Raw genomic sequence first — 288,358 nt, 5'->3', positions numbered from 1 at the left:
GCTGTGGCTTGGGCCAGCCGCTACAGCTCCGATTCAACCCCTAGCCTGGGAACCTCCATATGCCATGGGTGCAGACTTAAAAAGGAAAAAAAAAAATGTTAAACATTCATCCATCCTGAGATCCAATTCCATTCCTGGGATATCCTCAAGTGAAATTTAAGCTCTCACCAGGCGTCCTCGTGTGAGTGACATCATCTTTAAACCCTGCGTGGCAATTCCGGACGCACTGCCGTGATGCCCAGGGAAGACGGGGCAACCCGGAAGTCCAACTGCTTCCTTAAGATAATCCAACTTCTGGATGATTATCTGAAATGCTTCATTGTGGGAGCAGACAATGTGGGCTCCAATCAGATGCAGCAGATCCACATGTCCCTCCGCGGGAAGGCCGTGGTGCTGACGGGCAAGAACACCATGATGCACATGCAAGGCCATCCGAAAACCACCCAGTCCTGGAGAAACGGTTGCCTCACATCCGGGGGAACGTGGGCTTTGTATTCACCAAGGAGGACCTCACTGAGTTCAGGACATGCTTCTGGCCAGTAAGGTGCCAGCTGCTGCCCATGCTGCTGCCATAGCCCTGTGTGAAGTCACTGTGCTTGCCCAGAACACTGGTCTGGGGCCCAAGAAGACCTCCTTTTTCCAGGCTTTAGGCATCACCACTAAAATTTCCAGGGGCGGGGAGTTCCCGTTGTGGCTCAGTGGTTAATGAATCCTAGTAGGAACCATGAGGTCACAGGTTCAATCCCTGACCTTGCTCAGTGGGTTAAAGCTGTGGTGTAGGTCACAGACGTGGTTCGGATCCCACGTTGCTGTGGCTGTGGCATAGGCTGGAGGCTACAGCTCCGATCCGACCCCTAGCCCGGGAACCTCCATATGCCGTGGGAGCGGCCCTGGAAAAGGCAAAAAGACAAAATAAAATAAAATAAAATAAAATCTCCAGGGGCACAATTGAAATCCTGAGTGATGTGCAGCTCATTAAGACTGGAGACAAATGGAGTTCCCGTCGTGGCGCAGTGGTTAACGAATCCGACTAGGAACCATGAGGTTGCGGGTTCAGTCCCTGGCCTTGCTCAGTGGGTTAATGATCCGGCGTTGCCGTGAGCTGTGGTGTAGGTTGCAGATGCGGCTCAGATCCCGCGTTGCTGTGGCTCTGGCGTAGGCCGGTGGCTACAGCTCCGATTCAACCCCTGGCCTGGGAACCTCCATATGCCGCGGGAGCGGCCCAAGAAATAGCAACAACAACAACAGCAAAAGACAAAAAGACAAAAAAACAAAAATAATAAAATTCTTCTACTTCTAAAAAAAAAAAAAAAAAAAGACTGGAGACAAAGTGGGAGCCAGTGAAGCCACGTTGCTGAACACCTCCCCCTTCTCCTCTGGGCTGATCATCAGCGGGTGTTTGATGGCAGCATCTACAACCCTGAAGTGCTTGACATCACCAAGGAAACTCTGCATTCTCGCTTCCTGAACAGTGTCCGCAATGTTGCCCGTGTATGCCTGCACACTAGTTACCCAACTGTTGCATCTGCACTCCATTCTATCATCAAGGATACAAGTGGGTCCTGGCTTTGTCTGTGGAGACTGATTACACCTTCCCACTTGCTGAAAAAGTCAAGGCCTTCTTGGCTGATCCATCTGCATTTGTGGCTGCTGCCCCTGTGGCCGCCACCACCACTGCTGCTTCTGCTGCTGCTGCAGCAGCCCCAGCCAAGGTTGGAGCAAAGGAGGAGTCAGAGGAGTCGGGCGAGGATATGGGATTTGGTCTCTGATTAATTACCAAAAAGCAACCAAGTCAGCCAGCTTTATTGTGAAACAAAGAAATAAAGGCTTACTTCCCCTTAAAAAAAAAAGAAAGAAAGAAAAGAAAAGAAATTTATTTATTTATTTTTGTCTTTTTGCTATTTCTTGGGCCGCTCCCACGGCATATGGAGGTTCCCAGGCTAGGGGTCTAATCAGAGCTGTAGCCGCCAGCCTATGCCAGAGCCACAGCAACGCGGGATCCGAGCCGCGTCTGCAACCTACACCACAGCTCACAGCAACGCCGGATCATTAACCCACTGAGCAAGGCCAGGGACTGAACCCGCAACCTCATGGTTCCTAGTCGGATTCGTTAACCACTGCGCCACGACGGGAACTCCAAGAAAAGAAATTTAAAACCTATGTCCATAAAAAGATTTGTACAAGAAAAATATTCATTATAACTTCATTCGTTATACCCTCAAATGGGAAATATCTCCAAAGTTCACCAAGAGGAGAATGGATAAGCATTCATGGAAAGAAGGAACTACAGACGCATGCAACAACATGAATGATTCTAGAAACATGCTCGCCAAAAGCTAGACACCAAAAAGTACATACTAATTTTACCTAAATGCACAGGAAAAATTGATATTTAGTGTGAGAAGTTAGAGTGTGGTTGCCCAGGATGGGGGATTTGACTTGGAAAGAGGCCCAAGGGGAGAGTCTGGTGGTTGAAATATTTTCTATCTTGTTTGGGGTGCTGGTTACCTGAGTATATACATCAAGATTCATCAAACAGAACACTTAGGATCTACTTGTTTTCTTGTATGGCAGTTTTATCTCAACTGAACTACACGGGCTGGGAACCGGAAGAGAGCTGAGGAAAAGGAGTCCTGAAATTTGCATTATTCATTTTTTTGATTCATTCATTTAAACTGCAGTAAATATTCTTGGAGCCCCTGCTCTAGAGCGGGCACTGTTCTGGGAGCTGGGGACATTGGTGAAAAAACTCCAACTACATATATATATATATATATATATATATATAAAATGTCAAGGGCAGGAAAAAAGAGAATTTAGAACAAATTGTTCTATGAAATGCAGGAACTTTGGAGATTCTGGGCATGTTCTGGATTCAAGAGGAACCCAAAGCTCACGTCTTTCTTTTCTTTCTGTTTTGAATGGCTGTCCACTGGCCCTACTAGTTGCCTGCTTCAGTGTTTGCATCTATTACTGAGCCACCTTCCCAATGAGCTGTGACTTTTCTGGCTTCTCTTTGGGACACAGATCTTGAACTCTGGATGTTTCTGGGCCAGACCCAGAGTCTGCAGAATCTCCACCGGATGAGGCTGAGGTTCACCTGGTACAGGTGGATGCAGGGGACAGCCTGGGGGCAGAGCTCACCAGAGGGGCTGGCCTCTTCTTCTTCACCTGGCCTCTCCGCACTTCCTGACCTCCACCAGGGGTTGAGGATGTTGTGTCTTGGCTCTTATTTCATTTTGCTTCCCATCAGAGTCTGACAGCTGCGCTGTCTCTCCCTAGTACTTGTGCTGTTGCATGGACCTGGCCTCTGCCTCCCGGGGCCACATGAGGAAAGGGAGAGCAGTTCAGGGGATTTCTCTACCTCTTCCCACTGCTGGGAGGGCAAAAATGTTGACTCTCCTGTCAAAATTTCATTCCACCCATAAAGAAAGGACACGACCCCAAGCAGGCAAGCAGGTCACTGTCAAGAGAGAGAAGAAAGAGTGAGAGAGAGAGAGATGCCTCTAGGATTTAAAGGCCCTTCTCAGTGTGGCCTCAGCCCCTCTCCTCTTGCAGAAGCCTCTCTTTAATGACCTCCCTGCTCCAAGCCTGGCTTTCGGTGTCCTGCTCTAAGCAGCGCAGAGAGACTACGAGACTACTGTAGACTTCCCTGGGAAGCCGTGGCCTCCCGGGGCGGGGGGCGGTGGGGGGGGTCCTCCAGAGGTGGGCCTGGGGAGAGTGGCCCACTCCCAGAACTTTCTTTCCTGGGCTTTCAGGAAGAAGCAGACTTGTGAGGCAAGGTTGCTTCCTCCTTTTTCACCTCCCGTGGTTGTGAGTCACTCTTGGCTGCAGAATCAGTTGCCACTTGTCTGTTAGGGCAGTCCTTCAGTTGACTCTGACATGGCCTGGTCAAGGGTTGTGAAATGTGGGGGCACCCTCCACGGGCTGGATCTTAGGACAGTGTATTATTAGTGTCTTTCTGCTTCCTGGATTCAGGTTGAAGCCTTCAGAGTCACCATGAAGACCCTGGAGTCCTGGGTGTTAAGACACTGGCTCCTGGAGTTCCAGTTGTGACTTAGTGGTGACAAACCTGATTAGTATCCATGAGGACTCTGGTTTGATCCCTGGCCTCAATCAGTGGGTTACAGTTCCAGCATTGCTGTGAGCTGTGGTGTAGGTCGCAGACGCGCTCGGATCTGGTGTTGTTGTGGCTGTGGTGTAGGCCGGTGGCTACATCTCCGATTAGACCCGTAGCCTGGGAACCTCCATTTAGGCCACAAATGTGGCCCTAAAAAGCAAAAAAAAAAAAAAAAAAAAAAAAAAAGAACAAGAAAGCCGCAAGGAATGGGGACCCCACACTTCCTTAGGTATACTGGTTCCCCATTCACATTCAGTGAATGCTCGTGCAAGGCCAGTGGTCCCAGGCACAGTGGTAAGTGCTGAGGGCATAAAGAGGTCCTGATCTTGAGCAGGTCACCATAGTGGAGGAGATCCATGTAATTCTGGATGGCAGAGCTTAGCACAGGGTGCTGTGGACTCTAGAGGAGAGGCACACACCAGCCCAGCTTGGGAGAATCAGGGAAGACTTCCTGGAGGAGATGGCAGTGCTAAATCCCAAGGGGCCACTGGGATAGCTATGGAGAAGGGCAGTTGACAAGCTTAGAGGCCCAGAAGAGGGAGAGATGCTCAAAAGGGACACTCCACGGACGAAGACCTGGAACATGCTCCTCTGGGGCCCCGGGCATGAGGTCTTGTGCTGTGTGACCCTGGTTGAGAAGAGGCCAGTGCACTTGTCCCGCCAGCTCCCTTTGTTACCAGATGTCTACCTATCGCCACCAGGCCTAGAGCCACGACCTACCTCTCTGTAGCCCTTCTCCCCCAGATTCTCCCCGTCAGGCGCAGAACAACAGTGTGTGTGTGCCCGTGCCTGTGTGCACATACTTGCCAGGGCAACTGTGTGTGCCAGGGGAGGGGCCTTTTCTAGGTAATTACTACCCATCTCTGGGAACTGGGGATATGTCTGCAGATCAGAGTGAGTACTACTGGGAATAGTAATGCCTCTGGGCAGAATGTGTGACCCAGGGACTGACAATATGGGCAGGTAAGACCTGGGGACAAAGGTCTGATGATCAGAGCCAGAGATGTCACTGATACCCCGGGTAGGTAGGGCCTGGGCACTGAGACCACTGGACCTGGGCCAGGCCTGGAGATTTATGTGGTGGCCTGACCGCCCGCAGGGAGCCTTCTTCCGGCCTGGAAAGGCATCCCACGCCTGGGCTTTTCATCTGTGGTGGACACAGAGAGGAGAGGCATGCAGAGGCCTAGGGCCTCCAGTAACAGATACACGAGTGGAAAGGAAAGTCTTTCTTGTCTTGACTCTGTTTGAGCTGAATCAAGAGGCGAGGGCTTGTGCCAGCCTTGCTTTTGTGGTCAGAGAGAGCTATACCCCCATTTGCTTCCTGTAGTGCTAAGAGTGCCCCGAGGGGCTCACACGATCTTCTAGAATTCCAAACCACTGCCCCCTCTCTCCTCCAGGTGGAAGGTATGGGACCTTAGCCATTCCTTGCCCTTCACCCGCTTAGTCTGGCTTCTCTTCTTTTCCCTCCCTTCCTGCTGCTCCCTGCGGGCCTCTGTCCTTACTCAACCCCATAAGGCACCCTCTCCCCAGCTGATCCAGCCTCTAGCCTCGTGCTCCGGGGAAGCACCGCCAGCCAGCCTGCTCTCCCCTGCTCTTCCCTTTGCCTGACAGTAACCTCTTCCACAGCTGATGTCACCCTGCTTTGCACTGACACAGCAGCTGAGCCAGGCACAGCAGGGCTGCAAGGTCCAGAGGGCAACTGGCTGTGTCCGGAGCCAAGCTTCCCTCTGTGGCCCCTCCAGCCTTTCCCATCCAAGAGTCGGCTGCTCTCCCTCTGAGTCAATTCCATCTCCGAGCCAATGTGTCCACCTGGGGATTGAGTGTTGACGGAGGCTTTCCAGTGCCCACTGGAACGTCAGTTGTCTGTTCTGAAGAATGGAGTGAGTTCTGGTCCCGCCTCTGGGGAGCTCGCGGATTTCGAAGAGAAACAGGACAAAGCACAATAGCCAAGTGGGCAGGATAGTATCTGATGACGGCACAGTGTAAACACACCATAAGTGGGGCATAGGTTCAGGAAAGGGAGAGGGCCCTTCCTAACAGAAGTGCCCCTAGAGCTGGTTCGAAAAAGAGGATGGGCTTGAAACAAATGCATTTAGCATTTTTCTAAGTGTCCCCTCCTGTGCACTTGGCTGGGTTCTTTGACTAACTACCAATATTTATTCACATGTGTAACCTTTTTTACAAGCTCAGAAAAGTTGTATGAGAGTTCCTGTTGTGGCTCAGTGGGTTAAGAACCCAGTATAGTGTCCATGAGGATGTGGGTTTGATCCCTGGCCTTGCTCAGTGGGTTAAGGATCTGGCATGGCTGTGAACTGTGGTGTAGGTCGCAGACATGGCTTGGATCCCGAGTTGCTGTGGCTCTGGCGTAGGCCGGCAGCTGCAGCTCCGATTAGACCCCTCACCTGGGAACCTCCATATGCCGCGGTGCAGCTCTGAAAGAAAAAAAAAAACAAATAGAAAAAACGGTTGTGCCAATTGAAGTTGGGGGGGAGCTGCTATGGTGGAGATGACATGGTGGGAATATGTCAGGTCCTTCTGTTAGGTGTGTGGTAGGTTGTCAGATTTTCTCTAGTAAGTGGTCGGTTCTTTCTTTCTTTCTTCCTTCCTTCCTTCCTTCCTTCCTTCCTTCCTTCCTTCCTTCCTTCCTTTCTTTCTTTCTTTCTTTCTTTCTTTCTTTCTTTCTTTCTTTCTTTCTTTCTTTCTTTCTTCCTTTCTTCCTTTCTTTCTTCCTTTCTTTCTTCCTTTCTTTCTTTCCTTCTTTTTCTTTCTCTCTTTCTTTCCTTTTTTGTCTTTTTAGGGCCGCACCTGTGCCATTATGGAAGTTCCCAGGCTAGGGGTCAAATCAGAGCTGCAGCTGCCAGCCTACACCACAGCCACAGCAACACAGGATCCCATCCACGTCTGCGACCTATACCACAGCTCATGGCAATGCTCCCCCACTGAGTGAGGCCAGGGATGGAACCCGAGTCCTCGTGGATGCCAGTCGGGTTTGCTAACTGCTGAGCCATGAAGGGAACTCCAGAAAATGGTTCTTTCTAAACACAGAACAAATGCGCTAAGTGGAGAGTAGGAAGGGGTCTTGCTGGTCCTGCTTCTCCCACTACCCACCACGGTCCCCATCCCAGTTCCATAAACCCAGGTACCAGGGTCTGGGCCCCTGGGCAAGTTACAGTCTGGAAGGGCCCCGGGGCCATCTGGGGTCATCTTCTTTCTACTCCTCTCCCCAACTCCACCTTTCTTCTCCATCTCTCTCCACTCAAGAGGGAAAAGGGTAAATCCCACGCCCACCCTCAGCTTCGCCTTTGACATCTCATGTATAAATCATGTAAGGGTGGTTTCCAGGTCATCTCTCTGCTGCTCCCACACCAGGGACTGGCTGGATTCCCTTTGAAAACCCAGAATTATTTCCTTCAGTTTTCCTAGGGGACTCTGTATTTGCGATGTCATCTGGCCCAGACATGCTCTTGCAGAAAGATTGCTTGGTTTCTTCATGTGCTCCTTTCAAGCAGCAGCCCAGAGAGCCAACCATATACATGCCATCCCTCCCAAGCCTGTCTTTCAGCTGAGGACCAGCTGCGGGGAGAGAGGCATCAAATTCAGAGATCTGTGCACCGCAGGCCCCTCAGAGGCTACTGACTCGGTCAGTCCCTTCACGCTGGGCGCCCAGCAGTCTGCTTCCTTAACACCACTTCTTACCAAACCTCAGCTTCCTGCAGCCAAATGCCAGCTTCTTCTTCCTGGCCCTCTGAACTACCTGGTAGAACTATGGCTGCCCTGTTATGTACTTGGCCTTAGGTGAGGGAGGCCAGAACCATGCTGCCAACTCTGTTGCCAGGGGAGGGCCACCTGAGAGAGTGGGACCTCAGGGAAAGCATGGGGCCTGGTGCTGGCCAACAACTCCTGCCAGGACAGACTGGTGCCTGGGCCTGAGGGTCAAGGCTGAAGCCAACACCCAGCTAATCCTATTACCTCCTTCACTTTTCCAGGGCTTACCAGCCAGAAGATGTCAAAGGCAGAGGCCTGGAAAAGATAGGGCTTTTTTGGGAGGGTGCTATATACCCTGATTCATCTGGGAGATCCCCTCAGGGGGGGGAACACAGACGGCATTTGGTGGAGGCTCCTGAGGGCTGAGGCTATTCCTTTTCATGGAGGCCATGAGAATGGGCTTTCTGGACCTCCAACTACTCACAGACCAAAAGCCTTCACCTGGGCGACTTCTAGGTGGCAGCCTAGCCAATAACAAAGCTTAGCAGGGACACTAAAGCACGCCCCCTCCTGGGAGACACAGAACTCCCCTGGAGGTTTATGTTGGCTCCCAGAAGGCAAGGCTTTGGCACACCTTTCTTAGATGACTATACTGCACAAATCCACCAACTTTCCTACTCTTTCCCCTTCATTCAGGGTTAGACTTACACGATGGCCTCAGCCTTCCTAGGCTCCCTCCCTATTTTCCCTTATAAGTGTTTCCCCCATTAAAACTCTTGCACCTTTATCCAGCCTTGGCTTCTGCTTCTCTAAAGACCAAATTAACACAGCAGGTGCTGTGTCTCCTGAATGATACATCCCCATGGGTTAGGACCTGTTACCAGGGCCAGATATGAACCTTTAGAGTTACCCGGAAGAAAAGAATAAGTAATAGGAAGGATCTGGGGAAAGAAATAGTCTCTCTCAGTGCCTTAGCCTTCCAAACTGGTTTGGTCTGCTCCTTTACTAAGAGACAGTGCAGGGTCCTGCTGCCACCTGGTGGACACTTTAGGCCAAGCAGCTTTCCACTCTTCTGTGATTCTGCTTAAGAAGGTGGGGATGGAATTTTTTTTTTTCCTTTTTTTTTTTTTTCTTGCTTTTTAGGGCCGCACCCTCAGCATATGGAAGTTCCCAGGCTAGGGGTCAAATTGGAGCTGCAGCTGCTAGCCTACGCCACAGTCAAAGCAGCGCAAGATCCGAGATGCATCTGTGACCTTCACCACAGATCATGGCAACACCACCCGATCCTTAACCCACTGAGCGAGGCCAGGGATCAAACCCAAAACCTCAGCGATCCTAGTCAGGTTCGTTAACGCTGAGCCATGAAGGGAACTCCCAGGGGGTAAAAAATTTATTCTGGGTTTCATTTACAGCATAAATTACAGGGATTGAATTCCAAACTTTGCATTCAAACATTCACCTTTTAAGATCAGTCCCATAGTTGTACATGTCTGAATTTAATAAAAATCATTGGGGAGTTCCTGTCGTGGCTCAGTGGTTAACGAATCCAACTAGGAGCCATGAGGTTGCGGGTTCGATCCCCGGCCTCACTCAGTGGGTTAAGGATCCGGCATTGCTGTGAGCTGTGGTGTAGTTCACAGATGCCATTCGGCTCTCGCGATGCTGTGGCTGTGATGTAGGCCGGTGGCTATGCTCCGATTAGACCCCTAGCCTGGGAACCTCCATATGCTGAGGGTGTGGCCTAGAAAAGACCAAAAAAAAAAAAAAAATCATTGGATTGTACACTTTAAATGGGTGAACTCAAAGGTATGTGGATTATATCTGGTTTTAAAATTCAGAACCACAAGAGGAGTTAGAATGAACTGAAGCTTTTAGACCATGAAGATGAGGATGACTGGTTTTGTTTTCCTGGGACATCTCCAAACAGACACACAGGAAGGTCACACAGCACGTCCTCAATAAAGACTTAATAACTTTCATGTGCAGTTAAATGGAGGCATTTCTTTCATGGCTTTTACCACCCACTCTTTAACCTCTACACTCCCATTCTTGCAAATGCAGCATCTCTAGCCTTCTCACTTTCCAAGGTCTTCTGGGAGATTTTAGTCTAAACTTCCGAAGACTTTTTACCAGAATCCTTGACCCTTTAGCAGCATTTGATACCGTGCAGCAGCATCCCCTTCTTAAAACACTCTTATTTTTGTGTCTTGAAAATCCTTGGTTCTCCTTCTATCTGTAATGACTCTGCCTTTCTGGCTTCTCTTCCTTCCTCCCACTCCTACGCCCTTTTCTCTCTTTATTCGATCCAGTCCTTTGGCAATCTTGACTGTTCCTGTGGCTCCAATAAAAACTTCTAGCCACATGATCCTCCCATTGCTCTCCTCAGTCTTTATTACTTTCTCAAACTCTAACCCAAATTGTTCAGCAGCCTCTTAGATTTCATCATCTGAGTGTCCCATTAACACTGTAGACCGGAATATACCTAAAGCTGAATTCATCACCTTCCTACTGAAACCTGCTCCTTTTGCCTCTATTCCCCACTCCCTTTTATTTTTTTATTTTATTTGTTGTCTTTTTGCCTTTTCTAGGGCCGCTCCTGCGGCATATGGAGGTTCCCAGGCTAAGGGGAAATTGGAGCTGTTGCTGCCGGCCTACACCACAGCCACAGCAACGCCAGATACAAACCATGTCTGCGACCTACACCACAGCTCACGGCAACACCAGATCCTTAACCCACTGAGCAAGGCCAGGGATTGAACCCGAAACCTCATGGTTCTTAGTCAGATTCGTTAACCACTGAGCCAGGACAGGAACTCTCCCACTCCCTTTTAATAGCGCCACCATTCTTCTAGTTGTCCAGGTTTTTTGGGGGGCAGGGGGGAGGCGTTTTTAGGTCCACACCTGTGGCATATGGAAGTTCCCAGGGTAGAGGTCAAATCAGCGCAGCAGCTGCCGGCCTACGCCACAGTCACAGCAAAGTGGGATCCAAGCCATGACTGCAACCTACCCCACAGCTCACAGCAACGCTGGATTTTTAACCCACTGAATGAGGCCAGGGATCAAACCCACATCTTCATGGATACTAGTCAGGTTTGTAACCTGCTGAGCCACAGTGGGAACTCCCTAGTGGTCCAGGTTCGAGACCTTAGACCTCCCTTTGATTTCTCTCCCTTGCATCCCCATCCAGTCAGGCGCATTATAATCCCCACAGGTCCTGCCTCTCAGACTTTGCATAATCTTTCCATTCCTTTCTAATCTTATTTCACCACCACAATTCAGGCTTTTATTATCTGTTCCTAAACTAAGATAGCAACCTTTCAACTGATTTTCTTACTTCCATTTTCTCCCCAAACCAGCCCATCCTATTGTCAGACTCTTTTTCATAAAATATACCTTGGATTTCATTACTCTGTTCAAATCCTTTCTTTTTCTGTTGCCTAATGAATGAAAAGTCTGGCATTTGAGGCTTTCCATATTTGCTCCCAACCCTCCTTCCAGACTTACTTCCTATTTATTCTCCAGCCAAAGTGGGATTGTTCTTCCAAAAGAGCACCCCAAGTTCCCACCTGTTTGCCTTTGTACAGGCTGCTGTCCCTGCATGAATGTCACATAGGAAGTCATTACCACTGTAGTCAGAACTGATTCAGAAGCCTGATGCCACTAAAAGTTCTTGCTCTGAGCCTCAATTTCTTCCGCCTGCAAGATGCAGATAATGGCAAGTTGCTCCATAGGACTGTGTGACAATTAACTGAGATGATACGCAATAAAGTGTCTGGCATGTGAGTGTTTAAATATGGTAACTATACTCTATGACCGTCTCTTAAAATATTGTCCATCCTTTGAAATCCATCTCAATACCATTCCATTCAAAATTCCTTTCTTGACCTTCCCACTTCCAAACCGTCACCTTCCTTCCTGTTAGAGACTGTACTTCTCATTACATGGCTTCTCATTACTTTTCATACCTGTCACACATGTCACTCATTCTTCCTAACTGTAATCTCCAAGGAAGCAGCAATTAGGCTTAGAGCAAGCAGTGATAAGCAAATCTATTGCATGATGACTCCCATGTTAAGAAACGAACTACACAGACTTTCTTTTCTTTTTTCGGTCTTTTTTTTTTTTTTTTTTTGTCTTTTGGTCTGTTGTTGTTGTTGTTGTTGTTGTTGCTATTTCTTGGGCTGCTCCCGCGGCATATGGAGGTTCCCAGGCTAGGGGTTGAATCGGAGCTGTAGCCACCGGCCTACGCCAGAGCCACAGCATCTTTTTTCTTTTTTTGCTTTTTGGGGCCACACCCACGGCTTATGGAGGTTCCCAGGCTAGGGGTCTAATCAGAGCCACAGCCGCCGGCCTACACCACAGCCACTGCAACGTAGGATCCCAGCCATGTCTGTGACCCACATCACAGCTCACGGCAATGCCAGCTCCTTAACCCACTCAGTGAGGTCAGGGATCGAACCCGCAACCTCATGGTTCCTAGTCGGATTTGTTTCTGCTGCACCACAACAGGAACTCCATATGATGACTATTTTTTTTTTTTTGTCTTTTCTAGGGCTGCGCCCATTGCATATGGAGATTCCCAGGCTAGGGGTCCAATTGGAGCTGTAGCTTCTGGCCTATGCCACAGCCACAGCAATTCGGGATCCGAGCTGCAACCTACACCACAGCTCACAGCAATGCCAGATCCTTAACCCACTGAGCCAGGCCAGAGATCGAAGCCAGAACCTAGTCGGATTCATTAACCACTGAGCCACAATGGGAACTCCATGACTTTTTAAAAATAATTATTCTTTTTCCAAATGTGAAAGTACCACCAATCATTGTAGAAAAAATGATCGGAATAAAAAGCATCTATAATCACACCCAGGTCTACCACCGCTAAATCTTTATTCTCAAAATTAGTCCTTTTTGGAGTTCCCATGTGGTCAGTGGGTTAAGAAATCGACTAGGGTCCATGAAGATGCAGGTTCAATCCCTGGCCTTACTCAATGGGTTAAGCAGCCAACATTGTTATGAGCTGTGGTATGGGTCACACACAACTCAAATGTGGCATTGTTGTGGCTGTGACATAGGCTGATAGCTGCAGCTTTGATTCAACCCCTAGCCTGGGAACTTCCATATGACACAGGTGTGGCCCTAAAAAGAAAACAAAAACAAAAACAAGCAAAAAAATTCGTCCTTTTTGGAGTTCCCTTGTAGTGCAGCAGGTTAGGGATCCAGTGTTGTCACTGCAGTGACTCAGGTCACTGCTGTGGCATGGGTTTAGTCCCTTGCCCGGAAACTTCCATGCTGGAGTCCAGCTCCAGCGGCTAGGGATGCACACCCTGTCGGGGATGGATGGTGTCGGCGAAGGCACACGGAGACAGCCTCTGTGTCTCTTTTTCAGAGCGCTGGACTGCTCAAATTTTACTGGCATAGGTGATTGTTTATATAGACAGTTTTCAATTACACCACAATGTTAAAAGTACACCCGAAGGCCAAGTTCTAAAAGTTAACTCCCAGACTATGCTTCCTAAAAGGCTACAGACATGAGGATGTGGCATTCACAAGTCTTGTTTTTAGATTAGTGCTTATCTTCAAAGCGTCATGGCAGGAGGACAGTATGAGAAAATCAACTTCAGTTAGCTATCACTTAAAAGTTTCTAAAACCAAGGACGACTCTCATAGCTAGGTTTCTTTGACCATGAATAATGTATGTCTAACTTTATCTGAGTCTGTAGTACATTCCAACTTCTAAAGTGTACAGTATAACCAGTTAGTAAATAAACACTATTTTTTTTTTTTTTTTTTTTTGTCTTTTGTCTTTTGTCTTTTGTTGTTGTTGTTGTTGCTATTTCTTGGGCCACTCCCTCGGCATATGGAGGTTCCCAGGCTAGGGGTTGAATCGGAGCTGTAGCCACCGGCCTACGCCAGAGCCACAGCAACGCGGGATCCGAGCCGCGTCTGCAACCTACACCACAGCTCACGGCAACGCCGGATCGTTAACCCACTGAGCAAGGGCAGGGACCGAACCCGCAACCTCATGGTTCCTAGTCGGATTCGTTAACCACTGCGCCACGACGGGAACTCCAACACTATGTTTTTAATTAAATTGGATTTGAATAGGGGAAAGTCCATCAGGATGAAATTCTTATATTATTGTTGTAATTTTGTTAAATCACAAATCACCACAGGAAAATAAGAATAATAAGCAAATAACAGGAAAGACTGAGGAAAAACTGAATAAAGTAAAGCAGGAAAGACTAGGCCACCTGGGAAACAATCCATGTTCTCTGGTGCAAACACTGAAATTGTTTTCCCAGGAAAGCCCCAGTTCTTCCCCATCAGCATCATCAAGAGAGCCGTGTAATCTGAGGCCTGCCCTCGGATTGCACCACACAGGCAGGCCTCAGCCTGCCCTCAGTTTTGCACCGTATGGGCAGGCTTTTATCCTGACCAGAAGCCCACCTTTGGCATGCAACGTTCGGGTGAGCTCCCTTCCTTGGTTAGGAACCTGCCTTTGGGTTTTTTTTTTTTTTTGCTGTCAGGCAAGGAAGGTCCCTTCCTCAAGTCCCTGAATCACCTTGGCTCCCCGCACTTCCACATGCCGCAGGCGCAGCCAACAAAAAAGAAAAAAAATTACACATACACATATATATGCACAGAAAACTTGGATTCTATAAATGTATATGCCAGAATTTTTCATATACTTTCTTATGACATTAAGTAACGTTAAAAAATGTTAATTTTGGCAGAGTACTCCATTATGTGAATGTGACAATTTGTTTAACCTTTTGTCTGTTGTTAGATATTTGGGCTTCCTTTTTTTTTTTTTTTCCTTCTTTTTTTTGGCCAAGCCCATAGAATACATGCAAAAGCTCTTGGGTCAGGGATTAAATCTACACCACAGCAGTGACCCAAGCCACAGCACTGAAATTGCTGGATCCTTAACCTGCTGAGCCACCAGGGAACTCTTTGGGCTTCCTCTTTTTTTCAGTTTTTTTTTTTAATTGTTATCAATCATGCTGATAAAAGTCTCAGGATAGAGTTCTAGATTTGAGATTACACAGCCAATGGAACAAAAGAAAATAAAGATCTTGGGAGTTCCTGTCATGGCTCAGTGGTTAACGAATCCAACTAGGAACCATGAGGTTGCAGGTTCGATCCCTGGCATTGCTCAGTGGGTTAAGGATCCGGCGTTGCCGTGAGCTGTGGTGTAGGTTGCAGACGCGGCTCAGATCCCACGTTGCTGTGGCTCTGGCATCGACTGGTGGCTATAGCTCTGATTCAACCCCTAGCCTGGAACCCTCCATATGCCGGGGGAGTGGCCCGAGAAATGGCAAAAAGACGAAAAAAGAAAAAAAGAAAATAAAGATCTTGGTTCTGAATTACTGTTCAGGAAACTAAAAAAAAAAAAATGTTAAGTATGATTGACTTTTATTGAGGTATGAATGATATACAAAAAGCTGTACAGGAATTCCTGCTGTGACCCAGTGTGTTAAGGATCTGACGACAGTGGCTCTGATTGCTGCAGAGGTGATGGGTTTGATCCCCAGACCAGCACAGTGGGTTAAGGATCCAGCGTGGCTGCAGCTGTGGCGTAGGTCACAGTGGCGGCTCAGATTTGATCCCTGGCCTGGGAATTTCCATATGTGGGTGCAGCAGAAAAAGAAAAAAAGGAAGGAAAAAAAAAAAGCTGTACGTATCTAAAGTACACAACATGGTGTGTTTAGGGCTAAGTATGCACCAATAAAACCATCACCTCAGGGAGTTCCCATGGTGGCTCAGAGGAAACAAACATGACTAGATTTCGCTCAGTAGGTTAAGGATCCAGCGTTGCCCTGAGCTGTGGCAGCATTGCTGCAACTGCTGTTCTGATTTGACCCCTAGCCTGGGAATTTCCCTAGGCCATGAATGCAGCCCTAAAGACAGACAAACAAACAGACAATCCCATCACCTCAGGAAAATTTTAATCCACTGGTAATTTCATCAGCTACTCTAGTTTTTTATCCACTTGCCTCTTTTTCAGGTTTTGAAGAGAGAACCAATTTCAGGAGAGAAAAAGTAGTTGGATTCTGTGTCTTTGGAAAGAAGACAACACAAGAGTAATTCAAGCTTAGCTCAGCTCACATTCCAGTGACCATGAGGGATAAAGATCACTCTAAGTCCTGACATTTCTTTTTTTTTGTTTTTGTTTTTTAGGGCCATACCCACTGCATATGGAGTTTCCCAGGCTAGGGGTCTAATCAGAGCTACAGCCGCCGGCCTGTGCCAGAGCCATAGCAATGCCAGCTCTGAGCCACGTCTCATCTACACCACAGTTCATGGCATCGCCAGATCCTTAACCCACAACCTCATAGTTCCCCAGTTAGTTTTGTTTCCGCTGCGCCACGACGGGAACTCCAGTTCTAATATTTCTTGCGGGTGTTGAAACTTTCTCCTTGTTTGGTTTTTAACTCAGTCTGGTTCCTTGTGCATACTTGCAGTAAAACATTTTTTGTATCTCAAGGACAAGAAAGGGGAAGAGAGAGAGAAATCATTCCATTCCTCGTTAGCCTCAGAAAGTTGAGTCTTCTGCGGTGCGTTCTCCTGACACCTTGTGCTTTTCCCTGGCAGCACTTTTTGTGATTATAAATCATCAGTTTTGGGGTATTTTTTTAATGTTTATCTTCTTCATCAGAATGTAAATTTCAGAGTTCCCGTCGTGGTGCAGTGGAAACGAATCCGACTAGGAAACCTGAGGTTGCGGGTTGGATCCCTGGCCTCGCTCCTTGGGTTAAGGGATCCTGCGTTGCCGTGAGCTGTGGTTGCAGACGCAGCTCGGGTCCTGCATTGCTGTGGCTGTGGCATAGGCTTAGCTCCGATTGGACCCCTAGCCTGGGAACCTCCATGTGCCCTGAGTGCGGCCCTAAAAAGCAAAAAAATAAAAAAATTAAAAATTAAATTAAAAAAAATTTTTTAAAAAGAATGTACGTTTCATGAGGCAGGGGCTCTGATGGTCTCATTCATTGCTTCATCGCTAGAGTGGAGCATAGTCCCCGCTGAATGGTCAGCACTCAGTAGACCGCTCTAGGATGAACTGCAACTGGAACGAGGACTCAGAATGGAAAAATATGTGTCCTCTGTATTGAGACTCTCAGAGGTGGGGACAAAGAGGTGTCTTGGGTGCCTGAGATGATGCTGGGAGAGTGAGCCCAGAAGGATCTGCCCTGGTGCTCCAATCTCCCCTCCTCATAGGCTCGGGACATTCAGTCAACCGTGCCTTATGTGAAATGTGGTGAGTGGCTCTGAGGGGAAGAATTGCATCTCTTGCATCCTCTTCCCTGAGGCTCTCTGTCCTCCATCCCTTTCCTCTCTCATGCCTTTCTTGATCCTCCCCTCCCCTTTCTAGCTTGAGGACTCAAACTCACCTGGAGCTCTTTCCTTCCCTGCTCCGCCCCCACAAGCAGGTGGCCTGATCTATGCACAGAGCCCTGCCTACCCCAGCAGGAGCTCTGCCTACGAGGGATAATACTGATGGGTTACTTCGGGACACCTGAGCTCTATATGTCAGGCCCTCACCCAGCAAGAGAACACAGTCGTGGCCTCAGACCCATGTTCCCAGGGGCTTAGTCAACGGACAACGAATTTCCTTATTTGTGTTGATGATATCATCTGTCTCCTATCATCTAGGTTTGACTGCTTCCTTCCAAGTGTCTGGTTTTCTGTAGAAGGTATGGGCCGATGGACATAGATGTCCAGGAGGGTCTTCTAGAAATGGGAGGAAAGCGGAGGGTCTCATTCAAAAGGGCTCTCTTTGGAGCGATGGAAGAGGCAGAAAGTGTTCCAGTAGGACTTTGAAATCAGGGAGGTGAAAGGAAGGGAGAAAAAAGCTAAAGTGGGTTCTTTTGATGAGGAGGTAGGTCACCACCAGCCTCTCTGTGAGGTCCTGGTGAAAGAACAGAAGCCATTTCTTTGCCTTCCTGGGCTGGGACAGCTGCAACAAGATTTCACACACCCGAAGCTTCCAACAGATCTGGCTCATTCGTTCTGAGGTGTGGAGCAGCTGGGGCTTGTGGAGGCCCCCAGTGCAGTGCTGTGGTGTTTGTTACAGCAAAACAGGTAGGGTAGGACTTCCTTCAGCCTCGCCTGCTCAGGTCAGTTTGCTTGGTCCTCCGCGTTTGTTCTTGAAAACTTGAGCTACCCAAATTTCAGTATTTTGTACATCGGTAACGATTAAACCCTTACACTCAGGTTTCTCTCTTATGGATAAGTGATTTCCAGTGTCTTCCACTGAGAATCATCGCCAGGAGTTCCCGTCATGGCACAGCGGAAACGAATTCTACTAGGAACCATGAGGTTGTGGATTTAATCCCTGGCCTCGCTCAGTGGGTTAAGGATCTGGTGTTGCCATGAGCTGAGGTATAGGTCACAGATGCAGCTCAGATCTGGTGTTGCTGTGGCTATGGTGCAGGCCAGCAGCTGTAGCTCCCATTCGACCCCTAGCCTGGGAACCTCCATATGCTGTGGGTGCGACCCTAAAAAGCAAAAAAAAAAAAAAAAAAAAAGAGAGAGAGAGAGAGACAATCAGTGCCACAATGAGCCGGTGTTACTTCTGAACTGTGTTTCCTACTGTTTATGTCTGTCATGGTGAAAAAGTTTGAGTCACTATGTAGCAGACAGGAGGTGGTTTGCAGCTTGCTTCTCCCTGTAGAACCTGGACTATGAATCACCCCAGGTTCTTTTCTCTAGAATATGCAGAGAAGCTTATCCCAGGGGATCTTCTATAGAGAACGTACAAAAGGGTAGGCCACAGGTTTCCATCCTGTAGACATTGATGTCTCTGGACTCTTTGCAAGGCGTAGTAGATCTGGGTAGCACGGAAGCAACTGGCTGGGATGGGGTGTTTCGAAAAGGGAGTGCGCTGGTGGCAGGACCAGGGTAATCCTCTTCCTGGTGGCTGCATGAGGAGAGCACGTGACCAAACACTGTATCCCCAGTGAAGCAATGGGAGCAATTCACCAGGTGGCTGAGAGGTATCACGATGACAAGGTATTTTGTTTTTGATGAGCCACAAGACTTGCCCTGTGGTTATAAAACTCTTCTAAGAGGTGATTTCATTCAAAGCTTATGTGTACAATACCTCCAGCCGAAATGCTGCCATTCCATTCTGTTGGTGTCAGCTGAAATGGAATGGGCATGGGCATAGGGAATTCTGGGACTCTTGTCCCTCGGAGGCAAGGACAAGAAAGTCCTAGCCAAAGGCGTCCGCCTTAACCGCAAATTGCTTGTATGAATGGAACACACAAGGAAGGATGCTCTGCTATGTGCATTATTATTAAATTAAATTAATATTAAATTTGTTGTGGGCTTTATAGTGCACAGTTTATAAGGACTTCTATATTCTATTTTACTTCTAAAATAGTCCTTAAGGTCAACAGGGCAGGCCTTACTATCAACACTTTGCAGACAGATAAACCTAGTCTCAGAAGGACCCATCTGATTTGTATACTGTTGAGCCAAGAGTTAAATGCAGGAGTTTTGGGTTTAAGTTCAATCCTCCTAGGTTTTGCTGAACTGTTAAGAGACAGCCTAAGCCACAGGGCTCCCTTGAAATCGGTTGCTCTTTTTTTTTTTTGCCATTTCTTGGGCCACTCCTGCAGCATATGGAGGTGCCCAGGCTAGGGGTCGAATCGGAGCTGCAGCTGCCAGTCTACACCAGAGCCACAGCAACACAGGATCCAAGCTGTGTCTGCAACCTACACCACAGCTCACAGCAACACCCAATCCATAACCCACTGAGTAAGGCCAGGGATAGAACCCGAAACCTCATGGTTCCTAGTTGGATTCGTTAACCACTGAGCCAGGCCAGGAACTCCCTCGGTTGCCCTTTTTAACAGAGCAAAGTCAAATGCCTATAGAGGCTGGAGGGCGTGGAGAACTACTGGCCACTCCATCATCAGGAGATACCACTTGATTACCACATTTGAATACAGAATACCTCTCCAGAACATTTCTCAAACTCTGTTGCACAACATGAGTTCCCCAGAGGCATTATAGGTTGAGCCACATGTGGGGAGTTCTCAAGATCAAGCAGGGAAAAGCAGTGTTGGCTAAGTAGATGGCTGTGGCACCTCCCCCCCCACCCCCGCCTTAAGCTCCCAGGAGTCTGAGAGCTGTCATGTGATGAACCTCCTTGAGTCCATCCAAACCTCTCCTTTATTTTTTTTTAAGCCTCCCTTAGAATACAGAACTACCCCCCCCCGAGTCAGACCCCATCTCCTGTTCCTCTCCCCACTTCTCTGCATCCTACTATTAGCTTCCTATATGTTCCCTCTGTCCCAGAGTTCAGTTTTGCAAGCCAGAGGTCCTTTTGCAACTGTTTGAAAAGCGTGTGGATGACAAGTGGCAACTCCTGTTCTTTCACTCTGAGATGATTGCAGAGAAAACATTCTGTAGGAGTTCCCGTCGTGGTGCAGTGGTTAACAAATCCGACTAGGAACCATGAGGTTGCAGGATCGGTCCCTGAGCTTGCTCAGTGGGTTAACGATCCGGCGTTGCCGTGAGCTGTGGTGTAGGTCGAAGACGCGGCTCGGATCCCGCGTTGCTGTGGCTCTGGCGTAGGCCGGAGACTACAGCTCCGACTGGACCCCTAGCCTGGGAACTTCCATATGCCGCAGGAGTGGCCCAAGAAATAGCAAAAAAAAAAAAAAAAAAAAAAAAAATTCTGTAGAGGCCCAGTTCCTAATCCTTTGTCTTCTCAAAGAAAACAAACACCTTGGAACGGGTCTTCCTAGCCAAAAAAATGCAGAGATGGGAACTCTTCCATGGAGGAATGCTCACAGAGCTGTCCTCCCAAATGGAGAGTTAACTTTAGTCTTTAATGGTTTCTGGGCCTGGGGCAGGAGATCCATGCAGCAGACTCAGGATACGACAGTCAGTGAGCTGTCGAGGTACACTTATTTATCAAGGAGCTGAGCCCAGCCCTGGGTTGTCTGGGGTCAGCACCTCTTTATGGGGACATTTGAGACTGGTGACTTCCACCAGGGTGATGGTCTGTTGCACCTGAAGGTGGCCTCAGGCCAGCGCAGCGAGAGAGTCCAGAGGGGGACCAAGTTGGAGAGAGGGCAACCCCCACTCCAGCCATCAAGGAGGAGGGAACCACCTGCACTTGTGGGGCCAGCCCCACGCTGCGCCACAGCACCTGCCCATAGGCGAGCCAGTGTAGGTGATTGGAGGCCGGAGCTGGCTGGACACAGGCGAGGATGTGCTTGGGGGGTGGGGGTGGGGGAGTCCTTGCTGGGGCTTTTAATTCAGAAACCTGAGGTTGAAAAAAAAAAGCAGACCAGCCCTGATATCTCCCCTGCAAGCATTTTGTGCTCATGCTAACAGTTCTGGGTCGGGTACTGAACAGATCCAAAAGAGAGGGTTGTCAGCTGAGCTAGGTCCATGTATACACTCCCCTTAAGGAGTCTCAAGTCAAACGATCCTGGCCCTTTGCTCTCTAATCCATCTCCCCAGTCAGTGCTTAGCCTCTTCCCTAGCCTGAGCCCCACACCCTTAAGGAAGACCTTTCTATTGGTATCGCTCACCCATAAGCTATAAGAGCCCAGACAAAAAAAAAAAAAAAAAGAAAAAGAAAAAAGGATACAGATGATCTGGAATTCTGTAGGGTTTTCCCCCTCCTCATCTGTGGTCAGAGAGCCTGTCCCTTCAATATCTGAAACAGGGGATACTCCTGCCACCATCCTTTTCCCCTAGCTGTGGGGGTGGAACAAGGGAGGAGAGTCCCTGTTTCTCCCCCCCCCCCCCCCCCCCCGCCTTCTCCACCAGGGGGACAGCTCAAGGTAAGACAGTAAAAGAGCCTTAGACACCACTGGCTGAGCCTGGGAGGGAGGTGGCACTTTTCAGTCTCCCAGGCCTGGCCGTGGTCCCCACCCTAATTCATGTCAGTCCTTTCAGGAGCTTTTAGTGGAAATTAGCTCTGACCTGCCTCCTCTTCTCCCAGCTCCGCCCAGTGCTTTTTCATCACTGTTTCTGTCAGATGCAGGACCATCCCCCAGGCCCCATCTGCAAGCAGCCCTCCTCTCCCCCAGCATTTACCTCTTTCACCCCTCCTTCCTGCCAACCCCAATCTCCATATCCTCTATCCCACCCCCACCCCACCCCCCCCCCCGCCCCCTGCCCTGCACCTATCAGACTGAGAGCCCCTGACGGGATTGATGGCCACCCCCCACCTTCTGCCTCTGCTCCCTCCCCCAAATGGGCACAGATTTCCCCTACAAAAGGCTGGAGGCAGAGGCTGTGGGAGACCAGCTGCCCTCACGCTCCCTTCCTTTGCCCTCTGCTGGCTGGACTGGGCTGTGGCTTTGCTCCCTCTTTCTCCAGGTGAGAGTGGGTACCTGAGGCACCAGGTTCCCCACCTCATTCCCCATGAAGGCTGTGGAAAGTCCCGAGGCGCAGGAGCTACACAAGCTGGGGAATGGAGCCTGGGACAACCCAGCCTACAGTAGTCCCCCTTCCCTGCATGGGACACTGAGGATCTGCACCGTCTCCAGTGTGGTGCCTCCTCAACCCCAATCCAAGCAGCCTGAAGATGGACCCCAGGAGAAGGCACCCAAGACCCTGGTGTCCAGCTGCTGCCTCCAGATCTGTCGCAGCATCAGAGGTACCTGGTTGGGAGGCGGGGTGTTCTCCTGGGAGAGGAGTCAGGAGAGGGGTCACCAGAAGTTTTCAGAAGGGCATACAATCTGGAGTTCCTGTTGTGGCTCAGTGGTTAACGAATCTGACTAGGAACCATGAGGTTGCGGGTTCGATCCCTGGCCTTGCTCAGTGGGTTAAGGATCCGGCGTTGCCGTGAGCTGTGATGTAGGATCCCACGTTGCTGTGGCTGTGGCATAGGCTGGCGGCTGCAGCTCCAATTCAACCCCTAGCCTGGGAACCTCCATATGCCATGGGAATGGCTCTAGAAAAGGCAAAAAAAAAAAAAAAGGGGGGGGATACAATCTGAAGGAGAGGTGGAATCTCAGGATCTCTTTGGGAGTTGTGAATTGTCTGTGTTAGAGCTGAATTCCCCAGAGTACAGAGGCTGGTCTACTGGTCTCCCAGAGGATGAGGCTGGCACAGTCATCTCTTGGGGCCACAGAATGGTATGCAGAGCTAGTTTGAGGGAAGACATGGAACCTTAGACTGCCCCACCTGAGATAAGGTGATGGGGAAAGGGGCTGGGGTGGAAATGAGAATAAAGTGCAGGGATGGATGGGTGGGGTCACTGGAAGGCACCCTTCTGTTGGAGATCCTGGGCATCTTTCCAATGTCCCTTAGGACTCTGGGGAACAAGCTTGACTGAGAATACAGCTGAGAACCGGGAACTTTATGTCAAGACCACCCTTCGGGAGCTTTTGGTGTACATCGTGTTCCTGGTGGATATCTGTCTCTGTGAGTAACATCTGCCTCTATGTACATCAGTCCGTGAGGACATCTATGTGTACAGTATCTGTGTACACACCTCCCTAGGCAATGTCTGTGGGGACAGCCTCCATCCTATGTAAGCAGGCTGTGTCCTGGGATCTGTATATCAATAGTAACCATATATATATATATTTTTTTTTAACCTTTTCAGCCCAAGATATTTTGATTAAAAAGCACTTGTTAACTGAGTTCAGGAGAGAAAGGCATATTGCTGGAAAACGTTTAATGTACGTTTCTTTGTCAAGAGTTACAAGGGAAATCCAGTTTTTAAGTTCAAGTTCCTGGTACCTACTCAGCAGTCACTGCTTTCTATTAGCAGGTGGAAGTTTTGACTCTTCTGTAAAGAGTGGAAGACACTTCTTTCTGTTCAGAAAAAAATAATTTGCTGGGTTACACATAGTTATACGATATCTGATCCATGTTTCTTTAGAGGCAGGAAGAAAAAGATTCAGCACACCTTTGAGCTCAGATCCCTGATAAAAGAAAGGCTTAAAGATGTAAGCAGTGGTCAGTGCAGCTAAGGTTCTCCCATGTGAGGGAGCGCCCTGTCACAGGCATTGAGGGAAACTTAACTGAAGCTCTAGCTCTAGATATACGCTGTGAAGGTTTGGTCTTTTAAGTTGAGAGAAGCAAGTGAAAAGATAGGTTGGTAAACCATGGAAGGATAGAGTCAAAGAACTGTAGATCATAATAAAGATGCACCAAACGGATGCTATAAGGCTGATAGATAAGGGTGTGTTGTACTTAGTTCATTGCTTCTTTAAAATTTGTGCACCAAGAGTTCCCACTGTGGCTCAGTGGGTTAAGAATCCAATGGCAGCATCTTGGGGTGCACAGGAGGCTCAGATTCAATCCCCGGCCCAGCACAGTGGGTTAAAGGATCTGGCAGTGCTGCAGGTGCCGTGGGTCAGATTCAGTCCCTGGCCTGGGAACTTCCACATGCCATAGGTGTGGCCATAAAAGGAAACATTTTTGGCACAAGAGAATTTCGGCTAGTCTCATAGCGTTGTGTGTGTGTATATGTGTGTACTGATTGAATTTGTACCTCGGACCATACAATTAAGGTACTTCCATCACTAGGTGTCTTTATACCCCCACAGAAGGCTCTGTTCTTCTTAGCATGCATGAGTCTCTTGCAAGTAGAATCTGAAGGTCTGATAATATAAGTTTTGGTTAAAAATTTCATCATCTTTGTGAACCATCTACATTTATATGAGCCCTCTAGGAAAGGTGAATATTTGCTTTCAGTTGTACTCTGTTGGGACTCACTCTCTGGGGGTAGAGGGGACAGTTCTGAGTATTGACCACAGGCCATGAGCATGGAATGAATGGAATCAGAGTTTGGGGGGGGAACAACAGTTGGCCCAGTGAACACTTTTGGGACCCATTTGATTCAGCAAATGACTATCAGAAATTCATTTGTTGGAGTTCCTGTCATGGCTCAGTGGTTAACGAATCCGACTAGGAACCATGAGGTTGCGGGTTCGATCCCTGGCCTCACTTAGTGGGTTAAAGAGTTGTGCTGTAGGTCGCAGACACAGCTTGAATCTGGCGTTGCTGTGGCTGTGGCGTAGGCTGGCAGTAACAGCTCCGATTGGACCCCTAGCCTGGGAACCTCCATATGCTGTGGGTGTGGCCCTAGAAAAAGACAAAAAAAAAAAAAAAAAGAAATTCATTAGTTGACATTTTTTTGTTGTTGTTGGTTTTTTGTTTTGTTTTGTTTTGTTTTGTTTTTTGTCTCAACCACCTGCTAGGAGTGAGTGTTCCTCTCCTTTTTCAGCTCCTGTGACAGCAGCTGAAACCTGCAGGAAGATCTTTGCTCTGTAAATGACTTGAATGTCTCTATTTCCAGATTAGCCTTTGGAGCAAGTTTGAGAGTTTTCTCACTCCCCAGATTTAGGGTGAAGCATTTTGCCTTCAAGGTGAAAAGCTTTGGGTCTAGGAGCTCAAAACTTCCAGCCACCTCATATAATTCTGTTGGATTGGGGATGTACAGCCAAGAAAACTGAAACCCAGAGAAGTTAAACAACTTACTCGAGGTCCCTCAACTGGTAAAAGGTAGGGCCTGGTGTTTGAACCCAGGTCTGTGTAAATTCAGAGCCCATGCCTTCAACCTCTGCAGAAGGTTGCTCCACTTTTTGAAATCTCAGTACACTGACTCAGGCTAGATGGTCTGTAATTTGCCCAAGTCTGAGTCATAGATTCAGTCAATAATTACAGAATCCTTGCGTGGCCAGGAGCTCTAGAGGTCATCTAGTTCTCCCTGATCCTGCCTGTGGTGCTCTATTAGGTAATGCTCTATTGAGGGAGCATCCATGGGGGTTTTAGCTCTATTTCCTTCAACCCATGGAGGTCTTCCTTCCGTGCCAGACATCGGACTGAGATGTACAGAGAGAACCGGTTCTTGGGCCTTTCAGGGGCTCATCTTCTCCTTTTGAGAGCTTTCTTCTCTCGAGCCATCTATTTCCCTATTACTCTTCAAAGTGACAACTCCTACCTGTGTAATGAATATGGCTATCATGTTTCTCCTTGGTCATCTGTTCTCAGGATTAAGGACCTTCTAGTTTCTCACTAAATCAGCCTTATAATATCGTTTCCAGAGGTGGTATTCTGCAGAGGTTGAAGGCATGGGCTCTGAATTTACACAGACTTGGGTTCAAACACCAGGCCCTACCTTTTACCAGTTGAGGGACCTCGAGTAAGTTGTTTAACTTCTCTGGGTTTCAGTTTTCTTGGCTGTACCTCCCCAATCCAACAGAATTATATGAGGTTTACATGAGGTAATATCCATTAAGTCATTACCTCAGTACCTGCCATATAACTTAAAATATTCCATAATGCTCACTATCTTGGTTGCCTATCTTCAGGCTTGATCTATATTATGCCCAGTAATAGACAAAATACTCCATGGTCAATCTGACCAGTACAGAGTTCTGTGATGCTATTACTTCATTTATATCCAGATTTGGGGAATAGATGAACACATACAGAAGAATTGGATGTCTAACCTAAAGCCTGAAAGAAGAGGAGAATTTAGCTCCCTGAAAGGGGAGTGAAGATAAAGGAAGTTTCTGGGAAGAGAATAGCATGTGCCAAACCCCAGAAGTGACAGAGGGCATCGTTTTTTTTTGTTTGTTTGTTTTTTCTAGGGATGCTTCCCATGGCATATGGAGGTTTCCGGGCCAGGGATCTAATTGGAGCTGTAGCTGCTGGCCTACGCCAGAGCCACGGCAATGTGGGATCCGAGCCTCATCTGCGACCCACACCACAGCTCATGGCACTGCTGGATCCTTAACCCATTGAGCAAGGCCAGGGATCGAACCTGCAACCTCATGGTTCCTAGTTGGATTCGTTAACCACTGTGCCACGACAGGAACTCCCAGAGAGCATTGTTAATGAGACCACATCTGTGTGGCTTGAGCAGAGAGTTTGAAGAACAAAGTGGCAAAAGATGACAAGGCTGCTAAAAATACAAAAAATAAAAATAAAAAATAAATCTAAAAAGGAGTTCCTGTTGTGGCTCAATGGAAACAAATTTGACTAGTATCCATGAGGACACAGGTTCAATCCCCGGCCTCGCTCAGTGGGTTAAGGATCTGGTGTTGTCATGAGCTGCGGTGTAGGTCAAAGACATGGCTCGGATCTGGCATTGCTGTGGCTGTGGTGTAGGCCAGTAGCTGATTCACCCCCTAGCCTGGGAACCTCCATATGCTGTGGGAGAAGACCTAAAAAGACAAAAAATAAAATATAAAATAAAAGATGACAAGGCTGGCCATTTAAGCAGGGGCAGGTCATGAAGGGCCTTATGAGGCATAATAAAGAGTGGAGATATTATCCTGAGGACCCTGTGGGAAGCCACTGAAACATTATAATCATAAGAGTGACATGATAAATTTCGAGTTTGTCTAATTCTGGGAAGAGGATAAAAGCCTGGATCTTGGGTCAGAGAATATCTCTGATGAAGTTGAGTGAAAAAGATAGTCCTATGCTAAGATTATTAGTGAGATATTTAACCCTCACAACAACCTTATAAGGGCTGCTGAGTCAATGTAGTGGAAGTATAGCATACTGATTAACCACTAGAACGCTGAAGCCCTAGTGGGTTCAAGGCCTGGCACTTCTTTTTCTTCTTTTTTATTATAGTTGATTTTCAATGTTCTGTCAATTTCTGCTGTACAAAAAAGTGACTCAGACACACACACACACACACACACACACATTCCTTTTCTCACATTATCCTCCATCATATTCTATCACAAGTGACTAGATATAGTTCCCTGTGCTATACAGCAGAATCTGGCACTTTTAATTATCAGCTGTGTGATGTGGGACAAGTTTGCTAATCTCTCTTAGTCTTGGATAATGATCATATCTACTTGATAAGATTAGTGTGAAGTTTAAATAAAATGGCCATTTAAGGAGTTCCCTGTTGGCTCAGTGGGTTAAGGATCCCGAGTTGTCACCGCTGTGGCCTAGGTCACTGGTCAATCCTTGGCCCAGGAATGTCTGCATGCCACAGGCCAAAAATAAATAAATAAATACATGGCCTATTAGCATGCTATATATCTATGTTATTATTTTCAATTCACAACGGACACTATAAAACTGTACTGAAGTGTCATGAACTCAACCATTGAGGTTGAGGGAGAATTAACCTGATACCTTTAAACTTTTGAAAAACCTCCAGCTCCTATGGAAATGGGCTCTTAGTAAAGACCTTTGAAATCATTATACTACCTGAAGATATGCCATTAATGGCCTTTGACAGTTGAAGTCCCTGTCCATAAAGTGCCAGCTCCCTCAAGAACTTTCTTATGAAGATCAATTTGGAAGTCTTCATGTTCTGATGGTTCCTACAAAACACAATAAAATAGCACTAATACTGTTTCCTAGGCCCTGTCCCCTGCCAGCCCCTTATTTCCTTCAGGCAAATAAATTCTCTGGCAACCTTGAGTCCTGCGCAGTGTCTCAGTAGGGCATCTTTGGCGCTCTCCAAGGTGCTGACCACACCTTTCTGGTATCACAGCTTCCTGTCAGCCTTCCTGAGTTCTGGCCATCTCTAGCTAGACAGTATATTCTCACTGGGGATGATATAGCTCCCAACGGGATGGAAATAGTTTCTTACAGGGCAAAAAAAAAAAAGCCACTTAGATATTTCAATAACTGTTGGCTCTCCAAAGGGCCATAGTACATAAGTAAATGTAGGGAATATACATGGTATTAAAATTTAATTGGGATAGAGGGTGATTAGGAAGACATATCTCATGAGACTCCTGGGTTAGGGTGCAATACAAAAAATGTTAAGAAATGCTAAACTAGACCCACCTAATTTTTCTAGTTAGTAGACTGACTAAGCTCTCCTGCCTAAGGATGGGGAAGCAAGTCCTGACCCTATATCTGGCATAAAGCAAGGGTGGCTGTTGTATTGTCCTATCAGAAAACTGTCTTCTTTTGTTTTGTATTTGTTTGTTTTTTAAGGCTGCACCCATGGCATATGGAAATTCCCAGGCTATAGGTCAAATCAGAGCTGCAGCTAGTAGCTGTGCAGCCACAGCTCACAGCAACACCAGATCCTTAACCCACTGAGTGAGGCCAGGAATCAAACCCACATCTTCCTGGATAGGAGTTGGGTTCCTAAGCCGCTGAGCCACAATGGGAACTCCAGAATACTGTCTTCTAAGAGCTGCCAAGACATATGGTTGTATAGGCACTATACCAGTTTGCTTTTCTCTGTCAGTTCCTGCCATTGGGTTCAGATGCCTCTGGGTCCATATTTGGTATTAAATAAATACTGTGGCATAATGAAATGATAGGAACTTAGAGTTAGGCAAATTGGATTCACATACCAGCTCTTCCCCTTACTGGTTTTGTGACTTTAGGCACTTCCTTGTTGGTAGAGCAAGAATAATAACAATTATTTTATGGAGATAATGTGTCTCAAGAATCTAACATAATCATTGATAATAATTACTTGTATGTTACCTAGTAGAATTTCATAATGCTTGGTCTTTTAGACTGGTTGTAAAATGTACCTTTTTAGAAAGAAGCAAGCTTGAAAAGTCTACATGCTTTATGAGTCTAACTATATGACATTCTGGAAAAGGCAAAACTATGGAGATAGGAAAGGACCTGTGATTGTCAGGGTCTAGGGGGAAGAAGAAATGAATAGCTAGAGCACAGAGAGTTTTAGGGCAGTAAAACCACCACATATTATACCATTATGGTAGATACACGTCATTTGTCCAAACCCACAGAATGTACAACACCAAGAGTGAGCCCTGATGTAAAGTATGGACTTTGGATGTTAACAAAGTTTCATTAATTGTTATATGTACCACTCTGGCTGTGTGTGTGTAGAGGTGAGGGGTGTGTGGGAAATATCTGTACCTTCCACTCAATTTTGCTTTGAACTTAAAACTGTTCTTGAAGTCTGTTTTAAAAATGCATTTCCATTTTTAAATTTTATTTATTTATTTATTTTTTGGCCATGCCCGTGGCACACAGAAGGGAACAAATCCAAGCCACAGCAGCGACCCAAGCTGCTGCAGTGACAACGTCAGATCTTTAACCTGCTGCACCACATGAGAGCTGTCCCCCACAAAAACCTTTATGTTTTTTTCAGTGGACTTCACATTTATGGACAGTATCATTTGAGCAGTATCCACTTCTGATACTCATCAAGATCCTACCCTACCCTAAAAGTAGCAGATTCTTGCAAGAATTCTACCAGCTGGTTTTTTTGGTCTTTCTTTTTATTGCTCTATTTAAACGGTGATATAAAAACATTAAGGAATACTTTGAAATATAATTAACCACTACAACACCAAAGATATCTTCACATTACCAATCCTTATTCATATATTTACATATTATGCCTAGTTGTATCATCTTGTACAGTTTCACTTAGAGTGACAGCATAGTTCCTCGTGTTTGTAAGCAGGTTTTATATTTTCTTTCCTTTCTTTCTTTCTTTCTTTCTTTCTTTCTTTCTTTCTTTCTTTCTTTCTTTCTTTCTTTCTTTCTTTCTTTCTTCCTTTCTCTCTCTCTCTCTCTTTTGCTTTTTAGGGCCACTCGTGACATATGGAAGTTCCCAGGCTAGAGGCTGAATCTGAGCTGTAGCTGCCAACCTACAGCCATAGCAACGCCAGATCCTTAACCCACTGAGAAAGGCCGGGGATTGAACCCAAGTCCTCATGGATATTAGTTGGGTTCATTACTGCTGAGCCATGACGGGAACTCCTATATTTTCATTTTAACGGCTATCATCATACCACAGTTAACCAAAGCATTTCTCTTGTTGTTTCAATATTTGCCTATAGTAGGTAAACATGTCTAAATTGCTGCTTTTTTTTTTCTTTTTTTTTTATTTTCCCACTCTACATCAAGGGGGTCAGGTTATCCTTACATGTATACATTACAATTACAGTTTTTCCCACCCTTTCTTTTGTTGCAACATGAGTATCTAGACATAGTTCTCAATGCTATTCAGCAGGATCTCCTTGTAAATCTATTCTAAGTTGTGTCTGATAAGCCCAAGCTCCCGATCCCTCCCACTCCCTCCCCTCCCATCAGGCAAAAAAAAAAAAAAAAAAAAGAATGACATAATGCCATTTGCTTTTTTTTTTCAACTTTGTTGAATTATCTTCTTGGACTTTCCAGGGAGAGAGAGTACTATGCCAAAGTCAGGAATATCTTCTCAGTACTTGCTGTGTGTTGTTATTTTGTCTCTGTAAACAATCAATAGGAGTTCCCGTAGTGGCTCAGCAGAATCCGACTTAGGAATCACGAGGTTGCGGTTCCATCCCTGGCCTCAAACAGTGGGTCAAGGATCCAGTGTTGCAGCAAGTTGTGGTGTAGGTTGCAGTCGCAGACACAAACAACTTGGATCTGGCATTGCTGTGGGTGTGGTGTAGGCCAGCAGATGCAGCTCCAATTCAACCCCTAGCCTGGGAATCTCCATATGCTGTGGGTGCGGCCCTAAAAACCAAAAAAAAAAAAAAAAAAAAAAAAGCAATCAACAAATTTATGATATTGCTGCTACTGTTACTGAAACAGCCTCTGTCCACAGATGCTGAATAGAAACACAGAGATTGAGTTTTGGGGGAAGGAGAAAAAAAAATAGCTTTATTGCTTTGCCAAGCAAAGGAGGCCACAGCAGGATAATGCCTTAAAGACTGTGCCCTCCTTTGGGAGAGAATAAGTGGCTTTACAGTTTGGAAGTAGAAAATAGGGCTGCAGATATGGATCAGGGTAGATGCAAGATTTCATTCTTCCCCCGAGTTAGTGTTTAGTGGCCCCAGGACTTGTTCTGGTGGTCCTCCTCTCCTGTTTTCATTTCTTGGGGGTTTCAGTTCTACAGAAGAATTCAAAATATCTGTGTATATTCCTTGAAGAGGAATCTGGACTCTGCCCCAAAGCTGCACTATTTTCTCTGGATTTCGCCTCCCTTATCTCTGCATCCCCTCCCTTCCCTGATTAGCAACTGTTTGAATTTGCCTTTTGGAACTCAGGGAAGGTCATGGAGGCTGAAGCTTATTTTCTAATATCAACGAATGGGGGGACATAGAAAGGCCTGTGGGCCCAGGAGCCCCACAGGGTCCTGCTCTGCTTCTGTACTATAAGATCCCACCAGTTTTTTCACAACTTCATCAACATTGGATAGTATCATTTATAATTTTTATTCTTCTTCCTGGTGCTCTGTTCTAGGAACCGAGTGGGTCTAGATATCAGGACTCTTTGGAGTCTCATCTGACTAAAATGGATCTGTCTTTTTAGCGCAAGCATTGTAGGTGAACCATCAATCTTTTCATAGTAACCATATCAGTTGTGTAAACCTTTAAACCTCACAAAGAGCTTTCACACCTATTATCTCATTTGATCCCAACAGCAATCCTGTAAGGGATAGATATTATTATTTCTGTTCCACAAATTAGGAAGCTGTTATTATTGCCATTATGAATAGTTCAGGAACAATCAGTTATTCAGAAGCGTTCCTGATGGGTGGGGTCAGTCTTATCCCTGGGCAGAGAAAGTGCTGGAGAATGATTTTCCTGCCTCTACCCCTTCCCTCCCACCATCACGATATTTATGAAAGGGCTTCCAGCCTTTTGTTTTCTTGGCAGGATGGCTGTAGCCTTTTGTTGATGGAGGAAACATTAAAGGTCTTTGTGTGGAAACAATGGCTGTTTGTTTTAGGAGACAGTATTGTTATCTCAAAGATGCACCTGGGACTGCCCCCCAGCCCCCATAGGAGCGGCTCTGAGCCAAGGCAAGGCTGGGTCCAGTCACCATGGAGCAGGGGAGGAGGAGGGCAGAGGCCCTTGGCCTTTGATGACTTGTGTCTACACATCAATTAGTGCCAACTGGATGTTCTTTATCCATTACTGGTTGTAAAGAAATGCCTGCCTCTGTTCACTCTGCTTTCTTTTAGGGGATTTGAAGTTCTGTCTGTAGATTGGTAGACTCTCTTGTTGGCTGGAGAGGCTGAAGTAAGCTCAGAGATCAGGAAGAATACATCTCTTTTTCGGGGGGAGGGTCACACCCTTGACATATGGAGGTCCCCAGGCTAGGGGGAGAGGCCTACTCCACAGCCACAGCAATGTCAGATTCAAGCTTTGTCTGTGACCTACACCATAGCTCATGGCAATGCTGGATTCTTAACCCACTGAACAAGGCCAGAGATTGAACCTGTGTCTGCATGGATACTAGCCAGATTCATTTCCGCTGAGCCACGACGGGACCTCCGGGAATACATCTTTTTAAAATTGAGATATAATTGACATATAACATTGTATTAGTTTTAGGTATACAAATGATAATCTGATATATGTATGTATTGTGAAATGATCTCCAAAATAAGCTCAGTCAACATCCATCACCACACAGTTATAATTTTTTCCCTGTAGTGAGAACTTTCAAAAACTACTCTCTTAAAAACTGTCAAATGTGGAACACAATATTATTAACTATAGTTACCATGCTGTGCCTTCCATTCCCAGGACATATTTATCTTATACACGGAAATTTTACCTTTCGACCACCTTCACTAATTTCTCCCACATCTTGCCTCTGCTAACCATCACTTTGTTCTCTGTATCATGAGTTCAGGAATTTTGGGGGGTGTTTGTTTGTTTGTTTGTTTTTTTAAGATTCTACAAATAAGAACATACAGTATTTCTCCCCCTCCTACACACACACATACCACATCACACCGTTTCTTTATCCATTCATTCGTCCATCGGTGGACACTTCGGTTATTTCTATGCCTTGGCTATTGTAAATAATACTGCAATAAACGTTATCTTTTTGAGACAGTGATTTCATTTCCTGAATAAATATCTAGAAGTAGAAATACTGGATCATGAAGTAGTTTTTTTTTTTTTTTTTTTTTTTGTCTTTTTAGGGCCACACCCACGGCCTACACCACAGCCACAGCAACACCGGATCCGAGCCATGTCTGCGACCTACACCTCAGCCCACGGCAACGCCGGATCCTTGACCCGCTGAGTGAGGCCAGGGATTAAACCCGCAACCTCATGGTTCCTAGTCAGATTCATTTCCGCTGCTCCACAATGGGAACTCTGAAGTAGTTCTATTTTTAATTGTTTGAGGAAACTTTCATAGAGGATGTCTTTCTTGACTGAGCACACCCAGAATTAACAAACGAACAGAAAGATATTGGAGGTTCAGGAAATGTGTGTGGGTGCGCCCCATCCCGTATGTGGTTGTAATGATGCCTGAAGATAATTAGTGACGTAGAATCATAACATTAGTGAAGGCACATGATGATGGAGAGAGCAGAGGACCTGGAGAAAGATGACTTGCTTCAAATGATGGTGCAACCAGTTATTAGAAATGTGCCTTTGGGGGCTCCTGCTGTGGTGCAACAGGATCAGCGGTGTCTTGGGAGCACTGGGATACGGGTTTGATCCCCAGCCCAGCACAATGGGTTGGAGATTCTGAATTGCCACAGGTGCAGCTTAGGTCAGGACTATGGCTTGGACCTGATCCCTGGCCTAGGAGCTCCATATGCCATGGGGCAGCCAAAAAATGGGAAAAGCAAGCAAGCAAGCAAGAAAGGAAGGGAGGGAGGAAGGGAGGAAAGGAGGAAAAAAGAAAGAAAGGAAGGAAGAAAAGTGCCTTTGACAACTATAGGCCATGATATGTAAATCTCTGGAGGCCTTGATTTCCCTGTATTTCACATGAGGACAACATCTGCCTTTGTGAGACTGGTGGAAAAAAATAATGTACTTAGTACAGAGTCTATCATATAGTGGGCTTCCAGGAAGTATCAGTTGCCATTCCACATCATTTCCATAAATTAGGAAATATTGAAATGTAAAGTTGAACCCACGGGAAGCCTGAGATCTGTTTGAAATCACCAGGATAATGCTTAGCAAGGATCAGAAAGACTAGCCCTCTAAAAACACTTGCCAGGGCGTAACAATGGCCATGGAATAATGATTTCATGCCTCTTCTAGCACCCTCAGCTCCCAGACACAGGAGCCCATCCAAACACAGAGAATTTCAAAGACTTTCTAGGGTGAGGTGATATGAGCCAGTTCAGCTTAAATAATAGGGGTTTCGGCACCATCAGCAGGCTTCGGCCTGTATTTGCTGTAGCAAAATTCCCCAGTGTCCCAGAATTTCCAGGGCCTGGATCACTTTTACAAGACTCATGGGCCCGGACATTATCCTGTGGTCCAATGCTGACAGCTTGTCATCTAGTTTTCCCCCATGGGGGGCGGCCATTGGTCTCTAGCAATACGGTGGGACATTTAAGTGCTAGATTTTAGGATCAGGGAAAGGAGCAGCTGTGTTTCCATCCAGCACAGAAGTGCAGGCAGTACTAGCTGATAAAATCTGGGGCATCACATATGCGAGTGGCCAGAGAAGGAACACGTAGCTCCCATACCTAAGGCATGGGTCTGGGTGCTGCCTCTGCCTCTCGCCAGCTGAATGACCCTGAGCAAATCACATATACTCTGAACTTCATAGGAAACTGCTCCTGGGTAAGGTGGAATTATCAGATCATGTCTGACAGGCTTGTAGGGAGACATTGCAGGGGAAAAGCTTTTTGAAAGCTATGAAATGTGGTATACAGATAAGAGATACAATGTTTATAAGGATCTCTTTACACCATGGGGTGGTGGCAGCAGGAAGTCCAGGGTTTTAAGTTCAGGCAGATTCTCAGGTCTGCGTGGAGTGCTAGTTACAGAAATAAGGCTTAGGGCAGTGGTTCTCAAAGGTGTGCTCTAAGGACCCCCTGAACATATTCGGAGACCCTTTTAGGGCTTCATGTGGTCCTCCCTTAACCAACTACATGTTCGTGGCAGGTCATATTTTCTTCATATACTTCAAGTAAAACAGTGTATTGCAACAGATTGAATGCTGAAACACATATGAGGATCCACGTCTTCTCTTAAGCCAGACATTAAAGAGATGTGCAAAAATGTAAAACAGTGCCACGTTTCCCACTAAATTGTTTTGCTTTGTTTTAGAAAGCATGAATGTTTTTCATAAAAATATGTTTTATGTTTATATGTATTGAGCTTATCATTGTTTTTCTTTTTTCTTTTTTTGGTTTGGCCATGTCCATGGCATGCGGAAGTTTCCGGGCCAGGGATTGAACCTGTGCCACAGCAGTGACAATGCCAGGTCCTTAACCTACTGAGCCACCAGGGAACTCCCAATCATTGCTTTTATTTTATTTTTTCAATTTATTTTTCTTTTCTTCTAGGGCCACGCCTGCGGCATATGGAAGATCCCAGGCTAGGGGTCGAATCAGAGGTACAGCTGCCAGCCTACACCACAGCCACAGCAACACCAGATCCCAGCTGCATTTGCGACCTACACCACAGCTCACAGCAACACTGGATCCTTAACCCACTGAGCGGGGTCAGGGATTGAACCCACATCCTCATAGATACTGGTCGAGTTTGTTTCCACTAAGCCACGATGGGAACTCCCCAATCATTGCTTTTAAATGAATGAATTGATAAATATTTTAATGTTTCCTCAGTGGTTTTTTATTGTTTTTGTTTTTTGCTTTTTAGGGCTGCACCTGCAGTGTACAGAGTTTCCAGGCTAGGGGTCAAATCAGAGCTACAGCTGCCAGCCAGCCTACCCCACAGCCACAGTAACACCAGATCAAGCCACGTCTGTGGCCTATACCACAGCTCACAGCAATGCTAGATCCTTAACCCACTGAGTGAGGCCAGGGATGGGATTGAAACTTCAACCTCATGGTTCCTAGTCTGAATCGTTTCTGCTGTGCCACGATGGGAACTCCTTTCCTCAGTTTTTTTTTTTTTTTTTTTTTTTTTTTTTGTCTTTTTTTGCCATTTCTTGGGCCGCTCTCATGGCATATGGAGGTTCCCAGGCTAGGGGTCGAATCAGAGCTGTAGCCACTGGCCTACGCCAGAGCCACGGCAACGCGGGATCCGAGCTGCGTCTGCAACCTACACCACAGCTCATGGCAACGCCGGATCCTCAACCCTCTGAGCAAGGGCAGGGATCGAACCTGCAACCTCATGGTTCCTAGTCGGATTCGTTAACCACTGAGCCACGTTGGGAACTCCATCCTTTCCTCAGTTTTAATTTCTATAAGGTAGTGATTGATAGCTATAACCCAAATAAACAAAAATTTTCTGGAGTCCTCAGTAATTTTTAAGAGTTACTGGGGTCCTGAGAACACAATGTTTGAGAACCACTTGCTTCGAGAATGCATCTGAGCTAGTCAAACCAGATTATTTCACAGCATGGAGGAAAAGGACAGATGAGATAAGGAGAGCTTTTTAGTAAAGGGTTCAAACTAAGGACAAGAGCTGGGTATTGACACATTCATTCATTTAAACATTTATGAGGTCCTACTATGTGTCAGGCCATAGTCAAACTATCAAAGGGTTTGAAATACAGAGACTCATCCTCTGCCTGCAAGAAGCAAAGGAGGCAGACATGTAAACCAATAGTGATATATGATGTGATGAATTGGATGGGGAAGGAGTGCTCCTGGGCCCTGGCAAGATATGGGGGGCAAAATGGTCAGAGAGACCTGGGAAACATTCATATCTGAGGAGGCCAAAATCACTGCCAGGGAGGCCTAAAGTCACTGCCATTTGCTTGCTTGTTTGTTTTAACATCATTGGCTGTCAGCCTGGAGGAAGCAGGGGTTGGAGGAAGAAAGAACCAACTAAGGGCTCTGGTTATGGATTTGCAAGAGCTTTCCTGTATTCACAGTCTGGAAGGGTAAATATGAGAGGAAAATGTAAAATAGTATGTCTCTGTTCCTTATCAAAAAATTCCACCCCAACCTCCTCCCTGCCCCCACCCCCAAATCCTGGGTATATCTTTATTGAAATGTTAGCTAATACAATCTTGGTTTTTAAAAAAATCTAATAATTTAGAGAATGTTAAAGGCCACTGTTATTAACCACTGTTAATAGTTTGGTATATATCATGTCAACCGTTTTCTAAGCACATATAAATATACATACATTTTAGATAAGAGGCTTTAGTTGGTTTCCACTAGAAGGCTGTTTGTGAGATGGCATGTCTGCCAAAGGTAATAAGTGTAGGAGACTTTCCTAAGGTGTTGATGGCTGGTGGCAATAAAGCCAGTGTAGGAGGATCTCTTGATGCCCTCTGTAGAAAATAACTCACACTTCAAAATATCTGCCAGCGGTGCCAGCTGGCAGTGAAGGCAGGGAGGGACCAGGAACACTGCTTCTTGCTGGGTACCTCTGTATCCTGAACTTCCTCTCCCAACACCTCTTTTCTTTTCTCTAATCTCTCTCCCCAGGCTCCAGTCGACTTTGCTTTCTTCTCATCCATATCTGTCCACAGTGTTTGACTCTGCTTTCTTTCTATCTTTCTTTCTTTTTTTGTTGTTTCTTTTTTTAGGGCCGCTCCTGCGGCACATGGAGGTTCCCAGGCTAGGGGTCTAATTGGAGCTGTAGCTGCTGGCCTACACCAGAGCCACAGCAACACGGGATCCGAGCCGTATCTGCGACCTACACCACAGCTCATGACAACGCCAGATCCTGAACCCACTGAGCAAGGCCTGGGTTCGGACCCACAACCTCATGGTTCCTAGTCAGATTTGTCTCCACTGTGCCACGACGGAACTCCTGATTCTTCTTTCCCTTTGACTTTCTTCCCTGGTCCATTGGCCATCGCTTTCCCCCATCCTTCCGTCTCTGACACAGCTTCTTGAGATTTCTTTGAAAGCTTCTCTCTGCTAGGAACTCCAGGGAAACGTTTTTCATTTTGGTTCTTGAACCCCAGTGAAAGTTTGATAATGTGTTTCAAGGAGTTCATGGCCTTTGAAGTGATAATGACATGGTCTCTATTTCAATTATTTAAAAATCAATCCCTATATTAATGACTTAAATATGTCTTCCTTCTTATAGAACCATTTGAGGGCCTCCAGTTGTGTATTGAGTGAACATGCCCTATAATAAAGGAGGTGATGCATTTATCTGCAGTGTCTGAAGCTGTCTTCATATATTTTTCCTGGATTGCCTTTATTTTGCAACGTCTCATGAGCCAATCAATGATGAGGCTACCCTTAACAGACCCTGTTACTCCAGAGAGAATCAATTCTTGGCATTGGATGAACATATGATTTGGTCATGGTATTGATTATCATATAATCTTCACGGAATCCTTGATGCATGCAGCTTGGACTGCAAAATTACAGGTGAAGTCCAGGGCTTCTGTGAGTGAAATCCCTTGTTACCGGCTCTACCGCTTTAGTCAACTTTCTCTGATCTTTTGTTAGGACGGTGTATGAAATGGCTAGCTCTAGTCTTGCCTGGTTTCCCAGCTTTCCTGGGTCCACAGTTTCAAGGATTCTAGCCATGGCACCCTTTAACATTAAGCGCTCTTCTCTTAACACGTCCTCGGTTTTAGTATTAAATGTCTCTTCGGTGTAACTAGATATAGGCAACAAACATCTTTAAACCTCAACTCTGTACTATTCTCCATGATGATCAGTCTCTGGGAAATCTCAGGCAAAATCATTCAAGGAAATGGATAAGAGCAAACACGGTCTTCCTTATAACTTTCTAGGTGTAGAACCACTTCTGACTCACTAGCCAGAAAAAAACCCCATCCTAAAGGCAGGTCTCTTATGTTATATCCCAGTTGGCATCTTCTCTTGAAACAGTGTACCCTTCTTTGTAGAGACCAAAGCTGTATATGCCTTATATATCTCTCATGACATTGCTGAAGTTCATTCTATGTCTTGAGGTTTATGGATAACATAAAAACTATGCTATTTGGGGGCAGTATTTTTCTTTCCAGGATGGCTCCGAAGAAGACCATCCATCTTCCTCAGGGCTTTGACCTCCTGGTTTGACTGCTGTCTTAATAAACTAGCCAAACCATTCTGAAACTATGCAATAGTTTATAATGCGTCAGCTTAGGTTGTATTAGATCTATAAGAATCAATTGCTTTTGATCTCCCTTGCATCTGCACTAAGAAACTGAATAGAATAGAGAAGTTCTAGCAGCTGATCACAAGTATATCCTTGTGGCCCGTTCCTTAGTCCCATCTCTAATCATCTAGGTATCTTATTTCAGTATATCATCTCCTGAGATAATGTTACATTGATTCAGCACGGGCAGATATTTATAGGTCTTTCTACCCCTGTCCTAAGGTCTCAGAGCTACCAGAAATTTTAGGGGGATTACTAGTCAGCGCTTGGATTCCTGTTCCACTTCTCCAAATGATCACCTTCAGCCTGATTGAATTCCTTCAAAAGCAACTCATAACGCTTTAGTCCTAAACTGGATTTCCTAAGAAATTGGCCATGTCTAGTCATAGGTTCTCTAGAAATTTAATCTTCTCAACCTAAGCCCTGAAAGGCTTGGCAATGCTCATAGACTTAGTTACCAAGGCAGATATGAGTGATCTCGTTCTCTCTGGTATGTTCTTTTTATGTACACTGATATGAAATCCTCCAGTGAACGCTCTGAGAATTTAACCCTTCCCTCATTTCCAGGTCACAACTTTCTTCTGCCTACTGCCCATCTTAAGAAACATGAGGCATTTGGAATCCAACTTTGGATGAGCCAAGAGTATTAATCAGAATATGCAGGTGGGATAGCAAGCAGAGAGTGGAAGGAGGAATTGCCCAAGAAGAACAGCAATAAAAGAATTTCTCATAGTGGACATCCTATGAAGAAAAGGAAAAGTGAGAGTTCCTGTCATGGTGCAGCAGAAAGGAATCTGACTAGGAAACATGCCATTGCGGGTTCCATCCCTGGCCTTGCTCAGTGGGTTAAGGGTCCAGCATTGCCATGAGCTATGGTGTAGGTTGCAGGCGTGGCTTGGATCTGGCATTGCTGTGGCTGTGGTGTAGGCTAGCAGCTACAGCTTGGATTTGACCCCTAGCCTGGGAACCTCCATATGCTGCGGGAGCGGCCCAAGAAATGGCAAAAAGACAAAAAGACAAAAAAAAAAAAAAAAAGAAAGAAAGAAAGAAAAGGATAGTTATGTGCCATTAGCTAGTAATTAGGGCAGGGAAGGAGCTCGGTAGCATATAATGATGACCTATATGGCAGTCACCTGCGAAAGGGGACTCAGGAAACAACTGCTGGCTTATTATTATTGCTCTGAGCTGGGAAGCTCTTCCAGCAGTTCAAAAAAGAGGACAAGAATACTGTCCCTACTGTAAACACTGGAATGGATGAAATCGAGTTATTATCCAAGCTTACAATGATGATGAGTAATAATAATTATTACAGTCATGCTTCTTTAATAACAATATATTTTTGTCCCACCTATGTCCAAAAGGAATCTGAGCCAGCTTACATTAAAAAGCACAGAAACAATAAAATATAGTCCTTTAGAACTGCAATAAAAAGTCTTACCAAAAGAAGTGAGGAGAGAGAGAGGAGGAAGATAATTTGTACCAGAAAACTTAAGATAAACAAATATACTGCAAAGGAGAACAAAGCTGAAGTTCTTGGCAGCCGAAGCAAAGAGGAAAACACAGATTGTCTAATTCTCGTTGTAAGAAAGGTCTCACCAGTTAATAAGGTCACACCAGCTGCTAACTCTGGGAAGAAGTGGCTTTGTTGGATTTTATGTAAGGGACATGGAATATCATAATGGATAAAAGCGATGTTAAAAATAGGAGCTGCTTTTCTTTTGATTTTTTATACCTACCTCCCTTTAAATCTATATTATATCCTTATTCCATAAGGGCAATTTTTAGGAGTAGGGATAAATATTTACATACACATAGTATATATGTCTCTCTACATATGTGCATATGTGCATGTGTGTGTATATGAATGTTATGATATTTTAGAAACCTGACTTTACCCAGAAATAAAGTTCAGAAAGCTCTGAGAAATTAATTTTAGACATGTTGCTAGAATATCATCATCAGTTGGCTTTGTCAGCAAGTCCCCTTTAATATAGGGTAATAAAATATTTTAAATAATGTAGACTCTGATACAAATATGCTAAAATCATCCACTACCCTCCAGAGATGCTTAGACAGTAGCCAAAGCTTTCATAGCTCCATTTGCCTCATGCGGTCTTTTTAAAAAAAATTTTTTATTACTCAAATGAATTTATCACATCTGTAGTTGTATAATGATCATAACAATTTGATTTCACAGGATTTCCATCCCACAGCCCAAGCACATCCCCCCACCCCCAAACTGTCTCCTCTGGAGACCATAAGTTTTTCAATGTCTGTGAGTCAGCGTCTGTTCTGCAAAGAAGTTCCGTCTGTCCTTTTTTCAGATTCCACATGTCAGTGAAAGCACTGGATGTTGGTGTCTCATTGTATGGCTGACTTCACTTAGCATGATAGTTTCTAGGTCCATCCATGCTGCTAAGAATGCCGGTATTTTGTTCTTTTTAATGCTGAGTAATATTCCATTGTGTATATGTAGCACATCTTCTGGATCCACTCCTCTGTCGATGGACATTTAGGTTGTTCCATGTCTTGGCTATTGTAACTAGTGCTGCAATGAACATTGGAGTACATGTGTCTTTGCGAGCCACGGTTTTCTCTGGGTAGGTGCCCAGGAGTGGGATTGCTGGATCAAATGGTAGTTCTATGTAGTTTTCTGAGGAATCTCCATAGTGCTTTCTACAGTGGTTGCACCAATTGACAATCCCACCAACAGTGTACTAGTGTTCCTTTTTCTCCACACCCTCTCCAGCACTTATTGTTTGTAGATTTTTGGATGATGGCCATTCTGGCTGGTGTAAGGTGGTACCTCAGAGTGGTTTGGATTTGCGTTTCTCTAATAATGAGTGATGTTGAACATCTTTTCATGTGTTTCTCAGCCATCTGTATGTCTTCTTTGCACTCATGCAGTGTTTTTGAAAATGTCAGGTTGAAGTTCCCTCATGGCTCAGCGGGTTAAGGATCTGGCATTGTCACTGCTGCGGTGTCGGTTCAATCCCTGGCCCAGGAACTTCCACATGCTACAGGTGCCGCCAAAATAAAACAGAACAAAACTGTTTTTGTTGTTGTCGTTGTTGCTGTTTTTGTCTTTTTGCCTTTTCTAGGGCCGCTCCTGCGGCATATGGAGATTCCCAGGCTAGGGGTCTAATCGGAGCTGTAGCTGCCAGCCTACACCAGAGCCATACCAACGCGGGATGCGAGCCATGTCTGCGACCTACAACACAGCTCACAGTAATGCTGGATCCTTAACCCACTGAGCAAGGCCAGGGATCGAACCAATGTCCTTATGGATACTAGTCTGGTTCTTAACTGGCTGAGCCAAGATGGGAACTCCAAAACAGGCTTAAACTTGAATGGGAGTTTTTGTCTAGGTAATGAAAGTCCAAAGGAGGGCAGGGTTCAGGGTTGATGAATCCAGTGACTTAATGACATCATCAGAGGCCCTCCTGTTTCTGTTATTCAGTTCTGCCAGCTGCACAATCAATTTCATCCTAAGTCTGGATCATCTGAGGCTTTCTTTCTAATATCTGATAAGAGAGATTAGGTCCCAAAAGATTCCAGAAATCTCTCTTCATGAGTCCTTGGTCTGAAATGGATTATATGTTTATCTCTGAACAGATGATGGTACCAAGGGAGGAGTATTTATGGATTAGTTTAGGCTTGAGCTCCCTGTCCAAATTCATGAGCCAGGGTTAGATTCAGCATCAGCATCTGTGAAATAATTGGGACAGGTGGGATACCCTGAATAAAATCATGGAATGAGCCAAGAGAGGATCTTAGGTTCCAAAGATCTCCCAAAGCCAAGTACAGCACCCAGCACCTGGGAATTTCAACCTGTGACTTGAAAACAAATAGGTAGAATGATTTTTTACTTATTTATTTTTAATTTTTAAAAATATTATTATTATTGTTTTTTTTAGGGCTGCACCCGTGGCATATGGAGGTTCCCAGGCTAGGGGTTGAATCGGAGCTGTAGCCACCAGCCTACGCCAGAGCCACAGCAATGCAGGATCCGAGCCACATCTGCGACCTACACCACAGCTCACGGCAACACTGGATCCTTAACCCACTGAGCAAGGCCAGGGACCGAACCCGCAACCTCGTGGTTCCTAGTCGGATTCGTTAACCACTGCGCCACAATGGGAACTCCAATTCTTGATACAGATGTATATACCTTTATCTGTTTACACCAGAATGAAGAAATTTAAAGCTCTTTGTAAGATGTTGATCTTTTGAGTTTATGAAGTGCTTTCATAGTTTACCTCCTGACTCAGCTATTGAACTCTTCAAATAGTTTTCTTATAACGACACCTTATGAACTTGCACCATCTTAACTGTTTGTTTACTTTTGAAGAGAGTCAGGATCCCTAATCAGAAGGATTTTTTGAGTAGTAGAGTGAGGTAATACTATAATGTAGAACAGTGGCTAAATTCATGCATAAATTCAGTGTATCAGACCTGAGTTTGAAACCAAGTTCTACTTGCTTAGTATCTGATCTTTGGACATATTATTTCATAACATTCTGGATCTCAGTTATCCACATAAAATACAGATAGTTCCTACTTTATGAGGTTTTTTCAGGATTAGGAGAGTCAATGTATGCAAATCCCAGTGACTAATGAGTGCCAGTAATGGTGATTATTGTTATAATTCAACAACTGTGGATTTGATCTGAAGCCAAGGTTAAAAGGCATGATACAGTGTATGGAAGAACTTAGTTTATGTCCAAGAGGTTAAAAAAAAAAAAATCAGATTCTCTCTGTCGGATGGCCACCTGGGCTCTGAATCTTTTTCATAACATTCACATGCAGTCATTCATTGTCCAGGGTCTGAAAATTTCCTGGAATGAGGTCCTCACAATTACAAAACGGTAGTAAAGTACTAACATACTGGGAGTTCCTGTTGTGGCTCCAGGGTAATGAACCCAACTAGTATCTATGAGGACATGAGTTCGATTCCTGGCTTTGCTCAGTGGGTTAAGGATCTGGCATTGCTGTCAGCTGTGGTGTAGTTGCAGATGCGGTTTGGATCTGGTGTTGCTGTGGCTGTGGTATAGGCCAGCAGCTGCAGCTCTGATTTGACCCCTAGCCTGGGAACTTCCATATGCCGCAGGTGCGGCCCTAAAAAATAAAAAAAAGTACTGACATACTGACATTTGTGATATACCTGATGCAAATTCCGACTCCTCCTTGCTCCCTTCCTTTCTTTGGCCTAGTGTCACCTTTTGAAACACATGCAACAATCCCACTCCTTCACTGGATTTAAAGGAAGGAACCAGAAAGGCCAAGCACTGTCCATGGTAGGACCCTCCCCCGACACGTGACCCTCCGCAAGTGGTCCTTTGCAGACATTCTCAGGGGTGAAATGGATGTTTGTGAAGTGGTCCATTCCATAATGCAAAGAAGTTCTGCCTTTTATGGAGCTTAGGTTTTTCCCTCCTATAACTTCTTCCCCTTGGATACATTTCTGCCTTTAAAGCAGAACAGAATTTACTAGGGAGGCAACCAGATTTGCATTGGAACCTGGCTCCATTAGTTGTTTACCTTGGGCAAGTTACTTCAGCCTGGAGACTGGAAATAGGGAAAACAATAGCACCTAATAGGATTATTGTAGGATTTAATGAAATGGGCAAGTTAAACACTTAGCATTGGACATATATAGGTGTTTTGAGTATCGGTAGGCATTTGATGAGGTGAAACTATTTTTCTCAAAGTACGTAGTCTTTACTGTCTTGGATAATAGAGATGTTATGCCTCCATGAAGGGGTGACAACCAGTTCAGAGCAATTCTAATTATGATTGGTAATTCAGAGTTGAGGATTGGAGAGGAGAAAAAGATACAGCCATGAATACCACCCAGTGGCCATCCAGATGGTATTACAACAACTTAATCAGCTCACTGACCATCAGTTTTAACTGTGGTGAGATTTCAGCAGACAGAAGTTTGATTTCCAGCCCATTTCCCAGATGCGGAAGAGTTGAGTCTGAGTGCTCTAGATGCTAAGGATGGGTAGTCACAAATTTGATTTAGAGAGAAGTAAAATCATTTCTTGGAATTTATAGAGTGGAATGGGGAAATGCGGAGTAATAATGCTTTCTTTCTGCTGATTCCCCCTGGAAAAATACCATGTTTCTTGTAGGCCTAATCTAGTTTTTGGTGTGGTGACCTTTTTACAGATTATAGAGTTGTAGCCTCTTTTACTTCTGGTGTCTGCCCCTCTTGTGGCTGAAGTTGGTAGTGGCTTGCCGAAGGCTTCCTGATGGGAGGGACTGATGCCTTCCCACCAGAAGGTGGAGCTTTGTCTCCCGATGGGATTAGAGGCGGCTGTGTACCTGGGGGGTCCTTGGGCAGTCAGTTTACTGATGGGAGGGGCTGTGATCCCACCTGAACTGTTTGCCCTGGGGCTTCTCAGCACTGATGGGTGGAGCCAGATTTTCCCCAAATGGCCACCTCCAGAGGAAGGCACTCTGCTGGATATTCTCGAGAGCTTTGCTTCCAAAGTCCTTCCCCCACAACAAGCCACATTCACCCCTGTTCTCCCAGGAGGTCCTCCAAGAACTGCAGTCAGGTTTGACGCAGATTCCTATGGAGACTTTGCTTTGCCCTGGGACCCAGTACATGTGAAATTCTGTATGCGCCTTTTAAGAATGGGTTCTCCGTTTCCCCCAGTCCCGTGGAGCTCCTGCGCACAAGCCCCACTGGCCTTCAATGCCAGATGCTCTGGGGGCTCTTTCTCCCAATGCCAGATCCCCACATGTGGGAGTTTGATGTGGGGCTCAGAACTCTCCCTCCTGTAGGTGAGTCTCTATGAAACAGTTACTTTCCAGTCTGTGGGGCTTCCCACCCGGGAGGTATGGGGTTGCTTATATCACATAATAGCCCCCTCCTACCTCTTGATATGGCCTCCTCTTTGTCTTCTGGGGTAGGATATCTTTTTGAAAGTTTCCGGTCCATTTGGTTGAAGATTGCTCAGCATTTGGCTGTAAATTTTGTTGTTAGGAGAGAAGTTGAGCTCCAGTCCTTCTGTTCTGCCATCTCAATCCCATCTCTTCTCGTGCCTAATCTGGGACCACTCATTATCCTCTCCCCTAAGGATGGAGATGAAACTTCAGTCTACCACAAGGCATTCCCTTTCCAGACGGAGTGGTGAAAGATTTGGAAATGAAAATTCTTCAAGGGAATTGCACACAAGAGGCTGACAAATCCTACCTTAAATTTTTGTCATAATTACAGATATACAGAAAAGTTACAAAGATAATACAGAGAGTTCTTACATACATTTCAGCCAGATTTCCCAAATATAAGTATTTTACCACATTTACTTTTCCTTTGTCATTCTCTCTGCCTTCCTCTTTCTCTACACATGCACACACAAAAAACTGTTTAAGGAGTTCCCGTCGTGGCGCAGTGGTTAACGAATCCGACTAGGAACCATGAGGTTGCGGGTTTGGTCCCTGCCTTGCTCAGTGGGTTAAGGATCCGGCGTTGCCATGAGCTGTGGTGTAGGTTGCAGACGCGGCTCGGATCCCGAGTTGCTGTAGCTCTGGCGTAGGCCGGTGGCTACAGCTCCGATTCAACCCCTAGCCTGGGAACCTCCATATGCCGCGGGAGCGGCCCAAGAAATAGCAACAACAACAACAACAAAAGACAAAAAGACAAAAAAAAAAAAAGTGTTTAAAAGTAAATTGCAGACAGGAGTTCCCATTGTGGCACAGTGGAAACCATGAGGTTGCAGGTTCAATCCCTGGCCTCACTGAGTGGGTTAAGGATCCAGTGTTGTGTGAGCTGTGGTGTAGGTCGAAGACGCGGCTCAGATCTGGTGTTGCTGTGATTGTGGTGTAGGCAGCAACTGCAGCTCTGATTAGACCCCTAGCCTGGGAACCTCCATATGCCATGGGTGTGGCCCCCCAAAAAGAAAAAACAACAACAACAACAACAAAGAGTAAATTGCAGACATAATGCCCTATTACTCCTAAATACTTTAATGTGTATTTTCTAAAATCAAGGAAATGATCAATGTCAGGAAATCAATGACCCAGTACTATCCTCCAATGAACAGACCTTATTACAGTTTTACTAATTATTCCACTAATAGCCTGTATAGCAAAAGAAAAAAAAATTATGGTGCAGGATAATCTCCTAACTAGATGCACACATTGCATTTAGTTTGCACGTTTCTTTAGTCTCAATCTAGAACAATTTTTTAGTATTTTAGGAGAACTCCTTTTTCTTTCATGACCTGGTTAAAAAATTAAATAACAACTCATAACATGTAGACATTATTAAAAACTTGATAGAATTATAGAGATTTTAAAGAAAAGACAAGGATCCATCCGTTCATATTGATACGCATAAATGAAGAAATGAATGAGGAAGAAGGGAAACTCTTCTTGAAGAGAATGCCAACTAATAAATGCAGAAGGAATGTGGAATGAGAAAAATCACAGCTTGACAACCTAACAGTAATGATCAGGCAAAAGTCATCAGTGGACATTAAAAGTAGTAGATGAAAGACTAATGATTAACAGGGTATCTGCATAGTTTCAAAGTATTTTCTCACAAAAGATGTATTGATTACAAAGAGAAAAAAAATAATTATATATTGAAGAAAGCTGGAAGACACTGCCTTAACGAGATCAAAATTGACATCACCTGGAGTTCCCGTCATGGCGCAGCGGAAACGAATCCAACTAGGAACCATGAGGTTGCAGGTTCGATCCCTGGCCTCACTCAGTGGGTTAAGGATCCGGCGTTGCCATGAGCTGTGGTGTAGGTTGCAGACGCAGCTCTGATCCCTCGTTGCTGTGGCTGTGGCGTTGGCTGGTGGCAACAGCTCCCATTAGACCCCTAGCCTGGGAATCTCCATATGCTAAGGGTATGGCCCCCATTAGACAAAAAAAAAAAAAAAAAAAAAAAAAAATTGACATCACCAGTAATGATACAATGAGACAATTTGTGCCTCCCAATAAGATATACTGAAAAGGACACAATCTTACTTCTTTGGTATTCCTGACCAAAATGCATACCCTGAATTTAAACAGAAGAAAACATCAGACAAATCCAAATTGAGGGGAAATCTATAGAGTTAATGGCTTATACTCTTCAAATTATGCCTTTTAATCAGAAAAACTTAAAGCTTCCCTTGACAGCCCCACTTTAGACTGGATGTGTGTTAGGGTGGTTGGGGGGAGATCTAGTTCTTCAGGACAAAGGCCACCTTATTTTTGATCTGAGGATACTCTGAGTCCCTCTCTCAGGATGCACCAGGGCCAGCATCCTACTTCCATGGTTGCAAGAGGCACTGACTAAGGTACCGGAGACCACATCTCCATTCCAAGGTTTTGGCCAAGGCCCTGGTGTACTCTAGAATTTGGAGGCACTTTCCCAAGGGCATAGATATAGGGCAAATAAAAGGAAGCCCTACCTCATGCAGAAGGTAGAAATTTCTTTGTTCTGGGAAGCAGGAATTAAGCTGGTTCAAAAAGAGAAAAGTGACTATTCAGAATGACAATGCCAAGAGGCAATTACTGAGCGGAGTTCAGTCTTTCTGAGAGGAGTTAGAAGAAGAGGAGGAGCCCCTGTAACCACAACTCTTCACTACTCCATTCCCTGGTTTTCTCAGTGGCACTGTCAGCCTCCTATGCCAACTCTAGGGGATAGGTCCCCACGAGGTAGTATCTCTGGTCCCAGAGCAATGGCTTCCCTGTCTCCTCTGGATAATGGAGACGGGAACAGTATTTGGGACACAGCCTCTTGGGTTGGTTTCTAGTGACCTATGGAATGACAAGCTCCAGTGCCTATTACTACACCAAAGTCATGTCTGAGCTCTTCTTACATACCCCGTCGGACACTGGTGTCTCCTTCCAAACCATCGGCAGCATGGCGGACTTCTGGGATGTGAGTATGAGATCACCCCTACTTCTCCCCTCTACTTCTCGTTGGCCTACAGCCTGAGGCTACAGGCCAGGGTTCCGAAATGGATAAGGCCATATCCAGAGGCCAGGTCCTTCCAGAATTGGGCTGGGTCAAAGGGCCGGGCAAGAATTAATAGGTCACATAGAGTTCAGGTGGTGAGAGGTTAGTGATCAGGATGATAATCAGAGAGATAAGTCAGTAGTTAAACTAATATTGAGTAAGCCAGATCTTCAAAATGTATTTTAAATAAAGAGTAAGGTCTTGGAATTCCCGTCATGGCTCAGTGGTTAATGAATCTGACTAGGAACCATGAGGTGGCGGGTTCCCTCTCTAGCCTCGCTCAGTGGGTTAAGGATCTGGCGTTGCAGTGAGCTGTGGTGTAGGTCGCAGATGCAGCTTGGATCCCGCGTTGCTGTGGCTATGATATAGGCCGGCGGCTACAGCTCCGATTAGACCCCTAGCCTGAGAACCTCCATATGCCGCAGGTGCAGCCATAGAAAAAGACAAACAAACAAACAAAAAACAAAAAAAGGTAAGGCCAGAGTTCTCCTGTGGCACAACAGATTAAGGATCCAGGATTGTCACTGGTGTGGGTTGGGTCACTACTGTGGCATGAGTTTGATCCCTGGCCCAACAACTTCCACAGGACATGGGCGTGACCAAAAAACAAACAAAAAGAGTAAGACCACATCAGGTCAAGATCTGGCCAAGGTTCATGGGTCAGCTGAAGAGTCAACAGAAGCAGACCAGAGTCAGAGAGTGTGGGAAAAGGTCATTCTCAGGCTAGGGGTCAAGATGAGGCTGGGTCAGACCCAACCTAGCTTGTGATCTAGTTTGCCCAGGGCCCACTTCTGGACAGTTTGTATTGGACCAAATGGTACAACAACCAGAGCCTGGGGCATGGCTCCCACTCCTTCATCTACTATGAGAACCTGCTACTGGGAGTTCCAAGGTTGCGTCAGCTGAGGGTCCGCAATGACTCCTGCGTGGTGCATGAGGACTTCCGCGAGGACATTTGAGCTGCTACGATGTCTACTCTCCAGACAAGGAAGAGCAGCTCCCCTTTGGGCTCTTCAATGGCACAGCGTGAGTGAGTCCCCCTACCACCCGTCACAGGGCTTGCCCCTCTGAGCCTGACACCATCCAAAGTTTGGGAACCACTTCCATTGAGCCTAAAGAGTCTTGGGGGCACTCAAGATTATCTCAGACATCTTGGTTTTACTTTTAGTTTCCTTGTCTCTAAAATGTGTATAGGAGTTCCCGTCGTGGCTCGGGGGTTAATGAACCTGAGTAGGAACCATGAGGTTGCGGGTTTGATCCCTGACCTCACTCAGTGAGTTACGGTTCTGGTGTTGCCTTGAGCTGTGGTGTAGGTTGCAGAGGCGGCTCGGATCCCTCGTTGCTGTGGCTCTGGTGTAGGCTGGTGGCTACAGCTCCAATTAGACCCCTAGCCTGGGAAACTCCATATACCACGGGAGCAGCCCAAGAAAAGGCAAAAACACAAAAAATAAAAAAATTAAAAAAAATGTGGATAACATTTTCCCTCCCTTCTTAAAGGTATATTAAACAAGATAATATATGTAAAATAGATATTATATATGATACATACACAGAATATATATGAAACTGTAAAGCCCAGATAATCATAAGCTGCCTTGAGAGACCAGCTTTGGGACCTGGCTCAGACCTCTCTGCTCAGATGGCTTCTTCCATGACAGATGGACATACCACTCGCAGGATGAGTTGGGGGGCTCCTCTCACTGGGGTCGGCTCACAAGCTACAGTGGAGGTGGCTACTACCTGGACTTTCCAGGATCTCGACAGGCCAGTGCAGAGGCACTCCGGGACCTTCAGGAGGGCCTGTGGCTGGACAGGGGCACTCGGGTGGTCTTCGTCGACTTCTCGGTCTACAATGCCAACATCAATCTTTTCTGTGTTCTGAGGTGTGTCCCTTTTCCCTGCCTTCCCTCCATCCGCAGTTCCTTGTTCCCTTCTCCTCTGTTGGAGACCCTTTCCTAAACTTGTACCCTGTGGTAGTGGTAGGCAGGGGTGGGGACGGGAGGAACCATCCCAGTCCAGGCCCCATCAGACCTCTCTCCCTCCTCCCACAGGCTGGTGGTGGAGTTTCCAGCTACAGGAGGTGCCATCCCATCTTGGCAGATTCGCACAGTTAAGCTGATCCGCTATGTCAGCAACTGGGACTTCTTCATCATTGGCTGTGAGATCATCTTCTGCATCTTCATCTTCTACTATGTGGTAGAGGAGATCCTGGAGCTTCACATCCACCGGCTTCATTACCTCTGCAGCATCTGGAACATTCTAGACCTGGTGGTCATCTTGGTGAGGAACAGATACCTTTGACTTGGGACATAATGGGAGGTGGAGGGGGATCCACCCTGATAGGGGCTCAAGTTCTTCCTTTGAAGTCCCAAGTCCTCCTTGCGACTTCTGGTCAAATCACCGTAGCAGCTCCTTAAGCCAAAGGCTGATGTCCCCTTGGCTCAGCCCTGGAAAAATCCTGTCTTCATATTCCCCTCCCTCTGACCTGTGATCCAGGCCCTGCTCTTTTATTTATGTACTTGATATTATGTTCCCCTTCTGTCCCTTGCCTCTATGACCTGTCCCCTTGAAACTCCTACCTTTTCTCTCCTCTTCTGGTAACACTTTCTGCCTCTTTCTTTGTTTCCTTCCTATTAACAGGACACGTTAATTTCTGACAAAGGCTGGGAAGTAGGGGGGAAATAAAATTGTCTGACTCCATCCCCTCCTTTACAACCTACAAATTGACTAATAGCCCCAAAGCTTTCTCTTGGACTTTAAGAGATTCCCCAATCATCCTATCCTGTTCCCTTTGAACCTGAGATAGTCAACAACTCAGTAGGGAAGGATACGATTTTTTTCCCCACCTGTCTTACCCACCCCAGCTCTCCCCTGGGACCCTATTGTTGAACATCCCTTGAGATCCTCTTGACTCTTTGACACCCTGACCCCTGTGATGACAGCTCTCCGTTACGGCTGTGGGCTTCCACATATTCCGAACTCTCGAGGTGAATCGGCTGATAGGGAAGCTCCTACAGCAGCCAAACACATATGCTGACTTCGAGTTCCTTGCCTTCTGGCAGACACAGTACAACAACATGAATGCCGTCAACCTCTTCTTTGCCTGGATCAAGGTACCCTGGGACTCCTCACCCCAGGAATGCCTCAGGGCATCCATTCTCCCTTCCTCAGTACTTGTCTCATTTTCCTTGTCTGGTCTGGCAACTCCTATGGCCTCCGTAGGCTCCTAGACTATTCAAAGCTTTTCTCTTTTCTTCTTTTACCACTTGGTTCAACATGGCCCTTCCAGATATTCAAGTACATCAGCTTCAACAAGACCATGACCCAGCTCTCCTCCACACTGGCCCGCTGTGCCAAGGATATCCTGGGCTTTGCTGTCATGTTCTTCATCGTGTTTTTCGCCTATGCCCAGTTGGGCTACCTGCTTTTCGGGACCCAAGTGGAAAACTTTAGCACTTTCATCAAGTGCATGTGGGTGTTCCGCCCCCTTCACTCCTCCCTGGCCCCTCACCCTCCAGCTTTATGGGTGTATGTATCCTTGAGGCAGTTGGGTATTTGTGTGGGGGTGGTGTCTGTGCTTAAAGCATCAGTGTGAGTCTCCAGAAGCCTTGATGTATATTCTCAGTATTTCTGCACCTCGTTATGTCTCTATCAGATTGGGTTGGAGGTGCGGTGAGGGGTCTGAGTTCACCGAAGAGCAGTAAGGAAGAAAGTGGGATGGGGTCAGGGTTATGGTTGGGCTGTGGGTGAAGCCCAGACCCTGGTCTTTCAGCTTCACTCAGTTCCGGATCATCCTCGGGGACTTTGACTACAATGCTATCGACAATGCCAACCGCATCCTGGGACCTGCCTACTTTGTCACCTACGTCTTCTTCGTCTTCTTTGTGCTCCTGGTGAGGGTGGGGATTGGGGAACCTGAAGGGTAGAGTTGTGGATGGGCTGCAGGGTAGGGTTTTTCCCCCATTCCATGTTCTGCACTCATGGTTATGATGGGTTTCTCAAATCAAGGATGGAGAGGTGGAGAAGGGAAGAGCTTCTGGATCTTCTGAGAGCTGGCTCCTGTGTGGTCAGCACAGTTAGGCAGTTTGCAGAGTATAAGGGAATCTGCAGGCTCCCTCACTAAAATCAAATGCTCATCCTCCAAGGATGGAAAGAGAAGGAAGAGTGCCTCATGAGAAGGGATTGCCCCTGGAAGCTTCTCTGACTATTCTCTAAGACTCCCCTTCCTCTGGGAATCACTGTTTCTCCTACTGCTGCTTTGTGTTGCTCTCTTTCCCTGCCAGCCATGAAAGATACGATTTGTTTTCATTAGAAACTCCAGCAGGTTTCTGTATTTGATCAGTGGATGGGGATACAGAGATGGATTAGAGCTAGATGGTAAAGAGAGCACAATTTTACTTTGACCTTGAAAAGTTTCTGGCTGCAGTGATTGGTGGACCCTTATATGGAGCAGGACTATGGCCTATGTTGGGATTTGTGGTCAGGTTACTGCAGCAATTGAGTGGAGACACCAGGTTGATGAGGGGGCGTGACCCACCCATAATAGAATTGTGCTGAAAGGCTGGCCTCTGGGGTCTCTGAGATGTGGGGATTAGTGGGCTGCAGAGTTGGGTTTGAAAACATTTGCCCTTGTAGAACATGTGTCTGGGACGTTATATGGTGAGTGGGCGCATTGTTGTTAATGGGTCTGGGAGTGAGGACCCAGGTCCCTGTCTTATCCTCTAGAACATGTTCCTGGCCATCATCAATGACACATATTCAGAGGTCAAAGAGGAGTTGGCTGGACAGAAGGATGAGCTACAGCTTTCTGATCTCCTGAAACAGGTGACTATTCAGTCTCTTTGAGTTGCACATCTGCATTGGGGCCCAGGTCCGAGGCTCTGTGTCCTGCTCTGCACCTGACTGGTTAGGGGCCTGTGCCCTTGCATGCCTTTGACTTATCCCTGGGATCCTGTCACCCTGTGGGTGGGGGTGGGGGTGGGGGCAAGAGATGAAGAGACTGTGGGAACTGGTGCCTGTTTCCTTTCCCCCTCCAGGGCTACAACAAGACCCTGCTGAGGCTGCGTCTGAGGAAGGAGCGGGTTTCAGATGTGCAGAAGGTCCTTCAGAGTGGGAAGCAGGAAATCCAGTTTGAGGACTTCACTAATACTTTGAGGGAGTGAGCAACCAGAGAGACAGCCTTCTCTGATATTGGTCTATAGGTCCTTGAACCTCAACCATGCCCCCTTTGCCTATAAACCTCTGATCTTGGACTGTGGACCTTTGAGCTTGGTTTATAGGCTTTTTTCGTTTGTTTGTTTTTTTGCTTTTTAGAGCCTCCCCCATGGCATATGGAAGTTCCCTGGCTAGGTGTTCCCAGGCTACAGCTGCCAGCCTACACCACGGGCATAGAAATGCTGGATTCTTAACCTTCTGAGTGAGGCCAGGGATTGAATCTACATCCTCAAAGATACTAGTTAGGTTCATTACCACTGAGCCACAATGGGAACTCCTCAGGCTATTTCTTGGGGGTGTCAAATTGCTAGACCTTGGAGACCCTGGCTTTCCAATGTGGCCCCCTCCTTCCCTAGAGAGCAAGACTCTTGTTAGAGTGTGGCAAAAAAGAGTGGGGAGATCACAGGATGGCCGGTCAGAATTCATTTCATCACCCTGTTCTCCTCAGGCTGGGACACACAGAGCATGAGATCATGGAGCTCACAGCTGCCTTTACCAGGTTTGACCAAGATGGGAATCGCATTCTAGATGAGAAGGAGCAGGAACAAATGCAACAGGATCTGGAGGAGAAGAGGGTGAGCCCAACTGGCGGGTGGAGAGGCTGTAAGGAAACTGCTCACCCTCCCCTGCCAGCACACCTGGATCACAAACCCAAGCTGAAAATCCTCTGATAAATGGGTGGGAAAGAACTCTCTAGAACAGAGAGTTCTAACTATTGCACCATAGAACAGCCAGGAGGGCTTCTAAAAATCCTCATGTTCAGGACACACTCTAGACCAGAATCTCTGGGGAGTTGGGGCCAAGCCATCAAGTCCTTTTTAAAGCTCCCCAGGTGATGCCGGTGCATGGCCCGGGTTGATCACCATTGCTCTAAAAACCCAGTCTTAGGAAGAAAAGGACCAGTTTCCCAAGAATCCCTGATGATTCCTTCTGAGTACTTGCCTTCTTCTTGGGGTTCTCAAACCCCAGTCCTTAGCTTCCCCTGCTCTATCTGCTCCATCCCTATCCAGGGTAGACCAAAAGTCCAAAGGCAAAAGGAACAGTGCCAGGACTCTGCCCCTCCTCTCTCAAATGGAATTGGCTTCTACTGAGCACCTTATTCATCTGTGCTTCAAGGAGCTTGCGTTTTGTTCCTTGGGGAGGTGATTCTCTCCCAAAGGTTAGGCCAGCTTTGTGTCCAGCACCACCACTCTGATTCAGTTGTCTCCAGAGTTTGAGAGGGAAGGGGAATAGCAAGAACTGGAGCCCAAGACCTTGTCCTGATAGCCCACTAGAACAGGTGATGGAGAAGAGCTGATGGCTTCCTAGATCTTCTGCTCTCTGACCTCTGACTTTCTGAGCAGGTGGCCCTCGACACTGAGATTGAGAACCTGGGCCGGTCCATTGAGAGTAACCCACCAGGCGAGCTGAGTCCAGAGACCGCCAAAGCAGGTGGCTGGATTTCAGGAGAAGAATTCTACATGTACGTGCAGCTCCAGGGCTGACTGTGTTTATGATATCTGACCTTGAGTTTTTTTCCACAACCTTCCAATTCCCTGTCTTATCCCAGGGAAAACCCTGCCCCCCTTTAATTCTCCCTACAAGGCTGGACCTTACCTTCCTTGTTCCCATCCAGAAACACACTGTTCTGTACCCCCTACCCCTGGAAACCTAGCCCTCCAGACACATATTTCTGCCCCCTTGGTCTCTCGCAAATCCTGCACAGGCTCACAAGGAGAGTTTTGCAGCTGGAGACTGTCCTCGAAGGAGTCATGTCCCAGGTTGATGCCGTGGGCTCAAAGCTGAAGATGCTGGAGAGGAGGGGGCAGCTGGCTCCCTCTCCAGGCATGGTGAGTGGTCCTTTATTGGGCTCCTTTTTGGCTCCGCACGGCTGGACTCTACCATCTTTTCCACTCAGTGGGTAGAGGCAAAACATTTTTGAAAGACCAATGTTTTCAGGCTCCCACGTTTGCGCTAGTCACTGTATCAGCCAAGGTGGGAGGTGGGAGGTGGAGGGAAGACCTGAGGTTGGTTGCTCTGGCCTGAGGGCTGCCTTGGTCTCTAGGAGATGGTCTGGGGTTGGAGAAACAGATCCAAGTACAAGGAAAGTGGGACACAAACTCCTCCTTCAAGTGACCTGTCTCTTTTTCTTCTAACAGGGGGAAGAAAGCATTTGGGAGCAGCTGCAGGCAGCCACATCCGTGACTCCAGACCCCTGGGAACTCCAGGGCAGGCAGGAAGGTGGTGGGGGAGGGGTCCTAAAGCATCAGACAGCAGGCTCCTCTCTCACTGCCTCCCCAGAAGCCCCTTGGCACATGCCCTACGCTTCTAGGGCAACAGGTCCCACCACTGCTGCTGCAGAGGCCCACCCTGTGCCTGGCCTTTTGAGCTGTGTTTCTGTGTGTAGCTGTGTAGCTCTTTGAAATAGTTCCCACTGGGCCTCTCACTCCCTGTGCTCTGAGCTCTGTTGTGATGATTAAAAAAAAAGAAGAAGAAGAAGTAAAGAAAGGGAGGGTAATGACTTTTCTAAGATCTGGATAGACATGCTTTGTGAAAAAAATACAGCTAAGAGAATAGCTGTATCTAGATGGCATCCTACTTGCCAATGAGTCTTTTCCTCTGTACATCTGGAGATGGGCTGCTGCACCCTTGAGGTTCGTGTCTTCCTCATAGGGTTTCCCTGTGAAAGAGAAGGGGGAGCCAGAGAGGAGAGGAGACTTTCTCCATGGGAAGACTACAGTGTTGCCGAGGCTCTGGAGCGATAACCTCCCCCAGCCTTCCCCAACAAAGTCCACGAAGGCTCAGTGAAAGAGCCTGCCTCCGTGCATGCTACTGAACACCGAGGGGGCTGTAAACCAGGACAGAGATGGAGCATGAGGAGAATCCAGCAAAGAAATAACCTCAGGATTCTGAGATCTTTGGATGAAATGTGGGGGAGCTGACTCTGTCCTTCCATAGGACAATGTGGGGACACGTCACAAACCTGTTGCTTATCAATAAAAATCCTTAGGAAAACTAAGACTTTGCACTTGTTTCTGGGAATGCAGGGGGAAGAAGAGGGGCTGGAACTGTGAGCCATCCTTGTACTTGGGCTGGAGAAAGCTCATCCCTGCTGGGCGGTGACATCGTGAAGAAGATGGGCTGTCCCAGGGGTCCTGAAATACAAATTTCTGGCTCATAGGAATGGTTTGAAATGGTTGGCACTGTGACTGTATCATTAGAGAGAGTGGAGACAGTGGCCTAAGGAGACCTGGTCCTCAGAGGGAAGAGAGTAAGGGGTATGTGTGTGTGTTTGTGTGCCCGCACATGCTTTAGGGTGTGGGTCGTGGGAGAATGCCGATGGAGGATAACTAGGGATAAGACAAACCCCCCCACACAAAGATTTCAGGGTATAGGGCTGTATCCCAAGAGCTGCTATATATCTCTTCTCTCTTCCCTTGTGACCTCTATCCCTCCCTCATTTTGCACCTTCCATTGCTTCTCAGTCTCTTTTTTTCATCAATTCCTTTCACCTGCTTCTGTCAAATACAGGAGTTCTCCCATCCTATCAAATATACTCTGTACATTCAAGAGTCTTGTCAACAGCTGAATGCAATCAAGATAACCAGAGTATATCCTCAGCCCTAGAAAAGTTATCTCAGCTTTCTTCAAGAAAGGCTGTATCAACTGAAGAGAAGTGGGTGCCAGCCTGCAGTTTGAGAAAAAAAGTCCAACGAGTTGACGTTAATCTGGGACATTGGAAGAGAGAGTATTTCGGCTCAGGGATCATGCCTACAGGTTTCCCTGGATAAGACTATCTTCAGAAGCATGGATTTCCTGAGCAGTCAGTCTTTCAGCCACTAAAACCAGCTGGGTAAGGATTCTCTGCGTAGGGGCTGACTCGTCTCCGTCACTTCAGCCAGCAGGCCACTCTGGGCTCGATCCACCCCATTAGGTCTTGGGTCTTCCTAGACTAGTTAGTGATCCCTCCGCCAGTGGCCACAGGATTGGGCGCATCCTTTGTTTCACACGTCGGGCTCTTGACTACGGATTGACTCACGAAAGCCTTTTTTAGTCTCAATTTCGGCTTAGTGTTTACGCCCTAAGCTTACATTCTCTTACTGCTCATTACCCTTTCACCTGCGGTACAATTTAGCCCAGAGGCTCGGGATCCCAGGGCAACGAACCCAGGGCAGGGAGGGCGGGGCACGCCCGGCACGCATGCGCAGGCACCCGAGAACCGGAAGCAACTCCTGCAGGGCATGGCGGCGGCGGCAGAGGGGGTTCCCGGGCTCACCGAGAGGAGCCCGTTCGAGGTATGTGGAGTGAATGGGGAGGAAGTGTCCTGTGAAAGGGCTGAGGCTCCGGGTACGGACCTGGAATCCCGGAGCTCACCTGACGGGAGCAGGCAGGTCGGAGAGGCGCTTCTGTGTGTGCGTGTGTTTGTTCTGTCAGGGCGAATGAAGCTTCGGCCGCGGGATCGAGTGTGAACTGAGGTCAGTGCAAGGGAGCAGAGTTGGCATGTCAGGTGGGGCAAGGACGAGGCGAGGTACCTGAAATTATGGTACATGGAGAATGGAGCCGCTGTGATGGAAGGACAAGTGGAGGTGTGTGGGGAGAGCCTGCTTCGGCTGGATTAGGACCGGGTGTAGGGCGGGGCCCTTACTCATTCTCCTTTGATCCAGATGATGCCGCGGTGGAGACTGCTGAGGAAGCAAAGGAGCCCGCTGAGGCTGACATCAATGAGCTCTGCCGGGACATGTTCTCTAAAATGGCAACTTACCTGACTGGGGAACTGACGGGTGAGGCGGGAACTGGGTTGATTCGGGTAGTGCCGGGCACCACTTGCTGGAGCTGGGGTTTGGAGCAGGTAGACCTGTGAGGTGCCTTAGCAGCATCAGTCTGTGGCTCCCTCCCTAAACCCACACACCCTGAAACAATCCTGTTGCAAGTTTGGGGAGGTCATGAATGGGTAACAAAGAAGCCCAAGTCTACTGACATCAACTGCCTGTCTTTTTGCCTCACTTCTAGATTTCTCTGTGCCTTAGTGTCTTCTCAAGAGGTAAACGTATTCCTATTCTTGCCAAGACAACTCCTCCTGCTGTGCTCTTGGTCCCAAATCCTTCTACCTCATTAGGGCCTCTCTTCATCATTTCCTTTCCCTTGCTTTTCCACACTCTATCCCGGCACCTTCCTCTCTATCTAGAAACATATTCAGGTTTCCTCCAGCCCCAAAGCACTCTATTTGACACCCCACATCATTTGCTCAGTAAAGCAAAGGAGCGTCACAGCTAACCCTTTCGAAAGAGTAGCCTACATTCACTGCTTCCTCCTTGTCACCATTCACTCATGTAAACCCTTCCGGTCTGGTCTCTGCTCCCACCATTCAGAGAAATTACATGCCCCAAGACCATCATACCCCTTAACTATCAGCTCCTAACCACCAAATCTATGGCTTTTTCTCAGTTACTATCCTCCTGGACCTCCGTAGTATCTGACAGGCAGTTGATGTCAGTAGACTTGGCTTTTGGGAAAGTTGGAGTAGGGGCTATTTGCTTTGTATAGGGATTGGGAAGGGAAATGAGGATGTGAGAAGCAGGCAAATGGTTTGAAAAAGTCAGTGCATAAAATGCAGTGTTGGGAGTTCCTGTTGTGGCTCAGTGATAACGAACCCAACTAGTATCCATGAGGACGAGGGTTTGATCCCTGGCCTCACTCAGTGGATTGGGAATCTGGTGTTGCCATGAGCTGTGGTGTAGGTTGCAGAGAAGGCTCAGATCTCTCATTGCTGTGGCTGTGGCTTAGTCAGGCAGGCTATAGCTCTGATTTGACCCCTAGCCTGAGAACTTCCATGTGCTGCAGGTGCAGCCCTAAAAAGAAAAAAAAAAAAATGCAATGTTGAATCAAGTAATAAATGAGTTACTAAGATGTGTTGAGTTCCTAGTTGATTTTATATATATATTTTGATATATATGTATTTATGCTGCAGTCTGCCAAACTGTATGTTTTCATGTTGTAGAGGTACCAGGACTGTTTCATTTCCTTTTTCTTGGTACTTGAGTTTATCATTTCCCTTTCTAACTAAGATCCTGAACTTCTGGATTTTATTTGGTTTAAGTAGTTTGCTGATTGTTGCCTGAGTTTCTACTTAGATATTCATAGTCCACAGGCTGAGTATAAATGTCATAGATCAAAAGTGGCCTGCTTGGAGTTCCCTGGTAGCCTACTGGTTAAAGGATTGGGTGTTTTTACTGCTGTGGCATCGGTAACTGCCATGGCATGGGTTTGATCCCTGGCCTGGGAATTTTTTTATGCTGAGGGTGTAGCCAAAAAAAAAAAAAAAAAAGAAAAAAAAAGGAGGGAGGGCCCCTTTCTTTGACATTCCCCAGGTCCTGCCTTGAACTACTATTTAGTAGTTAATTCCACATTCCAATGATATAAACACATCTTAAAGGCATCACATCTTCTGTTTGTTTTAAAGCCACCAGTGAAGACTATAAGCTCCTGGAAAATATGAATAAGCTTACCAGTTTGAAGTATCTTGAAATGAAAGATATTGCTATAAACATAAGTAGAAACTTAAAGGACTTAAACCAGAAGTGTAAGTAATAATTTTTACAATTAAATGTATTTGTATTTAATGTTTTTTTGTGCTTAGGGAAGTGGAGAAGGGAAGGGAATATGGCCCCTGTCCCCAGAGAGCTCATTTTCTAAAAGTGAATTACAAAGTTAGGATGAATTTTTTCTGGAGTTCTCGTCATGGCTCAGTGGTTAATGAATCTGACTGGAAACCATGAGGTTGCAGGTTTGATCCCTGCCCTTGCTCAGTGGGTTAAGGATCCGGCATTGCCGTGAGCTGTGGTGTAGGTTGCAGACACAGTTTGGATCCCGCATTGCTGTGGCTCTGGTGTAGGCCGGCGGCTACAGCTCCGAATCGACCCCTGGCCTGGAAACCTCCATATGCTGCGTATGTGGCCCTAGAAAAGGCAAAGAGACAAAAAAAAAAAAAGGATGAATTTTTTTTCATTCTGAGCATTAGTGTGCTTTGCTGGTGTGGCTATTTTTACCTCTTCTTTTTTTTTTGTCTTTTTGCTATTTCTTGGGCTGCTCCCACTGCATATGGAGATTCCCAGGCTAGGGGTCGAATTGGAGCCGTAGCAACCAGCCTACATCAGAGCCACAGCAATGTGGGATCCGAGCCGCGTCTGCAACCTGCACCACAGCTCACGGCAACGCCGGATCGTTAACCCACTGAGCAAGGCCAGGGACCGAACCCGAAACCTCATGGTTCCTAGTCGGATTCGTTAACCACTGCACCATAACGGGAACTCCTATTTTTACTTCTGAATCTTGATTTGATCAGTATATTCCTGGAAAAATGGGGCAAAGGAAAGGTGGCCAGATTCTAGCGAATTAATTTAACAATGAAATCCAGGGGTTCCCCTCGTGGCTCAGTGGTTAATGAACTTGACTAGCATCCATGAGGACGTGGGTTAGATCCCTGGCTTCAATCAGTGGGTTAAGGATCCCGCGTTGCTGTGAGCTGTGGTGTAGGTCACAGACTGAGTTGCTGTGGCTGTGGTGTAGGCTGGCGGCTACAGCTCCAATTCGACCCCTAGTCTGGGAACCTACGTGTGCTGCGGTGCGGCCTTCAAAAGACAAAACGAAAAACAAAACCAATGAAATCCATAAAGGACTACTCGGTAGCAGAAAGCCAGAACATCTATAAATGGCAAAATGCTACTTTAGACTGGTAGAGTATATTTTTACATCGACTTGCATTTCTGTTCCCTATCTTTTGAACTCTCTTTCTTGGTCTGGAAAGATTACTTGAGGAGCAGGAATTTAAAAGAAGAAAACTGGTAGATAAGAGAGATATAACTTTGTCTAGGTCACAGTTGTGCCTGATAAGCTAACTCTACCAGTCTTCTAAGGCATTGCCCTGCTGGTGATCAAAATCATGTCACTCCACCTACTCTGTCTAAGGCAGAGCTGGAGAGACACTAGCGTTCTTACTTTCCACTCTTTTCTGCACTCCTTGTTGATGCCAGATAAACCCGTGGTCTATCTTTGTTTTTAAAGATGCTGGACTGCAGCCTTATCTGGATCAGATCAATGTAATTGAGGAGCAGGTAGCAGCTCTTGAGCAGGCAGCCTACAAGTTGGATGCGTATTCAAAAAAACTGGGTAACCATTTTTACTTCTGTTTTGATTTGATAAAAGTACCCTCCTGCCAATATGACCTTATCTAATATGGTAGGTAACGTTTATGGTGTGCGTACAGTGTCTCTTTTAATCTTCACAAAACCTCTTGAGAGTAACTTTTTATTCGTATTGGTAATAAAATAACGTTTCCTGAGTACTTAGCAATATATCAGGCACCGTTCTTAGTTCTTTGCATCTATTATGTTTTTTTATCGTTTTATCCTTTAATCTGTGAGGTAAGTACATGATTTTTATCCCCATTCTATAGAAGAGGAAACTGGTTGAAGGGGTTATAATTTGCTTAAGGACACAAAGCTAGTATATGGAAGAGCCATATTCCAAACTAGGTCTGATTGACTACAAAGCTCTAGCTCTTAAATGTGGTTCAGCAGGCTAAAAACATCTTTAATAATGCAGATATATGTCTTAAAAAAAACAGAATAGGAGTTCCTTTCATGGCTCATCAGAGATGAATCTGACTAGCATCCATGAGGAAAAAGGTTTGATCCCTGGCCTCGCTCAGTGGGTTGAGGAGCGGGCATTGCTGTGAGTTGTGGTGTAGGTTGCAGATGCGGCTCAGATCTGGCTTTGTGGCTATGGTGTAGGCTGGAAGCCACAGCTCCAATTCGACCCCTAGCCCGGGAACCTTCATGTGCTGCAGGTGCAGCCCTAAAAAGACAAAACAAAAACAAAACAAAACAGAATAGTTGAGAGAGTTCCTTGGCAGCCTATTGGTCAAGGATCCAGCATTGTCACTGCTGTGACTTGGATTGCTGCTGTGGCACAGGTTCAATCCCTGGCCTGGAAACTTACACATACTATAGGTGCAGCCATAAAAAAATAAATAATAATGCAGTTGTTTTTAACCTAGATATATTTTACAGATTATTTTATTTTTACCATTGACAGTTATTGACAATGTACAGTCAAGAGATTGGTTTGTAGCAGACTGAGATTTGACATGGGTGGTAGTTAATAATTTCCTTGTCCACAGTTAAATTCACTGAATGATGACTACAACTAAATTTACTAATGGTGAAGGCATTGTACCAGATGCTTTCAAGTTTTTGAGGAAAAAGGGAATCGATAACATTAAGAGATTTTTTGATAGTATTTTAAATTTCTGTGTCTTTCAGAATTGTTTTTCCTAGAGTGAGGGATATGAATAAGAGGATAAAAGGTGAAACATATACTCTTGAGAGTTCTAGTCTGGCTCCCAGAGGGTACCTGGGATAGAGGCTTGAGAGGCAATTTCCTGTGCTTTGAAAGGCACCTAGTGGTTCAAGTGCCAGTAGACCTGCTTAATCCTGGTGGAGCCTCTGAGCAGGTACTGGTGACAAGGTTAGAACTTAGGGAACTTGTTAACACAAGTTCTCAGTTCTGTGTGTGTATATTTGACTCCTTAAGTTGTGCACACTGATCATAATTGGACAGATACACAAATATCTGTCTTTAGCTACTATGATGGTTAACCTTTGTGGTATGCCTGTAATTTGGATACAATTTGGACAGCTAGGAAGACTGAAATTATTAGATTGTTTAAAAATATCTACATTTTGGAATTTGCCTAGAAATGCTAACTAAAAAGTATCTTTGTAAGAGCCAATTTTAAAAGATATAACTTTCTCTCCCTCTCCCTCCTGCAGAAGCCAAGTATAAGAAGCTGGAGAAGCGATGAAAAACTTACTCCTGAGGGACAGTCTTTTTTAATATGGGAAGAATGTTTTATAAGACCTGAATCCTAAGGCCGATGAATTGTCAGAACTCCTTAAAAGGCAACTGTGTGTTTGTCCTAGAAAACATCACAACATTGGAGTAAACTGGAGAACTGTGGCTGCTCCTGAACTTCTGTTGAGGCAGAATCCCTCAGAATCTCACACTTATAACTCCTTACCTTTTACTTGAATGTCTCATCATCCATTCAGGACAGAGTCAAAGTTTGGGATAAACCTGGCCTTGCCAATAGGATCAAATGAGAGGACCTATTTTCCCTGGTAGTTGTTGTACACTGTATTATTTTCTTAAATGATTGGTTTTGAATTACCTTATAAATGGTTGTTTTTCCCTATTAAGGATGCTAATGTATTGCTAACAAGAGCCTAAATTAAAAAAGGAAAACAAAACAGTCCTTTTTTTTTTTTTTTTGGCCATGCCCTGTGGCATGTGGAAGTTCCCAGGCCAAAGACTGAACCTGTACCACAGCAGCAACCTGAGCCACTGCAGTGACAATGCTGGATCCTTAACCCACTAATCCACAAGGGAATTCCAAAATAGTCTTATTCTTAACAGTTTGTCACCTTGTGAATGTTGGTAATTTTCCATAATGTTGCAAAGAACAGAAAAATCTTAAAACAATTTCAGGCCAAGTCATCTTGACTGAGCAGGGACAGTGAAAGGAGTGTTGTGAGAGCTTGGTATATGCAGTGGGCCCCCCCTGCCTCTTCTCTGCACTTTTGCCTGGGGATGGATGACACCTTTACATGTGCTCCCTTTTGTGTGTATGTGTTAGGTGGGGAGGTAGGGCTGCCAGTTGGGCTGCTGCTCATTAAATAAACGGTTTTATAAAATATCTTCCTGCTTGTGTCTGTAGAATCAGGGGAGCTCCTGTGGACCTGATTGGCTTCGTTTCAGATTAAAGATGTCAGTGGATGGAGGATACCGACTGACCAGTCTAATTTGGAAGATAGGCAACCATATCCAGAGTTGGGTGTTAGCAGTTAGGGAGGTGCCCGAGGTCCCCAATTCCATCTCTGAAAGAGTTCTTAACTTTGTTTCTGTCATTTCCTACCAGTTATGTTCTAGCCCACCATCCTTTATTCTCTGCTTCTCTGCCTGTCGCTATGGTCTTTTCTCATCATAACTATCCTTCCAACCCTCTGTCCACACTGACAGACCTATCTTTCTAAAATGTAAACTGGCCACATTACTCCCACCGCTTAGAATCCTTTCATGATGAATAAATAAATAAGAAAAAAAAGAATCTTTTCATGATTTCTGATGGCCTCTTTGAAAAAGCCAGACTTTTTTAAAACTTAGAAACCATAATTTTAATAAATATTTCATATTGCTTTCTTTTTTCTGAGGATGGACTAGTCTACTGTAATTCCCTTTGTTTCTTTCTTTTTTTATTTGCAGCACCACCTGTGCCATATGGAAGTTCCCAGGCTAGGGGTTGAATCAGAGCTCCAGCTGTGGCCTACGCCATAGCCACAACAATGCAGGAGCTGAGCCACACCTATGACCTACACTGCAGCCTGTGGTAATGCCAGATCCTTAACCCACTGAGGGAGGCTGGGATTGAGTTTACATCCTCATGGATAATAGTTGGGTTCTTAACCTGCTGAGCCACAAAGGGAACTCCCTCTTTCTTTCTTTTTTTTTGTTTTTTCTTTTTAGGGCCGCACCTGTGGCATATGGAAGTTCCCACCAGAGGTCAAATTGGAGTTGCAGCTGCTGGCCTGTGCCACAGCCACAGCAATGCAGGATCCAAGCCGCATCTGTGACCTACACCACAGCTCACAGCAACACTGGATACTTAACCAACCAAGCAAGGCCAGGGATCAAACCTGCATTCTCATGGATACTAGTTGGGTTTGTTACCACTGAGCCACAATGGGAACTCCACCCATTATTGATTTGTTCAGATTTTCCATTTCTTCATGACTCAGGCTTGGTGGGTTATGTGTTTCTAGGAATGTATCCATTTCTTACAGGTTGTCCAGTTTGTTGGCAGATAATTGCTCATATAGTCTCATGATTCTTTGCATTTCTGTGGTCTTCCTTTAATTTATAATTTTATTTGAGTCCTATCTGTGTCTTGGTTAGTTAAACTAAAGCTTTGTCAATTTTATCTTTTCCAAAGCCAATTCTTAGTTTCTGATGAAACTTTTCTATTGTTCTCTATTTCATTTATTTCTGTTCTAATCTTTATTATTTCCTCCCTTCTGCTAGCTTTGGGCTTAGTTTATTCTTTTTCTAGTTTCTTGAGGTATAACGTTAGGTTAGTTTGAGATCTCTTTTTTCTTGATGTAGTCATTTATAGCTATATATTTTCCTTTTACAACTGCTCTTTCTTCATCCATACATTTTGGTTTGTTATGTTTCCATTTTCATTTGTCTCAAGATTTTCTTTTTTGTTTGCCCATTGGTTGTTCAAGAGTGTTATTTAATTTCCACGAGTTTGTGAATTTCCAATTTTCCTCCTATTACCAGAGGCTAGTTTCATGCCATTGTGCTCAGAACAGATACTTGATGTAATTTCTGTCTTCTTGAATTTATTAAGACTTGTAGCCTAACGCATGACGATTGCTTGTTTCATGTGCGCTTGAGAAGAATGTTTCCTAAAGCCAGATTTCTTAGCATGCATGCAATATTATTTCGTATTACTCTGACACTTAATGCTGTATTCAGCCATCTTGAACAAACTTAAATTCTCATGGATGAATTGTTTTTCATAAACTTTCTATTTTATAATAGATTTAGATTTGCTGGAAAATTGTAAAGATAACACAGAATTCCATATATGTTAAAATTTTTGGAATTCCCATCGTGGCTCAGTGGAAACGAATCTGACTAGGAACCATGAGGTTGTGTGTTCGATCCCTGGCCTTGCTCAATGGGTTAAGCTGTGGTGTAGGTCACAGATGCTGTTTAGATCCTGCATTGCTGTGGCTATGGTGTAGGCCAGCAGCTGTAGCTGCGATTTGACCCCCAGCCTGGGAATCTCCATATGCCTCGAGTGCGGCCCTAAATAATAATAACAATAATAATAATAAATATAACAATCCCATGGATGAGTTTTCATATGTTACTGTTATTTTCTCTTCCTGAAATTATTACCTGCCCATGTTTGACAAGCTATTAGTCTTCTTCAGGATTCAGTTTTCATCTCCACTCCTGGGCTGTGCTATATTACCCCCAAAGTAGAAAAAATTACATCTTTAGCATGCCAGCAGTACAGGGGCATCAGAATTTATGGGAGAGTTAACTTGATTTTTCCCAAAAAAGCATAGTAGTAGTTGTGAGGAAAACCAGAAATTTGTTCTCCCTGAACTTATTTTAAATTTTAGTTCATTTTTAATTGCTTGGCTGCCCATGGTGAGTCTTCCATGCCCCTCAATTGTCAGGAACTCTCCTTTGTTTCCATCTCCTTAACTGTTGTCACCTACCAATTGGTCTGAATTCTCAGAAAAAGCCGATGTCATGAAAAACAAACTAAAAAGTTAGAGGCGGAGTGAGGGGGCGGCTACTGTGGATTAAAAGAGACAAGATAGAGTAGAATCCTAGTGAGAAATTTGATTGGATCTTAAAACAAATAAAGGTATAAAATAAATTTGGGGGGAACAAAAGAACTTTTAAATATAAATGTGTGTTAGGTGAATATTATTGAACTAATGCTTATTTTTTTAGGTGTATTAATGGTGTTACCTTTGTGTCAGAGGATGTCCTTATTCTTAGGTAATACATGCTGAGATACTCCTGCTGTTTTCAATTTACTTTCAAGTGACCCTGACAATAAAAGTGCTATGCACTCCAAAGGACAGAACGGGGAGGGAAGAATAAATCTGTCAACTTGTTGACACTTATGAATACAGGCGATGGCCATTATTCTTTTGACATTTTGTTAAGTTTGAAACTTACAAAGATCACGTGTGGAAGAAGTCTGTCTTTCCCACGAGAGTAACATGGTTAGGTTGGGGCCATTGTTGTGCCAGGAGCTTTTTAGCAGCTCAATAATTTCAACTGCCCCAAAATAAGTTACAATCGGAATGCTTTTAGTCAGTCCCTCTTCCTCCTTCACTCTTTTGGTGGATTCCTCCTCGAGGCAAAACGACCTGAGAGAGGCTTCTGTCCCTCTGCGCTCTCCGTAGGTAACTGAGCTTTCATTGGCTGGGCGTGCAGACGGCTTACTGCTGTGTGACTGCATTTCATTTCCCGGAGGAGCGTGCGTTCGCTGAAGCAGGTCGTTGTAACCAGGTTATTAGGGCGAATGGCTCAGAAACCGCTGCGCCTGTGAGTGTCCCTGAGTCTGAAGCGTCTGTGTGCCTGTGTGCGTGTGTGTGTGTGTGTGTGTGTGTGTCTCTACCGATTTTTCTCAGAACGGAAAGGGTGGAGGGAAAGGGGAAGGAGTGGGATCCGGACATTGGCTGGTGAGATGCGATCGCGTCTTTTCCTGGCCGGGGCCGGCCTCTTTTCCAGGCCATTTTCGCTTCCGAAAAGAACTCTTGGCAGCCCTAGCTGGGATAGGCGGAAGCTCCCAGCGTCAGGCCTCCTCCGTGTTAGGCCGTCCTGGCCTCTGACATTTCCTCATCATTTCTCCCCACCCTATATTTATTAACTAAAAATTGTAGGCATGGGGTTTATTGAAGGGCCCTGGGCCGTGATGGACAGGAGAGAGAAATAGGGCCTGTGCCTTGGCGCGCTTTTTGACGGGGTGGTGAGGAGAGGGCTTTATTCATCCATTCATTCAACAGTATTCACTGAGCAGTTGCAGTGTGCCAGGTCCTGTGCTAGACATTGCATAGATGGAGTTCCTGCCCTGATGGATCTTATAGTTTAGAGGAAAGGGTATCAGAGAATCCAGAAACATGTTGAATTACAGTCCTGATAAATGTTGGGAGGAAAATGTTCATGATTCTGGGAGGGTGTATATAGGATATTTAGCTTAAGGTGAGGCATCAAGGAAATGATGATTGAACCTTGGTTAATAGTTTTGTCCTTATCCTAAAAATGCCATTGCAATGTTTAAGAATGTCTTGGCATGATCAGATTTTCGTTTTGGAAAGCAATTCTGGCTGTAATGTGAGGAACAAGTAGAGCCAAAGTAGAAGACAGCTAGGGTTAGGTAGAGTGACGACAGTGGAAAAGTGTCAGGATTCGAGTTTCTTAAGCATAAGACATCAGAGTTCCCTGGTGGCCTAGCAGGTTAAGGATCCGGCGTTGTCACTACTGTTGGGGTCACTTCTGTGACACGAGTTTCTATCTCTGGCTGGGGAACTTATGCATGGGTGCAGTAAAATAAATAAATAAATAAAAAAGAAAAGAAAAAAGGAGAGGACATCAACAGGGTTTAGAGATGGTTTGGTTATGAGTGAGCAGTCAGTACTGTCCTGGTCCTAGATTTCTTTCTTCAGTGGAATGGGAAACATGGGAAACAGGTCCAGATGAGAAGATGATGAATTTTGAGATGTGTCTTACGATGTACAACCAGGCAATGGCTCTCCCCAAAACAGTTGTAATTCCATGTGACAACTGCTATGAGAGAGGAAGTGCAGGATCCTGTGGGAGCACCAGGTAACTGGTAGAGGCTGGAGGGCTTCCTAGGAGAGCTGGTGCTTAGAAGACAGCTCTGAAAAGCTGTGTGGGTTTCTAAATTTTTGAGAAGAGGACTTTCTGAGCTGGTCAGGAAGGCTTTAGAGATATGCTCAGCCTTGAAGGATGGGAAGAATTTAGACTCAAGATGGGTAGTGTGGGTCTGTTGGGAGAAGTGAGTACTCCAAGGGAATGGCAGAACCAGAGCGCTCAGTGTGACATAGGGAAGATTTCTGTTATGGAAACTGGGAGAAAGCACTGGGAAGAGAGATCAGGGAGTTGTGGAAAGCAGTGGTTCCTCAGGCAGTGAGTTGTCTTAATGTTGTTGAGGAAAGAACGTTAAACTGTTGGCCTTATGTAAGATGGACAGGAAGAGGGAAGGTATTAGAGGAAATGTAAGCACATTCTCTATATCATATCCAGTAGCAGATTCATTATATTTCTCTCTGATTCTGCCTCTGTCATAACCACAAGACTCTCAGTTGCTCAGCCTTGTAATTCTCCATTCTTACTTCTCACTCCAGTTTGTGTTCAAGTTCTCAGAATTTTAAATTTCTCATGTTTCTCTCCTCCCTGTCTTCATTTGACATTGCCCTCTTTGCTGGTATTTTTGCTTATAGTCACTTGTTTCTCTAGACTATCTTTTACACTGTTACTAAAATGATCTTTCTAAAACAGATATATTTTGTCTCTCTCCAGCTTGAAAATATTCAGTGATATGGACAATAAAGCACACCAGAAAGACATAGGATAAAACAGTAAGAATGGCAATCTTTGAAGATTAGTTAAAAGACTTTAAGAAAATATGAGAAGTGGAAAAACCATACATATCAGAATTATAAGCAACAACAACAACAAAGACAAAAAGCCAAAAAAAAAAAAAAAAAAAAGAATTATAAAAACTCAGAAGAGTTCCCTGTTGGCTTAGTGGGTTAAGGAGCCAGGGTCGTTACTGCTGTGGCTTGGGTCACTGTGGTGGCATGGATTCAACCCTTGGCCCTGGAACTTCTGTATGCTGCCGGCATGGCCAGGAAAAAAAAATCAACTCGGAAATGAGATAATAGACCAAGTTTCCTCACAACTTAGGGCCAGTTCACCTTACAAATTTCAACTCATGCCGATTTCTACCTCCCTACCCCCTAACATTTTACATGTACCTCCTATTATTGCCCTTTTTCATATGAACTTATCAGAGTATTTTCCCCTTCCCTGATTGTGAACTCTTTGAGGTTTGAACTGAGTCTTCCTCTTCTTTATATACCTAACATATCTTTAGCATAGTACTTGCCATATTGCACTTAGCAAGCATGTTGTAGCTATCCAGAGTGTGTTTGTTGAATGGATGACCGAAGACCTGTGCTAAGATAATAACAGTGGAAATGAAAAGGTCAGGATGACTGTGAAAGATATTTTTAAAAAAGGGATTGATGAGATTTGATGATTGGATGGAGGGTTTTTGACTTTTGGTAACCAAGTCAGTAGTAGGTCCATTCACAAACTTGGCAGTGAGAAGAAGCTGGCTCAATTTTGGAAGGAAATGGTAGGCTTAATTTTATATATGGTGAGTTGAAAGTATTGTTGAGACCTTTAGGTGGCGCTGCCCAGTGGTCATTAATAGTTCACATGCATTGAACCTCTCAGATAATTTCAGAAAGACTAGGTCGCATAGTTCCCTGATCCAGGAAGACTAGTATATACCTGTATCTATCTGGCAGGCCTATTTGTGTGTCCTGAATTGCCTTAACATTTCTCTCTTCTTTGCAGCTTGGCTTGTGGCGATGTTGAAGGAAAGTTTGATATTTTATTCAATAGAGTTCGAGCAATTCAAAAGAAAAGTGGAAACTTTGATGTAAGATGTTTCTTTTTACTGCATTTAATTTGACTGTTGTAATCAAACATACTAAAATAAAGTTTGGGCTCCTTTATACATTTCTCAATTGAACCCACACTCTCCTTTTTTTGGCTAGATTGAGTTCCTTTTGTGAGCATGAGAATTCTCACATTATGTCCAGTAGCTGAAGGGTGGTTTGGGTTGTTTTTCACACATTAGTGTTTACTGTAGACCTTTTTATACTTTTTGAATATGAATCTCGTTACTTTTTTACTGTACACAAAACTGAAAATAGACTAGCAAAACTTCCCTAAATGGTTCTGACCACTGGGTTTGGGAAGCACAGATGTAGTTCATGACTATGTGGTATGGGTGAGGTCAGATAGTGTATGTGCAAATGCTTCACAAACTAAAGAGCCCTTTGTAATTGTTGTGTGTGGTTGCCCACTAGACTGTAAATTCTTAAGGTCCAGAAGAGTATTGTAGGTATGGGAATAACTTGTTCAATGGGTTAAAAATTGAGTAGGACAACCAGCATACAAGAAGTGTGTCCTTTATGCCCTATATCTCTCAGCATATCTAATATTTAAAGTTTTGTATTTCACAGCGGGATTCTTCGACATTGATTTCTCAGTTTCTCCCTGACCCGCTTGTTCCCTTCCCCAGCATGAATCTGACAGCCAGTGAGCCAAAGTTTAGTGATTTGTAGACTCAGACTAACTGTTCCAATTGTTGCTAAAGATTTATGTATAGCAATTCTTTAAATTGACTAAGGAGAAAACTGGGTTGAGATCATTAAGTAGGGTATTAGCTGTAGCTGAATAATGTTACTATCAATTATGTCCTGTTTGATATTTAAAAATCTCATATATCTGTTTAAAAAACTCATTTTAGCTGCTGTTGTGTGTAGGAAATTTCTTTGGTTCCACTCCAGATACTGAATGGGAGGAGTATAAAACTGGCGTCAAGAAAGGTACAGAACATATTTTTAACATAAGATTACTAACAAAGTTTCAGGGCTGCATGGTTCTTGCTGGGTTGTTTTTCACACATTAGTGATTTAATTTAAAAGTTTGCCTTTGACCTCTGCATTGACCTGGAAAGAATGCCTCTGCATCCAAATGTTGATGTATTGAATTTGGTTGGATTTAGTTCCAGGAAAAGAGTTTTCTTCTCCATAGGAAGGAACTGAATCAATGCAACCAAATATATGCCCTTTCCTTTTTCCAGTTGCAGTGTTTTTTAAGCTCTTTTGGATCTGTGTTTTCCTAACTACATTGACCATCTTCTGTAAAATGTTACTTCATCAGCTTATACCGTTTAATAGTTAGCCCACACGGTTGGGTGTAGGATATCCTATGCGGTGAGCATGTTCCACATATAGGATTGCAGACTCTTTACTTTTGCTATGAGTGCTTTTCCTGTGGGGAAGCAGTTCTCAAGTTCTAAAGCAGGTCTGGTAACTATCTGATGTCATGTCTATTTCTCTCACTAGCTCCTATTCAGACATATGTGCTGGGTGCCAATAACCAGGAAACAGTAAAATATTTCCAAGATGTTGATGGGTGTGAATTAGCTGAAAACATTACTTATCTGGGTAAGTTGATATTTTGTGTGCTTGTAATGAACATAACATGTCCCAGGAAATTTGTCATTACTGCTTGAGAGAATGGAGATCAGGGGGTTTCTTTCTAAAGTCTATGTCTATACCCTTAAAACCACAGTATTTTTCCTCTGTTGTCTCCCTCCTCGCCTCAGTCTCCTTGTAACTTCTACAACCCATATGTACTCTTTCAGCCAACTAGAGAAATAATCTACTTGACTACAGTGTTTGGAGTACTTAAGGTATAAATTGTGTTTTTTTAAAAATCCCATATATGTGTTCTCACCATATAACATTGCTAGATATATACAGTGTTCATTAAACTCCAAATTTCCTATAGTTCTAGGTTTCATTAAGGTTTTGAAAAACTCAAGTCTTTAGTGCTAATCCTTGTTTTTTACTACTTTTGTCCTTTTTCTTTTTGCTTTCTAGGGCCACACCTGGGGCATATGGCAGTTCCCAGGCTAGGGCTCAAATCAGAGATGTAATTGCCAGCCTACACCACAGCACGGCAACGTGGGATCTGAGCTGAGTTTGTGACCTATACCATGGCTCATGGCAGTGCCCACCGTGTGAGGCCAGGGATCGAACCCACAACCTCATGGATACTAGTCGGATTCATTTCCGCTGCTCCACAGCAGGAATTCCGCTTTTGTTCTTTTTCTGATTTCAGGTCCATTCTTTAATTCCAGGTTAAAATTGTTCCTTCATAACCCCCTGAAACTTAGCGGTTCTTTAAAAAAATCACTATCAAATTTTGCTTTTCTTCTACATCTTTCCCCTTCCCTCCACCATGGTCATTCAACTCATTTTTTTCTAAAATGGCTCAACTGCTCTTCATAGTCCCTCTCTCTTGGTCTTTCTTTTTTTTTTTTTTTTTTTGTCAAATTGGAGTTGTAGCCGCCAGCCTATGCCAGAGCCACAGCACAGCTCACGGCAACCCCTGATCCCCAATCTACTGGGCAAGGCCAGGGATTGAACCCGTAACCTCATGGTTCCTAGTCGGATTCGTTAACCACTGCGCCACAATGGGAACTCCTTGGTCTCTCATTTCTTTAGGAAGCTTCTACATTTCTTTTGCTGTAAATGCTTCTTTTATGGCTTTTTGTTAGTACGCGTGTTCCTTTTTATCAGTGTGTATGTTCCTTTATTCTTTATTATTCTTTGTTAGTTAATATGTGTGTTCCATTATGAGTTAGTATGGGAAGTGCCATTTGAGAAGAGACTCAGTAGGTAAAAGGGAGGTGAAAATTGATGGAGCAAGGTCTTTGAGGCAATAGGAGGGAATAGAATCAAGGGCACAAGCCAGGAGTAAATTTAGAAGATGGCAGCATCTCTTAATTTTTCCCTAGTAGTTGCCTTTTCTGAATGTTTTCCTTCATTTTGGAAGCTTCTGCCTTCATGATTACAAGGGTACGTCTGTTCTAGACTATCGCTTACTCAGAACTGCAATTATTTTTTCTTCTCATTGCCTCTCCCTGTGTCCAAGTTCTCGATATCTTTTAGTCCATATAGAGTCTCTAGAAGGCAGAAGGCCATTTTTGTTTTCTTTTTTTTAAATTAAAAAAAATTTTTTTTGTCTTTTCAGGGCCCCACCACAGCATATGGAGGTTCCCAGGCTAGGGGTCGAATTGGAGCTATAGCTGCTGGCCTACCCCATGGCCACAGCAACTCAGGATCTGAGCTGCGTCTGTGACCTACACCACAGCCCACAGCAACTCCAGAATCTTAACCCACGGAGCAAGGCCAGGAATTGAACCCATGTCTTCATGGATGCTAGTCGGGTTTGTTAGCCGCTGAGCCATGACAGGAACTCCAGAGAGCCATTTTCTTAATCAGTGCTTCCCAAGTGTTTTCATTTGTCATGCACTGGGGACAGTCAGGCTGGACTGTGGGCTCCAGCATCCAACACGTAAGGGCTACTCTTACTTACTGAACAGGAGGACTGTTGTAGCATCCAGCATTGAGACCTAAGAATCGGAAGTGGGGCTGTAGGGGAGTTTAGAAAAGGCAGGGAGGTGGGACAGTTGGAGCCTAAGGAAAGAGATTCATCACCAGAGTGACATTTCATTCCGCAGTTTGACTAAAACTTGTACATTTTTCTTTTAATCCAGGTCGTAAAGGAATCTTCACTGGAAGCTCGGGGCTGCAGATTGTGTACCTCAGTGGGACAGAGTCCTTAAATGAGCCTGTCCCAGGTTACAGTTTTAGTCCCAAGGATGTGTCTTCCCTGAGAATGATGCTGTGTTCAACACCCCAGTTTAAGGGTGTTGATATCTTGCTCACATCCCCATGGCCCAAGTATGTGGGGAACTTTGGGAATTCTTCTGTGAGTAGTGTTTGTTCAGTTGGAATTCCTAAAAGCAAATTTCAGTGGCTTAATATGAACTTTTTCTTGCTCTTTATATGAGTATTTCAGCTCTTAGTTCCTTTCAGTAGAAATGTTTTTTTTACTGTATTTTTTCTGGCTAAAGCCTTAGCTAACCAAAGCAAAAGTTGATCTTATGAAAGCATGATTCACAAATAAGATTGATGAAGTCTTTTTTGCTTTTTAGGTCCACATTTGTGGCATATGGAAGTTCCCAGGCTAGTGGTTGAATCTGAGCTACAGCTGCTGGCCTGCGCCACAGCCACAGCAGTGCTAGATCCCAGCCACATCTGTGACCTACACTGCAGCTTGTGGCAGTGCCAGATCCTTAACTCACTGAGTGAGGCCGGGGATTGAATGCATATCCTCATGGATACTAGTTGGGTTGATTTCCAAAGCCACAACAGGAACTCCAAGATTGGTGAAGTCTTAATTATAAATGAATATTTTTTAAAAATTACCCTTTCTTAAGCTTCTTAATATTTTTTGAGGGGTCACTAACTTTCAGTGAAAAGATTTATAGCTAGTGGCAGCTCCGTGGTTTTATTTCCCCCTTTTTATTCCAGATTATATCTTTTTGGCCATCAAAATATTTTAAAAGAGGAAATCATGGGATTGAAGGTAGTCATCTAAAGTTGGGAAACAGAGTTCCTGTTGTGGCTCAGCGGTAGTGAACCCGACTAGTAACCATGAGGATGTGGGTTCGATTCCTGGCCTTGCTCAGTGGGTTAAGGATCTGGTGTTGCTATGAGGTGTAGGTTGGCAGTTGCAGCTGCGAGGTAGCAGATGCAGCTCGGATCCTGTGTTTCTCTGCCTGTGGCATAGGCCTGCAGGTGCAGCTCCAATTCCACCCCTAACCTGGAAACTTCCATATGCCACACGTGTGGCCCTAAAAAGCAAAAAAAAAAAAAGTTAGGAAACACTATTTTGAAAACTTAGTACTTCTCTAATGGGAAAGATTTAATGTTGGAATGTGTTGGAGCATACCATTGCATTTGATATAAATATTTTTATAAGCAATGTAGAAGAGCTTGTACCCCAGGTTGGTGAGTGACAGCTATCATGGGGAGCTACTTTTATGGAAGTAGCCTAAGGAAGGCCTTGAAAAGTTGTATGTGAGGGCAGAAGGCATCAGCTGAGCTTCCTTGAAGGAAAATGCAAGGATCCATTTAGGGACAAATTTCAATTCCTAGATGCAGAGTAGTCAGTGATGATCCAGAAAAGGGCCTTGTAGACCACTCTGTACCAACTTTAGCACAATGTGTCCATGATCGGAAAGGCCAACAAAATACTCGGCATTGTCAAGATATTGAAAGGAGAAGGGAAAATGGTCTCTTTCCTTTCTGCAAACCCATGGTTATTCTTCCATTAGAATACAAGAGGCATGCTGGGTGCAGCACAGAGAAGATAGAGCAAAACTCAGAAAGATCCAGAGAAAGTCTACCTTAGTGATGATGGAAGGGAAAGAGACTTGTGATATTCTGTAAGGAAGAATAAAAAGAAGGAGGCTCTTTCATTATGGGGGTGCTAGAAAAGTTAACCATTTTTGACTAAAGTTGATTTTGATGAAAATTTATAAGTAATCATATAAGATATTTATAGAGGAGAAAACAACATAGTTCACTAGTCTCTATTACTACACTTAACCTCAAAGCCAAATCCCCACTCCTCAGCAGAAACTGGAGGAGGTGAGCTTAAGACAAAAGGAAGTTTTTGCTTTACGTAATGAAAAATTAACTTTGGTAATTTCTTTATTTCCAGCCAGTATCTCTTAGAGTGAAGTTCATAAATAATGTTATGGATGAGAGATCACATAATTTGTTGTTAATGGAAGCTAGGCATGTTCTGGGAACAAGCCTAAATTTTCACAAACTTTATGTTACAAACTTTGTAATAAGAGCATGGTTATGTCCTTCCACAAACCACACCTTCCTTGACTGAAGCAAAATAAAGGATTATACGCTTATATAATGAAGTTCTTGAATATTCTATGCCGAATACGCTATAGGTCCTAGGGACCCTGAAAGCTCGCTTTTAATTTTGATTTTCTGCAATGACTGTGACTGTATCATCAAAACACAGGAGCACAACAAAGCAAATTATGGAAGCACCATCTGGGCTCCAGAGAGAGAGCACTTACTTTTCAAAAAAAGATTTTAATAAACCTTGTTTTGCGTCTTAGTATGGAAGAGTTATCTTCCCTTTTAACCTCTGATTTCCACCAATTCCTATTTCTGCATTCACATTAGCCCAGTTCCCTATATTGTTTGAGATTTCTCTGAGGGCCAGAAGTATGGATTTCATGATGCGAATCCCACTTCCCACATTGTAGCCTCGTAAAGATTCCAAAGACATATCACTGTGTCTTACTTCTCTGCATTTCTTGATAACTCCTAGGTCTGTTATGATGACTGAGTTTCCCTTTACTAGGGAGAAGTGGATACCAAAAAATGTGGCTCTGCTTTGATCTCCAGTCTTGCCGCAGGCTTAAAACCCAGATATCATTTTGCTGCTTTGGAAAAGACCTATTATGAGAGGCTTCCATATCGGTGAGTAGCATTTCATTCTTAGTGGGTTTTTGAAGAATTTACCTTGGATTTTTTGTGTAAACTTCTCACATTCATTTTGGCCATGTGACATCTTAATTCTTTTTAGTTACTCTGGCATGAAATCGGTGACCTTCAAATCATTCCCGAGTTTGGTTTCCTAATTTAAAATACAAGGAATTAGACAATATAGAGCCACTGAAAGGGTTGAGGGTCTGAGATTACAGTACTTTTTAATCATTGCTTGATGCTTCAGTAAGTCCTGTTTTGATCAGGTTAAACAGTACTCTTTGTATAGTCTTAAACTTAGTGTAATCACCTAGGAAGTATTTCAATTCAGATAAAAAAAAACTTGGATCAAGTCTCTGTCTCTCTCTCTTTTCATATAGTTTGGAGGTTGATTTTTTTTTTTTAAAAGGATGAAAATAAAACCAATGTTTTATAAGTAATAGAGCTAGGTAAAGTTAATTCTCAAAGATCTTCAGTGTAAAGGGCGTGGATAATCTCTAAAATGATTTATAAAAACTTTTTTTTAAATGCTAAAGCAATGTATGTGTTGCTAAAAGTAAAAAAAAAAAATAGGTGAGCAAAAAGGGAATATAACCTGCCCTTTCGTTATAATCCTGCAGCCTAAGATATATTCATAGGTATTCCAGATTTTTCTTTTATATCTCCATATATACATTCCAGAAAAAACTTTGTTCTCTAAAACCATGAACTGAAAACAGAAAGGTTATAGGAACAAGCAACTCAAAATCTGTTCAACTTTTAAGGGTACGAATATACATTTCTCTGAAGAACATAAACTAGTGGTCAGTAGGCACTTGAAAAGATGCTCACACATCATTAGCATTAGGGTAATCCAAATCCAAACCACAATGAGATAGTACTTATCACCCCTCTAGGATGGCTATAATCAAAATGGCAAATAATGAGTTTTGACCAGGATGTGGAGCAATTGCAACCTCATACCCTGCTGGTGGGAACGTAAAATGGTACAACTGCTTTGCAGAACTGTTTGGCATTTCCTAACCATATGTCTCAGCAGTTCCACTCCTACACCAAGTGAAATGTCAACATAGGTTCCCATATACACAGTGGTCATAACAGCATTATTGATAATAGCCAAAAAGTGGAAATGACTTAAATATCCATTACCTGATGAATGGATAAATAAAGAGTGGTATGTATATCCGTTCTGTGGGATGTTATTCAGTAAGAAAAAGGAATGAAGTACTGATACATTGCTACAACATGGGTGAACCTTGAAAACATTGTTCTATTTTTTTTTTTTTCCTAGGGCCGCACCTGTGGCATGTGGAGGTTCCCAGACTAAGTGTCTAATCGGAGCTGTAGCTGCCAGCCTATGCCACAGCCACAGCAAGTTGGGATCCCAGCCGTGTCCGTGACCTACATGACAGCTCTCGGCAACGCTGGATCCTTAACCCACTGAGCAACCTCATCATTCCTAGCTGGATTCGTTTCCACTGCGCCACGACGGGAATTCCAACATTATTCTAAATAAAAGAAATGCCGCATATTATATGACACAAAATACCACATATTGTATGATTCCATTTATCCATAACGTCCAGAATAGGCAAATCCATATAGAGAGAAAGACTACTTGGTTGTCAGAGGTTAGTTGGAGGGAAATGGGAAATGACTGCTAATAGATACAAGGTTTCTTTTTTTAGGTGATAAAAATGTTCAAAAATTAGATTGTGGTAGTGGTTTAATATATATGAATATACTACAAACTGGTGAATTGTACGGTATTTGAATTAGATCTAATGAAGCTGTTCAAAAAAAACCCAGCAAACCAAAAACCCTGTACAACTTTGTAACCAGAGCTGTAACAAATCCCCTTAACTATCCATAATAAACACACTTAACATTTTTTTCTATGAAACATAGACAATGTATTTTTATATTTTTCCTAAAAAAATGAAATCATACCATATATTACTATTTGAAGCATGTTTTTTCCATTTAAAACTCATTTCTCTTTGGTTTTCATTTTAGCTTTTTATTACGCAGAAGAGAGAATAGTATAATGAACCCACCTGAACCCATCACCTAGCTTCAGCAGTTATCAGCATTTTTCCAGTTTTCCAACTCTTCTAACCAAAAGTTGGAGTTTTTTGTGCTTTTCAGATATGAGATCTTATTTTTTCCGAATAGCAGCCCTGGGAAGTAGGGATGATGATTCTCCTAGATGGTAACATCTGAGATTGTTAACTCGTGGTGATGGACTCAGGACCTGTGCTCTCTCTCTCTCTCTCTCTCTCTCTCTCTTTTTTTTTTTTTAAGGACGTGAGCTCTTTTCATGGCTCCATGAAGTCTACATATTTCATAACTGCAGATCAGAAGTAAAGTTAGTTGATAGTAACCTGTTATCTCTCAAATATATTATAGAAATCACATCGTTCTGCAGGAAAATGCACAGCATGCCACCAGGTTCATAGCTCTGGCAAATGTTGGAAATCCAGAAAAGAAAAAGGTAAATTTTGAGTATTTGGTGTTTGGTTAGTGTTCATCGTCTGCCTGATAAATGTTCCACTTGCCCAGTTAACATTCAGGTCTTGTCTTCTCCCCAACTGCAATGACCCAGCATTTTAGTAACTTTACTCTTTGTAACGACAATGAAAGGTCCGGTTCTCTTGGGTCCTTTGTAGGAGATTTTAGAATAGGGTTTGGGGAGAGAGGCCCAATGGAACAAAGGCAAAATTTCAAATGAGTGATGCTCCTTTCTTCCCACATCCATGTGCTTGTCTCTATATTTTTCATGAGTTTGACCTCAGATGGCGCTCTTGCTTTGATTGCTTCTCTCTCTCTTTTTTTCTTTTTCTTTTTTCTTTTTTTTTTTTGAGGGCCACTCTCAAGACATATGGAGGTTCTCAGGCTAGGGGTCGAATTGGAGCTGCAGCTGCCAGCCTATACCACAGCCACCACAACACCAAATCTGAGCTGCGTCTGCAATCTACACTGCAGCTCACTGCACTTTCAGATCCTTAACCCACTGAGCAGGGCCAAGGTTTGAACCCATGTCCTCATGGATTCTAGTTGGTTCGTTATCACTGAGCCGCAGTGGGAACTCCACTTTGCTTCTTTTAGCAATTTCATTTAGCAGAAATATAATCTCAAGGATTTAACCCAAGCCTTCCTTGGCTTTGGGAAATCTTAGTGATGCCTGGAATCTGTCTGTGTACTGGGAAACAGTGCAGGTGAATGAAAGAGAATATACCAGGGAAGTATGTTGTTTTTCTCACTTGCCTGAGAGCGTTTCTGATTCTTTAGGGCTGAAAGCATGATATTGTGGATTGGGAGAGCTAAAAATTAGGACAGTCAGTCAAGTGGGAGAAATAATCTGAAGACTAGTAGTTCCCATCATGGCTCAGCGGTTAACAAACCCAACTGGCATTCATGGGGACTCGGGGTTCGATCCCTGGCCTCGCTTAGGTGGGTTAAGGATCCAGCATTGCTGTGAGCTGTGGTGTAGGTTGCAGACGCGGCTTGGATCCCGTAATGCTGTGGCTGTGGTGTAGGCCAGCGGCTACAGCTCCAGTTGGACCCCTAGCCTGGAAACCTCCATATGCCATGGGGGCAGCCCTAAAGGACAATCATCATCATCATCATCATCATCATCACCATCGGAAGATTATCACACTATAATATGCCATAAACTGTGCACATGCAAAAGATAAGCCAATACATATTTTGTTTTTTTCCATAATACCTTAAGCTTTTAAGCCCAGTGCATTCTTTTCAAATTGCAATTTGTAATTTTTTAAACTGCCCTTTCAAGACTGAGTGTCACGCACAGTATTTATAGTCTGTTGCTTTACTTTCAGGGACATGTTAGCCTGAGCCCTAAGCAATGTGTACTTCACTCAAAGAGTATGCACATTTTAAAATTTGGCAAGTATTATTAAATTCATCTCAAAATTTTCTTTCAGTTTACACCCTACCAGCAGTGTATGAGTCTGTTTTCTGTCTACATTCTTAATGAGTAGTGTCACATTTTTATAAAGCTTTAGCCATCCTGATAGAAGATTGTGTATTATCATAAATTAGTTGCATTTCCTTGACCAGTAGTGAGGTTAGGCATATATTCACATCTCATGTAAAGTTTTCAATATCTATGCCATTAGTCCAAGATTTAGATAATCTCTGTGAATATTTACTTCTTTGATACTAGCCTTAAGAAAATTTATCAGCATATATACCAGAAATTGTATCAAGTCAGAGGGAAACATTAACTTGTCCAGTTTAGTTTTCATTAGAAAAAAATGGCAATGCAGCGATTCTGTTGACAAAGTGCACAAAAATAAAGGACTGAGAGACAAACAATTTGGTTTCAGGTTATGGAGCAAGTCCCCCTGGACCTTGCAGTGATAGTTGTTTTGTGCAAGGGCTTGGCTTTGATTAGTTGCCTGTTATTTCATCAGTCCTTGGTTAGCCCATGCAGAGCTCACTGAAATGGCATTGCTACAGATTCTCTGAACCATAGGTAGGCTGGTTGCTGCTCTTTAATCTTACTCAGTTTCTGAAGCTTTATGTGAAATTTTCACAGTAAGATAGGTTAGTTACATTTACATAATAGTATTTCCTTTAATATTATTATGTTATTCTTCTTCAAAGTATCTTTATGCATTCAGTATTGTTCCCATGAAACTAATGGATGCAGCAGAACTGGTAAAACAGCCTCCAGATGTCACTGAAAACCCTTACAGAAAATCTGGGAAAGAAGCATCTATAGGAAAGCAAATTCCTGCCCCTGAGGTATGTTCTGACTGAGAGGAGAGGTGCATTCTCTGGGCAGGATTGCCCAATACAGGTGTTCTTTTCCTGGTTATAGTTTAGTTCATAAGTCAAGTTTAATCCCTAGAATATAAATCTTTCCCCCCACTTTGGGAAATCAGGAGATGTTTAGAAAGCCTTAGTAGATTTCAAGGAAGCTCAATTTTTTTTTTTTTTTAATTGTAGTTTGGGGTTAACAGTTTCATATTTTAAGTCTTTCTTGTCTAAACTTTGTTCATATGTTGGGGTTACACATGTAAATCTTCCCTTGTTTAAAGGTAATTCTCTGTTCTTTTTAGGCAAGATCTAACTTGGTAGCAGTGTAATTTGTGATTTTATAATGAGTGGTAGTAGGTAAATAAGATTCACTCTGAAGAAATTTCTCTTTTTTCGGCCACAGCATGTAGAAGTTCCTGGGCCAGGGATCGAACTCACGCCATAGCAGTGACCCAGGCTGCTGCAGTGATAATACAATACCAGATATCACTTAACCCTCTGTGCCACAAGAGAACTCCTCTCAGACTTTTTTTCTGAGCAAACTTCTTATCTTTTTTATTAAAACTCAGAGTTGTTTGACCTATGAAATTGTAATACTGCACAATGGCAGAGAAAGGAGAAGGAATTTGTGTAGGTTCATGCTGTTCTGTTTTTTGGCAAGAATCACTGTCTAACCTGCATTTTAATTTGCATTTCCAAAGGGATGAATTTGGTGGTAGCTTGGATAGGTGTTGAGAAGTATAACCAAGAGTCCAGGCATCAGGACTGGAAAGATCCTTTTCTTCTCCAGAAGAGGCAGAAAGGGTTGGGAGGAAAGATAGACATGACATGGCAGGAATGCTCCCTTGAGTATGCATGGTTGGCTACTTGTTTATAGGTTAGTTTAATAACATTTACTCTTCTACCTTTGACCATTCCAGGAAGAATCAGCCTGTCAATTTTTCTTTGATTTAAATGAAAAGCAGGGAAGGAAGCGTTCATCTACAGGCAGAGATACTAAGTCTTCTCCTCACCCGAAGCAGCCACGCAAACCTCGTAGGTACCTTTATTCTAGAGGCCTCTGATGTGAGCAGTGGGTCTTGTTTGGGCAACAGCATTGCTAAGAGAGCCACTTCTGGCAGAAAAAGATTGTACATTGAATCATTAGGACCAATAATAAAAACAAAGGAATGTAAAGATGGCCTGACTTTGAGGCTGTCTGAGGCTATTCCTGTAAGAACTGGAAAAACTCATTTTCTTAAAAAAAAAAAAATTTAGGAGTTCCCGTCGTGGCGCAGTGGTTAACGAATACAACTAGGAACGATGAGGTTGCGGGTTCGATCCCTGGCCTTGCTCAGTGGGTTAAGAACCCAGCGTTGCAGTGAGCTGTGGTGTAGGTCGCAGACGAGGCTCGGATCCCGAGTTGCTGTGGCTCTGGCGCAGGCTGGTGGCTACAGGTCCAATTAGACCCCTAGTCTTGGAACCTCCATGTGCTGTGGGAAGCGGCCCTAGAAAAGGCAAAAAGACAAAAAAAAAGAAAAAGAAAAATCGTTTTCTTTATGTCTGTAAAACATGAGGTTAGGATCCTATAAAACCAATGTAGATTTATGAAATGATAGAGTAATCAAACTGATAGAGAAGACTTAGCGTTGTTTCACTGAGATCCTCTTCCTTCACCTTCTTGTTTCAAGATGAAGAAGCTGACTTTGGGAGGGTAAACTTACTCCCAGGCTAGCTAGTGACATGGCTGGAACTAGAATTGAGGCTCCAGACACCCAGTTGAGTGTTCTTTAGTTGTAACCAGTTGCCAGTTTCTTTAGTCAGTATGTGGTTATCACTTGTGGATCACTTACCTGTGGATTCGTTACAAATTTAGAACTTTTTTTTTTGCTTTTCTATGGCTGCGCTTGTGGCATATGGAGGTTCCCAGGCTAGGGGTCCAATTGGAGCTACAGCTATCAGCCCATAGCCACAGTCACAGCATCATCAGGTCCAAGCTGCTTCTGCGACCTGCCCCACAGCTCATGGCAATGCTGGATCCTTAACCCACTGAGCAAGGCCAGCAATCGAACCTGCAGCCTCATGGTTCCTAGTCTGATTCATTTCCACTGCACCACAACAGGAACTCCAAAATTCAGAACTTTTAATAGAGGTTTAATTTCATTGATAATAGTGATGGGGCAGGGGTCCTAGTGGGAGCACAGCAGACCTAGCCTGTTGGGGCAGTGCTAGGTGCATACCAGTCTTTGCAGGATACAAAGATCAGACAAGGCTGGTTTCTGTAGGGTCATTATGTGCTGGGGTGCTGGGACCGTAATAACGTTTTTCCTTCTTCCACATGAAGCTCAGCCTCCAGGACCCTGCTGGTTTTGCCTTGCCAGCCCTGAAGTGGAAAAGCATTTGGTGGTCAACATTGGCACACATGTGAGTTATTTCCATGAACAAGAGGAGACACCTGTTTGTTTCCTGTTAACCTCACTGAGTCATAATTTACATATCATAAAATTTATCTGCTTTAAATGTACAATTCCATGATTTTTAATAAGTGTACTGATTGTATAACAACCGCATAATATAGTTTTAGAATATGTTCATCACTCCAGTAAAATTCCTCATGCCCATTTACAGTTAAGTCCCAGGCAATGGCTAGTGTACTTTCTGTCTTCATTTCTGTCTGGATAATTCATATAAATGGAATCATACGTTGTATGGTCTTTGCATCTGGCTTCTTTTACTTAGTATACTGTTCTTGAGGCTCATTCATGCTGTAGCATTTATCGGTTTTCTATTCCCTCTCCTTGTCAAATAGTATGCCATTGTATGGATAGACTACCTTTTATCTATTTATTTATCAGTTGATGAACACTTGAATTTCTACTTTATGGATATCGTGTGAACAAGAAATATTTTTTCATTTCTTTTGGATAGACATCTAAGGAGTGGAATTGTTTGTAATTTTATGTTTAACTTTTTAAGAAACTGCCAAACTATTTTCCACAATGGCTGCACCATCTCATTTTCCCACCAGCACTGTATAAGGATTTCTGTTTTTCCACATCCTTGCCAGCATTTATTATTTTCTGTCTTTTTTACCATCGCAGCTATAGCAATCATCCTGTGTTTTAGTAGAGCCGGTTTCTCAAGGCTCCTCTCTCCATCCGTCCTCTGTGACAAATAGGTATGGCTCTTCTAGGGTGATGCTTTTTATGAAATTCTTTTTTTTTTTTTTTTTTTTTGGCTTTTTGGACTTTTGCCATTTCTTGGGCCGCTCCCGCGGCATATAGAGGTTCCCAGGCTAGGGGTCGAATTGGAGCTGCAGCCACCGGCCTAGGCCAGAGCCACAGCAATGTGGGATCCGAGCCACGTCTGCAACCTACACCACAGCTCATAGCAATGCCGAATCCTTAGCCCACTGAGCAAGGCCAGGGATCGAACCCGCAACCTCATGGTTCCTAGTTGGATTCGTTAACCACTGCGCCACGACGGGAACTCCCGAAATTCTTTTTTTTTTGATGATTTTTATTTTTTCCATTATAGGCGGTTTACAGTGTTCTGTCAGTTTTCTGTCGTAGAGCAAAGTGACCCAGTCACACATACATATATACATTCTTTTTCTCACATTATCCTCCATCATGCTCCATCATAAGTGACTAGATATAGTTCCCAGTGCTGTACAGCAGAAGGAATCTTGAACTTAATGTTTTTAGACCATACTGCTTGGGGGTGATGAGTTGCTTTTTTGAATTACTCACTATTTAAAACAGGGATTTCCTTTGTCCCAAAAAGGGAGTCCTTTGTTGCCTATACACTCATACTGAGTTAAATATGTTGAATATTCTTTTCATATCTTTGTGTGTGTGTGTGTGTGTGTGTGTGTGTGTGTTTGCCTTTTCTAGGGCTGCTTCCTGCAGCATATGGAGGTTCCCAGGCTAGGGGTCTAATCGAAGCTGTAGCCACCAACCTACGCCAGAGCAACAGCAGTGCGGGATCTGAGCCACATCTGCAGCCTACACCACAGCTCACGGCAACGCCAGATCCTTAACCCACTGAGCAAGGGCAGGGATTGAACCTGTAACCTCATGGTTCCTAGTCGGATTCGTTAACCACTGCACCACAACGGAAACTCCAGATATTCTTTTTCTATCTTTAGATTTAGAAACTTGAGTTATTTTTTGTTTTCAGCCATACCTGGGGCATATGGAAGTTCCCGGGCCAGGGACTGAATCCTAGCCACAGCTGTGGCAATGCTGGATCCTTAATCTGCCACACCACAGCAGGAACTCCCTAGAAACCTGAGTTTATTTGCCTAGTAGTAGAGGATATAGCTTCCTAATGACAGGAATGCCCATATCCTCATTCCTGTTGTGGGTATCTGAAGACCCAAGATAATAATTGTAAGGTTGCTTGGTAAGCACTGAATCAGACTGTGAGAACCTGGATGATCTTTTTTTTTTTTTTTTTTTTATAATTACTCAATGAATTTTATTATATTTATAGTTGTATGCTGATCATTACAACCCAATTTTATAGCAATTCCATCCCAAACCCCCAGTGCATCCCTCTACCCTTCAACCTGTCTCATTTGGAAAACATAAGTTTTTCAGTCTGTGAGTCAGTATCTGGTCTGCAAAGAAGTTCATTGTGTCCTTTTTTTAGATTCCACATGTAAGTGATAGCGTATGATGTTGATGTCTCATTGTCTGACTGATTTCACGTAGCATGATAATTTCTAGGTCCATCCGTGGTGCTGCAAATGCTGTTATTTCTTTCCTTTTAATCGCTGAGTAAGATTCCATTGTGTATATGTACCACATCTTCTGGATCTACTCCTCTGTCGATGGACATTTAGGTAGTTTCCATGTCTTGGCTATTGTATATAGTGCTGCAGTGAACATTGGAGTACATCTATCTTTTTGAGGCATGGTTTCTTTTAGATAGATGCCCAGGAGTGGGATTGCTGCATGAAATGGTAATTCTATTTTTAGTTTTCTGAGGAATCTCCATACTGTTTTACACAGTTTACATCCCCACCAACAGTGTGATAGGGTTCCCTTTTCTTCACACCCTCTCCAGCATTTATTGTTTGTAGACTTTTTGATGATGGCCATTCTGGCTAGTGTACGGTGGTACCTCAGAGTGGTTTTGATTTGCACTTCTCTAATAGTGATGTTGAACATCTTTTCATGTGTTTCTCGGCCATCTGTATGTCTTCTTTGGAGAAGTGTCTGTTTAGATCTTCTGATGGGGTTGTTTGTTTTTTTGGTATTGAGCTGCAGGAAGTGTTTATAAAATTTGGAGATGAATCCCTTGTCAGTCGATTCACTTGCAAAGATGTTCTCCCGTTCTGTGGGTTGTCTTTTTGTGTTGTTTAGGGTTTCCTTTGCTGTGCTGAAACTTTTCAGTTTGAGTAGATCCCATTTGTTTATTTTTGTTTTTATTGTCATTACTCTGGGAGGTGGATCTGAGAAGATGTTGCTGTCGTTTATGTCAGAGAGTGTTTGGCCTATGTTTTTTCCTCTAAGAGTTTGATAGTATCTGGTCTTATATCTAGGTCTTTAATCCATTTTGAGTTTATTTTTATGTGTGGTCTTAGGAAGTGTTCTAATTTCATTCTTTTACCTGTAGCTGTCCAGTTTTCCCAGCACCACGTATTGAACAAGCTGTCCTTTCTCCATTGTATATCCTTGCCTCCTTTGTCATAGATGAGTTGGTTGTAGGTGCGTGGGTTTAATTCTGGGTTTTCTATCCTGTTCCACTGATCTGTATTTCTGTCTTTGTGCCAGTGCCATGCAGTTTTGATGACTATTGCTTTGTAGTATAGTCTGGAGTCCGGGAGCCTGATGCCTCTGGCTCCATTTTTTTTTTTCTCAGGATGTCTTTGGTGATTCTGGGTCTTTTGTGCTTCCAAACAAACTTTAAAATATTTTGTTCGAGTTCTGTGAAAAATGTCCTTGGTAATTTGATAGGGATTGCATTGAATCTGTAGATTGCTTTAGGTAGTATAGTCATTTTGATAATATTAACTCTTCCAATCCACGAGCATGGTATATCTTTCCATCTATTTGTGTCATCTTTGATTTCTTTCATCAGTGGCTTATGGTTTTCAGAATACAGGTCTTTTGTCTCTCTCTTTTTTTTTTTTTTGTCTTTTTGTCTTTTGTTGTTGTTGTTGTTGTTGCTATTTCTTGGGCCGCTCCCGCGGCATATGGAGGTTCCCAGGCTAGGGGTTGAATCGGAGCTGTAGCCACCGGCCTACGCCAGAGCCACAGCAACGCGGGATCCGAGCCACATCTGCAACCTACACCACAGCTCACGGCAACGCCGGATCGTTAACCCACTGAGCAAGGGCAGGGATCGAACCCGCAACCTCATGGTTCCTAGTCGGATTCGTTAACCACTGCGCCACGATGGGAACTCCGGTCTTTTGTCTCTTTAGGTAGGTTTATTCCTAAGTATTTTATTCTTTTTGATGCAATGGTAAACGGGATTGCTTCCTTAATTTCTCTTTCTGATCCTTTGTTGTTAGTGCATAGAAATGCAGTCAATTTCTGTGTATTAATTTTGTATCCTGCAACTTTGCCAATTCATTGATGAGCTCTGACAGTTTTCTGTAGCGTCTAGGATTCTCTAGGTATAGTATCATGTCATCTGCAAATAGTGATAGTTTTACTTCTTCCTTTCCAATTTGGATTCCTTTTATTTTCTTTTTCTTCTTTGATTTGGAAGTCCTAGCCACGGCTTCCAAAACTATGTTGAATGTAGTGGCGAGAACTGACATCCTTGTCTTGTTCCTGATCTCAGCGGGAATTCTTTCAGCTTTTCACCATTGAGAATGGTGTTAGCTCTGGGATTGTCATATATGGCCTTTATTATGTTGAGGTAGATTCTCTTGTATGCCCACTTTCTGAAGGGTTTTTAAAAGAAATGGGTGTTGGATTTTGTCAAAGGCTTTTTCTGCGTCTATTGAGAGGATCATATGATTTTTATTCTTCAGTTTGTTAATGTGGTGTATCACACTGATTGATGTGTGGATATTTAAGAATTCTTGCATCCCTGGGGTAAATCCCACTTGATCATGATGTACAATTCTTTTAATGTATTGTTGGATGCGGTTTGCTAGTATTTTGTTGAGGATTTTTGCATTGATGTTCATCAGTGAAATTGGCCTGTAGTTTTCTTTTTTTGTGGTGTTTTTGTCTGGTTTTGGTATCAGGGTGATGGTGGCCTCATGGAATGAGTTTGGGAGTGTTACTTCCTCTGCAGTATTTTCGAATATTTTCAGAAGGAGAGGTGTTAGCTCTTCTCTAACTGTTTGATAGAATTCGCCTGTGAAGCCATCTGGTCTTGGACTTTTGTTTTCTGGAAGTTTTTTATTTATTTATTTATATATTTTTTTTCCTTTTTTTTTTTTTTTTTTTTTTTTTTGTCTTTATGTCGTTTCTAGGGTGACTTCCACGGCATATGGTGGTTCCCAGGCTAGGGGTCGAATTGGAGCCATAGCCACCGACCTACACCAAAGCCACAGCAACGCGGGATCCGGGCCGCATCTGCGGCCTACACCACACCTCACGGAAATGCCAGATCCTTAACCCACCGAGCAAGGCCAGGGATCAAACCCGCAAGCTCATGGTTCCTAGTTGGATGTGTTAACCACTGAGCCGCGACAGGAACTCCCTTGTTAGAAGTTTTTTAATTATAGTTTCAACTTCAGTACTTGTGATTGGTCCATTCATCTTTTCTATTTCATCTTGGTTTAGTCTTGGAAGATGGTACTTTTGTAAGAATTTGTCCGTTTCTTCTAGGTTGTCCATTTTATTGGAATATAGTTGCATATAGTAGTCTCTTATGATCCTTTGTATTTCTGTGATGTCCATTGTTACTTCTCCTTTTTCATTTCTAATTTTATTGTTTTGAGGCCTCTCTTTTTTTCTTGATAAGTCTGGCTAAGGCTTTATCAATTTTGTTGATCTTTTCAAAGAACCAGCTTTTAGTTTTGCTGATCTTTTCTATGGTTTTTTTTCGTATCTATTTCATTGATTTCTGCTCTGATCTTTGTTATTTCTTTCCTTCTGCTAACTTTAAATCTTGTCTGTTCTTTAGCTGCTTTAGATGTAAAGTTAGGTTGTTTATTTGAGCCTTTTCTTGTTTCATGATGTAGGCTGGTATTGCTATAAATTTCCCTCGTAGAACTGCTTTTGCTGCATCCCATAGGTTTTGGAGTATTGTATCTTTGTTGTCATTTGCTTTTAGGTGTTTTTTAATTTCCTCTTTGATTTCTTCAGTGATCCATTGGTTGTTCAGTAGCATGTTGTTTAGTCTCCACATGTTTGTGTTTTTTGTAGTTTTTTTCTTGTTGATTTCCAGTCGTATAGTGTTCTGGTTGGAAAAGATGCTTGATACGATTTCAATTTTCTTAAAGTTACCGAGGCTTGATTTGTGGCCAATCCTAGAGAATGTTCCATGTGCACTTGAAAAGAATGTGTATTCTGCTGCTTTTGAATGGAATGTCCTGTAAATATCTATTAAGTCCATCTGGTCTAATGTTTCTTTTAGGGTCTGTGTTTCCTTGTTGATTTCCTGTCTGAGTGATGAGAACTGGATGATCTTGAAGGTGATTTTTTCAAGTTATGGAAATTCTGATGAACTATGTGTGTCTCTTAGTAAAGTCACTTTTTTTCAGATTTCCCCAGATATTTTCCTTGGGAAGGGCTTTATTAGGTATTAAATAATCCTAGTTTTTGACTCTCATTCTTCTGGGATCCACATAGACCATTATCCTTCTTTTTCATTCACTTAGAATGAAAAAAACTTAATTTTTAGTGTTACATTTGCACTCTATTCACTCCTGACTAGAATTGGTTATTTCCTAAGGTTTCTGAGGGAAATATTTATAGATCATTTTTAAATTTTTATTTATTTATTTATTTTTTCTTTTTAGGGCCACACCTGTCCCATATGGAAATTCCTGGGTGAGGGGTCAAATCAGAGCTGCAGCTACAGCCACGTGGGATCTCAGTCACATCTGTGACTATACCTGCAGCTTGCGATCCTTAACCCACTAAATGAGGTCAGGGATTCAACCTGTGTCCTCATGGACACCATATTTGGTTCTTAACTTGCTGAGCCACATAGGAACTCCCAGATCATTTTTTAGTATATGATGCTTCTGCAGACAGATACATTCATTTGTTTTTCATTAATTTATTTTAATTTTGATTTCTGAGAATGACCTTTTCCTCAACTTATCCCGACAATCTGAGGGCCCTTCCTGTGGCCTTGTATAGACTAACTGGAACCTCAGTGTCATCTTACACTCTACGCCATATGCTCCCCTGCCATTGTTGTTTCAGACTGAAAAATCCCAGTCATCTACTTTTAATTTTTATGTCGTTTTTACTGGCACACTCCTGTCTCTAGGGGGAGCATAAATGGGGTCAAGGTCTGTGACACGGTTGTGGATGAAGTCTTCAGTGGGAAGAAAAGCAAACTTGAAAAGCTCTGTTTTGAGTTCCCTTTGTGGCTCAGTGGTTAATGAACCCGACTAGGATCCATGGGGATGCAGGTTCATACCCTGGCCTTGCTTTGTGGGTTAAGCATCCGGCATTGCTGTCAGCTATGGTGTAGGTTGCAGATGTGACTCCGATCCTGCATGTGGTGTAGGTGGCTGTGGTGCAGTCTAGCAGCTGTAGCTCCCATTCGACCCCTAGCCTGGGAACCTCCATATGCTGTGGGTGCGACCCTAAAAAGCAAAAAAAAAAAAAAAAAAAAAAAAAAAAAAAAAAAAAAAACTAAGCCAAATACAAAGGAAGAAAAGCTCTGTTTTTTTCACAGGAATGCCCTTTTTGGATTATCTCTCTTGGACCTTGCTTTCTTCCTTTAATTAGTTTATGCCATCTTTCTCTCCCATACAGCTTGTGTAGTAAGATGGGCTTCAGACTACCATCTGTTTTGGAAGTTTCAGTTGGTTCAAAATTCCATGTAGGGGAATTTGGATTGGGTGACTTAGCTCCATGCTGGTCTGGGCCTCCTGGAGAGATGACATTTCCTTTCCATTTGCGTTCCTATTGCCCAGGGTATCTGGCTCAGGGTATGAGCCTAGAGGATAATCAGGAAGCCTGTTTGTTTGTCTTGTTGGTCTGAAGCTAGAGGGACAAAAAGCATCTCAGATTTTGACTGTGGCCCAGCCCAACACTCCAAATAAGAGGTCACATGATTTTAGCCTAGAGCTTACCTAATAATCAAGTTTATCCTTATCCGCACTGTCCTTTGTTGGTAGAAACCTCTAGGGAACCTCTGGTGACCTGCGGGTGTCTGGCAAAGGGTTTGGAGTCCCCTCTCTATAGTTTTTCCTTTAGATCTCCCTTCATCACTTTTTCCCCCTTGCTTTGCCATGTCTTCCTCAAGGGATATACGTAAGAACTGTGTTGATAGCCTATGGCCATAAACTGGTAAAAGTAGGGGCAGGCTGCTAAGAGTCTAGAATAACTACTGCAGGAGTTCCCACTGTGGCGCAGTGGTTAACGAATCCGATTAGGAACCGTGAGGTTGTGGGTTTGGTCCCTGGCCTTGCTCAGTAGGTTAGGGATCTGGCGTTGCCGTGAGCTGTGGTGTAGGTTGTAGATGCGGCTCGGATCTGGCGTTGCTGTGGCTCTGGTGTAGGCCGGCGGCTACAGGTTCAATTAGACCCCTAGCCTGGGAACCTCTATGTGCTGCAGGAAGCGGCCCTAGAAAAGGCAAAAAGACAAAAAAAAAAAAAAAAAAAAAAAAAAGAGAATAACTACTGCAAAACCCATTCCTTTTACTATGGGAGAAATATTCATTCAGGTCCTACTTATACATTTGAGATAAAATTAGAGGTAATTGGAGAGTTCCCATTGTCGCTCAGCGGGTTACCAACCCCGCTAGTATCCATGAGGATGTGGGTTCATTCCCTGCCTCACTCACCGGCGTTGCTGGGAGCTATGACATAGGTCACAGATGCAGCTTGGATCTCTTGTTGCTATGGCTGTGGTGTAGGCTAGCAGCCACAGCTCCGAATCGACCCCTAGCCTGGGAACTTCGTATGCTGGAGGTGCAGCCCTTAAAAAAAAAAAAAAAAAAAAAAAAAAAAATTTAGAGATAATTCAAGTGTAGAGCAAGTTAGAGAGTAAGAGTTTGAAAGGGAGGGAGGAGGTTGGGCAAATGTGAAACTATTCATAAGAACTGGAAAGTACTTCCTTGAGGGGTGCTATTTAGTCCAGGCTAGAAAGCTTGAGTAGTAGCTTCCGTGCATATCACAATATAAAAACTGCTGTTTATGGCAGTGACCCCCCTGAGATGAAAGAAAGGCTAGAAAACAGACTTCTAGAGTGAGTAATCTTTTAATCACAATGGTTTTACAAAAAAATGGTTTTACAAAAAATTTTCAAATATTTTGGTACTTATGAGATTTCATTGAACTTAAGTCATCTGAAATATTAACTCTGTAGATACATTCAGTCCTCTGCCAACGAGATCAAGGATGAGCATGCTTTAGTTTGTTTCTGATACCTATCCTGTCATTCTATTGGGCTTTCTCAGTGTAGATGAAAAATAAATGACTCCTTCCTTTAACCTTCATTTTGAACCACATCAAAAGTGTACTTTCAATTGTTTTTCTAAACCTCTCTCAAACACCTTCACTTATGTGCACTGATATTCACTGGCCCTTTCTCTACTCACTCATTGTCTTCTCTTCAAACAATGTCTCAGTGGCAGATCACTCTCACAAGTTTGGGTTTTGACAGAAATATTTTAGTTGCTGTTTAGCTCTCCATATCCATTGTTGGGAAATATAGGGAGTTTTTGGATGTCCCTGAGTTTGAAGTTTCTTCTTCCTTCCACCCCATTAGGTTACATATTTGCTTTCACTTTGTAGAGGTTAGTCAGCAGCTTAAGGCTCTATGGACACAGAATGCTAATAATGTCATCTTAGCCTTTTTCATGAGCCTAGGAAAGTGAAGAACTTCTACTGATAGCCTCTTGAGCACTTTTTCCACACCCTCGGGTTCACTCATTTATAGAGGCTTTTCTCCCGGAAGAATTACGCATGCAGCAGTGATAGCTCATTTGCTTGTGCTTCATCTTCAGTGCTACCTTGCCCTGGCCAAAGGAGGCCTGTCTGATGACCATGTCCTCATTCTGCCCATTGGACACTACCAGTCAGTGGTGGAGCTTTCAGCAGAGGTGGTGGAAGAGGTGGAGAAGTATAAGGCTACACTGAGACGGTTCTTCAAGAGTCGAGGCAAACGGTGTGTTCTATTTGAGAGAAATTATAAGAGCCATCACCTCCAGCTGCAGGTAGGTGATCTCTGTCCAAGAACTTGGAAGGGCTGTATGGGGACCTGGATATTGATAATTATTTAAATAATGTTAATTTTTTTTATTAAGTATAGTTGATTTACAATATTGTGTTAGTTTCAGTTGTCCAGCAAAGTGGTTCAGTTATATATATTTATTTTAGGTTGTTTTCTATTAAAGGTTATTAAAATATACTGAATGTAATTCCCTGTGCTGTACAGTAATTCTTGTGGCTTATCAATTTTATGTATAGTATTTTATATCTTTTAATCCCACATACTCCTAATTTATCCTTTGCCCGCTTCTTTTCCCCTTTGGTAACCATAAGTTTTCTATGTCTGTGAGCCTGTTTCTATTTTGTATATAGGGTCATTTGTATTATTATTTTTTTTAGGTTCCACATATAAGTGATAACAATTATTTGTCTTTGACTTAAACTGAGTAGTATTCTTTAGTTTCATCTATGTTGCTGCAAATTGCAATAGTTCATTCTTTTTTATGGGTAATATTCCATCATTAAGCCAATTGTTTGTTGATGGGCACTTGAGTTATAATGCAAATTGGTGCAGGCACTGTGGAAAACAGTATGGAGGCTCTAAAAACAAATAATAATAGATCTATCGCTGATCCAGCAATCCTACTGCTGTGTATATATCCAGAAAAGACAGAAAACTCTAATTTGAAAAGATACATGCATGCCAGTGTGCATAGCAGCACTGTTTACTGTAGCCAAGACACCGAAGGAACCCAACTGCCCATCAACAAATAGTGCTAATTTTGATACTTAATTTATACTTAAATATTTAATTCTAATATATGATTAAGTATTTAAATAGTTGATTTAAATTTAAAATATTTAATATGGAGTTCCCATTGTGGCTCAGTGGTTAACGAATCCGACTAGGAACCATGAGATTGCGGGTTTGATCCCTGGCCTTGCTTGGCGGGTTGAGGATCCCAAGTTGCTGTGGCTGTAGCGTAGGCCGGCGCAGCAGCTCCAATTAGACCCCTAGCCTGGGAACCTCCATATGCCGTGGGTGCGGCCCTATAAAGACAAAAAGACAAAAAGAAAATTTAATATGAATTTTCATATAATAGTTAAATAGTATTCATTTAGAAGGTTAAAGAGTTTCTGGTGATAATCTCCAGGGATTTCACAGGGAAGTGCATGGTCAGTACAGGTGAACAGCACAGATAGTAAGTGCCTTTTTGAGAAAAGGAATGGGTAGTTGAGGAAGGTTCCAAAAAAGACGTGGGCCTTAATAGATAGGGTTTGGAGGAAAGTGGGTATTTTGTGTGAAGCTCATAAGTGAAAGCTTGGAAGTAGAAAATACTCAAATCCTGCATGGGGCTAGCAGCTCAGAAATACAGAGACTGTTATGGATAATTTGGTTGTGGTGGTTTTCTTTCTGGCACATTTGCTAAGTTTTCAAATGGGCCTGACTCTGCCACATATATTATACAGGAGCTGGCAAGGGCTTGATGACAAAGAGATCTTTCTAGCCTTTCCTGCAACCGAGATGGGCTCCCACATGTGGCAAGCTATCTCATAAGTTTAAGTCCTTACAGACAGGCTGACATAGACCTGTCTGACCTGAGGAGAATCTCTGCTGAGGGGTGCTTCTCCACCCCTGTGATGGATTTGCTACTTCTCAGGGACTGTGCAGGAGGCCTGACCTCTCTGGGACCTGTGTGAAGAATTTCTTCTGTCTTCCCCTCTTCATCTCACTCCCCTCTCCAGGTCATTCCTGTGCCACTTAGCCGCTGCGCTACTGATGACATTAAAGATGCCTTCATTACTCAGGCACAGGAGCAGCAGATAGAGCTGTTGGAAATCCCAGAGCACTCTGATATCAAGCAGGTAAAACAGGAGGGGAAGATGATATTCCAGGAGAAGTAAAGACCTGGTTTCTAATATGCTGAGCCTTAGAAGCACAATTTGGTACTAGAGGGGTATTGATTAGACTGGAGATGAAGATGGTATTACAGCAATGCCTTAATGCTTTCTTGGGAAGGGCAAGAACTTGGAAATTTCCTAAGGCAGGAATTTAGAAAGGTGGGTGCCACTGGAAGGATCTTTGTAGTATCTGCCAGTTTGTCTTTTTAAAATCTAGTTCCACTAGGTGGCTTGAGATCTATATTGCTCACCTCCTTTTTTTTTTTTTTTTTTTTTTTGTGCTTCTAAACTGAATTCTTGGCCAAATTAAAGTTTTCAAGAGATGAGCTAGGACTTTTGGTTTTTAAAGCACTATTGCATGTCCTCATATGACTCTCTTTACTTTAGATTGCACAGCCAGGAGCAGCATATTTTTATGTTGAACTTGACACAGGAGAGAAACTTTTCCACAGAATTAAAAAGAATTTTCCTTTGCAATTTGGAAGGTTTGTATTTTTTTCTTATTTTAAATGTATTTTCATTAGACCTACTCTGAACAAAGTAGTGGGCTACATGGCCAGTTGAACAAAAAGCCAAACAAAAGTTCCCGTGATGGCTCAGTGGTTAACGAATCCGACTAGGAACCATGAGGTTGCGGGTTTGGTCCCTGGCCTTGCTCAGTGGGTTAAGGATCCGGTGTTGCAGGGAGCTATGGTGTAGGTCACAGACGCAGCTCGGATCCCGTGTTGCTGTGGCTGTGGTATAGGCTGGCGGCTACAGCTCCAATTAGACCCCTAGCCTGGGAACCTCCATATGCTGTGGGAGCAGCCCTAGAAAAGGCAAAAAGACCCACCCCCCCCCCAAAAAAAAAGAAAAAAAAGAAAGAAAAAAAGGCCACACAAAAAATAGTCCTTGCCCTAAGGAACCAGTAATCTCAGGGCAAATCAGATATTTACATTTAAGACAGTAACGAAATGTAGAATGTGGAAAGTACCATAACAAAGTTTTGAGGAACAGTGTACTTTAGAAATTCAGAGAAGTGAGAGCCCATTTCTTCTTATGGAAGGTGTCATGAAAGAGTGGAAGTTAATTAAGCCTGAGAGATAGATTTAGAGGATAAATGCTTGCAGTGTCGGCATTCTAGCCTGAGGGAGGAAAATGCTACCATTAATTGAATGCATGCTCTGTGTCAGGCACTGTGCCAGGAACTTTCCATGCATTGCCTCCTTTAATCGGCCCATCTCTGTAAGGTAGGTACTGTCATCCAGTTTACCATTAGGGGGAGAACGAGGCTCTGGAGGAGTGCCCAATAAAACTTTCCACAATGATCTACACTGTCCTTTACAGTAATCATGAGCCACAGCACTAGTGACTACTGAGCCCTTGAAATGTGGCTAGTGTGACCAAGGAACTCAATTTTTAATTTATTAATTAGGATTAAATTTAAATGTCAGGCTTCGATAGTGGACAGCCTGGCTCTAGAGTGGTTAGGTGCTTGTCTGTGGTCACACAATGACCCGGCCTGTTAGACCCCAAAATGTGAGGTCTTAGCCTCATTACTCTGTGATGTCCTAAAGGTCTGGGTGAGGCTTCATTTCTCCTCCTCATGTCATGCAGAACATGACTGCAGAACTGTTCAGGGAGTGGTATAAATTAGGTGAAGACTGAACGCAGAAATTTCCTGGCAAGAAGAGAGAGAGAATATGGGGGGGGAGTCAAAAATACGCAGAACAGATTATTTGATGCTGGTATTTGTGATTTGCAGCAGTTTTTTCCCCCTAGTTAAGAGCCGAGCTTTGAGGCAACCTTGAACCCCTTTTGGACCAATTTGGAAAGCTTCCAAGAGTTTGCCTCCATTGAATAAGTTCAGTAAATTTTACAAAAAGATAATAAATGAGAATAATAAGTGTGTCAGGAGTTTCAAACATCTGACATCTTTGTGTTGTTGTTTCACCAACAGACACAGGTTTGGACACTGATGAGACAGGCACATAAGCTCACAAAAGAGAGATTCTCTGAATGATTTTGGGCTCTTGATAGTTGGTTATATTTTCAACATTGAGTGTTTTTCAAAGTAGTAACTTACCGTTACATAGCATTTTATAGTTTACGAAATGCTTGAAAAGACATCTTTTTTTCCCTGCTGTACAAGAAAGATGGTTCTGTTTTCATTTTACAGATGAAGAAGTAGACTGCGGTCTGCCCAGAGAACTAGAACTTGAGCACGGGTCCTTTGACTTTTAGATGATTCATATGATTTGTTTTCAGCCTGTTTTTCAGAGTGGGAGATGAACCATACAAATGTACAAGTAGAGTTATTTCTAATATATCAAAATAAGTAAAAGTATAAAGTAGTGGCATTTATTTATTTATTTTAGGGCCACACCCACAGCATATGGAAGTTCCCAGGCTAGGGGTCGAATCAGAGCTATAGCCACCAGCCTACGCCACAGCCACAGCAGTGCCAGATCTAAGTCACATCTGCGACCTACACCACAGCTCACGGCAATGCTGGATCCATAACCCACTGAGCAAGGCCAGGGATTGAACCTGAGTCCGCATAGATACTAGTCAGGTTCTTACCCTGCTGAGCCACAATAGGAACTCAAGTAGTGGCATTTAGAAGGTAGCTTGTGTATGCATTTGTTTTGTTGACATTGAGCCTGTGCTGTTGTCCCTTTGTTGGCCTGTATGTATGAGAAGGCAGGGCAGAAAGTCAGAGTGAGGTATGAGACTTGGTGCCTGACTTTTCGCTATCCCCTCAGCATACTCACAGTCTAAGTGAGAAGACAGAACTCGAGTTTAAGGCAGGATGTAATCACAGCTAGTTTGATGCTTTGTGTTATCTCCATACATCAGAAAATCCTTATTTTGCATTTTATAGATGAGGAAATCAAGATACAGAGATTGAGTAATCTATTCAAATCACAGACAGGAAGTGGCAGAAATGGAATCCATTCTTTGATCTTTCTGATACCAGGGCCTAACCTCTTACTACTGTGCCATGTTGCTTCTCTGGGTACCAGTAATGTAGCTCCAAGTTGTTCAGAGAAGTAAATGGGATTTGAGGGGTTAAAGAAGAGCTTAGACCTGACCTAGTCACTTAAAACAGGTGTGATTTTGATAGGTAGGATGGCAGAGATGGCACTCTGGACAGAGAAAATGGTATGAGCAGAATTAGAGGAATTTGCTGTGAAATTGGATTGTGATGATCATTGTACAACTACAGATGTGATAAATTCATTTGAGTAATAAAAAAAATTAAATTAAAAAATAAAGCCTATATATGAGGTTAAAAAAAAAAAGAATTAGAGGAATTTGCATACTTTCTTTGGGTGATGCTGAGCAGAGCTCTCTGACTGGAAAGGAATGGAAGGAGGAGTGGGTTTGGGGCTGATACTGTCTGTTTTGACTACTTTATGCTGTTTCTGCAGAGAGGTCCTGGCCAGTGAAGCCATCCTTAATATTCCTGACAAGTCTGACTGGAGGCAGTGTCAGATCAGCAAGGAAGAGGAAGAGACCCTGGCTCGCCGCTTCCGGAAAGACTTTGAGCCTTTTGATTTCACTCTGGATGACTGAGCAAAGAGAAAAGCACTTTATGAACTTCACAGGAAGTAATAGCAACCTGCTTTGTTTTGTTTTGTTTTTTTTGCTTTTTAGGGCCGCACCTGTGGCATATGGAGGGTCCCAGGCTAGGGGTTCAATTGGAGCTACAGTTGCCAGCATACGCCACAGCCACAGCAACATCAGATCCAAGCCACATCTGTGACGTACACCACAGCTCACAGCAATGCCAGATCCTTAACCCACTGAGTGAGGCCAGGGATTGAGTCCACAACCTCATGTTTCCGCTGCACCACAACAGGAACTCCGAAACTTGCTTTTGTTTGTTTTTTGGGTTTTTTTTTTTTTTTTTTTTTTTTTTTTCTTTTTAGGGCTACACTTGTGGCTTATAGAAGTTCCCAGACTAGGTGTCAGATTGGAGCTACAGCTGCCAGCCTACACCACAGCCACAGCAAGTTGGGATCCAAGCTGTGTCTGCGACCTACACCACAGTTCATGGCAATGCTGGATCCTTTAACCTGCTTAGCAGGGCCAGGGATTGAACCTGCGTCCTCATGGATATTATTCAGGTTTGTTTCTGCTGAGCTATAGTGGGAACTCCAGCAACCTGTTTTTAAGAAACTACAGTCTCCCATGGGGACTGTTTCCCTGCCTCTTTTTTGTGTATTCCCATGGAACCTGCCTGCAGCAAGAGGCCTAAGATTGAATCTTTTTTGGAAGAAGTCACATTCTAGAATGAAGATCTTATGTTAAAAGAATGTGTGTCATTCACCTCCAAATACAGGGATTGTGTTTATCAACATTTTCAAAAATATTTAAACTATCGTATAAAATCCAAATGCTTTTTCATGGTTGGGAAGTGTCTTGTGTGCATGATTCTATAACCAAAATGAAGTAGTGTGTGTTTATAATCAGAGGGGCCAGGGCTTTAGGCCCCACTGTTATCCCAGGCTTTCACAGGTGGCTTCTCGCTGCGCAGGATAGAGAAGGGACCCAAGGCCTTTGCCATTTTGCCCTCATAGTATTCATCTTTTGATATAAAAAAAAGCTCATTCATACTTAACTCTTGTGCTAGGCCTTTTTCCAGACTCTAGGAGTATCGCCATGTCCCAGCATGATCCCTTTTGTCCTAGAATTTATAGTCTAATTGGGAAGAAAAGAGGAATATTTTTAAAAAGGAGACCAGGTCTGCTTTAGATAGTGAGTTTTAGTTATCATTTGATAGTTAGAAATTCATGGAGGTCTGGATTGGTGATAGGGTTTTGGGAATCATCAGGATATAGGCCATGGGTGAAATTATGAGAATGGACAAAAATGATGGGGTTTCTTCATGGCTCAGTGGGTTAAGGATCTGGTGTTGTCACTGCTGTGGTACAGCTTTGATCCCTGGATGCCATGGATGCGGTAAAAAAAAAAATTAAATTAAAAAAAATAGATGAATATAGTCCGAACCTGAGTAATAATCAGTATTTAGGAAGTGCTTGGAAATAGAGTGATCCAACAAGTACATGGAGAAGGAGCAGAGAGAGATCACAAGAGAATGCTGTATCTTAGAAACCAAAAGAAAAATAATTGGTCCAGGAGTTTCTGTCATGGCACAGCAGAAACGAATCTGACTAGTATCCATGAGGATGTGGGTTTGATCCCTGGCTTTGTTCAGTGGGTTAGGGATCCGGTGTTGCCATGAGCTTGGTGTAGGTCACAGAGGCAGCTTGGATCTGGCGTTGCTGTGGCTGTGGTGTAGACTGGCAGCTGTAGCTCCGATTTGACCCCTAGCCTGGGAACTTCCATATGCCGCAGGTGTGGCCCTGAAAAGCAAAAAAAGAAAAATAATTGCTCCTAAATATTGGGCACTTATGGCCCAGACATTGTTTTACTTAATCTTCATAAAATATGAGCTAGGTATTATTACCTCCATTTCATTTATTTCTTTTTTGTCTTGGTTGCACCCATGGCATGTGGAAATTCTAGGGATCAAACCAACCGTGCCACAGCAGAAATATGCGCTGCAGCAGTAATGCCACTCGTTCCTAAACCTTTGAGCCACCAGGGAACTCCTTATTACCTACATTTTACACAAGACAAACTGACAGACCTGAAGATTGTGGAGCTTGAAGTCAGTCAGCCAGGATTTTTTTTTTTTTATCTTTTTTTCAATTCAGAAGAAGCCTCAAAAAGTAAACTATGGGAAACAAGCCATTTCCTGCAAAGATGGCCACTTCAGTGTCTTCAGGTCCTCTGCATTCCTTCCTAGCTCTTCCAAGTGAGAATTATGAGATTTTGGCCCCACCTCTGGAAATCAGATACACTCCACTATACACCTAGCAAATAAGGGTTTTGTGCTATTAGAATAATCTGCCACAATCACATGTGTAGTCCTCTAGCTCTAAGGGACATGCTCTTGGAGGAACTATTTGCCACCTCCAAGTCTGATGCTCCAGTTCCATGGCTACCTAGCACATGTGGGAAACTACAACACACACAGATTACTTATGACCTATAGTACAACATGGTTTGTATCATACAGATTTCAACATTCTGTTTGCAGTAGTTAGGGATTCTGGGGATAGTGGACATATGCTGTCAAAGCCCAGCCAGAGCTTTCAAAGCACCCGGCAGCAGTGCTGTGGTGCACATGCTGCATCCACCTTTGTAAGTCTCAACATGCTATGTCTGTTGCTGCACAGTCATGTGTCACAATTGTTAGCTGGAATTCTAAGTAGTCATAGACCGGGGTACACAAATGATGATTCAGGTGCACATAATCTCAGGAGGATCAAATGACTGCTTAACACAGCTGACATATTTTTTCAGAGAATTTGATTCCATGCTGATGTTATACTTGAAGTAATTGAGCTTGGTAAGTTCCATGAAGCTTAGAACAGACTTAAAGCGAAAACGAGATGGTTCCGCTATTCTAAGGCCACCTACCATTTGGAAGCGCTTCTTGTTGCACTAACAGCATCCCCAAGCTTGCCTCTGCATCCCCGCCTGGCGCATCAGAAACAATCCCCACAGTGAGGAACAACCCTGCTGGCAAACCCATAACTGGAGCTGTGCCTGACAGCAAGCTCCGTGAGGCATTTGGGGAAAAGCTTCCGAAGTCAGGAGGAGCATTCTTTACTCTAGAACAGTGTCACATCCTTGAGTTTGGGGTTACAAGCGAGATCCTGGAACCGATGTATAGGAAGTCAAGCAAAAGAAGAGCTGAGCCTGACTGTCGAAGGAAGATGATTAATCATTTTGGGAGGTGGGGGGCGGGGGGAGAACTCTGAAGCCTGGTGCATCAGTGGGCCTGTTAGTGCAGGATTCTTTCTAGTTCTTCAGATTTCACAATATTTAAATCCTTGGTAGCTTTGCCAGTGCCAGCTCAGCGGGTGCTGACGCTGGAGGGCAGATGGCAGAGGTCTGAAGAGAGGTTAAGTGTAAATAGGGGTGGAGACGATGGGAAGTTTAGAAAGATGAATATGGGAGAGACTGGTTTGGAAAGTGATTTAAAAGGAATCTAGGGTTTGGAGAGGTCTTATATTCTTGAACACTGTAAAGACAACTGAGTTCCCTCGCCAGAAAAACGTCCAGGGAATTTACAGCGGGTAGAAAGCACTCCTCTCTCATTTCGCCGGCAGCGTCCCAACAGTCCCCAGAGGACTTGGGGCGGGGCTTTTCCGGCAGCAGTTAACGGAAGTGACGCAGGCCTCTCGCGAGAGGAAAGACGCGCGATCCGCGGCTGCCCGGAACCGGCCTTGGAACTGTGGCGGAACCGAAGGCCGCTTGCCCTCCCGCCCCATGGAGCGGCCCCCGGGGCTGCGGCCGGGCGCGGGCGGGCCCTGGGAGATGCGGGAGCGGCTGGGCACTGGCGGCTTCGGGAACGTCTGCTTGTATCAACATCGGGTGAGGCGGTGCTCGCGGGGGAGCGGCTGTGGGTGTTTGTCAGAGCGCCTGTGGAACACGGTGACTGTCAATATGTGAGGTTGCCGCTGATACCTGGGGCAGTATTGTTGGCCACTGAGCCTGTGTGTGTGTGGGTGAGAGAGAGGGAGAGGGAGAGAAAGGATTTGAGGGCGAGGAGAGATTGCGTTTGTGAATCCGGTGACTGAGTTTGAGGTTGTGTCTGAGGTCTTGGTCAGTGTGTGTGAGAAGGAGCTATTGGGGGAACTTTTGTTATGATTGTCAAGATCTGACAAAGAGTTTTCTGAGTGTGACGGGGGTATGTGTCCCTCTGAATGTAGAGGTAGAGTGTGTGAGGCAGACACACCTCAATCAGGGTGTGTATTGTGGGCACAACAGGGTAAGAAGATGGGGCGGAAGAAGGGGCTGCCTATTGGAATGTGTGTGTTCGTGTATGTGTTTGGAGAACATGTGGCGTCAGTAGGGTCTGGAGTAGACAAGGGTGGTGTCATGGTGGGTCCACAGTTAAGTTTTGGGGCGCATTGGGTAGGCTTTGGAATTGGGATGCTTTCCAGGGTAGGGAACCCTATGAGGATCAGCTGGTGAAAATGATCATGGCTTCGCGAGGGAAGGAGATAGATTGGGGATGAGGTGCTGTAACTGGTGGAAGACAGCTAACATCAGTCTTGGGAATTGTAGTTTGATTTCATTGAAAATGTTTAACCAGCAGCTAATAATCATTTTTGAGCTAACCTTTTGATATACCGATAAAAGCTATGAAACCTTTCCTTAGCTGGATGCACAGATGCACATCCACACAACCTTATGCATTGACATTTAAGGGGGTCTGTGCTCTCCTGAAGGATTTTGATAGACTCTCCTGAAGGACTACGACAGATGTGTAGACTTGGGAATAATAATCCCTGCAGTATAGCTTTTTTTTTGTCACCAAATGGTTATAATAATGTATTAGACATCATGGGTCTGTTTGAAAGGGTTTTTTTGTTTGTTTTTTGTTTTGTTTTTTGTCTTTTTAGGGCTGCACCCATGGCATATGGAGGTTCTCAGGCTAGGGGTCTAATCAGAGCTGTTACTGCCGGCCTAAGTCAGAGCCACAGCAATGTGGGATCTGAGTTGCCTCTGCAAGCTACACCACAGCTCACGGCAATGCTGGATCCTTAATCCACTGAGCGAGGCCAGGGATCGAACCCGCAACCTCATGGTTCCTATTCGGATTTGTTTCCGCTGTGCCACTACGGGAACTCCAAAAGTTAAATAAGATAATAATGTATATAAAGTTAAATAGAATACCTGGCCCATGGTAAGCTCACATGTTAGCTCCTACTGCTGCTGTGTTGTTGCTTTGTCTTCATATTCATCATCATTAATTGATATTCAAAAAGGGAAGGTCAAGGTAAAAGTAGTGATCTCAAAGATTTTTTGTTCTGTGTGGGAGAACATATAGAACAGGATAAACAGTTAAGAGAACATAGAACAGGATAAACAGTTAAGATGTTACAGAAACGGTGTACTTTGGGCTGTGAATTAAGAAGTAGGTTCAAGAGGAGAAATCATGATGTGCTGTCTTAAAGAATATGGGTGTGAGAGAGAGCATACAGTATAGGGTGGGAGGTAGGGTAGATGGGGGTCTACCTGGAAGGACTAGGCTTGTTTGTATGGCAGTTAAAGTGACAAATGTAACTCTTATAACTGGGGAAATTTTGTGAAGCAGGTTTCTAGATAGAGCATAGGAGGGAGTTTTGGAGTGAGAGAGAAAGGAGGCTGAAGGACTAGGTCATTAAATACTTTGACAGCCAGACAAGTAGTAAATGGAATAATTTTCACCATAGGATACTCAGAGAGTAAAGAGGAGCCAAGTACTTCCAACAGAATGTTGCCTGTGGCTTTGTTATCCAAACCTGCACATCAGCCTTGGACATAAGGAAAAAACGTATGCATGTTAGCATGCTTTGTGTGAGTGTTTTGCTTAGTCTCTAGTGGAGGATGGATGAATACATCAGTCTTTTAACAAATTGTGGTAAAGTATATAGAACATAACATTTACCATTTAAACCATTTTTAAGTGTACAGTTCAGTGGCATTGTTTACATTGTTGTGCAACAGTCATCACCATTTATTTCCAGAACTTTTTATCTTCCTAAATTGAAACTTTGTACCCTTTAAACAATAACCTTATATTTTCTCCTCCCCTCAGCCCCTGGCAAGCACCATTCTACTTTCTGTCTCTATGGAATTTATCACTTTTTAAATAGATTTGGGTTCCTCTAGAATCTTAGAGCTTTCTCAGGAATTTCCCAAATGTGTGTAGTGGCCCTTCCTCAGAACTGGCACATTTGATAACTGGACTTGTAGTGAGAAGAGAAGAAATACTCTATCGTAAGACTTGGAAGCAGCATCATTACTTTCTCATTTACAGCTTTGCATTTACAGCTTTCAGCATCCTTGTGTTTTGGTGGAAGCCACATCCTAACACATCCTAATACATCCTATACTTATTAAATCACAATGAGAAAGAGAAAAGGATGTGAGATGTTTTATTCAGCTGATTACTGTGCTGGGTGCTAATGGTATCAGAATTGACAAAACAGTATTTTCTGCCCTCAAGGACATTTCAGGTCTAGTGGGAAAAGTATACACAGAAACACTTTTTAAGTACAATGTGATAACCTTTATAGATATAAAGATGATGAAGGTATTTGTAAAGTGATGTGGAAGCATGGCAAAATAACCAAAGAACTCTTCCTAGGCAGTAGGTTGGCACTTATTAAAATGCATTTGGAAAAACAAATCTTGTGAAACGCTTTGAAAGAAGGATACAGGGGTCATCAACATTGTATAAATGCTGTATATAATATTTCTTCATTTGGAGAGTCCTAACCCATATTAGCACATATTAAAAGCTCTGCAAAGTCCTATAGTAAATAAAGAAACTATTTTCTGATTTTTTTAAAATTGTGGTAAGAATCTGCATGATATTTGCCTTTTTAACCATTTTTAGGTTCATAGTTCTGTGGCATTAGGTACATTCACATTTTGTGCAACCGTCACCACCATCCAGCTCCAAATGTTACCTTTTTTTAAAATATAGATCTCTTTTTTTGTTTTGTTAGGCATCTGTGAACTTTCCACAGAACATTCTTTGTGAAAAAGTAAAGTGAGGAAGACCTTCACAGACTAGGTGAAATATAAACTGAGAAGTTGAAGGATCCTAGAGGATGGGATCTTTTTGAAATAGAGAGCTTTCTGCCTCATTCATATGAGAATTTAGGGCTTAATTTTTTTTTTGATTGAAGTATAGTTGATTTTACAATGTCATGTTAGTTTCAGGTGTAAGCACAGTGATTTGGTTATATATAGCTGATATATAGACTATAAACTGGTATATATAACTGTGTGTGTCTACATGTGTATACACACACACATCTATTCTTTTTTCAGATTCTTTCCCCTTATAGGTTACTAGACAATATCAAGTGTAGTTCCCTGTGCTGTACATTTGTAGGGCTTAATGTTCATGGTTGTACCAGATTGACTCCATGATGAAACCTAGCAGCAACCAGGAGGTACTAACTCAAAACATAAGTTGAAGGGAGTGAGGACAGTGATTAGGCGGCACTGTAGTCTGTCTTAGTTCCTTACTCTCTCTCTGTAAATCAACTGTCTTCTCTCTAGCTACCCCCATTTCAGGCCATCCCATGCAAGATATTCTTACTTCCTGTTCCTGGGCTGTATTATTCCTATTGTCAGAATGTGGTGTGGTCTGGCTGCTTCCTGTAACGTGCATCAGGTTGTGTTTAATTTCAGTTACAATTGGCTAAATTACTAGTCATAGAGGCAAGAGCTGTTAGGTTCATTTTATTTTATTTATTTTATTTTAAATTACTCAAATGAATTTATCACATCTGTAGTTGTATAATGATCATAACAATCTGATTTCACAGGATTTCCATCCCACAGCCCAAGCACATCCCCCCACCCCCCAAACTGTCTCCTCTGGAGACCATAAGTTTTTCAGTGTCTGTGAGTCAGCGTCTGTTCTGCAAAGAAGTTCCTTCTGTCCTTTTTTCAGATTCCACATGTCAGTGAAAGCACTGGATGTTGGTGTCTCATTGTATGGCTGACTTCACTTAGCATGATAGTTTCTAGGTCCATCCATGCTGCTAAGAATGCTGGTATTTCGTTCTTTTTAATGTCTGAGTAATATTCCATTGTGTATATGTAGCACATCTTCTGGATCCACTCCTCTGTCGATGGACATTTAGGTTGTTTCCATGTCTTGGCTATTGTAACTAGTGCTGCAATGAACATTGGAGTACATGTGTCTTTGCGAGCCGCGGTTTTCTCTGGGTAGGTGCCGAGGAGTGGGATTGCTGGATCAAATGGTAGTTCTTTTTTTTTTGTTTGTTTGTTTTTTGTTTTTGTTTTTTGTCTTTTTGCCATTTCTTGGGCCGCTCCTGTGGTATATGAAGGTTCCCAAGCTAGGGGTGAATCGGAGCTGCAGCCACTGGCCTACGCCAGAGCCACAGCAATGCGGGATCCGAGCCGCATCTGCAGCCTACACCACAGCTCACGGCAACGCCGGATCGTTAACCCACTGAGCAAGGGCAGGGACCGAACCCGCAACCTCATGGTTCCTAGTCGGATTCATTAACCACTGCGCCACGATGGGAACTCCCAAATGGTAGTTCTATGTGTAGTTTTCTGAGGAATCTCCATAGTGCTTTCCACAGTGGTTGCACCAATTGACAGTCCCACCAACAGTGTACTAGTGTTCCTTTTTCTCCACACCCTCTCCAGCACTTATTGTTTGTAGACTTTTGGATCATTCTGGCTGGTGTAAGGTGGTACCTCAGAGTGGTTTTCATTTGCATCTCTCTAATAATGAGTGACGTTGAACATCTTTTCATGTGTTTCTGGGCCATCTGTATGTCTTCTTTGGAGAAGTGTCTGTTTAGATCTTCTGCCCATTTTTTGAAGGGCTTGTTTGTTTTTTTGGTATTGAGCTGCAGGAAGTGTTTATAAAATTTGGAGATGAATCCCTTGTCAGTCGATTCACTTGCAAAGATGTTCTCCCGTTCTGTGGGTTGTCTTTTTGTGTTGTTTAGGGTTTCCTTTGCTGTGCTGAAACTTTTCAGTTTGAGTAGATCCCATTTGTTTATTTTTGTTTTTATTGTCATTACTCTGGGAGGTGGATCTGAGAAGATGTTGCTGTCGTTTATGTCAGAGAGTGTTTGGCCTATGTTTTTTCCTCTAAGAGTTTGATAGTATCTGGTCTTATATCTAGGTCTTTAATCCATTTTGAGTTTATTTTTATGTGTGGTCTTAGGAAGTGTTCTAATTTCATTCTTTTACCTGTAGCTGTCCAGTTTTCCCAGCACCACGTATTGAACAAGCTGTCCTTTCTCCATTGTATATCCTTGCCTCCTTTGTCATAGATGAGTTGGTTGTAGGTGCGTGGGTTTAATTCTGGGTTTTCTATCCTGTTCCACTGATCTGTATTTCTGTCTTTGTGCCAGTGCCATGCAGTTTTGACGACTATTGCTTTGTAGTATAGTCTGGAGTCCGGGAGCCTGATGCCTCTGGCTCCATTTTTTTTTTTCCTCAGGATGTCTTTGGTGATTCTGGGTCTTTTGTGCTTCCAAACAAACTTTAAAATATTTTGTTCGAGTTCTGTGAAAAATGTCCTTGGTAATTTGATAGGGATTGCATTGAATCTGTAGATTGCTTTAGGTAGTATAGTCATTTTGATAATATTAACTCTTCCAATCCACGAGCATGGTATATCTTTCCATCTATTTGTGTCATCTTTGATTTCTTTCATCAGTGGCTTATGGTTTTCAGAATACAGGTCTTTTGTCTCTTTAGGTAGGTTTGATCCTAGGTATTTTATTCTTTTGGATGTGATGGTAAATGGGATTGCTTCCCTAATTTCCTTTTCTGCTTTTTCATTGTTAGTATATAGAAACGCTGTTGATTTCTGTGTATTGATTTTGTATCCTGGGACTTTGCCAAATTCGTAGATGAGCTCTAACAGTTTTCTGGTAGCGTCTTTAGGATTCTCTAGGTATAGTATCATGTCATCTGCAAATGGTGATAGTTTTACTTCTTCCTTTCCGATTTGGATTCCTTTTCTTTCTTTTCCTTCTCTGATTGCTGTGGCTAGGACTTCCAGAACTATGTTGAAGAGTAGTGGTGAGAGCAGACATCCTTGTCTTGTTCCTGATCTTAGCAGGAATTCTTTTAGCTTTTCACCATTGAGAATGTGTTTGCTGTGGGTTTGTCATATATGGCCTTTATCATGTTGAGGTAGGTTCCCGTTATGCCCACTTTCTGAAGTGTTTTTATCAGAAATGGGTGTTGGATTTTGTCAAAGGCTTTTTCTGCGTCTGTTGAGAGGATCATATGATTTTTATTCTTCAGTTTGTTAATGTGGTGTATCACACTGATTGATTTGTGGATATTTAAGAATTCTTGCATCCCTGGGATAAATCCCACTTGATCATGATGTACAATTCTTTTAATGTATTGTTGGATGCGGTTTGCTAGTATTTTGTTGAGGATTTTTGCATTGATGTTCATCAGTGAAATTGGCCTGTAGTTTTCTTTTTTTGTGGTGTTTTTGTCTGGTTTTGGTATCAGGGTGATGGTGGCCTCATGGAATGAGTTTGGGAGTGTTACTTCCTCTGCAATTTTTTGAAATAGTTTCAGAAGGAGAGGTGTTAGCTCTTCTCTAAATGTTTGATAGAATTCGCCTGTGAAGCCATCTGGTCTTGGACTCTTGTTTGTTGGAAGTTTTTTAATCACAGTTTCAATTTCAGTTCTTGTGATTGGTCCATTCATCTTTTCTATTTCATCTTGGTTTAGTCTTGGAAGATGGTACTTTTGTAAGAATTTGTCCATTTCTTCTAGGTTTTCCATTTTATTGGCATATAGTTGCATATAGTAGTCTCTTATGATCCTTTGTATTTCTGTGATGTCCGTTGTTACTTCTCCTTTTTCATTTCTAATTTTATTGATTTGAGTCCTCTCTCTTTTTTGCTTGATAAGTCTGGCTAGGGGTTTATGAATTTTGTTGATCTTTTCAAAGTACCAGCTTTTCGTTTCATTGATCTTTTCTATGGTTTTCTTTGTTTCTATTTCATTGATTTCTGCTCTGATCTTTATGATTTCTTTCCTTCTACTAACTTAAGTCTTGTCTGTTCTTCTCTCTTGAGCTGCTTTAGATGTGAAGTTGCTTGTTTATTTGAGCTTTTTCTTCTTTCCTGAGGTGGGCTTGTAATGCTATAAATTTCCCTCGTAGAACTGCTTTTGCTGCATCCCATAGGTTTTGGAGTATTGCATCTTCATTGTCATTTGCTTCTAGGTATTTTTTAATTTCCTCTTTGATTTCCTCAGTTATCCATTGGTTGTTTAGTAGCATGTTGTTTAGTCTCCACATGTTTGTGTTTTTTGCAGTTTTTTTCTTGTTGTTGATTTCCAGTCGTATAGCCTTGTGGTCGGAAAAGATGCTTGATACGATTTCAATTTTCTTAATGTTACCAAGGTTGGATTTGTAGCCCAGGATATGATCAATCCTAGAGAATGTTCCATGTGCACTTGAGAAGAACGTGTATTCTGTTGGTTTTGGATGAAATGTCCTATAAATATCTATTAAGTTCATCTGGTTTAATGTATCATTCAGGGCCTGTGTTTCCTTACTGATTTCCTGTCTGGTTGATCTGTCCATTGGTGTAAGTGGGGTGTTAAAGTACCCCACTATGATTGTGTTATTGTCGATTTCTCCTTTTAAGGTTGTTAGCCATTGCCTTATATATTGTGGTGAACCTATGTTAGGTGTGTAGATATTTAAAATTGTTATATCATCTTCTTTAGGTTCATTTTATAGATATAGAAAAATAAGTATAATCATTGTTAGGATTTTTTTTAAATGTCATTTGCAGTGCAAAGATTAGGAACTACTTTTGGAGTTTTTTGTATTAAATTTGGTCATATTAAAACTTATTTCTTGCTATTGAAGCCAGGTAGCCCTGAATTATTCTCTTCATTCTAGTTATTCTGGAGCCTGGAGTCCTTGTTAGCTGTCTTGACTAAATTAAAAAGGGATTTGTTGGGGAGACAAGGTATTTGTATTTTTCTTGCAGTATATATATAAGACAGTATTCTGAAGAGATCTGTTATAAGATCAGCCTTGGTCACTTTTTGCTTGTGTATTTTGGTGTATTTGAAGGTCAGTTTTAAAGCGTTAGTCTGATGGTTTACCTGGCAAAGTATTGGCTCAAGAGAACTATAGATAAATATGTTGAATTAGTAAAGCTAAAGAGTTTTGTTTCCCCAGGTTGGCAATTCTTTGATAGCAAGTAAACCTGCACAAGGACCTAATTTGTAATTATTTTTTCTGTTGATTTTCTATTTTGGCAGGAACTTGATCTCAAAATAGCAATTAAGTCCTGTCGCCTAGAGCTAAGTACCAAAAACAGAGAACGGTGGTGCCATGAAATCCAGATCATGAAGAAGTAAGTGTATTTGATGACTTAAGTTTCCCCAGTTCTTCAGCTCAACCAGATGTCATCATAAGGAAGGAGGCTAGGGGTCCTTTCTTCTCAGGATCTTTTGGGGAACATATTTTTCTCGAAACGTTAAATATATGTGTTCTGTTTCAAATAATCACATCATACTTAAGTAGGTTTAGTTTAAAAAGTCAGCGAATTATTATCAGACTTAGCTCTCTGAGGGCAGAATCTACTTCCTCTGGATCTTGGGCAGTGCTCCTGTATTATACTTTATAGTTAAACAACAATCACTACTCATTTTTTCACTCTTACCTACTTTTGTTAAATAGTATATCTATTGCTTTGTTAATAAAAAAAGAAAAAAGAAAAAAAATCCCCAAACTTAGTGGCTTAAAATAGCAAATGTTTGGTATCTCACAGTTTCTCTAGTTTAGGAACTTGAGAGTGACTTAGCTGGGTGGTTTTGATTCAGTAGATCCTTCTTGAAACATCCCAAAATGTTGACTGGAATAGCAGTTAAGTATACACTTCCATTTATGTGGCTGTTGGCTAGAGACATGGGTTCCTCACTATATGGGCCTCTCCACAGGAAAGCTTGAATGACTCCATGGCATGACAGCTAGCTTCCCCCTAAGACACTGATCTGAGAGAGAGAGCAAGTTGAAATCTGACTTATCTTTGTTATTTTTCTCAGAAGTCACACCCTATCTTTTCCAAATAATTTCTGTTTGTTAGAAATTAGTCACTAAATATAGCCTCCATTCAAGTGGAAGAGAAATAAGCTCTTGAAGGAAGAAGCAGACATATTTTAAAACCTCCACAGGTAGTATACTAATAAATGCTTGAAAATAATTCTTCTAGTTGTCATAGCAACCTTGTATTTAGACATTACCTGTATTTTGTAAAGGTTGGAGTTACATTTACAAAGCCATACAACTGGTAGGTAATAAAGTCTGGATTTGAAATAAGCACCTTCTGACTTTGATGTTTTCATTGCACTTGAATGGTTCTCAAACTGGGAAAGTTCGTTAACAATATAAATTCTCAGGCCCTACACATGGAAATTCTGTTTCTTTAAGTCCCTAGGCCCTGGGAATCTATTCCACTTTTGAGACGTACTGTATTATGATGAGGAGGAGGAGGATGGCTGGGATAACTTATTTTTAAGGTTAAAAAAAGGTGTTAGGAAACAATATATGATTCAATATTTGTTTAAAAAATATATTTGGGCACAAATTAAAAACTGGGAGGAAATGTGCCAAAATTTTATTAGTGATCACAGCTGGGTAATATTGTAAGTGATTATGAGAGAGGCAGTATGAGATAGGCTTTAGAGCCAGACTGCCAGATTTGAATGCTTACTTGAACATTTACTTGCTGTGTGATCTTATGTTACTTAACTAATTTGTGTTTCAGTTTTCTCTTGTGTGATGAGACTCTTAATAAATCTACTTAGATCGTTTTACAACTATAAATGTAATAAAATTCATTGAGTAAAAAAAAAATAAATCTACAGGTAAGGATTATTGTGACAAGGAAATGAGTTAATGTGTGTAAAGTGCTTATTACTAGGAACATAGAAATGTAATAGTAATAATAACGATAGTATTTTTATCTAGATTTTCTTTTTAACAAGTATTAATTTTTAATTATACAAATGGGAAATTAGAAAATTATAAATAATGACAGCCTTTCTTCCCCTCACTGCCCCCCAATTAACTATAGTTTCAAACTCGTCTCTTTTCATTGGAAACACATTTTTGATTATGTTTTCCCCTTGTTAGGTTGAACCACGACAATGTCGTAAAGGCCTGTGATGTTCCTGAGGAACTGAATTTTTTGATTAATGATGTGCCTCTTCTAGCAATGGAATATTGTTCTGGAGGAGATCTGCGTAAGGTAATGTGGATGTTTTAAAGAAGATGAGATAGTAAATCATGAACTTTAGCATTTTTTGAATCCCACTCAATATGATAATCTAGAGTAAGAATCAGTACGCTGTGGCCTATTATCTGTTTGTATGGCTGTTTTCTTACTATAGCAGCAGAGTTGAGTAGTTGTAACAGACACTGTATGGCCTACAAAACCCAAAGTACTTACTCTTTAGCCTTTTACCGGGAATGTTTGCCGACCCCTGATTTAGAACATGCATTTTTTGTTGTGCTGGTGTGCTCTTTCCAGGATGGGACTGTATTGATGATGTTAGACCACAGTATCAATGTTTAAAGTATTTATTTAAAAAGTTTTTCTCTGTTGCAAATCTCTTTCTCATCTCATTTTATTTTCATTTTTATTTTTTTATTTTATTTTTTTTACATGTGAAGAATGGTTTCTAGCACCATCTCTTAAAAAAACTGTCTTTTCTCTGTTAAGTGTTCTTTTTTTTTTTTGTCTTTTTGTCTTTTCTAGAGCCGTACCCGCGGCATATGGAGGTTCCCAGGCTAGGGGTCTAATTGGAGCTGCAGCTGCCAGCCTACGCCAGAGCCACAGCAATGCCAGATCCAAGCCACGTCTGTGACCTACACCACAAGTTACGGCAATGCCGGATCCTTAACCCACAGAGCAAGTCCAGCAATCGAACCCGCAACCTCATGGTTCCTAGTTGGATGGTTCCTAGTTGGAGCCGTTAACCACTGCGCCATGACAGGAACTCCCCCATCTCATTTTAAATCTACTATAGATTTATGTGAGATTTTTCAACCTTCTTGAATATCAAATTCTTTCCCCCTTTATTTTTACTTGTATAAGCCTTGTCATGAAATGTACATGTCCTCGTGTGGATTTGGTAATTTGTCCCCTCTTATATTTTCTTAATCATGTTTTGTTTTCTTGAGTATACTCCGAGTATAATGATTAATGATTAATGTGTCACGTTCTGCCCAGCAATATTGGCAATATACATTTTTAGGCTTTTTCTTTCTTTAGCTACTCAACAAACCAGAAAATTGCTGTGGACTTAAAGAAAGCCAGATACTTTCTTTACTGAGCGATATAGGTATGTAATAAATATGAAAATACCATCATATTAATACCTCTTTGATCTGTAAAAGATTCTGAATACTACTTGGGAATTTAAATAGAATTGTGGGTGTACTATATACAAAGCGTAGATTTTTAACTATAAGAAATTTTTATCTATAAGAATTTTTTTATCTGTAAGAAATTATCAGAAGAATTTAACTATTACTGTTTGGTTTTGTTTTTAATTGAGGATTGTATCTTTGGTATATGGAAGTTCCTAGGCTGGGGTCCAGTCAGAGCTGCTGCTGCTGGCCTACACCACAGCCACAGCAATGTGGGGGTCCAAGCTACGTCTATGAACTACACCGCACCTTGCAACAAGACCAGATCCTTAACCCACTGAGTGAGGCCGGGGATCAAACCCACATCTTCATGATTCTAGTCAGATTCTTAATCTGCTGAGCCACAGTGGGAACTCTAGCTATTGCTTTGTCGCTAAGTTAAAACTATAATGGTTTTTGTTTTTAATTTTTTAATTTGTTAAAAAATGATTTTTGTCTTTTTCTGCCACACCCACAGCATGCGGAAGTTCCCAGGCAAGGGATCAAATCCAAGCCACAGCTGCAACCTTTACCACAGCTGTGGCAACACAGGATCCTTAACCCACTGCTCTGGGCCAGGGATTGAACCGTTGCTGCCAAATAGACAAGCCAAATCATTAACCCACTGTGCCACAGCAGGAATTCCTTGTTTTTTATTTTTTGTTTTTGGCTAGGCATCTGTTTAATTAAAAGATATTCCATTGCTGGGGGAAAAATGGTGTGAGTGACCTTATTTTGTTGTACTCCCCTTCCCTCCCTAATTAATATAGCAACTTTATTTACCAGTGGCATTGCTTCTCACAGGTGTAGGTTCTCATAGGGTGAAATCTCTCTTTTTTAATTTTTGCTATGTCCACACCTGTAAGTTACTGGGCCAGAGATTGACTTCGAGCCACAGCTGCGGGATCACTGGATCCTTAACCCACAACGGTGGGCCAGGGATCAAACCTGCACTGCCACAGAAACAATGCCAGATCCTTAACCTATTGTGCCTCAGCAGAAACTCCTGAAATCTCTAATCAGAATTACTCCTGAAAGATTCCTAAAATTACAAGAACATAAGACCCTTGGAGAAAGCTCAAAAGTCAAGACTATGTTTCCCTATATATTTTGATTTTGTTTCTTTTCTTAGGTTATGGAAGCCAAAGTCTAATTGAAGAGGTTGATTTAGGTTGGAGGGAAAAGCTACAATGATAAATATAGGAATTTTCTCAATTGCTTGTTCCATTTCTTTTTATAAAAAATATTAATTTTCATAAGTTAAGTGAGCATATATTATTTGCAGAAATATTTGTTTAATGTTACTGGATTTTCTGTGAAGAAAATCTGAGAATCTGAGTTTCTATAGTATCATTAATCATGTAGTTATGATCCATATTAATTGGAGCATCAGAGCAGATCTGTATAAAATGTGAGATGAATTCTTTTTTTCTTTTTTTCTTTGTTTTTTTTTGTTATTTTTGAGATGAATTCTTTTTTAATTCCGTTTTTTTTTTAATTACCTCAAAATACATTTTAAACTTTATTTAGGATCTGGGATTCGATATTTGCATGAAAATAAAATTATACATCGTGATCTAAAACCTGAAAACATAGTTCTTCAGGATGTTGGTGGAAAGGTAGGTAAAACCTGAAGAAATGTTCTGTACCAATTGAATAGGGTCTCCATGATGTAGTTCAGTGCCTTCTATAGCCCTCTTTTCTATCCCAGCCCTTACTGCACTGAACTGTCATTTTGTGTTTCATTGTTTGTCTCCTCTGCTAACATAGAAGCTCCATTAGAGAAGGAACTACTACTGTTCACTTCTTTTTTTTCCAGCACAGTATCTAGCAGAGATGGTAAGCAGTAAGTAATTAGTTAATCCTTATGAACACATCCAGAAAACATACATGTCCTTGGTCTGCTTTAAGAAAAAAATGTTTACTTAAGTATGTTTCTTATTTAAGAAAAACAAAACAAAATTTAATCTTCTCTTCGGAAGTCCTAAATTCTTTTTTTTTTTTTTTTTTTAACCTTTCTTAGGGCCGCTCCCGCGGCAGATGGACGTTCCCAGGCTAGGGGTCAAATTGGAGCTGTGGCGGTTGGTCTCTGCCACAGCCACAGCAACGCGGGATCCGAGCCGCATCTGCAAGCTACACCACAGCTCACGGCAATGCCGGATCCTCAACCCACTGAGCAAGGCCAGGGATCGAACCCACAACCTCATGGTTCCTAGTCGGATTCGTTAACCACTGCGCCACGACGGGAACTCCAGAAGTCCTAAATTCTATATTAAAATTCAAAACCTTGATTTCTCAGATTCCTAAGAGTCATCTGGAGAAGAATCGGAAATTGTGACTTGATTCCTGAAATATTTATTTTTATCAGAGTAATTTGAGCAGTTTTGCTTCTGATGCCCAGATTCTATTCCAGTAATAAAGACATACAGCCAAGTATCCTAACCTTGAGTTGGATTGCATGGTTTTATTTAGGGAAGCTAGTGATCAGTTGGAGGTGATGAAACCTTTTTTTTTTTTTTAATGATTATGTATTTAATTTCCAAAAAAGGTTTTTTGTGTTTTTTGTTTGTTTGTTTTTTGTCTTTTTGCCTTTTGTTCAGCCACTCCTGCGGCATATGGAGGTTCCCAGGCTAGGGGTCTAATCAGAGCTATAGCCACCGGCCTACACCAGAGCCATAGCAATGCGGGATCTGAGCCGTGTCTGCGACCCACACCACAGCTCACGGCAACGCCAGATCCTTAACCCACTGAGCAAGGCCAGGGACCGAACCCGCAACCTCATGGTTCCTAGTTGGATTTGTTAACCACTGCGCCACGACGGGAACTCCCAAAAAAAGTTTTAATGAAGTTAAAATGTTCTGCAGTAAGGAGAACTTATTCACCGTATCAAGCACCAAGGCTGTTGACATTTTATTTTTTCAAATAATATTTAAGCAATATGAGAATCAGGGACTGGATGAAATTTAAGTAACAGAAAGAAGAAAGAGAGAGAGATGGGGTGGGAAGGAGGGAAGAAGGAAGGAAAGGAGGGAGGGAGGAAGTGAGAGAAAAGCCACAACCTAAGAATTCTTCAAAGTATTTTCATGCTGAAATATTCTTGGAGGTGATGAAACCTCAATAGTGCTTCTTCTCTTAGGAACCCTTTGTGTAGGCTTCACACCAGCTATTTGCTTCAGGATATTCTTGAAGTTAGATACCTATCTAACTCACATTGATCTAAGGTGGTGTGATGCTTTTTCAAATTTGGAAGTCACCCTTTTGCTTTCCAGTTTAATAGATCAAGCTTATTCTGAATATAGCAAAATAAAAATTAATAGCCCAGTTCCCATTGTGGCTCAGCAGGTTGTGAATCCGACTAGTATCCATGAGGATATGGGTTTGATCCCTGACCTCACTTAGTGGGTTGAAGTATCTGGCATTGCTGTGGCTGTGGAGAAGGCCAGCAGCTCAGCTCCGATTTGACCCCTAGCCAGTGAATTTATATATGCCTCAGGTGCGGCCCTAAAAAGCAAAAAAATAAAAATCAACAGCCAACCTATATTTAGTTTCTACCATATTTTATAGTGAGACATTTATTAAAGTATTTTCTTTCACTACTCATTGAATCCCAGTAGCAAGTCTGTGAAGTAGGGATTTTTTTTTTTTTAGGGCTGCACCCGCAGCATATGGAGGTTCCCAGGCTAGGGTTCCAGTCGGAGCTGTAGCCGCCAGCCTACACCAGAGCCACAGCAATGCGGGATCCGAGCTGTGTCTGCAACCTATACCACAGCTCACGGCAACGCCGGATCCTTAACCCACTGTGCAAGGCCAGGGATCAAACCCTCAACCTCATGGTTCCTAGTCAGATTTGTTAACCACTGCGCCACGACGGGAACTCCCCGAAGTAGGGATTGTTAATAATACTATTAAATAGGAAAGTAACTTGATTGAGATCATATGGCTTTTTAAGTGGTGGATCTTAGGCTTGAAACATGTTTGTATTATTCTAGAGCCTAAGCTCTTTACCACCACCCTCTCCAGAGCCTTATAAGGACATTGCTGCCGTTCCTTTCACATTGCTCAACCTTTTCATACTTACTGTTTTGCAGATTTTGCATAAAATAATTGATTTGGGATATGCCAAAGATGTTGATCAAGGAAGTCTGTGTACGTCTTTTGTAGGAACATTGCAGTATCTGGTAAGATATGTATTGTTTCTTTGAATTTAAGTGTACAAAATTCTTGTCCTTGTATCAGAAAGTTGTGAATATAATAGTTCAGAAATCAAGTAGTTTTTATAATATTGATGTTTAAAGCATTTTTTCTTTTTAAGGCCCCTGAGCTCTTTGAGAATAAGCCTTACACAGCCACTGTTGATTATTGGAGCTTTGGGACTATGGTGTTTGAATGTATTGCTGGGTATAGGCCTTTTTTGCATCATCTGCAGCCATTTACCTGGTAAGAGATGGAAGAGAACTTTGGTATGCTTAATGGGAGTGGAAATTTTCAGTTGCCTCCTTCCCCCTCACCCTTTTTTAAAATGGTATAATTGCCTTCTAAACACATAATTAAGTAAAATTAAATGGCAAAAATTCTTTTTTTTTTTTTTTTGTCTTTTTGTTGTTGTTGTTGCTGTTGTTGCTATTTCTTGGGCCGCTCCCGTGGCATATGGAGCTTCCCAGGCTAGGGGTTGAATCGGAGCTGTAGCCGCCGGCCTACGCCAGAGCCACAGCAACGCGGGATCCGAGCCGTGTCTGCAACCTACACCACAGCTCACGGCAACGCCGGATCGTTAACCCACTGAGCAGGGGCAGGGACCGAACCCGCAACCTCATGGTTCCTAGTCGGATTCGTTAACCACTGCGCCATGACGGGAACTCCGCAAAAATTCTTAGTATTTATGAGAATGGGGTTGTCAACTGAGGTAGCTTTTGTTTTTTAGGCATGAGAAAATTAAGAAGAAGGATCCAAAGTGTATATTTGCATGTGAAGAGATGACGGGAGAAGTTCGATTTAGTAGCCATTTACCTCAACCAAATAGCCTTTGTAGGTATGTATATTTTAGTTAAGGAAGTTGTCTCAGTTTCTTTAGGGCTGTAAAAGAACATTAGAGTTGTCTGTTTTGAGCAGCATTATCTAGAGAAACATTCTTTGATGATGGAAACCTTTTATATTTATGCTGACACATGAGTCTATCTGAGCACTTGAGGTGGGTAGTGTGACTGAAGAACTGAATTTTAAATTAATTAATTAATTAATTAATTTTTTCGTCTTTTTAGGGCCGAACCTGTATCATATGGAGGTTCCCAGGCTAGGGGTCGAATTGGAGCTGTAGTTGCTGCCCTACTCCACAGCAGTGCTAGATCTGAACCGCTTTTGCAACCTACACCACAGCTCATGGCAACGCCGGATCCTTAACCCACTGAGAGAGGCCAGGGATCGAACCTGCATCCTCGTGAATATTAGTTGGATTTGTTTCTGCTGCTCCACCACGAGAACTCTCTCTTTTTTTTTTAAATTTAATTTTAATTAACTGAAGTGTAAATGCATATAGCCACTTATAATGAGTAGCTACCATATTGGACAGCTAGGTCTAGTGGAAACATAATTGCCATTCAACTAATTGGCTTAGGTGCTAAGAAGACTCTTAGATACTGTAGTAAATAGATTCCTTAGGGAATGAAACTGGACTCACTTATTGGGGTTGCCAGTAATTAACTTGGATACATTTGTTGTGGGTTTTTTTTGTCTTTTTTTTTGGTCTTTTTTTTTTTGTATTTTTGCCTTTTCTAGGGCCACACCTGCAGCATATCGAGGTTCCCAGGCTAGGGGTCTAATCTGAGCTGTAGCTGCCGGCCCATGCCACAGCCACAGCCACAGCCGCTGGGGATCCGAGCCGCGTCTGCAACCTACATCACAGCTCATAGCCATGCCTGATCCTTAACCCACTGAACAAGGCTAGGGATCAAACCCGCAACCTCATGGTTCCTAGTCGGATTCGTTAACCACTGAGCTACGACGGGAACTCCTGTTTTGGGTTGTTTTTTAAGGAAAAAATTTGTCACCTACTTTTTCGTGAATTATTTGAAAGTAAGATACAAAATGGTACAAATAAAGACAAAGGAAATGGACAACCTATAAAACTACCTTTTTACAAAACAAAGGGAAAATTGGAACATGATGATTTTTATCTTGTTTTTGTGTGTTTTCTAGTTTAATAGTAGAACCCATGGAAAACTGGCTACAGTTGATGCTGAACTGGGATCCTCAGCAGAGAGGAGGACCTATTGATCTCACTTTGAAGCAGCCAAAATGTTTTATATTAATGGATCACATTCTGAATTTGAAGGTTAGTTTAAATGAGTTCTCCTTCGTAAGACGTGCATTGAAGTTAAATCTATTTGGAAAATGAGCATAAATATATTTTAATGATCTTTTCCTGATGCTTATTTGAAAAAGAAAATGATATTCTTAGAGAGGATGAATTTTTATGTCTTAGTAAGCCTTCTCAGTTTTATTTCTGAGTGGTCTTATTGATTACTCCTTTGAAGCATCTTTTGGATTTTCCCCTTCCTCATATTGGTACCATCACCTCATTCATTTAGGTCTAATCATACTGGATTTGGTTCGATGAGGAAGGTTGGTACCTGGCTTTCATGCCTCTGTACTTCCTTTCCATCCTGGACTATAGTCCATGCATTATGAACTGCCTATCTCATCTTCTGAAAATGTTTTTTTTATTCTATGTGCAAGAAACTAACAGTTCTTTCTTGCCTACCAAGTCAAGTCTAAACTGATCTGCTTGGCTTTTAGGGGCTTTCTTAATTCACGTCCATCCCAACCAAGTTCTTGTTTCATTTCTCTTACCCTTTACTTTACTTAGAACCAGCTTGTCGCTGCTCCTTATGCCATCAACTATAAGTCCATTTTTGACAGATGTTGTCCTGCCCAGATGGATCTCTATCTCTGTCTCCTGACTTACACTGGCACATATTCAACTCCCCTTTACTTTGAATGGTCTCTACCTCAGTTTGTCATTTAATTGTATTTACTCTATTCTCTAATTGTCTCTGATCTTCCACTCATGCCTCTCTATATAGGTTGCCTTCTTCAATGCTGGGGTTGTTTTTACTACTTTTATTAACAGTCACCTACCTTACCACCACATCATCCCCAATCTGCCATTCTGTACAAAGCAGGACATGTACCAGGTTCTCAGTAAATATGCACCGATATAAATGAGAGATTCTATTATGCTGGATACACAGAAATAACTCCCATCTATGGTCTTTTCATATTTGTTGATTGCTTGTAGTAGATAGCTTTCTAAAATTGAAATGAGAAAGAGTAGTCATAAAAGGTTTTACTCTGATCTTAATATATTTTATTAAATAGAAACTTGAGGCCATGTAGATGCTGTTCTTGGCTAACATTGGAAAGATATCTGGCTTCTTGATTTGGTTTTCTTCTACTGTGCCAAGGAATAAATTATCTCTCAACATGTTAGGCGAGAAGGACTTGGTGACACTTTTTAGTTCTTTGTTGTCTTCAAAAATTTTGGTTTGTTTTTTGGGTTTTTCTGTGGGGGGGTGCTGCTCCTATGGCATACAGAAATTCTCAGGCCAGGGATCACACCTGTGCCACAGCAGTGTCAAAGCTACATCCTTAATCCACTGAACCACCAGGGAACTCCAAATTTTGGTCTTTATCTCATTTTCTTTTCAGACTTGTCATGGTAATCATAGCATCATTTTTACTTGGAAGAGGTCTGTGAGCATGGGGAAAGAGTCCTCATGTGTTTCGTGATCTATAGACTTTTGTTTGTAGCAACACTATTTGCATATCTGTGAATCTGGACAAAACAAAAAAAATTGTTTATTTATAGCTCAGGTACATTAATATTTTCTTTAAAGGATCAATATTATTGTGAGGTTGTACAGAATAAGATACGTGTAGGGTCCTGTTCATAGTAGTTTAGGGATGCTTCCCAGAGAGGATAATAGGACTGAATTTTGAAGAGTAAGAAAGTGTTAATCTGGAGAATGGGCAGAGGGAAAGAGTTAAAGGCAGGGGATGTTGTGAACACATAAGTATGAACTGCAAAAGAGGTTCGTGTTATTATAGGGGAATGTTCTAAGGTGTTTATTATATTCAAGGAGGGAATGGCATCTGTTTTATTTTCATTTAAAGATAAAATCAGTAGGAGTTCCTGTGATGGCTCAGCGGTAACAAACCTGACTGTTATCCATGAGGATGCAGGTTCAATCCCTGGCCTTGCTCAGTAGGTTAAGGATCCAGCATTGCAGTGAGCTCTGGTGTAGGTCGCAGATGCAGCTTGGAGTCTACATTGCTGTGACTGTGGTATAGGCTAGCAGCTACAGCTCCAATTCCACCCCTAGCCTGGGAACTTCCATATGCTGTGGGTTCAGCCCTAAAAAGCAAAAAAGAAGAAGAAATCAATGAAACAATTACTGAAATATTTCTTACCCTTAAAAAAAGTTTAGGAGTTCCCGTCGTGGCGCAGTGGTTAATGAATCCGACTAGGAACCATGAGGTTGCGGGTTCGGTCCCTGCCCTTGTTCAGTGGGTTAATGATCTGGTGTTGCCGTGAGCTGTGGTGTAGACTGGGACGCGGCTCAGATCCTGCGTTGCTGTGGCTCTGGCATAGGCCAGTGGTTACAGCTCCGATTCGACCCCTAGCCTGGGAACCTCCATATTCCGCGGGAGCGGCCAAAAGAAATAGCAAAAAGACAAAAAAAAAAAAAAAAATTTAGAGAGTCTGTTGCTTATTTTTCCAACTATTTATTATGAAAAACTTTAAAGGTGAAAAAGTTGAAAAAATATACTGAACTTGTCACAGAAGATAATGGTGAAACAGAAGTATTTAATTATTCCTTCTCTGCCTCCTCTTTCTTGCCTTTAAGTATAATTAGATCCTATGAGTCTTTCCTTGTCTTTCTCTGTTGCTATATTACTTTTCTTCCTTTTCTTTGGCAGTCTCTTCAGTTGTATAACTTTAACTATAAACTGAATGTGTGTAACTCCCAAATTTATCTTTGCACAGCTCTGCAGAATATTTATAACTATACTTACTGGTCCCACTGGCACCCAGGATGTAACTCATAGAAAACTGAGCACATTTGCTCCATTAACTGCTTCTACAGCTTTTCTTGTACCTCTTACTTGCACTATCGCCTTTCTAGTTACTGAGATTGGAAACTGGCTTTCTAACCATTCCTTCTTCTTCAATCTACCTATTCAGTTATTTTGTGAGATTTATTTATTTTATTTTTTTTGTCTTTCTCTAGGGCCGTACCCACGGCATATGGAGGTTCCCAGGCTAGGGGGTCTAATCCAAGCTGTAGCTGCCGGCCTACACCAGAGCCACAGCATTCAGGATCCGAGCCGTGTCTGCGACCTACACCACAGCTCACAGCAACGCCAGATCCTTAACCACTGAGCAAGGCCAGGGATTGAACCCGCAACCTCATGGTTCCTAGTCGGATTTGTTAACCACTGAGCCGTGACAGGAACTCCTGTGAGATTTATCTTTTGAATGTTTGAACAATTCTGAACTTGTCAGGTTTTCAATTTAGAAAGCTTTCCATAGTTCCTTTTTGCCTATTGAATAAATTCCAAACCCTTACATTGGTGTTTAGAACCTATCTTGGTCTCATTTCATCCTACGCTTCCAGTCTTACCTCCTATTATACCCCAAGGGGGCATCATTTTAGGTACAGTTGAACTGAAAAATTTATATTCTCTGATTATGCTCATCCCTTTCTACTTCCTTTGCCTACCTTGTTTTCTGCCTAGAAGAACCTTTCTTTTTTTAGTCTTTTCTTGTGCTAATCATTCTTCCTTTTCAAAGCTTAGCTCAAATAGTGCCTCCTCTATAAAGCCCCCCTTTTCTCTCACCAAATGATCTCCTTTGGAATCTGCACAATACTTTATATCATTACAGTACCTATTGTGTTTTGCCTTGTATTTTAGTTCTTTTAATGTTTATTAATATCTTTTATTTAACTATTATCCTTTGGAGGGCAAAGATCATTAAGTTGCTCAATTTGCATATCCACTGCTAGCACAACACACTTAATAGTGTGTACCATAGTAGGTTCTGTCAAATACTTGAGTGAACAAAAGGATTAATTTAGGTCGTATTTCTTCTCCCTTTCTTTTGCTCACCTCTGCTCAGCTTAGGTAATGAGATGCCATGATCACTTAGCCTTGTTGAAATGTGCTCTGTGTAAAGTAAATGTCCACATTGGGATTTTCATACTAAGTTTCTGCTATTGCTCTTTGTGGCCACTGTCACAGTGTGAAATCTGCCTTGGCTGGGAAGGAGTGGAAGGTCTCAGCTGGTATGCTTGTATTGTAATCCACGTCAGTTTGAAAGAATTCTTTCTCTTACCCCTATGTGTTTCAAACTTAGAAGGTCATTATATGTTAAAGGAACATTAATGCTTTACCTCTGTAATAAACATTTCTAGCAGAGATAATTTTAATCATTTGCATACACTAGTCAACGTAAGGCATTGGGAAACATGGGTATTAATTTTGTATGGCTTATCTAAGGACAGTGAAAGGAAAAGGATTTAAAAATTTTTTATGTTGTGTTTGGGAATTCCTTGGTGGCCTAGCAGTTAGGGATCTGGTGTTGTCATTGCTGTGGCTTGGATCACTGCTGTGGCTCAGGTTTGATTCCTAGCCCAGGAACTTCTCCATGTCATGGATGTGGCCAAAAAATTATGCTGTGTTCAAAAGACTGACCTCTAACTCTGTGGCTGTCCTTGGTTACCTGGGTCAAGCCATACCTAATTCTCTCACAATACTTTGCTTATCAGGCTGCTTTCAGTGGGGCTTTAGGTGAGAAGTTCTAGAGCTCTGGTTTCTCTCTGCCAAAATAGAAATTAAAAGATGTAATTAATGGGATGTTATGTGGATCACTTAACTTGTGGATAGCATCTATTAGGTACTTCATAAATGGGAATACTTCTTTCTAGGTTAGTGATAATATTTCTCAAAATAGGTGTTGTCTTTTATTTATTTTTAAGTGTTGGCTTTTAAGATTGGGGTTTTAATTTTTTTATTTTGTGCATCCCTAGAACATTGAAACTTTATTCCTTGGAACTAAAATCTGTTGTAGAAAAGTAAACTGTATTCTTCAGTTTTCAGATTGTCATTTTATAATTAGAGATCTCACTTTGGAAAATGATTGAACCTTGTTTAATGCAGAGATAATGCCTTTTGCTTATATTTCCCTTTGTGTCTAGCACTGAAATCTTTTATGTAGCAAATGACCAATAATTATTCCTCTTTTTTCTTAAACAGATAGTACACATCCTAAATATGACTTCTGCAAAGATAATTTCTTTTCTGTTACCACCTGATGAAAGTCTTCATTCACTGCAGTCTCGTATTGAGCGTGAAACTGGAATAAATACTGGTTCTCAAGAGCTTCTTTCAGAGATGGGAATTTCTCTTGATCCTCGGAAACCAGCCTCTCAATGTGTTTTGGATGGAGTCGTAAGACAATTGCAATATACCTAGAGCATAAGAAATATGTTTGCATAGAGGGATTGCATGCTCTGTATTTTTGATGTATACTTGGAATCCTTTGGGGGATGGTATACATCCTAGAATTCTTCTTTTAGGTTCATCCTACTCATCATTCTTATTGCTTTGCAAGGTGTAAAGGTAGAAGTGAAACATTTGTTACTTTGAACTGTACATGCCTTTCTCTTTGGTGCCAGTTTTCTCCGCCTGTTTTTTTCCCCTTTTTGTACTGAAGCTTAGAACCTTGAAATTAGATCAGTGGTCTCATAGATCCTGCCAAGGGTAGATGGATGATTAAAATGTGATGGTGGTCATGACTCTTTCATTTTTTTTCTTTTTTTGACTTTATTGAAGCATATTTTATATATCATATAATTTATGCTTTTTTTTTTTAGGGCCTCACCTGTGAGAATTATGGAAGTTCCCAGGTTAGGGGTCAAATTGGAGCTGCAGCTGCCGGCCTGCGCCACAGCAATGGCAGGATCTGAGCTGCGTCTGTGACCCGCACCATAGCTCATGGCAACACCGGATCTTTAACCCACTGAGTGGGGCCAGGGATCAAACCCGCATCATCATGGATGCTAGTCAGGTTTGTTACCGCTGAGGCACAACAGGAACTCCAATGTATGCATTTCAAGTGTACAATTCAGTGACCTTTTTTTTTTTTTTAAGCAAACTACCCTTATTGCACAGCCATTACCATAAGTCAGTTTTAAAACATTTCCATCTCAGTAAGATCCTTCATGTTCATTACCTGTTAACATCTACCCCAAAAGACCACTAATTTATTTATTTATTTATTTATTTATTTTTTGTCTTTTTCTAGGGCCGCACCCATGCCATATGGAGGTTCCCAGGCTAGGGGTCTACTTGGAGCTGTAGCCACTGGCCTACACCAGAGCCACAGCAACGCAGGATCTGAACCGCATCTGCGACCTACATCATAGCTCATGGCAACGCCGGATCCTTAACCCACTGAGCAAGGCCAGGGATCGAACACACAACCTCATGGTTCCTAGTCAGATTGTTAACCACTGAGCCACGACAGGAACTCCAGACCACTAATTTATTATTCCACCTTTATAGATTTACCGTTTCTGAACATTTCATATAAATGGAACCATATAATCTATAATCTCTTGCAACTGACTTCTTTCACTTACCATTATGTTTTTTAGATTCATTCATGTCATAGTATATATCAGTACTTTATTCCTTTTGATTATTGAATAGTATTCCCATTGTATGAATATATGTTAATGACTTTTTGCTTTTGTCCTTTTGGGTTTAGTGATTGTGTTTCACTTTAGTCCGTACTATAGTTTTTCTTTCTTTCTTTTTTTTTTTTTTTTTTTTAAGGGCTGCACCCACAGCATGTGGAGGTTCCCAGAATAGGGGTCGAATTGGAGCTGTAGCTGCCGGCCTGCACCACAGCCACAGCAACGCCAGATCCGAGCCTCGCATGTGACCCAACACTGCAGTTCACAGCAACGCCATATCCTTAACCCACTGAGCAAGGCCAGGGATCGAACCTGCAACCTCATGGTTCCTAGTCAGATGCGTTTCCACTGCGCTGCAGTGGGAACTCCCACACTATAGTTATTTTTTTTCTAAACAAAAGTTTAGACCTTAAATCTGAGATATATGCTAATGAAATTTACTTCATTATTTGCATTTCAGAGTAGGAAATCTAGTGCTTAGGTACCAGCCTAGGATTTTCAGGGATTTTTTTTTTAATTGTTTGTTTCTTTTTGCAGAGGGGCTGTGATAGCTATATGGTTTATTTGTTTGATAAGAGTAAGACTGTATATGAAGGACCATTTGCTTCCAGAAGCTTATCTGACTGCGTAAATTATATTGGTAAGTATAGTCCATTTCTGACTGAGCTTTAAATCTGAAATAATAAAATTTTGACTCAATATGATGAGTAGAAAGGGTCTTTAGGTGTTTCTGTTCTGTATCTCATAGTTCAAGGTTCTACATATGGTGGAAGATGGGTTTGCATGGTTTGGAAGGTGAAAAGGTAGATTTTAAATTACCACCAGATCAGAGTTCTGGCTCAGCAGAAATGAATCTGACTAGGATCCTTGAGGGCACAGGTTCGATCCCTGGCCTTGCTCAGTGGGTTAAGGATCTAGCATTACCATGAGCTGATGTGTAGGTCGCAGATGAGGCTCAAATCTGGCATTGCTGTGGCTGTGTTTGTAGGCTGGCAGCTGTAGCTCCAATTTGACCCCTAGCCTGGGAACCTCCAAATGGCACAGGTGTGGCCCTAAAAAGGCAAAAAATATAAATAAAAAATGACCACCAGATCCCTCATTTGGGAGAAGACTTACTTTCCTGTGGATAGGGCTCTCATATATAAAACAATGAATCTCCATTATTAGTTAAGCCCACTTTTTAGTTGGTCCTTCACTATTTAAGCGTATTCAAGTACTTCATTTTATCTTGTGAATACTGCTTAACATTTAAATGATTTCATTCATCCTAAGAGAATTATGTTCTTTTGAAGAAGTTAAGTGATTAATTTCTATCTACCCAAAATTAAAAACAAGCACAAAAATGTAAAATTAAGAACAAAATTAGGCTTAAGAGCTAAAATTATGTAATCTTTCCTTTTCATTAGTTTTTTTTTTTTTTATTTTTAATTTTTTTTTATTTAAGTTTTTTGTCTTTTTGTCTTTTAGGGCCACACTGGCGGCATATGGAGGTTCCCAGGCTAGGGGTCCAATTGAAGCTGTAGCTGCCAGTCTATGCCAGAGCCACAGCAACGTGGGATCCAAGCCGAGACTGTAACCTACACCACAGTTCAGGACAACACCAGATCCTTAACCCCCTGAGCAAGGCCAGGGATGGAACCCGAAACCTCATGGTTCCTAGTCGGATTTGCTAACCACTGAGCCATGATGGGAACTCTGGATTTTTTTTTTTTTTTTTTCTGTCTTTTTAGGGCTGCACCTGTGGCATATGGAAGTTCACAGGCTAGGGGTCAAATTGGAGCTATAGCTGCCGGCCTACACCACAGCCCCAGCAACTCCGGATCCTTAATCCACTGAGTGAGGTCAGGTATCAAACCTGAGTTCTTATGGATCCTAGTCTGATTCGTTTCCACTGAGCCATGATGGTAACTTCATTAGTATGATATTGTTGTTACAGTTAATGAACCAATATATCATTATTAACTAAAGTTCATGCTTTATTTAGATTTCCTTTGTTTTTATCTCTTGTCCTTTTTCTATTCCAGAATCCTATGCAAGATACCACATTACATTTAGTTGTCATGTCTCCTTAGGTTGTAGTAGTTCCTCAGATTTTCCTTGTTTTTGATGACTTTGAAAGTACTGATCAGGGAGTTCCTGCGGTGGCACTGTGGTTTAAGGATCTGGCATTGTCTTTGTAGTGGCTCATGTTACTGCGGAGGTACAGTTCAATTCCAGGCCAAGAGCAATGAGTTAAGGATCTGACATTGCTGCAGCTGTGGCATAGGTTGCAGCTGGCCTCAGAACTTCCATAAGCTATGGGTGTGGAAAAAAAAAAGTACTGGTCAGATATTTTGTAGGATCCTCCTCTGTTGCAATTTACATGATTTTTTTTCTCACGATTAGACTGGGCTAGTGGGCTTTTGAGAGAAAGATCACAGAAGTCAAGTGCCATTTTTATCATGTTATATAAAAGATACATAATGTCAACATAATTATTGGCTACTGGTGATGACCTTGCTCACTGGGCTAAAGTAGTGTTTATAAGATTTCTCCAGTGTAAAGTTTAGTCCTTTCCCCCTCTTTCCATACTGTAACCTGTGGAAGGAAATCACTATATACAAAAACTCACACTTAAGGAGTTGGAGTTATGTTACCCATCCTTTAGGGTAGAATAGTTACATAATTTATTTGGAATTTTTCTGCACACAAGATTTATATCTTCTGTCCCATTTATTAATTTGTTCAATCATTTATTATATCAATTTGAATTCATGGATTATTTTATAATATGGATTATGGTCTAATACTAGTTTATTTTTTCTGTTCAAATTGTTGCAGCTTATATTAGGAGCTCTTTCAGCACAGGCTTTTTGTGTCTCTTTATTTGCCCCATCAATGAGAGTTACTTGTTTTTGTTTTTTTAAGCACTTCTTTACTTTCTGGCACCACATGCTACTCCAGGCCCATCTTGAATGGTCCTAGAGTCAGACATTCTCCAAGGAGCCCTAGTTCCTTTAAGAATAGTATTAGAGGAGTTCCCACTGTGTCACAACAAGATCCTTGGTGTCTCCACAATGCCAAGGACACAGGTTCAATCTATCCCTGGCCTGGCACAGTGGGTTAAAAGATCTGGCATTGCTGCAACTGTGGCTTGGATCTGATCACTGGCCTGGGAACTCCATATGCCGTGGGGCAGCCAAAAAGAAAAAAGAGAATAGTGTTAGAAGCCAAGATCTAGATACTTGATATGCTTCTTGCTATTAGGGTACCTTTCTGGGACCTTTCAGACATTTTTTTTTTTTTTTTTTTTTTTTAATGGAGGTTCCCAGGCTAGGGGTCTAATCACAGCTACAGCTGCTGGCCTATACCACAGCCATAGCAGCACCAGATCCTTAACCCACTGAGCGAGGCTAGGGATTGAACCTGCAATCTCAAACTTCCTAGTCAGATTCGTTTCCACTGCGCCATGACAGGAACTCCTCAGACTTTTATTTTTTAAAGAATGTTTTTTGGGTTTTTTTTTCCCCCCTTTGATCAGGTTTTCCTCCTCCAGATTCTTTTTTTTTAAAAGTGTGTGGGGTTTTTTTGGTTTGTTTTGCTTGGTGTATTACAGGAAGCCTCAGGAGTAAATGAGGCTGTATAAGAATAGAAGAAAAGTTAATTGAGGCTGTTAATTATTAATAGGAGAGGCAAAGATTTTTATAGACACGCAGGTTCATTTTTTTGAAGCCTGCTTCAGATAATGTGTTTTCTCAATATGGAACCTAGTGTAGTGAAGATTTACATTGGAAAAGATTTTTTGTTGTCTTTTTAGGCTGTACTCATGGCATATGGAGATTCCCGGGCTAGGGATTGAATCAGAGCTGTAGCCACTGGCCTACACCACGGCCACAGCAATGTCAGATCTGAGCCACATCTGTGACCTACACCATAGCTCATGGCAACACTGGATCCTTAACCCACTGGGCAAGGCCAGGGTTTGAACCTGCATCCTCATGGACACTAGTCAGATTCGTTTCCACTGAGCCATGACAGGAACTCCCTACATTGGAAAAGACTTAACAGAGATATAATTGCCACCTTAAAGTACGGGATGAATCTCTTCAATCTTGGAGAATTTTATACTGTTAAAATGGAATTTCATTGAACTTAATACATACCTTCCATGATTTTATTTCACTTTATTTATTTATTTTTTTAGGGTTGCACCTGAGGCATATAGAAGTTTCCAGGTTAGGGGTCCATTCGGAGCTACAGCTTTGGTTAACGCCACAGCCACAGCAACACCAGATCCAAGCTACGTCTGTGACCTACACATTTCTCGGCATCACCTGATCACTAACCCACTGAGCAAGGTCAGGGATCGAACCTGCATCCTCATGGATGCTAGTTGGATTCTTTTTTTTTTTTTTTTTTTGTCTTTTTGCTATTTCGTGGGCCGCTTTCGCGGCATATGGAGGCTCCCAGGCTAGGGGTCGAATTGGAGCTATAGCTGCCAGCCTACGCCAGAGCCACAGCAACGCAGGATCCGAGCCGCGTCTGCAACCTACACCACAGCTCACGGCAATGCCGGATCGTTAACCCGCTGAGCAAGGGCAGGGATCGAACCCGAAACCTCATCATTCCTAGTCGGATTCGTTAACCACTGCGCCGCGACGGGAACTCCCGCTAGTTGGATTCTTATCCTGCTGAGCCACAGCAGGAACTCCTGCCATGGTTTTAGAAAGAAGCATTCCCTTTGCCAAAGAAAAGGCAAGAGATAATTATAGATATATAATTTTGTAAGTCTTACATTGAAGAAAACATATTTTATTAAAATGTTATTTACCCTGTATGTTTTCCTGAAGCTTGATTTGTAGTCTGGGAGATGAAATTTGTTATTCAAAAGCTGGAAAGACCATGACAGATTGTGGAGGATGTGGGGCTTGATTTAGAACTTCAAAGAAATAGAGAATTTGGATTAGTGGAGAGAAAAAAGAATATTCCAGGTTGGAGAGAAGCAAGAAAAAAAGACAGATGCAGGAATAATTGTAAGCTTTGTGATTATTTAGTGATTATGCCTTCATTTTTATTTCCCTTGTAACTGGAGCAGGGCTCGTGTATTGCAGGTAATCAGTAAATGTACGTTGACTGAATGTAACAGTAGAAAGTGATCTTTCTAGCGTCAGTTAACATCTATGGGAATGCTATTTGTATGGTCAGGAAATCACAAAGAATAATTAGTGAATTCTAAGATTTTAATCTTAAAAAATGACTCCCCTTTCCTTTTCCCCATCCTCTTACATACAGTACAGGACAGCAAAATACAGCTTCCAATTATACAGCTGCGTAAAGTATGGGCCGAAGCAGTACACTATGTGTCTGGGCTAAAAGAAGACTATAGCAGGCTCTTTCAGGGACAGAGAGCAGCAATGTAAGTGGATTCTGCTGTTTATAGGCACATTGTCATGTGCATTAATACTCATGAATTAACCTTGCCAGTTTTCAGTAGTCCGTATCTCATATAATACTTTATTACTGGGCCAATTTGATATGTAATATTCTTTTTTTTTTTAAATGGCCGAACCCATGGCATATGGAGGTTCTAGGGCCAGGGATTGAATCCAAACTGCAGTTGTGACCTACACCACAGCCACAGCAACAATGGATCCTTTCACTCACTGCACCAGGCAGGGGATCAAACCCATGCCTCCACATTGACCCAAGCCTCTCAATACAGATTCTTTTTTTGTTCGTTTTTGTTTTTTGTTGTTGCTTTTGTCTTTTTAGGGCTGCACCCTCAGCATATGGAAGTTCCCAGGCCAGGGGTTGAATCGGAGCTGGTGCAACTGCTAGCCTAGGCCAGGGCCACAGTAACACGGTCTGAGCCGTGTCTGCAACCTACACCACAGCTTACGGCAATGCTAAATCATTAACCCACTGAGTGAGGCCAGGGATTGAACCCTCATGGATACTTGTTGGGTTCGTCACTGCTTAGCCACAATGGGAACTGCTACACTGGGATTCTTAACCCACTTTGCCACAGAAGGAACTCCTGAAATGTAATATTCTGATCAGATTTCTAGAATTTTTACCAGTGGTCTGAAACTACCCAATTGCAATAGCTTGACAGTTGTTCCTGAACAGCCCTAGTGTAAGAAAATTGTTTTATCACAGAGTATCGTAGGCAGGAAGTCTTTAGAGACCAGATTCTAGAAATCAACTGTTTCTTGTAGATTGATAATAGAAACATAGACTTTGGGCTTATGGCTATTTGAGTTTTAAAATTTTTGTCCAATATTTCTGAAATGCTGGTATCTTTTTTTTCTTGCTATGGTTTAGGTTAAGTCTTCTTAGATATAATGCGAACTTGACAAAAATGAAGAACACCTTGATCTCAGCATCTCAGCAATTGAAAGCGAAATTGGAGTTTTTTCACAAAAGCATTCAACTTGACTTGGAAAGATATAGTGAGCAGATGACTTATGGGATATGTAAGTGTTGGGTAATGTATCTGAAGGAAGTGTCTAGTCTCTTGAAGCTATCTGCTGTTATTTCCTTCTTACCTCATAGCCAGTTGTTTCACTTTCATTCATTAGAAAAAGACACGACATCTCAAATCATCATAAACCATGTTCAATTTGAATGTTACTTCTTTTTTTTCTTAGCCTTTAGTTGAGCAACAACTCCCTCTTCCACCGCCACCAAAGAATTGCACTTCATCTTAGCCAAAAGGCCGAGAAGTGTTTTGCCAAGGTATTGGACTAAATAAAATTGTTCAGCCAGGAAGATACAGAAATGATTTAAGAATTTGTGATTGTCAAACCTTATTTTAAGAACAGATATAAAGTCTGTATTGGGGCTACTTTTTAGCCTGAGAAGTCTTAAACTACTTACCTTTTTGTAAACAATAACACAAATAATTCTAGGTGTTTTTGTTTCTTTGCTTTTTATTCCCCAAAGCACCTATTGTGGAGTCCAACTGTTTTTTATTGTGTACATAGCCACTAATTTTTTGGTTTTTCACTCCAAGCTTATCTCCCTTCAGATGTACTAAGGCAATGTGAAAAGCAGAATTAAAATTCAAATAATAAACCAAAGGAGTCACCCTCAGCATTTTTGTTTTCCTTCATGAAACAAATCCTTTTTTTGGAAAACAAATCCTATTTGTATACTTAGGTTGAGTAAGGTATGTGTAAATGATCAGCAGGGTCCAGTTGGATAAATAAGTTTACCCACTAACTGGTTCTATGATTGATGTTTTATTTCTGTTTGTATATTATAGGCATTCTGATAGGTTGTAAAATATTATAATTATCCCACCAAATTATCTTTGATTTGTCTTGTCAGTTGTCTGTCTTATACTACTATTTAAAAAGAGTGAGGGAGTTCCCATTGTGGCATAGCAGAAACAAATCCAACTAAGAACCATGAGGTTGTGGTGTAGATCCCTGGCCTCCTTCAGTGGGTTAAGGATCTGGTGTTGCCATGAACTGTGGTGTAGGTCGCAGACTCAGCTCAGATCCTGCATTACTGTGGCTCTGGTATAGGCCGGCAGCTATAGCTCTGATTCGACCCCTAGCCTGGGAACCTCCATATGCTGCAAGCATGGCCCTAAAAAGTAAAAATAAATAAATAAATAAATGAAGGAGGTGGACCTATGTTTGCTGATATTACAAGATCACTTAGGTCTTTAATAGCAATGTTTTAAGTTGGAAAAAAGCAAAGAAGGAAAGATATTTATAGATGGTCCCATTTGTGTGAGAAAAGGATATGTGTTCTATGTAATAAATGATTGAGTGGGATCCCTGAAGGGAGAGGGTGGAGAGGAGGAAGAGAGAGGCTTTTTATATCCCTTTATAGTGTTCGATTTAAAAAAAATCGTGTTCATGTATTACTTTTTAGATTTCCTTTTTTAAAAGAGAATATTATCTGTATTAGTTTCCTAGGGTTGCCATTGCCTAACAAATTGCTATAAAATGGATGGCTTAAAACACAAGTTTTTTATCTCATAGTTTCAGAGGCTGAAATTACAAAATCAAGGTGTTGGCAGGGCCATGCTCGCTCTGAAACCTGTGGAGAAGAAGCCTCTCTTGATTTTTCCCAGTTTGTCAGCAATCCTTCACATTCCTTGAATTGCAGCTATATAGCTCTTGAATCTCTGCCTCTTGCCAAATGGACGTTTCTGTTTATATGTCTATGTCTCTTCTCCTCTTATAAGGACACTAGTCATACTGGGTAAGAGTCCATCTTAATTTAGCTGATTGAATCTGCAGTGACCCTGTTTCCAAATAAAGCCGCATTCTGAAGTACTGAGTTAGAACTTCAGCCTATCTTTTGGGGGGACAGATCAACCTATAACTCTGTTTTTGATGTTGAAATGGTAAGGAAATGGATAGATCAGTAATTAAAGCTTTGGCTGTTTCTGGGATAACCAATCAAGACTTTTTTTTCAGCCTCAGAAAAAATGTTGAAAGCATGGAAAGAAATGGAAGAAAAGGCTATCCACTATGCTGAGGTAAAAATCACTGAGCTCACTCTGTGTGCTTATTAATTCCTGAGGTCTCCTTTAGAAATTGTCTTTGGTTTTGCTACATAAAGTATTTTTCATGTCATTCCTGAATATCAGACAAATATCTAGTAGATGCTTTGTGTGTATAGAAGGAAGTACCATAGTGGATAAAAAACAAGTGCTTTGGGCAAATGAAACTAAACTGAAGCTTCACTGAGTTTTAGTTTCTACATTATAATATGGGGACTATAACTTTTTTAGTTATACAGATTAAATGGGAATGAATAACAAATGATAGTTATCACTATATTTTTATGACTGGTTTAGATAGGATGGCTGCATATTTCGGTTTATACCTGTCTTGTCATAACTTTCAATAGTACTTATTTTCAAAATTATGCTGTTTTGAACAGTAAATTATATGGTCACACTGGGTATAGGTCATTCTTTAGGCGGCAGATTCCTTCCTTACATCTTTTCTTGTTCCCATTAAATTATTGGTCTCCTTGATGCCAGCACTTTCCTGAGGACATGGGTGGGGCAGTTCGTATCCTGGGTTAAGAAATCCAGTGTCTTTATCTTTCTGCATCCTTATTCAAGGCATTTGGATTTTTTTTTTTCTTTTTTTTGGTCTTTTCGCCATTTCTTGGGCCGCTCCCACGGCATATGGAGGTTCCCAGGCTAGGGGTCTAATCGGAGCTGTAGCCACCAGCCTATGCCAGAGCCACAGCAACGCGGGATCTGAGCCTCGTCCGCGACCTATGCCACAGCTCACAGCAACGCCAGATCCTTAACCCACTGAGCAAGGCCAGGGATCGAACCCGCAACCTCATGGCTCCTAGTCGGATTCCTTAACCACTGAGCTGTGACAGGAACTCCTATTCAAGGCATTTGGGAACAAGAGGTAATGAAATCTTAAAACTGAGATGCAGTGGTTTTGATGGCCACTTTTTCATGTTAGTGACACTTCTGTCTTTTTGCCTCTCAGGAGAAGAAAGAAATGCTAGTAGTTTACTGTTGTCAGGAGAGAAATGAGAGAAGCATAGGAATAAGTTTGTTCTCATGTGAAAATTAAGTGTTATAATATGAAAGATAAGAAAACTTGAAAAAAATCAGTATTTTGCATTAAATCATTTAGTTTTCTTACTGCAGCAAGTTATTCTCTGAGTTCTTCACTGTGTTGTGTGGTAGAGAGCCTGTCATTTACTTTGTTTCATCATATTTTAGGTGGGTGTCATTGGATATCTGGAGGATCAAATCATGTCCCTGCACACCGAAATCATGGAGCTACAGAAGAGCCCCTATGGACGGCGTCAGGGAGACTTGATGGAATCTCTGTAAGGGTAAACTCATGTTGTTGGTGTTGGTATCTGTATTGGTAGCAGATTGTTTGTTCTTTGTGTTTCTGGCAGATTAAGTCTGTATGTGGTTCTTTTCTTTTTCTTTTTTTTTTTTTTTTTGTCTTTTCCAGGGCTGCTGCCACAGCACGTGGAGGTTCCCAGGCTAGGGGTCGAATCGGAGCTGGAGCTGCCAGCCTATGCCAGAGCCACAGCAACGCCAGATCCGAGCTGCATCTTTGACCTACACCAATGCCAGATCCCCAACCCACTGAGGGAGGCCAGGGATCGAACCCACCACCTCATGGTTCCCAGTCAGATTTGTTAACCACTGAGCCACAACGGGAACTCCCTGTGGTTCTTTTCTACAGTTTGCCTTTCCCCACATATATTGGAATTGTATTTAAAAAGGAAGTTCTTAGTCACAGGGAATTTTGGAAATAACTGGGTTGACCTTATTTATTTATTTAAGGGCCACACCTGCGGCACATGGAAGTTCCTAGGCTAGGGGTTGAATCAGAGCTTCAGCTGCCAGCCTGTGCCACAGCCACAGAAATGCTAGATCCCAGCCACGTCTGTGACCTACACCATAGCTTGTGGCAACACTGGATCCTTAACCCACTGAGTAAGGCCAAGGATCAAATCTGCATCCTCATGGATACTAGTTGGGTTCATTACCACTGAGCAACATCAGGAACTCCACCTTTTCTTTTTTAAATCAAAGCATCTTTTCATGTGAATGTTAAGAATTTTTCAAGTATTCTAAGTTACAAACTAATTCCTTACTTACCATACTTTTTGTTCAAGGAAGATATTGTCTATTAAATTACCTAAATAAGGTTAACTTTCTAAGTGTTTGGATTAGAAACTTCAGATTTTTGTCTCAAACTACAGGTCACAATTTTGCCCATTTAAGTGTTTCTGATGCAAGGATATTATATATGTGATAGTAATCAGAACAGATATGAAGTATATTTAACTTTGTGTCTTAAGATCTTATTACTAAGTGAAATGCTCTGTAAAATATTCTTTGGCAGTATGTACTTGCTTTAAAAAAGGGATCATTGAACTATTCAGATAACATTGTTCATTTCAATTTGGGAATTATTAAAGTCATTAAACTATCTTCACATATGAAAGCATGTTTTCTCTTTCATAGGGAACAGCGCGCCATTGATCTCTATAAGCAGTTAAAGCACAGACCTGCAGGTAAGACAGTTTTTCACAGCACACAAAGGCATTTTAGAAAACCATCCCTAACTTAAGATATTAGGAGTTGGATTTTAAACAATAAATTCTGGTTTTGGTATTGCCATGAGATGTTTATGGTACAACAGCTTTTAAGTTTGTAAGAATTTAAGAAATTAGGAAGATAAAGTAAGAAAATTGAAAAGGGGAGTTCCTGTTGTGGCTCAGCTGATTAAGAACCCAGCATAGTGTCTGTGAGGACGAAGGTTCAGTCCCTGGCCTCGTTCAGTGGGTTAAGGATCCGGCATTGCCATGAGCTTCGGTATAGGTGGCAGATGTGGTTCAGACCTGGTGTTGCTGTGGCTGTGGTGTAGGCTGACAGTTGTAGCTCTATGTGAACCCTAGCCTGGGAACTTCCATATGTCACAGGTGTGGCCTTTAAAAAAAGAGAAAATTGAAAAGGGAAGTGAAAGGAAGGAATGAAAGAAAAAAGGAACTCAAGGGAAAGAGGAAGAAAGAAAATGTGTGGAAAGATGGAAAAAATACATGCTGCTTAAAATTAAAGATATTGGAAAGAATTTGATGATGTGGGTTTGGGTGTAGAATGGCGAGAGGGATGGCCCATGTGCTAGGCCAAAGCAATTTACTTTGAAAATGCTGCTTTCATTTGTACCTGGTCACTGTGAATTTCACTGGCAAAACAGTTCTTGAATACAGAGAATGTTCTTCTGGAAAGACCACTTGTTTGGGGATCAAAAGTATTGAATTCTTTTTTGTTTGTTTGTTTGTCTTTTTAGGGCCGCACCCGCAGCATATGGAGGTTCCCAGGTTAGGGGGGTCTAATCGAAGCTGTAGCTGCCGGCCCATGCCAGAGCCACAGCAACGCCAGATCCAAACCATGTCTGCGACCTACACCACAGCTCATGGCAATGCCAGATCCTTAACCCATTGAGCAAGGCCAGGGATTGAACGCGTAACCTTATGGTTCCTAGTTGGATTCGTTTCCGATGCGCCATGATGAGAACTCCCAAAAGTATTGATTCTAAATTGTGACCTTGGGCAGATAACTTTTTCTCCCTGTATCTTGTTTCCCTCTTCTGCAAAATGGAGTTGAAACCTATCTTTCCTAACTCAGTGACTCTGTGTGTGGCAAATTAGAGTGGATGCCTGTGAAAATACTTTGAAAACTATAAAGTACTATGTATGTGCAAGATAATTATCCTTCAGTTAGAAGCTTTTTTTTTTTCGGTATTTTCTAGGACTGCACCCACAGCATTTGGAGGTTCCCAGGCTAGGGATCGAATCGGAGCTGTAGCCGCCGGCCTTCGCTAGAGCCACAGCAACGCCAGATCCAAGCCGAGTCTGCGACCTACACCACAGCTAATGGCAATGCCAGATCCTTAACTCACTGAGCAAGGCCAAGGATCGAACCCATAACCTCATGGTTCCTAGTTGGATTCATTAACCACTGAGCCATGACGGGAACTCCCCCCCCCCTTTTTTTTTAAATGGCTATACCTGCAACTTGAAAGTTCCTAGACTAGGGATTGAATCTGAGCCACAGCTATGACCTATTTGCACCTGTAGCAGTGCTGGATCCTTTAACCCACTGCACCAGGCTGGGGATTGAAGCCTCACCTTTGTAGCAGCCCAAGCCACTGAAGTCTTAACCCATTGTGTCACAGCACGAACTCCAAACTAATTTGTTTTCATAAGTTATAGGAGAAATAAAAGGTGAAGTCTTTGCCCTAATTTGCTAAATACCTGTATTGTAAACAAAAAAACATGTTTTACACCTGAAAATTTACACATGCAAATTAATATATATGTTGAATTGTATTTAGCAAATAACATGATCTCCTCTACATTAATTTTTTTTTTTTTTTCTTTTTAGGGCTGCACCCTTGGCATGTGGAAGTTGCCAGGCTAGGGGTCAAATCTGAGCTACAGCTGCCAGCCTACACCACAGCCATAACAATTCAGGATCCAAGCCACATCTGCGACCTACACCAGAGCTCATGGCAATGCCAGATCCCTAACCCACTGAAGGAGGCCAGGGATCGAACCTGCATCCTCATGGATACTAGTCAGATTCATTTCCACTGAGCCAGGAAACTCCTACATTTATTTTTACTATGGTGGAGTTTGTTCATCTAATTTCTATAAACATTTATGAGGTGCATATACAATAGGCACATAACCCTGACTCCAGGGTTCCTCCTGCAGGAGATGACATCTGATTTGAGGCTTAAAGACTAAGTAGCAGTAGTTGGAGAAAAGGCTCTTATAGATTCAGGTATAATAGATAAAGATATGTATATGTAGCAATTAGCATGTTTGAGGAAATGCAGTGTGACTAGGTTGTAGAGTTTCAAAAGGAGAGAGAGATGTGGCTGGATCATAAATGATCTGGTATGTCATGGTAACGATTTTAGATTTCATGATGATAGCAAAGAGAAACCCTAAAAAGTTTTAAGCAGGGGAATGGCATAATCAGATCAGCATTTTAGAAATACTTCTCTGGGGAGTTCCCGTCATGGCTCAGCGGTTAACAAACCCAACTAGGATCCATAAGGATGTGGGTTCAATCCCTGGCCTCGCTCCGTGGGTTAAAGATCTGGTGTTGCCGTGAGCTGTGGTGTAGGTCGCAGATGTGGCTTGGATCTGATGTTGCTGTGGCTGTGGCATAGGCCTGCAGCTGTAGCTCAGATTAGACCCCCTAGCCTGGGAACCTCCATAAGCTGTGGGTACGGCCCCCCCCTGCCAAAAAGGAAATACTTCTCTGGCAGCATTGTGGATGATGGATTCAAGTGTGGCTGGGGTAGAGCTGCACACTAGTTATGAAGTTGTTAAATAATCATGGCTCAGGGTAGGGTGGGCCATGAACTAAGGCAGAGAGCCTGAACTGTGGCAGTGGAGTGAAAAGGAGGAGGGGAAGGGCAAGAGAGAGATTTAAGAGGTAGAACTGATAGTGCTGGGAGATAGACTGAATATGGGTGGCAGGAGACAGGGTAAAGAGTCATGAATGCCTGCTAGCTTTCTGGCTAGGGCAACTGGGTGCATGGTAGGACTGCTCACCATAATAGGAATTGCAGGAAAGATGACAGACTTAATGGGAAAAGAAAAGGAGTTCAGTTTTGTATGTGCTGATGTTAAGATGTCAGTGAGACATTCAAATAGAGATGTCTATAATATTTAATATGTATGTATATATGCACATATTATAAACACACACATGCACACACACACACACACACACACACACACGTACGTACCTATATATATATGAATTTACTAGAGAAGTCCAGGCTAGAGCTTTAGCTATTTTGAGAGTAATCAGGCATAGGAGTAAAATGATCATCTTGAAAAAGTACTTTGAAGAAGGAAACCAAGGATGGAATCCTAAAGAGTACCAACATTCAAGAAATGGCTAGAAGCAGGAGAGCCTCCAAAGAAGATTGAGAAATGGCCAGAATATATAGTAATAATTATATGATAGGAGTAGGACAGAATTTTAAGAAAATGATCAATAGGGTGAAATGCTACAGAAATGTGGATAATAAAAATAATAATGAAAATATTCACGGGATTTAGCAGTTTGGACATCCTGGCAAAATAATGCCCTTTTGGGAACAGAATCCAAATTGTAGTAGGCCGAGAGGGAGTGGGACAGGAGGAAATGAAGTCAGTGTGGCTCATAAATCCCTGAAACCTTTTCAGAGGAAGTCAGTGAAATCAAAGCTGTTTTCATAATATTAGGATGTTATTTGCCTTTTTTTTTTTTTTTTTTTTGGTCTATTGATGGCCACACTCGCAGCATATGGAGATTCCCAGGCTAGAGGTCTAATTGGAGCTGTTTCTCCCGGCCTACGCCAGAGCCACAGCAACGCCAGATCTGAGCCGAGTCTGCGACCTACACCACAGCTCATGCCAACGTCAGATCCTTAACGATCCTTAACCCACTGAGCGAGGCCAGGGATCGAACCCGCAACCTCATGATTCCTAGTCAGATTCGTTTTCACTGCGCCACGACGGGAACTCCTGCCTTTTTTTTTTTTTTTTTTTTTTCTGATCACCAGTGCTATTAGCGTTGTTCTTATGTTAATTATCATTTTTCTGTCAGTAGTTTCACACATGAAATAATACAGTGCTGTACCCCCAGGTTAAATTCCTAAAGAAATTAATGTGAGCAAAGTCTAAGCTGCATCATGAATCACTACTTAATTTCCACTGAAGACTCCAACGATGATACTTCACAATAACACTCACAGCCGTTTGCATCTCTTCCAGTTGGCCAAACAGTACGGCCCTGTTTTACTGTGTACTTTTGGATCCCAGCTGCCGTGGTCTTACAATGGATATGAAGAAGCAGTGAAGGAAGCTCTGATTGATCAGGGGATGAATTCCTTGGCAGAGGAATTATTCCAATTATCGATGATACCCAGGGAGATATGGTATGTTTGAAAATAACAAGTCAATTTTCTTAAGCAAAAAAAGTCTGATTGACTAATGTGTGTCTGTTCTGCACCAAGCAACAAAATTTGATGCTGCAACACTGCATGCAATTCTGATTATGACCCAGATTAGTCCAGACTCTGTAGGTTAGGGACATCATTCCCCAAAGACTACCCTCACTTCAGATGCCTGCCACAAGTCAGGGATCTCCAGGCTACCCACACTTTTGACTAAACTGGCTAAAAATTCAAGGTTTCCATGACTGCCTCAGTTCTGTAATTTGCTAGAATGACCCACAGAAATCAGGAAAGGGTCTTACTTAGGAGATTACAGTTTTATTAATGTGGAGGATACACATGGAGAGACAGATAGGGCAAGGGTTTGGGAGGCCCTAAAAAGCAGAGGCTTCACCATTCCCTTCCTAGGAATCAGAATGCATTACCCATTTGATGCATCAATGTGTTACTAACCAGGAATTGCACCAGAGCTTTGGTGTCCAGAGTTTTTAATCGGAACTTCATTACTTGGTACGGACTGATTGAGTCATTGGCCAAGTGATGGAACTCAGTCTCTTAGCTCCACCACTCCTTGAACATCGAGGATAAGGCAGTTATCCTTGGCTCAAATTTACCTCCAGTGCCCTAAATACAAAGTGGATCTTTCTGGCATGGCCAGACCCATCTTAACATTGTCTAGGGCCACTGTGAGTTACCCTCGGTCCCATACACTCAGGTGGGATCCCCAGGGTGGGCGTGAACAACAACGACATCTCTAACATTTGGGAAATTCTGAGGGTTTAGAAGCTCTTTTCCGAGAACAAGGGACAAAGACCAGAATCTTTTATTATGCAACAAATGCTCTGAAAGCCCATATTGAGGTAAACATTGGAAACAGACTCCAAGTTCCCTTTAAGGTAAAACTGTAGATATGATTGGGATAAAAAAATCTGGAACAATTTTGAAATTAAAGTTATTACCCAGAGTTCATAGAGTTAGGGAGCTGGAGAAGCTATGCCAGGGGTGTCATTCACAGGGTGCAAAGGTTGCAGTGGCATAGTGGCAGCAACAATAAACAGATGCCTAGGTGTAGAGATTACTGTGTTTTCGATGTCAGCCTGCGGTTTGGGGGCAGTGATGTGGGGTGGGATAGGGCAGGGAGAGGGTGATAGAAGTAGAGAGGTAACACACAGGAGCTACAACTGTACTTAGTCAAGCTCTGGCTCTTCAGGGGGCACAATAGGCTCACAGATCATTACTTTATTATTCGTCTCAAATTTAAACATGTATTACATACATGCCTTGTGGTGTATCAAATATTACACATTAAAAAAAACAACCAGAATAGCCTGAAAGTCTCTCCAATCCATTAAAGTTGTAATGTTGCAAGTCCCAGAGAGAGAAAAAACTTAATTCTTTTCAAAGCATATTTATGAATAATATAATTAAATACCATGCAGCATACTAAATGATAAAAAAGAGAAGGCAACTTTTAATCTCTCTCACACCAATCACTTCAGGTGAGTGATGCATTTACGCATCTCAAAGAATCAACCACACCTTCCCTCTACTTCTTCCTTTTTTCTAAACAAGTTGATTACATTAGCTGCATATGAGTTTTAAAATTAATTTAACTGGAGCAGGAGCTACTGGGCTGAATTGAGCTCAAGAGGGGAAAATATTGTTGGAGTTCCTGCGTGGCGCAGTGTTAACGATATCGTAGGAACCATGAGGTTGCGGGTTCGATCCCTGGCTCTGCTCAGTGGGTTAAGGATCCGGCTTGCTGTGAGCTGTGGTGTAGGTCGCAGACACGGCTCGGATCATGCTTGCTGTGCTCTGGCGTAGGCCGGGGCTACAGCTCCAATTAGACTAGAATCTCCATATGCCGCGGGCGGCCCAAGAATGGCAAAAAAAAAAAAAAAAAAACAGAGGAAAAATTGTTGCTCAGAAAGCTGCGAGTTTCACAACTTCGAGAAAACTGGTTTCTAAAACTTCCCATGAAATTCTTGTTACTGCTCCTTACTTGCCAGTGACGGGCACATGTAATTCAACTCTTCCATTCCTAAAAACTTTCCTGGAAGAGAGCAAAGAGGAACCATTCACCGATATTTTCAGTTTTCCCTCTGCATTTGTTTCCAAGGTCTGCCATAATAAAGTACCAAAAATGTGGTACCGGCCTTAGAACAGCAGAACTTTATTGCCTCCCAGGTTTTGGAGTCTAGAAGTCTGAGATCAAGATGTCAGTGAAGCTGGTTTCTTCTAAAGAGCTGTGAGGGAGAATCTGCTTCAGGCTTCTCCCCTAGCTTCTTGTGTGTTTGCTTGACAATCTTTTGTTGTTCCCTGACTTGTAATGTATTACCCTAATCTCTGATTCATTCACATGGCATTCTGTGTGTGTGTGTGTGTCTGTGTGTGTGTGTGTCTTGTGTTGAAATTTCTCCCTTTTAGAAGGATATAGTCATAGTGGATGAGCCCACCCTAATGATCTTCATTTTACCTTGATTCCTTCTGCAAAGATCCTGTTTCCAAATATGATCATAGTCACAGATACTGGAGCAAGGGCATCAACATATTTGAGGGCGAAACAGTTCAGCCCATATCACCTTGTACATGAAATACCTACCAAAATAATAGGTAGCTTTCTGATCTAGGGATCCTTGAACAGTATAATATGGTGCTGCAGACTTTGTGTCTAATAATCAAGTTGTTGAGACATTTCCGTGTTAGTTATCAACTCAATATTTTGCCTTCTTTCTTTCTTTCTTTTCTTTTTTTTTTTTTTTTTGTCTTTTGCCTTTTGCCTTTTCTAGGCTGCTCATGAGGCATGTGGAAGTTCCCAGGCTAGGGGGTCTAATCAGACCTGTAGCCCACCGGCCTACACCAGCAGAGCGACAGCAACTCGGGGTCTGAGCCCGTCTGTGCGACCTACACCAGAAGCTCACGGCAGTGCTGGACCCTTAAACCCACCGAGCAAGGCCAGGGATCGAACCCGCAAACCTCATGGATTCTCTAGTCGGATTCGTTAACCACTGCACCACGACGGGAACTCCATAGTTTCTTAATCTTTAAATGTTTACCTCATTGACAATTGCAACAGCCTAAGCTCTATTTTAGTCATTTGATCCACATACCTTTGTAGATGCCATTGTTCTCTCACTAAAATGCAAAGACTAAAATCACTTAGTGCTCTTGAAGTTAGGGATAATCAGCCATTCATTCCTTACTTGGAGGAGTGCAGACACATTTTTGGAAGGTAATCTACTATATCTCTAGACATAGCCAGATTCTATCGAAGAATCTGGTTTACATAAATAGAAAACAACCAACTGTGTAATATTCACCCATGCACTACTACACCCCAGCTCAGTGGGTGTGGAGGGGATATTGCCTCCTTGACCACTCCAGGCCTGCAGGGATGCAGGTGTGCTAAAAGAAAGAAAAGAAGTGTATTTAAAAATATATATATGTTTACGTAATAGGTATAAATTCTAAACAAAAGTGAGAAAAATAGGAAAAATAGTATTCCAGTTATCTCTTGTTGTAACAAGTCTCCCTAGACTCGGGATTTTAAAACAAACAACTTTAAAAAAAAATGTTTTGAATACTCATGTATTCTGTGATCAGAAATTTGAACAAGGCATCGTAGCAGTGGCTTTTTCTCTGACCCACCATGCTTGGGGCCTCAGCAGACAGCCAATTTCTTCTCTCTCTTTAATTTTTTTTTTCTGTCTTCTTTTCATCTTTTTAAGGCCACACCCTCGGCATATGGAGCTTCCCAGGCTAGGGGGTTCTAATCAGAGCTGTATCCGCCCACCTATGCCAGAGCCATGGCAAGGCCAATCCGAGCTGTGTCTTGACCTACACCACAGCTCACGGCATTGCCAGCTCCTTCAGAACAGGCGCACTTTGGTTCCAAGCTCTGGCCAGTAACCATCGCCATTGAGTTCTTTTGTCCCTCCGTTGGAGATGAGCCCAGCTTTTCTGCACTGATCGTTACCAGTTTTCCTTGCTGTCACTGTTTGGCCCTCCGTGTTTCCATCACCTTAAAACTAATTCCCTGGATTATAAATTTCTTCTGTTTTAAAATATTTGAGAGAGTTCTCTTTTCCTGGTTGCCTGTGAGACTGATAAACTCACTTTCCACCAGCTCATTCCTGGGAACACGTGACCTCCACAGTCCTTCTCTCCACAGCTCCCTTTGATATGTCCCAGGATTCTTGCCTTTTAACAAACAAACTTTACTCTGAAGAGACATTCACAAGATGGAGCAATTCCCCTTTAGAAACCTGTCTTGATGTAGTTCCTGTGTGGCTCATGTGGTTCAGTATGTGGTGTCGACTGCAGTGGCTTGGGTCGCTGCTGTGGTGTGGGGTTTGGTCCCTGGCCTGAGAACTTCCACATGCTGTGAGTGCAGCCAAAAATAAAAAATAAAAAAAATAAAAAAAAGAAACAAAAAGGAAGCTTATCTTGAGAGACAGAGAATAAAAATGTGGGAAAAAAATAAACATGAATGTCCAGGGAGTTCCCATGGTGCAGTGAAATGAATCTGACTCATATCCATGAGGATTCAGGTTGATCCTGACCTCAGTCAGTGGGTCGTTGCCATGAGCTGTGTTGTAGTTGCAGATGAGGCTCAGACCCGCATTGCTGTGCTGTGGTGTAGGCTGGCCCCTGTAGCTCCAATTTGAACCTCTAGCCTGGGAACTTCCATATGCTGCGGGTATGGCCCTAAAAAAAAGCAAAAAAGAAAAAAAAAAAAAAAAGAAAAAAAGAAAGAAAGAAAGAAAAGAAAGAAAGAAAGGAAAGAGTAAAGAAAGAAAGAAAGAAAAGAAAGAAAGAAAGAAAAGATAAAAGAAGAGAAATAGATAGCAAAAAAGTTATGATAATAAATATTTATTGGGGTCTAGCACATAGCAGGGTCAACTAAAACAAAAAACACACAACGTGAGAGTGGTAGTTCAAGATTTATTTGGGGACTCTTACCGAGGACTATATCCAGCCAGAGAGACAGCCTCGTCAGATATGTGCGCTTAGAGGAAACTGTCGAAGAGGCAGTAGAGGAGTCTGCCGACTGGATGATTTGGTGAAGGGGTACAGCAACCTGAAGGACAGATTCTCTCTAACAATTTTAGTGTTTTTTTAATGTGAAAGAAAAAACTGCAAGAAATTGAGTTCACAAAATTTTCTGAGAATATCTAACTATCTGAAGGCCTGATCTGTCCGTTTCACAGAGCACAGAGTGCCTTCATTGCGGATCTCCACCCTGAATTCCATTCGGGGTTTGTTGAAGGGCAATCAATTGCAGTGCTTATGACCTAATCTTTGTTAGAGCCTGATGGCAAACCAGCATGCTTTAGCTGGTACAAGAGAGCAATGAAAATGTATTAAATAAATGGAAGAACAAATGAAGAGCAAAAAAGCCACCAATATTTAAAATGTCTAATTAAGGGTTTAAGTACAAATTTACAAAATTTATAATTGCTTTTTGATTATCTAATGGTGATGTAAAACAGTTAAAAATTTTAGAAGAGATGAAAAAAATTCCTAAAAATCCAATATTTAATAATATATTAATTTAATGTGTTGTTATTAATAAATTACTGTAAATTGTTAAATGTCATATTGTATTATTATCGAATTAAATATGATTATCATAGTAGCTATAATTATATAGCTACTATTATTAAATACTTCTTACGTACCAGATACTATGCTAGGGGTTTCACATGTATTCCCATATTCAGTGAATGCAATAACTCCATGAGGAAGATATTTTTTTATTTTCCATTCAACAGATGAAAAAACGAGGCAATAGAGGTTAAAAAAACTCACACCAATTAGAGATTGATCGAGAAGAGATTTGAATTCAGTTTGCCTGACTCTAGGGCCAAACTACCTTACTAACCATAGGTCTCAATATACTAACACTTTATTTTTTGTTGTTGTTTTGAAGTGTTTGTAATTGCCTTATTTTTATTTCCCAGATGTTGTTCATATGTTACCATATGTTTCATGGTGTTATTGTTAGTACAGATCTATTTGGTATAATGAATTTTTCTTTAAAAATATTAACCTGTCTGATTTTTTAGTCTCCATTGTCATTCATTTTAACAATTGAGCTATTTTCCTATATATTTGTGTTACTATCATTAACATTTAGATTGTTTACAGATGTATATTAAATCAATATAGATGGCATTGCAGTGTATACTTTTACATTATTGTTTGTCATAAATAAATTTTTTATTTTTTAATCTATTTTTTTTTGATCCGCACCCTCAGCCATGGAGCGTTACTGGCATGAGTCCATTATGTGGCAGGGCGACCCGTGTACGTCACGGCAGGACGAAACTGCAGTCTCAGGCGTACCGTGCTGCGCACCGCTGGGCCCCATGGATAGACCCCACGGCCGACAATATTGTCAAGTCTCTGTTAGCACCTATCTACCACACGCTCATTTTCGGTTTGGCAAGATCTCCTGACGTAAATCCGGCGTTCGAAACCTGCGAATCCTCAATGGATAACTGGTCGATCTCCTTCTGCTGAGCTGCAACAGAAACTTCCCTTTGCAACTACAAACTTCTGTTTTCTTTTCCTTTTTTTTTTTCTTTTTTTAAGGCCCAAACCAGAAGCATAGTGGAAGGTCCTCCGAGTGCTCAGGGTCAAATCCGAGCTCAGCTGTCAGTCTATCACCACAGTCCACAGCAACGCCAGAATGTGAAGCTGCCGATTCTGGCTCAAATACATTTCCCGACATCACGCAGAAAGCTTGTGCTGAATCTTTAAACCTATCTGTATATGAGGTCGCAGGGGATCAATCTTGCTCCTTCAACAGACACTATGTCGGTTCTTAAATCCACTGACCACCAAGAAAACTCCTCCTCTTTTTGAATTTTTTTGTGTAAATTTCTTTAGGAAAGCAGCTTAGTGATCCCAAAACAAACTTGTTATTTAGTAGTTTTGCTACAATATCTGCTTTAACTTTTTTCCTTTTTTTTTTTTTTTTTTTTTCTTTTTAGGCTGCACCCTTGCAGATGTGGAAGTTGCCAGAGCTAGGGTCAAATCGAGCTACAGCTGCCAGCCTACCCAAACAAACCATACAGGATCCAAGCCACATCTGCACCTACAACAAGCTCACAGCAATGCAGATCCCTAACCTGAGAGGCCAGGGATATGAACCGCTACCTCATGTCTAGTCAGATTCATTTACTGAGCCCACAAAGGAACTCCAATATTGCTTTAATTTTTAAAATAGGTGGTGATATGCGAAGAGACTCCAATGAAATTTGCCAGCCAAATTTGCCATAAGCTGATACAATATTTTTACATGCTTGCTCAATTTGGAAATGGAAATTTAAATTTTATTTATGTCGTTTTAGGGCCACACCGCCGGGCTGCATTAGTTTTGGAGGGCTCCAGTCGAGGGGTCCAGTTGGAGCTGTACCCTCTTACGGCCGGCCTCGCAGCAAGGTTAGTCATAGCATTGCAGGATTCGAGCCATGTCTGTAACCCTTACACCACAGCTCCACGCGCAATGATCGGCTCGCCAATATCGCACTGAGCCGGAGGTCAGGCGATCGTAACCATCTTGAGTATCTGCTGTCGATAAGCCGACTTCTGACGGGATCACCCTTGAAAAACACTTTAAGGAGTCTTATCTAGGTTAACCCTGACTCACTGCGCAACTTTGGAAAGACAACTAATTCATTATGTAACTCTGTATGTGCCAAGGTAAGATCTCTGTGCACGAATTGGTGGATGCACCAGTCCTACTTTAACTAAGTAAATCAGTTAAGATAGTACATAACGAGGAAGCAACAAGTCTGAAATATCAAGGTACGAAAGAATAAATTTGTATATTAAACATTTACACAAGCCACAATCAGTTAATGGAGGAGAGATATGCCCTCTAGTAGAGGATACAGGAAGACTTCAAATAGAAAGGTTCTTGAGGATTGGCTCTTAAAGGAAAAATTAGAAACTCAGACAAATAGTAACGCCTGAGTGGAGCAGACTTGCCGAGCATAAGGGGTCGGTGTACTGGACAAAATGTTAGGCTGTGAAAAAACAATGTTAGGATGCATTAAACAAAGAAGCGAGCTGTAGATTTGTCCCTATAGAATTAGGCCCAGGGGATCATCTGCATTTGCTCTCACAGACACTTATTGTCGGGTTCTTATTATCCACTGAGCCGCAAGAGAGAAACTAGCACTTACCTTCTTTTGTCGAAGTGTGTCAGAGTCAGAGCCAAGAGATGAGGAATGATAGAAAGAGCTGTACAGAGTTTAAAGGTTGTCCAGAAACAAATTAAAGGGATTGCCCTGAAATCCTTTTTCTTGGCACCAGCCACAATTGTCCCTGTATTGGATTTTTGAGTAGCCTGAAACTGTAGATTAGAGAGGGGAAACTGATTTGAAGACGATTTGTAACCTTTTTTTTTTCTTTCTTCCTTCTTTCTTTCCTTCTTTCTTTCCTTCCTTCTTTTCTTTTACTTTTTCATTCTTTCTTCCTTTCTTTCTTTCTTTTTTTCTTTCTTTCCCTTCCTTCCTTCCTTCCTTCCTCCTTCCTTCCTTCCTTTCTTCCTTCCTCTCCTTCTTTCCTTCTTCTTCTTGTTCAGGCGCCGCAGGTGCGGCACATGGTTTACCCAGGCTAGGGGTTGAATAGAGCTGTTAGCTGCTGGCCACAGCTCACGACAACGGCTGGACTCCTTTTAACCCACTGAGCAGGCCAGGGATTGAAATACCCACATCCTATGGAGATACTAGTCGGGTTTGTTTCCTTCACTGAGCCATGATGGGAACTCTGATTGCAACTTTTACATCTGTTAAAAATGTTCAGCACCTGCCCAAGTGTTCAATCTTGGTATGAATTGACAAGAGTGGGCAGATGAGAAAGAGGTTTTGGAGGTGGAACTGATCGCCTTCCCCAATGCAGATCTGTAGAGTGAAGGGCAAGAGGAGGATGTATGATGTCCCGTGAGTGTGAGTTTGGGGCACAGCGCAAATTCAAGTAGCGTGCGTATAGAGAAAACAGGAAAGCTCAGGCAGGTAAACGTTTTGCACAGAGAAGCAAATGAAAGACACTGGCGTGGAAACAACCGATTCCTTTGCTCTGATTTCCTCTTGTCAGATTAGCTCTACACTAGCTGTAGTACATTTCGGAGGAAAAGAAAACCTATATCCCCTGCTTGATCTGCTTTGAAGTTCCTATCTCTAATTAGAGAAAATCACATGCAGAACATAAACCACAGGTTAGAGGATATTAAGTTGAAAAAAGGACAGAGCTCAGGAAAGGTTTGTTGAGAAACCACAAGCTTGACCCAGAATCCGACGTCTATCAGTCCCTTCATCCCAGATACCAGATCACTTGTTGGAAGGAGGCTCCCTTTTCGGTTAACCTTTTGCCGAATACCCTGATCCCTCACACCTAAAATGATGTCACTTCAGTAACACACATTGCATTCGTTTTTCAAACTCAGAAAAACCTCTGTATTCCCAGGAAGGAGGGTGACACAGGCACAGGCTACTGACAAGTTAGGCAATAGGGGTACACAGAAGGATTCAGAGTCCATGCCATACATGCTTCCATGGGCTAGAGGGCAATCTGAGTCAACATGTCACTGACCCAACGACTGGCCTTTGGAAGCAGGGTCCATGGGGGCAGTGGAAGAGCCTGGGTTTCTGGAGTTCCAGTTAGTCATTTCCTACCCTGAGGCAAGGTCAACAACACGCAAATGCAGAGAAGATAGTTCACTTTTTGTCATTGCTTTCAATATTTATTTATACCTGTTACATAACCAGCATCGGCTAAGAATTAGACATCCAGAAACAAGATATTGTCAGATTTCATCAGTGAGGGACAGGAACGATACGAATCCTTCCTAATGTCAAGCTTCAGGAAGGTACATAAGCCAACCAATTCCAGGTTTGCCCACCCCCACCCCACCCCCGCCCCTACCTTGTCCAAGGACACAGACTAGCCTTTGGCTGGCAGGTCACACTCCACGTGTATATAAGACTTTGCTAACAAGCAATCCAGACAGTTACTAACATTGAGTAGCTGAGATGGAGCTGCTGGGAATCACTACCCTTGCTCTTATGGTTTGTGTTACTTGCCTGGTTTTCCTTTCTGTGTGGAAGAAAAATCACAAGAGGAGAAGGCTCCCCCCGGGCCCAACTCCCCTTCCCATCATTGGGAATCTGATGCAACTTAACCTCAAGGACATCCCTGCGTCTCTTTCCAAGGTAAGTGGGTTTCACTTGGGGCTGGTCCTCTCCAGGTAAGAGGGTCATTTTCAGGCTCTTCAGGTTGTCTGCATGTCATCTTCAAGCTTTCTTAGTTTACTCACCACTGAAGCACTTTGAGGCACCTATTTCTTTAAGACAGAGATTTTTTTTTTTTTCTTTTCTGGATTGGATCACTTTAGAGCAGATAGTGAGGTGTGTTGACCTCACCTGAGCTATGTGTTGAATTCTACTGCACTGCACTGGAAAATTCTAGGATCAGAACTTATCTTAACTGAAAAGCGTTCAATCCCCTATGCATGATAATATTTACCAAAAGGCAAGCCAAGCAAATGTAAAGGGTGGAATAAATGTTCTTTTATATTATTACTATTACTGTTTCACACTCATCTATGGGATACTTTGTGATCCCCCCTTCTAAAGAGTGGACCCCACATCTTGCTCTGACACAACCCAGATCTGCTGCCCTGACTGCATTCACTCCTTTGGAAATATTCTTTGGGGAAAGGGATGATTTATCTCCATGAGTTCGTTGTGCAAACATATATTCTCCAGAACAACCTAATTGTTGTCGTCTTATGGGTCACACACACACACACACACACACACACACACGCACGCACGCACGGGAATATTATTTCTCCTTAAAGAAGGGAAGGGGGAAAAAGGGTGATGTTGTTCATTTGCTGTAAAGAGGAAAGTCCTGTTGTAGTAGCTGGAAGGGAATAAAATCCAGTGCACAAGTTGGAGCACAGATGCGGGTAAACAGATGCTATGGTAGAAGCCCATGGAAATCCTCTTCTGGTTATTTTTAATATTTCTGAGAAATAGATAGCAAAGCCATCAGCTGAGGGTGCGGTTGGAAGAGAAGGGCCTGGCATTCTGTATAAAGATATGCTCATTCACAGAAACAAAGGAAGTGTTATTTTCCTGGGACAGAGAAAAGTGGTGAAAAGTGGTAAAATTCTCTACCATTTAAGGTAAAAAAAAGGCCGAATAAAAAAAAGGTGGTAAGCTCAGTAAGTGGCCTCTTAGAAGTCAATCGTCAAACAACCAAACCAAAAAAAAAAAAAAAAAAATGGATTGTAATGTGCAAAAGGTTGTTAATGTGATTTATTTTTCAGCAGTTTAATTTAGAATGTGAACATGTTTCCATACCGTTATACATCCTCCTATAAATAATTTCAAATGGCTGCCTTGAATTCAATTGCATGGATGTAGAGTTTGGAAACCAACCCTTAGCTGCCAGCTGTTTTATCGCTCTATTTTCCCCCTGGGCACAACGATATCATAAAGATATAGGTTTTATCCTTTTTAGTGCCTATTTATTACACTCTCCTCCTAGCCCTTTTCCTGGCTGCTTCCTTCTCATCTTTATTTTTACTTTAAGTGTTACCTATTCATAGAATCCTCATCTCTCTATTTTATCAAGTTTTCCCAGTATCATCCAACACAGTACACATTCTTTATCACTTTCATAGAATTATGCTCAGTTAGTATTGCAAATGAAGTCTGGCCACTTACTGCCTGTTACTTCCACTAGACTCCAAGTTCCCCGAGGACGCATGGCACAGTGTCTGACACAGTGTAGGTGCTTTGTAAATATTTGCTCAGTAGTTTCACACATGAATGAATACATGGCTGTACCCCAGGTTAAATTCCTAAAGGGAAATTAATGGAGCAAAGTCTAAGCTGCATATGAATCACTACTTAATTTCCACTGAAGACTCCAACGATGAGACTTCACAATAACACTCACAGCCGTTTGCATCTCTTTCCAGTTGGCCAAACAGTACGGCCCTGTTTGTACTGTGTACTTTGGATCCCAGCCTGCCGTGGTCTTACATGGATATGAAGCAGTGAAGGAAGCTCTGATTGATCAGGGGGATGAATTCCTTGGCAGAGGAATTATTCCAATTATCGATGATACCCAGGGAGGATATGGTATGTTTGAAAATAACAAGTCAATTTTCTTAAGCAAAAAAGTCTGATTGACTAATGTGTGTCTGTTCTGCACCAAGCAACAAATTTGATGCTGCAACACTGCATGCAATTCTGATATGACCCAGAGTTAGTCCAGACTCTGTAGGTTAGGGACATCATTCCCCAAAGACTACCCTCACTTCAGATGCCTGCCACAAGTTCAGGGATCTCCAGGCTACCCACACTTTTGACTAACTGGCTAAAAATTCAAGGTTTCCATGACTGCCTCAGGTTCTGTAATTTGCTAGAATGACCCACAGAACTCAGGAAGGTGTCTTACTTAGGAATTACAGTTTTATTATGTGGAGGATACACATGGAGAGACAGATAGGGCAAGGTTTGGGAGGCCCTAAAAGCAGAGCTTCACCATTCCCTTCCTAGGAATCAGAATGCATTACCCATTTGATGCATCAATGTGTTTACTAACCAGGAATTGCACCAGAGCTTTGGTGTCCAGAGTTTTTAATCGGAACTTCATTACTTGGGTACGACTGATTGAGTCATTGGCCAAGTGATGGAACTCAGTCTCTTAGCTCCACCACTCCTTGAACATCAGGAGGTAAGGCAGTTATCCTTGGCTCAAATTTACCTCCAGTGCCCTAAATACAAAGTGGATCTTTCTGGCATGGCCAGACCCATCTTAACATTGTCTAGGGGCCCACTGTGAGTTACCTCGTTCCCATACACTCAGGTGGGATCCCCAGGGCTGGGCGTGAACAACAACGACACTTCTAACATTTGGGAAATTCTGAGGGTTTAGAAGCTCTTTCCCAGGAACAAGGGACAAAGACCAGAATTCTTTTATTATGCAACAAATGCTCTGAAAGCCCATATTGAGGTAAACATTGGAAACAGACTCCAAGTTCCCTTTAAGGTAAAACTGTAGATATGATTGGGATAAAAAAATCTGGGAACATTTTGAAAATTAAAGTTATTACCCAGAGTTCATAGAGTTTAGGGAGCTGGAGAAGCTATGCCAGGGGTGTCATTCACAGGGTGCAAAGGTTGCAGTGGCATAGTGGCAGCAACAATAAACAGATGCCTAGGTGTAGAGATTACTGTGTTTTCGATGTCAGCCTGGTTTGGGGGCAGTGATGGGGTGGGATAGGGCAGGGAGAGGGTGATAGAAGTAGAGAGGTAACACACAGGGAGCTACAACTGTACTTAGTCAAGCTCTGGCTCTTCAGGGGGACAATAGGCTCACAGATCATTACTTTATTATTCTGTCTCAAAATTTAAACATGTATTACATACATGCCTTTGTGTGTATCAAATATTACACAATTAAAAAAAACAACCAGAATAGCCTGAAAGTCTCCTCCAATCCATTAAAGTTGTAATGTTGCAAGTCCCAGAGAGAGAAAAACTTAATTCTTTTCAAAGCATATTTATGAATAAGTAATTAAATACCATGCAGCATACTAAATGATAAAAGAGAAGCAACTTTTAATTTCTCTCACACAAATCACTTCAGGTGAGTGATGCATTTACGCATCTAAAGAATCAACCACACCTTCCCTCTACTTCTTCCTTTTTTCTAAACAAGTTGATTACATTAGCTGCATATGAGTTTTAAAATTAATTTTTAACTGGAGCAGGAGGCTACTGGGCTGAATTGAGCTCAAGAGGGGAAAAATTGTTGGAGTTCCTGTCGTGGCGCAGTGGTTAACGAATCCGACTAGGAACCATGAGGTTGCGGGTTCGATCCCTGGCCTTGCTCAGTGGGTTAAGGATCCGGCATTGCTGTGGCTCTGGCGTAGGCCGGTGGCTACAGCTCCAATTAGAGAAGCTCCATATGCCGCGGAAGCGGCCCAAGAAATGGCAAAAAAACAAAAAAACAGAGGAAAAATTGTTGCTCAGAAAGCTGCGATTTTCACAACTCTGAGAAAACTGGTTTCTAAACTTCCCATGAAATTCTTGTTACTGCTCCTTACTTGCCAGTGACGGGCACATGTAATTCAACTCTTCCATTCCTAAAACTTTCCTGGAAGAGAGCAAAGAGAGGAACCATTCACCGATATTTCAGTTTTCCCTCTGCATTTGTTTCCAAGGTCTGCCATAATAAAGTACCAAAAATTGGGTACCGGCCTTAGAACAGCAGAACTTTATTGCCTCCCAGTTTTGGAGTCTAGAAGTCTGAGATCAAGATGTCAGTGAGGCTGGTTTCTTCTAAGAGCTGTGAGGGAGAATCTGCTTCAGGCTTCTCCCCTAGCTTCTGGTGGTTTGCTGACAATCTTTGTTGTTCCTTGACTTGTAGATGTATTACCCTAATCTCTGATTCATGTTCACATGGCATTCTGTGTGTGTGTGTGTGTCTGTGTGTGTGTGTGTCTGTGTTGAAATTTCTCCCTTTTAGAAGGATATAGTCATAGTGGATGAGCCCACCCTAATGATCTCATTTTACCTTGATTCCTTCTGCAAAGATCCTGTTTCCAAATATGATCATAGTCACAGATACTGGAGCAAGGGCATCAACATATTTTGAGGCGAAACAGTTCAGCCCATATCACCTTTGTACATGAAATACCTACCAAAATAATAGGTAGCTTTCTGATCTAGGGATCCTTGAACAGTATAATATGGTGCTGCAGACTTTGTGTCTAAATAATCAAGTTGTTGAGACATTTCCTGTTAGTTATCAACTCAATATTTTGCCTTCTTTCTTTCTTTCTTTTCTTTTTTTTTTTTTTTTTGTCTTTTGCCTTTTGCCTTTTCTAGGGCTGCTCATGAGGCATGTGGAAGTTCCCAGGCTAGGGGTCTAATCAGACCTGTAGCCACCGGCCTACACCAGAGCGACAGCAACTCGGGGTCTGAGCCACGTCTGCGACCTACACCAGAGCTCACGGCAGTGCTGGACCCTTAACCCACCGAGCAAGGCCAGGGATCGAACCCGCAACCTCATGGTTCCTAGTCGGATTCGTTAACCACTGCACCACGACGGGAACTCCATAGTTTCTTAATCTTTAAATGTTTACCTCATTGACAAATTGCAACAGCCTAAGCTCTATTTTAGTCATTTGATCCACATACCTTTGTAGATGCCATTGTTCTCTCACTAAAATGCAAAGACTAAAATCACTTAGTGCTCTTGAAGTTAGGGATAATCAGCCATTCATTCCTTACTTGGAGGAGTGCAGACACATTTTTGGAAGGTAATCTACTATATCTCTAGACATAGCCAGATTCTATCGAAGAATCTGGTTTACATAAATAGAAACAACCAACTGTGTAATTATTCACCCATGCACATACTCACCCCAGCTCAGTGGGTGTGGAGGGGATATTGCCTCCTTTGACCACTCCAGGCCTGCAGGGATGCAGGTGTGCTAAAGAGAAAGAAGTGTATTTTAAATATATATATGTTTACGTAATAGGTATAAATTCTAAACAAAGTGAGAAAAATAGGAAAAGTATTCCAGTTATCTCTTGTGTAACAAGTCTCCCTAGACTCGGGATTTAAAACAACAACTTTAAAAAAAATGTTTTGAATACTCATGTATTCTGTGATCAGAAATTTGAACAAGGCATCGTAGCAGTGGCTTTTTCTCTGACCCACCATGCTTGGGGCCTCAGCAGACAGCCAATTTCTTCTCTCTCTTTTAATTTTTTTTTTCTGTCTTCTTTTCATCTTTTTAAGGCCACACCCTCGGCATATGGAGCTTCCCAGGCTAGGGGTCTAATCAGAGCTGTATCCGCCCACCTATGCCAGAGCCATGGCAAGGCCAAATCCGAGCTGTGTCTTTGACCTACACCACAGCTCACGGCATTGCCAGCTCCTTCAGAACAGGGCCACTTTGGTTCCAGCTCTGGCCAGGTAACCATCGCCATTGAGTTCCTTTGTCCCTTCCGTGGGGAGATGAGCGCAGCTTTCTGCACTGATCGTTACCAGTTTTCTTGCTGTCACTGGTTTGGCCTCTCCGTGTTTCCATCACCTTAAAACTAATTCCCTGGATTAAATTTCTTCTGTTTTAAATATTTGGAGAGGCTTCTCTTTTCCTGGTTGGCCTGTGACTGATAAACTCACTTTCCACCAGCTCATTCCTGGGAACACGTGACATTCCACAGTCCTCTCCTCACAGCTCCCTTTGATACTGTCCCAGGATTCTTGCCTTTTAACAAACAAACTTTACTCTGAAGAGACATTCACAATGATGGAGCAATTCCCCTTTAGAAACCTGTCTTGATGTAGTTCCTGTGTGGCTCAGTGGGTTCAGTATGTGGTGGTGTCACTGCAGTGGCTTGGGTCGCTGCTGTGGTGTGGGGTTTGGTCCCTGGCCTGAGAACTTCCACATGCTGTGAGTGCAGCCAAAAATAAAAAATAAAAAATAAAAAAAAAAGAAACAAAAAGGGAAGCTTATCTTGAGAGACAGAGAATAAAAATGTGGGAAAAAATAATAAACATGAATGTCCAGGGGAGTTCCCATGGTGCAGTGGAAATGAATCTGACTCATATCCATGAGGATTCAGGTTTGATCCCTGACCTCAGTCAGTGGGTCGTTGCCATGAGCTGTGGTGTAGGTTGCAGATGAGGCTCAGATCCCGCATTGCTGTGGCTGTGGTGTAGGCTGGCCCCTGTAGCTCCAATTTGACCTCTAGCCTGGGAACTTCCATATGCTGCGGGTATGGCCCTAAAAAAGCAAAAAAAGAAAAAAAAAAAAAAAGAAAAGAAAGAAAGAAAGAAAGAAAGAAAGAAAGAAAGAAAGAAAGAAAGAAAGAAAGAAAGAAAGAAAGAAAAAAGTTCATGATAATAATATTTATTGGGTCTAGCACATAGCAGGTGTCAACTAAACAAAAAACACACAACGTGAGAGTGGTGAGTTCAGATTTATTTGGGGACTTACCGAGGACTATAGTCCAGGAGACAGCCTCTCAGATGGCGCTGAGGAACTGCTCCGAAGAGGCAGTAGAGGAGGTCTGCACGGATGATTTGGTGAAGGGGTACAGCAACCTGAGGAACAGATGTCTCTCTAACAATTTTAGTGTTTTTCTAAGTGAAAGAAAATGCAAGAAATTGAGTTCACAAAATTTTCTGAGAATATCTAACTATCTGAAGGCCTGATCTGTCCGTTTTCACAGAGCACAGAGTGCCTCATTGCGGATCTCCACCCTGAATTCCATTCGGGGTTTGTTGAAGGGCAATCAATTGCAGTGGCTAATGACCTAATCTTTGTAGAGCCTGATGGCAAACAGCATGCTTTAGCTGGTACAAGAGAGCAATGAAAATGTATTAAATAAATGGAAGAACAAATGAAGAGCAAAAAGCCACAATATTTAAATGTCTAATTAAGGGTTAAGTACATAATTTTACAAAATTTATAATTGCGTTTTGATTTAATGGTGATGTAAAAACAGTTAAAATTTGAAGAGATGAAAAAAATTCCTAAAATCCAATATTAATAATAATAATAATGTTGTTATTAATAATTACTGTAAATGTTAAATGTCATATTGTATTATTATCGAATTAAATTATTATCATAGTAGCTATAATTATATAGCTACTATTTATTAAATACTTCTTACGTACCAGATACTATGCTAGGGGTTTCACATGTATTCCCATATTCAGTGAATGCAATAACTCCATGAGGAAGATATTTTTTATTTCCATTCAACAGATGAAAAACTGAGGCAATAGAGGTTAAAAAACTCACACCAATTAGAGATTGATGGAGAAGAGATTTGAATTCAGTTTGCCTGACTCTAGGGCCAAACTACCTACTAACCATAGTCTCAATATACTAACACTTTATTTTTTTTGTTGTTGTTGAAGTGTAATTGCCTTATTTTTATTTCCCAGATGTTGTTCATATGTACACATATGTTTCATGGTGGTTATTGTAGTACAGATCTATTTGTATAATGATTTTTCTTTAAAAATATTAACCTGTCTGATTTTTTAGTCTCCATGATCATCATTTTAACAATTGCTTAACTTTTCCTAATATTGGTTTACTATCATTAACATTTAGATTGTTTACAGATGTATTATTAAATCAATATAGATGGCATTGCAGTGTATACTTTTTACATTTTGTTTGCTTATATTTTTTTTGATCCGCACCCTCAGCATATGGAAGTTCCCAGGCCAGGGGTTGAATCAGAGCTACGGCTGCCAGGCTACACCACGGCCACGACAAATTGGGATCCAAGCTGTGTCTGCGACCTACACCACAGCTCATGGCAAACCCTGAGAGAGACCAGGGATCGAACCTGAATCCTCATGGATACTAGTCGGATTCCTTTCTGCTGAGCTGCAACAGAAACTCCTTGAACTCCTTGTTTTCTTTTCCTTTTTTTTTTTCTTTTTTAAGGCCAAACCAGAAGCATGTGGAAGTTCCCGGGCTCAGGGTCAAATCCGAGCTGCAGCTGCAGTCTACACCACAGCCACAGCAACGCCAGATGTGAGCTGCGTCTGCAACATTTCCGACATACGCAGAAGCTTGTGCTGGAATCTTAACCTATTGAATGAGGCCAGGGATCAATCTTGCATCCTCACAGACACTATGTCGGGTTCTTAATCCACTGAGCCACAAGAAGAACTCCTACCTCTTTTTGAATTTTTTTGTGTAAATTCTTAGGAAAGCAGCTAGTGGATCCAAAACAATTTTAGTAGTTTTTGCTACAAATATTGCTTTAACTTTTTTCCTTTTTTTTTTTTTTTTTTTTTTTTAGGTCTGCACCTGCAGGATGTGGAAGTTCCCAGGCTAGGGGTCAAATCAGAGCTACAGCTGCCAGCCTACGCCACAACCACTGCAATGCCAGATCCAAGCCACATCTGCAACCTACAACATAGCTCACAGCAACGCTGGATCCTTAACCCGGTGAGCAAGGCCAGGGTTTGAACCCGCCTCCTCATGGTTCTTAGTCAGGTTCATTAACTGAGCCACAAAGGGAACTCCCAATATTGCTTTAATTTTTAAAATAGGTGGTGATATGCGAAGAGACTCAATGAATGCACCAAATTTGCCATAAGCTTGATACAATAATTTTTACATGCTTGCTCATTTGGTAAATGGGAAATTAAATTGTATTTTGTCGTTTTAGGGCCACACCTGCGGCATATGGAGGCTCCCAGGCTAGGGGTCCAGTTGGAGCTGTAGCTGCCGGCCTACGCCAGAGCCATAGCAATGCAGGATCCGAGCCATGTCTGTAACCTACACCACAGCTCCCAGCAATGTCGGCTCCCTAACCCACTGAGCGAGGTCAGGGATCGAACCCACATCCTCATGGATGCTAGCTGGGTCCGTTAACCTCTGAGCCACGACGGGAACTCCTGAAATTAATACTTAAATTCTTATGTATTGAACATCTGCTATGTGCAAGGTAAGGGATCACTGTGTGTCACGGGAAATATTTGGAGGGATGCACCAGTCATTTAACTAAGTAAAATCCAGTATAGGAAGTAATACAGGTAAGCAAAGTGCTGAAATACAAGGTAGAAAAGATAAATTGTATTAAAGCATTACACAAGCCAATTCAGTTAAGTGAGGGAGAGATGCCCTCTAGTAGAGGATAGGGAAGACTTCAAAGAGAAGGGTCTTGAGATGGCTCTTAAAGGAAAATTAGAAACTCAACAAAGTAAATAGAGTGGGAGCAGACTTGCCAGCAAAAGGGGGGGACTGGACAAAATGAGGCTGTAAAACAATGTAGATGCATTAAACAAACAGCTGTGATTGTCCCTATGAATTAGGCCAGGGATCAATCTTGCATCCTCACAGACACTATGTCGGGTTCTTAATCCACTGAGCCGCAAGAAGAACTCCTACCTCTTTTTGAATTTCAGAGGTAGAGCCAAGAGAGAGAATGATAGAAAGGTGTAAGAGTTTAAAGGTGTCAGAACAAGATAAGGGGATGCCCTGAATCCTTTCTGGCACCAGCACAATTGTCCCTGTATTGGATTTTGAGTAGCCTGGAAACTGTAGATTTAGAGAGGGGAAACTGATTTGAAGACGATTGTAACCTTTTTCTTTTTCTTTCTTTCCTTCTTTCTTTCCTTCTTTCTTTCCTTCCTTCTTTCTTTCTTTCTTTCTTTCTTTCTTTCTTTCTTTCTTTCTTTCTTTCTTTCTTTCTTTCCTTCCTTCCTTCCTTCCTTCCTTCCTTCCTTCCTTCCTTTCTTCCTTCCTTCCTTCTTTCCTTCTTTCTTTCTTTTTCAGGGCCGCAGGTGCGGCACATGGATGTTCCCAGGCTAGGGGTTGAATCAGAGCTGTAGCTGCTGGCCACAGCTCACGACAACGCTGGATCCTTAACCCACTGAGCAAGGCCAGGGATTGAACCCACATCCTGATGGATACTAGTCGGGTTTGTTTCCACTGAGCCATGATGGGAACTCTGATTGCAACTTTTTACATCTGTAAAAATGTTAGCACCTGCCCAGTGGTCATGTGGTATGAATTGACAAGAGGGGGCAGATGAGAAAGAGGTTTTGGAGGTGGAACTGATCGGGCTTCCCCAATGCAGATGTGTAGAGTGAAGGGCAAGAGGGATGTAATGATGCCCTGAGGTGTGAGTTTGGGGGCACAGGGAAATTAGTAGTGCGTTAAGAGAAACAGGAAAGTCAGGGCAGGTAACTGGTTTTGCACAGAGGAAGAAATGAAAAGACACTGGCGTGGAACATACCGAGTTCCTTTGCTCCTGAGTTTCCTCTTGTTCAGATTAGCTCACACTAGCTGTAGTACATTTGGAGAAAAGAAACCTATATCCCCTGCTGATCTGCTTTGAAGTTCCTTATCCTCTAATAGAGAAAATCACATGCAGAACTAAACCACAGGTTAGAGGGATATTAAGTGAAAAGACAGAGGCTCAGGAAAGGGTGTGTGAGAACACAAGCTTGACTTTTTTTGTTTTTTCGCCTTTTTTTATAGGGCCACTCTCGCGGCATGTGGAGGTTCCCAAGCTAGGGGTCGAATCGGAGCTGTAGCCGTCGGCCTGCGCCAGAGCCACAGCAATGTGGGATCGGAGCTGCGTCTGCGACCTACACCACAGCTCACGGCACCACGGGATGGATCCTTAACCCACGGAGCAAGGCCAGGGATCGAACCCGCAACCTCATGATGGCTCCTAGTCGGATTCGTTAACCACTGAGCCATGACAGGAACTCCCTGCTTGACTATTTTTGACAAATCCAGACAGAGGGCCCTTTCTACACTTGGGACTGTTGTCCACCTGCTAACCTGTTGACCCTCCTCCCGGGTCCATCACCTCTGCCCCTGTCGACCAGAGCTTGGGTTTTGTTTTCTTCGTGACAGATACTCCACCCAAACCACAGACTCTGTTGTGCTCTTAAAAGGCCAGTTGTTGAATCCCGGAGAAGGAGCACTGGCATCAGTCTTCAGGGTAGATGCAAAAGGAAAAGTCTGACTTCATGGAACGTTTTCACTCCGTGATCCAAAACATTTTCCTGCTCTTTCCTTCTTTTCCTAGGACTCGTATTCAGTAATGGAGAGAGGTGGAAGCAAATACGGCGCTTCTCCCTCATGACCCTGAGGAACTTTGGGATGGGGAAGAGGAGCCTCGAGGAGAGGGTCCAGGAGGAAGCCCAGTTTCTGGTGGAGGAGCTCAGGAAAACAGAGGGTGCGTTCCACTGACCATCCTTTGGCGACAAGGGACGTGTTGTTCTGTGTGGTTCAACACACACAGCTTCCCACCGAAACTCCTCTGGGAGCCACTTATTGGTCCACAGTCTGCTCCATGGATCAGGGCATTGGCTAAGGGGAAAGGGGCGGGAAGAAAAGCATCCAAAGCTGATGCCTAGGACTCTTGAACCCCTTTGCTGGGATTCATTTTTCAACTTCAGCCTTTACGAGATGTGTAAATTTGGACAAGTTGCTAAACTTCTCTAAGAGGCAGTTTCCTCATCTGAAAAATGGGGCTAAAAATCAAACCTCAGAATAAGGGTTAAATAATACAGTTGGCAAAACATTTACACAGTATCCAGCATGTGGCAAATACTCCGTAACATTACTTGTTGCTCTCATAACTATTCCAGCCTTCATAGACTAGTGCAATAATTAGTAGTAGTAGCATAGTATGTAATACAATAGAGCATACGGTATTAGTAGAAGATGCTTACGTCCTAATGTGGAGGCGTTTAGAGAAAATAAAATATAGGTATCAATCTGGGCAGGAGGGAAGCCCTGTTCCTGAAACCCTAATGCAGGCGGATGAAAACCCTCAACGTTAAAATTGTTCTTTTCTCATATCAGCTCAGCCCTTTGACCCTACCTTCATCCTCTCCTGTGCTCCCTGCAATGTGATCTGCTCCATCCTCTTCAATGACCGTTTCCACTACGACAATGAGACATTTCTCTCTCTGATGAATCTGTTAAATGCAAATTTTCGTCAAATAAGCTCTCCCTGGATCCAGGTAAGGCCAAGTCTGTATTTGCCCTTGGGATTGATCTCACGGGTCCACTGGGAGCCAGCAGGCAGGGTAAAGGGCTATGAGCTCACCACCTCACCCCAGAGCCCAGTGCCCACGCAAGCACTGTCACCTTCCCTCCACTCGGGTCTTATGTCAAGTGGGTGCGTGCAATGTCCTTTACCCCAGCACCTGTGCAAGGCTGCCCTCTGCTTGCTTCTATGAGTTCACTCCCACCAAAGAAGGCAGGACATTCCCACTTGCCTACATTTCTTGTAAGGCCCCTACGCACATTCTCCCCTTCTCTGACTCCAGGGTTGGCCAAGGGTGGTTGAGCAGGGGGATGGGGAGAGGCTGCTCTCATGTGTCTGATGATCACCCTCACTTCTCTTGTGCTTGGAAGCTGGAGGAAGGGACTCTCCCTGGCCAGACCTGCTCAGAGGGTTAGGTGCTTGACTCAGAAACCCTGGTCCCTCTTCACAAACTGAATTTCTGGTATACTCCCCCCCCCATTTTAGATTTACAATCTATGGCCGCAAATCATAAAGCATCTCCCTGGAGAGCACAGAGCATTTTCAAAAAGGCTTAAAGACTCTAGGTCTTTTATTCTGGAAAAAGTAAAGGAGCATCAAAAGTCCCCGAATCTTAACAACCCTCAAGACTACATTGACTGTTTCCTCAGCAAGATGGAGCAGGTATTGTATGTGACATTCTTCCCCAACACTAGATTTTATCATGCCAGGGACGTGTAGGAAAACGTAATCACACATGCAGGTCATTCTTGATGTTTTGAAACTTTAAGGTAGCGGGGTACACCATTAAAAATAATGGAAAGGTTAAAGTAGTTCAAGGGCCTCTTTTTCTTTGGTGTTTCTATTTAATTCCTACACTTGGGCATTAACATTTAATGAAATGTTCTTGATATTTATATACAATGAGCCATATTATATATGGAAATGTGTGTGTTTCTGAACATATGTTTATCTTGGAGAGGATAAAACACACATGCGTCTTCCCTACACGTTATTTACACATCCATAGACAGCAACTTTTGCAACGATGCTTCCCAGGGTAGCCTATAAAAACCAGATTGCATTTTCCCGTAGAAACAATTCTGTTGTTTGAGATTGGTGGTGGATAGAGGATTCTAAGGCAAATACATTATACATTAACCATGAGTGGTATTAAATGTATTGAATAGCAAGTAACCCACAAGCCACCCATCCTTCGAATGTCACTGACATGAAATACTAGCGTGAGTGTCCATGAGCACGTCAGCAGAAAACAGTCAAGACTGTGACAAACAGGAGTTCCTGTCATGGCTCAGTGGTTAACGAACCCAACTAGTATTCATGAGGACGCAGGTTCAATCCCTGGCCTTGCTCAGTGGGTCAAGGACCTGGCATTGTTGTGAGCTGTGGTGTAGTTAGCAGCCGCAGCTTGGATCTGGCATTGCTGTGGCTGTGGCGCTGGCGGGTGGCTACAGCTCTAATTGGACCCCTAGCCTGGGAACCTCCATATGCTGCTGCTAGTGCAGCCCTAAGAAGACAAAAAAAAAAAAAAAAAAAAAAAAAAAAAAAGGCTGTGACAAACAATAGATTGTAAGAAGATATTTAGGAGTTCCCACTGTGGCTGAGCTGTTTAAGAATCTGTCTATGAGGGAGTTCCTGTCGTGGCTCAGTGGTTAACGAATCCGACTAGGAACCATGAGGATGCAGGCTCGATCCCTGGCCTCGCTCAGTAGGTTAAGGATGCGCCATTGCCGTGAGCTGTGGTGTAGGTCGAAGTTGAAGCTCAGATTCCGCGTTGTTGTGGCTGTGGTGTAGACCAGCAGCTATAGTTCTGATTAGATCTCTAGCCTGGGAACCTCCATATATGGCCCTAAACCCTAAAAAGACAAAAGACAAAAAAAAAAAAAGGGAACTTGTCCTTGAGGATGCAGGTTCAATCCCTGGCCTCTCTCTGGCATTGCTGTAAGCTGTGGTGTAGACCAGCAGCTGCAGCTCCAAGTCAACCCCTGGCCCAGAAACTTCCATATACCACAAGTGTACCGGTAAGAAGAAAAAAAAAAAAAGGGAAATTTAAATGTATGTACACATGTAATAACTTAAAATCTAAAAATTATTCTTTGAGGAGTTCCCGTCGTGGCTCAGTGGTTAACGAACCCGCCTAGGATCCATGAGGTTGCGGGTTCGATCCCTGCCCTCGCTTAGTGGGTTAAGGATCCAGTGTTGCCATGAGCTGTGGTGTAGGTCGCAGACGTGGCTCGGATCCTGTGTTGCTGTGGCTCTGATGTAGGCCAGCGGCTATAGCTCTGATTGGACCCCCAGCCTGGGAACCTCCATATGATTGATGCAGGAGTGGCCCTAGAAAAGTCAAAAGGACAAAAATTTAAAAATAAAATAAAATAAAAAGATTAAAATTATTCTTGGAGCCTTGTAAAGTTACTTCACTTATGCCAAAGTTCCCCAAATATATATAAATGGAAGAACTCCATTCAACTGTATCATAAATGTGCAATTTTACAGCAAACAATAATCACTTGTTTAGTCGTCTTAATCTCTAGCAGGGCTGATTTGGAAAGTCTGGTTTCCTTAGAAAACATGTCGAAGGAAGGCATGTTGATGCCCCTTTGACTTGTCAGAAGTTTATTCCCTTGAAAATGTCCTCTTCGTTCTGATGGAAAAGTTCATTGTTAGCTTTCAGAAGACTTGGTGTTTGTCTGAGAAAGAAAAAAATAGCTAGGTTTTTATCTGAATTACTGAAAGGTTTTATTTAGCACCAACACTGTATCAGTTATGGTGCGTGGTAAAGGGAATAAAATGATGAATCAGATAATACCCTGCAGTTTTCTTTCATAGCGCTGGTCATTGTTTAGCAACTATTTACTTAATTTATGTCTCTATTCTCCACTACGCTGTGTACTCCAAAGGGCTGGGGCCATGACTTCCCACACTTTGTCTCACTAGCAGCTAGCACAGTACCTAGAACACTGTCGATGCACACAAATATTTCCTGAATAAATACATTAATAAAGATATAGTCCTTGACCTAATGGCGCTTACAGTCTAGTGCAAAGATCATCAAAACAAGCAGCAACAATGAAGTGCTAATAGGGAAAGTATAAGCTGCCATGGGAGAATGGGCAGAAACACTAACGGTAGTCTGATGTGAGTCAGGAAGGGACTTCTAAACCAAGGCCCAGTGGATACACCCCTGCTTCCACCGACGAACAACTGAACTGAGAGCTGAGGCCTGAGTAGGGACTATCCATGTAAAGGTGACAGAGAAAAATATGCCAGGCAGAGGAACAAGCTATGCAAAGGCTCTGAAGCAGAGGGAAACTTGGGGTGTATGAAGGGTAGATGGTCAGCCTTGCGGCAGGAAGGGTGAGAGCAGGGGAGGGTGGTGTGAGAGAAGCTGGAGCAGCAGGAAGTCGGCAGGCAAGGCAGACCATTCCTGCAGGGCCTGGCAGGACATATTCATTACTTTAGTCCTGAATCCTAATATCAGTGAACATTGTTTGCAGGGTCTGAGCACTGCCTAAAGGATGATCATATTTGTGATGTGGAAAAGAGTTTGGAGGGGTCAACAGTGGATGCAGGGAAAACAGCCAGGAGTTGCCTTAGGGTAACTTTGCTGGTAGTAGAGCCTAAAACTGGAATTTGTGTGTGAGTAATTTACTGAGGGAGTGCTCGCAGGAGAGACTTGTATGTGTGTGAGTGGGGAGAAACAGAATAGGGAAGGAGGAAGATTAAACGTGGGGAGGTGGTTTCACGTGAAGTCTAATCTCTTCCTGATCCTACAGGGAGGGCTCTACTGTATAAATTGCACTGCAGGGTTTGTCATTTCCTCAGTGGGGCGAGGAATCTGGGCTTTTGCACCCGTCAGCCGTTGGCCATAGGCTGTGCCATGAGAGTGGTCTGGGGGCTGATTCACTCCCAGGCATCTCTTGTCATTATGTCTCCGGTGCCCAAGGGAACCAAAGCGAAAGGGGTGAACCAGAGCAGCTGCGAGGTAGGTGATCAAACCCAGGAAAAGGGATCCGGGCAGGGCCTCGGCAGCATCTTCCATACGAAACTACTGCAGTGGCCCAAGGCAAAGGACATGGCCAAGGGTGCTGGTGGTGGAAATGAAGAGAAGTGGATAGATTTGCGATATTTCTAGAAGGTAACATTAACAGTCTTGGGGGTAAGATGGGGTCCTGGGTTCCTGGGTTGCCTAACTGGATGGAAGTTGGGGCCGTTCACCAATACAGGAGATAGTGGAAAGAGACCATGGGCAGTGGTTAGCATACATACTAAAGCCTTGAGATTCTCTGAACTAGGCTAGAGGAAGGGATCAAAGAAGTTTGATATGCCCAAGTCTGGATTTCAACCATTCCTTCCTTTCCTCCTCTCTATTCTGGTTTTTTTTTTTTTTTTTTTTTTTTATAGCTATCAATAGGAGGTGGGTAGAAACTTCTGAAGCATTTTTGCTTTCCTGTAAGTTTTGTTCCATTACGTTTTAATATCCAATCTCTAAACATTACTACATAGTAGATTTGGGTTATACTAAGAATTAAACAAAATGGTGGAATTCATCCTATTTAACTAAATTACAGAGTTAGAACAAAAATAAAAGAAATGTTGGAGTTCCTGCTCTAAGGCAGTGGATTAAGGATCTGGCTGCAGCCGCAGCTTGGATTCAATCCCTGGCCTGGGAACTTCTTTGTGCCACAGGTGTGGCAAAAAAAAAAAAAAAAAGTTGAGGCGTTCCTGTTGGGGCGCAGTGGTCAAGGAATCCGACTAGGGACCAAGAGGTTTCGGATTGGATCCCTGGCCTGGCTCAGTGGGTTAAGGATCCGGTGGTGCCGGGAACTGTGGTGTAGGTTGGAGTTTTGGCTCGCATCCCTCGTTGCTGTGGCACTGGCATAGGCCGGTGGCTACAGCTCCAATTAGACCCCTAGCCTGGGAACCTCCATATGCCACAGGAGTGGCCCTAGAAAAAGCAAAAAAAAAAAAAAAAAAAAAAAAAAAAAAAAAAAAAAAAAAAGAAGTTTATATTTCCATTTCTCTCTCTCTTCACAAGCAAAGATTTTTAAAACTCTACTGGACTTTCTGTTGGGAGAGAGTTATTGAAAATGCTCAGTATTTTTGATTCTGGATCCAGGCAGTAAGGACTATAGGTAGGAAGTGGCAACATGCCTAAAAAGTTGGACATCCATATGCAAAAAGCATCCCATTTTGAAATAAGCGGGAGAGGCATAGTATAAGGAAACTGAGTGAAAAAAACTTGATGTAAAGTTTTGAAATGAACCTAATGTTTAAAACAAGTACTCTAATGCTTTTAAAAGCCAGTGGTATTAAAAGTTCACCAAAAAATAAACATCAATGGAAATAATTTAATAGGTAGTGAAAAATAGAGATATTTTTTAGCTTATTTATATGTTAAACATACTTTTGAGTTCCTGTTGTGGTTCAGCAGGTTAAGAACCCGACTAGTATCCGTGAGGATGTGGGTTCAGTCCCTGGCTTCACTGCAGCACAGGTCATGGAGATGGCTAGGATTTGGCATTGCTGTGGCTGTGGCATACCCGGCAGCTGCAGCTCCCATTCAGCCCCTAGCCTGGGAACCTCCATATCCTGAGAGTATGGCCCTAAAAAGAAAAAACAGAAAAAAGAAAAAAAAAAAGAAACAAATTTTTAGTGGCAGCTATTATGCCGAGAGTTGGGGATACATCAAAAAAGAAAACTTACTCCCTGTTATTTTTGGTATAGTTATTGTAAAATAGGAAGTTCACTCACGGAAAGTTAATACCTCGATCAGTTTACTTTCTAAAGACTTTGTAGATCCCAAGTAAAACACTGTAAGTCAAAATGTCCTATACCTACAACAGTCTTCATATTAGACATGTCATTCATAATGGCGAGTGGCACATGTGAGAGGGTACAGCAGCTGGGCGTGCCTGAGTCTTTTCAAGTGAAGGCAACAGACCAGTCCCAAACCAGTGATTTCTCTACATTCTGCTCATATAGAGCTTATCATTTGTCTTTGTTAAATTAAATATAATCAAAGAAGATACCCATTCACTGAGTATTTGTATATATGAAGAATTGTTCCAAGACTTTCCATTCATTAACTCTTTTAATCTTTATAATAACTTTTTCTGGTTTTTTGTTTTTGTTTTTGTTTTTTGTTGGTTTTGTTTTTTTTTCTTTGTCTCTTTGCCTTTTCTAGGGCTGCTCCCGCGACATATGGAGGTTCCCAGGCTAGGGGTTTAATTGGAGCTGTACCCTCCGGCCTACATCAGAGCCACAACAACGCGGGATCCGAGCCGCGTCTGCAAACACCACCACAGCTCATGGCAATGCTGGATCCTTAACCCACTGAGCAAGGCCAGGGACCGAACCCGCAACCTCATGGTTCCAAGTCAGATTCGTTAACCACTGCGCCATGACGGGAACTCCTATTTTCCATTTTTTTAATCACAATTACACAGTTGATGAAACTAAGTAAAGAAGGAAAGTAACTTGCCAAGGGTGCACATATGTTCATTGATTAACCTGGGATTTGAACCAGAAGTTTCAATTCCATGACTGATTTTTTTTAATTCACTACATTGTAATATGTAAAATGAAGCTTATACTAGTGATGGGGTGTGATCATGGAGCTCTGATAAGCCATTGCCTTCTTTTTAACTCATGGGACTATTGACTATACCATCTACAGGAAAAACAGAACCCAGACTCTGAATTTCACCTGGAGAACTTGATAAACTCCGGATCAAATTTGTTTGCAGCAGGAACAGAGACAACCACTAGCACCCTGAGATATGGGCTCCTGCTCCTAATGAAACACCCTGAGGTTCAAGGTACAGCAAATATCCTCCATATTTACTTAGGATAAAAGATGAGCTCCTGGCACTGGGGTGAGTGGGTGGGAAAATACTGCTGACAGTGATGACTTCTCTTTCTCTGTGCTACCTTTGACCCTCATGCAAAGGGCCATCCATGTGATTTTGCTTGTGTAGATCTGAATTTTTTTTTTCTTTTGTAGGGCTGATCCAGTGGCATATGGAGGCTCCCAGGCTAGGGGTCAAATTGGAGCTACAGCTGCCAGCCTACACCAGTGAGAGCAACGTGGGATTCAAACTGTGTCCTCCACCTCCACCTCAGCTCACAGCAACACTACATCCCCAACCCTCTGAGCGAGGCCAGGAATACAACCCAGATCCTCATGGATTCTAGTCGGTTTTGTTACCCCTGAGCCACAGTGGGAACTTCCATAGATCTGAATTATATCAAACGATGCTGATGAACTCAAAGACTTCCATTGCAGTTTACAAACAGAGGTGCTGGAGTTTCCAGGTTCAATCCCTGGCCTTGCTCAGTGGGTTAAGGATCCAGTGTCTCCGTGAGCTGTGGTATAGGTCGCAGATGAGGCTGAGATCCCACATCGCTGTGGCTATGGCATAGGCCGGCAGTGACAGCTCCAATTTGACCCCTAGCCTGGGGCCTTCCATATGCCATGGGTGCAGCCCTAAAAAGCAAAATACATACATACATCCAGAAGTGCTTCTGAATCCCAGCTCTTCTGCCTAAGATGCAAAGAGTGAGCCCCGTTTAGACGAGGGATGCATGAGTTCCCATGCTGGATTCTCATTCTAGGCCTGCCAATACCTGGCTGTGTGACATCAAACCAGTTATTTCTCTCTCTCTCTCTCTCTCTCTCTTTTTTTTGGGGGGGGGGGTGCTGTGCCTTTGGACACAAAATTTCCTGGGCCAGGGATCGAACCCATGCCACAGCACTCTGTTTTTCCATTTTGAAAATGGACAAGATTCCCCAAAGGGGCTTTTTAGCTCCAGTGCAGTTTGTTTGTTTGTTTATTTATTTATTGTTATTTTTTTTCTTTTTATGGCCACATCTGTGGCATATGGAAGTTCCTGAGCCAGGGCTCAAACCAGGGCAGCAGCTGCAACCTATGCTGCAGCTTGTGGTAATACCAGATCCTTAACCCACTGAGTGGGGCCAGGGCTTGAACCCGCATTGTCTCATAGAGACAATGTCAGGTCCTTCACCTGCTGGGCCACAATGAGAACTCCATTCCAATATAATTTAAAATTCAACAATGAAATTGGCGTAGCTTGATTTTCTCAGGTACATTCTTAGAGCACAGGTCTTAGAAAGCCAGTGTTGATAATTGCTCAACAAAATGATGTTTGCCATTCCCACAAAATATGTGGGCGAATGGACGAGGCTGACAGAGGAGACACTCCTGCTAGAGTGGGGATTAAATACTCCTGTGGCTGCTTTGCCAGGCATCTGAGGTAAACCTTAATGTCTACCACAGAAGTCATTTCCTCACCTGCACAGGACGATAAACCAGTTCAGGCAGGAAGCTGAGGACATACCTGACCCAGCCTTTATGTGTCCTGCAGCAAAACCTCTGGTCTTTGCAGCAAAAGAGAAAATAGAAATTCCAGGAATTCCCGTTGTGGCTCAGCGTTGAACACATCTGACTAGCATCCATGAGGACGCAGGTTCAATCCCTGATCTTGCTCAGTGGGTTAAAGATCTGGCGTTGCCGAGAGCTGTAGTGTAGGCCGCAGAGGTGGCTCAGACATGGCGTTGCTGTGGCTGAGATGAGGCCAGCAGCTATAGCTCTGATTCAACTCCTAGCCTGGGAACCTCCATATGCCGCGGGGGCCGCCCTAGAGAGCTAGAAAAAAAAAAAAAAAATGGAAAGAAAGAAAGAAAATAGAAATTCCAGGAGGAGCAGAGCCACTGGTTGTTTAGCAACATGTCTTTGACCTTGGGAGCCTTTTCTAGGCAACTTTCTATTCTATATGGTAAGCAATTCCAGGTCATTTCCAGGTGTTCAGGGAACACATCTCGTGAGGGGCGGTCACGATTCATGTCTCTGCAGCCAAAGTTCATGAAGAAATTGACCGTGTGATTGGACGCAGCCAACGTCCCTGCATGCAGGACAAGATGAAGCTGCCCTACACAGAGGCCGTGTTGCATGAGATACAGAGATACATCGCCTTACTTCCTTCTAACTTACCCCATGCCACAGTCCGGGACACGAAATTCAGAGAGTACATCATCCCCAAGGTTAGCAGTGTCTGGGGAAGCTGGCTGGGATGGAAGGGGCAGGGTGAGAGGTGTCTCAGTTCTGTTCCAGGAAGAGGGTCCTGGGAAGAACAGGGTCAGAGTCACACGGCCTGGCTTTGAAACCTGTCACTGCCATGCAGTGCCCTCTCAGGCCAGCCTGTCGCCTCTGTGGTCCTGTCTCTGCTTTCCCGGAATGGGGAAGCTGACCTGGGCCTTCTGAGGCCCCCTCACACTTTGATACAGGAGGTGTTAAGGAAGAAGTGGTTTGCATTAATATGAATCTTGTGGGACCTGGAATCTGATTGTTCATGATGGATTTTGAAAGGGGGGAAGAGATGGAAAAGGAGCCTGCAGCTCTAAGGCAATCAAGCTGTTGTCCAGTTTCTTTATTCCAAACTCTCTCCTCCCAGGACTTCATATACGAGGACCTTTGGGATGTTGCTTCCCCAAACAGTGAATCCGTATCAAAATATGTACACGAACACTGGGGTGTAGTCAGTCTCATGTAGTGACTAAGGGCTTGGGTTTTACATTTGATGCATTCAAAAGTATAAAAGAGGAAGAAAAGATGCCAAATCTGGCCAAAATGCTGAAAAACCGAGATAGCCCCCATCTTACTACTACATGTCAATGTGAAATTCTAGTAACACATAAGCCTCGCGTCACATCAGAAATGCAACACCACCAAGTGAAGGCAATCAGGACCACAGGAGCGAATGGACTAGCACCAGAACATCTGGTTTACTAAAATTCACCATATCCAGGCGTTCCCATTGTGGCTCAGTGGTAACAAAACCGAACTAATATCCACGAGGACAGGGGTTTGATCCCTGGCCCTGCTCAGTGGGTTAAGGATCCAGTGTTGCCGTGAACCATGGATCTCGTGTGGCTGTGGCTGTGGTGTAGGCTGGCAGCTATAGCTCTGATGTGACCCCTAGCCTGGGAACTTCCAAATGCCTTGGATGTGGCCCCCCCCAAAAAAGAAAGAGAGAGAGAGAGAGAGAAATTGACTGTCTCCACAGAATTTTGAGAAAAATCACAAGAGAGTCTCTCATTTGTGCAGAAACAGCTTTTGACAATATTAAAAAGCTTAACCATTACTAATTGAAATAGATGAATACCTCCTTAGCTAGAGAAAACATATTTCCTAAATCATGCTTATTAACTAAAAGTATTCCAATTAATATAAGAAATAAGACAATGCTGTCCACCATTACCTGCATTATTTAACGAGAATTTAAAAAATGGTAATAAGATAAAACATTTAAAAGGAGGGGTCACTCACGTTGTAGTTGATGTAATTTTACCTGAAAAAAACGCAAGAAATTTAAGTGCCATTGCAAAAATAGAGTTATACAGTGGTTGCGTACAAATGTATTTTTAAAACTTTATTCACTCATTTGTACAGTTGACTTACAATGTGTTAATTTCTTTCTTGCTTTCTTTCTTTCTTTCTTTTTTCATTCTTTCTTTTCTTTTGCCTTTTGTCTTTTTAGGGCCACTCCCGAGGCATATGGATGTTCCCAGGCCAGGGGTCCAGTCAGAGCTGTAGCTGCTGGCCTGTCACAGCCACAGCAGCACAGGATCCGAGCCATGTCTGTGACCTACACCACAGCTCACGGCAATGCTGGATCCTTAACCCACTGAGCAAGGCCAGGGATTGAACCTGCATCCTCATGGGTACTAGTGGGGTTCGTTAACCACTGAGCCACGATGGGAACTCCACAATATGTTAATTTCTGTTATACAGCAAGTGACTCAGTTATACACACACACACATACACACACACACACTCACACATTCTATTTATAGTCTTTTCATCATGGTCTATCCCAGGAGATCGGATGTAGTTCCCTGTGGGACACAATAGGACCTCATTGTTTATCCATTCTAAATGCAATAGTTTGCATCAAGTGGATTTCCTGCTGTGGTGCAACGAGATCAGTGGCATCTTGGGCGTGCTGGGATGCAGGTTCAATCCCCAGCCTGGCATAGTGGGTTAAGTAAGGATCCACCGTTGCTGCTGCTCTGGCTTAGGTCACAACCGTGGCTTGGATCTGATCCCTGGCCTGGGAACTCCATGTGCTGCAGGGCAGCCAAAAAAGAAAAAAATAAGTAAAAGTAATAGTTTGCATCCACTAACCTCAAACTCCCAGCCCATCCCTCTCCGTGCTCCATCCCCCTTGGCAACCATGAGTCTGTTCTCTATGTCTGTGAGTCCGTTTCTGTTTTGTAGATGGGTTCATTTGTACCATGTTTTAGATTCCACATATAAGTGATGTTGTATGGTATTTGTCTTTCTCTTTCTGACTTACTTTCCTTAGTATGATGATCTCTAGTTGCATCTGTGTCGCTGCAAAAGGCATTATTTCATTCTTTTTAATGGCTGAGTAATATTCCATTTTTGTGTGTGTGTGTGTGTGTGTGTATGTGTGTTTATCATATTTTTCTCCATTCATCTTTATCCATTCATGGGCATTTAGGTTGTTTCCATGTCTTGGCTATTGTTAATAGTGCTGCTCATGAACATAGGGGTGCCTGTATCTTTTCAAATTGTGGTTTTGTCTGGGTATATGCCCAGGAGTAGGACTGCTGAATCATATGGCAACTCTACTTTTAATTTTTTGAGGAACCTCCATACTGCTCTCCATAGAGGCTGCACCAACTTGCATTCCCACCAACAGTGTAGGAGGGTTTGAGTCTCTCCACACCCTCTCAGCATTTGTTATTTTAGACTTTTTTTTTTTTTTTTGCTTTTTTTTAAGGGCCACAGGTGCAGCATATAGAAGTTCCCAGGCTAGGGGTCAAAGCAGCCTCCAGCCGGTCAGCACCACAGCCACAGCCGTGCAGCCACAGCCGCATCTGAGACCTACACCACAGCTCATGGCAACACTGGATCCTTAACCCGCTGAGCAAGGCCAGGGCTTCCCCATGGGTACTAGTCAGGTTCATTACTGCTGAGCCACAATGGGAACTCTCCGTAGAGTTATAAATGATAGCCATTCTGACCAGTGTGAGGTGGTACCACATTACGGTTTTGATTTGAACATCTTGATTTGCTTTGATTTGAACATTGAAGGGATGTTGAGCATCTTCTCATGTGCCTGTTGGCCATCTATATGTCTTCTTTGGAGAAATGTCTATTTAGGTCTTCTGCCCATTTATCGATTGGATGGTTTGGTTTTTGTTACTGAATTGTATGAGCTATCTGTGCATTTTGAAAATTAAGCCCTTGTCAGTTGCATCATTCACAAACATTTTCTCCCAGTCCATTGGTTGTCTTTTTGTTTGATTGAAGGTTTCCTTTGTTGTGCAAGGGCTTATAAGTTTGATTAGGTCCCATTTGTTTCTTTTTGTTTTTCCTTCTGTCGCCTTGGGAGGCTGACCTAAGAAAACACTGGTGTAATTTATGTCAGAGGATGTTTTTCCTGTATTCTCTTCTGAGAGTTTTATGGTGTCTTATCTTATGTTTAAGACTTAAAGCCATTTTGAGTTGATTTTTTTGTATGTTGTGAAGGTATGTTCGAATTGCATTGATTTTCATGCAGCTGTCCAACTTTCCCAACCAGTTGCTAAAGAGACTGTCCTTTCCCTCTTGCATATTCTTGTATCCTTTGTTGAAGATGGAGTGGACACAGACGTGTGGGTTTATATCTGGACTCTCTGTTCTGCTCCATTGATTCGTATGTCTGTTTTTATGCCAATTCCGTGCTATTTTGGTTACTGTAGCTTTGTAGGATTGTCTGAAGTCTGGGAGGGTTATGCCTCCTGCATTGTTCTTTTTCCTCAGCATTGTACTGGCAATGTGGGGTCTTTATATTCAATCCTAATATAAATGTTAGGATTATGTGTTCTAGATCTGGGGGAAATGTCAGGGTACCTTGATGGGGATTGCCTTAAATCTGTAGATTGCTTTGGATAGTGTGGCCATTTGGACAACATTAATTTTTCCAATCCAAGAGCCTGGGGTATCTTTCTATTTCTTTGAGTCATCTTCCGTTTCCTTGATTAATGCTTTGTAGTTCTCGGCATGTATGTTAATGTTTCACGTCCCTGGTGAGGTTTATTTCTAGGTTTTTTTTTTTTTTTTTTTTTGTCTTTTTGCTATTTCTTGGGCCGCTCCCGCAGCATATGGAGGTTCCCAGGCTAGGGGTGAATTGGAGCTGTAGCCACCGGCCTACGCCAGAGCCACAGCAACGCAGGATCCGAGCCGCATCTGCAACCTACACCACAGCTCACGGCAACGCCGGATCGTCAACCCACTGAGCAAGGGCAGGGACCGAACCCGCAACCTCATGGTTCCTAGTCGGATTCGTTAGCCACTGCACCACGACGGGAACTCCTATTTCTAGGTATTTTAATATTTATTTATGTATGTGTGTATTTGCTTTTTAGGGCCGCGCTTGCGGCATGTGGAAGTTCTCAGGCTAGGGGTCAAATCAGAGCTGCAGCTGCCAGCCTATGCCACGGCCACAGCAACACGAGATCCAAGCCACATCCGTGAGTTACATGGCAGCTCATAACAATGCTGGGTCCTTAACCCACTGAGTGGGGCCGGGAATCAAACTTGCATCCTCACGGATACTAGTCAGATTCGTTTCTGCTGTGCACAATGGAACTCCCTAAGTATTTTAACTTTTTTTTTTTTTTTTTTTTTTTTTTTTTTTTTTTTTTTTTTTGCTCGGATATGGGTTCTTAGGTCGAATCGAGCTGTACTGCACCTACGCCAGACACAGCAACGCAGATTGAGCGTCTGTGAACACAACTACGCAACGGAAAACTGACAAGGAACGAACCCAGTATTCTAGTGGATTCGTTACACTGCCACGGGAACTCCAGTATTTTAACTTTTGATGCGATTTTTGAAGGGATTGTTTGTGTACGTTCCCTTTCGGATATGTCATTGATAGTGTAAGGAAATGTAACCAGCTTTTGTGTGTCGATCTTGGATCCTGCTGCCTTGCTGACTTCATTTATTAGTTCTAGTAGTTTTGTGGAATCCCAGGGTTTTCTGCCTCTAGAGTCTCATGTCATCTGCATATAATGACAACTTTACCTCTTCTCTACCAATTTGAATACCTTTTATTTATGTTTCTTGTCTGATTGCTGTGGCTAGGACTTCTAGTACTGGGTTGCCGAGAAGTGGTAAGAGTGAGCATCTTTGCCATGTTCCAGATTTTAACAGGGAGGCTTTCAGCTTTTCAACGTTGAGTATTATATTGGCCATGGGTTTGTGATAAATTACTTTTATTGTGTTGAGATATGTTTCCTCTATACCCACTTTGATAAGGGTTTTTATCATGATGGATGTTGAACAAACACACATTTATTATTTAAAAAAATCACTTTCCACCCTTTATTAGTGAAAACTCTTTTAAAAAACACGAATAAAGTGTTCCCATTGTGGCTCAGCAGTTAGTGAACCTGACTAGCATCCATGAGGACGAGGGCTTGATCCCTGGCCTTGCTCAGTGGGTCAAGGATCCGGCATTGCCATGAGCCCTGGTATAGGTTGCAGACGCGGCTCGGATCCCACACTGCTGTGGTTGTGGCAGAGGCTGGCGGCTATAGCTCTGATTCGACCCCTAGCCTAAGAACCTCCATATGCCACAGGTATGGCCCTAAACAGACAAAAATAAAAACAAAATAAAATAAGAAAAGGTTTTATTTTTGTTTGTTTGTTTGTTTGTTTGTTTGTTTATTTATTTATTTATTTATTTATTTATTTATTTATTGTGGCTGTATCTGTGGGATGTGGAAGTTCCTGGGGCAGGGAGGAACCACGGTAGTGACAGTGCCAGATCTTTAACCCACTGCATCACAAGAGAACTCTGAAAAGTTTTTATTAATAAAAACAAGAATAAAATACTTAGGAATGTACTTAACAAGACACCTGCAAGATTTATTTAAAAAAAAAAAACACCTTAAAATATAAATGAGAGGCATATACATTTTGAATAAATTAAAAGACTTATTCTGTGTTCAGGTAGCAATGATCCTAAAATGAATTGATGCATTTATGAGACCGCGATGAAAACATAAACTAGATTGTTTTGGAACTTAACTAACCGATCCCAATTGTTTTCATTTTATGGCCACACCTGTGGCATATGGAAGATTCCAGGCTAGGGGCTTAATTGGAGCCACAGCCTTCCAGCCTATGCCAAAGCCACAGCCACGCCAGATCCTATCCACATCTGCAACCTATGCCATAGCTTGTGGCAACACCAGATCCTTAACCCACTGAGCGAGGCCAGGGATCTCCAACCTGCATCCTCTTGCATCCTCGTTGGGTTCTTAACCCACTGAGCCACAGTGGGAACTCCAGACCCCAAATGTGATATGGAAAATTAAAAAATAAAGAATACTTACTTTCTTCAGGTCCTACCAAACATTAAAACATAGTATAAGGTCACAGTTATTAAGGCAGTTTAATACAGCTTCTTCTTTATTTTTTTATTTTTTATTTTTTTGCTTTTTAGGGCCACACCCATGGCACATGGAAATCCCCAGGCTAGGGGTGGAATTAGAACTGCAGCTGCCAGCCACAGCCACAGCAATGCAGGATCTGAGCTGCATCTGTGACCTACACCACAGTTTATCTGGCAACCCCAGATCCTTAACCCAATGAGCGAGGCCAAGGATTACACCTGCATCCTCATGGATCCTAGTCGGATTCATTAACCACTGGGCCATGAAGGGAACTCCCTAATACAGCTTCTTGAGCAGACAAACAGATCAATTGAATAAAGTCTAGAAATAAACTTCATTACACATGGAAAATTAGTACGTGATAAAGGTGCCTTTTCCCTTGTAACCTAGAGGGAAAATATGGGTTATTTGGTTGTAAACCTCCCAGGTGAGTTGAAAAAAATAAGTATAGAATAAAAAATCCCTACCTCAAACCTTATATGAAAATTTATTCTTTGATGGCTCAAATACGTACACATAGAATACTGAACTGTAAAAGTGCAAGGGATAAAAGCCATAATTTCGGGGGCGGGGATTTCAGAGTGACGAAAAGCTTTCTCATATTAATCAAAGAAAAGAGGAATAAAAGGGCTATACATTTAAAATTGGGTACCTTTGGTTATGTGCATGTAAGAAAAATTTACCTAGGAGAAAGAAGAAGTCAAAAGGCAGATGACAAACTGAGGGGAAATATTTCCTAGTTCATGAGAACAAAGGACTAACTACTGGAAAATAAATTGAACTCTTGCAATCAGCATAAAAAAAAAAAACAAAAACCCAAACCAACAGATAAAATGCATGGGAGACAAAATTAAAATTTGAGTAAAGAGTAATTACAAATGGTTTTTAAATGTGTAAAAATATAGGAGTTCATGCAGTGGCTCATTGGGTTAAGAATCTGACTGCATCAGCTCAGGTTGCTTCTGAGGTGTGGGTTCAGTCCCTGGCCTGGGAACTTCCACATGCTGCAGGTACAGCCAGAAAAAACAGAGACACACACACACACACACACACACACACACACACACACACACAAATATATTGAAAATGAAATTTATGGAGTAACATGTTTTACTTATATGTTGGCAAGATATAAAAAAAAAAAAAGCATATGTTTTTGCTAGTAGTAAAACTGGTGTAAGTTCCATGAAAGACATTGTTGCAATTTCTGTGAAAATTCAAAACATGCATAACAATTTGAAAAGCAGTTTCACTACTAGGAATTTATCCTTTGTGTATATTTTCCCCAACATAATATTCATTGCAGCAATATTTGTGCTGAATATCCATCTTGAAAGGATTTAAAAATTCCTTTATTTAAAAAGTGGAACACTGGAGTTCCTGTCGTGGCGCAGTGGTTACGTATCTGACTAGGAACCATGAGGCTGCAGGTTCGATCCCTGCCCTTGCTCAGTGGGTTAAGGATCCGGCGTTGCCGTGAGCTGTGGTGTAGGTCGCAGACGCGGCTCGGATCCCGAGTTGCTGTGGCTGTGGCGTAGGCCGGTGGCTACAGCTCCGATTGGACCCCTAGCCTGGGAATCTCCACATGCCACGGGAGCGGCTCAAGAAAAGGCAAAAAGACAAAAAAATAAAATTAAATTAAATTTAAAAAAATGAAAAGTGGAACACTAAGCAAGCTATCGAACACGGCAGAATGCTCCAGTTTGTGTGGGAAAGGTGGGAATTATGTGCGTAGCTTTAAAAAAAAAAAAGTCTATATGCAATCTCCAAAGGGTATATCATAAACTGGTAGCAGTGATTACATTAAGAGTGAAACCAGGGGACTTGAGTTTAGGAAAAAGAAACAGATTTATTTTGACTTTGTACTTTTGTAGATTTTTTTGTTTTTTTTTTTGTATTTTATACCAAGGGCATGTATTAACTACATCGATAGTTGTGAAATAATGTTTCAGGAAATACAAAATGAAGTAAAAATGGAGAGAGGAAGCTTTCACTTACACAGGGTGCTTTATGATCAGATAAAACTTGGGTCAACTTCTAATCATGCCACTGGCTAAAATTATAACCTCACATTAAGTTATTTCTAGGAGTTCCCTGGCGGCTCAGTAGTATCCAGCATTGTCACTGCTGTGGCATGGGTTTGATCCCTCTGCGGTGCAGCAAAAAAAAAAAAAAAAAAAGCTATTTTTTCTCTCTGATTCTTAGTTTCCACCTTTATACAATGTGAGTCCCCCCACCCCCCAAAATAGAGCCTACTGATTATCACTGAAGTGAGAATTAAATGATATGTATAAACAACTAAACATAGTATCGGGTAAATGGGAAGTGTCCAATATAAATGGTAGTTATCCTTATTATATGGTCACTTAAACCTCACAAAATCTAGCAGGGGAAAGAAGAAAGTCTATTGTAGGCTGGAGGAAAGCCCCACTCCATCTTACAAGTGAAGGAAGTGGACTATGAGCCAACAGATTTTGTAGCTTACAAGGCTCGGTATCTCATTTTCTTCCATTCACACCTGAATTCACAAAGGAAAAAACTGTGAAAAGTGAGCTCTTCCAATTTGAGGCAGCAGTTCCAGCAAAGCACTTGGAGAGACAACATGGGTTGCAAACCTTCGTTTTTTACCAGTTGATCATTGCACACCGACCATTTCTCTTCCCACGGAGAACCGTCTTACTACCTGATAAAGGATAACATATAATGGTGTGTGTAAAAGAGCCATCACACAATACAGTCCTCACCAGGCAAGCTTACGAGTGCTTGGTCCTATTTAATCTACTACAGTTAAGAGTGTTAGACTTTTTATGAACGGAAGATAAGCATGAAACATGGCACTCCATTCTCCATTTCTCGGTTCCAGGGCACTACTGTATTGCCGCTACTGTCTTCAGTCTTACACGATTGCAAGGAGTTTCCCAATCCAGAGAAGTTTGACCCAGGCCACTTTTTGGATAAAGATGGCAGCTTCAGGAAAACGGAATACTTCGTGCCTTTCTCCATTGGTAAATACGGTTAGGCCCCATCCAGACCATGCATGCGCACATTTTGGACAACTTTTAGCTTCACCGAATGCGTGGCATAACTGCGTAATCCACTGATGATAGCAAAGCCAGTCAAATCAATCTGTTGTAGCACTCAAATCGGTATGGAGCCCTTTAAGTTTGTACACCAGTAGGGTCAGGTAAGTCTTCCAGGGACCGTTTTGGTTTTTGGTAATTGAGTGTAATGCCCGTTTTTACAGAAACCAAAGCAAATCGGCTCAGTTCAGATGTCACACATTATCAGATGACGAGGGGACCTGATTTTGCAAACTCTTGCTTGTTGCTCATTTGGGATATTGACTTTTCCAAAACAAAATGAACCGGTTTCTTTCGTCTTTTAAAATTATTAACCCTGATTAATCTCCTGGTTCTTAGAGCCAGAGGCCCTCAAAGAGACCGTGGCCACGAAACCTTCTTTTTTCCCCTCTGAAATCCAGAGCCCCACCTACCCTTACATCTTTGCAAGACTGCTTGGCTCCCAGTTGCTATTTCCCATAAAGGCAGAAAGGCAATTTGGGATTGGTCACTACACATTCTTTTTCTTTGTCAACCTAGTCAATCATCTGATTCGTATTTTCAGAAGTAGCAATTAATATGTTTTGTGTCTAATTACAAGCATAGCAAGTGTTCAATAGAAAAGATGGAAAATGCAGAAAAGCAAAAAAAAAAGAGAAAGAAAAGTTATTTGCAACTTTATCCTACAGAGAGAATCACTGTTAATATTATGCTGTAAATACTTCAAATGATTGGGTAGGTATACATAACATATATATATATTTTTTTTAAATAAAATCTGGTGTGATACCCTGCTTTTACTTAACTTAGTGCGTTGTGATAAAAGACAGCCTGTGGTAATAAATAATTTTCGTCAATCATATTTAGGTTTCATTTATTTAATCAGTCCGACATAGACAGATGTCTAGTTTTCATCTAACTCGTCAGGGCCGTAAATAGCAATGCAAGTGACACCCTCATAGGGGAATTGCTGCTTCCTGCAGACAAATCCCCAGAAGGAGAAGTACTGAATTAAAGAGTGAAAATTTCCTCGGAGGTTCTTGAGATGTATTGACAAATATCCCTCTAGAAAAACTACCAACTCATTGTCCGCCAGTGGTTTCTGAGCAGTGTCTTCTCTGATCCGTATCTTCAGCAGCGTTTAGGAGTGTATTGCATTTGAATATGAGCTATGGCATTTGAATTTGGAGCAAGCTAACGGAACTGTCTCCTCGTTCCAGGGAAACGGGCCTGTGCTGGAGAGAGCCTGGCTCGCATGGAGCTCTTCCTGTTCTTCACCACCATTCTGCAACACTTTGTCCTGAAGCCCCTGAAGGAGCCAAAGGACCTAGAGACCAAACCCATTTCGGTTGGGCTTTTCAACTTGCCACCACCCTTCAAGCTGTGCCTCATCCCTAGATAAAGGAAGATCTTCTTTTACCAATTGAAATCAAAGTAATTGCTTTTTCCTCTCACTCCTCCTACCCAAATTGTCTCTCTCTGCATTTTAGATATTGCCTGGGACAGAAACACTAATCATTAAACTCTGACGGACATTTGTTTAAGTCTACAAATCTCTTGACAAAAAGGAACAGCGTCCTGAAAGTTCCAAGGGTCAAGCAGTATACTTATACCCTAGAGAGTACTTTAGCAACTGTGGTCTAGCCGAAGGCCTTTATCAGGCAATCAGCAAATAATGCAGCCTTCACTCTTTCTGTGACTTTGGAGATATGCTGATTTGCTATAGTTTTTCAAAATAGAGAAATTAATATAATCGCCCATGTGCAATGGTTTTCCTCTTTTCACTCGAAAATGCATGATTTCTGCCACGTGACAAAATAAATCCTTTTTTCCCACAATAGATCTTCTTTGTGTATCTGACTTTATTTCAAGTCTTAAGACCCCCTTTGTGGCGTTCCTGCTGTGATGCAACGGGATCGGCGCCATCTCTGGAGCTCTGCTTCACAGGTTTGATCCCTGGCCGGCACAGGGGGTTAAATAAATATCCAGCGGTTCTGCAGCTGTGGCATAGGTCACAATTGTGACTCCCTGGCCTGGGAACTCTAGATGCCACCGGGCGGCCCCTCCCCCCAGAAACTCCCTTTTCCTTGAGCTCTGGGCACTCTGTCGTTAGACTAGAGTCAACAGCTTAAATGATAAGCCCCATCACAAGTCTTTCCGTGTCCCACCCTACCTATTTGCAGCCAGTGACTTACACAAAGAAGTCAAACCCTGTCCATAGCTAGGATTCAGACATGCGTAGCTGAATCTTCAGAAAATGGTGAGGGCTGGGGCTTGGGGGTCGGAGAGCAAGAGGGCAGGTTGCAAAAAAAGACTGACTATTGCCAAGAGACCAAAGACTCAGAAGAGAATGGCTACAACTGCCCAGCAGTGGCCCAGTGGAGTGCTGTGAGCAGCAGCTGCTACAGAAGGATGGCTCAAATGCCAGCACGCAGACCAGCCTCTGGGCCCTGGGAGGCAAAGAAGCTTTAAAAGCAGAGCCAAGGCGTTCCTGTTGTGGCTCAGCGGGTTAAGAACCTGACATGAGGATTTGGGTTGGATCCCTGGCCTTGCTCAGTGGGCTAAGAATCCGGTGTTGGTGCAAGCTTCGGTGTAGGTCCCAGAAGCAGCTTGCATCTGGTGTTGCCATGGCTGCAGCATAGGCCAGCAGCTGCCGCTTTGATTCAACCCCTAGCCTGGGAACTTCCATATGCCACAGGGTGGCTGCAAAACTTAAAAACAAAAAACAAACAAAAAGGCAGATCTGAGTTTCTGGGCATATACCCAGAAGAACTCAAAGCAGGGACTCCAGCAGATATCTGCACACCCGTATTCTTAGCAGCATTCTTCACAATAGCCACAGGCTAGAAACAACCCAAATGCCCATCAACGGATGAATGGACAAACAAGACTTGATATATACATACAATAGAATATTATTCAAAGGGAGGACACATAGTTTAACACACGCTACAACGCGGATAAACCCTGAAGACATTATGCCCAGTGAAATAAAGAAGCCAGTCACAAAAGGACCAATATTGTCTGATTCCACTTGAATGAAGTACCTGGAATAGTCAGACCCATAGAGACAGAACGTAAAATGGTGCTTGGTGGGGGAGGGGGCAAGGAAAAAGTGGGGAATTAGTATTTGATGGATATGGAGGTTTTGTCGGGGATGATGAGAAAATTCCAGGTGGGTGGATGACGGTGCTACTTCACCACAATGTGAATGTGCTGAATGCCACTGAAGGGTCCACCTGAAAATAGGGAAAATGGTAAGTCTTATGCCATTTACTTTACCACACAAAATAGTAGAGCTGAGGTATTTGAGTCAGACAGGTCGGGATTTGGCAGCTGTAAAGTTTTGGATCCAAATGGTCATGTGATTTGCTAACGTGTGATTGTCTCTGCCTCCTTCCCACCCTCACACTCCTTTCTAGCTAATGGGAATTTTGCCTTTTGTCACCCGGATTCTCCTCCTTCCATGCGTTCTGAGAAGTTTTGAATCTGCCAACCAGGTTCCCTGGCTTGGGATGCAGAATTAGCAGAATGAAGAGCAACCAGAGAGAAGAGGAAATGTTAGTTTGGAAGGTGAGGTTAAACGCCAAGATAGAAACGCAAAGAGGATAAGATAAGGGAAGAGGGTGACGATGGTGCCGAGACTTTGGCTTCATTTGGTGACTCTGGGGAGACAGGGAGCAGAGAAGTGAGAAATTCTAGGGACACTGCTGAGAGCGAGGGAATTGCGAAGGAAAGAGAAGAGAATCGAGGTATGGCTGTGGCTTAACGTTCTTCGGAAGCGAGAAATAAACAGTGGCATTCTCTTTTAATTACTTTTGGTGGCTACACTATTCTTTTCCTTTGCATGCCCCTTCAGAGACTAAGCTGCATGGGGTCAGCTCAATCATTTAATTATCCCCACCGGCTGGGAGCCATTTGGATTGCCGACCTACTGTCCACATGGACTCTGCTGAGGTGAAGCTGAAGAGATATCACTTTGGGCAAGCCCTTTAATAGTTCCCAAACTTGATTTCTTCCTTCATCAAGTGGAGATCACAATACCCAGTCTCAGAGTGGTTATGGAGACTGATTGAGCTGATGTTGCGTTAAGGCAAAAACATTCTCTACAGATGTGTAATAGTGCGTTAAAATGGAACCCTGTGTCTTCACCTCAGCTGGGGCACCCAAGCAGTAGGTACCAAAGATGACCATCTCCCAAGGCAAGGTGCTAGAGCACACGTCGGGAGTTGCCTGCCGCACAGATAGTTTGCTAAAAATAGTTGCTCCAAAGGTAGCTTCTACAACCCTTAGCCCCTCATTCTCCTATAAATTATCCTAAGATTGAAGTTGAGAGACAGTTTCTTAGGAGCGGAGCGAGTAGTCAGAATGTTGGGTGTTTCCCTCGTCTCACCAAGAGGAATGGAAGGAGGATGCTTCCTCCTCATGGCAAACTGAACAAGACGGGCTTTGGGTTTGACAAGTGTTCCTAGGATGTGGGTAGCACAATGTACTGAGGTCTGCGGTATACCCGGACAAGTCTTTGAGAGACAAGAGCTGCTTTGGAATAGCCATTTTGGAATGACCTCTACTCCCAGAAGTCCAACGATCAAAGGATGTGTGGGTGTTTCCTAGAGATGAGATGTCAGCCAATGGCAGAGCCAGATCTTAAAGGGGTTCTGCCCAAGAGAACAACACCTAGCTTTGGGCTGTGGGCATGGTGGGCACCTCCTATATGAAGAAAGTCAGGTGAGAAAGAGTTTCATATAACCCAGCATAAAGAGACTACTCAATTTAAAAAATGGACAAAGGATTTGAATGAGCGTTTCTCCAAAGAAGATATGCAAATGGCCAATAAACACATGAAAAGATTCAGTATCATTAGTCACCAGAGAAATGCAAAGCAGAACCACAGGGCCACATCACTTCACAACTACCAGTAAGGTAAAATAAAAACACAGTAACAGGTGCTTTCAAGAATGGTGAAGTCGGTGAGTTCCTTGCTGGCCTAGAGGTTAAGGATTCAGCATCGTCACGGTTATGGTGTGGGTTGGATCCCCGCCTGGGAACTTCGGCATGCCATGGTTACTGCAAACAAACAAACAAACAAACAAACAACAAGTGGTGAAGTTAGAATCCTCTTACCTTTCTGGTGTGAATGTAACATGGTGGAGCCACTTTGGAAAATAGTCTTGCCGCTTCTTAAAAGTTTAAATATGTGCTGACTATACAACCCAGCGCCTTCACCGAGGTCCACACCAAAACTTATGCAAGAATGTTCACAGCATTATTCCTAATAATTAAGAAGTGGACACAACCCAAGTGTCCATCAACTGATGAATGCATAAACAAAAGGTGTTATGTCCATACGGTGGAATATTTTCTGGCCATAAAAAGGGAATGAAGACTGGTACCCGTTACAACACAAATGAACCTCGAAAGCAGCCCGACACAAAAGACTACATACTATGCGACTCCAGTTATATGAAATGTCCAGAACAGGTAAATCCATAGAGGCAGAAAATAGAGTAATGGTTGCTTAAGACTGGAAAATGACTGCAAATGGACATGGGGTTTTCTGGGAGGATGACGAAAACATTCTGAAATTAGATTGCAATGACAACTGCACCGTTCTATATTTTCTAAAAACTACCGAACTGTATACTTAAGTTGGTAAATTTTAGAGTATGTACATTATATCTCAATAAAGCTGCACTTTTTTGGGGGAAAAAAGGAATATATAGACAAGCATCAAAGTGTAACAGCATCAATACTTAGCCCACATTATCCTGAAAAAATAGAAGCATGATGACTAGTAAGTACTGTACACCTCAGGTATCTTCTAAACCCTGCCTCAGGGCAGGCAACAGTCAAAACTCAGCTTCCAGGCAATGTCCCAGGTCAAGGTGAGCGAGGACATCAGCAGGATGGAACTTGAAACAGGCCCTTAAGGGAAAGGGGGACATCCTAGTATCAGGCACAGCCAGAACTAGAGGGGACTGGACCGCTTATGGGGCGTCAGCAAGGCAATCTTGAGTTTTCAAGGGAGCTTGGCAAACCGAGGCTCAACTGAGGCTAATGTTATTGGAGGAAGAGGCAGGAGAAATGAATTCAAGTTCATGCATAGGTCCTGTCTTAAATAGGAGGTATTTCTACCAATTTAAAATCCCAGCCAGAAAGATTTAGGGCAAAATACCTTTGGCCTTAGTGATAGCAAAGTTTAAGTCTTTACAAAGGCCTTTATGTAATCAGTACAAGATGTTACAGTACAGTGAATAGTCCGTTCTGGTGCTCTTAATTTTCAGTGAAGCAGAACTCAACTCTATGGTCACTTGGGATGAAATAACCCCCATGAATTTCCATTCTCGGGGCCCAGGAAGCTTACTCAAGACTCTCCTGTTTACTGACTCCATTAGTTTCCAAGGCAGAAAGAAGAGGTTTCTTCAGTGATGACCTAGTTGCTCAAACTGAAAACATTTTTGGTCTTCGATAACAATTAGCTTTGTCTTGAGGGTCAGTGCTTGCTTCCGAAAGAGTACAGAATAAAATAAAGCCAATAGGTTTTACAATCTGATCACATCTGGGAGTTCCCATCGTGGCTCGGCAGTAATGAACCTGACTAGCATCCATGAGGCACGGGTTCGATCCCTGGCCTCGCTCAGTGGGTTGAGGATCCGGCTTGCAGTGAGCTGTGGCGTAGGTTGCACACTCAGCTTGGCTCCCCCTTTGTTGTGGCTGTGGTGTAGGCTGGCAGCTACAGCTCCGAATCGACCCCTAGCCCGGGGACTTCCATATGCCGCAAGTGCAGCCCTAAAAAGCAACAAAATAAATGGAATCAGTAACCTCTGATCATACCTGACATTTTCTAGCTGTGTGGCCTTGGGCAGGTCCAGACTTTCTCTGATCTTCATCTAAAAGATGGAATTAACAACAACTACCTTCCAGGTTAGGAGGCTGAGTGTGGATGATGGGGTATGTATGTTCCCTGGCAATTAAGAGGGGCTCATAAAAGATGGCTTTTACTGTCAGGTCATTGAAAATTCTACCACAGTCAATGCAAATTCAAGGTTTCAGCTCTGTAAGTCATTCATGGCCTTCCCCCACTGTTTCCTACTTTAATATGTGGTATTCCAGGCTTAGTTACTATTAAGTCAGTGTTTGTCATATTTCTCTGATATAAATAATGTTGGTTTTCTCTTATACTTCTTATTGTAATATCATATTTCTCCGAATCTAAGATGCTGCCTGCTTTAAGATACATTTCAGGAGCTCCTGTTGTGGCGCAGCGGAAACAAAGCCTACTAGAAACCACGAGCTTGCGGGTTTGATCCCTGGTCTGGCTCCGTGGGTCAAGGATTCAGCCTTGCCGTGAGCTGAGGTGTAGGTTGCAGATGTGGCTCGGCGTTGCTGTGGTGGTGGCGTAGGCTGGCAGCTGTAGCTCCGATTTGACCCCTAGACTGGGAACCTCCATATGCTGTGAGTGCGGCCCTAAAAAGCAAAAAGCAAAAAGCAAAAAAGCAAAAAAAAAAAAAAAGAACATTTCAGTTTCAGAGACATGAAAATGTGCAATCAGTTAAGAGCCTGCCCAGAATCCGACGTCTATTAGTCCCTTCATCCCAGATGACCAGATCACTTGTTGGAAGGAGGCTCCCCTTTTCTGGTTAACCTTTTGCCAAATACCCTGATGCCCTCACACCTAAAATGATGTCACTTCAGTAAACACACATTGCATTCATTTTTTCAAACTCAGAAAGAACCTCTGTATTCCCAGGAAGGAGGGTGACACAGGCACAGGCTACTGACAAGTTAGGCAATAGGGGTACACAGAAGGGATTCAGAGTCCATGCCATACATGCTTTCCATGGGCTAGAGGGCAATCTGAATCAACATGTCACTGACCCAACGACTGGCCTTTTGGAAGCAGGGTCCATGGGGGCATGTGGAAGAGCCTGGGTTTCTGGAGTTCCAGTTAGTCATTTCCTACCCTGAGGCAAGGTCAACAACACGCAAATGCAGAGAAGATAGTTCACTTTTTGTCATTGCTTTCAATATTTATTTATACCTGTTACATAACCAGCATCGGCTTAGAACTAGACATCCAGAAACAAGATACTGTCAGATTTCATCAGTGTGGGACAGGAACGATACGAATCCTTCCTAATGTCAAGCTTCAGGAAGGTACATAGAGTCCAATTCAATTTCAGGTTTGTTCTCTCCCCCGCCCCCCACCCCCTGCCTTGTCCAAGACACAGACTAGCCTTTGGCTGGCAGGTCACACTCCACGTGTATATAAGACTTTGCTAACAAGCAATCCAGACAGTTACTAACATTGAGTAGCTGAGATGGAGCTGCTGGGAATCACTACCCTTGCTCTTACGGTTTATGTTACTTGCCTGGTTTTCCTTTCTGTGTGGAAGAAAAATCACAAGAGGAGAAGGCTCCCCCCGGGCCCAACTCCCCTTCCCATCATTGGGAATCTGATGCAACTTAACCTCAAGGACATCCCTGCGTCTCTTTCCAAGGTAAGTGGGTTTCACTTGGGGCTGGTCCTCTCCAGGTAAGAGGGTCATTTTCAGGCTCTTCAGGTTGTCTGCATGTCATCTTCAAGCTTTCTTAGTTTACTCACCACTGAAGCACTTTGAGGCACCTATTTCTTTAAGACAGAGATTTTTTTTTTTTTTCTTTTCTGGATTGGATCACTTTAGAGCAGATAGTGAGGTGTGTTGACCTCACCTGAGCTATGTGTTGAATTCTACTGCACTGCACTGGAAAATTCTAGGATCAGAACTTATCTTAACTGAAAAGCGTTCAATCCCCTATGCATGATAATATTTACCAAAAGGCAAGCCAAGCAAATGTAAAGGGTGGAATAAATGTTCTTTTATATTATTACTATTACTGTTTCACACTCATCTATGGGATACTTTGTGATCCCCCCTTCTAAAGAGTGGACCCCACATCTTGCTCTGACACAACCCAGATCTGCTGCCCTGACTGCATTCACTCCTTTGGAAATATTCTTTGGGGAAAGGGATGATTTATCTCCATGAGTTCGTTGTGCAAACATATATTCTCCAGAACAACCTAATTGTTGTCGTCTTATGGGTCACACACACACACACACACACACACACACACACACACGCACGGGAATATTATTTCTCCTTAAAGAAGGGAAGGGGGAAAAAGGGTGATGTTGTTCATTTGCTGTAAAGAGGAAAGTCCTGTTGTAGTAGCTGGAAGGGAATAAAATCCAGTGCACAAGTTGGAGCACAGATGCGGGTAAACAGATGCTATGGTAGAAGCCCATGGAAATCCTCTTCTGGTTATTTTTAATATTTCTGAGAAATAGATAGCAAAGCCATCAGCTGAGGGTGCGGTTGGAAGAGAAGGGCCTGGCATTCTGTATAAAGATATGCTCATTCACAGAAACAAAGGAAGTGTTACTTTCCTGGGACAGAGAAAAGTGGTGAAAAGTGGTAAAATTCTCTACCGTTTAAGGTAAAAAAAGGCCGAATAAAAAAAAGGTGGTAGGCTCAGTAAGTGGCCTCTTAGAAGTCAATCATCAAACAACCAAACCAAAAAAAAAAAAAAAAAATGGATTGTAATGTGCAAAAGGTTGTTAATGTGATTTATTTTTCAGCAGTTTAATTTAGAATGTGAACATGTTTCCATACCGTTATACATCCTCCTATAAATAATTTCAAATGGCTGCCTTGAATTCAATTGCATGGATGTAGAGTTTGGAAACCAACCCTTAGCTGCCAGCTGTTTTATCGCTCTATTTTCCCCCTGGGCACAACGATATCATAAAGATATAGGTTTTATCCTTTTTAGTGCCTATTTATTACACTCTCCTCCTAGCCCTTTTCCTGGCTGCTTCCTTCTCATCTTTATTTTTACTTTAAGTGTTACCTATTCATAGAATCCTCATCTCTCTATTTTATCAAGTTTTCCCAGTATCATCCAACACAGTACACATTCTTTATCACTTTCATAGAATTATGCTCAGTTAGTATTGCAAATGAAGTCTGGCCACTTACTGCCTGTTACTTCCACTAGACTCCAAGTTCCCCGAGGACGCATGGCACAGTGTCTGACACAGTGTAGGTGCTTTGTAAATATTTGCTCAGTAGTTTCACACATGAATGAATACATGGCTGTACCCCAGGTTAAATTCCTAAAGGGAAATTAATGGAGCAAAGTCTAAGCTGCATATGAATCACTACTTAATTTCCACTGAAGACTCCAACGATGAGACTTCACAATAACACTCACAGCCGTTTGCATCTCTTTCCAGTTGGCCAAACAGTACGGCCCTGTTTGTACTGTGTACTTTGGATCCCAGCCTGCCGTGGTCTTACATGGATATGAAGCAGTGAAGGAAGCTCTGATTGATCAGGGGGATGAATTCCTTGGCAGAGGAATTATTCCAATTATCGATGATACCCAGGGAGGATATGGTATGTTTGAAAATAACAAGTTAATTTTCTTAAGCAAAAAAGTCTGATTGACTAATGTGTGTCTGTTCTGCACCAAGCAACAAATTTGATGCTGCAACACTGCATGCAATTCTGATATGACCCAGAGTTAGTCCAGACTCTGTAGGTTAGGGACATCATTCCCCAAAGACTACCCTCACTTCAGATGCCTGCCACAAGTTCAGGGATCTCCAGGCTACCCACACTTTTGACTAACTGGCTAAAAATTCAAGGTTTCCATGACTGCCTCAGGTTCTGTAATTTGCTAGAATGACCCACAGAACTCAGGAAGGTGTCTTACTTAGGAATTACAGTTTTATTATGTGGAGGATACACATGGAGAGACAGATAGGGCAAGGTTTGGGAGGCCCTAAAAGCAGAGCTTCACCATTCCCTTCCTAGGAATCAGAATGCATTACCCATTTGATGCATCAATGTGTTTACTAACCAGGAATTGCACCAGAGCTTTGGTGTCCAGAGTTTTTAATCGGAACTTCATTACTTGGGTATGACTGATTGAGTCATTGGCCAAGTGATGGAACTCAGTCTCTTAGCTCCACCACTCCTTGAACATCAGGAGGTAAGGCAGTTATCCTTGGCTCAAATTTACCTCCAGTGCCCTAAATACAAAGTGGATCTTTCTGGCATGGCCAGACCCATCTTAACATTGTCTAGGGGCCCACTGTGAGTTACCTCGTTCCCATACACTCAGGTGGGATCCCCAGGGCTGGGCGTGAACAACAACGACACTTCTAACATTTGGGAAATTCTGAGGGTTTAGAAGCTCTTTCCCAGGAACAAGGGACAAAGACCAGAATTCTTTTATTATGCAACAAATGCTCTGAAAGCCCATATTGAGGTAAACATTGGAAACAGACTCCAAGTTCCCTTTAAGGTAAAATTGTAGATATGATTGGGATAAAAAAATCTGGGAACATTTTGAAAATTAAAGTTATTACCCAGAGTTCATAGAGTTTAGGGAGCTGGAGAAGCTATGCCAGGGGTGTCATTTCACAGGGTGCAAAGGTTGCAGTGGCATAGTGGCAGCAACAATAAACAGATGCCTAGGTGTAGAGATTACTGTGTTTTCGATGTCAGCCTGGTTTGGGGGCAGTGATGGGGTGGGATAGGGCAGGGAGAGGGTGATAGAAGTAGAGAGGTAACACACAGGGAGCTACAACTGTACTTAGTCAAGCTCTGGCTCTTCAGGGGGACAATAGGCTCACAGATCATTACTTTATTATTCTGTCTCAAAATTTAAACATGTATTACATACATGCCTTTGTGTGTATCAAATATTACACAATTAAAAAAAACAACCAGAATAGCCTGAAAGTCTCCTCCAATCCATTAAAGTTGTAATGTTGCAAGTCCCAGAGAGAGAAAAACTTAATTCTTTTCAAAGCATATTTATGAATAAGTAATTAAATACCATGCAGCATACTAAATGATAAAAGAGAAGCAACTTTTAATTTCTCTCACACAAATCACTTCAGGTGAGTGATGCATTTACGCATCTAAAGAATCAACCACACCTTCCCTCTACTTCTTCCTTTTTTCTAAACAAGTTGATTACATTAGCTGCATATGAGTTTTAAAATTAATTTTTAACTGGAGCAGGAGGCTACTGGGCTGAATTGAGCTCAAGAGGGGAAAAATTGTTGGAGTTCCTGTCGTGGCGCAGTGGTTAACGAATCCGACTAGGAACCATGAGGTTGCGGGTTCGATCCCTGGCCTTGCTCAGTGGGTTAAGGATCCGGCATTGCTGTGAGCTGTGGTGTAGGTCGCAGACACGGCTCGGATCATGCATTGCTGTGGCTCTGGCGTAGGCCGGTGGCTACAGCTCCAATTAGAGAAGCTCCATATGCCGCGGAAGCGGCCCAAGAAATGGCAAAAAAACAAAAAAACAGAGGAAAAATTGTTGCTCAGAAAGCTGCGATTTTCACAACTCTGAGAAAACTGGTTTCTAAACTTCCCATGAAATTCTTGTTACTGCTCCTTACTTGCCAGTGACGGGCACATGTAATTCAACTCTTCCATTCCTAAAACTTTCCTGGAAGAGAGCAAAGAGAGGAACCATTCACCGATATTTCAGTTTTCCCTCTGCATTTGTTTCCAAGGTCTGCCATAATAAAGTACCAAAAATTGGGTACCGGCCTTAGAACAGCAGAACTTTATTGCCTCCCAGTTTTGGAGTCTAGAAGTCTGAGATCAAGATGTCAGTGAGGCTGGTTTCTTCTAAGAGCTGTGAGGGAGAATCTGCTTCAGGCTTCTCCCCTAGCTTCTGGTGGTTTGCTGACAATCTTTGTTGTTCCTTGACTTGTAGATGTATTACCCTAATCTCTGATTCATGTTCACATGGCATTCTGTGTGTGTGTGTGTGTGTGTGTGTGTCTGTGTGTGTGTGTGTGTGTGTGTGTCTGTGTTGAAATTTCCCCTTTTGGAAGGATATAGTCATAGTGGATGAGCCCACCCTAATGATCTCATTTTACCTTGATTCCTTCTGCAAAGACCCTGTTTTCAAATAAGATCATAGTCACAGATACTGGAGCAAGGGCATCAACATATTTTGAGGCGAAACAGTTCAGCCCATATCACCTTTGTACATGAAATACCTACCAAAATAATAGGTAGCTTTCTGATCTAGGGATCCTTGAACAGTATAATATGGTGCTGCAGACTTTGTGTCTAAATAATCAAGTTGTTGAGACATTTCCTGTTAATTATCAACTCAATATTTTGCCTTCTTTCTTTCTTTCTTTTTTTTTTTTTTTTTTTTTTTTTTTTGTCTTTTGCCTTTTGCCTTTTCTAGGGCTGCTCATGAGGCATGTGGAAGTTCCCAGGCTAGGGGTCTAATCAGACCTGTAGCCACCGGCCTACACCAGAGCGACAGCAACTCGGGGTCTGAGCCACGTCTGCGACCTACACCACAGCTCACGGCAGTGCTGGACCCTTAACCCACCGAGCAAGGCCAGGGATCGAACCCACAACCTCATGGTTCCTAGTCGGATTCGTTAACCACTGCGCCACGACGGGAACTCCATAGTTTCTTAATCTTTAAATGTTTACCTCATTGACAAATTGCAACAGCCTAAGCTCTATTTTAGTCATTTGATCCTCATACCGTTGTAGATGCCATTGTTCTCTCACTAAAATGCAAAGACTAAAATCACTTAGTGCTCTTGAAGTTAGGGGTAATCAGCCATTCATTCCTTACTTGGAGGAGTGCAGACACATTTTTGGAAGGTAATCTACTATATCTCTAGACATAGCAGCTATAGAGACCTATCGAAGAATCTGGTTTACATAAATAGAAACAACCAACCGTGTAATTATTCACCCATGCACATACTCACCCCAGCTCAGTGGGTGTGGAGGGGATATTGCCTCCTTTGACCACTCCAGGCCTGCAGGGATGCAGGTGTGCTAAAGAGAAAGAAGTGTATTTTAAATATATATATGTTTACGTAATAGGTATAAATTCTAAACAAAGTGAGAAAAATAGGAAAAGTATTCCAGTTATCTCTTGTGTAACAAGTCTTCCTAGACTCGGGATTTAAAACAACAACTTTAAAAAAAATGTTTTGAATACTCATGTATTCTGTGATCAAAAATTTGAACAAGGCATAGTAGTAGTGGCTTTTTCTCTGACCCACCATGCTTGGGGCCTCAGCAGACAGCCAATTTCTTCTCTTTTCTTTCTTTCTTTTTTTTTTTTTTTTCTGTCTTCTTTTCATCTCTTTAAGGCCACACCCTCGGCATATGGAGGTTCCCAGGCTAGGGGTCTAATCAGAGCTGTATCCGCCCACCTATGCCAGAGCCATGGCAAGGCCAGATCCGAGCCGTGTCTTTGACCTACACCACAGCTCACGGCATTGCCAGCTCCTTCAGAACAGGGCCACTTTGCAACTTTTTACATCTGTAAAAATGTTAGCACCTGCCCAGTGGTCATGTGGTATGAATTGACAAGAGGGGGCAGATGAGAAAGAGGTTTTGGAGGTGGAACTGATCGGGCTTCCCAATGCAGATGTGTAGGGTGAAGGGCAAGAGGGATGTAATGATGCCCTGAGGTGTGAGTTTGGGGGCACAGGGAAATTAGTAGTGCGTTAAGAGAAGCAGGAAAGTCAGGGCAGGTAACTGGTTTTGCACAGAGGAAGAAATGAAAAGACACTGGCGTGGAACATACCGAGTTCCTTTGCTCCTGAGTTTCCTCTTGTTCAGATTAGCTCACACTAGCTGTAGTACATTTGGAGAAAAGAAACCTATATCCCCTGCTGATCTGCTTTGAAGTTCCTTATCCTCTAATAGAGAAAATCACATGCAGAACTAAACCACAGGTTAGAGGGATATTAAGTGAAAAGACAGAGGCTCAGGAAAGGGTGTGTGAGAACACAAGCTTGACTTTTTTTGTTTTTTCGCCTTTTTTTATAGGGCCACTCCCGCGGCATGTGGAGGTTCCCAGGCTAAGGGTCGAATCGGAGCTGTAGCCGTCGGCCTGCGCCAGAGCCACAGCAATGTGGGATCGGAGCTGCGTCTGCGACCTACACCACAGCTCACGGCACCACGGGATGGATCCTTAACCCACTGAGCAAGGCCAGGGATCGAACCCGCAACCTCATGATGGCTCCTAGTCGGATTCGTTAACCACTGAGCCATGACAGGAACTCCCTGCTTGACTATTTTTGACAAATCCAGACAGAGGGCCCTTTCTACACTTGGGACTGTTGTCCACCTGCTAACCTGTTGACCCTCCTCCCGGGTCCATCACCTCTGCCCCTGTCGACCAGAGCTTGGGTTTTGTTTTCTTCGTGACAGATACTCCACCCAAACCACAGACTCTGTTGTGCTCTTAAAAGGCCAGTTGTTGAATCCCGGAGAAGGAGCACTGGCATCAGTCTTCAGGGTAGATGCAAAAGGAAAAGTCTGACTTCATGGAACGTTTTCACTCTGTGATCCAAAACATTTTCCTGCTCTTTCCTTCTTTTCCTAGGACTCATATTCAGTAATGGAGAGAGGTGGAAGCAAATACGGCGCTTCTCCCTCATGACCCTGAGGAACTTTGGGATGGGGAAGAGGAGCCTCGAGGAGAGGGTCCAGGAGGAAGCCCAGTTTCTGGTGGAGGAGCTCAGGAAAACAGAGGGTGCGTTCCACTGACCATCCTTTGGCGACAAGGGACGTGTTGTTCTGTGTGGTTCAACACACACAGCTTCCCACCGAAACTCCTCTGGGAGCCACTTATTGGTCCACAGTCTGCTCCATGGATCAGGGCATTGGCTAAGGGGAAAGGGGCGGGAAGAAAAGCATCCAAAGCTGATGCCTAGGACTCTTGAACCCCTTTGCTGGGATTCATTTTTCAACTTCAGCCTTTACGAGATGTGTAAATTTGGACAAGTTGCTAAACTTCTCTAAGAGGCAGTTTCCTCATCTGAAAAATGGGGCTAAAAATCAAACCTCAGAATAAGGGTTAAATAATACAGTTGGCAAAACATTTACACAGTATCCAGCATGTGGCAAATACTCCGTAACATTACTTGTTGCTCTCATAACTATTCCAGCCTTCATAGACTAGTGCAATAATTAGTAGTAGTAGCATAGTATGTAATACAATAGAGCATACGGTATTAGTAGAAGATGCTTACGTCCTAATGTGGAGGCGTTTAGAGAAAATAAAATATAGGTATCAATCTGGGCAGGAGGGAAGCCCTGTTCCTGAAACCCTAATGCAGGCGGATGAAAACCCTCAACGTTAAAATTGTTCTTTTCTCATATCAGCTCAGCCCTTTGACCCTACCTTCATCCTCTCCTGTGCTCCCTGCAATGTGATCTGCTCCATCCTCTTCAATGACCGTTTCCACTACGACAATGAGACATTTCTCTCTCTGATGAATCTGTTAAATGCAAATTTTCGTCATTTAAACTCTCCCTGGATCCAGGTAAGGCCAAGTCTGTATTTGCCCTTGGGATTGATCTCACGGGTCCACTGGGAGCCAGCAGGCAGGGTAAAGGGCTATGAGCTCACCACCTCACCCCAGAGCCCAGTGTCCACACAAGCACTGTCACCTTCCCTCCACTCGGGTCTTATGTCAAGTGGGTGCGTGCAATGTCCTTTACCCCAGCACCTGTGCAAGGCTGCCCTCTGCTTGCTTCTATGAGTTCACTCCCACCAAAGAAGGCAGGACATTCCCACTTGCCTACATTTCTTGTAAGGCCCCTACGCACATTCTCCCCTTCTCTGACTCCAGGGTTGGCCAAGGGTGGTTGAGCAGGGGGATGGGGAGAGGCTGCTCTCATGTGTCTGATGATCACCCTCACTTCTCTTGTGCTTGGAAGCTGGAGGAAGGGACTCTCCCTGGCCAGACCTGCTCAGAGGGTTAGGTGCTTGACTCAGAAACCCTGGTCCCTCTTCACAAACTGAATTTCTGGTATACTCCCCCCCCCCATTTTAGATTTACAATCTATGGCCGCAAATCATAAAGCATCTCCCTGGAGAGCACAGAACATTTTCAAAAAGGCTTAAAGACTGTAGGTCTTTTATTCTGGAAAAAGTAAAGGAGCATGAAAAGTCCCCGAATCTTAACAACCCTCAAGACTACATTGACTGTTTCCTCAGCAAGATGGAGCAGGTATTGTATGTGACATTCTTCCCCAACACTAGATTTTATCATGCCAGGGACGTGTAGGAAAACGTAATCACACATGCAGGTCATTCTTGATGTTTTGAAATTTTAAGGTAGCGGGGTACACCATTAAAAATAATGGAAAGGTTAAAGTAGTTCAAGGGCCTCTTTTTCTTTGGTGTTTCTATTTAATTCCTACACTTGGGCATTAACATTTAATGAAATGTTCTTGATATTTATATACAATGAGCCATATTATATATGGAAATGTGTGTGTTTCTGAACATATGTTTATCTTGGAGAGGATAAAACACACATGCGTCTTCCCTACACATTATTTACACACCCATAGACAGCAACTTTTGCAACGATGCTTCCCAGGTAGCCTATAAAAACCAGATTGCATTTTCCCGTAGAAACAATTCTGTTGTTTGAGATTGGTGGTGGATAGAGGATTCTAAGGCAAATACATTATACATTAACCATGAGTGGTATTAAATGTATTGAATAGCAAGTAACCCACAAGCCACCCATCCTTCGAATGTCACTGACATGAAATACTAGCGTTGAGTGTCCATGAGCATGTCAGCAGAAAACAGTCAAGACTGTGACAAACAGGAGTTCCTGTCATGGCTCAGTGGTTAACGAACCCAACTAGTATTCATGAGGACGCAGGTTCAATCCCTGGCCTTGCTCAGTGGGTCAAGGACCCGGCATTGTTGTGAGCTGTGGTGTAGTTAGCAGCCGCAGCTTGGATCTGGCATTGCTGTGGCTGTGGTGCTGGCCGGTGGCTACAGCTCTAATTGGACCCCTAGCCTGCGAACCTCCATATGCTGCTGCTAGTGCAGCCCTGAAAAGACAAAAAAAAAAAAAAAAAAAAAAAAGGCTGTGACAAACAATAGATTGTAAGAAGATATTTAGGAGTTCCCACTGTGGCTGAGCTGTTTAAGAATCTGTCTATGAGGGAGTTCCTGTCGTGGCTCAGTGGTTAACGAATCCGACTAGGAACCATGAGGATGCAGGCTCGATCCCTGGCCTCGCTCAGTAGGTTAAGGATCCGCCATTGCCGTGAGCTGTGGTGTAGGTCGAAGTCGAAGCTCAGATTCCGCGTTGTTGCGGCTGTGGTGTAGGCCAGCAGCTATAGTTCTGATTAGATCTCTAGCCTGGGAACCTCCATATATGGCCCTAAACCCTAAAAAGACAAAAGACAAAAAAAAAAAAGGGAACTTGTCCTTGAGGATGCAGGTTCAATCCCTGGCCTCTCTCTGGCATTGCTGTAAGCTGTGGTGTAGACCAGCAGCTGCAGCTCCAAGTCAACCCCTGGCCTAGAAACTTCCATATACCACAAGTGTACCGGTAAGAAGAAAAAAAAAAAAAAAAGGGAAATTTAAATGTATGTACACATGTAATAACTTAAAATCTAAAAATTATTCTTTGAGGAGTTCCCGTCGTGGCTCAGTGGTTAACGAACCCGCCTAGGATCCATGAGGTTGCGGGTTCGATCCCTGCCCTCGCTTAGTGGGTTAAGGATCCAGTGTTGCCATGAGCTGTGGTGTAGGTCGCAGACGTGGCTCGGATCCTGTGTTGCTGTGGCTCTGATGTAGGCCAGCGGCTATAGCTCTGATTGGACCCCCGGCCTGGGAACCTCCATATGATTGATGCAGGAGTGGCCCTAGAAAAGTCAAAAGGACAAAAATTTAAAAATAAAATAAAATAAAAAGATTAAAATTATTCTTGGAGCCTTGTAAAGTTACTTCACTTATGCCAAAGTTCCCCAAATATATATAAATGGAAGAACTCCATTCAACTGTATCATAAATGTGCAATTTTACAGCAAACAATAATCACTTGTTTAGTCGTCTTAATCTCTAGCAGGGCTGATTTGGAAAGTCTGGTTTCCTTAGAAAACATGTCGAAGGAAGGCATGTTGATGCCCCTTTGACTTGTCAGAAGTTTATTCCCTTGAAAATGTCCTCTTCGTTCTGATGGAAAAGTTCATTGTTAGCTTTCAGAAGACTTGGTGTTTGTCTGAGAAAGAAAAAAATAGCTAGGTTTTTATCTGAATTACTGAAAGGTTTTATTTAGCACCAACACTGTATCAGTTATGGTGCGTGGTAAAGGGAATAAAATGATGAATCAGATAATACCCTGCAGTTTTCTTTCATAGCGCTGGTCATTGTTTAGCAACTATTTACTTAATTTATGTCTCTATTCTCCACTACACTGTGTACTCCAAAGGGCTGGGGCCATGACTTCCCACACTTTGTCTCACTAGCAGCTAGCACAGTACCTAGAACACTGTCGATGCACACAAATATTTCCTGAATAAATACATTAATAAAGATATAGTCCTTGACCTAATGGCGCTTACAGTCTAGTGCAAAGATCATCAAAACAAGCAGCAACAATGAAGTGCTAATAGGGAAAGTATAAGCTGCCATGGGAGAATGGGCAGAAACACTAACGGTAGTCTGATGTGAGTCAGGAAGGGACTTCTAAACCAAGGCCCAGTGGATACACCCCTGCTTCCACCGACGAACAACTGAACTGAGAGCTGAGGCCTGAGTAGGGACTATCCATGTAAAGGTGACAGAGAAAAATATGCCAGGCAGAGGAACAAGCTATGCAAAGGCTCTGAAGCAGAGGGAAACTTGGGGTGTATGAAGGGTAGATGGTCAGCCTTGCGGCAGGAAGGGTGAGAGCAGGGGAGGGTGGTGTGAGAGAAGCTGGAGCAGCAGGAAGTCGGCAGGCAAGGCAGACCATTCCTGCAGGGCCTGGCAGGACATATTCATTACTTTAGTCCTGAATCCTAATATCAGTGAACATTGTTTGCAGGGTCTGAGCACTGCCTAAAGGATGATCATATTTGTGATGTGGAAAAGAGTTTGGAGGGGTCAACAGTGGATGCAGGGAAAACAGCCAGGAGTTGCCTTAGGGTAACTTTGCTGGTAGTAGAGCCTAAAACTGGAATTTGTGTGTGAGTAATTTACTGAGGGAGTGCTCGCAGGAGAGACTTGTATGTGTGTGAGTGGGGAGAAACAGAATAGGGAAGGAGGAAGATTAAACGTGGGGAGGTGGTTTCACGTGAAGTCTAATCTCTTCCTGATCCTACAGGGAGGGCTCTACTGTATAAATTGCACTGCAGGGTTTGTCATTTCCTCAGTGGGGCGAGGAATCTGGGCTTTTGCACCCGTCAGCCGTTGGCCATAGGCTGTGCCATGAGAGTGGTCTGGGGGCTGATTCACTCCCAGGCATCTCTTGTCATTATGTCTCCGGTGCCCAAGGGAACCAAAGCGAAAGGGGTGAACCAGAGCAGCTGCGAGGTAGGTGATCAAACCCAGGAAAAGGGATCCGGGCAGGGCCTCGGCAGCATCTTCCATACGAAACTACTGCAGTGGCCCAAGGCAAAGGACATGGCCAAGGGTGCTGGTGGTGGAAATGAAGAGAAGTGGATAGATTTGCGATATTTCTAGAAGGTAACATTAACAGTCTTGGGGGTAAGATGGGGTCCTGGGTTCCTGGGATGCCTAACTGGATGGAAGTTGGGGCCGTTCACCAATACAGGAGATAGTGGAAAGAGACCATGGGCAGTGGTTAGCATACATACTAAAGCCTTGAGATTCTCTGAACTAGGCTAGAGGAAGGGACCAAAGAAGTTTGATATGCCCAAGTCTGGATTTCAACCATTCCTTCCTTTCCTCCTCTCTATTCTGGTTTTTTTTTTTTTTTTTATAGCTATCAATAGGAGGTGGGTAGAAACTTCTGAAGCATTTTTGCTTTCCTGTAAGTTTTGTTCCATTACGTTTTAATATCCAATCTCTAAACATTACTACATAGTAGATTTGGGTTATACTAAGAATTAAACAAAATGGTGGAATTCATCCTATTTAACTAAATTACAGAGTTAGAACAAAAATAAAAGAAATGTTGGAGTTCCTGCTCTAAGGCAGTGGATTAAGGATCTGGCTGCAGCCGCAGCTTGGATTCAATCCCTGGCCTGGGAACTTCCTTGTGCCACAGGTGTGGCAAAAAAAAAAAAAAAAAAAAAAAAAAAGTTGAGGCGTTCCTGTTGGGGCGCAGTGGTCAAGGAATCCGACTAGGGACCAAGAGGTTTCGGATTGGATCCCTGGCCTGGCTCAGTGGGTTAAGGATCCGGTGGTGCCGGGAACTGTGGTGTAGGTCGGAGTTTTGGCTCGCATCCCTTGTTGCTGTGGCACTGGCATAGGCCGGTGGCTACAGCTCCAATTAGACCCCTAGCCTGGGAACCTCCATATGCCACAGGAGTGGCCCTAGAAAAAGCAAAAAAAAAAAAAAAAAAAAAAAAAAAAAAGTTGATATTTCCATTTCTCTCTCTCTTCACAAGCAAAGATTTTTAAAACTCTACTGGACTTTCTGTTGGGAGAGAGTTATTGAAAATGCTCAGTATTTTTGATTCTGGATCCAGGCAGTAAGGACTATAGGTAGGAAGTGGCAACATGCCTAAAAAGTTGGACATCCATATGCAAAAAGCATCCCATTTTGAAATAAGCGGAGAGGCATAGTATAAGGAAACTGAGTGAAAAAACTTGATGTAAAGTTTTGAAATGAACCTAATGTTTAAAACAAGTACTCTAATGCTTTTAAAAGCCAGTGGTATTAAAAGTTCACCAAAAAATAAACATCAATGGAAATAATTTCATAGTAGTGAAAAATAGAGATATTTTTTAGCTTATTTATATGTTAAACATACTTTTGAGTTCCTGTTGTGGTTCAGCAGGTTAAGAACCCGACTAGTATCCGTGAGGATGTGGGTTCAGTCCCTGGCTTCACTGCAGCACAGGTCATGGAGATGGCTAGGATTTGGCATTGCTGTGGCTGTGGCGTACCCGGCAGCTGCAGCTCCCATTCAGCCCCTAGCCTGGGAACCTCCATATTCTGAGAGTATGGCCCTAAAAAGAAAAAACAGAAAAAAGAAAAAAAAAAAAGAAACAAATTTTTAGTGGCAGCTATTATGCCGAGAGTTGGGGATACATCAAAAAAGAAAACTTACTCCCTGTTATTTTTAGTATAGTTATTGTAAAATAGGAAGTTCACTCACGGAAAGTTAATACCTCGATCAGTTTACTTTCTAAAGACTTTGTAGATCCCAAGTAAAACACTGTAAGTCAAAATGTCCTATAGCTACAACAGTCTTCATATTAGACATGTCATTCATAATGGCGAGTGGCACATGTGAGAGGGTACAGCAGCTGGGCGTGCCTGAGTCTTTTCAAGTGAAGGCAACAGACCAGTCCCAAACCAGTGATTTCTCTACATTCTGCTCATATAGAGCTTATCATTTGTCTTTGTTAAATTAAACATAATCAAAGAAGATACCCATTCACTGAGTATTTGTATATATGAAGAATTGTTCCAAGACTTTCCATTCATTAACTCTTTTAATCTTTATAATAACTTTTTCTGGTTTTTTGTTTTTGTTTTTGTTTTTTGTTGGTTTTTTTTTTTTCTTTGTCTCTTTGCCTTTTCTAGGGCTGCTCCCGCGACATATGGAGGTTCCCAGGCTAGGGGTTTAATTGGAGCTGTACCCTCCGGCCTACAGAGGGTACAGCTCCAATTAAACAGAGCCACAACAACGCGGGATCCGAGCCGCGTCTGCAAACACCACCACAGCTCATGGCAATGCTGGATCCTTAACCCACTGAGCAAGGCCAGGGACCGAACCCGCAACCTCATGGTTCCAAGTCAGATTCGTTAACCACTGCGCCATGACGGGAACTCCTATTTTCCATTTTTTTAATCACAATTACACAGTTGATGAAACTAAGTAAAGAAGGAAAGTAACTTGCCAAGGGTGCACATATGTTCATTGATTAACCTGGGATTTGAACCAGAAGTTTCAATTCCATGACTGATTTTTTTAATTCACTACATTGTAATATGTAAAATGAAGCTTATACTAGTGATTGGTGTGATCATGGAGCTCTGATAAGCCATTGCCTTCTTTTTAACTCATGGGACTATTGACTATACCATCTACAGGAGAAACAGAACCCAGACTCTGAATTTCACCTGAAGAACTTGATAAACTCCGGAACAAATTTGTTTTAGCAGGAACAGAGACAACCACTAGCACCCTGAGATATGGGCTCCTGCTCCTAATGAAACACCCTGAGGTTCAAGGTACAGCAAATATCCTCCGTATTTACTTAGGATAAAAGATGAGCTCCTGGCACTGGGGCGAGTGGGTGGGAAAATACTGCTGACAGTGATGACTTCTCTTTCTCTGTGCTACCTTTGACCCTCATGCAAAGGGCCATCCATGTGATTTTGCTTGTGTAGATCTGAATATTTTTTTTTTCTTTTGTAGGGCTGATCCAGTGGCATATGGAGGTTCCCAGGCTAGGGGTCAAATTGGAGCTACAGCTGCCAGCCTACACCAGTGAGAGCAACGTGGGATTCAAACTGTGTCCTCCACCTCCACCTCAGCTCACAGCAACACTACATCCCCAACCCTCTGAGCGAGGCCAGGAATACAACCCAGATCCTCATGGATTCTAGTCAGTTTTGTTATCCCTGAGCCACAGTGGGAACTTCCATAGATCTGAATTATATCAAACGATGCTGATGAACTCAAAGACGTCCATTGCAGTTTACAAACAGAGGTGCTGGAGTTTCCAGGTTCAATCCCTGGCCTTGCTCAGTGGGTTAAGGATCCAGTGTCTCCGTGAGCTGTGGTATAGGTCGCAGATGAGGCTGAGATCCCACATCGCTGTGGCTGTGGCATAGGCCGGCAGTGACAGCTCCAATTTGACCCCTAACCTGGGGCCTTCCATATGCCATGGGTACAGCCCTAAAAAGCAAAATACATACATACATCCAGAAGTGCTTCTGAATCCCAGCTCTTCTGCCTAAGATGCAAAGAGTGAGCCCCGTTTAGACGAGGGATGCATGAGTTCCCATGCTGGATTCTCATTCTAGGCCTGCCAATACCTGGCTGTGTGACATCAAACCAGTTATTTCTCTCTCTCTCTCTCTCTTTTTTTCTGGGGGGGGGGGGGTGTGCCTTTGGACACAAAATTTCCTGGGCCAGGGATCGAACCCATGCCACAGCACTCTGTTTTTCCATTTTGAAAATGGACAAGATTCCCCAAAGGGGCTTTTTAGCTCCAGTGCAGTTTGTTCGTTTGTTTATTTATTTATTGTTATTTTTTTTCTTTTTATGGCCACATCTGTGGCATATGGAAGTTCCTGAGCCAGGGCTCAAACCAGGGCAGCAGCTGCAACCTATGCTGCAGCTTGTGGTAATACCAGATCCTTAACCCACTGAGTGGGGCCAGGGCTTGAACCCGCATTGTCTCATAGAGACAATGTCAGGTCCTTCACCTGCTGGGCCACAATGAGAACTCCATTCCAATATAATTTAAAATTCAACAATGAAATTGGCGTAGCTTGATTTTCTCAGGTACATTCTTAGAGCACAGGTCTTAGAAAGCCAGTGTTGATAATTGCTCAACAAAATGATGTTTGCCATTCCCACAAAATATGTGGGCGAATGGACGAGGCTGACAGAGGAGACGCTCCTGCTAGAGTGGGGATTAAATACTCCTGTGGCTGCTTTGCCAGGCATCTGAGGTAAACCTCAATGTCTACCACAGAAGTCATTTCCTCACCTGCACAGGACGATAAACCAGTTCAGGCAGGAAGCTGAGGACATACCTGACCCAGCCTTTATGTGTCCTGCAGCAAAACCTCTGGTCTTTGCAGCAAAAGAGAAAATAGAAATTCCAGGAATTCCCGTTGTGGCTCAGCGTTGAACACATCTGACTAGCATCCATGAGGACGCAGGTTCAATCCCTGATCTTGCTCAGTGGGTTAAAGATCTGGCGTTGCCGAGAGCTGTAGTGTAGGCCGCAGAGGTGGCTCAGACATGGCGTTGCTGTGGCTGTGATGTAGGCCAGCAGCTATAGCTCCGATTCAACTCCTAGCCTGGGAACCTCCATATGCCGCGGGGGCCGCCCTAGAGAGCTAGAAAAAAAAAAAAAAATGGAAAGAAAGAAAGAAAATAGAAATTCCAGGAGGAGCAGAGCCACTGGTTGTTTAGCAACATGTCTTTGACCTTGGGAGCCTTTCTAGGCAACTTTCTATTCTATATGGTAAGCAATTCCAGGTCATTTCCAGGTGTTCAGGGAACACATCTCGTGAGGGGCGGTCACGATTCATGTCTCTGCAGCCAAAGTTCATGAAGAAATTGACCGTGTGATTGGACGCAGCCAACGTCCCTGCATGCAGGACAAGATGAAGCTGCCCTACACAGAGGCCGTGTTGCATGAGATACAGAGATACATCGCCTTAGTTCCTTCTAACGTACCCCATGCCACAGTCCGGGACACGAAATTCAGAGAGTACATCATCCCCAAGGTTAGCAGTGTCTGGGGAAGCTGGCTGGGATGGAAGGGGCAGGGTGAGAGGTGTCTCAGTTCTGTTCCAGGAAGAGGGTCCTGGGAAGAACAGGGTCAGAGTCACACGGCCTGGCTTTGAAACCTGTCACTGCCATGCAGTGCCCTCTCAGGCCAGCCTGTCGCCTCTGTGGTCCTGTCTCTGCTTTCCCGGAATGGGGAAGCTGACCTGGGCCTTCTGAGGCCCCCTCACACTTTGATACAGGATGTGTTAAGGAAGAAGTGGTTTGCATTAATATGAATCTTGTGGGACCTGGAATCTGATTGTTCATGATGGATTTTGAAAGGGGGGAAGAGACGGAAAAGGAGCCTGCAGCTCTAAGGCAATCAAGCTGTTGTCCAGTTTCTTTATTCCAAACTCTCTCCTCCCAGGACTTCATATACGAGGACCTTTGGGATGTTGCTTCCCCAAACAGTGAATCCGTATCAAAATATGTACACGAACACTGGGGTGTAGTCAGTCTCATGTAGTGACTAAGGGCTTGGGTTTTACATTTGATGCATTCAAAAGTATAAAAGAGGAAGAAAAGATGCCAAATCTGGCCAAAATGCTGAAAAACCGAGATAGCCCCCATCTTACTACTACATGTCAATGTGAAATTCTAGTAACACATAAGCCTCGCGTCACATCAGAAATGCAACACCACCAAGTGAAGGCAATCAGGACCACAGGAGCGAATGGACTAGCACCAGAACATCTGGTTTACTAAAATTCACCATATCCAGGCGTTCCCATTGTGGCTCGGTGGTAACAAAACCGAACTAATATCCACGAGGACAGGGGTTTGATCCCTGGCCCTGCTCAGTGGGTTAAGGATCCAGTGTTGCCGTGAACCATGGATCTCGTGTGGCTGTGGCTGTGGTGTAGGCTGGCAGCTATAGCTCTGATGTGACCCCTAGCCTGGGAACTTCCAAATGCCTTGGATGTGCCCCCCCCAAAAAAAAAGAGAGAGAGAGAGAGAGAGAAATTGACTGTCTCCACAGAATTTTGAGAAAAATCACAAGATAGTCTCTCATTTGGGCAGAAACAGCTTTTGACAATATTAAAAAGCTTAACCATTACTAATCGAAATAGATGAATACCTCCTTAGCTAGAGAAAACATATTTCCCAAATCATGCTTATTAACTAAAAGTATTCCAATTAATATAAGAAATAAGACAATGCTGTCCACCATTACATGCATTATTTAATGAGAATTTAAAAAAAGGTAATAAGATAAAACATTTAAAAGGAGGGGTCACTCACGTTGTAGTTGATGTAATTTTACCTGAAAAAACGCAAGAAATTTAAGTGCCATTGCAAAAATAGAGTTATACAGTGGTTGGGTACAAATGTATTTTTAAAACTTTATTCACTCATTTGTACAGTTGACTTACAATGTGTTAATTTCTTTCTTGCTTTCTTTCTTTCTTTCTTTTTTCATTCTTTCTTTTCTTTTGCCTTTTGTCTTTTTAGGGCCACTCCCGAGGCATATGGATGTTCCCAGGCCAGGGGTCCAGTCAGAGCTGTAGCTGCTGGCCTGTCACAGCCACAGCAGCACAGGATCCGAGCCATGTCTGTGACCTACACCACAGCTCACGGCAATGCTGGATCCTTAACCCACTGAGCAAGGCCAGGGATTGAACCTGCATCCTCATGGGTACTAGTGGGGTTCGTTAACCACTGAGCCACGATGGGAACTCCACAATATGTTAATTTCTGTTATACAGCAAGTGACTCAGTTATACACACACACACACTCACACATTCTATTTATAGTCTTTTCATCATGGTCTATCCCAGGAGATCAGATGTAGTTCCCTGTGGGACACAATAGGACCTCATTGTTTATCCATTCTAAATGCAATAGTTTGCATCAAGTGGATTTCCTGCTGTGGTGCAACGAGATCAGTGGCATCTTGGGCGTGCTGGGATGCAGGTTCAATCCCCAGCCTGGCATAGTGGGTTAAGTAAGGATCCACCGTTGCTGCTGCTCTGGCTTAGGTCACAACCGTGGCTTGGATCTGATCCCTGGCCTGGGAACTCCATGTGCTGCAGGGCAGCCAAAAAAGAAAAAAATAAGTAAAAGTAATAGTTTGCATCCACTAACCTCAAACTCCCAGCCCATCCCTCTCCGTGCTCCATCCCCCTTGGCAACCATGAGTCTGTTCTCTATGTCTGTGAGTCCGTTTCTGTTTTGTAGATGGGTTCATTTGTACCATGTTTTAGATTCCACATATAAGTGATGTTGTATGGTATTTGTCTTTCTCTTTCTGACTTACTTTCCTTAGTATGATGATCTCTAGTTGCATCTGTGTCGCTGCAAAAGGCATTATTTCATTCTTTTTAATGGCTGAGTAATATTCCATTTGTGTGTGTGTGTGTGTGTGTGTGTGTATGTGTGTTTATCATATTTTTCTCCATTCATCTTTATCCATTCATGGGCATTTAGGTTGTTTCCATGTCTTGGCTATTGTTAATAGTGCTGCTCATGAACATAGGGGTGCCTGTATCTTTTCAAATTGTGGTTTTGTCTGGGTATATGCCCAGGAGTAGGACTGCTGAATCATATGGCAACTCTACTTTTAATTTTTTGAGGAACCTCCATACTGCTCTCCATAGAGGCTGCACCAACTTGCATTCCCACCAACAGTGTAGGAGGGTTTGAGTCTCTCCACACCCTCTCAGCATTTGTTATTTTAGACTTTTTTTTTTTTTTTTTTTGCTTTTTTTTAAGGGCCACAGGTGCAGCATATAGAAGTTCCCAGGCTAGGGGTCAAAGCAGCCTCCAGCCGGTCAGCACCACAGCCACAGCCGTGCAGCCACAGCCGCATCTGAGACCTACACCACAGCTCATGGCAACACTGGATCCTTAACCCGCTGAGCAAGGCCAGGGCTTCCCCATGGGTACTAGTCAGGTTCATTACTGCTGAGCCACAATGGGAACTCTCCGTAGAGTTATAAATGATAGCCATTCTGACCAGTGTGAGGTGGTACCACATTACGGTTTTGATTTGAACATCTTGATTTGCTTTGATTTGAACATTGAAGGGATGTTGAGCATCTTCTCATGTGCCTGTTGGCCATCTATATGTCTTCTTTGGAGAAATGTCTATTTAGGTCTTCTGCCCATTTATCGATTGGATGGTTTGGTTTTTGTTACTGAATTGTATGAGCTATCTGTGCATTTTGAAAATTAAGCCCTTGTCAGTTGCATCATTCACAAACATTTTCTCCCAGTCCATTGGTTGTCTTTTTGTTTGATTGAAGGTTTCCTTTGTTGTGCAAGGGCTTATAAGTTTGATTAGGTCCCATTTGTTTCTTTTTGTTTTTCCTTCTGTCGCCTTGGGAGGCTGACCTAAGAAAACACTGGTGTAATTTATGTCAGAGGATGTTTTTCCTGTATTCTCTTCTGAGAGTTTTATGGTGTCTTATCTTATGTTTAAGACTTAAAGCCATTTTGAGTTGATTTTTTTGTATGTTGTGAAGGTATGTTCGAATTGCATTGATTTTCATGCAGCTGTCCAACTTTCCCAACCAGTTGCTAAAGAGACTGTCCTTTCCCTCTTGCATATTCTTGTATCCTTTGTTGAAGATGGAGTGGACACAGACGTGTGGGTTTATATCTGGACTCTCTGTTCTGCTCCATTGATTCGTATGTCTGTTTTTATGCCAATTCCGTGCTATTTTGGTTACTGTAGCTTTGTAGGATTGTCTGAAGTCTGGGAGGGTTATGCCTCCTGCATTGTTCTTTTTCCTCAGCATTGTACTGGCAATGTGGGGTCTTTATATTCAATCCTAATATAAATGTTAGGATTATGTGTTCTAGATCTGGGGGAAATGTCAGGGTACCTTGATGGGGATTGCCTTAAATCTGTAGATTGCTTTGGATAGTGTGGCCATTTGGACAACATTAATTTTTCCAATCCAAGAGCCTGGGGTATCTTTCTGTTTCTTTGAGTCATCTTCCGTTTCCTTGATTAATGCTTTGTAGTTCTCGGCATGTAAATGTTTCACGTCCCTGGTGAGGTTTATTTCTAGGTTTTTTTTTTTTTTTTTTTTTTTTTTTGTCTTTTTGCTATTTCTTGGGCCGCTCCCGCAGCATATGGAGGTTCCCAGGCTAGGGGTTGAATCGGAGCTGTAGCCACCGGCCTACGCCAGAGCCACAGCAACGCAGGATCCGAGCCGCATCTGCAACCGGCAACGCCGGATCGTCAACCCACTGAGCAAGGGCAGGGATCGAACCCGCAACCTCATGGTTCCTAGTCGGATTCGTTAACCACTGTGCCACGATGGGAACTCCTATTTCTAGGTATTTTAATATTTATTTATGTATGTGTGTATTTGCTTTTTAGGGCCGCGCTTGCGGCATGTGGAAGTTCTCAGGCTAGGGATCAAATCAGAGCTGCAGCTGCCAGCCTATGCCACGGCCACAGCAACACGAGACTCAAGCCACATCCGTGAGTTACATGGCAGCTCATAACAATGCTGGGTCCTTAACCCACTGAGTGGGGCCGGGAATCAAACTTGCATCCTCACGGATACTAGTCAGATTCGTTTCTGCTGTGCCACAATGGGAACTCCCCTAAGTATTTTAACTTTTGATGCGATTTTTGAAGGGATTGTTTGTGTACGTTCCCTTTCGGATATGTCATTGATAGTGTAAGGAAATGTAACCAGCTTTTGTGTGTCGATCTTGGATCCTGCTGCCTTGCTGACTTCATTTATTAGTTCTAGTAGTTTTGTGGAATCTTAGGGTTTTCTGCCTCTAGAGTCTCATGTCATCTGCATATAATGACAACTTTACCTCTTCTCTACCAATTTGAATACCTTTTATTTATGTTTCTTGTCTGATTGCTGTGGCTAGGACTTCTAGTACTGGGTTGCTGAGAAGTGGTAAGAGTGAGCATCTTTGCCATGTTCCAGATTTTAACAGGGAGGCTTTCAGCTTTTCAACGTTGAGTATTATATTGGCCTTGGGTTTGTGATAAATTGCTTTTATTGTGTTGAGATATGTTTCCTCTATACCCACTTTGATAAGGGTTTTTATCATGATGGATGTTGAACAAACACACATTTATTATTTAAAAAAATCACTTTCCACCCTTTATTAGTGAAAACTCTTTTAAAAAACACGAATAAAGTGTTCCCATTGTGGCTCAGCGGTTAGTGAACCTGACTAGCATCCATGAGGACGAGGGCTTGATCCCTGGCCTTGCTCAGTGGGTCAAGGATCCGGCATTGCCATGAGCCCTGGTATAGGTTGCAGACGCGGCTCGGATCCCACACTGCTGTGGTTGTGGCAGAGGCTGGCGGCTATAGCTCTGATTCGACCCCTAGCCTAAGAACCTCCATATGCCACAGGTATGGCCCTAAACAGACAAAAAATAAAAACAAAATAAAATAAGAAAAGGTTTTATTTTTGTTTGTTTGTTTATTTATTTATTTATTTATTTATTTATTGTGGCTGTATCTGTGGGATGTGGAAGTTCCTGGGGCAGGGAGGAACCACGGTAGTGACAGTGCCAGATCTTTAACCCACTGCATCACAAGAGAACTCTGAAAAGTTTTTATTAATAAAAACAAGAATAAAATACTTAGGAATGTACTTAAGAAGACACCTGCAAGATTTATTTAAAAAAAAAAACACCTTAAAATATAAATGAGAGGCATATACATTTTGAATAAATTAAAAGACTTATTCTGTGTTCAGGTAGCAATGATCCTAAAATGAATTGATGCATTTATGAGACCTCGATGAAAACATAAACTAGATTGTTTTGGAACTTAACTAACCGATCCCAATTGTTTTCGTTTTAGGGCCACACCTGTGGCATATGGAAGATTCCAGGCTAGGGGCTTAATTGGAGCCACAGCCTTCCAGCCTATGCCAAAGCCACAGCCACGCCAGATCCTATCCACATCTGCAACCTATGCCATAGCTTGTGGCAACACCAGATCCTTAACCCACTGAGCGAGGCCAGGGATCTCCAACCTGCATCCTCTTGCATCCTCGTTGGGTTCTTAACCCACTGAGCCACAGTGGGAACTCCAGACCCCAAATGTGATATGGAAAATTAAAAAATAAAGAATACTTATTTTCTTCAGGTCCTACCAAACATTAAAACATAGTATAAGGTCACAGTTATTAAGGCAGTTTAATACAGCTTCTTCTTTATTTTTTTATTTTTTATTTTTTTGCTTTTTAGGGCCACACCCATGGCACATGGAAATCCCCAGGCTAGGGGTGGAATTAGAACTGCAGCTGCCAGCCACAGCCACAGCCACAGCCACAGCAATGCAGGATCTGAGCTGCATCTGTGACCTACACCACAGTTTATCTGGCAACCCCAGATCCTTAACCCAATGAGCGAGGCCAAGGATTACACCTGCATCCTCATGGATCCTAGTCGGATTCATTAACCACTGGGCCATAAAGGGAACTCCCTAATACAGCTTCTTGAGCAGACAAACAGATCAATTGAATAAAGTCTAGAAATAAACTTCATTACACATGGAAAATTAATACGTGATAAAGGTGCCTTTTCCCTTGTAACCTAGAGGGAAAATATGGGTTATTTGGTTGTAAACCTCCCAGGTGAGTTGAAAAAAATAAGTATAGAATAAAAAATCCCTACCTCAAACCTTATATGAAAATTTATTCTTTGATGGCTCAAATACGTACACATAGAATACTGAACTGTAAAAGTGCAAGGGATAAAAGCCATAATTTCGGGGGCGGGGATTTCAGAGTGACGAAAAGCTTTCTCATATTAATCAAAGAAAAGAGGAATAAAAGGGCTATACATTTAAAATTGGGTACCTTTGGTTATGTACGTGTAAGAAAAATTTACCTAGGAGAAAGAAGAAGTCAAAAGGCAGATGACAAACTGAGGGGAAATATTTCCTAGTTCATGAGAACAAAGGACTAACTACTGGAAAATAAATTGAACTCTTGCAATCAGCATAAAAAAACAAAAACCCAAACCAACAGATAAAATGCATGGGAGACAAAATTAAAATTTGAGTAAAGAGTAATTACAAATGGTTTTTAAATGTGTAAAAATATAGGAGTTCATGCAGTGGCTCATTGGGTTAAGAATCTGACTGCATCAGCTCAGGTTGCTTCTGAGGTGTGGGTTCAGTCCCTGGCCTGGGAACTTCCACATGCTGCAGGTACAGCCAGAAAAAACAGACACACACACACACACACACACACACACACACACACACAAATATATTGAAAATGAAATTTATGGAGTAACATGTTTTACTTATATGTTGGCAAGATATATAAAAAAAAAAGCATATGTTTTTGCTAGTAGTAAAACTGGTGTAAGTTCCATGAAAGACATTGTTGCAATTTCTGTGAAAATTCAAAACATGCATAACAATTTGAAAAGCAGTTTCACTACTAGGAATTTATCCTTTGTGTATATTTTCCCCAACATAATATTCATTGCAGCAATATTTGTGCTGAATATCCATCTTGAAAGGATTTAAAAATTCCTTTATTTAAAAAGTGGAACACTGGAGTTCCTGTCGTGGCGCAGTGGTTACGTATCTGACTAGGAACCATGAGGCTGCAGGTTCGATCCCTGCCCTTGCTCAGTGGGTTAAGGATCCGGCGTTGCCGTGAGCTGTGGTGTAGGTCGCAGACGCGGCTCGGATCCCGAGTTGCTGTGGCTGTGGCGTAGGCTGGTGGCTACAGCTCCGATTGGACCCCTAGCCTGGGAATCTCCACATGCCATGGGAGCGGCTCAAGAAAAGGCAAAAAGACAAAAAAATAAAATTAAATTAAATTTAAAAAAATGAAAAGTGGAACACTAAGCAAGCTATCGAACACGGCAGAATGCTCCAGTTTGTGTGGGAAAGGTGGGAATTATGTGCGTAGCTTTAAAAAAAAAAAAGTCTATATGCAATCTCCAAAGGGTATATCATAAACTGGTAGCAGTGATTACATTAAGAGTGAAACCAGGGGACTTGAGTTTAGGAAAAAGAAACAGATTTATTTTGACTTTGTACTTTTGTAGATTTTTTTGTTTTTTTTTTTTGTATTTTATACCAAGGGCATGTATTAACTACATCGATAGTTGTGAAATAATGTTTCAGGAAATACAAAATGAAGTAAAAATGGAGAGAGGAAGCTTTCACTTACACAGGGTGCTTTATGATCAGATAAAACTTGGGTCAACTTCTAATCATGCCACTGGCTAAAATTATAACCTCACATTAAGTTATTTCTAGGAGTTCCCTGGCGGCTCAGTAGTATCCAGCATTGTCACTGCTGTGGCATGGGTTTGATCCCTCTGCGGTGCAGCAAAAAAAAAAAAAAAAAAGCTATTTTTTCTCTCTGATTCTTAGTTTCCACCTTTATACAATGTGAGTCCCCCCACCCCCCAAAATAGAGCCTACTGATTATCACTGAAGTGAGAATTAAATGATATGTATAAACAACTAAACATAGTATCGGGTAAATGGGAAGTGTCCAATATAAATGGTAGTTATCCTTATTATATGGTCACTTAAACCTCACAAAATCTAGCAGGGGAAAGAAGAAAGTCTATTGTAGGCTGGAGGAAAGCCCCACTCCATCTTACAAGTGAAGGAAGTGGACTATGAGCCAACAGATTTTGTAGCTTACAAGGCTCGGTATCTCATTTTCTTCCATTCACACCTGAATTCACAAAGGAAAAAACTGTGAAAAGTGAGCTCTTCCAATTTGAGGCAGCAGTTCCAGCAAAGCACTTGGAGAGACAACATGGGTTGCAAACCTTCGTTTTTTACCAGTTGATCATTGCACACCGACCATTTCTCTTCCCACGGAGAACCGTCTTACTACCTGATAAAGGATAACATATAATGGTGTGTGTAAAAGAGCCATCACACAATACAGTCCTCACCAGGCAAGCTTGCGAGTGCTTGGTCCTATTTAATCTACTACAGTTAAGAGTGTTAGACTTTTTATGAACGGAAGATAAGCATGAAACATGGCACTCCATTCTCCATTTCTCGGTTCCAGGGCACTACTGTATTGCCGCTACTGTCTTCAGTCTTACACGATTGCAAGGAGTTTCCCAATCCAGAGAAGTTTGACCCAGGCCACTTTTTGGATAAAGATGGCAGCTTCAGGAAAACGGAATACTTCGTGCCTTTCTCCATTGGTAAATACGGTTAGGCCCCATCCAGACCATGCATGCGCACATTTTGGACAACTTTTAGCTTCACCGAATGCGTGGCATAACTGCGTAATCCACTGATGATAGCAAAGCCAGTCAAATCAATCTGTTGTAGCACTCAAATCGGTATGGAGCCCTTTAAGTTTGTACACCAGTAGGGTCAGGTAAGTCTTCCAGGGACCGTTTTGGTTTTTGGTAATTGAGTGTAATGCCAGTTTTTACAGAAACCAAAGCAAATCGGCTCAGTTCAGATGTCACACATTATCAGATGACGAGGGGACCTGATTTTGCAAACTCTTGCTTGTTGCTCATTTGGGATATTGACTTTTCCAAAACAAAATGAACCGGTTTCTTTCGTCTTTTAAAATTATTAACCCTGATTAATCTCCTGGTTCTTAGAGCCAGAGGCCCTCAAAGAGACCGTGGCCACGAAACCTTCTTTTTTCCCCTCTGAAATCCAGAGCCCCACCTACCCTTACATCTTTGCAAGACTGCTTGGCTCCCAGTTGCTATTTCCCATAAAGGCAGAAAGGCAATTTGGGATTGGTCACTACACATTCTTTTTCTTTGTCAACCTAGTCAATCATCTGATTCGTATTTTCAGAAGTAGCAATTAATATGTTTTGTGTCTAATTACAAGCATAGCAAGTGTTCAATAGAAAAGATGGAAAATGCAGAAAAGCAAAAAAAAAAGAGAAAGAAAAGTTATTTGCAACTTTATCCTACAGAGAGAATCACTGTTAATATTATGCTGTAAATACTTCAAATGATTGGGTAGGTATACATAACATATATATATATTTTTTTTTAAATAAAATCTGGTGTGATACCCTGCTTTTACTTAACTTAGTGCGTTGTGATAAAAGACAGCCTGTGGTAATAAATAATTTTCGTCAATCATATTTAGGTTTCATTTATTTAATCAGTCCGACATAGACAGATGTCTAGTTTTCATCTAACTCGTCAGGGCCGTAAATAGCAATGCAAGTGACACCCTCATAGGGGAATTGCTGCTTCCTGCAGACAAATCCCCAGAAGGAGAAGTACTGAATTAAAGAGTGAAAATTTCCTCGGAGGTTCTTGAGATGTATTGACAAATATCCCTCTAGAAAAACTACCAACTCATTGTCCGCCAGTGGTTTCTGAGCAGTGTCTTCTCTGATCCGTATCTTCAGCAGCGTTTAGGAGTGTATTGCATTTGAATATGAGCTATGGCATTTGAATTTGGAGCAAGCTAACGGAACTGTCTCCTCGTTCCAGGGAAACGGGCCTGTGCTGGAGAGAGCCTGGCTCGCATGGAGCTCTTCCTGTTCTTCACCACCATTCTGCAACACTTTGTCCTGAAGCCCCTGAAGGAGCCAAAGGACCTAGAGACCAAACCCATTTCGGTTGGGCTTTTCAACTTGCCACCACCCTTCAAGCTGTGCCTCATCCCTAGATAAAGGAAGATCTTCTTTTACCAATTGAAATCAAAGTAATTGCTTTTTCCTCTCACTCCTCCTACCCAAATTGTCTCTCTCTGCATTTTAGATATTGCCTGGGACAGAAACACTAATCATTAAACTCTGACGGACATTTGTTTAAGTCTACAAATCTCTTGACAAAAAGGAACAGCGTCCTGAAAGTTCCAAGGGTCAAGCAGTATACTTATACCCTAGAGAGTACTTTAGCAACTGTGGTCTAGCCGAAGGCCTTTATCAGGCAATCAGCAAATAATGCAGCCTTCACTCTTTCTGTGACTTTGGAGATATGCTGATTTGCTATAGTTTTTCAAAATAGAGAAATTAATATAATCGCCCATGTGCAATGGTTTTCCTCTTTTCACTCGAAAATGCATGATTTCTGCCACGTGACAAAATAAATCCTTTTTTCCCACAATAGATCTTCTTTGTGTATCTGACTTTATTTCAAGTCTTAAGACCCCCTTTGTGGCGTTCCTGCTGTGATGCAACGGGATCGGCGCCATCTCTGGAGCTCTGCTTCACAGGTTTGATCCCTGGCCTGGCACAGGGGGTTAAATAAATATCCAGCGGTTCTGCAGCTGTGGCATAGGTCACAATTGTGACTCCCTGGCCTGGGAACTCTAGATGCCACCGGGCGGCCCCTCCCCCAGAAACTCCCTTTCCTTGAGCTCTGGGCACTCTGTCGTTAGACTAGAGTCAACAGCTTAAATGATAAGCCCCATCACAAGTCTTTCCGTGTCCCACCCTACCTATTTGCAGCCAGTGACTTACACAAAGAAGTCAAACCCTGTCCATAGCTAGGATTCAGACATGCGTAGCTGAATCTTCAGAAAATGGTGAGGGCTGGGGCTTGGGGGTCGGAGAGCAAGAGGGCAGGTTGCAAAAAAAGACTGACTATTGCCAAGAGACCAAAGACTCAGAAGAGAATGGCTACAACTGCCCAGCAGTGGCCCAGTGGAGTGCTGTGAGCAGCAGCTGCTACAGAAGGATGGCTCAAATGCCAGCACGCAGACCAGCCTCTGGGCCCTGGGAGGCAAAGAAGCTTTAAAAGCAGAGCCAAGGCGTTCCTGTTGTGGCTCAGCGGGTTAAGAACCTGACATGAGGATTTGGGTTGGATCCCTGGCCTTGCTCAGTGGGCTAAGAATCCGGTGTTGGTGCAAGCTTCGGTGTAGGTCCCAGAAGCAGCTTGCATCTGGTGTTGCCATGGCTGCAGCATAGGCCAGCAGCTGCCGCTTTGATTCAACCCCTAGCCTGGGAACTTCCATATGCCACAGGGTGGCTGCAAAACTTAAAAACAAAAAACAAACAAAAAGGCAGATCTGAGTTTCTGGGCATATACCCAGAAGAACTCAAAGCAGGGACTCCAGCAGATATCTGCACACCCGTATTCTTAGCAGCATTCTTCACAATAGCCACAGGCTAGAAACAACCCAAATGCCCATCAACGGATGAATGGACAAACAAGACTTGATATATACATACAATAGAATATTATTCAAAGGGAGGACACATAGTTTAACACACGCTACAACGCGGATAAACCCTGAAGACATTATGCCCAGTGAAATAAAGAAGCCAGTCACAAAAGGACCAATATTGTCTGATTCCACTTGAATGAAGTACCTGGAATAGTCAGACCCATAGAGACAGAACGTAAAATGGTGCTTGGTGGGGGAGGGGGCAAGGAAAAAGTGGGGAATTAGTATTTGATGGATATGGAGGTTTTGTCGGGGATGATGAGAAAATTCCAGGTGGGTGGATGACGGTGCTACTTCACCACAATGTGAATGTGCTGAATGCCACTGAAGGGTCCACCTGAAAATAGGGAAAATGGTAAGTCTTATGCCATTTACTTTACCACACAAAATAGTAGAGCTGAGGTATTTGAGTCAGACAGGTCGGGATTTGGCAGCTGTAAAGTTTTGGATCCAAATGGTCATGTGATTTGCTAACGTGTGATTGTCTCTGCCTCCTTCCCACCCTCACACTCCTTTCTAGCTAATGGGAATTTTGCCTTTTGTCACCCGGATTCTCCTCCTTCCATGCGTTCTGAGAAGTTTTGAATCTGCCAACCAGGTTCCCTGGCTTGGGATGCAGAATTAGCAGAATGAAGAGCAACCAGAGAGAAGAGGAAATGTTAGTTTGGAAGGTGAGGTTAAACGCCAAGATAGAAACGCAAAGAGGATAAGATAAGGGAAGAGGGTGACGATGGTGCCGAGACTTTGGCTTCATTTGGTGACTCTGGGGAGACAGGGAGCAGAGAAGTGAGAAATTCTAGGGACACTGCTGAGAGCGAGGGAATTGCGAAGGAAAGAGAAGAGAATCGAGGTATGGCTGTGGCTTAACGTTCTTCGGAAGCGAGAAATAAACAGTGGCATTCTCTTTTAATTACTTTTGGTGGCTACACTATTCTTTTCCTTTGCATGTCCCTTCAGAGACTAAGCTGCATGGGGTCAGCTCAATCATTTAATTATCCCCACCGGCTGGGAGCCATTTGGATTGCCGACCTACTGTCCACATGGACTCTGCTGAGGTGAAGCTGAAGAGATATCACTTTGGGCAAGCCCTTTAATAGTTCCCAAACTTGATTTCTTCCTTCATCAAGTGGAGATCACAATACCCAGTCTCAGAGTGGTTATGGAGACTGATTGAGCTGATGTTGCGTTAAGGCAAAAACATTCTCTACAGATGTGTAATAGTGCGTTAAAATGGAACCCTGTGTCTTCACCTCAGCTGGGGCACCCAAGCAGTAGGTACCAAAGATGACCATCTCCCAAGGCAAGGTGCTAGAGCACACGTCGGGAGTTGCCTGCCGCACAGATAGTTTGCTAAAAATAGTTGCTCCAAAGGTAGCTTCTACAACCCTTAGCCCCTCATTCTCCTATAAATTATCCTAAGATTGAAGTTGAGAGACAGTTTCTTAGGAGCGGAGCGAGTAGTCAGAATGTTGGGTGTTTCCCTCGTCTCACCAAGAGGAATGGAAGGAGGATGCTTCCTCCTCATGGCAAACTGAACAAGACGGGCTTTGGGTTTGACAAGTGTTCCTAGGATGTGGGTAGCACAATGTACTGAGGTCTGCGGTATACCCGGACAAGTCTTTGAGAGACAAGAGCTGCTTTGGAATAGCCATTTTGGAATGACCTCTACTCCCAGAAGTCCAACGATCAAAGGATGTGTGGGTGTTTCCTAGAGATGAGATGTCAGCCAATGGCAGAGCCAGATCTTAAAGGGGTTCTGCCCAAGAGAACAACACCTAGCTTTGGGCTGTGGGCATGGTGGGCACCTCCTATATGAAGAAAGTCAGGTGAGAAAGAGTTTCATATAACCCAGCATAAAGAGACTACTCAATTTAAAAAATGGACAAAGGATTTGAATGAGCGTTTCTCCAAAGAAGATATGCAAATGGCCAATAAACACATGAAAAGATTCAGTATCATTAGTCACCAGAGAAATGCAAAGCAGAACCACAGGGCCACATCACTTCACAACTACCAGTAAGGTAAAATAAAAACACAGTAACAGGTGCTTTCAAGAATGGTGAAGTCGGTGAGTTCCTTGCTGGCCTAGAGGTTAAGGATTCAGCATCGTCACGGTTATGGTGTGGGTTGGATCCCCGGCCTGGGAACTTCGGCATGCCATGGTTACTGCAAACAAACAAACAAACAAACAAACAAACAACAAGTGGTGAAGTTAGAATCCTCTTACCTTTCTGGTGTGAATGTAACATGGTGGAGCCACTTTGGAAAATAGTCTTGCCGCTTCTTAAAAGTTTAAATATGTGCTGACTATACAACCCAGCGCCTTCACCGAGGTCCACACCAAAACTTATGCAAGAATGTTCACAGCATTATTCCTAATAATTAAGAAGTGGACACAACCCAAGTGTCCATCAACTGATGAATGCATAAACAAAAGGTGTTATGTCCATACGGTGGAATATTTTCTGGCCATAAAAAGGGAATGAAGACTGGTACCCGTTACAACACAAATGAACCTCGAAAGCAGCCCGACACAAAAGACTACATACTATGCGACTCCAGTTATATGAAATGTCCAGAACAGGTAAATCCATAGAGGCAGAAAATAGAGTAATGGTTGCTTAAGACTGGAAAATGACTGCAAATGGACATGGGGTTTTCTGGGAGGATGACGAAAACATTCTGAAATTAGATTGCAATGACAACTGCACCGTTCTATATTTTCTAAAAACTACCGAACTGTATACTTAAGTTGGTAAATTTTAGAGTATGTACATTATATCTCAATAAAGCTGCACTTTTTTGGGGAAAAAAGGAATATATAGACAAGCATCAAAGTGTAACAGCATCAATACTTAGCCCACATTATCCTGAAAAAATAGAAGCATGATGACTAGTAAGTACTGTACACCTCAGGTATCTTCTAAACCCTGCCTCAGGGCAGGCAACAGTCAAAACTCAGCTTCCAGGCAATGTCCCAGGTCAAGGTGAGCGAGGACATCAGCAGGATGGAACTTGAAACAGGCCCTTAAGGGAAAGGGGGACATCCTAGTATCAGGCACAGCCAGAACTAGAGGGGACTGGACCGCTTATGGGGCGTCAGCAAGGCAATCTTGAGTTTTCAAGGGAGCTTGGCAAACCGAGGCTCAACTGAGGCTAATGTTATTGGAGGAAGAGGCAGGAGAAATGAATTCAAGTTCATGCATAGGTCCTGTCTTAAATAGGAGGTATTTCTACCAATTTAAAATCCCAGCCAGAAAGATTTAGGGCAAAATACCTTTGGCCTTAGTGATAGCAAAGTTTAAGTCTTTACAAAGGCCTTTATGTAATCAGTACAAGATGTTACAGTACAGTGAATAGTCCGTTCTGGTGCTCTTAATTTTCAGTGAAGCAGAACTCAACTCTATGGTCACTTGGGATGAAATAACCCCCATGAATTTCCATTCTCGGGGCCCAGGAAGCTTACTCAAGACTCTCCTGTTTACTGACTCCATTAGTTTCCAAGGCAGAAAGAAGAGGTTTCTTCAGTGATGACCTAGTTGCTCAAACTGAAAACATTTTTGGTCTTCGATAACAATTAGCTTTGTCTTGAGGGTCAGTGCTTGCTTCCGAAAGAGTACAGAATAAAATAAAGCCAATAGGTTTTACAATCTGATCACATCTGGGAGTTCCCATCGTGGCTCGGCAGTAATGAACCTGACTAGCATCCATGAGGCACGGGTTCGATCCCTGGCCTCGCTCAGTGGGTTGAGGATCCGGCTTGCGGTGAGCTGTGGCGTAGGTTGCACACTCAGCTTGGCTCCCCCTTTCTTGTGGCTGTGGTGTAGGCTGGCAGCTACAGCTCCGAATCGACCCCTAGCCCGGGGACTTCCATATGCCGCAAGTGCAGCCCTAAAAAGCAACAAAATAAATGGAATCAGTAACCTCTGATCATACCTGACATTTTCTAGCTGTGTGGCCTTGGGCAGGTCCAGACTTTCTCTGATCTTCATCTAAAAGATGGAATTAACAACAACTTCCTTCCAGGTTAGGAGGCTGAGTGTGGATGATGGGGTATGTATGTTCCCTGGCAATTAAGAGGGGCTCATAAAAGATGGCTTTTACTGTCAGGTCATTGAAAATTCTACCACAGTCAATGCAAATTCAAGGTTTCAGCTCTGTAAGTCATTCATGGCCTTCCCCCACTGTTTCCTACTTTAATATGTGGTATTCCAGGCTTAGTTACTATTAAGTCAGTGTTTGTCATATTTCTCTGATATAAATAATGTTGGTTTTCTCTTATACTTCTTATTGTAATATCATATTTCTCCGAGTCTAAGATGCTGCCTGCTTTAAGATACATTTCAGGAGCTCCTGTTGTGGCGCAGCGGAAACAAAGCCTACTAGAAACCACGAGCTTGCGGGTTTGATCCCTGGTCTGGCTCCGTGGGTCAAGGATTCAGCCTTGCCGTGAGCTGAGGTGTAGGTTGCAGATGTGGCTCGGCGTTGCTGTGGTGGTGACGTAGGCTGGCAGCTGTAGCTCCGATTTGACCCCTAGACTGGGAACCTCCATATGCTGTGAGTGCGGCCCTAAAAAACAAAAAAGAAAAAAGCAAAAAAGAAAAAAAAAAAAAAAGAACATTTCAGTTTCAGAGACATGAAAATGTGCAATCAGTTAAGAGCCTGCCCAGAATCCGACGTCTATTAGTCCCTTCATCCCAGATGACCAGATCACTTGTTGGAAGGAGGCTCCCCTTTTCTGGTTAACCTTTTGCCGAATACCCTGATGCCCTCACACCTAAAATGATGTCACTTCAGTAAACACACATTGCATTCGTTTTTTCAAACTCAGAAAGAACCTCTGTATTCCCAGGAAGGAGGGTGACACAGGCACAGGCTACTGACAAGTTAGGCAATAGGGGTACACAGAAGGGATTCAGAGTCCATGCCATACATGCTTTCCATGGGCTAGAGGGCAATCTGAATCAACATGTCACTGACCCAACGACTGGCCTTTTGGAAGCAGGGTCCATGGGGGCATGTGGAAGAGCCTGGGTTTCTGGAGTTCCAGTTAGTCATTTCCTACCCTGAGGCAAGGTCAACAACACGCAAATGCAGAGAAGATAGTTCACTTTTTGTCATTGCTTTCAATATTTATTTATACCTGTTAATAACCAGCATCGGCTGAGAACTAGACATCCAGAAACAAGGTATTTTCACTGGTCTTATGTGTTAATCATGGAAGAGAAACAAATATACCAAAAACGACAACATGCCTGTAGAGCAGTATGCACAATTGAATTCAGGCTGGAAGTTAAATGATAGGAAAGTTTTATAGAAAAAGATGCCTCCACTTGGTTTTGAAACACAAATAGGAGTCAGCTAGCTTTCAGTTGGGGGAGTTGTTTAAAAACTTATTGATGTTGGCGTATTTGACCGTAACTTTTAAAAATTAGAGGAGAAACATGCAGAGGCTTTTAAAAGACTGCACTTTTTTTTTTTTTTTTTTTTTTTTTTTTTTTTTTTTTTGGCACCGCACAAGGAAGGAAAGGTACTGGGGAAGAGAGGTGATCTAACACCGGAAAGACAATGATGGCAGGTCCTGGAAGCCCTGGCTGCCTGGGACAGGAGTTTGCAATTAACAGAGGGAATGGAAAACCAATAAAGGGTCTGAAGGCTGGGAGGGAAGAGCGAACCTGAGACGCTGCGGTTGCGTTGAAGGTAGAGCGTGGGGGCTGCTGCGATAGGAGTGTGGAGTGAGGGGTGTGCTCCAGGCAGCAGGGCTGGTCCAGGCAGGGGTGATGGAACTCAGAACCAGACAGCGGCGGTGTGCTGAGAAGCAAGAAGCCAAGGTAAAGAACTGAGAAAGCCTCCAGGGTGAGTAAAAGCGGGAGAGGAGAGGGAGAATTTAGGCTGTTTTCGACTTGGGCAACAGAGGGTGCTGTTTCCAAAGAAGACCTGCTCTGGGGGAAGCAGGCGGCATCTAGATTTAATGAGCTTCACCCAAGGGCCCCCAGGAACCCACAAAGGGGAAAGGCAATACGGAAAATAATAAATACAACTGAGAAGGTACAGCACTCTCCAGTTTATACAAAACTGTTACTGACAAGTGAGACAAGACTGGAGCAGACAATGAGTGTGTTGGGGGCGGGGTTTTGGAGGAAGTGGCTCGCAGCCCATTTATAGAGGACCGTGGACATCCAGACCCAGAGGTCAGGCTCCATCCAAAAAGCAGAGGAAATCCCAGAAGGGCTGCTATTAGAGACAAGTGTATTCGAGAATATTTCTTCTGGCAAATTCCAGGTAAAGGGAATGGGAAAAGGGCATTTCGAATCCCTCTTGAAACCACCTGAAAGCAAAATCAAAGGGCAAAAGATAAAAAGGAAACGTCACCTTGATTAACAAAGAAAAAGTGACAAAACTACGAAGAATGGCCTCCAGACAAGAGAATCTCGACCTAAAGTATATGAGAATGCAGAGCCAACACATCGCTGTACAGACTCTGGGAAAGAGGCCAATTTACCTAAAATTAAATGCCATATTCCTGAGAAGTGTATTCAGTGATCCTGTGTGAGTAGTTGAACAAGATCAAAGGTCTGACTAAGGATGGGTCAGAGATGGTCAATGTTCTGAAATAGCTGTCCTCGCTCTTGATATAAGAAAACCTGATTTTTTAAAAATTGAAGTATGATTGATAGAATTTAACCTTTGGTGGGTTAAAGACCTCACATTGTCACTGTCGTGGCTTGATCTGTGGCATGAGTTGGATCCCTGGCCCTGGAGCTTCTGTATGTCTCCGGTGCACCAAAAATATAATCGATTTACAATGCTGTGTTAGTTTCAGGTGTACAGCAAAGTGATTCAAATAGATGTATATATGCTTTTTCAGATTCTTTTCCATTATAGGTTATTATAAGGTATTGAATATAGTTCCCTGTGCTGTACCAGAACCTCTGCATTTTAGGTGAGTACCTGGCTGGCTGGCTGGCTGGGATAAAGACTGTATTTGTCAGCTTCCCTTGCGTGTGGGCCTGACCATGTGACTGCCTTCTAGCCTATGAGATGTAAGTGGGAGCCATGTATAAAACTGGGAAGTTTGCTTTTGTTTTTATTTTCTAAGCAGCTTTATTGAGACATAATGCATATACCCCATATAAATGGAATTATACAATATGTGTTTTTTTGGTGACTGAGGTTTCCCTCCTTGAGCATGTGTTCAAGGTTCATCCATGTCTCAGCATGGATCAGTACTTTGTTTCTTGTTATTGCTGACTATGTATCTAGCACACGCCATTTATTCAGCATGGTGTGAGGATGGGAAGTTAGCTTTGAAAGGAAGAATGCTAACCTTCCTGATGGCTGGAACATCTGCCTGGACAGTAAGGTAAGTGTGTGCTGAGACAAGTAGAACAGCAGGCTAGAAGGAGCCTGGGCCATTTGATGAGCATAATGCTGGTCTTGAGCCACTTACTTCAAAACTCCATTTATGTAAGAAAGAAGTAAAGCTCCAATCATTTGGCATTTTCCATCTAATCCTGAAGGATATAGGTGTTGGGGACAGGGGACACCCAGGAAAATCAGAGAATATAGAGAAAACCCTTCAGGAAAGCAAAATAGCAGGGATGTTGCAAAAGGAAGAGTTTAGGAAGAAAAAGAAAAGAAAAAAGCATTACAGTGAGCTCAGTATAGCCTTGGAATGCCAGGAGTACATGGCTTTTTATAAGAGACACTGACACTTTTGATTTTGTGACAGGGTTTTAACAAGTAAACAAAACTTAGTTCAGGAGTTCCTGTTGTTTAGCGGTAAGAATCTGACTGGTATCCAAGAAGATGTGGGTTCAATCCCTGGCCTTCAGCTTTATTTCTTTTTCTTCTGTTAAGTATATGTTCAATATAGTAATTTTTATTTTTAAAAGCATAAAAACTATGATCTCTTTTTTGTAAAATGTGTTCCTCTCTCTGAAAATTCATTCTTTAACATTTAGTGAGGAGTTCCCGTCGTGGCGCAGTGGTTAACGAATCCGACTAGGAACCATGAAGTTTCGGGTTTGATCCCTGGCCTTGCTCAGTGGGTTAAGGATCTGACGTTGGCATGAGCTGTGGTGTAGGTCGCAGACGTGGCTCGGATCCCAAGTTGCTGTAGCTCTGGCGTAGGCTGGCAGCCATAGCTCCAATTAGACCCCTAGCCTGGGAACCTCCATATGCCGTGGGAGCGGCTCAAGAAAAGGCAAAAAGACAAAAAAACAAACAAACAAACAACAACAAAAAACAACATTTAGTGAGCATCTAGTATATGTTAAACATTATTTTAAGCATTGAGTACAAAGTAGTGAAAAAAAAAAAGACAGTAATCCTTGCCTTTATGCAACTTACATTTTAGTTGTGAATACAGACCAAAACTTAAAAAGAAACAAATAATTATTGAGTTTGTCCTTAGATAATGATAAGTATTATGAAGAATAATCAAATAAAGGAATAAAGAACGATAAGAGGTTGGAGTTCCCATCATGGCTCAGCAGTTATCGAACCTAACTAGCATCCATGAGGACACAGGTTCCATCCCTGGCCTTGCTCAGTGGGTTAAGGATCTGGTGTTGCCATGAGCTGTGGTGTAGGTTGCAGACGCGGCTCAGATCCTGCTTTGCTGGGGCTGGAGGTAGCATCCAGGGACTAGTTTAGGTGGGAAGATCAGGACCAGCCCCTCGAAGATGGTAGTATTTGATTGTGGACTTAAATTATATAAAGAGAAAAGTCATGCAACGATTTAAGCATTCAAGGCAGGGGAAAATAGCAAGAATAATAGGATTGATAAGTTCAAGAAATAAAAAAGATTTTGTGACTGTTGATTACTGGGCCTTTATACCATTGTAAGAATGTTTTGTGGTTTGTTTTTTGCTTTTTAGGGAAGCACCGGTGGCAATGTGGAGGCTCCCAGGCTAGGGGTTGAATCAGATTACAGCTGCCAGACTACACCACAGCCACAGCAATTCAGATCCAAGCCTCATCTGTGACCTATACCACAGCTTACGGTGAAGCCAGGGATCGAACCTTCGTCATGAATGCTAGTCAGATTTGTTAACCGCTGAGCCACCATTGTAAGAATTTTTAAGTACAGGAAATCACTGACATATTTTGAGTCAGAAAGTAATTTGAAGAGTTCCTGTTTTGGCTCACTGGGTTAGGACAGTGTCCATGAGGATGCAGGTTTGACCCCTGGCTTCACTCAGTGGGTTAAGGATCCAGTGTTGCTGCAAGTTGCAGAGTAGGTCACAGATGCGGTGTTGCTGTGGCTATGCTGTAGGACTCAGCTGTAGCTCCAATTTAACCCCTAGCCTGGAACATCCATGTGCTGCAGGTATGACCATAAAAAGAAAAAAAAAGAAAGTAATTTGATTTATGTTTTTAAAACACTCTGACTACTGAGAGGGAATAAAAGCGATAGGGAAAAAAAACAAACAAACAAAAAAACAGAAACAGAGAGAATATTCAAGGAGACTATTGTCATTATCCAAACAAGAAATGTATGATGAGGCTCTGTCACTATCCAAGCAAGAAATAGATGGTCACCTGCTGGACTAAGATGACAGTGATCAGGTGAGAGAAACAGTCAGTTTCCAGACATATTTTTTTTTTTTTTTTTTTTTGTCTTTTTGCCATTTCTTGAGCTGCTCCCGCGGCATATGGAGGTTCCCAGGCTAGGGGTCCAATCAGAGCTATAGCCGCCGGCCTATGCCAGAGCCACAGCAACATGGGATCCGAGCCTCATCTGCAACCTACACCACAGCTAATGGCAACGCTGGATCCTTAACCCACTGAGCAAGGCCAGGGATCAAACCCGCAACCTCATCGTTCCTCGTCGGATTCGTTAACCACTGAGCCACGACAGGAACTCCCAGACATATTTTAAAAGCAGTCTGTATAACTGCTGATATGGGGAGTGAGATAAAGAGAGAGATTGTGAATGAGTCCTCGGTTTTGGCCTAAGAAATTGGATCAATCATGGTAATATTTGCCAACTGGGGAAACTGCAAAGGGAAGGAACAGATTTTAAGAGCCATCACAATAAGATAGTCACTGATTGATAACAGTGGTTATTCCAAGCTGATGGGGTTATGGGAGCAGTATCTCATCTTTCTCCTTGTACTTTTCTGTGTTTTTATAGCAAAAATATTTCATTTTTACATAAGCATATAAAGTTGTTTTTTAAAAGAATGATTTTTCAGGTACCCTTAAGAACGGGAAGCTAGATTGGTGGCAGTTTCCACAATGTAACCAGGCCCATGTGAGGGAGGCATTTCAGTGTCCTAAAAAGCACCGGGCTTTGGAGTCAGGAGGCTAATTTAATCTCTAGACTTTCCAACTGTAAGTTGCATGAGCTGGGAAAATCATTTAATTTTAGGAGTCCTCATATATGTAAGTGGGATATAATGATCTCTCAAGAAAAATTGAGGTGAAGGTCAGATGGGTTTTATGTGGATTAAATCAGTTACTTGTTCAGCCATTCACGCCACGAGTATTTAGTGGGAACTTCATACATGCCAGGCCCCCGTCTAGTTGCTGGAGAGACATCAAAAAATAAGAGATCAGTTCTCTGCACACAAGTCACCTGTGTCTTCATAGGGAGAGACGACAATAAACAGACAATTAAATATACAATATGTTAGACGGTAGTGAGTGCTTTGAAGAGCTATTAAGCAGGGCAAGGAGAATAGGGAGTGAAGGGGACAGAGTCAGTTTCTCCTCATCCAGTTGACCTGTTGTCATTTGGTGCCATTTGTGGACACTGTGTATCTGAAAGGCTCTGTTCTGGTTCCAGGGACTGGAGGGGGATGGTGACCTTAGGCACAAGTGCCTGTTAGAAATCCTCACAGAGGTGTGGGGTAGGCCGCTGGAAATACAGTTTTGGGGTTCAGAGAAATAGAAGCAAGAGACGTAAATTTTTTTTTTCTTTGTCTTTTTTTGTTGTTGTTGTTGTTGTTGTTGCTATTTCTTGGGCCGCTCCCGCGGCATATGGAGGTTCCCAGGCTAGGGGTTGAATCGGAGCTGTAGCCACCGGCCTACACCAGAGCCACAGCAATGCAGGATCCGAGCTGCATCTGCAACCTACACCACAGCTCATGGCAACGCCGGATCGTTAACCCACTGAGCAAGGGCAGGGATCGAACCCGCAACCTCATGGTTCCTAGTCGGATTCGTTAACCACTGCGCCATGACAGGAACTCCCAAGAGACATAAATTTGAGTCATCAGTTTATAGTGAGACGTGTGGATGAGATCATTTGGGATCAAGTGCAGGGAAAGAGAAGGAATTTAAGAACAGCCCCCAGCAGACTCCAGCAGCGTCAGGGTGACACAGAGGAATCAATGAGCACTTCCCTCTCAAACTTCTCCCTAAACACACACTCTTCCCTCGGTTTTATCTGGTTACCATCTACTCGCTCAGATCTCAGTTCATATGTTACCTCCTTCATTTTAAAATTTACCCAGCACATTGTACTAGGATTTAGTGGTGAACAGTGAGATAAGTTACGCTTGGCCTTCACTGTTTCTCTTCTATTGGGAGAGGCAGCCAGTAGACAATAAACAAGTAAATGAATGAATGAGATAATTACCAAGTCAAATACTCTGATTGAAATAAATAGGAGATAAGACTGAGCATAACCAGGAGAGGCCTCTTTAGATGAGATACTGGGCTAAGGTCTCCATGTGTAGTTGAGCACTGGGTAATGTTAGAAGTAGAAGATGAGCTGAGAGAAGAACATTCCAGACAAAGAACTGGAAGATCTGTCCTCAATTTCCTTACTCTCCACACTCAGCCAGGTTCCTTTTGCCCTGCACTGGCCTAACCCTTAAAACCAAATTGCTCTCAGAGTCACTGCTGACTTGAATTGAGCTGGATTCTTGGGCTCATTTATAAGTCTAGTCAACTAATAATTTCTTAAGCAGGCTTAAATTACATTGAGACTATTCTGCAGAAGCTCAGAGCCGTTGATGGAAGATAGAAAGATTTAAAAAAAAATTTTTTTTTTTTGCTTTTTTAGGGCTGCACCTTCAGCATATGGAAGTTCCCAGCCTAGGGGTCCAATCAGAGCTGCAGCGGCCAGCCTACACCACAGACACAGCACCACAGGATCCTTAACCCACTGAGTGAGGCCAGGGATCGAACCCATGTCCTCATGGATCCTAATCGGATTCATTACCACTGAGCCAAAGGGAACTCCTAAAGAGAAAATTTAAAACTAAGATAACTGAAGTTGTGGGTTGGGAAGTTTGGTTCATATGCCTAAACAAGGATGTGCAGGTCTGACTTCCCAAGATTTGAGTCAAGACCCTGGGAGGATGTCAGACAAGTGGTCTGGCCAAGAGCACCCGCCCAAGGGGTGTATTCACTTCCTACTGTGGGCAAAAAGTACCACCAAGTTTGTGGCTTAACCCGTTTGTTATCTTACAGTTTTGGAGGGCAGACGTCTGAAATGCGTCTCATTGGACTAAAAGCCAGGATTGGCAAGGCTGCATCCTTTTCTGGAAGCTCTAGGGAAGAATGTGTTTCCTAGGCTTTTGCTGTTTTAGAGGCTACTTGCACTCCTTGGCTCCTGGCCTCTTTCTCCACCTTCAAAGCCATCGATGGCCCACTGAGCTTTTCTCACATCTTATCTCTCTGACTCTGACCCTCCTGCCTTCCTCTTTCACTTGTAAGGACACTTGTGATCACTCTGGCCCACCCGGACAATCTCTCCATCTCAAAATCAACTGATCAGCAACCTTAATTCCATTTGCAAACTTCATTCTCTCTTGCTGAGTAACACAACATATTCATGGGCTCCAGGGATTAGGAGGCAAACACCTATGGGCGCCGTGGTTACCCCTACCACAGGAGGAAGCAGGACTCTGGGATCTGATTCAGTGCCCACATATCCTCCAGCAAGCCCTCCCGGATCCTCCAGAACTAGGTTAGGTGACAGCTTGCTCAATGGCCAGTGTGGTTCATTACATCCATTGCTCTTCCCTGAATACAGTGCTTGTGAGCACCACATGGTCATGGAAATTTGTTGGTTTTATTCTATATCATAAATAATAATAATACAAGTAAGGCTTTACTCATTGTTGTTGAGTGAATGAATTGTATCCCGATCACCTGGCCTGGTCTCTAGCACAAAGCAGATAGATGCTTAATGCTGCTGCTGCTACTATTAATACTACTAGTGTTTATTAAGCACTTACTGTGTACCAGACACTGTGCAAAAGGCCTTACCTACATTATCTTGTTTGATCTGCACAACTCATGAGGAAATAGCTGTTTTTTCTCCATCTTCTATAGAAAGAAGCTGAGATTGTAGAAGTTAATTACTTAAGGTCAAATGCTTAAGAGGGAGTCAAACTTGCATTTAAAATTGTATCCCTCTGGAATTCCCATTGTGGCTCAGTGGTTAATGAATGCGACTAGGAACCATGAGGTTGCGGGTTCGGTCCCTGCCCTTGCTCAGTGGGTTAAGGATCCAGCGTTGCCATTAGCTGTGGTGTAGGTTGCAGATGAGGCTCGGATCCCGAGTTGCTGTGGCTCTGGCATAGGCCGGCGGCTACAGCTCTAATTAGACCCCTAGCCTGGGAACCTCCATATGCCATGGGAGCGGCCCAAGAAATAGCAAAAAAAAAGAATAGGGTTTCCTACTAGAAAAGGCAAAAAGACAAAAAAAAAAAAAAAATTGTATCCCTCTGCATATGCTAAGTGAAATAAGCCAGACATAAAAAGGCCAATACTATATAATCTCACTTATATATGGAATCTACAAAAGCCATACTCTGGAAGCAGAGTAAAATGGTCATTGGCTGGGGCCCGGGCTGGGGGGGAATGAGATGTACAAGCTCCCAACTATAAGGTGAACAGGTTCTGGGGATCTTATGTACAGATGGTATCTATAGTTAACAGTAGTGTGTTATATACTTGAAAGTTGCTAAGAGAGTAGATCTTTAACTTTTTTTTTTTTTTTTTGTCTTTTTGCCTTTTCTAGGGCTGCTCCCGTGGCATATGGAGATTCCCAGGCTAGGGGTCCAGTTGGAGCCGTAGCCACGGCCTAAACAGCAATGCAGGATCTGAGCCGCGTCTGCCACCTACACCACAATGCACAGCAACACCGGATCCTTAACCCACTGAGCAAGGCCAGGGATCGAACCTGCAATCTCATGGTTCCCAGTCGGACCCACTAACCACTGCGCCACAACGGGAACTCCTTAACTTTTTTGAATTAAAGTATAGCTGATTTACAATGTTCTGTAAGTTTCTGCTGTATCTCAAAGTGATCCAGTCGTACATATATATATTTTTTTTCTCATATTATCTTCCATCATGTTCTATCACAAGTGATTGGATATAGTTCCCTGTGCTACCCAGCAGGACCTCATTGCTTATCCATTCTAAATGTAATAGTTTGCATTTACTCACCGCAAACTGTGGTCTTAAATGCTCTCATCAAACACACACACATACACAGTTACATGAGATGATGGAGGTGTTAATGAACCCTAATGTGATTGTCATATGCAATGTATACATGTATCAAATTATCACTTTGTATACCTGAAATGTACACAAGTTATATGTCAATTATATCTTAACGCCAGAAAATTTTTTTTTAAATATCCTATCCCATCAAAAAATAAAAATAAAAAAATAAAGGCGTTCCCATCGTGGCTCAGCGGTTAACGAATCTAACTAGCATCCATGAGGCTCATACAGGCAGGGAGGGTACATCCCCCTTCTAGAGAATGGGTGTCATCTCTTCAGCATGAGTGAGGTCACCATAAGAACTACAGGTACACTTGCCAGAGAAATGGGAATTCTTCTGCAGAGAAATAACTTGGGGGTGATCAAGGGGCCACTAAACCAAGCCTTCAGTAGTGACAGTAGATATTGTCCTGTTGACCAAAATTCAATTAACTCTCAAGGGAAAAAAAAAGAATTTTATCTGTGCTAGACTGAGGATTATAACCTGGGGAGCAGATTCTCAGAAAGCTCTGAAAATTGTTTCACCTGTTAGAAGTCAAAGGTGTGGTCATATACATTTTCCAGATAAAGGATCATACATCCAAATGACATGCCGATATTTTACATAAAGTTCATCAAGGATACATGATTTGGGTAGACCCATACAAGGCCAGCAGCAAGTCACCATGCCCTTCTGCAGAGCTTGGAAAGAACACTATTCTTTTAAGAAGTTACATTGCTAGCATCAGAAGAAAGAAAAAAATATTGATCTTTACAGTAGAGCAGGCCATCTTTCAGGAGCTCTGGTTAATGTGTAATGCAGGTGTACACTGCATACGAGGGAGGCAGGGAAGAGGTCCAAACAAACACAGAGATTTTTATTTTAATTTTTAAATTTTAATTTTTTCAATCCTACCTTAAAATATAAATTTTACGTCATCAGTCCTAGGTCAAGGGCTTTGTGTGTAACTGCATTAGTGACGCCCTTGAAATGGGCCTTCTCTCTTGACGCCTGCCCTCCCCACCGGGGTGTCAGAATCTCACCAGAAAATTATGGGATTTTAGTAGTGGGTATAAAATCCTAGAGTTTTCATTCTGTGGTACTGCCAGTTTGGTATGTTTTGGGGCCAACTCTCTGGACCATCCTTGGACCACACTGACCTGGCTATACTTTGTTCACCCAATATATCCAAGAGTTGATAGCTGTCTTTGCTGACAGATTATAAAATCATAGGATTTCTTTGGGAAAGTTTGCTGAAGGCAGAGCAACAGGTTGCAAGAGGAAAAGTCAATGGTAAGTCTGTTTGTTCACTCATTCCACAGATGTGCACCTGTGCTCCATGGAGGCTCTGTGCTGGAGGCTGTTGAATGTTCTGGATGGCAGGAATGGTACACCAGCAGGGCCTCGCTCTAGCCTAACACCCAGCATGGTGGATAACGCACAAGAGGCAAATCAGAAGACTGGAGATACAAAGAGTGATGGTAACAGCAGTTATAAGGGGACATGAGGAAGACCTAGGGTTTAGAGCTGGGTTAAGCTACCTGGGGAAACAGCAGGAGCAGCAAACAGGAAGGCAGGCAATGAGGGCACACTCCAAAGATGGTAGCAGGGGCTGCCCAGGAGAGAAGTCACAATTGGACCTGGTAGGAGGGACTTGGAAACCAGGCAGAAGCATGTTGATTTGATACTCCAGTGCATGGAAATCCACTGAAACTGTTTTATAAAAAACAACTTTTTAAAAGTGTAATTTGCATGCCCTCAAAGTCACCCATTTCAGTGTGCAGTTCAGTGATTTCTAGTAAATTTACCAAGTTGTACAACCATCACCGTCACCCAGTTTTACAACATCCACATCACTCCACTGAGAGCCCTCCTGCCCATTTACAGTGAATTCCATTCCCAACTCCTACTCCCCGCCCTAGACAGTCACTGCTTTGCCCTCTGTCTCTGTAGGTTTACTTTCGTAGGACATCTCTTAAAATTGGAATCATGCAATAAGTGGGTTTCCTATGTTTGCTCCTTTCACTTAGTATAGTGTTTTGAAGTCCATCCATGTTGTAGCATATTTTATTCCTTCCTTTTGCTGAATCCTGTTCAATTGTAGAGATAGACCACATGTTTTATTTATCTACCAATTGATGGACATTTGGGTAGTTTCCATTTTTTGGTCCTTGTGGATAATGCTGCTATGAATATTCTTAAGTACAAATCTTTGTTCTCTTGGGTAGGTATGGGATTTATTTATTTATTCATTTATTTATTTTGTCGTTTTGCCTTTTCTTGGGCCACACCCAAGGCATATGGAGGATCCCAGGCTAGGGGTCTAATCAGAGCTGTAGCCGCCAGCCTTCACCATAGCAACAGCAACACAGGATCTGGGCCGCATCTACATTCTATACAACAGCTCCCAGCAATGCCAGATCCCTAACCCACTGAGTGAGGTCAGGGATCGAACCTGCAACCTCATGGTTCCTAGTCAGATTCAATAACCACTGAGCCACGACAGGAAATCCTAGGTATGGGATTTTTGTGTTTTATGATAAATTTATAGTTAACCTGGGGGAGAGGGCTGTACCTAATTATTTTTATTTCTTTTTTTAAAAGCAGCTTTATTGGAGCTCCCGCTGTGGTGCAGTGGGATCGGCTGTGTCTTGGGAACACTGGGACACAGATTTGATCCTCAGCCCAGCACAGTGAGTTAAGGAATTGGCATTGCCACAGCTTTGGCTTAGGTCATGACTATGGCTCGGATCTGATGCTGGCCTGGAAGTTCCATGTGCCGCAGGACGGCCAAAAATGAAAAAAAAACCAAAAAAACGAAAAACTTTATTGAGATATAATTTGTATGACATAAAATTCATCTGCTTCCCATTTATAATTTGGTGAATCTTAGTATATGTACAGAGTTGTACAATCACCCCAATCTAACCTCTAATTTACTTTTCTGTCTCTATTATGTTTTTCTCTAAACATCTCATATGAACTGAATCCTATGATCTGTGACCTTTTGTCTTTCACTGAGTGTAATATTTTTAATGTTCACCCATCTTGTACAATATCAGTACTTTTCATTGTGAAATGATATTCCATCCTATGAATACACCATATTTTGTTCATCCACCAGGTAATGGATGTTTAGATTGTGTCCACTCTTCATTCATTGTGAATAATACTGCTATGAACATTCACATAACTAGTTTTTGTGTGGGCATGTATTTTCGTTTCTCATGGGTAGATATCTCAGAGTGAAATAGCTGGGTTGTGTAGTAAATATATGTTCAGACTTTTAAGAAACTGCAAAACTGTTTTCTAAAGTGGCTGCACTATTTATGTTCCCATCGATGATATGTTGGTTAGGGTTCTAGTTTCTCCCTATTCTCAACAACACTTATTGTGTCTTTTTGAATATAGCCATTCTAGTGGCTATGAAGTGGTATCTCATTGTGGTTTTAAATTGCATTTCCTCAGTGACCAATAACGTTGAACATCTTTCATGTGTTTATTAGTAATTCATGAATCTACTTCAGTAAAATATCTATTCAGATCTTTTGCCCACATTTTTTTATTGTATAATGATTTTTACTTTTTTCCATTATAGCTGGTTTACAGTGTTCTGTCAATTTTCTACTGTACAGCATGGTGACCCTGTTACACATACATGTACACATTCTATTTTCGCACATTATCAGGCTCCATTGTAAGTGACTAGACATAGTTCCCAGTGCTACACAGCAGGATCTCATTGCTAGTCCATTCCAAAGGCAATAGTCTGCATCTATTGACCCAAGCTCCTCATTCATCCCACTCCCTCCCCCTCTTTCTCCCCCAGCCTCTCCCCATTAGCAACCACAAGTCTATTCTCCAAGTCCATGATTTTCTTTTCTGTGGAAAGGTTCATTTGTGGCATATATTAGATTCCAGATATGTGATATCATATGGTATTTGTCTTTCTCTTTCTGACTTACTTCACTCAGTATGAGAGTCTCTAGTTCCCTCCTGTTGCTGCAAATGGCATTATTTTGTTCTTTTTGATGGCTGATTAGTATTCCATTATGTATATATACCACATCTTCGTAATCCAATTGTCTGTCGACGGACATTTAGGTTATTTCCATGTCTTGGCTATTGTGAATAGTGCTGCAATGAACATACAGGTGCATGTGTCTTTTTTATGGAAACTTTTGTCCAGATATATGCCCAAGAGTGGGATTTCTGGCTCATATGGTAGTTCTGGCTCATAAGGTACCTCCATACTGTTCCCCACAGTGGTTGTACCAGCTTACATTCCCACCAGCTTACATTCCCATTCCCCATAGAGGTTGTACCAGCTTACATTCCCATCACTTTTCTCCACACCCCCTCCAGCATTTGTTATTTGTGGACTTATTAATGATGGCCCTTCTGACTGGTGTGAGATGGTGTCTCATGGTAGTTTTGATTTGCATTTCTCTAATAATCAGTGACATTGAGCATATTTTCATGTGCCTGTTGGCCATCTGTATATCTTCCTTGGAGAAATGTCTATTCAGATCTTTTGCCCATTTTTCAATTGGTTTTTGGCTTTTTTGCTGTTGAGTTGTATGAGTAGTTTGTGTATTTTAGAGATTAAGCCCTTGTCAGTTGCATCATTTGAAACTATTTTCTCCCATTCCATAAATTGTCTTTTTGTTTTCTTTTTGGTTTCCTTTGCTGTGCAAAAGCTTGTTGGTTTGATTAGGTCCCACTGGTTTCTTTTTGCTTTTATTTCTGTTGCTTTGGGAGCTTGTGCCCACTTTTAAATTGGGTTGTAAGAGTTCTTGATTTATTCTGGATATATTGTCAGATATATGAGTGGCAATTATTTTCTTCCAACCTGTGGCTCATCTTTTCATTTTCTTAGTGGTATCAGTTGAAAGATGTTTGAGGAGAAAAAGGCCAAGACAGAGCCATGCTTCAGAAAGATAGGATGCAGGGTGAATCAAAAGAACAGAGTACTCTATTTTAATACTCCTCTCTGTGCTTTAAAATAGGGCCAAGTTTCTCAAAATTCTCTGGGAATCAAAGGGTTATAAGCAACTATTTATTGAAGCCTGTTTACAATCCGGTTAATCAGTAAACCAGAATCAGTGAAACTGCCCAATCTGGGTAAGTGCAAAAACCTTTCAAAGGGTTTTCGGGGATTAGGAGAGGCTGGGCGATGGGGGAGGGGAGATGAGCAGCTATTCCAGAGCCACACAAATAATTTCTGGCTCAGGAGAGACCGTTTTGAACTTTCTTTCCTGGGTCCCATTACACGGGTGTTTACTGGAGGGGAAACTAGGACGAGCTTGGCCCTCGGATTCTGACTGGTTAGTGGAAGAAGTGGGGTCCGTTTTAGTGACTCTCTGAAAAAGCCCAGCAAGATGTCAGACCTGGTCGCAATCTTCCTCCACCTCCTTCTCTTCAAGTTGGTTGCCCCGGTGACCTTTCGCCACCACCGCTATGATGACCTCGTGCGAACGCTGTACAAGGTGCACAACGAATGCCCCTACATCACTCGGGTTTACAGCATCGGGCGCAGCGTGAAGGGGAGACACCTCTACGTGCTGGAATTCAGTGACTACCCTGGAAACCACGAGCCCTGTAAGCCCTGAGCAGGTCTTCAAGTGTGTGGGGGGTAGGACCCTTCCCTTCCCAATCCGGTAACTGGGGTAGTGTCCGGGAGTCCGTGGACTCCTTCCCCCATTGTGTATCACCACCTCCTCAGCCTGGGCCACATATTTCCTAGCTTAGCCCTCAAAAGGCCCCTGCCTCTGGGGGGTTCCAAGCCCAAGGCAGGCTCCAGTCTGTTCCTCCTCCTTGGGTTCTGTTTGCTCAAGACCTTATTGGTAAAAGGTGAGTCTCGCTCCCTGCTTCCATTCCATCCCCCGTGCTTTCCCTCCCGTTACCCTTCTTTCTCCCTTCTGGCTCCTCTTCTGCCCGCCCCTAGCTAATGCCTCCGGAGGACCAGCCCTTCTAGTTCTGCCAGGAAACGTACAAGAGTTTAAGGGTATCCCTTTGGGGAATGACAGTATGATAAGAGTATGGGGTCCTGGAGAGAGTTTGAGGTCTAGGATATTCATTTCATTCTTTTTTGTTAGATTGTCTCTATTATTCAAGGAATCCATGTTTAGATAAAAATAGCAGTTAGATAAGGAAAAAAAAACCTCACCATAATCCCGCCACTCACAGCTGATCGTTGTTGACATATTGATGCATATTCTTCTAGACTTTCTTCTATGCATGTTTAAGCCACCTCCCTCAAACACACACATACATAGTTTTATATAAAAATGGAATCATATTATACTTGCTTTTCTCATCTCATAGTCTTTGATGAATAGTATCTGTGTCTCTAAATGTAGATCTACGTTATTGTTACGTGCTGCATAATAGTCCATGGTTGCATGGTTATGTCGCACTGTTTGTTTATTGATGGACATTTGTTTCTCATTCCTTATGGCTTCATTTACAGCAGTTGTGACATTCAGGTATGTCAGTTCCTGCTTCAAACTGTCACCCTCAAATCTCTCTTTTCCTCTCCATTCCACACCCTTCCCTCCAGCCCAAATCCCATTACCATCTGGCTAAATTCTTGCTCAAGGCTTCGGACTGTTCCCCTAACTCTTAACTGCCGCCACTCTCCAAACCTTTCGTTTAAGACCCAGATGCCAGATGCCCAAATATGGATTTAATCCCCTCTCTCCCTTGCTTAAAAACCTTCAATGACAACTTCACACCCAGTGGATTCTGTCCATGAGTTTCAGAATATTGCGTGGCCAGTGGGGAGGGCAGGTGCAGTGCAGGGGTGGGAGACTGGCTCAGGGAAGTCGAGGTGAGGGCAGGGCCTTGCTTTGAAGCTATGCTTGCAGAGCAAGCACTGCTTTTGCTCGGGTTGTGTGTTCATTGTGGCAGCTTGTGGGTGCTAATGAACCTTGAGGCTTAGCCCCTCACTCCATGCCCCTTCCTTGGTGGCTCCTCTGCTTTCTAGCATCGAAGGCTTTTCCTGAAGCTTTTCCTGCTCTTCTGACTCCCTAATCCCTCTTTTCTCTGTACTTTAGCTGTCCATCCATTCATTCTTTTCATTCATTCCTTAATTATCCCACAGATATTCCTGATTATTTACTCCAGCGCTTTGATAGACTCTGAATAGACCACAGAGACCCTGCCCTCAGGGCTTCATTCTAGCAGCGTAAGGCTGGCGATAAATGGGCAACTAAGTAAAATATGTGTTATATCAGATGAAAATAAGTGCCACTGAGGAGTTCCCGTCGTGGCGCAGTGGTTAATGAATCCGACTAGGAACCATGAGGTTGAGGGTTCAATCCCTGCCCTTGCTTAGTGGGTTAACGATCCGGCGTTGCCGTGAGCTGTGGTGTAGGTTGCAGACGCGGCTCAGATCCCACGTTGCTGTGGCTCTGGCGTAGGCTGGTGGCTACAGCTCCGATTAGACCCCTAGCCTGGGAACCTCCATATGCCGCAGGAGCGGTCCAAGAAATGGCAAAAAGACAAAAAAAAAAAATTTAAAAAAAATAAAAAAATAAAAGAGCATCTGACAAAAATTAAAAAAAAAAGAAAAAAAGAAAAGAAGTGCCACTGAGAAAAAGAAACCAGGAAGGAGAAAGGGGGAGCCGTGGAGGATTGTGGGTTGAGTCGGGGGATGGGGTTGTTGCTTTTTAGGAAACGTTTGAGGTGCTTTTTGAGCACGTGATGGAGGTGCCGTATTGGTATTGGGAAGGAAAACACTGCAGACAGAGGAGGAGCAGGACTGTGCTTGGCGTGTGTGAGGATCAAGGAGGCCCCTGTGGCTTCGGCAGAGTGAACGGTGGAAAAGCCAGGTCAGCAGAGCTGTCGGGAGTCTAAGGTAGGAGGCATTCCCATGGGGCCTGACAGGCCTTTGCAGAAGTTTTGGTTTCTGCTCTGAGTGAAGTGAGAAGCCACTGGGGGTTTTAAGCAGAAGAGTGCATGATCTTACTCAAATTTTTAAAAGATCTATCAGAACAAGGGTCAGCAAACTAGAACCTTGAGGACTAGCTATCTGTCTTAGTAAATAAAGTTTCCCAGAAACACAGTCATACCCATTTGTTTTTGTATCATCTATGTCTGTTTTCACGGGAAGCACTGAGTGCCTTCAACAAAGACGCAATAGTCCAGGATTTCAGTGGTTAACGAATCCGACTAGGAACCATGAGGTTGCAGGTTCGATCCCTGGCCTTGCTCAGTGGGTTAAGGATCCAGCGTTGCCTTGAGCTGTGGTGTAGATCGAAGACGCAGCTTGGATCCCGAGTTGCTGTGGCTGTGGCGTAGGCTGGCGGCTATAGCTCAGATTGGACCCCTAGCCTGGGAACCTCCATATGCTGTGGGTGCAGCCCTAGAAAAGGCAAAACGAAAAAAAAAAAAAAAAAAAAGGGCGCAATAGTCTATGAAGCCCAAAGGATTTACTGTCTGGTCCTTTACAGGAAAAGTTTGCCAACTGCTGACTCAGGAGAATAGACTTGAATGGCTGGGCAGATGCAAGGAGTTTAAGTAGGAGATTTATTGTAAAAATCCAGGCACTCGAATGCGAGGGCTTGAACCAGAATGACGGCAGTGGTTGTTAGGAGATGTGGCTGTATTCTGGATTTATGGAAAGTAGAGACAAATGCATTTTACATAGAGCACCTGCTAAGAGCACAGCACTTTGCTAGGTGATCTATAGCACCGTGATTCTCAGACTTTTGGATTTCACAGGCGTTAAACAGACACAGTTACATATATATACAATTTTTAGTGAATAAGAGAGATTCGAGGGGACGAAAATATATTTTCCAAATTTTATTTTGCTGAGCAAGGATGTTGAAGAATGCTACCTTCCATCTGTCACCATCCTTTCTAAAAGAAGAGATAACCTAACAAGAAAAGTAAGCAAGACATAGTAAGAGGAAAGAAATATGCAAAAATTAAAGGATGCACATGATGGAAAATCTACCATACAATCCTTATGGGTTATAGACATGCCTTTGGGAAAGATTGCTATATCTTTACCAAGATAAATAACAATGGATTGTATCCTAAAGAAAATTAAAAATGGCATACATTTCAAAGCCCAGGTCCAAAGGAAAGGAAATAGGACATGTACAAAATTGGGCAAAAGTCACAGTCGGAGGTTTAAGTGTCATCACAGGGACATTCAGCAGCGAGTTCTCTCCCAGCAAGGAAAACTCGGATGGCTTGGTGGAGTAAGGAGCATTTGAAATGAGCCTAGGAGGACAGTGAGGGGGACTTAGACATGCGGTGATGAAGAGGTAGAGACTCAGAAAAGTTATGGAGGCAGGAGAGTGTTGGGTAGAAGGTAACTCACTTGGAAAGAGCTTTTCTCCTTCCTTTTCAAAAGGGACAAGAATGATTTTCTTTTTTTTTTTCTTCCCCCGACCTTCCTCCAGCACATGGAGTTTCCAGGCCTGGGATCAGATCTGAGCCACAGTTGGATCTAAGCTGTAGCTGCAGCAACAACCAGATCCTTAATCCGCTGTGCAGGCTGGGGATCGAAGCTGCCTCCCAGTGCTCCCAAGACGCCAACAATCCCAGCGTGCCACAGTGGGAACTCCAGGAATGATTTTCTTTAAGTGATTCTCGAGGCTCTTTTCATGACCTCACTTCTTTTGTTTGTTTTTTCAGTGAGAACTCTAGGGCTTTATTACGAATAGAGCGGACTGACCAGGAACCCCCCTCCCTCTCCAATCTTTCTTTTCCACCCTCTTCCTCTCAATACACCCCTTCACGTCAGGTCACTAGGCCATCCGGGAAGAGGACCCTGGGGAGAGTGAAAAGGAGCAACGCCTTCTCCAAAGTCCTTTGAAACGACCATGGAGTCTTCTCCTGTCTCCAGCTGAGAATCTTTTGGCGCGAGGGGTGTGCAATCAGCTCTGATTTGTGAGGTCCTCCATGTCTACATCCTGGGGGGCTTTTGTCTTCGTTTTCAATTTTGGCTCTGAATTTCTAGTGCTAGCTAGTTCATAGAGGGCTTCCACTTCCATTGCTGCTTTCTCTTTCTGTGCAAGCCAGATCTGCTGGAGGAGTTTTCTGCACTTCTTCCCAGATGGAGGAATGTTGACGCCCACTTCCTGAGGTGGTGCCGTGTGATCAGCCCTTCCTGTATCACGGCTCTGACCACACGGTGCTTCAGTCACTGCTCCCGGCTCAACACCCACCGCCGCTTGAACAGCTTCTTGAGCTCCTTCTGGGGCTGGTTGATTTTCCCACCCGGAGCACCCCTGGTTGTGCTCATGACCTCACTTCTTACTTCAACCGAACAGTTAACACAGCCAAAGAAAAGACTTAGGAATGCAACACATGTAGACTCCTTCCTACTCTGTGTCTCAAGACACGGCATTCTCAGATATGAGGGGAGATTTTAGTTTCCTGAGAATGAGGAAAATTAAATTTTCAACTGGTATGATTAAGAACTGTGGTGCTATAACCTAGAGAACTTTAGGCCAGCAGATCTTGGGAAAATACCATCCTTATCCTGAAAAGATTTGTCTCTGAAAGGCATCAAGCTACCTCCATGCCACCTTGGCTTTGATCCCCCCCCCCTTTTTTTTTTTTTTTTTGTCTTTTTGCTATTTTTTGGGCCGCTCCTGTGGCATATGGAGGTTCCCAGGCTAGGGGTCCAATCGGAGCTGTAGCCACCGGCCTACACCAGAGCCACAGCCACGCAGGATCCGAGCCGCCTCTGTGACCCACACCACAGCTCACGGCTATGCCAGATCCTCAACCCACTGAGCAAGGCCAAGGATTGAACCCGCAACCTCATGATTCCTAGTCGGATTCGTTAACCATTGAGCCATGACAGGAACTCCTTTGATCCCTGTTATTAATCAGCTGGATGACCTCTGATAAATTACTGAACTCCTTCTCAGGACCCTCATCCTAAGGCTAATAATGCCTGCTTCACAGGTTTTCTTGAAGATTCGCAAGAACATAAATGCCTAGTACACAGAAGGGGTTCAATAAATAGTAGACATTTTTATCCCTGGCATGAATTTTGATAGCATTTGTAGTTGCAGTTTGTTCAAAGGAGGCACATGGATTATCAGAAAAGACCTAACAATAGCACGAGGCTTTCTTTTATTCATTACTGACAAAAAGAACGACCTTTGCATTGTTAGGAATCACTGGCGCTTGCAAACTTCCCCCAACTTTTTAAAAAATCTCCCTATGTCTGTTTCTCCCGCTGGCAGTGGAACCAGAAGTCAAGTATGTGGGGAACATGCATGGCAATGAGGTGCTGGGCCGTGAGCTGCTGCTGCAGTTGTCGGAGTTCCTGTGCGAGGAGTTCCGAAACGGGAACCAGCGGATCGTCCGGCTGGTGGAGAGCACGCGCATTCACATCCTGCCGTCCATGAACCCTGATGGCTACGAGGTGGCTGCTGCCCAGGTACGGAGCCCGGGGGGGGGGGGGGGTAGGCCCTGCGGAGATCAGAGCCCTCTTAGGCAGCAAGGAAAAGCCAGGGGACAAGGTCTGTCCCACTACAAATGCCACGATGTGATAGAGCAAAAACCTGAGAAAGCATGAAGTCTTGGCTTCAGCCCTGTAGCGCCCTAAGCAATGGATGCGGGTTCTCTCTGTGCTCTGCTTCCCTCCGAGGCGCCTTTCCAGTTGACCTCTCCGTGTCATTGTGAGGGTCGGTGGGGCAATAGCAGGGACCACATGGGGTCAACTGGGAAATACTAAACAGGTGTGAAGGGATCTTGCAAAATAGCCCTTCTTCCCCAAACTTTTAGCTTCAAACCCTAAATATTCTGCTTCCTCCCACACTATACTTCCATTCGCGTTTGGGGGGAAAAGACAAAGAAGGAGCTTTTCTCAGAATTGCAAGGAGGTGGGTTAGTTCTAGATTCTTTATTATATTTCTGTAGTGGTTTTTTTCCTTTATCAGCTTTTTAATTATTTTAGAGTCACATTTTGCAGGGGGCAAATAAGAAAAAATGTTTATGAGCTTTTACTTTATTTCCTAACAAAAATTCAAAGTTTTAGTGTGCCTGACTTTAAATCAGCAATTCTTTTGTGGCTGTGTATCAGGTGTAGGTGAAGATTTTTGAAATATAAATGCCGTGGTCCCCCCATCCCCCATGACAGTCTACTGAATTAGAATTCTCAGCAATGAGGCCAGGCATCTGCAGTAAACATGGATATATTCCTTTAAAACTGTGTTTAAACCTGGTTTGTTTGGAGGGTTTTTTTGGAGGGGGGTATAAATTAAAGAGGTTTTTTTCCCACTTAAAATTTTGTTTGAGGAGTTCCTGTTGTGGGTGCAGCAGAAATGAATCTGACTAGGAACCATGAGGTTGTGGGTTCGATCCCTGGCCTTACTCAGTGTGTTAAGGATCCAGCATTGCCGTGAGCTGGGGAGTAGGTCGCAGACACAGCTCGGATCTGGTGTGGCTGTGGCTCTGGCGTAGGCTGGCACCTGTAGCTCCGATTTGACCCTTAGCTCGGGAACCTCCCTATGCCTTGGGTATGGCCCTAAAAAAGCAAAAACGAACAAACATAAAAATATGTTTGAGAGTAGTCTCGAAAGTCTTTTTGTGTTTAAGACTAAACCACCACTTTTTTAAAAACTGAAGCACAGTTGACTTATAATGTTGTACTTTTACTTTTTAAAATTTTGTTTTATTGTGGTAAGAGCACCCAAAATGAGAGCTACCCTCTTAACAAAGTTTTTAAGTGCCCAGTACAGTATTGTAGACTGTAAGTACAACTTTGTACAGCTGATCTGCAGAATTTATCTATCCTGTTCAATCAAAACTTGATGCTGGAGTTCCCGTCGTGGCGCAGTGTTTAACGAATCCGACTAGGAACCATGAGGTTGCCGGTTCGATCCCTGGCCTTGCTCAGTGGGTTAAGGATCTGGCATTGCCATGAGCTGTGGTGTAGGTCACAGACACAGCTCAGATCCCACGTTGCCATGGCCATGGTGTAGGCCAGCGGCTACAACTCCGATTAGACCCCTAGCCTGGGAACCTCCATATGCTGCGGGAGTGGCCCTAGAAAAGGCAATAAATAAATAAATAAATATATATATATATATAATAAAGGTTTAAAAAAAAAATTTGATGCCCCTTTGCTAGTAACTTCTCATTTCCCCTCCTCCCAGCCTCTGGCAACCACCCTCCATGCTCTGATTTCATGAATCTGACCCATACTAGTGGGGCTCCATCCCATACAAGTTAGAACCCCACAGCATCTCTCCTCTAATAACCCATCCCATTTTAAAGCTGCTTGAGGATAGGGCTGGGGGGTGAGAAGAAGCAGAGCGGGAAATGGAGCCAAGATATTGAACCAAATACAAATCTGACCCTTTCAGTCTTACAGTCTCCTGCGGACATGACTCAACAAATGAAAAAAGAAAACATAGTCCCCATTACCCCCACACACACTGGAAATCAGAGAGGTGGACATTAATGTGCCTCAAGACTTGAGTTTCCAAAAGAGCAAGCCAATTCAAAAGGGGTGCGGGGGAGAACCCAGCCTGGCTGCTGTCCTAGTGGTCCTTACCTGAATTGCCGTGGGGAGACTGGAGAAGCACCTCAGACCTGCCCACATCCTTTTGGGGATGAGGTCGGGGAGGGGGAAATGGGGAATACCCTGCCAGCCCACTGCATCCTAGAGCCATCTCTGGGGAGCCAGTCACCTCTGCTCACCTGCTATGTATGAGTTCAAGGGGAGCAGATCTTGAACCTGAACCCAAGAGAGGACCCATCAGGTTCTCAAACTCCCAGAGATACCTGCCATACCCAGAGGAAACCTGTCCATATGGCTACCTAGGGAAGACCTGCCTGGCCACCAAAATGTGAAGCTACCTGTAGGTAAGGCAGAATAATACTGCTGCACCTCCCAAAGATGATCAAGTCCTAACTCCTGGAACCTGTGAATATGTTAGGTTATGTGGCAAAGGTTACAGACAGAATTAAGGTTGTTCATCAAAGGACCTTAAAATATCCTGGATTATTTGGGTGGGTCCTGTGTAACCAATCACAGGGGTCCTTGAAATGTGGAAGAGGGAGACAGAAAATCATCGTCAAAGAGAGATTTGAAGACGTTATGCTGCTGGCTTTGAGGATGAAAGAAGGGACCATGCATGAGTCAGGGAACATGTCTGGCTAGAAGCTGGAAAAGTCAGGAAACAGATTCCCCTGAGACTTCAGAAGGAACACAGCCCTGCTGATACCTTGATTTTAGTTTTGTGAGACCCCTTTCTGTTTTCTGACCTCCAAAAGTGTAAGATCTATCTAGATAGTGCAAGTTTAAGCCACTAAGGTTGTGGTCATTTATAATTGCCCTGTAATAGGAAACTAATAAACCAACCCTGTTCATGGGATCTTTCTGTTAAGGGAAGTCCTTACCTACCAGCCTAACTAATGACCCAGTGTTAGTAGTAAGTTGACTGACAGGTACATTTTTTTTTTTTTGGTCTTTTTGTCTTTTTAGGGCCACACCCATGGCATATGGAGGTTCCCAGGCTAGGGGTCTAATCGGAGCTGTAGCCGCTGGCCTACACACAGCAACACCAGATCCGAGCCACATCTGTGACCTATACCACAACTTATGGCAACGCTGGATCCTTAACCCACTGAGCGAGGCCAGGGATCGAACCCTCAACCTCATGGTTCCTAGTTTGATGCTTGGTTCCTGCTGCACCATGACGGGAACTCCAGCTGACAGGTAAATTATCATAACTGTTAATATGGACTGTTATGAGTCTCATGGTTATACATGAGCAAGCAGAGGAGACCCCTGTAAGCATAATGAAAATCATTACCTCACTGGAGTGAAAAGTCAAACTCCAAATGGAAAAAAATCATATAAATGTTTTCCACTGGAACAAAATTGATACAGGAAACTTAAGAGAGTGTCAAAAAAATGTTCTTAAGGAGATCTAAGAATAAAATATGAGCACAATGCCATGAAAAATAGAGAAATCTGAGAATAATAAAGAGTTCTTAGAAAAATATGAGAGTGGTAGTGGTACATCATTGAGTGTGTAGCCTTCTAGGACCCATTGTTCCCCTGCTTCCAGGACCGGCCACCAGTTTAGGCTCCCCGCTCCCAGTCCACAGGGCTTCAGTGGACACTGTTTCCTTGCTCTAATACCAAACAGAATATCAAATTGAATTTCAGTTGTGTAAGGGCTTGTGACCTCAGCTCTATTCCACTATTTCATGTATTTTAAGTATTTTTGTATATATCTATCTCCCCACATATACCATGAATTCCTAGAAAGCTAGGATAATGTCCCATCTCTTTCCTTAGTATCTGCCAGAAGGCTTTGAAGGACTGAAATAGATGTGGAATGATTAAATGGATGAATGAATGTGTGAATACATGATGAAATGTGAAATGTGAGCAGAGAGAGATTAAGGGATCCAGGAAGTTGTTATTGCTCATGGATCTTAAGGGACAAACAAATAAAGAGGGGGGCACAGGGGTGGTTTCTGCCTTAGAAAACAGTTTAGCAGGTTCTGAAAAAGTTAAGTATGAGCTTACCTTATGATCCAGCAATCCCTACTATTAGATAACTAGAAATGAAAACATGTGTTCACACAAACACTTGTACACAATGTTCATGGCAGCATTATTCACAATAGCCAAAAAGTAGAAGCAAACCGTATAATGGGTTTCATAGTATCCCTCTGGCCCCCTCCAGTACATGTCTACCTGGAACCTGTGAATGTGATCTTATTTAGAAACAGGGTCTTTGCCTATGCAATGACGTTTAAATGAAGTCATACTGGATTAGGGAGAGTAAGTCAGCTGTGACTGGTGTCCTTATAAGAAGAAAACCATTTGTTTCAAAGACACAACACAGTGGGGAGAAGGCCATGTAAAGACGGAAGTAGAGATTGCAGTGATGTGTCTAGAAGCCGAGGAACACCAAGGATTGCCAACAGCCACCAGAAACTGGAAGAGTCAAAGGATCTTTCTTTAAAGCATTCAGAGAGCATGCCCCTGCTGACCTCTTGATTTCAGACTCTAGCCTTGTGGTAATTTGTTACAGCAGCCCTAGGAAACTTAAACAGTCTATTAACTGGCGAGTGGATAAACAAAATGTGTTAAATCCATGTAGTGGAATTATTTGGAAATAAAAGGGATTGAAGTACTGATACATGCTACAACATGGGGGAACCTCAAAAACATTCTGCCCAGTGAAAAAAGCCTAACACACTGTATATATCCCACTTATCAAAATGTCCAGAAAGGCAAATCCATAGAGACAGAAAGTGATTACTTAGGGCTGGAGTAAAAGTTAGAGTGACTGCAAATAGGCATGAGGTTTCTTTTCAGGACGATAGAAATATTCTCAAATTGTGGGAATGGTTGTACAATCTGTAAGCATGCTAAAATGCATTGAATTGTACACATATAATGAGGGAATGTTATAGTATGTAAGATATATCTCAATAAAGCTGTTTTTTTAAAAATAGGGGTTCCCACCCTTCTACACTGTTGGTGGAAATGTAATTTGGTACAGCCACTATGGAAGACAGTACGGAGGTTCCTTAAAAAACTGAAAATAGAGCTACCATATGATCCAGCAATCCCATTCCTAGGCATCTATCTAGAAAAGATGAAAACTTACTTGAAAAGATACATATACCCAGTGCTCATAGCAGTGCTATTCATAGTAGCCAAAACATCTAAATAACCAAGTGCCCATCAACAGACAGTTGGTTTAAGAAAATAAATAATTGTCTGCTTATGGCTGGAATATTACTCAGTCATAAAAAAGAATGGAATATTGCCATTTGCAGCAGCATGGATGGACTTTGAGAATATCAGACTAAGTGAAGTAAGTTAGAGGAGTACCTGTCACAGCTCAGTGGGTTAAGAACCCGACCAGTAGCCATGAGGATGTGGGTTCGATCCATGGCCTTGTTCACTGGGTTAAGCATCCAGCATTGCCCTGAGTTGTGGTGTAAGTCACAAATGCAGCTTGGATCCCATGTGACTGTGGCTGTGGTTTAGGCCGGCAGCTGCAGCTCCAGTTAGACTCCTAGCCTGGGAACTTGGGAACTTCCATATGCCACAGTTTTGTGGCCATTTTTAAAAGAAAAAGAAAAAAATATAAGTGAATCTATATGCAAAGCAGAAGCAGACTTACAGATAGAAAACAAATTTATGATTACCAAAGGGGAGAGGGAGAAGGGAGGGATAAATCAAGAATTTGAGATAAACAGATACAAACTATTATACATAAAATAGATCAAACAACAAGGATTTACTGTAGAGCACAGGGAACTATATTCACTATCTTGTAATAACCTATAATGGACAATAATCTGAAATATATCTATATAACTGAAAAAGTGTACTTTCTCGCTGCATATTCCTTTACCATTCTGATTAAATAAATTTTTTTTAAGTAGGGTTTCCAGGAGTTCCTGTCGTGGCGCAATGGTTAACAGATCCGACTAGGAACCATGAGGTTGCGGGTTCGATCCCTGGCCTTGCTCAGTGGGTTAAGGATCCAGCGTTGCCTTGAGCTGTGGTGTAGGTTGCCGTCACGGCTCGGATCCCATGTTGCTGTGGCTCTGGTGTACAGCTCCAATTCAACCCCTAGCCTGGGAACCTCCATATGCCGTGGGAGCGGCCCAAGAAATAGCAAAAAAAAAAAAAAAGTAGGGTTTCCCATTATCCTGCAACATCCTCCTTTTGTTAGACCTTCTCCTGGGATCTCTACCTTCAGCACATGGTCTACAGGGAAACCATGCCCCTGGGACTTAGGATGAGTTGAGGAAAATGTGACATCATTTGATAGATCAAACTAATGCAGAAATAGAACTATACAGTGTTCTTCAGATAGAGGAATCAGTATGAAACTTTCATCTTTCAGAGTTATCGTTGTGGCTCAGTGGTTAACGAAACTGACTAGCATCCATGAGGACATGGGTTCGATCCCTGGCCTCACTCATTGGGTTAAGGATCCAGCATTGCCGTTGCCGTGAGCTGTGGTGTAGGTCGCAGACGTGGCTTGGATGCTGCATTGCTGTGGCTGTGGTGTAGGCCAGCAGCTATAGCTCAGATTCGACCCCTAGCCTGGGAACCTCCATATGCTGCGAGTACAGCCCCCAAAAGACAAAACAAATACACAAAAACCCTTCATCTTTCATCTCTCCCTTTTCCCACTAGGGCCGGAACATCTCTGGGTACCTGATTGGCAGGAACAATGCAAATGGAGTGGACCTGAACCGCAACTTCCCCGATCTCAATACCTACATCTACTACAATGAGAAGAACGGAGGCCCCAACCACCACTTGCCCCTTCCAGACAACTGGAAAAGTCAGGTAAGAGGTGAAGTTTGCCTGCAGAAGCAGGTAAATCAGTATCTGGATTTTCTTCTCGCAAACTTCACATTAACTAAATAAGCAAGAATTCAGATTCACTTTTTTTTGGTGTGTGTTTGTTTTTGGCTGCAGTGTGCAGCGACTTAATGTGGGATCTCAGTTCCCAGACCAGGCAGTGAACCCGGGCACCAACAGTGAAAGCACTGAGTCCTAACCACTAGGCCCACCTGGCCACCAGGGAACTCAAGCATCAACTTAATTCTGTGCTAATCTGTCCAGAGCTGTGGTAACTGTATCATAAGCTTCTTTGTATTTATTCCCTCCCCTGCATAGAGCCCTTCACTGAATGCAGACTACTTGATGTTAGTGTTGACAGTGGTGAAGGAGGAAAAAGTGGTATCATACCATTGCACAGAACTTTACAGTTTTAGAGTTCTTTCTCAGCTAGGGTTTCAGCTGATCATCATAACACTGTGTGATAAGTGCATCAAGCAGTGTTATCCATCCCCATTTTACAGATATTACCTATAGATGAAATAATTTTTTTTTTTTTGGCTGCACCATGGCATATGGAACTTCCAGGCGAGGAATCAGGTCCGAGCCACAGTTGCTATCCAAGCTGCAGCTGCAGCAATGCCAGATCCCTAACCCTTGTGCCAGACCAGGGATCGAACCCATGTCCCAAGACCCTGCTGATCTCATTGCACCACAAGGGGAACTCCTGGATGAAATCATTTAAACTCACACAGTGAGTAATTGAGGGACTCAGCATTAAAACCCAGGTCTTCTGGGAGTTCCCTTGTGGCACAGCAGGTTAAGGACCTGATATTGTCACTGCGGTGGCTCCGGTTGCTGCTGTGACACGGGTTTGCTCCTTGGCCCAGGAATTTCCACATCCTGCAGGTGGAGCCAAAAAATAATAACAAATTAGAAAAAATAAAACAGAACCCAGGTCTTCTGACTCCTTTTCCAGCATTCTATACACACACTAAACTGTCAAAAGTGTCCTCTTAATATTCCATAGCGAAATCTCTCTACATGTGATGAACTATATGCTTATCAAAAATTAACTATAGAAAGTGATTCAAGGCATCTCAACCTTATAGTTCTTCCTCTTTCCTTTCTGTGGGACCCTTGGCTACTTCACCGTACTCTCATTTCTCTTACTTTCTCAACCAAAGGATCCCGTTTGGTGCTCCCAGGCCTCTCTCCCTAGGAAGCCTGTAATGCCACCCCCTGGGAACTGAATGGTTTCATCCTAATGGTGGGTCTGCTCCCTGGAATAAGTACTGCCATCCCTGGAGCATCACCGTTACCCTGTTTCTTACACTGTATGGGCTAGTTTTAAACATTCCATTTGTGAATATCTCAATTTAGAGACTGGGGAGAGGAAGTGGGTTCAATCCTTGGCCTCGCTCAGTGGGTTAAGGCTATAGCGTTGCTGTGAGCTATGATGTAGGTCACAGACATGGCTCGGATCTGGAGTTGCTGTGGCTGTGGCGTAGGCTGGCAACTGTAGCTCTGATTCAATCCCTAGCCTGGGAACCCCCATATGCTGCTGGTGCGGCCTTCAAAAGACAAAAAAAAAAAAAAAAAAAAAAAAGGACAACGAGAAGTCTCTTGCTCCTGATGAGACAGTCTTAAAGGAGAGAAACTGGCCTTGTCTGGATGGGTAGAGAATTAGGGCATGGAGAAAGTATTGCTTCAAAGCATCAGAGCCTGGTCACAGAGCAGGACTGCTGCCTTTGGGATTATATCCACTGTTACTGGGTAAGACTCAACATTATTCATTTGGTCTCCCTTGGGATGGAAGCGATAAGGGCCTTCACAGCTGACCTTTAATGCAGGAGGAGCCACTAACACATTAACACCACATGGCCTAAGCACATCCATCCTGAGGGGAGGAAGAACAATGAAGACTGTACATTATTTACTTATACTGCAAGTCCAATAAATTCAAGGCTTTCCTTAGAGTCTACTGTCACTCACTAGCAATATAATCTGCAAGAAAAGAGTAAAATCTCACTGTTTAGCCAAGGCTGGCCCATTTTACATTTACTTCTAATTCGTGACGTTTGGATGTGAGCACAGAAAAGTGTGCTGTGTGTCAGCATCACAGCAGATGTGTTGGGGGAAGGTGGAGGTTGAAAACCATTGCTGTAAACCAGAACGTTTCAGATATATTTACTAGAGCCCTACATTTCTATAGAGGTGCTCCAGAAACCACTGGAGCCATGAGTATATTGGGGAACCCTTGCGTTGTTGCCAGAGAGAGGCCCATCTGGGTCTCTGAGTTCTCCAACCATGTTACCCTAATTCAAACTGCTCTTTGTTTCCACTCTTTTTAAAAATATGCTTTAGGAGTTCCCAATGTGGCTCAGTGGTAATGAATCTGACCAGTATCCATGAGACATGGGTTTGATCCCTGGCCTCCCTCAGTGGGTTAAAGATCTGGCATTGCCATGAGCTGTGGTATAAGTCACAGACGTAGCTTGGATCTGGCGCTGCTGTGGCTGTGGTGCAGGCTGGCAGCTACAGCTCCCAGTTGACACCTAGCCTGGGAACTTCCATATGTTGTGGGTGTGGCCCTAAAAAATAAAATAATAACAAAATAGGCTTTATTTTTGAGCCGTTTTAGTTTCACAGTAAAATTGAGTGGAAAGTATAGAGCATTACCATACATCAGCATTATCAGCATCTCCAACCAGAGTGGTACATCATTTATTACAATGATGAACCTATATATTTTTTTCCCTTTTTTTTTTTTTTTGGTCTTTTTGTCTTTTCTAGGGCCACACCTGTGGCATATGGAGGTTCCCAGGCTAGGGATCTAATCAGAGCTGTAACCGCCAGCCTACACCACAGCCACAGCAACGCGGGATCTGAGCCATGTCTGCGACCTACACCACAGCTCATGGCAATGCCAGATCCCCAACCCACTGAGTGAGGCCAGGGATCGAACCCGCAACCTCATGGTTCCTAGTCAGATTCGTTAACCACTGCATCACAATGGGAACTCCTGATGAACCTATATTAACTCATTATTATCACCCAAATGTCCATAGTTACCTAATTAGGGTTAACTCTTTCTTTGGTACATTGTGGCTTTGGGCAAATACATCAGGACATGTATCCACCGTTTTGTATCATGCATAATAGTTTCACTGCCCTGGATGACCTCTTTTTAGCTATTTTGAATATTGGGGTTCCATATGAGATTTCCTTTTGAAAAAGGGTTGCATTCACTTTTAATTGTTAAAACTATTAAGCAAAAGATCAAAATTTCCCCATCTGCACTTCTCATATCTGGTAGGACTCTGCTTTATTCAGACCTGCTGTCGTCTTCCCAGGCCACTTCCTGTCAGGTATGCCATCCTCTCAGGCCACTTCCTATCTGACATGTCCTGTTCTCAGGCCACTTCCCATCAGGCATGTCCTCTCTCAGGCCACTCCCTGACAAACTCATGTGAACAGCCCTTTGTCACTTCCAGTTGCAGCTTTACCACCAGGCTCTCATCTCTCCTCAGGTGGAACCTGAGACCCAGGCTGTGATCCAGTGGATCCGCTCCTTCAACTTTGTCCTTTCAGCCAATCTCCATGGAGGGGCAGTAGTGGCCAATTACCCATATGACAAGTCCCTTGAGCACCGGGTCCGAGGTTTCCGCCACCCTACCACTACCCCCACGCCTGATGACAAGCTTTTCCAGAAGGTATGCATCATGGCTTCCTGTCTAGCCAGAAGAAATCGGGGCTCAGGAGAACGACATAGGTCAAATCAGTGGCACAGGACCCTAGCAGGAATGAGGCAACAGAAAGTGATTGAAAATACCTCCTGCTCGTTAGGAGCTTACGGTCTAGTATATTACATTTTGTTTGGAGTGATAAGCCATAAATTCATGAAAAAGTTAGTAAATAGAAAAGCCTTATAGCACAGTTACCACAATATAAAAAAATACTTTAATGACAAGCGAGAAATATGCCAAAAGCATAATAGAGCTTGCTGGCAGTAAGTCAATGCGCTAAATGTGAATTTGGGAGGTGGAGGGATCTAATTTATAATTTTCTGGTAATAAGGCTATATTAATGAAAAATAGACCATGTGCACAAAAATGGCTTGCATAATAGTTCAAAATAGCAATGGAATACAATTAACAGATTAGTTATTTTTTAGTTTGTATTATTAATAATGTATAATTAATAGAATATAACATCATTAATTCAACAGTTAATGAATTATATAGAGAAGAACACCAGTTGTTGCTTTGAATAGCAAGGATATTATTTTCTTCTCCAATAATTTCGTTTTTTCCACTGTTATAAAATAGTAATGACAGAGACTTACAGATATTTTGAATATATTCCCCTCCCTCCAACACATACTTCTCACCCCCCAATACATAATTCTTTTTGTGGTGAAGAAAATAGTTATTTGCTTGCTTTTTGATTTCTCTTACAAAATGCAACTGGAAAAGGAAGGGAGCAACCCCACCCCTTACTTTGCACTTGAAGAAGTTTGGTCCCCAAATAGTGGAGAAAGCAGAACACAAGTCTCCTAACTCTGGTCCTCTACACACACACACACACACACACACAAAATGTCTTTATTCCTGCTGGTATTTTAACTCAAGAAAATAATTAGTTATCTATACTTAGTGGGATTCTTGGCCACACCCTACTTCTGCGTACTGAGCATTGCTGTATGAGTTGGGGTCACTCAAGGTCATTTTCTGCCTACTTGACCTACAGCTGGCCAAGGTCTACTCCTATGCACATGGATGGATGCACCAAGGTTGGAACTGTGGGGATTACTTCCCAGATGGCATCACCAACGGGGCTTCCTGGTACTCTCTCAGCAAGGGTAAGAGGAGTGCTGGGCACAAAAGTGGTGCTACCTGAAGCATACTGGGGCTCGTTTCTCTCCTTATTTATTTGTATGTCTATTTAGGACCGCACCCTTGGCATATGGAGATTCCCAGGCTAGGGGTTACACAGCCACAGCAAGGCGGGATCTGAGCTGCATCTGTAACATACACCACAGTTCAGGTAGCACCAGGTCCCCAACACACTGAGCGAGGCCAGGGATCGAACCTGTGTCCTCATAGATACTAGTCAAATTTGTTTCTGCTGAGCCGCAATGGTAACTCCCTCATCTTTCCCTTTAAGTTATCATTTTCCTTCAGGGAAACGGAACGCTATTTGCATTCGGGTAGAGATCTGAAAAATGAGGAAGTCTTAAGTTGGCATTTAACATCATCTTGGGGGTTTTTTTGGTTGGTTTTTTCTGCTTTTGTTTTTAGGGCCGCACCCAAGGCATATGGAAGTACCCAGGCCAGGGGTCAAATAGGAGCTGCAGCTGCTGGCCTACACCACAGCCATGCAGGATCTGAGCCATGTCTGGGAGCTACACCACAGCTCACAGCAATGCTAGATCCTTAACCCACTGAGCAAGGCCAGGGATGGAACCCTTGTCTTCATGGATACTAATCAGGTTCGTTACCACTGAGCCACAATGGGAACTCTCTAACATCATCTTGTGATTCCCTTTTTTTTTTTTAAGGGCTGCATCTGTGGCATATGGAAGTTCCCAGACTAGGGGTTGAATCAGAGCTACAGCTGCCGGCCTACACCACAGCCACAGCAATGCCAGATCCAAGCTGCATCTGCAACCTACACCGCAGCTCACGGCAGCACCAGATCCTTAACCCACTGAGTGAGGCCAGGGAACGAACCCACATCCTCATGGATACTAGTTGGGTTCTTAACTCACTGAGCCACAGTGGGAACTCCTATCTTGTGATTCTTTAAAATGGAGGTCAGGACATCTTGTGGTCCTTTAAAACTGGTGGTTTGCATAGTGGATTAGGGCATAAGAGAGGAATCATGTAGTCAAGAGGTTAAGAGTATAGGCTCTAAGGGTACATTGGGCTGAAAACCTGGCTTGCCCATTCACTGGTTATTTGACTTCAGGTTAATTACTTAGCCTCTCTGTGCTTCAATTTCCTCATCTCTACTTTAAGAATTATACTACTTGCATTGTAATTTTTTTTTTTTGTCTTTTGTCTTTTTAGGGCCACACCTGCGGCATATGGAGGTTCCCAGGCTAGGGCTCTAATCAGAGCTGTTGCTGTGGGCCTACATCAGAGCCACAGAAACACCAGATCCGAGCCACATCTGCGACCTACACCACAGCTCGAAGCAATGCCAGATCCTCAACCCATTGAGCGAGGTCAGGGATCAAACCCTCAACCTCATGGTTCCTAGTTGGATTTGTTTCTGCTGTGCCACTACAGGAATTCCTGCATTGTAATTTTGATGTAAGTATTAAATAAAATAATGCACAAAGATCATTTAGAAACTCTGGTAAGTTTTTTCCATAGTAGCATGAAGTATGCTTCACATAGGGAAGATGAGGAAAGACGCTGGCCTGCTTTGTGCTCTCTGTACCCTGCCTGCCCATTTCCCATGATCAGGAGTCTCCCACAGATATCAGCTATTGATAACATAGCAGAACTTCAGCAAAAAGGCTTTATCTCTGCTCCCTTGGCTTTTCCCATCACTGTGGGTCAAGACAGAACTTCTGTTCATGAACCTTCCCTAGACAGGAAACCTAAGGACAGTGAGGAGCTGAAGCGGGAAGCCAGGTTCTCTTAGGAATCGTATCTTTCCCCACCTTCTCACATCTGACCTCTCAGAGCCCAGGCAGTGGAAAGCTCCCGGATGAGGGCTGAGCTGATGGCTGGTCCTTTGGGGGCTGGGGAGCAGGCAATGAGGGAGTCACCATGTACTGGGGAAGGTGGAAGACTTCTTGCAGCTGAAAACTCACTTGAACCCAAGGCAAGATTTTGTTGCACTTTACTTTCTTGACTTTGCATTAGGGAAGCAGTACTCCCCCACTGAGTTTAAAATAGAAAATATACTTCTCCAAATTATACTCATTCCTCCCTATCCCTTCCTATCCCCTGGGAAAGCCTGCCCCATATCTCCTGTTGAGAATCGTTACCCGAAATTATAGGGATGCAATTCCAAGATCATGAAATTTATGTCAAAGTGATAGTGTGGTCTCTAGACCAGCATCTTCAGTATCACCTGGGAACTTGTTAGAAATGCACATATGGGAGTTCCCGTCGTGGCGCAGTGGTTAACAAATCGGACTAGGAACCATGAGGTGGTGGGTTCGATCCCTGACCTCCCTCAGTGGGTTAAGGATCCAGTGTTGCTGTGAGCTGTGGTGTAGGTCACAGACATGGCTCAGATCTTGAGTTGCTGTGGCTGTGGTGTAGGCCAGCAGCTGCAGCTCCGATGAGACCCCTAGCCTGGGAACCTCCATATGCCGCGGGTGCGGCCCTAGAAAAAGACAAAAAAAAAAAAAAAAAGAAAGAAAAAGAAATGCACATATGGTGGCCCACCCCATACCTGCTCAATCAGGAACTCTGGCGCTAAGGCCCAGCAACCTGGCATTTGTTGGGAAGGCGCAGTCTTCTAGGTGATTCCGATGCAGGAAGAGAACCAATGAAACAGGCTATAATTTTTCTCCAACTTTCTCTGTTCTTTCTTTCTTTCTTTTTTTTTTGGCTTTTCTAGGGCTGCTCCTGAGGCATATGGACGTTCCTAGGCTAGGGGTCTAATCGGAGCTGTAGCCACTGGCCGACGCCAGAGCAACAGCAACTCGGGATCTGAGCCGCATCTTCGACCTACACCGAAGCTCTCGGCAATGCCAGACCCTTAACCCACTGAGGGAGGGCAGGGATGGAACCCGCAACCTCATGGTTCCTAGTCGAATTCGTTAACCACTGCGCCACAACGGGAACTCTTCTCTGTTCTTTCTTTTTCTTTTTTTATTTTATTTTATTTTATTTTATTTTATTTATTTATTTATTTATTTTGTTCTTTCTATCACAGCTATTTGCACCCATCAGCTTAGAGATCAGGTGAAATTTGATTAAATAAATAATTTTAACCCAAATAAACTTGTGATATAAACACCATTCTAATAATCAGAAATGTATTAAAAATGATCGCTTCCATTGAATAATATAGTAGAAGAGATAAGCATTTGATGGAGGAAAGCTATTACTGCCTTCTGCTTTTGCAGGAGTCTGTTTTTCTAGGATAAGTATTTTCAGGTAGGTGCTGTGTTGTCAGGTAGGAGGAGGATGTGAAAACAAGATTCCATCTCTTTTCTAACCTCCCGGGTCTGAAGAACTCATAGTCCAAAGAGAAAATCTATACCCTGGAAAGCAATGCATGTCTAAGATCAAAGCATGACTAATAAACAGCCTTTGAGATGCTAAGAGGGACAAGAAGTGAATTTAAGTCCTTTGAAATGGAAGAAGCAGAGGATGTAGATGACAAAATGGGCATTTTTGAAGAGAGGAAACTGGAAAGATAGCACGTCATGTGAATTGAGAAATTAGGGAAAGCTTTTATGGAGGAGAAAAATAAAGGGTGATCAAGAGGTAAAACAGGATTTCCCATTGTGGCACAGCAGAAACAGATCTGACTAGTATCCATGAGGATGCAGGTTTGATCCCTGGCCTCGCTCAGTGGATTGAGGATCCAGCGTTACCTGAGCTGATGTGTGGGTCGCAGACATGGCTCGGATACCGAGTTGCTGTGGCTCTAGCATAGGCCAGTAGCTGTAGCTCTGATTCTACCCCTAGCCTGGGAATTTCCATATGCCGAGGGTGAGGCCCTACAAAGCAAAAAGAAAAAACTGAGGTGGAACAGATGGTGATGGGTGTGGTGGTGGGGTGTATGGAGAAATTGTCATTAAATAGAGTTGAGATGGGGTGTTGGGCAGGAATCTGGCTGTACAAACTTGCCACCACCCCCTTCCCCCTAGGAATGCAAGACTTTAATTATCTCCATACCAACTGTTTTGAGATCACGCTGGAACTGAGTTGTGACAAGTTCCCACCACAAGAGGAATTACAGCGCGAGTGGCTGGGCAATCGGGAAGCCCTGATCCAGTTCTTAGAACAGGTAAATCCCGTTCTTTAATTTCCATGGTTATAGAAAGAGAAGTGTTTTCTGATGGGAGCAAGGTTTGTTGTGTGACGCAGATCTGTCTTTTGCTCTGACTCAACACAATAGCTCTGAGCTTCTCTACCAAGGAAATTAATTCATTCAATATTGCTGACATCTGTCAGAGACTGTACTATATGCTGGGGATTAAGAGTAAGCAAACAAGTATCTCTGCATATATGCAGCTTATAGTCTAGGGAGGAGAGGCAGACAATATACAACACAATAAAATTTTGTAGCATGTTCAAAGTAAAATGCTATGAAGAAGACCTTCAAGAGAAAGTGACATTTAAACAGACTTAAAGGAGGTGAGGGAGGAAACCATACAGATATCTAGGGGGAAAAGGGCTCCTTGATGAGGTCACAATAGCAAATTCAAGGCCAACAAGAAGCACATGAAAAGATGCTCAAAATCACCAGGGAGGGACTTGTCATTCTGGCTCAGCGGTAATGATCCTGACTAGTTTCCATGAGGACAAAGACTGAATCCCTGGCTTCGCTCAGTGGATTAGGATCTGGCATTGCTGTGAGCTGCCGGTGTAGGTCACAGATGCGGCTCAAATCCTGAGTTGCTGTGGCTGTGGCGTAGGCCAGCAACTACAGCTCTGATTTGACCATGAGCCTGGGAACTCCCATATGCCGTGAGTGTGGCCCTAAAAAGAAAAAAACAAAAAACAAAAAAACACTAGGGAAATGCAAATCAAAGCCACTGTGAAATGCCATCTCTTACTCATTAGGATGATGGCCACTATAAAAAAAGTTAAAAAAAGTGATAGAAAATAGCAAGGGTTGACAAGGATGCGGAGAAATTGGAACCCTGGTGGATTGTTGGTGGGAATGTAGAACAGTGTAGCCACTATGAAAAACAGTGTGGTGGTTCCCCCAAAATTAAAAATGGAGTGCCATATGATCCACTAGTATCGCTTCTGGGTATATATCCGGAAGAACTAAAAGCAGGTTCTCAAAGAGATATGTGTACACCCATGTTTATAGCGGCATTGTTCCCAGCAGCCAAAAGGTGAAAGCAACCCATGGCCATTGATGGATGAGGGGATAACCATAACGTGGTCTAGATATGCAGGGCACACCCAGCCTCAGAAAGGAAGGAAACTCTGACCCAGGCTGCAACGGGGATGAACCCTGAGGACATTATTCTAAGCGCAATAAGCCACAAAGACACATTACTATATAATTTGACTTATACGAAGTAAGAAGGGAAGTCAAATTCAATGAGACAGAAAGTAGACACGCAACATGATTGACAGATTTTAACAGGGTCACTCTCTTACCACTCTGACTGTAATCTATTGAGATGACTGGGGACCAGAGCTGTGAGCAGAGAGATCAGTCAAAGGGCAAGTAGCACAATCTTTGTGAGGATCAAATGCAAAAACACATGGGAAGGGGCTGTGAGGGCCCTCAAAGGTTGCACAAAGGTTTTTGGGCATAATGCACACTCTGAACTTTCCTCCAGGTACACCAGGGCATCAAGGGAATGGTGCTGGATGAGAATTATAATAATCTTGCGGACGCAGTCATTTCTGTCAGTGGAATAAACCACGATGTCACTTCAGGTAGGTGGCCCCATTCTACTAGTGGGGGGGGTGGGTAAGAGGGTGAGCTGTGTAGGCAGACGCCTCATCCTGCTGTCTCTGGTGGCCGCTACAGCTCCGTGACCAGCTGGACTCATAGCCTGGGAGCAGCCAAAAAAAAAAAAAAAAAAAAAAAAAAAAAAAAAAAAAAAAAAAAAGCTCACTCCCATCCTGCAGCATAAGCGGGAGGCCAGTTTGTAAGCCAGTGAGACTCGCATGGCAGTCAAGGCCACTGAGGGCGGGGGATCGGAGGAAGAAAAGGTAATAGAAATGGGGACAGTGAGGAGTTCCCGTCCTGGCTCAGTGGTTAATGAATCTGACTAGGAACCATGAGGATGCGGTTCGATCCCTGGCCTCGCTCAGTGGTTAAGGATCCGGCATTGCTGTGGGCTGTGGTGTAGGTCTCAGATGCGGCTCGGATCCTGCGTTGCTGTGGCTTCGGCATAGGCCAGTGGCAACAGCTCCAATTAGACCCCTAGCCTGGGAACTTCCCTATGCTATGGGTGCGGCCCTACAAAGATCAAAAGACAAAAGAAAGAAAGAAAAAAAGAAAGAAAGAAAGAAAGAAAGAAAGAAAGAAAGAAAAAGAAAGAAAGAAAGAAAGAAATGAGTACAGTGAATGAAGAGGCAGGGGCCAGAAGATGTAAATGCAGTTTCAGGAGTCTCTGCTTATACAGCTTTGTTAGGGTCGTTCTCGGATTGGAGGTTATTAATAGCTCACATACTGCGTGAAATGGGTAGAAAAGAAGACTGTGAAACCAGCCAAGCATTTTGTTACACTTCCATTCAGGACAGAGTTAGTCCTATGCATCCCGTAGGCTTGCTACAAGGCCAGACTGACAGTAGCAGCAGATCTTCTTGCGGCCAACTTGGAACCTTCTAGAACGGTACAGAATATCTCATGGCACAATGATATTGCAAACGGCCCCAGCCCAATTTGATCAGGCACACTTCTTAAGAGTTTAGGGTCGTTTGTTTGATTTTTAATGTGTTGTAGTAGCTGCCAGTGGATAGGGGCAGGTGAGATGTGCCTGCCTCCCTCAACCTCGATGCCAGCGTGGCTCAGCCACTTTTTTCAAACGGGCTTTACCAAGCAAGCCTCTTACAGCTCAGCCAGTCAGTTTCAACTGAATGAAATCTCAACTTGAAGGCAATAGCTTAAAGTCCACAGTCTCTAAGGTGTTCCCAGCTACGCTTACACGAGGTTCATTCAAGGCAAAGGCAACAAAGTTCTAGAGGCAGAATTCTGTAGCCTCATTGTCAAGCACCAGACATTAGAATCCTCTAGGCCAGTGGCTGGAGCCAGGACTGTTTAGGGAACCAACCTTGGGCATTCCTAAGAGTTTCAGAGCTTACTGTATTCTTATACCCCATTCATGCAAAAGAGGGACATGTCTTTTTTTTTTCTTTTGTCTTCTTTTGTTTGTTTGTTTTTGAGGGCTCCACTCTCGGCATATGGAAGTCCTCAGGCTGGGGGTCGAATTGGAGCTAGAGCCGCCAGCCTACGCCACAGCCACAACAACACTAGATCCAAGCAATGTCCGCAACCTATCCCACAGCTCGCAGCAACACTGGATCCTTAACCCACTGAGCAAGCCCAGGGATGAAGCCCACATACTCGTCAGATTCATTTCCATTGGGCCACAACAGGAACCCCGAAGGGGATGTCTTTGAAACATTCCAGCCAATCACCAAATATTGAACATCACCAATGTCACCAGTAAGAGCCTACTTCCAATATCCATATGATAAATTGACAGATGATTTATTTCACTAATGGAAAAATTCATTGCTAACATTCAATATGCTACTTAGCAAAGCATCTCTTTTGCTTAGAGATAAAGAGAGCATAGCCCTTGTAAGAGCCGCATGTGGAATTGGGCCTTTCTGTTTGTAACACGGAGTGTTTCTGCTAACCACTCCTGGGTGTGAGCCCCTAATTAAAGAAAATGACAGCCCCTGGGGTATCACTTAAAGTATCCCACATATGCATGATAACACGCTGCTTTTGCTAAAGTATTTTAAAGTAAATTACAGACATTTAATGGGGGCAGAGAAGAGACTTCCTCATTATTTATTATCTGTCTCATTCTTAACTGCATTTTTTATTTCAATTCTTCATTGCTGTGTGTTTAAAAGAAATTTGAGAGGCACAGTCACAATTGATTCCAAAAAATGTGAAGTCAACCAAAAAGCTACATCCCTGCTATGAAAATCAGGCTTTCTTTTGAATTTTGTTTTCCCCTTTTGATGATGAGGGACAAAATATTAGAAATAGGATTCTCAAAATGAGACCTTTAGTGGCCATTTCATCCAGCCTTCCCACTCAGCATGACACACATAAAACACCACTGACAGCTCATTGGCCACCATGTCCGTCGGTGAAGGTTGTGTACTGCACAAGTGTGTAGCTTTCCCAGCCCCCCATTCAGTCTGTGCTCACAATCTCGTAAGGCATTCCATTTCTTTTTTGGTAGTTCATATTTTGTCACAATAGCTTTTGCATCTGTCCTCACTCTTATTTCTTTAGGTAGACCTTATTTTTTCATAGTGACTTTTTGAACATTGGAACAGAGGTCTTCTGTAGTCTCTTTACCAAGTGAAACACTTGTAAATCTTTCAACCCTTTTCCTAGTGATCCTTTACTAGACATGAGTTTGTTTTAAAATACAGGGTCTAAAATTAAACACAGTACTTTCAGTGGGAGCACAGTGAAATGTCTACCACCCAGGAGCTGAGGCCCATGCTCTTACATTGTTATAATAGCCTAGCCTATGATTGTTTTAGATCTTAACCAGTTTTATCACGCTATTAAGAAAAATCAAGCTTGGAGTTCCCGTCATGGTGCAGCGGAAAGGAAACCAACTAGGAACCGTGAGGTTGCAGGTTTGATTCCTGACCTTGCTCAGTGGGTTAGGGATCCAGCCTTGCTGTGAGCTGTGGTATAGGTCGCAGACTCAGCTCAGATCTGGCGTTGCTGTGGCTGTGGCGTAGGCCACCAGCTTCTACCCTAGGTTGGGAACCTCCATATGCAGTGGGTGAGGGCCCTAAAAAGACTTAAAAAAAGAAAGAAAAATCAAGTTGTGTCAAATGAAATCCTCAGATCATTTTTTATATCAAAGCTTCCCTGGGGACAGATTTCTTATCAGCAGGCTGAATCATATCCTTGTAACTTTTAGGTGCCCAAGGCGATTACTTCCGGCTGCTGCTTCCAGGTACCTACACTGTCACTGCCACAGCACCTGGGTTTGACCCAGAGACAGTGAGTGTGACCGTGGGTCCTGGGGAACCCAAACTGGTGAGTTAGGCTGGCCTTTACAGAGCCCTGTAAAGATCACTTATGCGGAGTTACAAATACTTGATTGTATAGTTCTGATCTTTGCTGAGCTTCCCTCTTTCACCATCTAAAAAAATAATTCATTTTTCATGTGCTAATTTTTCTTTGGTCATCCTCCTGTTACATCCTATTATATCCTTCCCCATTTCCTTTTGGATTTTCCTTTTCCTTCTGTTTAACATAGCATAGTGATGAAAACATTCTCAATCCAGTTCATTTGGCCACAGACTTGGACAAGTTACGTAATTGCTCTCATCCTCAGTTCTTCCTCTGTAAATTAGTAATAATAGTGCCTCTTCACAAGAAGTTGAAATGAGAAAGTGCATATGAAGTCTTTAGTAAAGTGACTCTCACATAGAAAGTGCTCAAAAAATATTAGTTTATGTATTCCAGAGACCTTGCCCAGGCATACAGGATTCCTTACAGGCTTGCATTCTTCTGCGCCATCAGCAAGGACTCCCACCAGATGGCGCTCTGCCCCCTTCTGGTGCCCCTGTTCCCAGGCAGCTTTACTTTCACTCACCGCAGCAAAAAGCCAGCTGCTCTCCAGTATTCCACTCTGCAAGGCTTTCTTTTATAGATAAGATGAGAAGCAAAGAACTTTTCTGATCTACAGCCTGGACCTTTGTAGCTTTGGTTGTATTACTTTGGGATCTCAGAGCCCAAGAGGCTTAGAAATCATGGACACTAATTCTCAGGTTTCTCAAGCGAGGAAAAGATAATGAGGCAGTCCTGTCTCATGAGCATCTATGCTCATATGAGCTCTCATATGTCAGCTCTTTCCTAGGGCCTCCTCTCTCCCTCCCGTTCCTTCTCTAAACAGCCTGAGAGCCTAGCAGACCCTCTGTCCCCTTTCCCAGTTAATGCAGTCAAAAGTGTCTTGCCTGTTCAAATGCAGCTGTAGGTACTATTTATTGAATAGCCAGCTACTCTGTGTCAGACGCTATATGAGAACTTTTCAGAATTATCTCATTTAACCTTCATAACAACCCTATAAGGTACAATATACATTCCCATTTGTGCCTGAGGAAACTGAAGCTTAGAGAAGGTAAGTAATTTGTCCAATACCACACCCTAAGTGAGAGCCACAGCTCCAGGTTCTGTGGGGTTTCCAGGGCTGTCTTCTTAGCCAGTGTGTTACAGGGCCTCAGGCTAAGCTCACAACATGTGTTCGTAACCCCTTATTTTAACCAAGATTTAGGACAACGTGTTCTTTAAATCCTCTGAAAATTCCTCTGAAATTTCTAGACAGTTCCCCTTTTCCTCTCCCAATCCCCCCACTCCCATCTCTTGCAGCTTATAAATGACTTCTGCTGATAGATGCAGGAAGCAAATGGTAGCCCTTCCCTGGCAGTCTGTTACCTGGTCCCACTTTCCCAGCCATGGCATCCTCTTTCCCCCCACTTTTTCTGTTATCCCCCTGCTCCTCATCTACCCTAAAATCAAATGACTGTTAGGGAGCTGCTTGCAGAAGTCTGGCATTACATGTGAGTCTGTTCAGTTGCAAATTTAAACAACAGGCAAATCCTCTGGAGCGACAAATTCTGTTTCAAAAGACCTCACCTCCTTGATCATAGAGCCTTTAAAGGAATTAATATAACCCAGAGTTCCCCGTTGTAGTGCAGTGGTTAACGAATCCGACTAGGAACCATGAGGTTGCAGGTTCGACCCCTGGCCTCGCTCAGTGGGTTAAGGATCCGGCATTACCGTGAGCTGTGGTGTAGGTCACAGACACGGCTCGGATCCTGCGTTGCTGTGGCTTTGGTGTAGGCCGGCGGCTACAGCTCCAATTAGACCCCTAGCCTGGGAACCTCCATATGCCGCAGGAAGTGGCCCTAGAAAAGGCAAAAAGACAAAAAAAGAAAAAAAGAAAAAAAGAAAAGAAAGAAATTAATATAACCCATCATTATATCAAATATAACTCAGAAGGGGGGAAAAATCTGTCTTTTGGATACAATTCTCAGATACAGTCACAACTGAGCATCCACTTGTTGATCCCAGTTGAGACACTTCCCATGCTGAAGCAGAGATCAGTCTGGTTGAGGGGAGAGAAAAGAAAAAAAGATTGTTTATCAGGGGATTTTCATGCTATGATTAAAACCCTTTAAAGTTTCGCCGAGAGTCCAGTGTTTTCCCCTTGGCTTCCCACAGCCTCCCCATGTCCCACCCCTTTCATTTCCTCTGTCCTCTCCTCACTTTGTTGTCTCTCGCTTTCTCTTTTATCTCACTTTTGTTGTTGTTGTTGTTGCTTTCCTAGATCTTTCTATTCCTGTATAGGACACAGTACCGATACAGTGCTATTGGCTTTGATTTCCCCCACTTTGGGGGAACTAGTGGGAAAGCTGCCTGTAGTGTTTTTTTTGTGGAAGGGGCAAGAAAGAACCCCATGAAGAGGTCTGGCTGTCACATGTTTTCCAACTCCCAGCTGGCTTCTGCAGCTCAAACAGTTCCAAGGGCCTGAAAGCAAAGGATGCCTCCAGAGAGTGTGGTTAGAACACGGCCACGCCCTTGCCTTTCCCTTCCTGGGACGGTTCTGTGCTCTTGCAGCGCCAGCAGATCCCACATTTGTCTGTCAGAAGCATCTTTACCTCTGTAGGCCACAGCCAGCAGGGGTGTTCCGGGATGTCGCTAGAAACAGTGCATTAGTGCACAGGGACATTCGGATTTTAAGAATCCATACTAACGGTGTGTGTCATCACTACTCTCTGCATTTCCAAACAGTTATAAGTGTAGTTCTGAAGGTCTGAGGCATTCTTTGGCCTGCCTGAGCACAGCACCTGATTCACACAGTCAACCCAAAGGGGATTATTATGACACCGTCAATTTTAGGTCATGCCCTGAGCAATAATATCAGTAAAATCATGGTTCGAGGTGTAGATATAATTTTTTTTCTATTGCATATGCGATAAAGGTTTATTAAGTTCCTCTAGATACACCCTATGTATCCACCATGATTATGCGCCACATTGGGGGGACTATTAGCCAAGCCTACGTGGCACTGCCAGTGCTGTCCTGGGCAGTTGCTGTCATAGTCTCCCCAGTCCTTTGTCCTCAGAACCTGAAACCATGGTAAAACTGGTCCAAACTGGTCTTCCCCCACTTTCAATTCTAGGAAATGGAAAACTAGCTCTTCTGCTCTCCTAGCTGCTGCTTCTTTTTTTTTTTTCCCCTGCAGGTTAACTTCCAACTCAAGAGAAGCACCCCTCCAGCAGCCCCTAAGAAAAGAGTTCCCAACTCAGGGCAGAGAGTCAAGGTCTTACCAAAGAAAGTGCAGCCCCGAGCAGCTAGGAAAAAAGAAATGAAGAAGAAGCAGACCCAGAGAGCCCCTGCCTGAAAGCCACAGTGCCCAGGACAACACTTTAGATAGGCTTTGTTCTGCTCATCCATCAGATGAAGCATTTATTTTATTATCGAAAACATATTTAAATATAAACATATTCAGAACAGCTCAGAATGGTCTCCATCTGTTCCAGGGCTAAACCCTCTGCTGCAGTGGTGCATACACGCAATGGGGCCCGGGAAGAGTATCTGATTCTGGGGATATGGCTTAGGTCCAGCATGTCAGTCCCTGCTGTCTCCAGCGACTGGTTCCAGCTGGTTCGTCACTCTGTCTCTAGAGTCTAACACAGAGCCTGCAACATAGTAGGTACCTGATGAAGGTTTCTGGATGAACAGCTGAAAGGCTGAGATGACTCAATATTGATATTCCCATAGCAAGACCAAGTGACCAGTTCTGAAATCCTAGTGGGCCATTTCAGCAAGATCCAAATAGTTTCTTATTAAGAAAAGAATTTCACGGAGTTCCCGTTGTGGCTCAGTGGTTAACGAATCCAACTAGGAACCATGAGGTTGTGGGTTCGATCCCTGGCCTTGCTCAGTGGGTTAAGGATCCAGCATTGCCATGAGCTGTGGTGTAGGTCACAGACATGGCTCGGATCCCGCGTTGCTGTGGTTCTGGTGTAGGCCGGACTACAGGTCCAATTCAACCCCTAGCCTGGGAATCTCCATGTACCATAGGAGCAGCCCTAGAAAAGGCAAAAAGACAAAAAAAAAAAAGAAAAGAAGAATTTCACACCCAAACACCTAGTCATACTGCTGCATTTTCTTTTTTTGTCTTTTTTCTTTTTTTTTTTTTTTTTTTTGTCTTTTTAGGGCCACACCTGTGGCATATGGAGGTTCCCAGGCTAGGGTTCTAATCAGAGCTCTAGCTTCCAGCCTACACCACAGCCACAGCACCACCAGATCCAAGCCACATCTGCAACCTACACCACAGCTCACAGCAATGCCAGATCCTTAACCCACTGAGCAAGGCCAGGGATCAAACCCACATCCTCATGGATGCTAGTCAGGTTTTAACCGCTGAGCCATGACAGGAATTCCCATATATGGGCATTTTAAACAACATGCATCTTCCAAACAGTTTCTGGGTGTGTAAGTTCCTGTATGTAATACGGAGGCCCCTGTGGAATGACTGTCCTGACCCTGTGCCGGGGACACACAGCACTCCCCACCCCCACTGAGTCCCCAGAACAAACCCATTTGTCTGAAAAGTGTTATTGAATAATGTAAGTGTCCCTGAGGATTTTGAAGGGATGTGAGTCTTTCATCACCGGACACACAGCGCAGAAGTTTATACACCCCCACTGGGCATTTCGGGGTTCCGAGTACCCTGTTCCCAGGATTTTGTGGGGATTCTTTTACCCATCATCACCCATGTCAGGGTTCAGCCTCAGTGAAACAGGACAGGCTCCAGGCGCCCCCATTTGCTCCACCTCCCTCCACTCTGTAAACCTCCTGCTAATGCTCCCCAGCCTCTGACAAACCCAGACCATTCTTTTTTTTTTTTTTTTTTTTTTTGGTCTTTTGTCTTTTTAGGGCCACACCCACAGCATATGGACGTTCCCAGGCTAGGGGTCGAATCGAGCTACAGCTGCCGGCTTACACCACAGCCACAGCACCGCAGGATCGGAGTGGCGTCTGCGACCTACACCACAGCTCACGGCAACGCTGGATCCTTGACCCACTGAGCAAGGCCAGGAATCCAGCCCAAGTCCTCATGAATACCAGTTGGGTTCATTAACCACTGAGCCACAATGGGAGCTCCCCATTCTTAACACTGAGTGATTTGGCTGCTCTCAACAATCATTCCTACAGAACACTGTAAACCAACTGTAATGGAAAAAATAAAAAGCACTTAAAAAAAAAATCATTCCCTGGAGTTTCCGTTGTGGCACAGTGGTTAAGGAATCCGACTAGGAACCTTGAGGTTGCGGGTTTGGTTCCTGGCCTTGCTCTGTGGGTTAAGGGGTCCGGCGATGCCATGAGCTGTGGTGTAGGCTGTGGCTCTGGTGTAGGCCGGCGGCTACATCTCTGATTAGACCCCTAGCCTGGGAACCTCCATATGCCTTGGGAGTGGCCCTAGAAAAGGCAAAAAAAAAAAAAAAAAGTCATTCCCACACCCACCAGCAAACAAGAGGTGCTCCCTCTGCAGGAGGCCATTCAAGATTAGGATTAACACAGGGTTTATTTTTGTTATTTAAGCAATCTCTCAATCTGTGATCAAAAGGGAAACAGAAGAAAATGTATCTTTTCCCATTTAAAAAGGAAATTCTCTCCTAGATTGATGAATCCTTTCACTACATGTTTGTTTGTTTTTTCCCAATTTAATACCATAGTCTTTGATTCCCTTCTGATTGTTTTAAAGAAGGAGCTGCTTGAGAGGGTTCGTTTCAACTCAGCAAGACTTTGTGCCTAAGGTTGCCATACACACTCAGTTTTTTCAGGTTGTCTAAATATCACTCTGTTTTCAGGTTCTCTGGGACACAATCACTTAACAGAGCCTATGTTTGCAAAGTACGGTCACAGTGCTGCCCCTGGCCCAACCATGTACTTTCATTCATTCATTCATTCATTCACACAGCGGACATTTATTGAGTCCTTGCTCTCAATAAATGCAGAGAATACAAAGAGAAATAAGATGCAGCTTGCGATCACAGGGCTGCCGTGACCTAGTTGGGAAGACAAATAGATAATTAAACTGCCTTGTGATAATTGCTGTGATTCAGTGAACTCTGGGGTGGGGGTGGGGAGCCTGTGGAAAGGGCCCTACCATAATCATAGGAAGCTCAGAGAGGGCATCTCAGAGCTTGCGAAGACTTCAGTGAGATGCAGTAAGGTCCCATATGGATGAGGGAACACGAATCAGTCTGAAGGGGCTGTAGTACTGAGGCCTGCAGGCTCTGGAGAAGGTGGCCTTCAGGGAGCCACAAGAAATTCAGCATAGAGGGTGCAAGTGAGGTGCGAGCTGAGGGAGGTGGCGAAAGAGGCCAGTCCAGTGGGGAGGGACAGCCTGTGCAGGACCTTTGAACCATATGACAGAGTTTGGACTTTATCCTGAGAAGAACAAGAAGCAGTTAGAGGGTTCCACTGAGAGAAGCAGCAGAATCAGACAGAACCTTCCCTCTGGCTGCAGCCTGAGGAGCTGGCTGGAGCTTCGGCCAGGCTGAGCCAGTGAGGAGGTTGCCAGGAGCCAGGTAAGAAGGTGACCCGAACCAGGGCAGCTTGGACAGGGACCACCAGGCACTCCTGAGCTCCAGTCCCCTCAGACTAACTCCTGTTCCCTCATCTTCATGGGACCTCTGGTTACCCGGAGGGCTTCCTGTCAGCCCCCAAGGATTCCCTGCCGTCTTCAGGATTTGCAGCCTTCTCATTTCAGGCCCTCCCGCCCTGCCAGCCTCAGGATTTGTAAGCACTAAAGGAGATGCAGGTTTTCAACCAGACCTTAAAAACTATCCTGGGGAAGATTTACTCAAGCTGGAGGTGCTGGTACAGATAGAACATTATATGGAAAATATTCTGGGTCAGGCCATGACTGTTACGAAAATTTCTCACAGCTTATGTGAAGTAAGAGTTTTAACTAGAGAAACAATCCCCCCGGCTGAGGAGGCAGCTGTGCCCGACAGAGCTTTGCTCGCCGCATACCACCCTTCTTGTAATCTTGAGGCAACTATGAGCCTTATGTCTTTGCTAGCAGCCCTGCAAACCTAGCTCCCAGCATTGCTTGTCAGCTTCGCTTTTGTAATCTTGCTGCTCAGCTTCTTAGGCAGAACTCTTGTCTGTTCTGGGAAGGAGGAGGGTGGGGCTGCTGGTGCGGGGGAAAAACAAGACAAGACCTGGAAGTCTGTATCATTTAAAAGCTACCTGAACACCAGAACAAAGATCTGCTGCTCAGACTCTGGAGGCGACTCCTCTGAGCCCGCACCGGTGCTGAATAAACCTGGCTATTCCACATCTCCGGGTGCTGCTTGTCACTTTCCGCTGCCACCATGGTCTCTGCAGCAATGGAAAAAAGGTGGGCGATCAGAGCTAATGGGGGAGAGAAAGGGCAGGATGCAGAGAACAAGAAGGAACATCTTCTGACTTTGAGTCCAGCATTTTCCTGGCCAACAGCCTTTCTATTTTATATTCAGGATTTTATTTATTTATTTTTGTCTTTTGTCTTTTTAGGCCCACAACAGAGGCACATGGAGGTTCCTAGGCTAGGGGTCTAATTGGGGCTGTAGCTGCTGACCTACGCCAGAGCCACAGCGATGCCAGATCCGAGTCTCGTCTGCACATCAGCTCATGGCAACACCAGATCCTTAACTCGCCGAGCGAGGTCAGGGGTCGAACCCCCAACCTCATGGTTCCTAGTCAGATTCGTTAACCACTGTGTCATGATGGGAACTCCAGTAGGCAGCTTTCTGATGTGACTCCCCATCTCCCCTGTCCTTGTATAACCCCTTCCCTTGCAGATGGGTGGGTCCTGTGATTAGGATAAGGTATCATTTCCCTACTTATGTCCCATTATATGGCAAGAGGATTTTGCAGATGTAATCAAGGTTCCAAACCAGCTGGTTCTGAGTTAATCAAACAGGAGATTATCTTGTGTGGACCAGATCTAATCAGACCAGTTCTTTATAAGCAGAGAATTTCTGTCCCAGGCCTGGGAGCAAGAAAGCAGGCAGCTAGCTTGTGAACTGCCTATGAAGAGAGGCAGCTCCTAGGAGTTGAGAGTGGTGCCAGCCAACAGCTAGCAAGAAAATGGGGGAGTTCCTGTCGTGGCTCAGCGGTTAATGAACCTGACTAGAATCCATGAGGACATAGGTTCAATCCCTGGCCTTGCTCAGTGGGCCAAGGATCCGGCATTGCCGTGAGCTATGGTGTAGGTCAGAGATGTGGCTCAGATCCTGTGTTGCTGTGGATCTGGTGTAGGCCAGCAGCTGTAGCCCCGATTGGACCCCTGGCCTGGAAACCTCTGTATGCCACAGGTGCAGTCCTGAAAAAGACCAAAAAAAAAAAAAAAAAAAAAAAAAAGAAGAAGAAGAAAATGGGGACATGAGCACACACCACAAGGAAATGGATTGTGCCCATGATCTGAATGAGCTCAGGCCAACACCTGGGTGCAGCCTCGTGCAGTGGGAGCATAGGATCCAGCTAGACCATGTTTGACTCCTGACCAGTAGAAACTGAGGGGTAATACAGACATGCTGTTGGAAGCCTCTACATTTGTTGCACATAGTGGAAAATGAATATGTATCTTGAATTGTTTATAATTTTGTAAATTAGGATATAAACCAATGCAACCTCAAAAACCAATTATGATCACCCTACTGAGTGGTATGGCTGCCATGGTCTTACCTCATGGGAATGGATGGATGTGAAGCAAAGAACAGGACAAAATGAAACCATACAAATTTTTTTCTTTTTTTTTTTTTTCTTTTTAGGGCTGCACCCATGGCAGTTGGAAGTTCTCAGGCTAGGAGTCCAGTTGGAGCTGCAGCTGCTGGCCTATGCCACAGCCACAGCAACTCGAGATCTGAGCCACATCTGTGACCTACACCACAGCTAAAGGCAATGCAGGATCCCTGACCCACTGAGTGAGGCCAAGGATTGAACCCATATCCTCATGGGTACTGGTTGGATTCATTTCTGTTACACCACAGCAGGAAATCCCTACAATTCTTTTTAAACAAGAGGCCTGGTATAGTCAACTTTACCCATTTTTCTCTCTCTAAAGAGCACATGTCTCTGACAGCAGGGACTTTAGCCTTTGGGAAATTGTAGTTTCTTGCTTCAAGTAGTTCCCATTCTTTGCACCAAATTGCTTGTTACTGGATTGTGGACATGTACCATCGGCATAAATACTAACACAAGAGAAGATGGAAAGCACGTCTAGTGACAGAATCGTTTTTAAAGGAGGGCTCTTCTGCCCTTCCCAAAGAACCAAGATCAATAAACAGTATGGAACATCCCAAGCTCTTCTATCCACCTTCAGGACACTGGAAAGGAAGGGGGGGGCCTCTTAGATAACCAAACATAATTTCCCACAGTTTGACATTTGACTCTAAAACAGTAAAATCCCAATTCAGTGGTATCGAGACCCAGGATATAAATTTAGAATAGTTCATTTATTGATTCATTCCTCTGACAAATAGTTGTGTCCTCTTATGAATCAGACCCCACGTTACCTGTGTTAAGAGCTGGGAAAGAGTGGTAAGCCAGAAAGACGCAGTTCCTACCTATTTGGGTTTGGAGGGTTTGGAGGGAGAGACAAAGAATAAAACGGGTTCATAAATAAATACATAACAGGAATTAGTAGCTGAGGAGTGGTGCTGAGGGAGCAAATGCTGGGAGGATCTATTTGAGATAGGATGGTTAGGGAAGCCTTCTCTGAAGAGGTGATATTTGGGCTGAAATATAAAGGTTAAGAAAAAGGAAGGCTTTCAAGAATAGGAATAAAAGTTATAGGCAGAAGGACTAGCAAGTCCAAGGACCCTGTGGCAAGAGAGAGCCTGGCTGGTTCTAGTAGCTGCATCTCCTGGGTCCCTGTGTGTGTGTGTGTGTGTGTGTGTATGTGTGTGTGTGTGTGTTTAGCTTCCTGATCTGTGCTCTAACATGCCAGAAGCCTAACCCAGCATAGGTCCAAGACACAGCAGAGCATCCAAACCACATTGAGTCTAGTCATAAGTGAGCCAACAAGATTCACTTTTTCCATGGCCACAGAAAACACACCCCCAACAAGACCAACCATCTCAAAAACAAGGATTGAGAAAGTGGGATAACCTGGCTTGGGGCAGATTTACCATTAGAATGGAAGAAGTCAAAGTTCATGTGTCTGGAGCATCCTCTTCAACATAAGTGGTACCATGACTCGTCTGAACGCACACCCTGCATAGACAGTCCGTGCTGCCCACCTCCTGCTTAGTTACTTCAACTCGAACACTAACTCTATTCTGGTTTTAAACCACGAGTCAACATTCCCCCTGGGCAAATGCCCAAGTAAACACCAGTTCTCTCCCTCCTCCCAAAAGTTAAATTCCACTATGTATAAAGGCTTCTTTCCCTCTCACTTTCTCCTGGTCCTCCCCACTCCTCTTCCCCTCACGGGTCTCTCCTCCTGCCTTCATTCTCACCACTTCCCGCACCTCCCCTGCACCCCGGCCCTCCCCTCAACGAGGCCCCGCTACATGTGGGATGTGGCCTCACCCAGAAGCAAAGGACCTGGAGCCATTAGGGGATAGGTGACCAGCAGCTGAGGAGAAGCCTGGGGGCTGGGTGCTTGTTCTGCTGACCCCCTGCTTCCCTATTGCATGGCCCCAGGAGCAGGCAGATAAAACCGTTGATTAGGTCCACATATACCCCGCAGAAGGGAGGGGAGGCTGCTTTGACTTCCTTTTAGATCGTCCCTTGTGAGGGCTTTGGAATGAAGAGTCCCTCCTGGGCATTAGATCAAAGGAGTAGAGTGAATGTCCTTAAATCCTTTCTGGAATCAGATGAAGCACAAATAAACTGGGAACTAAGAGGACTGCAATTTTATTATCATTTTTTGTACATCCAAATACAGTATTTTACACAGGCTGTAGTTTATAGCAGATTTGAATTCACAGATTTTTTTTTTTTTTTTTTTGCCTTTTCTAGGGCTGCTCCTGTGGCATATGGAGGTTCCCAGGCTAGGGGTTGAATTGTAGATGTAGCCGCCGGCCTACGCCAGGGACACAGCAACATGGGATCCAAGCCACATCTGCAAGCTACACCACAGCTCACAGCAACGCCAGATCCTTAACCCACTGAGCAAGGCCAGGGATCAAACCCGCAAGCTCATGGTTCCTAATCGGATTCATTAACCACTGCACCACGACGGGAACTCCTGAATTCACAGATTTAAGAAAAAATTTTTTTTCTTTTCGGCCTCATTCTTGGTGTATGGACGTTCCCATGCCAGGGATTGAATTTGAGCTGGAGCTGCGACCTATACCACAGCTGCAGCAATGCCAGATTGGAACAGCAGGAACTCCTAAATTTTTTTTTTCTTTTATGGAGATTGCTATGGAGCAAATGTTTGTGTCTCCCTATGCATCGAAGCCCTAACATGATGGTATTTAAAGAGGAACCTTTGGAAGGTAATTAGGTCATGAGTGGGGAGCCCCCATGATGGGATTGGTATCCTTATAAGAAAAGGAAGAGAGCTGGCTAGCTCGCTCTGTCTCTGCCACATGAGGCTGCAACAAGAGGGCCATCTCCAAGCCACGAAGCAGGTCCTCACCAGACCCCGCCATGCTGGCATCCTGATCTCAGCCTTCCCATCCTCCAGAACTGTGAGAAAGAAGTGTATGCTGTTTAATTTGTTAAAGCAGCTGGAGCAGACTAAGCCAGAGGATAGATAAAGAGTCTTGCTAATTTTCTATTCTAGATGAACTTTCTTTCTTTTTTTTTGTTTTTGTTTTGTTTTGTTTTGTTGCCTTTTCTAGGGCCACTTCCCGCAGCATATGGAGGTTCCCAGGCTAGGGGTCGAATCGGAGCTGTAGCCGCCGGCCTATGCCAGAGCCACAACAACGTGGGTTCTGAGCCATGTCTGCAACCTACACCACAGCTCATAGCAACACCGGATCCTTAACCCACTGAGCAAGGCCAGGGATCGAACCCACAACCTCATGATTACTAGTCTGATTCATTAACCACTGAGTGCCACGACGGGAACTCCAAGACAACTTTCTAATTTTCTATTAAGGATGATTAGAAACATGCAATTGCTATCTACCATCACCGTCAATTCATAAGCACTTTGATGCCCAAAATTAGAAAGATAAAATCTCAGAGTAAAAAAGTGTTATCAATGAAATTATTTTTCTCATTTTGCTAGAGAATGGTAAATGTTTCATCTCAGACTGGCGTTCTGAACCAGTTGGTTTAAAGATGGGCCTTTAGGAGTTCCCGTCGTGGCACGCAGTGGTTAACGAATCAGACTAGTAACCATGAGGTTGCAGGTTCGATCCCTGGCCTTGCTCAGTGGGTTAAGGATCTGGCGTTGCCGTGAGCTGTGGTGTAGGTTGCAGACATGGCTCAGAACCCACGTTGTTGTGGCTCTGGCATAGGCCGGCAGCTACAGCTCCGATTCGACCCCTAGCCTGGGAACCTCCATATGCCTCAGGAGCAGCCCAAGAAATGGCAAAAAAGACAAAATAAATAAATAAATAAATAAATAAATAAATAAAGATAGGACCTTTAGTGGCTGAAATAACTAAACATTTATAAGAGGAATTTTTCAGATATGGCTGGATCCAGGTGCCCCAGTTATGTGGGCTGGAGTCTTTCCCCACTTCCTGATTTCATTGTCTTCAGTGGTGACTTCCTTCTCACACAGATGCTCCCCGTGTGGGACTGGATGACCAAGAGCAGCTTCAAGCTTCTATTCTACCAGCCTAGCAACAAACTATTGATTCCTGGGCCCGACTCTCAATCACACAAACTGGGAGATGTGCCTGTCCCTAAGATTCATGGTGACTCTGATTGGTCAGTCCAGGGTCACATGCCTACTTCCAGAAGGCAGAGGATGGGTTTGGGAGCCTACTCTAGGAGAGCTGGTTCCTGTTTTTTAAAAAAACTAAACACTGTTACCAAATAAAGAAAAACAGACAGTTATGGACAAAAACAACCAAAGAACATTACAATTTTCTTAAAAGTCAAGCACCTTTTAATTTTCCTATGACTCTTAGCTCAGATAAACTCCATCATTCAATAGACATTGATTAGACACAGCTATGTGCCAGATACTTTGCTGGCAATAGGATAGAAAGAGAAATCCACCAGTTTCTGCCTTCAAGGAACTCAGCTTCTAGGAGAGGCGGGGAAGTAGATACTTTTTACTACCACATGTGAAGCAGTTGAGATCAGCCCTGTCAAAGGACAAAGAATCAGGCTTCCTCTGGAGTATGATATATAGTTCTCGGCACAATTTCAGGAAGGATTTACATTTTCACTGAAGGTCATGACATCACGAAGCCTCATGGATGCACCAGGATGAAATATTGCCAAGGGAAGAAAAACATGGCCAATTCAGTGCAACGTTCTGAAACTACCCAAGTGTGTCCACATTGCGTAACAGAGAGACTTTGATTCTGGCAGGTGGAGGTTTGAATCCTAGCTTTGTCCTTTACAGGCTCTGTTATCTTGGGCAAATCAGGTTTTTTCCCAAAATATGAGTAAAGATTGCAAGTCGTACTCAAGATATTCTTCAAGACAATTCAAGTGATGCAGGGGTCAAGTTTGCTTGATGCTCTGAGCAATAAATAAATCACTTACTAACTAAATTATTCTCTTAATATCTGTCTGAATACATCAAGGAGAAAGTTTCTATCTGGTCCTAACTTTCTAACACCCTTTAGTTTCATTTTTTAGCAAATGGAGAGTAGACCCCTGGCTCAGAATTCAAATTTAATAATCATTTTGTTTCATTGTATTTATTTTAAAGATTACATCATATGAATTGCAGTCTATATGCTGGTTTTGTGTTGATGGGAGTGGCACAAAATTTTCCTTAAAAAAGCAAAGTGAGGAAATTTAAATAAAAATATTTTTTATACAATGAGACACCAACATCAAATGCTTTCACTGACATGTGGAATCTGAAAAAAGGACAGACGGAACTTCTTTGCAGAACAGATGCTGACTCACAGACATTGAAAAACTTATGGTCTCCGGAGGAGACAGTTTGGGGGGTGGGGGGATGTGCTTGGGCTGTGGGATGGAAATCCTTTGAAATCAGATTGTTATGATCATTATACAACTACAGATGTGATAAATTCATTTGAGTAATAAAAAAATGAAAAAAAATTTTTTAAATTAGAAATATGTCATGCCTTTTAGTCAGGAATTACTGTGATGATTTTCTGAGAGTGCAAGATTATGGCAAAGGAATGACTAAAGTATGGGAAGTGTGGAAAGCATTAGGCCAGCTGCTTAACCCCATGGAGCCTCAGTTCCTCATTTATAAGCTAAAGATAACAATAACTTGCTGTGTTGCTGGCATGAGAAAAACAACCAATACGGGCTAAGAAAAAACAACCAATACTTTTGGAGAAGGAAACATGAGCTTGATTATTTTCTTCAGTAACGTGGGCAACCTGGAAAAGAAAATAAAGATGATTTATAAATTGTTTTTTTAGAATAATTGGTTCTATGCAAATGGAGGAACTCTGATTCTGTTTTTGGGGGTAGTAAATATTTTTTGATTAAGAAAAGAAAAGAATACACTATATGGTAAGTTCTTAACATTAAGCCAGGTCTCAATAAGCATAATAAGCATTTACTGTAAACTTGTCCAGTATTTCACCTTCCCCTCTATTTCCTTCCCCTTTCTCCTTCCAGATTCCCAAATATTTTCTTTCTTTCTTATTTCCTTGTGGAAATAGGAAGATATCTGATAGCATCACTTAAATATATTTTGATAGATACATGAGAGAATAAGTTTTTTCCCAAAATATTACCTCGACTGCATATCGGAATTTTAAGGTAGAGTTGTTTGTTTGCCAGTTTGATTGTTTCTTCTTCTTCTTCTTCTTCTTCTTCTTCTTCTTCTTCTTCTTCTTCTTCTTTTTCTTCCTCTTCCTCTTCCTCTTCCTCTTCTTCTCCCTCTTCTTCCTCTTCTTCTTCTTCTTCCTCTTCTTCCTCTTCTTCTTCTTCTTCTTTTTTTTTTTTCCATGGCATGCAGTGGCTTGATGTGGGATCTCTGTTTTCAGACCAGGGATGGAACCTGAGCTGCAGTGGTGAACGTGCTGAATTCTAACCTCTAGACCACCTGGGACCTCCTTTGATTTTTGCTTCTAATTAGGAAAGAATTTCCTGCTCCTCATTAAGCCAATTTTAAGCTTCTGCAAGCAGAAAGGAAGAGAAGCAGCCCCTAGGAAACACTATACCAAGACATACGAACAACGCTTAAGGTAAACACGATACAGTCCTTTTGTCCAATTCAAGGCTTCCTAACTGAATCCTTCCTCTTCTAGGAAGAACAAAATGGGTTTATTTTTGCCAACTGGGATCTATTCCTAAATGGAACCAAATGGCCTCTGTTGTCTTCTTCTGGGAGCTGGCCTTGCCTGAACACAAGCCCACTAGGCAGATATCCTCCCTCCAAAATCATCCTGGATTCCTCCTTCCCCAAGAAAGCACCAGACTTCCCCCATCCTTCCTTCCTCCATCCTGTTGGAGTCTTCTCCTTTCTGTACTGGTGCATTCTGGCCTTATCTTGATGAATAGTTAATAGAGTTTCCAAGTGCTATCTCTTCTTTCTCTGACACCTTAGAAGGATAAACCTGAGGCCTTCTATATTCTACCACTAAGTTGTTCCAGAGGGAAGCCATGGGAAGGTGACTTTGATTTTCAGCCATGGAAACTCTTAGAGATGTAGTCCATCATGACAATGATGGGTATTTAAATATGTCCTGACAGGTTGGGTTGGATTTAGGTTCAGACATGGGATCAAAGGATGACCCACCCAAATAGTTTGATCATTGAGATTAATCAAAATGCACAGGAGGGGTTCCTGTTGTGGTTCAGTGGGTTAAGAACCCAACATAGGGCCCATGAAGATGTGGATTCAATCCCTAGCCTTGCTCAGTGGGTTAAGGACTCAATGTTGCCGCAAGGTGAGGCGTAGGTCACAGAGGCAGCTTGGATCTTGTGTGGCTGTGGTGTGGGCTTGTGGCTGCAGCTCCAATTAGACCCTGTAACCTCTGTATGCTGCAGGTGTGGCCTTAGGGGGAAAAAAAAGGCACAGGAATTGAACTGTGTTTTGATTTATTGACGGTTGTCCGGAGGGGGAAAAATCGAACTTTTTAATTTTAATACTACACATGCAGATACTATCGGTATTGCGAACAGAGAGAGGTTCCACACACTTTCATCTCTTTGACCCTTTTCATTTCTGTCACTTCAGTTAAGGATATTTTGTAATATATCATCACATTGATTTAAAATGAAATTCACACTCCTTATCATGGCCCATCAGGCCCAGGAGGATCGTCACCCTTGTTCATTTTATAATTTCATCTCATAATATTTGCTCTCTTTCTCACACAGATTTCTCTTCTGTTTTGAAACTGATCAGGTTTTCCAGTTGAGGGCTTTCCACCTTCCGTTTCTTCCGCCAGAAAGGCACTTCCTCAGCTCTTGACACAACTGATTCTTTCTCATCAGTTTAGTCTCAAGTAAATGTCACATCCTCAGCGATTTCCTGACCACCAACCACCTTATTCAAAGAAGGTTTCCACTTCTTACTTTGGCCCTTATCAGACCAGATCCTCATCTAAACCACAGAACACAGTGATTCTCAACTCTCTCAAGGACCGTGTATAACTTGTACTGTTCCCCTTGCTCAGGAGAGACATACCATCTCCCTTGCATCACTATATACAGTGGATGCCTAGGGCATTAGGGTTTACTGCTCTACAATCTAATTTATCACCTCGTCTGGTTTATTTCTTTCACAGCATTCACCACACCCTATAATTACTTGACTTAATATTTGGTTATTTATTTATTGTCTGGCACCTCACTCTAGAATGTGAGCTCCATAAGGGCAGGTAGCTTATTGGTTGTCCTAAATTGTGCATTGTAAATCTTATTTTTATTTCTTTAAATTTTTTTTTTTTTTTTTTTTTTTTTTTGCTTTTTAGGGCTGCACCTGCAGCATGTGGAGGTTCCCAGGCTAGGGGTCAAATCAGAGCTGCAGCTTCCAGCCTACACCATAGCCACAACAACACCGGATCCTTAAACCCACTGAGCAAGGCCAGGGATCGAACTCACAAACTCATAGTTCCTAGCTGGATTTGTTTCTGCTGTGCCACAATGGGAACTCCCATTGTAAAACTTTTTTGATGAGTGAAAGGCTGTTATTTTTGCTTTTGATGATTTAGAATCTTCACAATGCTCTAGGGCAGTGGTTCTTCTTCTTCTTCTTTTTTTTTTTTTTTTTTGGTCTTTTTAGGGTGGCAGTGGTTCTTAAACTTTTGTGTACTCGCTAAAGAACACATCTCCAAAGATTCAGATTCAGTAATCAGATCATTCTGAAACTGACATTTTTAGGTAGAAGAAACAGGTCTTGGTTGGGTTGGGTATACATTAAAACATCCTAAGTTTTCATGAAATGTAGGGGCGTTCCCGTCGTGGCTCAGTGGTTAACGAATCCAACTAGGAACCATGAGGTTGGGGGTTCGATCCCTGCCCTTGCTCAGTGGGTTAAGGATCCGGCGTTGCCGCAAGCTGTGGTATAGGTTGCCGCGAGCTGTGGTATAGGTTGCAAATGTGGCTCAGATCCCGCATTGCTGTGGCTCTGGCGTAGGCCGGCAGCTATAGCTCCGATTAGACCCCTAGCCTGGGAACCTCCACATGCCTCCGGAGCAGCCCCAGGGGGGAAAATAAAATGAAATGCATGCTTCTTTTTTTTTCTTTTTATGTCCGCACCTGCAGCATATGGACGTTCCCAGGCTAGAGGTCGACTCTGAGCTGCAGCTGCAGGCCTATACCACAGCCACAAAGCAGGATCCAGGCTGCATCTTCGACCTGACTAGGCTACACAGCCTGCAGCAA

General features: G+C 43.2%; 7 protein-coding genes, 1 long non-coding RNA gene and 1 pseudogene across 16 annotated transcripts; 8 read left to right on the top strand and 1 right to left on the bottom strand.

Moving 5' to 3' along the window:
* Window positions 22,111–57,991, top strand: PKD2L1 (polycystin 2 like 1, transient receptor potential cation channel). The gene is given in 16 exon segments (XM_001927121.4): window positions 22,111–22,451; window positions 23,108–23,221; window positions 49,461–49,588; window positions 50,440–50,617; window positions 50,620–50,692; window positions 51,325–51,549; window positions 51,718–51,946; window positions 52,609–52,779; window positions 52,956–53,137; window positions 53,439–53,559; window positions 54,392–54,490; window positions 54,703–54,824; window positions 55,329–55,455; window positions 56,224–56,342; window positions 56,586–56,709; window positions 57,019–57,991. Coding segments are annotated over 16 exon segments (2,511 nt in total). The 5' UTR covers window positions 22,111–22,216; the 3' UTR covers window positions 57,283–57,991.
* Window positions 59,086–65,612, top strand: BLOC1S2 (biogenesis of lysosomal organelles complex 1 subunit 2). Its single transcript, XM_001929529.5, is given in 6 exon segments — window positions 59,086–59,122; window positions 59,125–59,154; window positions 59,524–59,640; window positions 61,320–61,439; window positions 62,921–63,025; window positions 64,690–65,612. Coding segments are annotated over 6 exon segments (426 nt in total). The 5' UTR covers window positions 59,086–59,100; the 3' UTR covers window positions 64,722–65,612.
* On the top strand, window positions 67,784–102,098 carry CWF19L1 (CWF19 like 1, cell cycle control (S. pombe)). Of its 7 annotated transcripts, none has more exons than XM_001929531.7 (14): window positions 67,786–69,055; window positions 72,119–72,203; window positions 73,080–73,158; window positions 73,681–73,782; window positions 75,903–76,117; window positions 78,587–78,705; window positions 81,121–81,205; window positions 83,347–83,487; window positions 84,423–84,537; window positions 85,826–85,905; window positions 95,590–95,799; window positions 97,541–97,660; window positions 98,084–98,181; window positions 101,110–102,098. In XM_001929531.7, the coding sequence occupies exons 1-14, from the start codon at window positions 69,033–69,035 to the stop codon at window positions 101,252–101,254; spliced, it is 1,617 nt and encodes a 538-aa protein (XP_001929566.3). In that variant the 5' UTR covers window positions 67,786–69,032; the 3' UTR covers window positions 101,255–102,098. The 7 variants fall into 7 exon arrangements, with proteins under 7 accessions (XP_020928046.1, XP_013839114.1, XP_001929566.3 ...); XM_021072386.1 differs by having other exon boundaries at window positions 68,983–69,055; window positions 73,096–73,158; window positions 101,110–101,269; XM_013983661.2 differs by having other exon boundaries at window positions 69,022–69,055; window positions 75,903–76,089; window positions 101,110–101,269.
* Window positions 105,026–140,517, top strand: CHUK (conserved helix-loop-helix ubiquitous kinase; the record flags this gene model as incomplete). Its single annotated transcript, NM_001114279.1, is given in 18 exon segments — window positions 105,026–105,130; window positions 113,567–113,661; window positions 115,443–115,557; window positions 116,584–116,653; window positions 118,251–118,339; window positions 120,809–120,898; window positions 121,033–121,157; window positions 121,642–121,749; window positions 122,913–123,048; window positions 128,034–128,228; window positions 130,016–130,118; window positions 134,750–134,873; window positions 135,782–135,933; window positions 137,896–137,957; window positions 139,179–139,288; window positions 140,448–140,502; window positions 140,504–140,510; window positions 140,513–140,517. Coding segments are annotated over 18 exon segments (1,746 nt in total), but the record flags the coding sequence as incomplete, so codon positions are not given.
* CYP2C33 (cytochrome P450 2C33) lies at window positions 154,947–187,944 on the top strand. Of its 2 annotated transcripts, NM_214414.1 has the most exon segments (9): window positions 154,947–155,171; window positions 156,953–157,115; window positions 166,578–166,727; window positions 167,360–167,520; window positions 168,033–168,209; window positions 174,226–174,367; window positions 176,423–176,610; window positions 185,907–186,048; window positions 187,323–187,941. In NM_214414.1, coding segments are annotated over 9 exon segments (1,485 nt in total). In that variant the 5' UTR covers window positions 154,947–154,991; the 3' UTR covers window positions 187,505–187,941.
* On the top strand, window positions 194,057–222,691 carry LOC100739741 (cytochrome P450 2C23-like). Its single transcript, NM_001315734.1, is given in 10 exon segments — window positions 194,057–194,603; window positions 196,382–196,544; window positions 201,553–201,702; window positions 202,335–202,495; window positions 203,009–203,185; window positions 209,198–209,262; window positions 209,265–209,338; window positions 211,389–211,576; window positions 220,618–220,759; window positions 222,035–222,691. Coding segments are annotated over 10 exon segments (1,482 nt in total). The 5' UTR covers window positions 194,057–194,423; the 3' UTR covers window positions 222,217–222,691.
* LOC110256606 lies at window positions 229,207–240,405 on the top strand. Its single transcript, XR_002338351.1, has 3 exons — window positions 229,207–229,997; window positions 230,601–230,658; window positions 239,499–240,405. It is a non-coding gene; the product is annotated as an uncharacterized LOC110256606 (long non-coding RNA).
* On the top strand, window positions 243,317–273,905 carry CPN1 (carboxypeptidase N subunit 1). Of its 2 annotated transcripts, none has more exons than XM_003483537.3 (9): window positions 243,317–243,777; window positions 249,396–249,592; window positions 256,346–256,501; window positions 260,029–260,211; window positions 261,248–261,359; window positions 265,344–265,483; window positions 267,000–267,099; window positions 270,297–270,415; window positions 273,630–273,905. In XM_003483537.3, exons 1-9 carry the CDS (start codon window positions 243,558–243,560, stop codon window positions 273,786–273,788), a joined length of 1,386 nt encoding a protein of 461 aa, XP_003483585.1. In that variant the 5' UTR covers window positions 243,317–243,557; the 3' UTR covers window positions 273,789–273,905. The 2 variants fall into 2 exon arrangements, with proteins under 2 accessions (XP_003483585.1, XP_020928711.1); XM_021073052.1 differs by lacking the exon at window positions 243,317–243,777 and adding an exon at window positions 245,909–246,037.
* Window positions 247,710–248,737, bottom strand: LOC106506107 (annotated as a pseudogene).

This window comes from Sus scrofa, chromosome 14, assembly GCF_000003025.6.
Source record: "Sus scrofa isolate TJ Tabasco breed Duroc chromosome 14, Sscrofa11.1, whole genome shotgun sequence".
Classification (NCBI taxonomy): domain Eukaryota; kingdom Metazoa; phylum Chordata; class Mammalia; order Artiodactyla; family Suidae; genus Sus; species Sus scrofa.
The sequence above is the reverse complement of the archived record's forward strand: the minus strand, read 5'-3'. Positions and strand labels throughout refer to the sequence as shown.

Coding starts and splice junctions, on each gene's coding strand:
- CWF19L1 (XM_001929531.7), top strand. CDS start 69,033: ATGGCTCAGAAACCGCTGCGCCT. Junction 73,783..75,902: donor TGAAAACATTACTTATCTGG/GTAAGTTGATAT, acceptor CTTTTAATCCAG/GTCGTAAAGGAATCTTCACT. Junction 85,906..95,589: donor TGGTCAACATTGGCACACAT/GTGAGTTATTTC, acceptor CTTCATCTTCAG/TGCTACCTTGCCCTGGCCAA.
- CYP2C33 (XM_021072176.1), top strand. CDS start 154,992: ATGGAGCTGCTGGGAATCACTACCCTTGCTCTTATGGTTTGTGTTACT. Junction 167,521..168,032: donor TAAGCTCTCCCTGGATCCAG/GTAAGGCCAAGT, acceptor CCCCCATTTTAG/ATTTACAATCTATGGCCGCA. Junction 186,049..187,322: donor CTTCGTGCCTTTCTCCATTG/GTAAATACGGTT, acceptor TCCTCGTTCCAG/GGAAACGGGCCTGTGCTGGA.
- CPN1 (XM_003483537.3), top strand. CDS start 243,558: ATGTCAGACCTGGTCGCAATCTTCCTCCACCTCCTTCTCTTCAAGTTG. Junction 243,778..249,395: donor CCCTGGAAACCACGAGCCCT/GTAAGCCCTGAG, acceptor TCCCGCTGGCAG/TGGAACCAGAAGTCAAGTAT. Junction 256,502..260,028: donor CAGACAACTGGAAAAGTCAG/GTAAGAGGTGAA, acceptor ATCTCTCCTCAG/GTGGAACCTGAGACCCAGGC.